The sequence below is a fragment of the Geotrypetes seraphini genome, chromosome 12 (assembly GCF_902459505.1).
Source record: "Geotrypetes seraphini chromosome 12, aGeoSer1.1, whole genome shotgun sequence".
Taxonomy (NCBI): Eukaryota; Metazoa; Chordata; class Amphibia; order Gymnophiona; family Dermophiidae; genus Geotrypetes; species Geotrypetes seraphini.
In genome coordinates this window covers 111,129,969-111,418,326 of record NC_047095.1, presented here as the reverse complement: position 1 = coordinate 111,418,326, position 288,358 = coordinate 111,129,969, and the positions used below count along the sequence as shown (strand labels likewise).

General features: G+C 44.1%; 2 protein-coding genes across 3 annotated transcripts; one reads left to right on the top strand and one right to left on the bottom strand.

The window, feature by feature from the left end:
• The first annotated feature begins 22,364 nt into the window (after positions 1-22,364).
• LOC117346408 (E3 ubiquitin-protein ligase TRIM39-like) lies at positions 22,365-88,606 on the top strand. 2 transcript variants are annotated; one of them, XM_033915915.1, is made up of 8 exons: positions 22,365-22,803; positions 30,332-30,427; positions 34,677-34,907; positions 39,811-39,833; positions 57,347-57,465; positions 60,805-60,825; positions 83,843-83,848; positions 87,552-88,606. In XM_033915915.1, exons 1-8 carry the CDS (start codon positions 22,402-22,404, stop codon positions 88,097-88,099), a joined length of 1,446 nt encoding a protein of 481 aa, XP_033771806.1. In that variant the 5' UTR covers positions 22,365-22,401; the 3' UTR covers positions 88,100-88,606. The 2 variants fall into 2 exon arrangements, with proteins under 2 accessions (XP_033771806.1, XP_033771805.1); XM_033915914.1 differs by having other exon boundaries at positions 87,456-88,606.
• Positions 88,607-117,893: 29,287 nt separating this feature from the next.
• Positions 117,894-287,809, bottom strand: GABBR1 (gamma-aminobutyric acid type B receptor subunit 1). Its single transcript, XM_033915912.1, has 18 exons — positions 287,669-287,809; positions 240,073-240,207; positions 232,652-232,822; positions 223,580-223,681; positions 222,253-222,318; positions 202,058-202,249; positions 198,563-198,805; positions 198,150-198,213; positions 195,767-195,844; positions 161,310-161,460; positions 157,759-157,891; positions 145,836-145,952; positions 145,055-145,162; positions 137,657-137,750; positions 133,929-134,056; positions 133,163-133,291; positions 124,922-125,065; positions 117,894-118,860 (listed from the first exon to the last, which is right to left on the bottom strand). Exons 1-18 carry the CDS (start codon positions 287,792-287,794, stop codon positions 118,621-118,623), a joined length of 2,421 nt encoding a protein of 806 aa, XP_033771803.1. The 5' UTR covers positions 287,795-287,809; the 3' UTR covers positions 117,894-118,620.
• Between the last annotated feature and the right edge of the window lie 549 nt (positions 287,810-288,358).

The following is a 288,358-nucleotide window of genomic DNA, read 5'->3' as shown; positions in this document are numbered from 1 at the left end:
AATCCCAATATTGTCTGGCTAAATGTAACCTCAGGGCATGCTAAGGAGGTAAAATTTCCTTGATGAGAATAAGGACGGCTTTATGGAGCAGCTGGTTAAGGAACCGACAAGAGGCGAAGCAATTCTAGACCTAGTTCTAGAACTGCATGAACTGGTTGCAGGAGGTAATGGTGCTGGAGCCACTTGATAACGATGATGATAACATGATCACATTTAGAAACATAGAAACATAGAAACATAGAAATAGACGGCAGATAAGGGCCACAGCCCATCTAGTCTGCCCACCCTAATGACCCTCCCCTACCTTTCTCTGTGAATAGATCCCACGTGTCTATCCCATTTGGCCTTAAAATCAGGCACGCTGCTGGCCTTAATCACCTGCAGTGGAAGACTATTCCAGCGATCAACCACTCTTTCAGTGAAAAAGAATTTCCTGGTGTCACCTCGTAGTTTCCCGCCCCTGATTTTCAACGGATGCCCTCTTGTTGTCGTGGGACCCTTGAAAAAGAAGATATCTTCCTCCGCCTCGATGCGGCGCGTAAGATACTTGAACGTCTCGATCATGTCTCCCCTCTCTCTGCGCTCCTCGAGCGAGTATAGCTGTAATTTGTCAAGCCGTTCTTCATATGGAAGATCCTTGAGTCCCGAGACCATCCGGGTGGCCATTCTCTGCACCGACTCCAGTCTCAGCACATCCTTGCGATAATGTGGCCTCCAAAATTGCACACAGTATTCCAGGTGGGGCCTCACCATGGATCTATACAATGGCATAATGACTTCCCTCTTACGGCTGGAGTATGTTCACACAGGCAATCCAAGTTAACACCATATAACTTTAAAAGAGGGAGACTGATAACACGCAGAGAATGGTACAAAAGAAACTTAGAGGAGCAGCTGAAAAAGTCAACAATTTAGATCAGGCCATCCTGGAAGCCCATACAGATATATTCCATGTTTTAAAAAAGGAGGAAGTTAGACCAAACGGCAGTTGGCATGGTTAATAAGAACATAAGAACAAAAGAATAGCCTTACTGGGTCAGACCAATGGTCCATCAAGCCTCAGTAGCCCATTCTCACAGTGGCCAATCCAGGTCGAAACTCAAGGTGTAACAATATTGCATGCTACCAATCCAGGGTAAACAGTGGCTTCACCCCATGTCTGTCTCCATAACAGGAAATTGTCCAAACCTTTCTTAAAACCAGCTACGCTATCTGCTTTTACCACAACACGTTCCAGAGTTTAACCATTCCCTGAGTGAAAAAAATTCCTCCTATTGGTTTTAAAAGTATTTCATAAGAACATAAGAATAGCCTTACTGGGTCAGACCGATGGTCCATCAAGCTCACAGTGGCCAATCCAAGTCACTAGTACCTGGCTAAAACTCAAGGAGTAGCAATATTCCATGTTACTGATACAGGGCAAGCAGTGGCTTCCACCATGTCTTTCTCAATAACAGACTATGGACTTTTCCTCCAGGAATTTGTCCAAACCTTTCTTAAAACCAGCTACACTATCCGCTCTTACCACATCCTCTGGCAATGCGTTCCAGAGCTTAACTGTTCTCTGAGTGAAAAAAAAAAAAGTCCTCTAATTGGTTTTAAAAGTATTTCCCTGTAACTTCATCGAGTGTCCCTTAGTCTTTGTAATTTTTGATGGAGTGAAAAATTGATCCACTTGTACCTGTTCTACTCCACTCAGGATGTTGTAAACTTCAATCATATCTCCCCTCAGCTGTCTCTTTTCCAAGCTGAAGAGCCCTAACCGTTTTAGTCTTTCCTTATACGAGAGGAGTTCCATCCCCTTTACCATCTTGGTCGCTCTTCTGTGAACCTTTTCCAGCGTCACTATATCTTTTTTGAGATAAGAAGAACAGAATTGAACGCAGTACTCCAGATGAGGTCGAACAATGGAGCGATACAGGGGCATTATAACATTCTTAGTCTTGTTAACCATCCCTTTTTTAATAATTCCTAGCATCCTATTTGCTTTTTAGGCCACCGCTGCACATTAGGCGGAAGATTTCATCGTATTGTCTACGATGACGCCCCGATCTTTTTCTTGGGCGCTAATCCCCAAGGTGAACCCTAGCATGCAGTAACCGTGATTTAGGTTATTCTTTCCAACGTGCATCACTTTGCATTTGTCCACATTAAATTTCATCTACCATTTGGATGCCCAGTCTTCCAGTTTCCTAAGGTCCGCCTGCAATTTTTCACAATCCGCATGCGTTTTAACAACTTTGAACAGTTTAGTGTCATCTGCAAATTTAATCACTTCACTCATCGTTCCAATTTCCAGATCATTTATAAATAAGTTAAATAGCACCGGTCCCAGTACAGACCCCTGTGGCACTCCACTGTTTACTCTCCTCCATTGAGAAAAATGACCATTTAACCCCACCCTCTATTTTCTATCCAATAACCAATTCCTAATCCACAACTGAACTTTGCCACCTATCCCATGACATTTTAATTTTCTCAGGAGCCTCTCGTGAGGAACTGTATCAAAAGCTTTCTGAAAATCTAGATATACTATATCAACCGGCTCACCTTTATCCAACTTTATTGAATGTCCCCTGGATTTTGTAATTTTTGACAGAGTGAAAAATCATTCCACTTGTACCTGTTCTACTCCACAGGATTTTGTAGACTTCAATCATATCTCTCCTCAGCCGTCCCTTTTCCAAGCTGAAGAGCCCTAACCTTTTTAGTCTTTCCTCATACGAGATAAGTTCCATCACCCTTACCCCCTTGCGAAAGGTCTCCTGCACGTGTTTCTCTCAGCTTGCTATATCGGGATTTGTTCCTTTGAGTAATTTCTACCTTGCCATCCTATGCCTCTTTATAATTATGGCTTCTATTCTTAGATGGTTACAAATGCTAACTTTAGGTGTTTATTGTCTAGCTAATTAGGGGTTATTTAAGGATACAAAAAATATAAGTGTTTATTGGTAGTTTTATTCCACAGGTACCTGTTCCAGGAGAATCAAACATAAACATTAATTTTTATGTCACTTATGAGTTATTGCAAAAGAAGCATAAAATCTGAATGGAGGACGCAAGACAAACAGGAGAGGGGTGAGAGAGTACTAGGGGAAAGGATATTTTTTTTCTGCGTATTCAATTGGCACCTATTTTATTTATGTAGGGCCTGATTCTATAAAAGGTGCCCACATTGTAGATGTAGGTGCCAATCAGCACGGTTGTCAATCAATCGCTAGGCGTTGTTTATAGAATTCTGCTTAGCGGAGCCTAGGCGTACTTAGGTGTCAATAGGCGTCTTGGAGGTAGGCACCAGTATATTAGGTCAAGTTTAACTGGGCTTAATTTACCAGTGCCTAACTTAGGTTAAGCCTTACTAGGTGCCTTAGGTTAGGCCTTACTGGTGCCTAATATGTCTAAGTTAACCACGCTTATTCTACGCTCCCTAATTATGCTTACTTTTCAGGTAGGCGTCGGTAGGCATCAGAAGGCGCTTCGCCTTAGACATCCGCTCCTAACTTTGAATTTTACTTTAAAAAAAAAAAAAATGATTCAATTAACTTTGATGGTACGGTCAGTTTCCACGCCATTTAAGCTAATTTGTTTAATTTAGGTCAGGCGTGGATTTTAGTTAGGCATTGCTAGGCAGGCTCAAATACGGTGCCTCACTAGGGAGCCGTTTATAGAGCCAGGCCTTTAAAGATCCAATATTAAAAACAATTTAAATGTCCAGGCAAAGCTCCTGGCCAAAAAAATTGCCTTCCGGGGATAACGGGGTATTTTCAGTTACACTTAATTGGATAGTTCTACCGAAAATGCCTGGTTAGTGCCCAAGCCGAAACCAGCTATTTTGGAGACGCTCTGAAAGGCAGAGTCGGCGCTTATCTGGTTAAAAGGTGATTTCTAGCACTTAACCAGCTAAGTTAAGTTCTTCATGCGGTTCTGCATAACCAGTTATGTGCCGAATATCACACTTCACTGGCTATGTTTTCGCACCTGTGCTTTGAAATAGCCTACCTCCATATTTACGGTCTGATTTGCTTTATCCTAAATGTAAAGTATTACTTAAGGTTTTTTGTTGTTGGTGGTTTTAAATTGCGTTTAATGATAACACATCTTGGCAGACTTAGTTTTAGTTGTCTTTGGTTTGAATGATGATTTTATTTGGAAATAGTTTGGAATGTTTGGCCTTGTAATGAATGATTTTTTTTTGTGTGTGTTTCCTATCAATATTTGGCGTTCTTGATTTAGGGCTCCTTTTACGAAGGTCCTTAATGCGCGCTAAAATGCCGCATGCGCTAGCCGCTACCGCCTCCTCTTGAGCAGGCGGTAGTTTTTTGCCCAGCGCGCGCTAAAAACGCCAGCGCGGCTTTGTAAAAGGAGCCCTAATTCATTTTAGTATTTTATGTTTTATTTTAAGCCGCTTTAACCTTTTTTGTAATGGCAGGATATCAAATATTCCCCCCCACCACCTCTTTTACAAAACTGCACGAGAGGTTTTTAGAGCTGGCCGGCACACTGGATGCTCTGAGCTGCTCCGACACTCATAGTTAATTCCTTGATCGTTGGAGCAGTGCAGAGCATTCAGTACGCCGGCCGGCACTAAAAACCTCTTGTGCTGTTTTGTAAAAGGATCTCCTTGAAGAAAGGGAGAAAAGGAAGCTCACCTTGTGCGGTAAGACAATATTTGAAGACTGTTTGTGCAGGTGTGCCATGTCTGAGATAAAAGTTGTGAAAGAGTTCTTTCTATTTACAGTACAAATGGTACTGATACCCGTACCTGTGACAAGCCTGTGCTGCTTTAATTGATATCTCAGTTCACTGATAGACATGTTCTAATACTGATAAGAATCGCGTTGCCCTGACCCACCTCAGTTGACTGATACACATGCTCTAGCAATGACACTGCAGTCTAGATTCACTGACACGGTGACAAAATTCATCACCGTTCCCATCCCCACGGATAACCGCGGGAAATCATCCCATGTCATTTTCTAGTGTCTATTTCAACCTCGGTCCTTCTACACTAGCATTCTTCAAAGCAAAGCTTGCGGGTCAGTGGTTGTGGCCATTCATACTCTGATTCTTATGGGAGCCAAGGATAATGAAGCCATTGTGACATCACTGATGTGATTGGCTCTTAGGCACTGGTGGAAAGAGGCATTATGACATCACAATATCTGCTCTGGATACCAGAGACTGTCATTCTGTAGTGTCTGTTTCAACCTCAGTCCTTCTACACCAGCATTCTTCAAAGCAAAGCTTGCGGGTCAGTGGTTGTGGCCATTCATACTCTGATTCTTATGGGAGCCAAGGATAATGAAGCCATTGTGACATCACTGATGTGATTGGCTCTTAGGCACTGGTGGAATGAGGCATTATGACATCACAATATCTGCTCTGGATACCAGAGACTGTCATTCTGTAGTGTCTGTTTCAACCTTCTACACCAGCATTTTTCAAAGCAAAGCTTGCGGGTCAGTGGTTGTGGCCATTCATACTCTGATTCTTCCCTCTTTCCTTAAAGAATGACATGAAGATGGTTTCCCGCGGTTATCCGCGGGGACGGGAACGGTGATGAATTTTGTCACCGTGTCATTCTCTACACTAAACTCACCGATCCGATCCGTGGACGATCCGTGGCGAGTCTTCCCGGGCGACCGATTCACTACGAGTCCTCATGCAAATTAATGCGATCGGAGGAACGCCCCCCCACAGCGACCCCCACGAATCGCTGCAGAGCGATCCAGACACATGTGCAGACTGCACAAGCGAGGTCAAAACGAAGTTTTGAGTGGAACAGAACACGCTTTAGCCAGATATGAACAACACATGTTTTTAACCCACAGGTTGAAACTGCAGAGACAGGGCGGCAGAGAGCAGGAGAGCTGGCAGCGACTGGTCCTCAGCAGTTGCTTCTTTTTGATCGGCCAGCCTGATCGGTGTTCCTTCTTCTGTTTAGTGAATCGCTGCCTTTCTACTTTGCATGCCATTTCCCCTCATTTGCATGTGCGGATCGGATCAGGTGCGGATCGGATCGGGCAGAAGGTTACTGAATTGGGTCGGGGTCGCAAACTGGTCGGGACACAATCAGTGAGCTTAGTGAATCTAGCCCTACATAAGGCATTTTAACACGCCGCAGAAAATTGAGCCACCTCCGCCTGCTAAGAGGCTAGATGAAATTTCCTAATGCTTATACTGCATACGACAAAAGGACTTTAACAAACAATACTTTGATACTAAAATTCTGGAGATCGATTTGGGATCAAGTTAATAATTTATTAGAAAATCCAGTGGAATTATCATATGATACTATTTTATTTGGAACATCTATGAGGGCAAAAAGTCAAATTTTGGCAAAAAATAACAAACTTTTGTTTATAATGACGGGGGTTGCCATACAGCTTATTTTAAAGAATTGGAAAAATTGGGATAGATTAAATTATTCATTCTGGTGGGAATCCCTTTGTTATGTCTTTAAAATGGAAAAGTTTATGGCCATTCAGAAGGGTTATTATAAAAAAAATTTATGGAAGTTTGGGAACCGTTAACTAAGGGCTCCTTTTATCAAGCCACACTAGCGGGGTTAGTGCGCATGACTTTTAATCATGCGCTAATCCCCACGCTGGCCAAAAAACTACCGCCTGCTCAAGAAAATTTGAAAACAGCATCAGAAAATTTTTTTTCACAGAAAGGGTGGCGAATGCTTGGCATGCCCTTCCAGTAGACAAAAACAGTGACGGAATTCAAAATGGTTTGGAATCAAAGTATAGCGCATTTCTGCCCGTAGCAAAACAAATAACTTTCCTGCTTGGGAAAAAAGCATAGACGGGAGTAACCTCCAGGGAAAAGCAGTTACGACCCTAACCACCCTACTGAGCAGACTACATAGGGCAGGCTGGTCTTGTCTGCCGTCATTTCGAAACATGATGGCAGATAAAGGCCAAATGGCCTATCCGCAGTAACCATTATCTCTCTCTCTCTCCAGGAGATCCCACATGCCTATCCCAGGCCCTGTTGAATTCAGACACAGTCTCTTGTCTCCACCATTTAGCATGTTACTGTGGTAACAACTAACAGAGACCTGACACACCTCAGCTCATAGACAAACATTCTTAATACTGACGTTGTATAAAGCACAACAGATATTTATAAAGGGAGCGAAGATTTGATATAACTTGGCTCAGTGAAAGAACAAAAAAAAAAAAATGCTTTTAAAGAAATCTTTACAGTGGGAACATCAGAATCCTTTTCTTGATTATACAGGTGAAAGTTAAATATTTTAGTTTAGCCAAGAGTGCCTTCTATTGTCTTTAAGGAGTTTCCAAGATACTGTATTTTATAGAGGCTCTCGCTCTCTCATCATTGTTAATAAACTTGTTTGTCCAGGGTATCGACTTTCAGGTTTAGCCCTCTGCCTTGGGTTAAGATTATTTTTAAGGACTGTTCACTTACCAAACCGGATGCTCCACATTTTCTTACATTTTTTTCACAACCTGTAACTTAAGAAGAATAGCTATTTCCATCAGGAGAAGAGCTCTCTGTTTCTCCACTAGAGGGAGGCCATGAACCCACCGCAGTGGTGGCGAACCTATGGCACGCGTGCCAGAGGAGGCACTCAGAGCCCTCTCTGTGGGCACGCGCGCCTTCGCCCCAGCACAGAGTTCGACAGAGATCGTTACTATAAAGCCAGAGGGACGTGGGGCCGGGCTGCTCCCCTCCCCTTACATCACCCGCCTCTCTGCCCAGCAGTCCAATGGGAGCGCTTCCTCCCTCCCCTGTCTGGGGTAAGGTGGGTAGCTCACATGTGGCATGAGGGTGTGGCGCAGATGGCAGCCTGTCGAGTCTGTGGCGAAGGTGATTCCTGCGGCGGGGTTGGCGAGGAGCATATTTCATGGCGTAGCCTAGCAGAGGGGAGCAGATTGTTGATTCAGGGAATATCCATTAGTGTTAGCTATTATTGGTATAGAGAGAGATTTGAATTGGGTGCAAACTTTTACCTTTCAATAAAAGTTGTTTGTGCCATTGAAAGCTCTGATGTTGTGGTTTACTTTTAAGACAAAAGATGTTAATGTATGAGTTGTTTTTTCTAAACTAAAACCTTAGAGGGGCATAATTGAAAGGAACGTCTAAATCCGTTTTCGTCTAAGTTGCAAGTCGTCCAAAGTAAAAAACAGCCTAGGACACATTTTCGAAAAATACGTCCAAAACTTTTTTTCTTTCTAAAATCGTCTAACTATACGTCCTGCCGATCTGATCGTCCAAGTCACTAAATCATCCATCTTTATACCACATTTTCATCCAACTTTTCGTCCGAGTCAAAAACGCCTAGAACAAGCCCTGTTGGACGTGGGAGGGGTCTGCAAAGTGATGGACTGAACACCTAGACATGGCACCTAAATAATGGGGTACCTTACAGGGCACGGCTGTGAACGTCACAAAAAGGGTGCCATGTCTTCTCCTCACTACAGCTCCCTTATAGGTCATGGTGAGCCCCCCAAACCACCTCCAGAATCCCCTAGACCCACTTATCTACCACCCTAATAGCCCTTATGGCTGCAGAAGCCACTTATATGCCAGTAAAAAAGGGTTTTGAGGGTGTATAGGGGAGTTCACATATTTCAATATCAATGCAGTGATTACAGGGACTTATGGGCATGGGTCCTCCTCTCCATGAGTCCCTAACCCACCCTCAAGACGACTTAAGCCGCCTCTGTGCTGGACGACTAGGCTTTCCTATGCCAGGCTGCCAGGTGATGATGCCAGGAGGCTGAATTTTAAAGGTGTGAGTAATATTTTTATGGGGGTGAGGGGTCAGTGATCACTGGGGTAGTGTGTGGGGGGTCTTTTTTATGTGTTTGCAGTGCTTATCTGGTGACCTTAGGTGGTTTTTTGTGACTTAGACCATGATTTACATGGTCTAAGTCACAACGTCCAAGTTCTGTCGATCCTGTGCTGTATAACTTTCTGTTATACATGCTGTACAACTAACTCTAAGCCGGCCCACGTCCTGCCCAACTCCCACCCTCGACACTCCTCCTGAAACACCCCATTTAGCTTTGGTCGTTCAGCGGCACTATGAAGGCCTAGGTCGTTTAGAAATACGTCCAAAACCCGTTTTTATTATTGGCACTTGGACGTATTTGGACAATGTTTGTCCAAGTGCTGACTTAGGCCGGTTTTTGGACGTTTTTCTCTTTCGATTATGAGTCCCATAGTATTCCGGTTAAATTGCCGTTTTGGCATTTTGTGATATATAAGTGGGTTTTGCGTTGCAATTTGAGCACTTGGTCTCTAAAAGGTTTGCCATCACTGCCCTACCGTTTCAGGGTTGCTCTCCTGGCTAGGGAAAAAAAGCTATTGAATTTCTCTCTGCTCCTATTGATCACTGAATGATGCCAACGAAATACCCCTTCCCTGGGTACTTTTGTGTTTTGCTCACCCTAGGCCGGGGGTGTCCAACCTGTGGCCCCGTGAAGTATTTTGTGCGGTCCCGGTCGAAGGCGATGCTGTGTTTTCCTCTGCTGCCCCCGGGTGTTTACCGTCTTGCCGGCTCCCTCCTCTGTCTCGCTGCAGCGTTTCTGTGGCCCCAGAAACATTTTTTTTGGCCAATGCGGCCCAGGGAAGCCAAAAGGTTGGACACCCCTGCCCTAGGCCTACTTACTAAACCATGTAATTCTATAAAAATTACACGCAATTTTGGTCACATATCTGAATGTCATATGCAATTTAATTGAATAAAAAGCTAATTAGCATCAATAATTGGCGTTTTAACACGCAATTATTGGTGATAATTAGAATCAATTACAGGTTACGTGCGTAAATTTAAGTGCAGGATTTAGGTCTAAATTTTACATGTGAGTCAAACAGGGGGTGTAGAAATGGGCAGGTCATGGAAGGGTCATGAGTGGATTGGGGGCATTACTTTAAGTTAAGCATATAATTATAGAATAAGGGCATCTGCACCTAAATTTAATCACGTTTCTCAGGCATAAGTGCTATTCTATAAACCATGCCTAACTTTAAGTGCAGTTTATAGAATAGCACTTTTTTTGCACCAGTATTTTAGGTGCAATCTGTAGAATTCAGTCTCAAAAAAACAGTTAATGCCCTCCCTAAACAATTAGCCCACATTATGGCCCTTACTCTATAATGGTGCCTAAAAGTTAGGCACTGAGTATTGTGGCGCTTAAGCGTGATTCTAGAAAAGCTAGGCGCAGTTTATAGAATCGTGCTTAGTGGCTCCTAAAGTGGGCTTAGTCGACAATTTTGCATGAGGTTAAACTCTTTATAGTTTAAAAAACTTTCCTTTAACAATTAAAAAGAAAGATATATAAACTATAAAGAGTTTTACCTTATGCAAAATTGTCATTTCTTTAATAAGACATTAACTATTTTTTTTGTGGCCCTCCAAGTACTCTATTTTTTCTGCAGCACTCACATTTAAAGTTTAATATCTTTTCTTTCTCAAAACTGGCACATTTCAATCACTAAATTGAAAATAAAATCATTTTCCTACCTTTGTTTGGTAATTTCATCAGTCTCTGGTTGCACTTTATTCTTCTGACTGTGCATCCAATATTTCTTCCCTTCTTTCAGCCTCCTGTATGCTTCCTCTCCTCCAGACCTCATTCCCTCCCCCAACTTTTTCTTTCTTTCTCCATGTCTGTCTTTCTCTGATTCCGTGTCCCAATTTTTGCTTTGTTTCTGGCTCCCTGTCCTCCCCCCCTTCTTTCTTTCTTCCTTCCTGCCCTCCCCCATGCCACCACCGCCGGGGAATAGGCTGCTGCTGCTGCTGCTGCTGCCGCCATCGGGAACAGGCCGAGATCTCCATGCTTCTCTTCTTCATGGGGCCGACCAACTCTCGCCGTCGCCCGACGTCAATTCTAACGTCGGAAAGGACGTTCTGGGCAGCCAGGCAGCGATTGGCTAGCCAGAACGTCCTCTCGACGTCAGAATTGACGTCAGGCGGCGAGAGAAGCAGGTAGATCAAAGAGCACAGTGCCGGCCTGTTCCCCGATGGCAGCGGTGAGAAGGGAAGGGAAGCAGGTTGGGCACCACTGCTCTAGACGAGCCGCACTCTAGGGAGAACAGTGGAGGGTGGCCAGCTGTGCGGACCACCCCCACCCCTTGGTATGCCACTGGAGCAGCAGCGTGTCTGGCCAGCTCGTTCCATTCAAAGCCGTGGGTGGCGGCTCCTTGCAAGATCCGCGCCTGCGTCTGAAGCCTCTCTGATGTTGTGATGTCAGAGAGGCTTCCGATGCAGGAGTGGATAGCGCAAGGAGCTGCCAACCCGCGGCTTTGAACGGAACGAACCGGCCAGACACGCTGCTGCTCCAGAAGGAAGAGAATGATCCAGTCCAGACTGCGGGCCACAAATAAAACCTGGAGAGCCACATGCGGCCCATGGGCCTGCTTATTTGAGACCGCTGGTATAGACATAACATGCAGACATAAAATACTGACTTAGTGGGCATACGGTGGATTTAATTTTGGAACATTCAGTGTAGATATCACTTGGAGGTAAGATAGCTTTCTTAGGAAGTGGGTGCATGTTTGGTGTCGGAGAATGTAGCAGTAATTCAGGTACTAATGGACTGACCACATAGACATCCTGAAAGAGCAATGGGACAGCTTGGAGGGTACTGCTGTGAACTTCACATAAAGGGTGCCAGCTATATATCTCACCATAACTTCCTTATAATTTAGGGTGAGCCCCCCAAACTCCCAAAACCTACTATACCTAACTGTGTACCACCCCAATATGGCTATAGGTTTCACCTATAGGGCAGTATAGTAGGGTATGGGTGGGCTCACACATTCTACCAGAAATGTAGTGATTAGAGTGGCTTATAGGCCTGGGTCCTCCTCTCTATGGGGGCCAGACAGCAATCATGCTTTGCTCAGGGAGGGGGGGAACAGAAGGGGGGCACGGAGAAGGCAGGCATAGCACAACAGGGGTCCCAGGGGGAGAGGGAAAGAGGAATGACAGACAGACAGGGGGCCAGAAAGACAGACAGAAAGGAAGACAGACAGACAGTGGCCAAGAAGAGATAGACAAAGAAAAAAAGATAGACAGACAGACAGCGTCCAAGGAGAGAGAGACAAGGAAAAAAAGACAGCGGTCAAGGAGAGAGAGAGAGAAAGAAAGAAAGAAAGACAGACACACACATCTATTCTAGCACCGTTAATATAACATGCTTAAAGACTAGTGTCATGATAATTTCACAATTTTAAAAACAAAAAACTTTAGATCTGAAAAAGTATGTGAAGAGCAGCAACATGAGATCTTCTGATGTTGCTTCTGTGCTCTATCATCCTTGTTTTAACCTTCCTTATTGTTTTCCTCGCACACAGTAAGGTGCAAGGACATGTTATGATATAAATAACCCCTTCAGTGTCACAAGTAGAACTATGTCACTGCTTGCCCTGTATCGGTAGCATGGAATATTGCAACTCCTTGGGTTTTGACCAGGTACTAATGACCTGGATTGGCCACTGTGAGAACGGGCTACTGGGCTTGATGGACCATTGGTCTAACCCAGTAAGGCTATTCTTAAGTTCTTACGATATACTTTATCTGTCCCGGGATGAATGAACTCAGTGATGGTTACAGAAGATGTACACACAGAGCACGAGCTGCAGGGAAAGTAGCCTGATAATTGGAGTATTGTTTATATGTAAAGGAAGGGCAGATGGTGCAATAATTTATTTGATGTTTCTGGAATGGTGTGTGGGCAACTGTGAATTTTTTTTATCTTTGAAACAATAATGCCCTTCTAAAATATACCAATGTTTTCTTGATAGTTTTTGAACGTCCCTTGAAAAATGAGAAAATCTTAAACTAGTTCAAGTTAAATTTATTTAATATACCGCAAATATAGAACCAGGGTTAAAATCTAAGCGGTTTACAAACTCATATAAAAAGGAGGGTTACGAAACAAACTAATACCAATACAAGGACAAAAACAACTGACATCAAATAAGAACACGAGGAGAGAAAGAGAGGTTAATTACAATAAAATCTGAGGTGTGGAAAAGGGAAAAGGATAAAACATCAGGCTAGGGAGTAAAAGGAATCCCTAGTTATCTTGTTTATTTTATTTTTAATCTGCTCTGTTGGATTCTGAATAAAATGCCTGTGAGAAGGAGTAGGCTAAGGGGGGAAATTCTTTAAGAGGCACCTAAAGATAGGCACATAACTTAATTAGAAAAATTGGCTTCAATCATGTTTTGAAAATGCTTTTTCAAGGATCTCCCTGCAAACAATTAGGTAACCGTTATTAAAATCTTAATTTACTCACTTTTATTCTTTTAATGTACAGTTGATCCGGTGGGTTTACATGCCGAGGTAGAGTGGACCACACTGATCTAATTCCTTTCCAATAGGATGTGGGGCAGGAGCTGTCACTTTAAAATTTCCATGTTTAAACGGTCGAAAGAACGCTACCACCATCTTACTCTGAATAGTGAGGGAGAGTCGGATGACAAAAGCGGCACTGGTAGGTAATAATGTGTTGCCCATTTTGTCAGCTTAATTTATCTTTAGGCTTCATCGTAGGGTGAGATACATTAAAATAATAAAATGAGTAAGTTAATCTTTTGATAACGGTTACCTAATTGTTTGCAGGGGGGATCCTTGAAATAATAATAATAATAACAGTTTATATACCGCAATACCGTTAAGTTCTATGCGGTTTACAATAGATTAAGTGAGGTACAAATTGATTGAATTTAAGAGGAGAGAAGAGGAGAGTTAATAGGACCAGAAATGCGTTGTTGAGGAGAAAGAGATTAATAGGACAGAGGAATCACTATGGAGGAGAAAGAAGATGAGTGGGTCAGTTGTCTAGATACTTTAGGAACAGTTGAGTTTTTAGACGTTTTCTGAATTCCTCATAAGTAGTGGGCGAAAGCAGTTGATCTGGGTCTTTACCCCACAATGCTGCTTGATGTGAAAGAAGGTGTTCATGGTGTTTTTTCAGTTTACAACCTCTAACTGGGGGGGAAATGAAGTAGGAATGAGAGCTTCTCTTGTGTCTGTTGGCAGAGAAGGAGAACAGGTCAGTTATGTATTTAGGGGCAAGTCCGTTTAGCGCTTTAAAGCAGAAGCAGGCGAATTTAAACTTTATGCGTGCTTCCATCGGTAGCCAATGTAACTGCCGGTAGTAGGGTGATACATGATCGAATTTCTTTAGTCCGTAGATTAGTCTGACCGTTGCATTTTGCATTAGTTGTACACATTGCATATTTTTTTGGGAAATGGCTAAGTAGGTGATGTTACAGTAGTCAAGTTGACTTAGTACGAGGGATTGGACCAGGGTTCTGAATGCCGACGTATCGAAATAAGCCTTAATGGATCTGAGTTTCCAGAGAGTGAAGAAACCCTTTCTGATTAAGGAGTCCACCTGGTCTTTCATGGTTAGGCATTGGTCTAGAGTTACGCCTAGTATCTTTATGGTGGGCTGGATGGGGTGATTAAGTTCATTGATGCATAGGGGTGTTTTGGTGTCAAACGGATGTGGTGAAGCAATGAAGAATTTTTTTTTTTCTGAATTAAGTTTGAGCTTGAAGTTTGTCATCCATTGCTCCATCATGTTTATGGCTTCTGAAGCCTTGGGAATAGCTTCCGAGATAGAGTCAGCAAATGGGATTATAAGCGTGAAGTCATCTGCATAACTGAATAGTTTTATCCCCAGCTGAGTTAATTGGAAAAGCACTTGCAAAACATGTCAGATCCAATGTCTCTCAGGTCGTAAATTAAGGATAAGAAACGAAGTCATAATTGAGAAAAGTACATAGTTACTACTAAATTAACCTGAATTAAGCTCTATCCTAAGTAAGACACTAATGGATAAGGGGCATTTTAAGAATAAAGAATAAATAAATTATATTAAAGGCTGCTAGAAAAGTGTGTATATGCGGTGGAGGTGGTGTAATTGAGGCCTGCAATAGATTTAGAGACATATTATGTTAAGCTGCAATGAGAACATTAACCCCCTGTTTTACTAAGGTGCGGTATAAAAGAATAAAGTTATTATTATTATTATTATTATTATTAACCGTTAATGCATCCATAGACTAACATGCACACGTTAGCATTTAGCGCGTGGTTAGCATGCGTGTATATTTAGCACGCGCTAAAACACATAGCGCACCTTAGTATAAAAGGAGCCCTTAAACTCGGAATTCTTTTTGGTAAAGTTGCTGATATCTATATAATTTCTGAGTAATAATAATTCTTAAAGTTGACCATCTAAGGAAGAACGGACATTAAGAACGGCAGCTGTTCTGTATCTTGTATTCTGCTTTCTTCAAAATAAGATTCAGGGCTCCTTTTGCTAAGGTGCGCTAGCGTTTTTAGTGCACGCAGGAAATTACCGCGTGCTACGCTTCAAGAACTAACGCCAGCTCAATGCTGGGGTTAAGGTCTAGCGCGCACGGCAATGCAGCGCACGCTATTCCGCGCGTTAAAGCCCTAGCGCACTTTCGTAAAAGGAGCCCTCAATGTGGATTACAGAAAAGCGATCTTTAGCTGACAACTATGGGCGATTCAAATCAAGTGTGAACGCCCACAAGCCATAAAATCCATGGAGCGATAGGACCAAGGTTTTACTGGCATAGGAAGTAGCTGCAAGAAGCTGACAATGAAGGATCGTGCTCCTCACAGACTCAGTAGACATGATGGAGATCAATCAAAAACCTTTATTGTAGAAAGTCATATATAAGGGTACCCGACACAGCTGTGTTTCATCCCACAGGACTGCTTCAGAGGCAATATAAATAATGGTTAACATAAATAAACATTGGCTAGCGCAAATATAATACATAAAATAACTAAAAAAAACCCCATATCTAACATACCCCCTCTTCTACAAAGCCGTGTGGCAACAGCCCCGAGGCTCTTTAAATCTCAATGGGTTTCGGGGCTGTTGCCGCGTGGCAGCCGCTAGCGGGGCTTTGTAGAAGAGGGCGATAGTATAACGTAGGAGCTTGCGCATTTTGAAAGAACCTAAAATTCTGACATCAGGCAAAATGTTTTTGAAGAAGGGCACTGCAATTTTAAATCGTTGTTCTAGAGATCTAATGATTCGACACTTCTCCCTCCGTATTCACGGTTTCAGCAATTGCGGTTTCGATTATTCACGATTTTTAGCTTGCTGGCTCCTCCCCCCAAATTATGTCAGCTTGCATAGAGAAATCGCTGATTCCAAGTGTTTACAGAGAAAATTGCTGATTCCCAGCACTTTCTTCGCCATGTTTTGCCTCTCCTTCAGGAACAGGCCAGGTCTCCCACCGTGTTAATCGTGGTTTCACCATATCCACGATGATTTTTAATAGAAAACAGCGAATAACATATGAAAAAGTTATTCATGGTTTTTCTGTATTCGCAGGTCTGTAATCCCCTATCACAGCGAATACAGAGGGAGAAGTGTATTGATAGAGACAACAGTGGCCATAGAAGGGGACTTATGATCTAAGATAAATGTAATGGAGACAGAATTGAAGGATAAACTGAGACAGGATGGGTTTGATAAATTTATATTAGACTTACAAAAAAATATGGATACATTTTGAGAATTGTTAAAGTGAGTAAAGATTAAAAATTTATACCGAGATGAAAAAGATTACCAGTTAAATCGTGTATACATCTGTAATAAAAGGGAACAAGTGATAATGCAGGATAAGAAAAAGGTAGAATTTGAAAGCTCCTCAGGCGAATCTGAAGGAATGAGTGATGATCCAAGTGGTAACTCCTCAGAAAAAAAACAGAGGTGAAAACAACCTTAAAGAAGGAGGGGGTGAAACCCAGAGGAAGGATGACAGTCTCAGAGAGGATGAGAAAAAAGTCTGGGATAACCACCAGAGTATGGGTACAACAGAAACCATAATTAATTTGTCATCAGTTATGTTGACACATCATCAGCAACAAATATTAAATCTTGGATTGAACTTTGTGTTAGCAGAACTCCCAGATTTTTTAAACTAAAAATTGCATTTTTAAAATTTATTAGAAAATTGCAATTGAAGTTATATATGTTTTGAGAATTCATCATCAGTGGATATATCCATTTGTAAGCCTTATATCATGCTGGATACCACCTGGGGTCATTAATCTGGGGATATCTACCTTTCGAGATCTGGTATTAGCAGATTTAGATACATTTGAACAATTACCATCTAATCACAGAAGTCAGAGAAATGTCAATAAAGAACAATATGAATCCTTATGACAATTGGTTAATAATCACCAATTGATGATTACGAAGACTGATAAAGGCGGAGCTACAGTTGTTCAAGAAAGATGTAATTATGAGATGGAAGAAAAAGAGAACTAGGGGATATCAAAGCATATAAGAAATGTGAAATGGATCCGACCTTTAAATTAATGCGATTACTGAATGGATGAATAGTTTCTACAAACAAGGAATGCTTACTAGTAAAGAATGTCAATATTTAGTGGAAAAATATCCCTAAATACCTAGAATATATTTTGTTCCTAAGGTTCAGAAATCTGAGCAAAATCTACCAGGGTGACCTATTGTGAACAGCAGACAATTGGTATTGGAACCGTTGTCAAAATTTGTGGATTCATTCCTCCAATAAGAAACAATAAAGGTAAAATCTTATTTAGAACATAAGAATAGCCTTACTGGGTCAGACCAATGGTCCATGAAGCCCAGTAGCCCATTCTCACGGTGGCCAATCCAGGTCACTAGTACCTGGCCAAAACCCAAGGAGTAGCAATATTCCATTCTACCGATTCGGGGCAAGCAGTGGCTTCACCCATGTCTTTCTCAAAAACAGACTACAGACTTTTCCTCCAGGAACCTGTCCAAACCTTTCTTAAAACCAGCTACGTTATCCACTCTTACCACATCCTCTGGCAATGCATTTCAGAGCATAACTATCCTCTGAGTGAAAAAAAAATTCCTTCTATTGGTTTTAAAAATATTTCCCTGTAACTTCATCGAGTGTCCCCTAGTCTTTGTAATTTTTGACGGAGTGAAAAATCAATGCACTCAGGATTTTGTAGACTTCAATCGTATCTTTCCTCAGCCGTCTCTTTTCCAAGGTGAAGAGCCCTAACCATTTTAGTCTTTCCTCATATGAGAGGAGTTTCATCCCCTTTACCATCTTAGTTGCTCTTCTTTGAACCTTTTCTAGCGCCATTATATATTTCTTGAGATAAGGAGACCAGAATTGAATGCAATACTCCAGATGAGGTCACACCATGGAGCAATACAGGGGCATTCTAACATTCTTAGTCTTGTTAACCATTCCTTTTTTTAATAATTTGAAAGATTCTTCCCATTATTTATGATTATTGGATCAAAATAAAGGCTCTATGCACAATATCTGGTTGGTATCATTAGACATGGTTTCCCTGTACACTCAGATTCCACAAGATGGAGCATTGCAAGTGATTAGAGAAGTTTTGGAGAGGAGAGATACTGGACAGCGAATATCTACCAAATTTTTAATATGTTTGGCAGAATGGTTGATTTGTGATAATTATTTTTGTATCAGTAAATAAAGTGGGGGCCATGGGAGCCACTTTAGCCTCATCAGTGGCAACTCTTTATGTGGATAAATTTGAACAGACTAATGTTTACCCTTCTCCATTTTTTCAGTTTATTTCTCTTTGATGCAGGTTTCTGGATGACATCTTTCTATTGAAGGGATCTGAAAATGGACTTAAAGAATTTATTAATTGGATGAATGGAAGAGATCCTCATTTGCAATTTATTACTTACAATAGGAAGCAATTGGATTTTCTTGATATACGAACTTATAAATTAAATAAATGTTTCTCCACCACTTTCCCCCCCTCTTTTGCAAAGGCGCGCTAAGCGTCTTAGTGCACGCTGATTTATAGTCTATGGACGCGTTATTGTTTAGCGTGTGCTAAATCAGTTAGCGCGCATTAAGACGCTTAGCGCGCCTTTGTAAAAGGACCCCTTTGTCTAGAAAATCAGTTGAACGGAACACGCTGAAATTCAATCTTTCTATCGCTCAATTTTTGAAGATTAAACGATTTTGCACTTCGTTGGAACAATTTAAGCGACAAGCATATGAACGCATCGTTGTTTCACAAAGAGAGCTCTTTATTTATTCTCATATAACCTATTTTTGAGGATTATCTGATATGGACTCCTGATGAAGGCATGTAAGCCGAAACACAGTTTGTGTTGAGTCCTATGCATGAATTATATTAATAAAGAGCTTTCAAGTATGAGTTTATCTTGTCACTCTTCATTGTGCCTATTTTTTGTTTCCCACTTTTTTTTTTTTACTTCCCTTTTAAAATATGCCCTTTATATTCATTAAAGGCATATTTTTAGATTCTATTTAAAACTGAAGCCAATTTTGTGCTTGCCGTTTTAACTGTGATTTTTTTATGATCATAATTGTTGCAATTAAAATCATAAATATGTTAGGATAGCTGTGGCTTTTTGGAATATGCTTTTATTATTGAATGAATTCTATTTTTAGAAGTGCATGTTTTCGTTTAGCTGTTGTTAGTGCTAATTAAGTTTGATGTGGCTGACTTGTAGTCACGTGACCTAGCCAAAGCGTTAAACTAGCTTTCCTGGCCAGGCAAGGTATAATTATATGTGTTTAGAGACTCCTTTGATGTTTGAATGCTCTGGTAAGTTATTTCTCCTTCTCTTTGATTCCTATGAGATAAAAAATTTTTTTTCAAACCCTTCTTTTTTTTCTTTGGTTATCAGATATAAAACCTTTTCAAAACAGCCACTGACATATAGTATGTTGGCAATACTACACCTTAGGTTTTTATCTTTAGGGAAGTGAAAGACTTATTCCTTGCAGGTATGTAATAACACCTTGATTAACAGGTGTTTTGTCAAAACTAAAAATGCTTTTCTCAGGGGTCTTAATGGGTCTTTAGCTGTCTTATATATATATATATAATAAAATGATATAAAAGTCACACGTGATGCCAGCCAACCGTGGAAGATTTTGTGCGTGTGCTGCATGATTGCAGCCTTTTAACTACTTGGATTTTTTTGTGACTTTTATATAGATTTTTAAATATATTTATAAGATAGCCAATGACCATTAAGACCCCCGAGGAAGGCATTTTTAGTTTTGCCAAAGCACAGTCCATTTCGGGTCACTTGTAATTTTATATATTATTTGTTTTTTTAATGTGGGTCACTTGTGACTTTATATATCCTTTGTGGATCGCTTTTATGTTTTTTGGATGCTTATTAAACTACCAACTGGTACATCTGATCCTGTTCCACAATTTTTGCTGTTTTTCTATTTAATTTCTCTTGTGCAACCCTTTAGCACTTATTTGCATTTTGTTGTTTTATCTTGAAGGTGTGCAACACCACCATTATTAGCTTTAAGATATAAAACGACTAAAAAGTGGCCTAAATAGGTACTTGGATGATCAAAAAGCCTGATCGTCCAAGTACCCATAACCAAAGCTGGTTTTAGATAAATCTAAAACCAGCTTAGGCCTTTCCCCTGCCTCTAAACGCATAGAGTGAAAAGAGGCGTTTTTAGAGGAGGGGAAAGGGCGGGTGGGAGGTGAGCCGACCTAGGCGTACAGCAGGTATAACCAAAAGTTTAGGCAGGTTGCCTAGTTGGCATTTATACGTTTTGACTTAGACCAAGTCAGCACAGGTATAAATGCCGAAAAAGGGGCCGCTGAGCTGATCGCAGCTGCCGTGATGAGCTCAGCAGGCCCTGCAACCTGCCCACCCCCCATCACAACCATCGCGGCAGGAGAGATGGCTCATCTCTCCTGCCGTGATGGTGATCGCCCACCCCCCTGAACCACAGCACTTCGGGGTGAGGATTGCGGCAGGGAATGGATCGATTTTTCACTCCGTCAAAAATTACAAAAACTAGGGGGCACTCGATGAAGTTACAGGGAAATACTTTTAAAACCAATTGGAGGAAAATTTTTTCACTCGGAGAATAGTTAAGCTCTGGAACGCATTGCCAGAGGATGTGGTAAGAGTGGATAGCGTAGCTGGTTTTAAGAAAGTTTGGACAAGTTCCTGGAGGAAAAGTCCTTAGTCTGTTATTGAGAAATACACAGGGGAAGCCATTGCTTGTCCTGGATCGGTAGCATGAAATGTTGCTAAACCTTGGCCAGGTACTAGTGACCTAGATTGGCCACCGAGAAGAATGGGCTGCTGAGATTGATGGCCCGTTGGCTGCATAGGCTGAAGGTGGGAAGGGAGGGAAAGAGAGGCTGTTAAGGGGTGGGGAGGGCAGCCCAGCCCACCTTGGGCTCAAGCCCGCCCAAATTTGGCAGTCTGGTCCTCGAGAGCCTTATTTCATTCGGGTTTTCAGGATTTCCCCAACGAATTTGCATGAGATCTATTTGCATGCACTGCTTTCAATGCATATTCATTGGGGAAATCCTGAAAACCCGACTGGAGGACCGGAGGACCCTACCCCTGGGTGTCAGTCTTAGAAAATTGTCCTCTCTTTGTATTACTTGACTAGCAACACACGCAACCTTGTCAGGCGAATGGAAAAAGCAGAGAAAACCAAACCTCCCCCCAAAAAACTCTATGGAGTGATGATGTTCCTAAATGGACTTTATTTGAAAGTGTCAAAGTTCAAAGGTACACTGAAATCATCCACATGAAATAATTCCATCCACATAAAAATAAATCATCCACATAAGAGCCTTAAAGGACCTAGTCCACTAGGGATACAGGACCTAACACGGTCCGCATTTCGACAAAGTCTTCTTCAGGGGTCCCTATAAAGGTGAATATGTGGGAAACAATTGCAAATGCAAGCAGTGTCTCACTTCCGGCTCACCACACAATTGTTTCCCACGTATTCACCTTTATAGGACCCCCAGGGGCCCCCGAAGAAGACTTTTTATCGAAACGCGGACCATGTTGGGTCCTGTATCCCTAGCGGACAAGGTCCTTTAAGGCTTTTATGTGTCCCACGTATTCACCTTTAGAGGACCCCCAGGGACCCCTGAAGAAGACTTTTTGTCGAAACGCGGACCGTGTTGGGTCCTGTATCCCTAGCAGACTAGGTCCTTTAAGGCTCTTATGTGTTTGATTTATTCTTATGTGGATGGAATTATTTTATGTGGATGATTTCAGTGTACCTTTGGAACTTTGACACTTTCAAATAAAGTCCATTTAGGAACATCGTCACTCCAGAGTTTTTTTTTTGTTTTCTCTGGATTTTCTTCTTTGTGGATATTTCGGGGGTCAATTCCTTTTGTTTTTTTGAATGGAAAAAGCAAACAGCTGCTGGAGAATCCCTCAGGAAGAAGTCGCGCGGGAAGGAGCCGCGCGCCAACGAGAGCGCCGAAGCGAAATCCTCTCGCGCGCCTCCTCTCCTCAGACGCCGCTAAACGGGAAACGAAAGCGAAAACGAAACTGGCCCTCTCGGCAAGCCATGGCCGGCGAGCCGGGCGGCCCCTCGGAGCTGCGGGACGAGACGACGTGCCCCATCTGCCTCGACTACTTCGTGGAGCCGGTGCTGACCGAGTGCGGCCACAGCTTCTGCCGCCCCTGCCTCGCCCGCTGCTGGCGGGGCTCGCGCGCCCATTTCCCCTGCCCCCAGTGCAGGGTTCCGACCGAGGGGAGGAGCCTCAGGCCCAACCGACCGCTGGCCAACGTCACCGAAATAGCCAAGCGCCTCGCGGCCTGCGCGGGGAAGCGGTGCCGGGCGCACCAGGAGGGCCTGAAGCTCTTCTGCCAGGAAGACCGGGCGCTGGTCTGTGTCGTTTGCGGCCGCTCCGGGGAGCACAGAGCTCACACGCTCACTCCTGTAGAGGAGGCGGGGCAGGGATACAAGGTGGGGTTGGTAAGAGGGATTTTTAGGGAACCCTGAGTTCATTCTAGATGAGGGGGGGGGGGGGGGTTTTCAGGATTTCCCCCAATGAATATGCATGAGATCTATTTGCATGCACTGCTTTCAATGCATATTCATTGGGGGAAATCCTGAAAATCCGACTGGATTTCGGCCCTTGAGGAAGGACTTTGACACCCCTGGGCTAGTATGAAGTAAAACTTGGACTGTTTCCTCTAAGCCAGGGGTCTCAAAGTCCCTCCTTGAGGGCCGCCATCCAGTCGGGTTTTCATGATTTCCCCCAATGAATATGCATGAGATCTATTTGCATGCACTGCTTTCAATGCATATTCATTGGGGAAATCCTGAAAACCCGACTGGATTGCGGCCCTCGAGGAAGGACTTTGACACCCCTGGCCGCTAGTTTGAAGTAAAACTTGGACTGTTTCCTCTAAGCCAGGGGTGCCAAAGTCCCTCCTTGAGAGCTGCAATCCAGTCAAGTTTTCAGGATTTCCCCCAATGAATATGCCTGCTTTCATTGCATGCTAATAGATCTCATGCATATTCATTGGGGGAAATCCTGAAAACCCGACTGGATTGCGGCCCTTGAGGAAGGACTTTGACACCCCTGGGCTAGTATGAAGTAAAACTTGGACTGTTTCCTCTAAGCCAGGGGTCTCAAAGTCCCTCCTTGAGGGCTGCCATCCAGTCGGGTTTTCAGGATTTCCCCCAATGAATATGCATGAGATCTATTTGCATGCACTGCTTTCAATGCATATTCATTGGGGAAATCCTGAAAACCCGACTGGATTGCGGCCCTTGAGGAAGGACTTTGACACCCCTGGCCGCTAGTTTGAAGTAAAACTTGGACTGTTTCCTCTAAGCCAGGGGTGCCAAAGTCCCTCCTTGAGAGCTGCAATCCAGTCGAGTTTTCAGGATTTCCCCCAATGAATATGCCTGCTTTCATTGTATGCTAATAGATCTCATGCATATTCATTGGGGGAAATCCTGAAAACCCGACTGGATTGCGGCCCTCGAGGAAGGACTTTGACACCCCTGGGCTACTTTGAAGTAAAACTTGGACTGTTTCCTCTAAGCCAGGGGTGCCAAAGTCCCTCCTTGAGAGCTGCAATCCAGTTGAGTTTTCATGATTTCCCCCAATGAATATGCCTGCTTTCATTGTATGCTAATAGATCTCATGCATATTCATTGGGGGAAATCCTGAAAACCCGACTGGATTGCGGCCCTTGAGGAAGGACTTTGACACCCCTGGGCTAGTATGAAGTAAAACTCGGACTGTTTCCTCTAAGCCAGGGGTCTCAAAGTCCCTCCTTGAGGGCTGCCATCCAGTTGGGTTTTCAGGATTTCCCCCAATGAATATGCATGAGATCTATTTGCATGCACTGCTTTCAATGCATATTCATTGGGGAAATCCTGAAAACCCGACTGGATTGCGGCCCTCGAGGAAGGACTTTGACACCCCTGGGCTACTTTGAAGTAAAACTTGGACTGTTTCCTCTAAGCCAGGGGTGCCAAAGTCCCTCCATGAGGGCCGCAATCCAATCGGGTTTTCAGGATTTCCCCCAATGAATATGCATGAGATCTATTTGCATGCACTGCTTTTCATTGTATGCTAATAGATCTCATGCATATTCATTGGGGAAATCCTGAAAACCTGACTGGATTCGGCCCTCGAGGAGGGACTTTGAGACTCCTGGTCTAGATATATTTCTTGTTCTTGTGTTTTTTTTTAATATTCTTTATTCATTTTTAAACTTTCAACAAGTGTAACATAATACAATCATATACACTTTAATATCACTTACTAATCCAGGAAAAATTAATACATATCAAATATCCTCCCTCCATTATAAATATCAGTAACACTTTAACAAAAGATATCATTAAAATAAACCCACCCTCCCCCCCACCCTGTACTTTAATAAACAAAAAGGGGAAAAATAAATTATTACTTATAATCAATGCATACAATGTTTTGTTAATGGCTCCCAAACATCATTAAACGTCCTTGCTGAATGGCCATTCTTTCCATTTAAAAAATATAGCACAATCCATTCCACCAAAAACTAAGTCTATCATAATTTTTCCAATTTCTCGTAATATGTTGAATGGCAACTCCTGTCATTATGAGTAAAAGTTTATTTATTTCTTGTTACTAAAATCGCTCTTGTTCCATCTTGATCCTGAGTGGAGGATTTGAGTTAAAAATTTAAGTAAACGTTATGGGCTCCTTTTACGAAGCCATGTTAGCGGTTTAACGCGTGCTAATTTGCCGGCTGTGCTAGCCGTTACCACCTCCTCTTGAGCAGGCGGTAGTTTTTCGGCTAGCGCAGGTGGTTAGCGCTCGCTAAAAAGTTGTGTACGATAAAGCCGCTAATGTGGTTTCGTAAAAGGAGCCCTATGTTATGGATTCAATTCTGATTAGTATGGTTATGTACTACTGATTTTATATTCTTCATTTAATTTGATTAATACGGTTATGTATTTTTGACTTAAATTTTACTTTCTGTACAAGTTTATGCTTGATAAATAATTATAAAATGATAAATTTTAAAAAACCCCAACAAATGGTTTTTTTTTTCTCCAATCTTAGACTACACTTCCCCCTCCCCATTCGCGGTTTCCGCACTCGTGATTTCACATTTTTTGGGGAGGGAGGGGGGAAAAAACCCAAACCCATATTTTTGCCTCCCCCCGGCATCCCGGCCTTACCTGGTGGTCTAGCGGGCTTTCGGGGCAGGAGCGATCTTGCTTCGCTCTTGCCCCATGTAGATCGCCAATAGGAAATGGCTGTGGGGAGTTCCCGTCGTAGTCTCAAGAGACTACGGGAACTCCCCGCAGCCATTTCCTATTGGCGATCTGCACGGGGCAGGAGCGTAGGAAGATCGCTCCTGCCCCGAAAGCCCTCTAGACCACCAGGGAAGGCCCGGAAGGCGGGAGGGAGGCGAGGGTGGGTCAGAGCCGGATATTCGCAGTATTTCCCTATTCACGGTCCGGCTCTGCCCCTATCCCCTGCGAATAACGAGGGAGATGTGTATTGCTCTCATAGAGGAAGAATACTCTGCAAGAATGCAAGGATGGTGTCATTGCAGTGGGTACTGACTGGGATCACAAATCTTAACACTATTCTATAGAGGAGGCTGTGCAGAAATATAAGATTTGCATCATTGGTGACGACAAAAGCGCGCGGACAACTCAGCGCAAGACAATTGCGCGAAATGACACTTGAGCGCAAGGACAATTGGCGCGCATGACAAATAACAGAACTTACTGAATGTTACACACCTCTAGTAGGTGGCCTGGTTGTATTAGCAGAAAAAAAACAGGTGAAAGCCCCACAGCAAAACATAAAGACCAGGAGGGGAGAGAGGAGGGATGAAGCAGGTTGGTTAGCTTGGATTAGAGGAATAGACACAAGGGCATAGGAAGAAGGCACTAGGGGCAACAGACCACAATACTGCAAACACAATATAGACCTTGCGCGACAAAGCCCTGCGTGCTATTGTCTTGCGCTACAAGGACTTAAGTGCATCTGACCGCGCCCGTTTGTCTGTGCGCAAATGACTATGAACCGTATCATTAGATTGCAAACCAGATCGTATTTGGCCAGCCTGTCCAATTTTAATCACTAGAAGCTGACCCGATCTATAGATTCCTTCACTGCTGCTGCTCTTCCCTTTTCTTTGCATATGACTTTTATTTGAAGAGGTAAAAAGGTGGGGTTATAGTGGGACAAAACTGGTTCTGGAACACCCCTCAGAAATTATAATTACTGCGCATCAGAATTATATTTTTGTATTTTAAGAAATTTTTTAAACATATGTTGCAAAAGTACCCAATCAGTACACATGTTCATTGTAAAGATATATGCCACATTATAAGGTATGTAAGTATTATTTACTTAAAGATGATCACATGTCACATAGTGCAGACCAAGATGGAAAAATTACACCCACTCTGACACTTTTACCTATGAAGTGCTGAGTCAGGGAGGAAATGCAAGTTTTGGCTGTGGATGATTAGGAGGTAACAGTTGACCATTGTGAGAGGGAGTTATTACTCAGATATAGTGGGGTCAGTATTCAGCTGGCAGTAGTCAACATTTTTCAAAATCCTGTCTGCCACGGGCTACATTACAAACAGATATTCAGGCCTCGATGATCTAAACAGCGAACAGAATGCTAGGAATGATAAAGAAAGGGATCACGAACAGATCGGAGAGGGTTATCATGCCGCTGTACCGGGCCATGGTGCGCTCTCACCTGGAGTACTGCGTCCAGCACTGGTCGCCGTACATGAAGAAGGACACGGTACTACTCGAAAGGGTCCAGAGAAGAGCGACTAAGATGGATAAGGGGCTGGAGGACTTGCCGTACAGCGAGAGATTAGAGAAACTGGGCCTCTTCTCCCTTGAAAAGAGGAGACTGAGAGGGGACTTGATCGAAACATTCAAAATAATGAAGGGAATAGACTTAGTAGATAAGGACAGGTTGTTCACCCTCTCCAAGGTAGGGAGAACGAGAGGGCACTCAAGGGAATAGATTCCATACAAACGTAAGGAAGTTCTTCTTCACCCAGAGAGTGGTAGAGAACTGGAACGCTCTTCAGGAGGTTGTTATAGGGGAAAACACCCTCCAGGGATTCAAGACAAGGTTGGACAAGTTACTGCTAAACTGGAATGCACACAGGTAAGGCTAGTCTCAGTTAGGGCACTGGTCTTTGAACTAAGGCCCACTGTGGGAGCGGACTGCTGGGCATGATGGACCACTGGTCTGACCCAGCAGCGGCAATTTTTTTTTTTTTTTTTTATTCAAAATTTTTTTAAAAACATTATTATTTGTACATAATAATAAAGAAAGGAATTTACAACAGAAAAAAATTAAAGAAAATTATTTTAAACCCAATGGTTATCATAAGATTCCTCAAGTCCACATAACTGAGAGATAGCAAACAAATATTACTTAAGTAACAAACTCAAAAATAAACATGATCCAAAGATCAACCATAATAGTGTTAATTATTTCAAAAACTCCAAATATTAATTATATAGAGACAGATGAAATAGTTTCATGATGTTGCAAAAATTGCTCCAATTGCATAGAATCCCAATAAACATATTATCCTTAAGTTTAATCAAGTATTTACAAGGAAATTTTAAATAAAATGTAGCTCCCAAAGCCAACACCCTAGATTTCAATGCCAAAAAGGATTTTAGCAGCGGCAATTCTTATGTTCTTACCATACATTTAACGATCAACGCTAAACCCGTTCTAACCGGTTTAGCATCGAAGTACATAATGGCTCGCTGCAATCTTTTCCGTGCTTCGTAGCAGCCTCCGACTCTACTATGGGATTGGGACTTCTATACCTTTTTGTAGCTTTACAACCATACTCAATGGTTTACAATACATCCAGGTAGTTCAAGCATTTTTCCTATCTATTCCGGTGGGCTCACAATCTATCCAATGTACCTGGGGCAGTGGAGAATTAAGGGCCTGTTTTACAAAGCCGTGCTAGCGGCTGCAGCACGGTAACGGCCCCGAAGCCCATAGAGATTTAAAGGGCTTTGGGGCTGTTGCCGCGCAGTTTTGTAAAACAAGCCCTAAGTGACTTTCTCAGGGTCAGAAGGAGCAGCGTAGGGTTTGAACCCACAACCTCAGGGTGCTGAGGCTGTAGCTCTAACCACTACGCCACACTCTCCTACAATGCAGATGTAATACAATGAAATCATTTAATATTTTTTTTTTAATTCTTTATTCATTTTCACTTCAATTAACAAGTATACAATATGATATCTTATAATATACAAAATCACTTGTACATTCTTAACCATAAATCTTAAATACTTTAAATTACCCCCCATCCCATCCTCCCAGCCCTCCCTATATCAATAAAATTCATTCATATATGTATTATATCCCTTCTTATTATAAAATTTCAAACATGTAAAGGTGTCTAATCATTTGAATGTTCAATCAATGGCCCCCATATCTTTTTAAACCTATTATAATTCCCATTCTGTAAAGAATTATTATTATATTATATTATAATTATATTATTATACTCTTTCCATTTTATATGTATAACATACTGAATTCCACCAAAAGGTATAGTTAAGTCTTGTATAGTCTTTCCAATTTCTAGTTGAATGGCAACTCCTGTCAATATTAATAAAATCATTTAATATTAAAACAAGCACTCGGGATGATGCCCTGCCATTGCCTGGTGATGCACTATATAAAAAGCCAACCTTTAACGAGCCAAAATTTCCCACAAGTCTAAAGGTGCCGGTAGTAGGTTAAAGTGTACACCAGCAAGTCTGGGCTGCAGGTTCTAGATGGAAATAACAGATTGTGGGTTTTTTTTTAATACGGTGAGAGCCGTATTATAAACACATCTCAAGCACTTGTGTTAAAGGCACGTCTCGTGTGTGATCGTTAAAAGTGTATGTTGGCTGGTTGGCTGCCGATTGCATGAGATGTGGAAGTTAAAAAAATAATTGGGGGGGGGGGGACAGCAAAGTTTTTAAATTGTTTTTGTAACACGAGCGCCTTACAGCTATTGATGCATATGACGTGTTGCGATAAGGCACGACTATGATTCAAGTCTCACGAGGCTGCCCTATGCATTTCCGGCAGCCATTTGAATATCTTCGGACCAGCGTGGCTCTCAGCAACAGGGGTAGGAAAGAGTCGGCTTTTTTCTGTCTCCAAAGAAGCCACTAGACTACCATGGATAATAAGGAGGGGGGGGGGGTGTTGGGTTAACATAAGAACATAAGAACTGCCATCTCCGGATCAGACCTTCGGTCCATCAAGTCCGGCGATCCGCACACGCGGAGGCCCTGCCAGGTGTACACCTGTCGTAATTTATAGTCCACCATATCCCTATATGCCTCTCTTAAGGAGATATGCATCTAGTTTGCTCTTGAAGCCTAGGATGGTCGATTCCGCAATAATCTCCTCTGGGAGGGCATTCCAGGTGTCAACCACTCTCTGAGTGAAGCAGAACTTCCTGACATTAGTCCTGAACCTGTCCCCCCTTAGCTTCATTACATGTCCTCTAGTCCGTGTCAAATTGGACAATGTAATTGACCACGGATGGTAGGCGGGCGGAAGGGTGGGGTAGATGGCAGGGTCGGCGTCAGGATTGCACCATGGAGGGGGATTAGGCGGGAGGGAGGGGCAGATGGCAGAGGGGGGACACAGATGATGGCTTGAGCATTGCAAGCTCATTGTTAAAGGGAAGCAGTGTGCGCAGTTTCACTTTTAAAGACTGTTCTGGGTATGCAGGTACTTGGTTTTGCATCTGCTTTTCCGCAGTGTCAGAGAGCAAAAACATCTATGGAGATTTCAACATGGAGACCGTGATATGTCACAGCAGGCCCAGTTGGCTATATAACAATTTATATTGCCAAAACCTATAAGTTCATCAGTGGCTTCTGCAATCAGCCACTGATGTTGATTCTTTAAGTACTTTTAAATATTGATTCTATGTGTTTTATTATTTATAGGACAGATTTGAAAGCTACCTGGAACTGCTGAGAAAAGAAGTGGAAGAGATTTGGATATTTAAATCCAGAGAAAAGAGAAAAGTCAAACAGCTAAAGGTAAATGTCCTGTGCAAGTTTTTGTAGCATCATCGTATATAGCAGACGGCCCAAAATGCTTTCTCATTGTAGTTGCCGAGAAAACATTCTGGTCCCCGCTCCAGAAAGCAGAACTTGCGGCGAGAGGAACGTCCTGTAGGAAGTCAGCCGTTGCCGATGAGTCTCCTCCAGGCCGGCCTCTCCCCGCACCTCCCGGATCCTTCCACTGAAGTGGGTCGCGGTCAGATGGGCCTCCGTGCATTTCCGGGTGCCTTCCAGTCGGGGCACTGGGTTTAGTGTGCCGCCGGCTGGAAAGTTTGCGAGACATTGCTGTAAAGATTTGCACCACTTTTTCTGTGGGCAGTTTTTATAACCAAAAATATTCCTGTAGAGATTTGTACTACTTTTTTTTTTGTGTGTGCCCAGTTTTTACACCTCAAATGTCCCTGTGCCCAAAGCTCATTGCTTGGTTCAAGGGCATTTTGGAGAGCAAGGGTATTATCATGGGTCAGAAAACCCCTTTCGTATTTTTATTTTTTGATATGCTCTAGTGAAAAATAAATTTTCAAATATCAAAATTTACTTAATGTACAAAGGCTATTTAGCCTGCAAACACAAAATTCAGAGTGCTGCATTAAACCAAGCTCCCTAGGGCCAACGAGAGACATACAAGGACAAATAATGGAATTCAAAGGTCAAGTCATTCAATCCAACAATAGTCCAAATTGCACAATGTAAAACACCAGCAGGAAATAAGTAAGTGAAGGAAGGCACTGCGGTAATCCCAACGGTGGCCAAAACCGTTTCACTCGTTGGCTTCTTCAGGGGATATTAGAACAAAAATTGAAAACCCCGCGGCTTCGGTGCAGGGGAAAACTTGTATGTGACGCCAAAGGATTATATCGTCCAGGTTTGCTGGCGGGTAGAGACAGAAAAACGCTCCCAATTCTGTCCATTCCATTATTTGTCCCAGTATGTCACCCGTTGACCCTAGAGAGTTTTGTTTAATGCAGCACGCTGAATTTTGTGTTTGCAAACTAAATAGCCTTTGTGTACTAAGGGCTCCTTTTACAAAGGTGCATTAGGGCCTTAACGCGTGGAATAGTGCGTGCTAAAATGCTGCACCCGCTAGCCGCTACCGCCTCCTCTTGAGCAGGCGATAGTTTTTCGGCTAACACGCGCTAATCCGGTGCGTGCGCTAAAAACGCTAGCGCACCTTTGTAAAAGGAGCCCTAAGTAAATTTTGATATTTGAAAATGTAGTTTTTCACTAGAGCACATCAAAAAAATCAAAATACGGAGGGGTTTTCTGACCTTGTTCCCCGAGGTGCCCTTGAACCAAGCCATGAGCTTTGGGCACAGGGACATTGGGGTGATGATCATCAGTGAAGACATGAAAACTGCCAATCAAGTGGAGAAAGCTTCATCCAAGGCCAGACAAATGCTAGGTTGTATCCATAGAAGCTTCGTTAGCCGGAAACCCGAGGTCATTATGCCGTTGTACAGAGCCATGGTGAGACATCTGGAGTACTGTGTACAATTCTGGAGGCCACACTACCGTAAGGATGTGCTGAGAGTTGAGTCGGTTCAGAGAATGGCCACCCGGATGCTCTTGGGGCTCAAGGATCTCACGTATGAGGCTATACTCTGTCGAAGAACGCAGAGAGAGGGGGACATGATCGAGACATTTAAGTATATCACTGGTCGTGTAGAGGTGGAAGATGATATTTTCTTTCTTAAAGGAACCTCAGCCACAAGAGGGCATCCGCTGAAACTCAGGGGCGGGAAATTTCATGGCGACACCAGGAAGTATTTCTTCACAGAGAGAGTGGTTGACCATTGGAACAAGCTCCCAAAGCAGGTGATCATGGCCAACAGCGTGCCTGATTTCAAGAATAAGTGGGATGCCCACGTCGGATCTCTACGAGGGAAGTGTAAAGGTATCGCCACCTGAGTGTGATCTCTAGGAGGGTAGTTAGGGAGGGTTAATAGAGTGGGCAGACTTGATGGGCTATAGCCCTTTTCTGCCGTCATTTTCTATGTTTCTATGTTTCCATTTTTGATATCCATTAATTTGATTTTGTGTTCATTATTGGTTTGGAGTTTGTTTGTTTTTTAGCACAATTTGCCTTTATCACATCTTGTGATTTGTAATCAATTTTTACACCTAAAACATATACAGTAAAACCTTGGATTGCAAGTAACTTGGTTTGCAAGTGTTTTGCAAGACAAAGCATTTTGTTAAATTTTTAACTTGATATACAAGCAATGTCTTGCAATACAAGTACATACAGTATACACACATCCCAACTGAGCCGATGGTTCTCTTTCTGACGTTGCAAGAGTGTAATGACTGTTCTAAATAAGCAAAATCTTGCAATACACATATATACAGTGTACACGCATCACATCATCACAACTGAGCCGATGGTTCGCCTCACTTCTCTTCATGAAGTCTCTCAGTGCCCTCTTCCTTAGCTTGCGTGCACGTGGTGACATGTGCGCACAATGCAAGCAACACGGAAACCTCGAGCGCCGGATCCAATCAGTGGGCGCACAATTCATGAGGATCCAGCGTGTTCATCCTTCTCCTGCATCCCAGTCGTTTCTTTAGATGATTCAGGCATCTTCAAGGTGATGAGTAGAAAAGTTGTAATGGAGAGCTGTAGAAAATCCGACCAATGGGAACGAGCAGAAACTAAAGACTGGGGATTAGGGGGAAGCAGGGGGAAATGGGTAGGGCTCGGGCATGCCCAGTGGGGCCGGGCACTGCACGTGCTCAGAGAGAAAAAAAAAATCTCTCTGAGCTATTGGAGAGCTTATCCGCAAATTGGGAGCTGTTGGGACAACACCCATATGTGGCTGACTCATTCTGCTGTCCACGGAGAACCTACGTTACAGGTAAGTAACTACACTTTACACCTAAAACATATACAGTAAAACCTTGGATTGCAAGTAACTTGGTTTGCAAGTGTTTTGCAAGACAAAACATTTTGTTAAATTTTTAACTTGATATACAAGCAATGTCTTGCAATACAAGTACATACAGTATACACACATCCCAACTGAGCCGATGGTTCTCTCTCTGACGCTGCAAGAGTGTAATGACTGTTCTAAATAAGCAAAATCTTGCAATACACATATATACAGTGTACACGCATCACATCGTCACAACTGAGCCGATGGTTCTCTCACTGACGCTGCGGGAGTGTAGGGACTGTTCTAAACGAGCGAGGTCTTGCAATACAAATACGTATAGTATTTTGTATGAAAGTTTTGGGGATGTGGAATGAATCATATGAGTTTCCATTATTTCTTATGGGGAAATTTGCTTTGATATATGATATATCATAGATCATTGTAAATACAACATATTATTATATAATACTGTACTATAATATTGAAAAAGCATATCATACTTAATAAGTATTCCAACTATTACTCTAATTATAAACCCACCCCCTCCCCTTCCTTTGAAAATTGCATACAATATGACAAGATATAATGATGAATTGTTTATATTATGATATGAATAAAATAAACCCACCCACACCCCTCTTATCCAATATCTTATTATGGGAAAATTGAATCATTCATTGCAAAAGTCTGTTAATGGTCCCCAAATCTTCTTAAACTTATCTATATATCCTCTTTGTGTTGCAAATGTACGCTCCATTTTATATATATGGCATACTGAATTCCACCAAAAGTTATAATTTAACCTGTCATAGTTTTTCCAATTGTGTGTTATTTGTTGAACTGCGACTCCAGTTAATATAAATAAAAGTTTGTTGTTATTTGAAGAAATTTGACTCTGTGCTCTCATTGCTGTGCCAAATAGAATCGTATCATATGTCAAGGCTACCGGGTTATCCAACATCCTATTTATTTGCGGCCAAATTGATTTCCAAAATAATAATATGAATGGACAATAGAATAAAAGATGATCTAATGTCCCCGGCTCAAGATGACAGTGCCAGCATCTATTAGACTTAGAGCTATCAATTTTTTGTAAACGAACAGGGGTCCAAAAGCTCTATGCAAAAGAAAAAACCATGTTTGTCTCATAGATGTTTGTCTCATAGATAATCTGATTTCTTCGGCTGTAATGTTTTTATCCATGGAAATGGCTTGGAAAGTTGCCCCCCTCTTCCTTTGTCATAAACAGGGGGGAAAACTCTATACCTTGCTTAGCTAATCAAGCCATTAGCGAGTAGATTTATAGGTACTCATAAACAAACTGATATTTTTTTAATCCTTTTGGTGTTTAGCAAGAGACGGAGATCAAGAGGAAGAAAATTGTGACTGAGTTTGAGGAGTTACATCAACTTCTGAACAAGGAGAAGCAGATCCTACTCTCAAAACTGGAGGAAGAAGAAAAGAAGATTCTCCAGAGAATCAGGGAGAACGTAACCCAACTAGAAGAGCAAAGTTATTCCCTTTTGCAACTGATCTCGGAGATAGAGGAGAAGTGTCAGCAGTCAGATACTGAAATGCTGAAGGTGAGGCCTCTTCTATCTGATTTGTCGGCAGTCGGTCACTGAGCTAAAGAGTTAAAACTGCACCATAATTATAGTCACCAAGCATATTTTGAAGAAAGAAATACAACTTTCCTGAGTACTGGTTAGACTAGTGTTTCGCAAACTTGTTCCGCGGCGAGATTCTGGGTGTGCTGTGAGAAGCCAAAAACTATATAGCCTAAATTTTGTAAGAGGGGTCAACACAGTAACAGTAGTACAAAAAGACCAGCTCTTAAATCTCCTTCTTTGCATCCAGAATATTAAAGGTAAAATGTGTTCAATAAAGAGTAATTGATATGAATATTACATCCACCAGGAGGTTTTTTCAGTCTGAGGGAACCGCTTTGATCTCTATTGTCACAGTGGGTTGTGCTCCTGAGATTGTTCCTGATGAAGGAAACAAAACAGGGTATCTTTTAGGGCATTCAACGGAGGCACCCCTTCAGAGGAAGTAATAAAATATCGGCGGACATCACGAGAGAAAGTTTCCTCTTAAACTATTTGAAAAGTAATCTTTGGAAACTTCTTTTTATGAAACAAAAGTGGGTTAGAATGATTTGTGTGATTTTGGCACTACCGTATTTCCCCACATATAGGCCGCAAAAAAAAGCCTATATGAGTTTTATGTTTAAATGATTTTTATTATTCCAGCAGTAAGAAGCAAATACAAACAGTAATACCATTCAGGAAATAACATTTTCAACAATATAATCAGTTCCCCTCCCATCCCCAAGAATCCATGGCCAGTCCAACAGCTGAGAGTGGGAATAAAATCTTAAAGATTCAAAAGTCTACTGCGAGCCCGCGGTGTGAGGTCCTGCCAGAAGTGCTCCCACACCTGACAAAATTTGCGACCCGGGCCAAGAGTCAAGTCTCCCACCATGCGTCTCTCCAGTGTTGCGTGCACTATCATTAGGGATCTCCATTGTGCATATGACGGGGGATCACGGGAGAGCCAGTTGGTGAGGATGGCTTTTTTTTCCCATCAAAAGGGCTCTGGAGATAAATGCTGACATTCCCCTGGTTTGGGCGAGGCTATATTATAAAATCCAAATAACGCCCTCGGTTGCGGAAGCCATCGCCGTCCCCAAAGCGATGTGGGATATAGGCCCAGATGTCTCCAAAACTGTTGGATTGCGGGGCAGGCCCAAAACATGTGACTCAAAGATGCGTGAGCCTGATTGCATTTCGGGCAAGAATGTGACGCAGTAATCCTCATCCGGGCTGCACGTTCCAGTGGAATGTAAAGTCTAAGAACAATTTTCAATTGCATTTCCCAGTATGGGTGACACCTTCTGAATGTTCTTCAGGACCCGTAGTAACTGTTGAGCAGTCAACTGGCAATGCAAGTCCTCAGCCCACGCTGTCGCTAATATATCCAGATTCGTACTTGGTTGGCAATCCCGGATCCCCACAATATGAAATCGTAGAGGAATCCTCTGTTGTGCTGAAAGGCTGAAGAGTTCCGAAAGCGCCTCCCTGCAGACTTCAGTAAGGGCAGCCACTGGGAGGGACTGAACATAGTGACGGATCTGGTAATAGGCGAAGAGATCATTAGCCTGTAGGTCAAAAGTCCGTTGCAGCTCGGCAAATGTGACTAGGCTCCCCTTCTCCGAAAACATAAGAACATAAGCAGTGCCTCCGCCGGGTCAGACCATAGGTCCATCCTGCCCAGCAGTCCGCTCCCGTGGCGGCCCAAACAGGTCACGACCTGTCTGAATCACCAGAAGGGGCCCCTTTGCCACCTTGGTTTCCCATTGAGTCCTATCTTCCCATCAAAGTCCTAACCCTCTGGTCTTGCACATGCACGACCTGGTTGGGTTTCTATACTTATTACCTGGTTAGCTTTCTATACCTGTGTTACATCCCAGCACCTCTCTCAGTATCCCACGATCCCTTTATCCCTCAGGAATCCGTCCAATCCCTGTTTGAATCCCTGTACCGTACTCTGCCTGATCACTTCCTCCGGTAGCGCATTCCAGGTGTCCACGACCCTTTGGGTGAAAAAAAACTTCCTTGCATTTGTTTTGAACCTATCTCCCTTCAGTTTCTCCGAATGCCCCCTCGTACCTGTTGTCCCCTTCAGCCTGAAGAATCTGTCCCTATCCACCCTCTCTATGCCCCTCATGATCCTGAAGGTCTCTATCATATCTCCCCTGAGCCTCCTTTTTTCCAGAGAGAAGAGCCCCAGCCTATCCAACCTCGGCGTATGGGCCTTTAAAGTGCTTGAGATTATTTTCTTCTCTTTCTGAGGTTGGAAGAGTATTCCGCAGTTGGGGGGGGGGGGGTGACCACTGAAAAGAATGTCATGCCTTTTAGTCCCTATAATGCGCAGAGAAAGTACAGTGAGTAATTTACGTGGCAATGGCCCATCCTACCTGAACAGTCGCCTTAACTCAGAACAGCTCTTTCAGACCAAGGAGAATGCAGATACCCTTCACCCCCCCCAATCAAAGGCATTCAGCATAAAAATATGCACAACGGACTACTTGCCACGCAAGCAGCGAAACTAGACAGCCACATCTCCAATCTACTGATTTCAGCACCAAAAACCAGGCCTGTTCAAGAAATAATGCCAAGACCGACTCCTGATACAACCCTCACTCCCATCACCAGACTCCAAATGTTACAACCGATAGCTTTCCTGTAACCTTCTGGAAATGACCAGAATCTCTTCCTAGAACATTGGCAGAATATTGGCAGAATAAAAAAAACTAATGCAATATAATGCCGAAGCAGTTTTGAGGCGGAGATGTGGCAAAACCGGGACTTACCCAGATATCGACAATTTTAAGTCCGCTAACTGTAAATCCCTGGATAAAGTTAAGACAGCAAAGAGGCTGTGCATTGGCCAGAACTTGAATTAACTTTCTGTGGCTACCAGTGACCTGGATATTTGGTACCTCTGCCTGGATTAGGCCCAGTGTTGACTTGGGTGCAATATTGGGCTTGTAGATTTCATTCACAAATTTACATTAATTCACACAAGAAAAGGAGAAATATGTCTCAACTCATACTTTATCTTTTAGAAAGATGTTTGTTATTTACATCTTTCTTTTGTCACCCTTCTTGCAAGATATCAGAGCAATTTATAAAAAAAACAAAAACAAAACACCCCCACAAATGTAAAAGTTTAGAAAGGTAGAAATGAAAATTCAGACTACTGGCCAGAATCTCCCTATATGCCAGTCGTCTGGAGATGCGAGCTGTAAATGGACTTCAGACTTGCACGGTCTGTGTCTGTGTATGGCCGTTTGGTGGAGGGTGGGCAGGGGAGGGCTTCAATTGGGGGGAGGGTGTAGATGGGCTGGAGTAAGTCTTAACAGAGATTTCGGCAGTTGGAACCCAAGCACAGTACCGGGTAAAGCTTTGGATTCTTGCCCAGAAATAGCTAAGAAGAAAAAATTTAAAAAAATTTAAATTGAATCAGGTTGGGCAGACTGGATGGACCATTCGGGTCTTTATCTGCCGTCATCTACTATGTCATCTACTATGTTACTATGTATGTTAGAGTAACACAGCTGATATGAAAAATGTCCTTTTAGTATTTGGCGTGGAAGGTAATTTTTCCAAAGATACTTCTTTGTCTGGGCTGTCAATGGGGCACTGTTGATTTTCCATTTTGCTTTATTTTACTTTTATGGTTTTTGGTGGTAGCATAATAGCGCTAGTGACTAGTTAAAAGTAGAGAATGACAGGGGGACAAATTTGTCCCCATCCCCGCTGGAACTCAATTTTCCCATCCCGTCCCCGTGAGTATTGTCGCTGTTCCCGCCCCATTCCTGTAAGCTCTGCCTTAACCCTTTCAGGACCAAGGGACATATTTGTCCCATAACTTTAAAATCCTATAAATTTTGATTGGGATAGTCTACAGTTCTAAATTTGATATGTACGGATTCCATATGATACTGCCTTTATGTAAACAAACTGGTTCCGACATTCATTCATTAGCGTCGTTGCCAGATTGACGAGAAGATTCACTTGCCACACTGTCCATAAGCCAGAAGTGTGATTTTTAAAAAAAAAAAATAATGATATTTCACAAAAAACATCAATTTTTTGGCATCTGCAAGCCCTTTTTACCATAAAAATGTCGTCAAAACCACAAAAATTGGCCTACGATCCTTATGGTCCTGAAAGGGTTAACTGCACAAGCCTCGAACACTTATGACTTTAAAATGTTTGAGGCTTGTGCAGATGAGGACAGAGCTTGCAGGAATGGGGCGGGGACAGGAAAAGAACTTACCGGGATGGGATGGGAAAATGAGTTCCCATGGGGATGGGAGATATTTGTCCCCGTGTCGTTCTCTACTTGGGAGAACAGTATAGAAAACTGAATAAATAGTGTAGAGTTTCAGCCTGTGATCACCAGAGCTCGCATTGTGACATCATCATGCCTCATTCTACCAATTGCTAAGAGCCAACTTCATTAGTGATGTCAAAATGGCTTGATTGTCCTATACTTGGCTCACTTTTACTACATTTTTGATTTCTAGAGTGGTGCAGTGTAGAGAATGACATGGGGACAAATTTGTCCCTGTCCCCACATTAACGCAATTTCCCCGTCGTGTCCCTGTGAGCTTTGTCCCTGTCCCCGCCCCATTCCTGTAAGCTCTGTCTTAACCGCACAAGCCTCGAACGCTTGTGATTTTAATGTGTTTGAGGCTTGTGCAGATGAGGATGGAGCTTGCAGGAATGGGGCAGGGACAGGAAAATGAGTTTCCACGGGGACGGGGAAAAATTTGTCTCCATGTCATTCTCTGTAGGTAAAAGGAAAGAATCACTGGACATGATTTTAAATTTAGTCCAGTCTTATCTATACACATTTTAATCGTTGGAGAAAGAATGTAACTGGAAATAACCTCTTATCTAATTTCCCATTTAGGATATGAAGAACACCTTAAAAAGGTAGGACTCTGTTCTGATTGTTCTTTATTAGTATGATATATCAAACTTGTAATACTCCTGTTGAAAAAATGTGTTTCTCCAGTAGCCGAGGGGGTCATATGACAGAGATATCAGATACCACAAAGGTGTAATGCACTATTCTGTGCTCTGCACACACTGACTTTGGGGGGGCTAACTTAACCTGTGTAATGATTCTGAGGCCTGAAGATATTAAGGGGATCCCTCCCACTGATGCTGACAAGATGGCAGAGTGGTGGACAGGCCTGGACTTAGCCCTTGAGACATTCTGTGTAGAAGGGGGAGGTTGAAGACCTGAAGAATGTAGTGAGACCCCAGGAGGCCTAAGGAGAAGCAGACTGATCCAGGGCACCAAAATTCACCAACCCAGAGAACTGAGCATAGGCAGCAGCATAAGTACAAAACAGCATACGTAAGATTTGTGAGCCCTGCTGTGGCTTTGCGCCAGTCTCCTCCTGCATAGGCATCCTTTTACCTACGAAACCATGTAAGTGTGTACTGACAGGCCCAATGGGGGAACTTTGGGAACCCCGTTGAAAAACGCAGTGGGGATTTTTCAAAACCAGCCCATGCGATAACAAAATGCAACCCCCAGTTCCTGCTGTCCCTTTTTTCACTATTTCTTGAGTTCTTCCTCCCCTCAGTCCCCAAGTTCGTTCTCACCTAGGGTTTCTCTCTCGCTCTGCTTCGCCCTCTCCTTTCACTTATCCAGTTTTCAGTCTCCAAGTTGTTATTCTCCCAGGAAAACCCTGAATACCCTGCCTCCTCTCTCCAACCCTCTTTCTCATACCACCCACTCAATCCACATTCGCCTCCTCCCCCATCACCACCCCTGTCCCCAAGTCCTGCTTTCCCCTCTCATCTTTGGTTCTGCAGGCAAATCTCATTATCACCACACCATTCCTCTCCCCATCTCCCCGGAGACGCCAAGTATCATTCATTAGAAGTGTGTCCCATTCATTTGAAGACTTTCTCACCCTCACCCGCTTGAGCTTCTTCTCACTCACCAGAGCTTTGGTGCTAAGACACAAATCTCGATCCTTTGTGTGCTGCTGTCTTCTCCACCATCCCTGCGCGTGGCTCTTCTCCATCTTTATCTGTGTCTGCCTGTCTGATTTTCCATCGTGTCTTATCTCTCTACCTCCGCCTGTGTCTTCCTGTTGTTTTGCAGCATATCAAATAAAATTAAATCATCAACCACGGAGGGAGAAATAATAGTCGGAGGTAAAGAGGTACGCTGCTGAAAAGAGAGGCAGGCAGACAAAAACTATAAATGAGTGCCTTTGTCTTTTTTTTTTGTTTTTTTTGTTAACCTGTGTCTATCTTAATCTGTGTATCTCTTCTGTTTAGGCCTGCCTCCGCCTTTGGCTCTTTTCTTTGTTCCAGAACAAAGTACTTAAAGAATTTCAGAATCGAATCACATGCATACTTTGCCTTCCCCACTCTGTCCCTTTTCTCTGCAGCTAAAAGGGTTATTGTGAAAGTAATTTCCAGCCCGGAGAGTTCATTCAGATAACCACTTGGGTATCTGGGCAGATTCTTTTCAAATCTGCTCTCATATTGCCTCCTCTCAGTCCATATACTTTCAGAGGCACCAAAGAAAGGCAAATATTGGTTAACCCTTTCAGGACCAAGGGACATATTTGTCCCATAACTTTAAAATCCTATAAATTTTGATTGGGATAGTCTACAGTTCTAAATTTGATATGTACGGATTCCATATGATACTGCCTTTATGTAAACAAACTGGTTCCGACATTCATTCATTAGCGTCGTTGCCAGATTGACTAGAAGATTCACTTGCCACACTGTCCATAAGCCAGAAGTGTGATTTTTTTTTTTTAAAAATAATGATATTTCACAAAAAAAATCAATTTTTTGGCATCTGCAAGCCCTTTTTACCATAAAAATGTCGTCAAAACCACAAAAATTGGCCTACGATCCTTATGGTCCTGAAAGGGTTAAATGTTGTTTGCTTTTTTAAAATTTTATTTTATTACAAAACAATACAATTAACCTGTTTCCAGATTTATACCTCAGGCACAGTCTGAAAAATCTTACTCTTTGGTCTTAGGTCTCACTCTTTTCGAGTTAGTTCACCCTTGGCATTTCTGCATCTGGGATATCGAAATCTCATGAGAACAACAGGGCATATCTATGGTGAAGTTGAGGAGGATGACCTGCCTTGGTCCCCCATGCCCTCATAGACTGTTCACAGAGACAGGCCATTTCTATTGGAAAAATAAGGGGGTGCAGCTCCACTGCCTTGGTTACAAACTTATGCAAAAAACAAACAAACAACCCCAACAAATGGGAGCCAAATCCCCACGAGGCAGCAAAGACCAAAAAGTAGGGATGGAACTGTAGAGAATGACACAGGGACAAATTTTTCACCATCTGTGCAGAAACTCAATATCCCCATCCCGTTCCCATTCCCATAAGCTCTACCTTAACTGCACAAGCCTCAAACACTTACGATTTTAAAGTGTTTGAGGCTTGTGCAGATGAGGACAGAGCTTGCAGGAATGGGGCATGGGCAGGAAAAGAACTTGCCGGGATGGGAAAATGAGTTCCTGCGGGGATGGAGAAAAATTTGTCGGCATGTCATTCTCTACTATTCACCAGGAAGACTGAATCAGATGAAGAATACTTCCAAAAAGTCTTTATTGTTTATTCAGTTTTTTGATTAAACGCTTTTTCGATACTACAAAGCGTTGTACAAGGTATAAAATAACATTTAAACAAAAATATAACAATTAAAACATACTTTTCTATGAAAACTGCAAGACTGTCAACAATTACATACTAGGTAAATACGGACCAACAGGCCCATGGACACAAATAGGGAAAGGGGGGGAAATACAATTGATGTCTCTCTATGCCCTTAAGGATTTTGAAGGTTTCTATCATGTCCCCTCTAAGTCTCCTCTTCTGTTCTCCCTGGAGAAGAGGAGACTTAGAGGGGACATGATAGAAACCTTCAAAATCCTTAAGGGCATAGAGAGAGTAAATAAGGACAGATTCTTCAAACTGAGATTAGCCACAAGCACTAGGGGTCACTCGGAGAAGTTGAAAGGGGACAGGTTTAGAACAAATGCTAGAAAATTCTTTTTTACGCAGAGGGTGGTAGACACATGGAACGCGCTTCCGGAGGAAGTGATAGGCCAGAACTCTGTACAGGGATTTAAGAAGGGTTTGGATAGGTTCCTGGAGGATAAAGGGATAGAGGGGTACAGATAGAACTTGAGGTAGGTTATAAAAGTGGTCAGAAACCACTTCACAGGTCGCAGACCTGATGGGCCGCCGCGGGAGCGGACCGCTGGGCGAGATGGACCTCGGTCTGACCCAGTGGAGGCAACTTCTTATGTTCTTATGTAGAAAATGTGAGGAACATTTAAGGTAAACACAAAAGGGACTGGGAAAATAAATATAAAAAAAACAAGTATAGGTTAATCTCTAAAATACAATAGATCAGTTAAAAGCATCTTTAAAAAGAAAGCACTTTAAATTGCTTTTAAAATTTTTAAAGTTTTTTTCCATTTTTAGGTATAAAGGAAGAGCATTCCAGATCATAGGGGCTGTCACAGAAAAAGTGGAGGTGCGACGTGTGCCAATAATTTTTAAAGAAGGAATGTTAAGATTGTATTGAGAAATAGATCTTAAAGATCTCGGAGGGTCATATGGAATCAAAAGTCTGTCTATGAGTGTATTGGTCTGCAAAGTTTTGAATGTCAGAAGGGCGATTTTATAAGTTACCCTGTATGGGACAGGCAACCAGTGGGCATTTTGAAGCAAAGGGGTAACATGATCAAATTTCTTTGCGCCCGAGATTATCTTAATGGCCGTGTTTTGAATAAGCTGCAAGCGTTTTAAGTCTTTATGATAGATCCCTTTTAATAATGAGTTACAATAGTCCATTTTTTATATTACAAGTGCATGGATCAGAACGTTCAGGGAACTAGTATCAAGAAGAGGGGCCAATGATCGAATCATTCTTAATTTATAAAAACAATTTTTAACCAGTGCACTAATTTGTGGTCGAAATGTTAGCTTATTGTCTATAAGGACACCTAAGATTTTAGTAGTTGTGATTGGTGGAAGTGGAATGTTTTCGAAGATGACTGGAGAAATTAATTGGGCAACGAAACTGGTAAGAGGGCTGGAAAACTGCCTATATGCTGAGAGGCTGGATAAACTGGGGCTCTTCTCTCTGGAAAAGACTCGCAAGTCTCACGAGAACTGAAGGCAGGCATTGAGGAAGCAGCGCAGGGCCAGCGTGGATGCTGAAAAGATCACTCCTGCCCTGCACCGCTGGCCGCGACATTGCAGGAGGCAGCCGGAGGAGGTATTTACCGAGGAGGGATGTATAGGCCGCCCCATTGTATAGGTCAATTTAGGTTTTAAAACTCTTAGATATGGTGCGGCTTATCTAAGAGTTTTAAAACCTAAATCGGCATTTCCTGCGGCCTATACTTGGTGAAATATGGTAATTATATGATAATAACTAATCACAGGGAACAAAAACCTTTTAGAAAGCCGCGTGGCAAAAGCCCTGAAGCCTTCGGGGAAGTTACTGCCGCAGCAGCCACTATTGTGGCTTTGTAAAAGGGGGGTGGGAAATCAATAAACAAGCTTAATCAAATACCTATATCTAAAGAAAGGTGATAAAAATGTATAAGAAAATGTTTTGAAAAAAAGGCGTGCACTAATTCTGATGTATAATGATGTTATGAAATGCCTACCATGTGGGAGGTGTTCACTTGATCAAGAAAGCAATGATTAAACTGAATTTAACAATAGGACAACTCAGCTGGAAAGACAAACACGGGTAATTAATGGTATTGAACAAACTGATTATATGATGATAAAAATAGAGAAAAAGGTGCCACAGGTGATAATGCAAATAGGACCAAATTAAATCTCTGTATAAAAGAAATTTTTTTATCTACGGAAGTAGTTGCCATGCACGGACAGATCAGTAAAGGTCCACCAACGGGCAAACGATCAGCACACCCAAAGAGACATTATCGCTGGCTTTTACAAAGGTGCTTAAACACTCTGACGCGCATAGATGTTCTACGAGTGTGGGAGCATTTACCTTTCTGGCCCCGCGGTAGAAACCTCTACCACAGCTTTGAAAAAGGAACTCTATATGAGGAAAGCTTTTAAGAAAACTTTGAGTGAATGTGTGCGTTGAAAAAATTGTAATATGCCTTGGAGTGAGTACAAAGTGTGAATTTAAAGCACGAATTCATAACAATTATGCCCCATTAAGACTAGAAAAGTGATTAGAATCGAGTACAGTAGTTTAAAGTTTAATAAAAATGTGTATCCCGCCTATCAGTCTTCTAAGCGGTTTGTACATAATAAAAATAGTAAAATAGGGAAACATACAGGACCTACTAGAACCATAGGATTAAGGTAAAGAAGTACATTATAAAATAGGAAAGAGAGTAATATAGGGGAAAAACAAAAGGAAGGAGGATCTCATCTGATAACAAACTAAACTAAACTAAACTAAACCTTGGGTTTATATACCGCACCATCTCCGCAGATGCAGAGCTCGGCACGGTTTACAGAAAATAGGGTGAGAGAGAACTCCAGTGGGGAGTTTAAGAGTAGGTGTAGAAGGGAGGGGTGGAAGGAGAGGCCTAAGAGGAGAGAAGTGTTACAGTTTTGAGAATAGCCAGGTTTTTAGGTGCTTACGGAAAAGTTGGAGGGAGCTTGAGGTTCGGAGCGGGGAAGTAAGGTTATTCCAGATTTCAGTGGTAACCAAAGCAGAAAATGAAGATAATGTTTCATAAGGTAAGTGCGTTAGAGGTTGAAAGCATCTTTAAAAAGAAACGTTTTTAGTTTTCCTTTGAAACGATCTAGCATGGGTTCATCCTGTAGTTCTGAGGGTAATGAGTTCCAAAGAGATGGGACTGTGATGGAGAAGTTTGTTGTTCGTGTAGTGCTAATAATATGGAGAGATGGAACCGTTAAAAGATTTGTGATTGTGTAGTGCGGTGTATAATGAAAACCAAGTGAGGACTATTTCCAATATACTGTATGTGTGTCTTGCAATTGTCCACAAGACCTGAAACATACTTAGTGCAATAGAAAGTGCTCATACTTAATGCAAATCATACTTAAAAATGCAGAAGAATTTGTCCACAAACCTTAAACGCCATGATTTGCTGCAAATTGCGAGAAAAATGCAGCACATGCCTGGTGTTAATACAGGGTGTCCAAGTCTCTACAATTTCAAGATTTTAGTAAAAAAAACAATGAATAGACAAATATGTGGAAATTATTACAAAATGAGGAATAGATTTTAATTTTTTGCCTCATTATTTAATACACCTCTATACGGATGGATTTTGAAGGAGAACGAGCAAAGGATTGTCTTACACAATCGACTTTTTCTTCCTCTATACCAGGGGTGCCCACACTTTATGGGCTTGCGAGCTATAATGACTAAGTCAAAATGATCTACCAACAATAAAATTTTTTAAAAAACACAAAGCACACTGAAAGGCAGAGAAAATGTTAATTATTCATATTCCGGGTTTTTTCAAAGAGGTCACGGCAGATGACTCTATGCAATGTCACCTCAGTAACAAAATACAAAAATAGACAAATACACCCCTTCCCTTTTTACTAAACCACTAAGCCGGACAATAATAGGTTTTAGCACAGGGAGTTATGCTGAATGCCTCGCGCTGCTCTCAATTCTCATAGGCTCCCTGTGCTAAAAAACGCTATTGCGGTTTAGTAAAAGGGAGCCATAGTGCAAAATATAGACAGCAGATATAAATTCTCAAAATTTTGATCACTAAATTGAAAATAAAATCATTTTTCCTACCTTTGCTGTTTGGTGATTTCATGAGTCTCTGGTTGCACTTTCTTCTTCTGACTGTGCATCCAATCTTTCTTCCTTTCTTTCAGCCTCCTGTATGTTTCCTCTCCTCCAGACCTCATTCTCTCCCCCAACTTTTTCTTTCTGTCTCCCTGTTCCCCCTTCTTTCTGTCTCCCTGTCTGCCCCCTTTCTTTCTTTCTCCGTGCCCTCCCCCAAGCCACTCGGTTTGCTGCCACCGCCATCGGGGAACAGCCCCCAAGCCACCGCCATCCCAAGCTTTCCCTGCAGAAGCGTCGCGCTGACCAGCATTCCGCTCCCTGACGTCAATTCTGACGTAGGAGAGGAAGTTCCGGGCCAACATGGCATTTCTCCTCATTCCATCCAGCCTGAGCCCCATCTCTCCTTGATCCAGCATTTCCCTTCTGTGTCTGTCAGAATTACCATTCCACCTATTTTCCAGCATCACCCTTCTTTGTGTCCATCTCACCTATATCCCTATCTCACCACTTTTTCAGAATCTTCATTTGTCTCTGTCCTTGTCTTTACCCCATGTTCACCATTTGCCCTTTCAATGTCTTTATCTCCCCCCCACACACACTTTTTCAGCATTACTTCTATGTCTCTATTTCACCTCCTCTTCATGTCCCCTCTGTATCTCTATCCTTATTCAGTAGGTCCTGCTTACCCTTTCTCTTCTTTGTGTCACTATCTCCATTTTCAGCTTTCCCCCCCTTTTCCTTTGTTACTGCACCCTGTAGCCAGAATCTTTTTTTTTTTAATCAATAAATGTTTATTGAAAAGTTTTGTAAATATACAAACCATACCATGAATATCATAGACAACATAACATACAGACATCAATCAGAGAGCACTGCAATCAATGTACAAATCACAGAAGTGCCCCCACTAATACAGTCAAGCCCCTGATACCCAGCAACAACCAAAACTCCACAATTCCCTCCCCCCCACCCCCAAACTTTACCACCAGCTAAGAGGGCCCCCAGTTGTTTCTTCAGGAGAGCCCCCTCAGTCCTCAACCCCCCCCCCCCCCCACAGAAATAAGCTCAAGACAAAGATGCAATTTTGTCAAGGATTCGTGTCCAAGTCCGGGTATAAGTATAATAATAACCATGACGCTTTGCTATAGACAGTTCCATATTACAAATAAACTGAAGTTTAACAGTCCATTCCAATTGGGTGGGCGCTTGCCCCTGTTTCCAACGAGCAGCTATCAAGCATTTAGCCGCTGCCAGGCCCCAACGTCTGATCTTAGTTTGCCAGGAATATAAACATACATTGTAAAGGCCTAGCAAGCACCCCTGCGGAGAAAAAGGTAACAATAATTGTAACAATTGTGATAAACACCCCACCACCTGCCTCCAGAAAGGCTGTAGGATTGGACAGGCCCACCAGATATGCAAAAAGGTCCCCAAGGCCAACCCACATCTCCAACACAAAGCGGAAACCCCGGGATACATACGGTGAAGACGTTCCGGCGTATAATACCACCTCATAACCACTTTGTAAGCATTTTCCTTAATGAGTGCACACGAGGTGGCCTTGCCTACCTCAGTGGTGATCAGGGCCCACTCCTGAACAGAAAATGTACAATTGAAATCCACCTCCCAAGCTCGCTGATAAAGAGACGGAAAGGAATAGGAGCCTCGAATATATTGGTAAAGAACAGAGATAGGCTTAGGAAGGCTCTTAAGAGTGAACCACATGTGAGCAAAGGGATCAGTAGACTGAAAGGATCCCCGATCCCACTCCCGAGAATGAAGAAAATGACGTATTTGAGAATAGGCTAGAAAGTCTCCTCTGGGCAAGGCAGCACTAAGCCGGAAGGTCTCAAAAGACATCAGGACCCCTCTGTGAAGCACATCCCTAAAAGTATGCATCCCTAAATGTGCCCACCTCACAAATGCAGAACTCTCCCTTCCAACAGGGAACAGGGGTTCCTCCCGTACCGCCCCCAACATCGACGGAACCATTCCCCCCCCCCAACGGCGACGGGTATCACACCACACTTTCAAAAGGTGTTCCAGAAATGGGTTTCCCGGAACCTCGAACCTCCTAGTACCAATGGAAGATGACCAAAGTAAATGTTTCAAACAGGGGCGCCCCACAAAGTGTTGTTCCAGACGGACCGCCAATTTATAATCTGCAATCTCCCAATCCAATAAAAGTCGCAATTGAGCTGCTCGAAAATACCAAAATAAATTCGGTACCGCCCGCCCCCCATTAGTCCTGGCCGCCCACAGCGCTGCCCTAGAGATACGAGGAGGCCTCCCCTGCCAAATAAAGCGAAAAAACAGAGTATGCAACTGTTTCAAAACTAGAGTAGGGACCGAAATCGGCAGTGTTTGGAAAAGAAAAAGCAAGCGGGGCAAAACATTCATTTTAAGAACTGCTATACGACCCCACCATGACAACCAAAACCCATTCCAGCGTTGAATATCGGTCCTAATCTGTTGTATAAGCCGCGCATAATTAACAGTAAACAATTGGGATAAGTCCGCAGGCAACCGAATCCCCAAATAACGAATAACCCCCGGTGCCCAGCGGAAAGGAAACCGAGCAGCCAAACGACGTTGGTCTTCTTCACCCAAGGTAACACTCAACAGTTCAGATTTATCCATATTCACCGTAAATCCCGAAACCCTCCCATACTCCAAGAAAAGGGCAACAAGAATCGGCAATGAAACCTCCGGGTCCCGAACATACAACAACACATCGTCGGCAAACAGTGCTAAACGATGTTCAAGATCTCCCACTTTCACCCCCAATAAATCCCCATGCTCCCGTATGCGAATGGCTAAGGGTTCCATAGAAAGAGCAAATAACAAGGGAGATAAAGGACAGCCCTGTCGAGTGCCTCTCCCTATGGCAAAGAAATCACTATAAATCCCATTAATACGCACAGTAGCCTTAGGAGCCCTATAAAAGGCTTGCACCCACGCCAAAAAGAAAGAGCCCAGCCCCATCCGATGCATCACCTGCCATAAAAATTCCCACGCCACTTGATCGAAAGCCTTTTCCGCATCAATCGCCAAAAAGGCAACTTTAGCCGAAGTCCGTTGTGCTGCCCACAAAAGATGCAACGTTCGTCTAATATTATCACAAACCTGTCTCTTTTGAACAAAACCAGATTGATCCAAATGTACCAGAGAGGGTAGAACCTTTCCCAGACGAAGAGCCAAAACTTTCGCTAAAATTTTTGCATCAGTATTTAATAACGAAATCGGTCTATACGACCCGCATCCAATAGGATCTCTCCCCGGCTTGATCAAGACCGAAATCCCTGCCTCCCCCATTGAATTGGGCAACGGGGAACCTCCCCGCACTCCATTCGCTACGCGGACCAATAATGGAGCCAAAATCTCCCGAAAAAGTTTATAAAATTGATTAGTATACCCATCTAGCCCAGGCGATTTACCCAACTTCAAATTAGCTATGACTCCCAAAATTTCCCCTAATTCAATAGGCTCATTAAGCAAATCTCTATCAGCGTCCGAAAGCTGCGGCAGCCGCAACTCGGAAAGATATCCCTCAATGGCAGTGGAATCATGCCCTCCCGATGGCCGATACAAGTCGGAATAAAAATTGAGAAACACAGCACTAATAGCCGAATCGGTACGATGCTCAGTGCCCGCGGTATCCCTAATCTTTGTAATATTCGCTCTCGCCTGCTTTAGCTTAATAAGTCGAGCTAAACGAGATCCAGGTGTGTTATTATACTCATAAACAGTGTGGCGTAGGCGCAACCGCAAGAACTCGTACTCTTCCATCTGTAGTAAGGAGAGTTCCGCACGAACCTTAACAAGATGGTCATACACCAAGGGGTCCTGATGTCTCTGATGCAACTTCGTCAATCGCTCCAGCTGTTCATGAAGCGCTAAAGAACGCTGCGCCCGCAAACGCTTTCGGCGAGCCCCCCATTTAATAAAAACGCCCCGCACCACCACCTTCAGTGCATCCCACAGAGTCGCATCAGTGACCGTATTATTATCATTATGTTGAAGGTACTGAGCCACGGTCGCACCCACCTCTCGAATTACCTCTGGATCTTTCAATAAAGACTCATTAAGTCGCCAAAATCGACGTCCCACCCCTTCCCAATAACCCACGCAGGCTACCCACACTGGCGCGTGATCAGAAATTTGGATAGCTCCAATTTCAGCCTGTCGAATCCCACCCCAGGAATTACGGTGAACCCAAACCCCATCAATACGCGCATACGATCTATGCGCATGAGAGTAGTGAGTGTAAGAGCGCTGCGCAGGATGAGACAACCTCCAACTGTCTACCAAGCCCAGAGAAGAAAACAAAGAGAGAAGAGCCTTTCTAGCGGTCCTAGTCGGAGAACGTGTCCCCCCCACAGAGTGATCCAGCTGAACATCCGGGGTAACATTAAAATCTCCACCCAGATAAACAGAGCCTTTCACAAAACCCACCAATTCAGTTCTAAGGGACCTAAAATATGCTGCTTGACCAGTGTTGGGACCATACAGATTTATAATAGTGATGGAACGGCCCTGTAAGGTAGCCACTAGAGCCAAACATCTCCCTGCCCCATCCCGAAAGACTTGTTGAACCTCTAGACCCAGTCCCTTTCGAACCAAAATGGCCACCCCTCCCACCCTCTTCCCCGGCACCGACCCCTGGTGGGTCCAGATTTGATCAAAATATGGAGATTGTAGGACTGCTACATCTCGAGGCCTTAAATGTGTTTCTTGGAGTAAACAAACATCCCATTGCAAGCGTGTCAATTCCTTAAATACAATACTGCGCTTACCCGGACTATTAAGTCCATTAACATTCCACGAACCTATAATGAAAAGCTTATCACCCTCCTTCCCTGCCCTTCTTCCCCCCCTAACCCCCCCAGAACCCTCCCCCCTCCCCCCACCCCTTTGCTGATTCGAATCCCGAGTCTCAGGATTCGCCAGCGTGTAGAAAGTGCAATCCTCCCCCAAAGGCAATCATCACTCATCCATAAAATCAATGAAACTTCCAGCAAATGAATACCCCCACTGTCACTATATGCCACTCCACCCCTCTCCATCCTGCACTCATCTACCACGCACTCCCCCACCCTCACACACCCCATACATGCCAACACTGAACCCCCCGGAACCCAGACCCCACCAACCAGAGAACCATCCAACTGCAAACTTACACTATGAGAACAGTACATAATAATGAACCACCAATCCCCATTCAAAGGGAGCAGTGTCAAACCAAGGTCTCCAAGTCTCTCCCCCAGTTCCAAGGGCTTGCGCTCAACAGGTCCAGGCAAAGCCCCGCAACGAGGCAGATCAAAATGATTTTACCAGTGTCCAAACATGGTCAGGTCTGGGATTTCGCAGATTTCTTGCCAGATCGCAACGCTGTTCTCCAAGGTTCACTTTGCGCAGAAGTGGATGCTATTGCCGGAGGTCCGTCCCCTTCCATCGGAATCCCGCAGCCCAGAGCTCTCATCTCCGCCCAAGCTTCTGACACCGTAGTAACTCGACGAGAAGTGCCGTTAATGGTCATCCATATGCCAAAGGGGAATAGCCATCGATATTTATGGCCCCCAGAGCGCAGCGCTTGTGTGACATCTTTAAACGCTCTGCGCTTCTGCAAAGTAGACCACGCCAAATCTTGGAAAACCCCCACAGCCAGATCTTTCCATCGGAGAGCTGCTTGTCTGCGGCCAGCCAGTAAAATACGTTCCTTCAGTGTAAACTCTCCAAAGCAGGCTATTATATCTCGTGTGCCCTGGACCCTGGGTGCTCCCAGACTGCGGTGGGCCCTTACCAAAACGATAGACTCAGGAACTTCAGCTCCATCAGCCCGTAATAGATGTGCACAAAAGGCTCTCACCACCTCTTTACTGTCCCGAAATGCTTCTGTTTCCGGAATACCTTTGAACCGCAGGTTGCATCTCCGAGAGCGGTTCTCCAAGTCCTCAACTTGTGCCTGTAATTCCCGAAGTTCAGAAGTTAGGCGACCTGTAACATCAGAGGTGGTGGAGACAGTGGCAGTTAGAGCCACCACGTTGTCTTCGGAGGCCGAAACCCGAGCTCCCAGCTCACTGACCTCCGTACGGAGCTCTGCAACCGCCGCCCGCACATCTCCCCTCACTCCAATTATTTCAGCCTTCAGCTCCGTAAACCAGGCAGCCATGGATTTTTTCGGTGCCTCTCCAGCCTCCCCCCGCTGATCCGAGATGCCTTCATCCTCCGACTCAGACTGAGTCGCCGGCCCGGCCGCCATCTTTTTTTTCTCTCCCATGCCACTCACCACCTCCGGGCCCGATTTTTCCGGCGGATCGCCGAAAAATTTAAATTTATCCAGGCGTTTTCGAGTCGCCATCAGCAGGGGAACCCCGGAAGCCAAAAATAGTGGCTAAGAAACAACTCTGTGGAAGCGCCACTCGCAAATTTGCACAAAAGCCCGACGGAGCTTTTGCTTCACGCTGCCATTCAGCGAGGTGACGTCACTTCCCCCCCTGTAGCCAGAATCTTTCCACCCTCCCTCCACTCCGGCCCAACCCAGTATGAAATATTTCCTTTTGTTTCCCTCCCCTCTCTCTTTCTCTCTCTCTTCTCCTCCCTCACCCACGAGTCCTGCATCTGGCCCTCTCCCTTCTACCAGCACCTGGCAACACCCCCCTGCTCCGCGGCTCTCTTAAGCAACTCGTCAGCAGCGGTGATCAAGACAAGCTGCCGACATCGAGGCCTTCCCTCTACGAGTCCCGCCTTTGTGGAAAAAAGAAGTTGAAACAAGTGGGACTCGCAGAGGGTAGGCCCCGACGTCAGAAGCTTGTGTCGATCGCTGCTGCTGAGTTGCCGAAGAGAGCCGCGGAGCAGGGGTTGTGGCCGGAAGCAGGTAGAAGGGAGAGGGAGATAGGAAGGCTGTAGAAGCTCCGGAGCATGACACCGACCCCGGCCAGGATGATTTCTTTTTCAGGCTGCTGCTGCCACTGCCACGCTCCCTTCCCCCCCCCCCCCCCCCAAAATGACAAAAACAGCCTAAAGTGGATGCCCGGCGTCGGCGTCTTTGACGTCGGGGAGAGGAAGGCTGATAGGCCCGGTAGATCAGGAAGGCAACACGAGTCTATCACGGAGCCCGGGATGGGCTCTGCGATCGACTCACGTTGCCTTCCTGAGCTACCGGTCGATCGCGATCGACGTGTTGGGCACCCCTGCTCTATACGGATGGATTTTGAAGGAGAACGAGCAAAGGATTGACTTAGACGATTGAGGTTATCCTCCTCTATATGGATGGATTTTGAAGGAGAACGAGCAAAGGATTGTCTTACACAATTGACGTTATCCTCCTCTATACGGATGGATTTTGAAGGAGAACGAGCAAAGGATTGTCTTACACAATCGACATTTTCTTCCTCTATACGGATGGATTTTGAAGGAGAACGAGCAAAGGATTGTCTTACACAATTGACGTTATCCTCCTCTATACGGATGGATTTTGAAGGAGAACGAGCAAAGGATTGTCTTACACAATCGACATTTTCTTCCTCTATACGGATGGATTTTGAAGGAGAATGAGCAAATGATTGTCTTACACAATCGACGTTATCCTCCTCTATATGGATGGATTTTGAAGGAGAACGAGCAAAGAATTGTCTTACACAATCGACGTTTTCTTCCGCTATACGAATGGATTTTGAAGGAGAACGAGCAAAGGATTGTCTTACACGATCGACTTTGTCCTTCTCTATACGGATGGATTTTGAAGGAGAACGACCAAAGGGGAGATATGACAACGACGATTAAATACCTACGTAATGTAAATGCGCATGAGTCGAGTCTTTCATTTGAAAGGAAACAATGCAACGAGGGGGCATAGGATGAAGTTAAGAGTTGATAGGCTCCAGAGTAATCTAAGGAAATACTTTTTTATAGAAAGGATGGTAGATGCGTGGAACAGTCTCACAGTAAAGGTGGTGGAGACTAAGTCTGTGTCTGAATTCAAAAGGGCCTGGGATCTCTCGGAGAGAGAAAGAGATAATGGTTACTGTGGATGGGCAGACTGGATGGGCCATTTGGCCTTTATCTGCCATCATGTTTCTATGTTTCTGTTGTCTTACACCATCGATGTTTTCCTCCGTATTCTTTGTCGTCCACTCCTTTCTTTATGCAATACTGTCCCTGTTGCCATAAATTTCTTGTGCCATGCACGAATTGACGGTGGATGATTTCCATACTTAGTTTTGTAGTTTCACAGAGTCTGTGTATCCGATTTTGTTTCAATAAACCACAATACACATTGTGCCTTTTCTTGAGGAGCAGCCATTTTTTTAGGGGTTTATTCAACAGCCTCTCTTCCATCAACAGGGTACCTGAAATACCCAAATGCAATGTGATTGTCAACTTTGATAACGACTGAGTACATAGGACAAATTTGATTAACATATCTCAATTGCCTCTTTAGTAATTTTTTGAAATTGTAGAGAGACTTTGTGGATACCCTGTATATAATGTGACTGAATGCATGTGCATAAGATCGTGATGTGTAAAACTAATGTGTAAATTGAAAAAAAAATTGTATGGATTTCATGACAGTTCCTTTCTTTTTCTTTTCATCTCTGACTGATCCATTTTTAATCTTTTCCCCCATTTTTCTTATTTGCCTTTTTATCTACCTATAGCTCGATTTCAATTCCCTTTTCTTCTTCTACAGTTTCTCCTTTTCCCCTGCACTACTTAACCACCTTTCCACTTCTTACTTCACCTGTATCTCATTCCTTCACCAGTTTCCCATTCCCTCTGTCTTTCACCCAGTTTCATCCCATTTCTACCCTCCTCCCCAGCCTTATCTGCCTTCTCTGCTTCTCATCACCTCACCAGTCTTAGCTTCCTCCCTGTCATTTATCCACTATCTGCTTCTAGGCCTAGATTTACTAAACTTACCGATCCTGTAAGGATGGTCGCAAAACCAGTTTTAATGGTTTTGCGATCGTTCCTGTTCCCTGACCCAATTCACTAAACAGCTGTCCGATGAATCTCCTATCCGATCTGATCCAATCATGCAAATGAGCAAAACCCCATGCAAAATAGCCAAGCGATTGATTCACTAACATTTGCTTGGCTATTTTGAATCGGATTTTACTATCCTAAAACCCGACTGCTGCAGACCTGTTGGTAACTGTATTCCCGACAGGTCTGCCGGTTTATTGACAGGTCTGACTATCTTTTTTTCCATGGCACAGATATTTTGCATGTGTTACACATACAAAATATCTGCCATATAAAAAAAAGAAAAAAAAAAGAATAAAAGACAGGCAGACCTGTCAAAAAACTGCCCCCCCCCCAACAAACATGCCTCACTCCCCCCGCGACCCACAAATGGCAGGAGGGATGCCTGGTCCCTCCAACCATCGGGTCCCTCCTCCTCTGCCTGCGGCCAGCTGAACACCTCTCCTCGCCCACCGAACACCCAACCCGCACTAAAAAATATGGCCCCTCTTCTCCCCCCTTCCCCTCCCCCCAAACAAACAGCAAGAGGGATGTTCACTCCCTCTTGCCAGTGGACACCCCCCTCCCACTCCCCGTACCTTTTAAAAGTTGGAAGCAGGAGGGATGCTCAGTCCCTCCTCCTGCTCCGGCCTTCTGTGCTGCAATATGGGCCTTAGGGCCTGCCCCGATGCATCAGGCCCTCGGGCTCCTCCCTTGGGAAGGGCCCGAGGCACATGAGCCAATCAGGGACTTCATTAGGGAGGAGTCTAAGGAAGTCCCTGATTGACCATTGTTTTTTCCCCCCCTTTTACTTCCCCTATTTTTACACTTTTCTCCCTTTCCTTTGGATCTCAGCCTTTCCATAAGCTCTGTTTCTTTCAGATCCCTCTCAAGCCCTCCATGTCCTTCAAACTATCTCCCTTTCTCATTTCTTTGCACTGTCTCACAGCTTTATTCATATGCTCACCCAATTACCCAGCCCTCACTGTTCTCCTTAATTCCTTCTCGGTTTCTTAGTCCCCAGTATTCCTTCATCTAATTCCCAAGTTGCCACTCTTCCATCCTTGAGATCCAATTACCTTCCCAATACTCAGCTAATTGTAAAACTCTTTTCTGGCCTCCCACCCATTTTTAGAGGATCTGCCTGAGTGAGTACCTGCTCTCTCACATCCTTATGTCCTCGGATCCTCCCTTTTGCCTCTTGTTCTACTTTCCTAGGTATCAGTTGCCCCTGCCTTTTCCTCCCATACCTATTTCTCCCCTTCCCTGTCATCTTCCCCTGCATCTGTCCTCGCTTGTGCCCTCCTTCTCGTCCCCAGCCCTGATGCCATCCTCCGACTTCTCTATCCTATTCCCCAACCCTAGCATCAACCTCCAAGCTCCTTCTCACTGCCCCGACATCAGTGTCCAGACTCCAGTATCCTGCTGGGATCATCAGATTCCCTGACCTTTCTTCAAATCGCCCAATAAAAACTTTGTAGGTTTAGTAAATATAAAAACACAAATGACAGGCTCTTATTTCATGAAATGCTTCTATCATCTGAATTCTACATTTTATTTTTGGGTGCAAATCTCTCTTCTCTTGTAGGCTCTCCCTCCTTCGTTTGTCCTAGAGTTAGAAGGTCTTTATGATTATGAGATCTGAGGATGACCTGAATAATCTCTGTGGCTGTTCTTACTCTTTTAGGTATGAAAAAGTAGAGATTACAGACCTGGATGCTGTTTCTATCGAAGGGAGAATATCTTTCCATCTTGGCTACCCACGGCAATATTTTATTTTAAATAAAATGGCTGGAAAATTCAAAGGTAAATCATAACTGTTTTATTTTTATAATTTGTATGATTTTTTTAAATTCTTTATTCATTTTACATCTTACAAGTGTATCATAAAATAACATTTAAACTTAAACAATATCAATTTAACTTAAATCATAATATTTAAACCCTCCCTCCCAATCCTACTAATTCATATAACATATTATATATTCTGTCCTATTAATTTAATATCAAGTTTTCAGTATAATATGGGGGGTTACACACCCCACACCCCCCAACGCCAGCACGATCCCTATTAAGTAGAGTGGGGGGGTTCCCCCCACAACCCCATCGGAGCCCTTTAAAAGAAGGTTTTTCTTCGGCACGATGAAGTCCTGTGCTGAATTGTCGGCGCTCGTTTGTCGGCACGCATCTGTCTCGCACGCTTAAAACCCGTCACCATAGGACAATGCATTTATGTGAACAAAATGAGTTTGTTTGTAGTGGAGGATGTAGGAGAGTCTACGAGTCTGTGTTGTAGTGTTATTATTTATTTTCTATGTTGTTTTGTAAACTGCATAGACTATAGGCCAGACATGGTCAAATTTAATCCGGCCCGCCGACCATCCGAACTCCATCAACCGCGAGCCCTATATACCTCCCTCCAGTACAGCGTCGGGCCGGAAGCACTCTAAATAGGCTGCTTTGCGTCCTTCTCTCGTCGGGGAATTCCCTCTGCCGCATCACTGATTATGTCATCAGTAACACGGCACATGGAAGGCCCCAACGAGTGCGAAGCAGCCTGTTTAGAGTTCTGCCGGCCCGACCAGTTATGTAGGGCTCGCGGTTGGCAGGGTTCGGATGGGAGGGAAGGATGGAGGGTCAGTGGGGGTGGGGGCTCAAGGGTTCTGCTGTTTAGAGGGATGGGAGGGAAGGAGGGATAGAAAGATGCTCTGGGTCCGGCCTCTGTCAAATTTAAGAACCCCCATGTCGTGTGGCCCACAAGTCAAAAAGTTTGCCCACCCCTGCTATAGGCGGTATATACATTTTTTAAATTTGGGTGGGTATTATTTTATTTATCTCACAATATGTATGAATTAATTAATAAATTTTAAAGGATTAGGTTAGATTTTCTGAAATAGGTAGGGAGTGATTGGGAGGGGGGATTATTTTATTTATATTGGTCATACCAGAACTCAGGTGGGATAGTACGTCTTAGGAAACCAGACGGAGACTATGTAGAAGCGGACTAGGAAAAAGCCCAACTGTTAAATGAATACTTCTGCTCAGTCTTCACCCGCGAGGTGCCAGGACTCGGCCCTTAGCTGCAGACAAGGGTTGACGCAGATGACCCGTTTAGTAATTTCGAGTTTACACCCAGAGGTGCCTACTGCGAGCTGTCAAAGCTTAAGGTTAACAAGGCAATGGGGCCTGACAACCTACACCCCAGGGTGCTCAGGGAGTTGTGTGATGTCTTGGCGGAACTGCTATCTGCGCTCTTCAATCTCTCCCTTAGTACGGGTAACGTCCCATTGGAATGGAAGACGGCTAACGTCATTCCACTCCACAAGAAAGGCTCCAAGATGGAGACAGCAAACTACAGACCGGTGAGTCTCACATCAATAGTGTGCAAACTAATGGAAACTAATCAAACGCCAATTGGATACGATCCTGAACGAGGAGAATCTACGGGATCCCTGTCAACATGGATTTAATAAGGGGAGATCCTGCCAATCCAACCTGATCAACTTCTTTGACTGGGTGACGAGGAAGCTGGATGTTGGGGAGTCCCTGGACATCGTATACCTGGACTTCAGTAAAGCGTTCGATAGCGTACCACACCGCAGGTTACTGAGCAAGATGAGTTCTATAGGATTGGGCGACACATTGACAAAATGGGTTGGGAACTGGCTTGGAGGTAGGCTTCAGAGGGTAGTGGTGAATGGCACCCCCTCCGAAATGACGGAGGTAATCAGTGGAGTGCCACAGGGTTCGGTCCTGGGCCCGATCCTATTCAACATCTTTATAAGAGACTTGGCAGAAGGGCTGCGAGGTAAAATAACATTATTTGCCGATGACGCCAAACTAAGCAATGTAGTGGTCAAAAGCACAACAGACATAAATTCAATGTCCGACAACATGATGCACGACCTACTCCTACTGGAGCACTGGTCTAGGTCCTGGCAACTCAGCTTCAATGCCAAAAAATGCAAAGTCATGCCCCAGGGCAGCCAAAATCCATGCAAGACTTACACCCTTAATGGCGAGACCCTAACAAGAACTGAAGCAGAACGAGACTTAGGGATGATCGTCAGTGAGAACATGAAGACTGCCAATCAAGTGGAGCAAGCTTCATCCAAGGCAAGGCAAATCATAGGTTGCATACGCAGGAGTTTCATCAGCCGTAAGCCTGAAGTCATTATGCCATTGTATATATCCATGGTGAGGCCCCACCTGGAATACCTAGTGCAATTCTGGAGGCCGCATTACCGTAAGGATGTGCTGAGACTGGAGTCGGTCCAGAGAATGGCCACCCGGATGGTCTCGGGGCTCAAGGATCTCCCGTACGAGGAACGGCTGGATAAGTTGCAGCTGTGCTCACTCGAGGAACGCAGAGAGAGGGGTGACATAATCGAGACATTCATGTATCTCACGGGCCGCAGCGAGGTGGAAGAAGATATCTTCTTTTTCAAGGGTCCCGCGGCAACAAGGGGGCATCCGTGGAAAATCAAGGGCGAGAAACTGCACGGGGACACCAGGAAATTCTTTTTCACTGAAAGGGTGGTTGATCGCTGGAATAGTCTTCCACTTCAGGTTATTGAGGCCAGCAGCGTGCCTGATTTTAAGGCCAAATGGGATAGACATGTGGGATCTATTCACAGAGAAAGGTAGGGGAGGGTCATTGGGGTGGGCAGACTAGATGGGCCGTGGCCCTTATCTGCCGTCTGTTTCTATGTTTCTATACATATTAAATGAATTACATATTATTTAGAACATTATAAAATATGAATATAAATATGATATGTTGTACTTAAAGTGTTCATGAAGGTAAATCAAGTGTGTATTTATAAGATCATATACATTTTTCTGATACACTTGTTGTAATATGAAAAAATGAATAAAGAAATTATATAAAAAAAAAAATAATAATAATTTTTTAAAAAAATATGCTGTTTTCCCCAGAGAGCTCAGAATGGGTTACAGATTAAACATACATAATATACAGTTAACAGGATATGATTTGCGCTGGATTTATCCTAATGTGACACATGCTAGGGATTTAATACCAATATACATAGTTTACAGGTTACAGGTTACGATTTGCCATAGTTCCAGTGCAAGTGTATTTTAAATCTATCAAGATATTAATGTATACCTTTCCATTTTCAGATACACTTTCTACAGAATTTGGTAAGTTTAATAATGTTACTCTCTTCTAATCTTTAACCATTTCTCTGTACCGGGAATTCTTCTCAAATTCAGCCCATGAAATTCTAAAGTTGTCTAAGTAGTTTATAGCACTCTTTCAAATCTTGCATTGAAGCGTACCTTTTTTTTTATTTTTAGAATTCTTTATTCATTTTTGTATGTTACAACAAGTGTGTCAATTAAACTCATATAAAACTTAAAGATACACACTTGAATAACTCACATATTAGCATCAAATTTAACATTTCATTAGGAAATTAGTATTCTATAATGTTAAAATATTATGTAAGAAATCTAAATTTATATCATTCTTATTGAATATAATAATCCCCCATCCCTCCCTCCCTCGCAATTCAATAATACATAAAATTACAATTTCTGGTGGAATTCTGTATGTCATATGTACAAAATGGAACTCACCATTGCAACGCAAAAAGGTTATGTGAGTAAATTTCGGAAAGTCTGGGGACCGTTAACAGATTTTTGTAATGAATGATTAACTTTTCCCATGATAAGATGTTTGATTATGTTCTTATGTTCTTATGTTCTATGTTCTTATGTTCTTATTAGAGGGGAAAAGGGGTGGGGTTTTATTTCTGATTATTACATAATATATCAATATTTGAATGAATTTTTTTTTTTTAGAGGACAAAGGGAAATAAAGTGGGTCAATGCTTAAAGCTGGCAGCAAGTGTGCATTGGCTGCAGTGTTTAAAAGGAACATATATTCAATAGTACCATTCATCTGCTATACGCAGAGCTGAGCAGTTTAGAAAATAATATTAAAAATTGAACTAAGGCCAGTACTGGGCAGACTTGCACGGTCTGTGTCTGTGTATGGCCATTTGGTGGAGGATGGGCTGGGGAGGGCTTCAATGGCTGGGAGGGTGTAGATGGGCTGGAGTAGGTTTTAACGGAGATTTCGGCAGTAGGAACCCAAGCACAGTATCAGGTAGAGCTTTGGAGTCTTGCCCAGAAATAGCTAAGAAGAAAAAATTTAAATTGAATCAGGTTGGGCAGACTGGATGGACCATTCGGGTCTTTATCTGCCGTCATCTACTATGTTACTATGCTAGGACAAATATTTTCTAGACCACACTGGCGCATTTAGAAAGAAAACTTTTAATGCTAGCATCCATATAGTACCACCAAATATTCATTATTTTTTAGTTGAGTCAGACCCTATCCTGGCCTGCCTGCTACAATCTGTATAATTTTGCTTTCAGCTACAACCACCGGCTAGCAGGAAAATACTGTTATTTAAGCTTGTTCAAAATTTACTCAAAATGAGTAGCCTGGGGGGTAAATAACAAAACAAACCCCGCAGATAAAAAAAGTGAATAAAGTTCCCAAGTTTGTTAACATTTGATATACTGTCCATCAAGGGTTGCATGCTTCACACTTTGCTCCAGAATCCTTCACTGTGGTCTCCCTATTGGGAGACTGAGCTCTGCTTCAAACTTTCACCTCTTGTATGGCTGTAGATTTCTCTCCCAAGCGCCATCCTGGGAGACCTGACACTACCAGATCCGCCCACATACTCAAACTATCTTTCCCCTCGTTAAAAGGCGTCATGTATGCAGGTAAATAAGGGAAATCCCTTTTCTTCAAATTCACTGAGATTTGGAATAACTTCCCTGCCCCGCTGCGGAACCTAGGCTCATTCCAATTATTCCGAAAGCATCTGAAAACCTGGCTTTTCTCCAAAACGTAAAGCTATCTATTTAAAATGTAAAGCTAGCTATCCTCTTCATAACCTCTAATTTCTTATTATGTTCTTCCCTCGTTTATTGAATTTACCTGTAAACCGTGCCGAGCTCTATCTTTATGGAGATAATGCAGTATACAAACTTAAGGTTTAGTTTAGTTTAGTTTCTCTTCCTCTCTCTCTCTTTATTTCTCTCTCTCTTCCTTTTTTTTCTCTCTATATTCCTCTCTCTTTCTCTCTCTTTTCTCTCTCTCTTTTTTTCTCTCTCTCTCTCTTTTTTTTTTCTCTCTCTCTCTTCTTTTTTTTCTCTCTCTTCCTCTCTCTTTTTTTTTTCTCTCTCTCTTCTTTTTTTCTCTCTTTCTCATTCTCATTAAAAGGCGTCATGTATGCAGGGAAATTAGGGAAATCCCTTTTCTTCAAATTCACTGAGCTTTGGAATAACCTCCCTGCCCCACTGCAGAACCTAGGCTCATTCCAATTATTCCGAAAGCATCTGAAAACCTGGCTTTTCTCCAAAACGTAAAGCTATCTATTTAAAATGTAAAGCTAGCTATCCTCTTCATAACCTCTAATTTCATATTATGTTCTACCCTCATTTATTGAATTTACCTGTAAACCGTGCCGAGCTCTATCTTTATGGAGATAATGCGATATACAAACTTAAGGTTTAGTTTAGTTTAGTTTCTCTTCATCTCTCTCTTATTTCTCTCTCTCTTCCTCTCTCTCTTTTTTTTTCTCTCTCTCTTCCTCTCTCTTTTTTTTTCTCTCTCTCTCGTCTTTTTTTCTCTCTTTCTCTTTCTCATTCTCATTAAAAGGCGTCATGTATACAGGGAAATTAGGGAAATCCTTTTTCTTCAAATTCACTGAGATTTGGAATAACCTCCCTGCCCCGCTGCGGAACCTAGGCTCATTCCAATTATTCCGAAAGCATCTGAAAACCTAAAGCTATCTGTTTAAAATGTAAAGCTAGCTATCCTCTTCATAACCTCTAATTTCGTATTATGTCCTACCCTCATTTATTGAATTTACCTGTAAACCATGCCGAGCTCTATCTTTATGGAGATGATGCGGTATACAAACTTAAGGTTTAGTTTAGTTTAGGAATATCTGCCTGTTACTGCTATAGGAGGAGCTGGGGCAGAGGGGCTGTCTGGGAGGCTCAGATGATTACTCTTTCCTAGCTATTATCTCTTATTTTTTTTAGTTCCTTTACATGAGGGAATGTAGATACCGATAGATCCAGACACTAAGGGCTCCTTTTACTAAGCCGCATTAGCGTTTTTTAGCGCGCGCTAAATCTGCGCTACGCGGCTAGAACTAATGCCAGCTCAATGCTGGCGTTAATGTCTAGTGCGGGCGGGAATTTAGCGCGAGCTATTCCGCGCGTTAAAGTTCTAACGCGGCATAGTAAAAGGAGCCCTAAAGGTTTATTTAATGAAAATGCATACCACTAAATTACTTAAATTTGAGACTTTATTATTATGAATGAAGGAAAAAAAAGATCTCAGAAATCCAAACCATAGACCACATCTCTATCCATTGGTATAGATTGTGATATCTTTCATCGATCCTATAAAAAAAACTTTAATAATGATATTAACAATGTTTTCTTCTTTTCTGTTTTCCTATGGATATATTTTAAATCCTTTGACACTTAATTATCACCTGCATTGGTGGAATAGTAGTGAGCATAGCTGCCTTCTAAGCAATTGACCTGGGTTCGATTCCCGACCAATGCAATTTTTAGTCTGTTATTGAAAGAGACATGGGGGAAACCACTTCTTGCCCTAGATCGGTAGCATAGAATGTTGTTACTCTTTGGGATTCTTTAATCTTGCTATTCTTTGGGATTCTGTATGGAATGTTGCTACTCCTTGGGTTTTGGTCAGGTACTAGGGACCTGGATTGGCCACCTTGAGAACGGACTACTGGGCTTGATGGATCATTGGTCTGACCCAGTCAGGCTAGTCTTATGTTCTTAGCAGCTTTCTCTCATTGATATCTGATCTTAGCCTAGTCCATTGGGTCTCCTTTCCTACCCACCAGGCAGACCATACCCTAGACTTAATCATGGCACATACTGCTTCTGGACTTTAATTATGTCTTTGTTCAACTTTACCAGTTTTCTGATCAGATCATTTTTTGGTTCACTATTGCATCACATCACAGACTTAACCACTCAAAATTCTAGATGACCTTATTGTATAGACTTTGAAAGAATTCCAAAACTACCATCTTTTTTTGCTATCTGATTTCAATAAAAAAAATCCCTTGAAGATTAGGTACAAGTCTGGAATGACATAATTTCAACAACATTGAATACCTTTACAATTCCTTTTTCCAAACCTGGACTGAGAGCCTTCAACCAACCTCGGTATCATGGAGAACTAAGGTTGCTCAAACGGCAGCTCTGACAGGCAGAGTGGGCCTGGAGAAACACTGTTATCAACTCAGCAACTTTGTAGGTCCCAACAACACCAGTATAGAAACCTTCTGAAGCAGGCCAAAAGGCATTATTACTTCAGCATTCGTATAAGTAACTCTTTAAAACCTTCTAGGGAACTTTCCTATTTATATGAGTCCTTCACCTGTCGTTCAACATCAACTACCAACTCATTAATGTCTTCGGCTGAGGGCCTCACAGATTACTTTGTCACTAAGATAAAACAACTACATCTTCCTTTTACTTCCACTCCAGCTCGTCTCCTGGGACCACGTGTGCTCCCCCAAATATACGTAGAAATCCCACTACAGGGAGCTGTCAAGAGAATAGAGGATAAGTGGTCTCAGAAACCAACTTGGCTAAGGAATTACACCCAATACCAAGTTTCAATGGTTAATAGTTTCCATCACTGACCTTCTGACCAGCTCCTCCTATTTTTATCAGCAACTCTGCAACTTTAAGATAAGTAATTTCTGGCTGAGAATAAAAAATATTATTAATTTAAGAAAGAAGTTAATAAAAATAGGAGGCGGTCAGAGGGTCAGTGATGGAAGCTATTAACCATCGAAAATTGGTATTGGGTGTAATTCCTTAGCCAAATTGGTTTCTGAGACCACTTATCCTCCATTCTCTTGACAGCTGCCTGTAGTGGGATTTCTATGTATATTTGAGGATTATCTCTAAATAATCCCACAAACGTATCTTCTTGGATCTCCTCAGTGGTTTACAGTACCACGTGTGCTCCCCCAAATTTTTACTGCCGGCCCTTCTGATAGTCTGGAGTGTCCATCCTTTTTAGAAAATCAGGTACACCCAATTGGAGTGATTTTGATGCCCAAACCCAATGTTCCATGAACAAGATCTTTTCTTCTGTGAGGCTTATGAGGTACTTTCCGACCTGTTATCTTGACTAGAGGTCTGCACGGGAATGGGGATCGCGGGAATCCCGCGGGGGTCCTGCGGATATCCCCCACGGGACTCCCATGGGTACTCCCCTCTGGCCCACGGGACTCCCATGGGGACCCCCCTCTAGCCAACGGGACTCCCACGGGGATGGAAGGCTTTGGAAGCAGGGTTCGTCCATATAATATAATGGACACGTCAGCCTTAATAAAAGAGGGGGTTTATAAGTTAATTACCTGAACAGAAAACAAAAAAAGGGTTCCACCAAAGAGATTCCACAAGGAAAACAGCAGCGCAAACACAAAAGAAACTGTGGAATTGATGATCCTGTCAGAAGTAATTGCTGCTTTTTATGGGGACGGGCAGGGATGGAGGTAATTCCTTGCGGGGACGGTTGGGGACGGAGAGGATCCTGGCGGGGACGGGCGGGGATGGATGGGATTTCTGTCCCCGTGCAACTCTAATCTCGACTCAATGCTCTCATTTTTACTAAAGAAGTTACACCATGGTTTAGTCCTGTTTATCCTATTCATGGTAAGACTTAGTTTAAAAATAGGTGTTCCTCCACCATGGAAACAGGCTATTCTGCATCCAGTTTTAAAAACCCCATTGTCAGATCCATCCCTGCCCAACCATTACAGACTTGTTTCGAATCTGTGCTGTGTTTCAGAAATCCTAGAAAAAAAACAACCCTATTTACTTACAGGTTAGCCAATATGTTGAAAGAACTGCACCCTTGTCAGTCAGGCTCTCGCCTTCACTCTAGTACAGAAACCAATTATTACTTCAGTGTTCAGTGACGTTCACACCTACCTGGAATTTAGCAATATTGTTCTTGCCATTTCGCTGGATCCATCTGCAGCATTCGATTTGATCAATCGTACCATGCTTCTAACTCTTCTTTCTGATCTGGGGATTACTGGTACTGTGCGGAAGTGATTTAGATCAGTGTTTTTCAACCTTTTTACACCTATGGACCGGCAGAAATAAAAGAAATTATTCTGTGGTCCGTGGACCAGCGGTTGAAGAACACGGGGCTAAGTCGTGGGCCAGACCCCGCCCATCTCTACCCCAGACCCCGCCCCCATAATAGTACTAATTGCACCTTGCACGTCCCATGCCTCATCTGGAAGCCTTCCCTCTGACGTTGCAACGTCAGAGAGAAGGCTTCCAGTTCAGGTGTAGGATGCCTGTGGTAGCCACTGCCCATGGCTTTGTGCACTGAATCAGTTAGGAAGAGGGAGCTGGCTCGAAGATAACGCCGCATCGATCACACCGTGGACTGGCAGTTGAAGAACACTGTTTTGGGCCTGATGCACGTGCTGGCCCTGTGGACCGGCAGGAAATTTCTGTGGACCGGCACTGGTCCATGGACCGGTGGTTGAAGAACACTGATTTAGATCTGTCCTTCAAGATAGATCATTTAGGGTTCAAGCATCCTCATCGTCTTCTCTTTCACTTCCCAGGCCTCTTCAGTATGGAGTACCGCAAAGTTCCATTCTTTCCCCATCTACTATTCAATTTATTTATCAGTCCCCTGGCACTACTAATACAGGAGAGTGCTATTCTTATGCTGACGATATTCTTCTCTTATATCCCACTAATTCAACGAACCCTGATTTCCACTTGCTCCAAAACTGTAAAATGGCTGTCTGATCACCACTTAGTCTTAAATCCTGGAAAGACAGTGAGCGGCCTCTTGGCCTCTTGGACACATGCCCCATCCTGAGGGTGACCTTCTGTTTGATTCCAGTTCAAACGTTTCACTATCTTGGCATAATTTTTGACTCTCAGTTATTCTTTGATCCTCAACTTTCCTCACTGTGCAGGGCTTGTTTCTTTAGCACTCTCCAGACCAGTAGAGGTTAACTTTACGAATGGGTATATATCTAATCATGACCAGCAGGTGGAGACTGAAAACAAAACTTTGGGACAGTATATCCTAGCCCCTCCTCTCTATTTCCCTCAGTCTTCTTTCAGTCTCCAGCAGGTGTTGAGTGATCTGTACCCATCTCCCTTGGTAGGGCTGTTGGAATTTGTTTAAGGTGTTTTTTGTCCCTGTTTTTAGCCGGACGGAGCTTGGACGGACTCTGTTTGGGGGTTCGTCCGACCTCGGGGGTGTCAAACCCGGCGGGTCACGAGCGGGGTCCCTCCCCCCACTTCCTCCACCTCCCCACATTTTTTTAGAGGAGCCTCAGCAATAAGCCTTGCCCCCTAAATCAAGCAAGACTATTGCTTTGAGAGCCTGTGGAGTCTGTTCTGTAAAAAAAAAAAAAAAAAAAAAATCCTGAGGTAGTGCTGGTCTGGAGGGTTGTATCCCTTTAAGAAAACTGTATTTTACTGTATTTTTTCAACTAACCGGCACTTTTTTACAGCTAGGTCGCGTATGGAGCAATGAGCACTTCTAAAGGGAAAAAGTGCTCATTGTGCTCCAGACGCGAGGCACTCGCGGCCGGCCTGTGCAAGCGGTGTTCAGGCCGGGGCGGTGGAGGAGCTCCGTCGGCAGCGGCTGCAGGCGCCCAGAGCTCCCCGCCGATGGTGCCTCGCGAGTCGGCAGGGAACGGTGGCGAAGCCCGGTCTTCTCCGTCCGCCCACGGAGGGAATCCCCAGACCGCCGACGGTCGGGTTGTAGAGGATTCCCTCTCAGCTGATTTTTTGACAGCTGATGCCGGCTTGCCTGCTTTAGCGGCTGAGACTATTCAGGTTTCTCAGCCGCTTCAGGCTATGGAGGGAGCTTTTTTGGCGGGAAAACCGCCATCTTCTCTGTCTGGCCCCTCCATTTTGTCTTCCACCTCAGGTGACCTTCCCCCTGTTTTGACTATGCAGGGGCAAGGTTCTGCTGGGTCCCCTGCTGTGGCAGGGAGTCCCTTGGGACCCTCGGGGGGGTTTTCTCCTGATTTTTTCTTTTCTTTATGCAGAGCCTATTTTCAGGCGGCTGGGGGTCCCGGTTGCGCCCAGGGGGTCTCGGGGGGTGGTTTTTCCTCCGCGCTTCCTGCGGCTTTGCCTCTTTCGTCTGGCGTGACGTCCCCTCCGCCGCCTACCTTGTCCAAGCGTCCGCGGGTGTCGTGGGACGAGAATTTGTGGTCGGAGGATCGGGTCGGTTTGGAGGAGGACCTGGACCCTTCTGAGGAATTCCAGGACTCTCTGGAGGGGACGGAAGCTGGCGGCGGGTTGTCGGATTTCCCGTTCTCCAGTGACGAGGCGTCTGTGGTGCGTCTTTTTCAGAAAGATGAGCTGCCTGACCTTATTCAGCAGGTTTCTTCGGTCTTGCGTTTTGAGGACGCGCCGCCGGAGACTCCGCGTGTGGGGGACCCCCTGTTGCGGGGGATCCGTTCCGTTTCCCGCTCTTTTCCTATGCATCAGGATATTCGGGATATTATTCTGGAGCAGTGGAAAACGCCGGAGACGCCGTTTCGGCTGGCGCGCAGCATGGCTCGCCTGTATCCCATTCCTGAAGGGGATCGGGCTACGTTAGCTTCGCCGGTCGTGGATGCGGTGGTCTCGGCGATTTCCAAGCGGCATACCGTGCCTGTTGAGGGCGGTTCTGCCTTGCGAGACCCTGAGGAGCGCAAATTGGAGGGCCTCCTTAAGCAAAATTTTCAGGTCTCGGCCCTTGGGGTCCAGGCGGCTATTTGTGGGGGACTGGTCGCTCGCGCCGTGTTTCGGTGGGCGGAGCGGGTCTTGGATCGAGAGTCTGACGACTGGTCTCTGGTGGATCAGGAGGTTGCGAAGATTGAGATGGCGGCCTCATTCCTCTCAGATGCTCTCTATGACTTGGTGCGGAGCTCGGCTAAGTCTATGGCTTTTGGCGTGGCCGCAAGGCGTGTGTTGTGGCTGCGCGCTTGGGCGGCGGATGCTGCGTCCAAAGCTAAGCTTACTAAATTTCCCTTTCGGGGGTCGTTTTTGTTTGGAGAGGACTTGGATAAGTTGATTCAGACTCTGTCGGACTCGAAAGTTCCCCGTCTGCCGGAGGACCGTGCCCGCCCGGCGTCTCGGGGGGGTGCGGCCCGGGGGCGTTTGCGGGATTTTCGCAAGTATCGCCCGGGGCGTGGGGCTGCTTCTTTCCAGTCTCCGGGTTTTTCCCGGGGTCGGTTCTTCCAGCGCACGCAGCCCTTTCGGGGGGCCCGTCGGGGGGCAGGGAATCCCTCCGCCGGTTCCCCCGCTTCCCGTCCTGCACAATGACGCCTTGCCGGCGCCCCCTTTGGTTCCGGTGGGGGCCCGGCTGCGAGATTTTTTCCCCAAATGGGCCGAGATCACGTCCGATCAGTGGGTCCTGGAGGTGGTGCGGGACGGTTATGCCCTGGAGTTCGCCCGCTCTCTGCCGGATTTTTTCCTCGCTTCTCCATGTCAGACTCCGGTGAAGACGCAGGCTTTTCGCCAGACCCTTCAGCGCTTGATAGATCTCAGGGCAGTTGTTCCGGTGCCCCCTCCAGAGTGGGGCACGGGCAGGTACTCCATTTACTTTGTGGTGCCCAAGAAGGAGGGGACTTTTCGGCCCATCCTCGATTTGAAAGGGGTCAACAGGGCTCTCAAGATTCCCTCTTTCCGTATGGAAACTCTGCGGTCGGTCATTCTGGCGGTTCAGCCGGGGGAGTTTCTCACTTCTCTCGATCTGACGGAGGCCTACTTGCATGTTCCCATTCGGGCCTCTCATCAGCGTTTCCTGCGCTTTGCGATCTTGGGTCGGCACTTTCAGTTCTGTGCGCTTCCCTTTGGGCTGGCCACGGCTCCGCGGACGTTCACCAAGGTGATGGTGGTCGTCGCGGCAGCCTTGCGGTCGGAGGGCATCCTGGTACACCCCTACCTGGACGACTGGTTAATTCGGGCAAAGTCGTTGCAGGAAAGTTCCCGGGTTACTGCTCGGGTGGTGGAGTTTCTCCGGTCGCTGGGCTGGGTGGTCAACCTTGCCAAGAGTCGGTTGGTCCCGGCTCAGCGTCTGGAGTACCTAGGGGTGCTGTTCGACACCTCCTTGGGGAAGGTCTTCCTCCCAGAGGGCCGGGTGAGCAAATTGCAATCTCAGATTCGCCTGCTTTTGGCGTCCCGGTGTCCTCGGGCGCGAGATTTCCTCCAGGTCTTGGGGTCGATGGCGGCGTCCCTGGACGTGGTGAGGTGGGCGCGGGCCCACATGCGTCCTCTCCAGTATGCTCTGCTCCGGAGGTGGTCTCCCCAGAGGCACGGGATGGATGTTCCGGTTCCCCTACGAGGCTTGGCGCGCTGCAGTCTGCGTTGGTGGCTCCAGACCCCTCACCTAGTTCAGGGGGTGGGTCTGGATCTCCCGCAGTGGACGGTGCTCCTGACGGATGCGAGTCTCCTGGGTTGGGGGGCTCAGTGTTTGGGTCACTCAGCTCAGGGCACCTGGTCCGCGGAGGAGGCCGCCTGGTCGATCAACGTGTTGGAGACCAGAGCGGTCCGTCTGGCGCTGTTGGCTTTCCACTCCCTGTTGCGGGGCAAGTCAGTCAGAGTGCTGTCGGACAATGCCACGGCGGTGGCTTATGTCAATCGTCAGGGGGGCACCAAGAGCACTCGGGTGGCGCAGGAGGCGGCTCTGCTCATGGTTTGGGCGGAATCCCATCTGCTGGACCTCTCGGCCTCTCATATAGCCGGAGTAGACAACGTTCAGGCAGACTTCCTCAGTCGTCACTTCCTAGATCCAGGAGAGTGGTGTCTCGGCGCCGAGGCGTTTCAGTTGATAGTGCAGGCTTGGGGGCAGCCCCTGATGGACCTGATGGCCACGGGTGGCAACGCCAAGGTGCCCCGCTTCTTCAGTCGTCGCAGGGACGGTCTGGCCGAGGGTCTGGATGCTCTGGTCCAGCCGTGGCCAACGGAGGGGCTGTTGTATGTGTTCCCTCCTTGGCCGCTGGTGGGCAGAGTGCTTCTTCGCATTGTTTACCATCCGGGTTTGGTGGTGCTGGTGGCGCCGGATTGGCCTCGCCGTCCGTGGTATGCGGATCTGGTGAGGCACCTGGTAGCGGATCCTCTTCCTCTGCCTCTCTCGGACGACCTTCTGAGGCAGGGTCCCATTCCCATGTTCGACCCGTCTCCCTTCTGTCTTACGGCATGGCTCTTGAAAGGGGTCGCCTTAGCAAGAAGGGATATTCAGACAAGGTGATTTCTACACTGTTGGGGTCCCGGAGGCTTTCTACCTCTCGGGCTTATGTGCGGGTTTGGCGTCTCTTTGAGGAATGGTGTCGGGCGCGGGGAGTGACCTCTTTTCGCGCTTCTCTGCCTTCCATTCTGGAGTTTTTGCAGGATGGCCTGGATAGAGGCCTGGCTTGGTCTTCTCTCCGGGTTCAGCTTGCGGCCCTGTCGGCTTTTCGAGGGTTGGTGTCAGGTCAGCGTTTATCGGCGCTTCCTGATGTGATTCGGTTTTTGCGGGCGGCCAAGTTGCTTAGGCCTCCCCTTCGGCCCTCGGTTCCCTCTTGGGATCTTAATCTGGTTCTCTCTGTTTTGGTGCGTCCGCCTTTCGAGCCCTTGGACGACTGTTCTTTGAAGGACCTTACTTTGAAGGCGGTCTTTTTGGTGGCCATTACTTCTGCTAGGCGTGTTTCTGAGCTGCAGGCTTTCTCTTGTAGGACTCCCTTCTTGGAGTTTTCTAGGGAACGGGTCGTCTTGCGGCCTGTTCCTTCCTTTCTGCCTAAGGTTGTTTCTCCTTTTCATGTCAATCAATCGGTGGTTCTCCCGGTCTTGGGTAGTCGGGAGGGCTCTTCTGAGCAACGGCAGCTGCGCAAGTTGGATGTCGGTCGGGTCCTTCGCTCTTATGTGCAGCGGACCCAGGAATTCCGGAAGTCCGATCATCTCTTTGTCCTCCTGGCGGGTTCTCGTCGGGGAGCTGGCGCTTCTAAGGCTACTATTGCGCGCTGGATCAAGGAGACGATTGCTTCCGCTTATCTTCTGAAACAGCAGCCGGTTCCGGAGTTTCTCAAGGCTCATTCCACACGGGGTCAGGCGGCTTCTTGGGCTGAGTCGTCGCTCGTGCCCCCTGTGGATATTTGTAAGGCTGCGGTTTGGTCCTCCTTGCATTCCTTTGTCCGTCATTATCGGGTTGATGTGCAGGCGCGTCGGGACGCGGTGTTCGGTGAGCGTGTACTGGTATCGGCCCTTCGGGGGTCCCGCCCGTGAGAGGGACTGCTTTGGTACGTCCCATTCGTAAAGTTAACCTCTACTGGTCTGGAGAGTGCTAAAGAAGGAGAAATTAGGTTCTTACCTGCTAATTTACTTTCTTTTAGCTTCTCCAGACCAGTAGAGGTCCCCACCCTGTCTGTTGTTGTTGTTGTTGGGGCTGTTGCGCGGGCAGTTTTTGGTTTTTGCTGCGGGTTCTAGTATTTTTCTAGGGCCGGGGAGAATTGAAGAACAGCGGCTGTGGCTCGGCTGGCTTAGCTGGCGAGCTGTGGGGACATTCTTCCTTCGGGAATTTCTCTTCTGCATTTTCCAACAGCATTTTGGGTTTGTTACTTGTTACTCCTTTCGGAGTATTGTTTTTTCTCTCTGTTGTTTTCCAGTTCTTGGTTCTGCTTGGCTATTCGGCAGACTGAGGGAAATAGAGAGGAGGGGCTAGGATATACTGTCCCAAAGTTTTGTTTTCAGTCTCCACCTGCTGGTCATGATTAGATATATACCCATTCGTAAAGTTAACCTCTACTGGTCTGGAGAAGCTAAAAGAAAGTAAATTAGCAGGTAAGAACCTAATTTCTCCTTCTTTACCTTATAACAGCTACTTACAGTAAGAAAGCTGTTCGATAGAAATACATACTTTTCACACACTTATTCTTTTCTCTGTTTATGACTAAGATGGATTACTGCAACATCATTTATGCTGGAATTTCACAAACTCTTGAGTTGCAAATTACAAAACATGCAGGACTGTGCTATTCGCCTACTATGTCACGTAAGCAGGTTTACACATGCTGTATTTCACCACTTCTGAAAGATTGCCATTGGCTCCCGATTGAGCAACAAATCAAATTGAAATCCTTTTTCTGGAGCGCAAAGCTTTTTGTTATGGTTTACCTGAATATCTCCGTTGCCTAACTATCCCCTATACCTCTCTCCGTAGGGTTCGGTCTATCAGTGACACCGATATGCACTGTTGGAGTCCACATGGCATGAGTGCTTTATTTTTCACAGCTCCAGCATTATGGAACTCATTACCTTTGTCAATCCGTAGTGAGTCTTCCTTGAAAAGTTAATCACAGTTAAAACATGACTATCCAGGGACTGTTCTGGCTCTCGGGGTCTGGCTGCTGTGCTTCCTGGAATCTTTGTATTCATTTCCTTTTCCCTTTTTGGGTTTATATATTATGTTTGCATGCGTGTGTCCTTAGTATGGGTGGTTTTATCTTATCAAGATTAATAGTTCCTTTCCATTATTTCTAGTTGTAGATTGGGTACCATAGTTAAAGGTGACATAGTAAGTCCAAAATAAATAAATGCAGATATTTAGGGCTTAATTCTGTCTAGGATGCCCGGTCTCGGCAGCTACCTAAGCGGCTTTTGAGAATCGCACACAGACGTCCTATACAGAATCGTGTCTGTTCTAATGGACAGGCGCTTAACCCCGCCTAACCACCACTGGCGTCCATGTCACAGGCACTGTTTAGAAAATCGCGTTGCTGAGCATCATTGTCAGGAAGGGAATATCATTGCCGCTATCAGCTGAGCGTCCCCCCCCCCCCCCCGGCAAGTTGGCTGGCAGGAGGAATGCCCACTTCCTGCTGCTGGAACCCCTGAATTCCTCCCCCACTGTCTGCGGCAGAAGGAGTGCACAATTCTTCATGCCGTCACCCCCCCAAAGCATGCCCTGGCCACCCTGTGACGCTCCTCCACCCACCTGGAGACTCCACCCAGCATCCCCCCTAACAGGAAGACCAACCCCCAATCTAAACTCCCCCCATACCTTTTAAAATGAAGTTCAGGCTGGAGGGAGGCATATACCCTCCGGCTGGCAGGCCCATCACTGCAAAATGGCAGGCCTTCCCCTTCCCGGTGCATTCTGCATGGGGGAAGGTCTTAGGCACCTCGGCCAACCGGAGACTTAGGCCTCCTTCCCAGTGCATCCTGGGATGCACTGGGAGTGGCCTAAGACTCTGATTGGCCAGATACCTAAAGCCACTCCCATGGGGGTGGCCTTAGGGATCTAGCCAAATACAAACTGAGGTAACCTTCCCTCCCCTCCAAAAAAAGGGGGAAAAAAGGTTGACTCGAATATAAACCAAGGTAAGAAATTTGGGTCATCATGGTGAGCCACTCTGCAAAGACTAGATGTCCTTGCCATAAATTTTAACACATTTATTAACTGCTGTCCTTCCTTCCCCTCTCCCAATGACTATCCTTTGCCACCTCCCCCCACAAAAGATTAATTAAACAGCTCATCAGCATACATTATCCATGTTTCACGTCAGATCAAACTGTAAAACTAACCTTGAAAAATGCATCCTCCTTTACAGTAAACACTAGAGCTGCAGGTGAAGTTGTTCTCTGTTCAGATTTTATATTCCGGAATCAGACCTATTGCCGGATGCAGCATATGTATTTAAGGAATGCTAGTCAAACCAAAGAAAGCCTTGAGTCTCCTGATGGGATCTGACCTGTGACACATTGAGGAGCAGGTATCCTGCTGGGCTTCTGCAATCTCTCCAGACTACAGATCTGGTTTAAAAGCTATGAGATTGGCTCTAGTTTAAAGCGCGTCGCTCCGCTAAATTTGAGACTGGCTGAATTATTGCTATTAGGCAAAACAGAAAAAGTCCTTTGATTTCGTACTTACACTTCCCCCCTTCCCCATTCGTGGTTTCGACACTCGTGATTTCACATATTTGCGATTTTTGGGGGGAGGGGAAACCCCCCCTTAGTTTAGCACGTTCCCGCCTTCCTCCCGGCATCCTGTCCTTACCTGGTGGTCTAGCGGACTTTCAGGGCAAGAGCGATCTTCCTATGCTCCTGCCCCATGTAGATCGCCAATAGGAAATGGCTGCCGTGAGCTCCCGTCATAGTCTTGAGAGACTACGGGAACTCACGGCAGTCATTTCCTATGGCAATCTGCACGGGGCAGGAGCGTAGGAAGATCGCTCCTGCCCCGAAAGCCTGCTAGACCACCAGGTAAGGCCAGGATGCTGGGGGGAAGGTGAGAGGGAGGCAGGGGTGGGTCAGAGCCAGATGAGAAGATGTTCACGGTTTTTCTCAATTCATGGTCCGGCTCTGTCCCTATCCCCCGCGAATACCAAGGGAGAAGTGTATTATCTTTTAAGATGAAAGTGTTTTTCATCCAATTAATCTGGCCAGGTCTTTAATTGAAGTGGCAGTTTTCGTATGAACACATTATGCTGACCTCTCAATTCTTCACTCCCCCCCTTGACTGGCATTGCACTTACTGGTGCTTCAAAAGCTACCAGTAGTCCGGGTTGGGCAGGTGCATGGCCTTGAGCGTCTGTGCATGCTCAAGGCCTGCCAGCTCCTGCCCTCTCTGAGAATCTCCGAGGATTGCTGGTAGCTTTTTCAGTGCCAGTAAGTGCAGTGCCGGTCAGGAATGGAGGGTGACAGCAGCCCCGGTCATCTTGGGGAGAGAGGCGTGGGGGGAGGGGGAATAACAGTGTGCCAGTTGTCAGAGAGGAGAGGAGCAGCATGCAGGTCAGTAGGAGGATGGGGGGACTCGAATAGAAACCGAGACCCCCACTTTTGGGACCTTTTTTGGCCCCAAAATCTCAGTTTATATTTAAGTATATACGGTAAACTCTTGGAATTCATTACCAGAGAATGTGGTGAAAGCAGTTAGCTCAGCAGAGTTTAAAAAAGGTTTGGATAATTTCTTAGAAGAAAAGTCGTTATTAAGATGGACTTGGGGAAATCCACTGATTATTTCTAGGATAAGCAGCATAAAATCTTTTTACTCTTTGGGATTTTGCTAGGTACTTGTGATCTGGGTTGGCCACTGTTGGAAACAGGATACAGGGCTTGATGGACCTTCAGTCTGTCCCAGTATGACAACTCTTATGTTCTTACCTCATGAACTCATTATATTTTGCCTTTACTGATTAAATTACATTGATTGCCTGTCCTATGGCATAGACAACTTATCCCAGGACAAGCAGGCAGCATATTCTTTACGCATGGGTGACGTCACCGACGGAGCCCCGGTACGGACCTTTTTACTAGAAAGTTCTAGTTGGCCGCACCGCGCGTGCGCGAGTGCCTTCCCGCCCGACGGAGGAGTGCGTGGTCCCCAGTTTCTTTGTTTCCGCGGAGCGAAGAAGACGTGTGCTTTTCAACGACCGTTGAAATCCTTAACCTTGCCTTCCCGCTCGCGAATTCTTTTACTATTATTTTCTTTTATTACCTTCGGGTTCCCTTTTCTTTCTTTTTCAAAAAAAAAACAACAAAAAACAACAAATTTTTTCCTTCTTTTCGACTCGAGTACTATGTTTAATGCGTGGTAATGTATTGTGTTTTTTTATTGTGGGGTGGTTTTGCTAATTTCTTTCAAGGAAAAGTTGGCACTATATTTAAGGATCCACTGTAAAAGGGAACGGACAGCCTTACTATGGCCTCATCATCCTAGTGTTTCCCTTGAATGTTGCCTCCTTTAAACAAAGGATTGTCTGTAGCATGAGGTCACAGTGAGGAGACACTTATATAACTTCTCCATTCTTCCTCTAGTAAGGAGCTCTGGGCAACCTCAGGGACCTCTGGGAGATGTTGCCAGTTTTTCATTGTCTGAAAGTATCTTCCAGAATGATCTCCAAACAAATCTTGCGAAACCCTTGCTCCAAACACAAACGAGCAACCTTTCCCTGACCTGACATCAGCTTGACATCTATAGACTCATCTCCAACCTGCTATTTACTAGAAATGTAATTGAGTGTGTGGTCCCTGCCCAAATAGTATTTTTCTTAGCTGACAAGTGTCCTGGAGCGTTTCCAATCTGGACATAATCCAAACGAAGCCGAAAGACTACTTTGTTGTCAGTCTTTGATGAGCTGTGATGAAATCTGGAGGAAAGCATGACTCTGTATCACAAAGCAGCATTCGACACACTCAGCCACAAACTCCTGTTAGATCACTTAGGGCTCCTTTTACGAAGCCGCGTTAGCGGTTTAACGGGCGTAATAGCGCGCGCTAATTTGCTGGCCGCGAGCAGGCGGTAGTTTTTCAGCTAGCGCGGGGGTTAGTGCACGCTAAAAAGGTGCGTGCGATAAAGCCACTAACGCGGCTTCGTAAAAGGAGCCCTTAATTGACTGCGGGCTAAGCAACCAAACCTACAGTTGGCTCAAATCCCCTTTGTTAGGTTTATTTACGTGATTTATTGCATAGTCATATAGTAAAATAACATTGAGGAAATTTGCAAAGTTCAGCAAAATACAGAAAAGAAATACACTTCTCCCTCCGGATTCGCGGGGGATAGGAGCAGAGCCGGACCGTGAATGTTGAAATACCGCAAATATCTTCTGGTCCAGCTCTGACCCATCCCTGCCTCCCTCCCGCCTTCCCCCCCCCCCCCCCGGCATCCCGGCCTTATCTGGTGGTCTAGCAGGCTTTTGGGGCAGGAGCGATCTTCCTACGCTCCTGCCCCGTGCAGATCGCCAATAGGAAATAGCTGCTGTGAGTTCCCGTAGTCTCTCGAGACTACGACAGGACCTCCCCACAGCCATTTCCTATTGGCAATCTACACGGGGCAGGAGCATAGGAAGATCGCTCCTGCCCCGAAGCCTGCTAGACCACCAGGTAAGGCCGGGACGCCAGGGGGAAGGCTAAACTGGGGGGGTTTTCTTTTCTTCCCCCTCCCAAAAAAATAGCGAATATGTGAAATCGCGATTGCCGAAACCGCGAATGGGGAGGGGGAAGTGTAAAGCGATTGTGATAACAAACACACAGGACAAAAGTAGATTAAGTACAATCCAAGAGCGCTTTAGAAGGTTGGGAGATGACTCGTCTGTTTTCTGGAAATCATGCTGTGGTTTTCCCTAATGCTCAGTGCTGTCTGCCGTCCTCTTTAATGGCTGTGTCTAGCCTCTCGCTGCTGTGTACTTTGTGTCTTTTAGTATATGCATGCAGATATGACCGGTTGGTGGGGGTAAAACAATTGTAGAAATATGTGATCCATTAGCGTGAAATGGAAACAGTGAATTTAAATAGATCTCGTACATCTTCATGGAGAAAATCCTGAAAACCAGGATGGGTTGTGGACCTTGAGGACTGGATTTGAGTACAGCTGGTAGTAAACATGACCTTGTGATTTGCAAGACTTTTAAAAATCATATCTTACATGTATAAATGCAATTCTATGCATAGTAACAAGACACATTACCATTGCTCTATCTGTGGCTTGTTAGTTATGTGGACATAGCACTCAATATCGGCTGTGCCTGCATACGTTCTGGATTTTACCGCTGACCCGGATTTTCAGTTCTAGCACCTGACCTAATGTATCCAGGCATTTATCCAGATATCGACTGTAAAAATTGCTATGGTATGGCTGGCAGAATACCTGGATGTCCAGTGTTTAATATCTGGATAGTGGTTAGTGCTGATTATAAGAACATAAGCAATGCCTCCACTGGGTCAGACCTGAGGTCCCATCGTGCCCAGCAGTCCGCTCACGCGGCGGCCCAGGACCTGCGCAGTAGCCCCCTATCTATACCCCTCTATCCCTTTTTCCAGCAGGAAATTGTCCAATCCTTTCTTGAACTCCAGTACCGTACTCTGTCCTATTACATCCTCTGGAAGTGCATTCCAGGTGTCCACCACATGCTGGGTAAAGAAAAACTTCCTAGCATTTGTTTTGAATCTGTCCCCTTCCAATTTTTCCGAATGCCCTCTTGTTCTTATATGTTTTGAAAGTTTGAAGAATCTATCCCTCTCTACTTTCTCTATGCCCTTCATGATCTTGTAGGTCTCTATCATGTCTCCTCTGAGTCTCCGCTTTTCCAGGGAGAAGAGCCCCAGCCTCTCCAATCTTTCAGTGTATGAAAGGTTTTCCATGCCCTTAATCATTCGTGTCGCTCTCCTCTGGACCCTCTCAAGTATTGCCATATCCTTCTTAAGGTACGGTGACCAATACTGAACACAGTAAATATCCTGGTAAATGTATAAATGCCGTGGTGGGAATATTAAAGAAATGCAGACTGCTGAGCTTAAGGGGGGGGGGGGAATTCATCAAAGAGCTCTAGCCAATTTCACGTGCACTAATGATTAGTCAGTTATGGGCCCCTTTTACAAAGCCACGGTAGTGACTCCCCGCAGCAAATGCAACACAGCCCATTCGGTTCCTAGGGAATGCCTATGCCACACCAGGACTCGCTGTTGTGGCTTTGTTAAAGGGGTCTTATCTATGTGCACATGACTATAGCAGCACATGCAAATTTGGGTGCTGAGCGTGAATTTTGTGTGAGCTTTTTCTAAAAAATAGAATCTTGAGGATAATGCTGCCCCTTATTAAATATAAAAGCAGCATTTAAATGGTATGAATGAAACCTTATATCCAAGTGATATTTCGATATCGGGCTGTACATACTGTATATTTGTCAGCATGTATTTTGAGAATCGGACGTCCAGTGTTTGATCTGGCTTTCTATAATATTAGAGACTGGTTAGCTGATTCTGGACTGTGAAAATTAGCTGTCCTTGACCTAGGATCAAAGCCCTTTAGCCACTGAGCCACCAGTCAGGCTTAAGGCATAAATGAATATTTGCGTTGATTTCATATTTGATAAACCACCCATCTCGACAGAAAAAGAGGAGTCTTCCTTTGCGCAGCACAGCAAGAAGCAAAATAAAAGAAAGGCAAAGCCGATGTCACAATACAAGAGTTTCAAGTTTATTTAATTTCTTTGATTAACTCGCATAGTCCCAATCCAATGCGATTTACATAAATTCAAAAATGAGGTAAAATAATAAAACCGACACACATAATATTCAATACTAATACAGTAAAACATATAAGAGGGAGGGGGCTAATAGCGATTGGCATAAAATACAATAAAAAAAAAAAAATTAAAAGTAAAAATAACACATGGGGAAAGTCGAAAGACACATAGGGTTGGGGAACCTGTACCCGCTTAATTCTATTGAGTCATCTTTCTAGAACTATTATAGGTAGGGAAGATCTATTGGAAGGTGTCCTTGAATAGCTATTGGATCATCTCCCTAGAACCATTATAGGTTGGAACAAATCTATTGGAAAGCATCCTTGAAAAGCCAGCTCTTAAGGAGGCTTTTAAACTTGCTCAATGATTTTTCTTCTCTTATATTAAGTGGGAGTGAATTCCAGATTTGAGGAGCTGTGGCAGAAAAGATCGTATCTCTCCTAGAATATAAAACTTTTAAGGAAGGAACTACTAGTAGCGCTTTATCGTCAGATCTTAAGGATTTTATGGGGGCGTAAGGTATTAGATATCTTTCTAAAAATGCGGGCGCTTTATTAATAAGTATTTTATGTGTTAACAAAGCTATTTTATAGATGATTCTATGGTTTACTGGCAACCAGTGTTTTTCTTTTAAAAGTGGTGTTATATGATCAAATTTTTTCTTTTTCGTAATTATTTTTATTGCAGTGTTTTGAAGAATTTGTATTCTACGTATTTCTTTTAAAGTAGATCCTTTGTATAGGGCATTACAATAATCGATTTTTGATATTACTAATGAGTGCATTAATATGTTTATTGCTGATTCATCCAGAAAAGCCGATAGAGATCTGATCATTCTTAGCCTATAGAAACATGTTCTTATGAGTGAACTAATTTGCTCATGATAACTAAGCTTTTGGACAAGGGATTTTATTGAAAGTTCCTATGGGAAGTCCCAACTAGGATCTTGGTTTTGGCAGGGCACTGCCTTCCTCAGGGGACATACCAAACTGATAACAGGATATTACAGTGGTACCTCTATTTCAGGTAGTCTTGAAAAAGACTTTTAGGAACGTACTGACAGCCAAATTTCTATAGAAACTTGTCAAAGAATTCATGAAGTGGCTGCCAGCACTCATTTCAGTTCGTTCCTAAAGATCTTTTTCAAGACTACCTGAAATAGAGATACCACTGTAATATCCTGTTATCAGTTTGGTATGTCCCCTGAGGAAGGCAGTGTTCTGCCGAAACCAGGATCCTAGTTGGGAATTCCCATAGGAGCTTTCAATAAAATTCCTTGTGTTGTATTACATACATACATCGACACAGCCATTTGAGCAGTTCACATATTCATAATATATAATATTTCTAAATCAAGGGTGGGCATCTTCGGTCCTCAAGGGCTATAACACGATTGGGTTTTCAGGATTTCCTTAGTGAATATGTATGGGACCTATTTGCATGGACTTTTCCCATTATATGCAAATAGATCTCATGCATATTCTTTGGGGAAAATCCTGAAAACTGGACTGGGTTTGCGGCCCTTGAGGTCTGTTCTGAATTTTACTATTTATCTCAAAATAATGTGCAATGAACGACAAAAACTGAGATAATTAGACATATCCGAGTCGGTACATACATCAAAATGATTCTCCAAATAATGGGGTCCTTTTACTAAGGCACGCTAGCCATTTTAGTGCGCGCTAAACGCTAACACGTCCATAGACTCTTTTACTAAGGCGCACTAACCATTTTAGTGTGCGCTAAACGCTAACACGTCCATAGACTCTTTTACTAAGGCGCGCTAGCCATTTAGTGCGCGCTAAACGCTAACACGTCCATAGACTTTTACTAAGGCGCGCTAGCCATTTTAGCGGGTGCTAAACGCTAACACATCCATAAACTCTTTTACTAAGGCGCGCTAGCCATTTTAGTGCGCGCTAAACGCTAACACATCCATAGACTTTTACTAAGGCGCGCTAGCCATTTTAGCGGGCGCTAAACGTTAACACGTCCATAGACTTTTACTAAGGCGCGCAAGCCATTTTAGTGTGCGCTAAATGCTAACACGTCCATAGACTCTTTTACTAAGGCGCGCTAGCCATTTTAGTGCGCGCTAAATGCTAACACGTCCATAGACTTTTACTAAGGCGCGCTAGCCATTTTAGCGCACGCTAAAAGCTAACACGTCCATAGACTCTTTTACTAAGGCACGCTAGCCATTTTAGTGCACGCTAAACGCTAACACGTCCATAGACTCTTTTACTAAGGCGCGCTAGCCATTTTAGTGCGCGCTAAACGCTAACACGTCCATAGACTCTTTTACTAAGGCACGCTAGCCATTTTAGCGCACGCTAAACGCTAACACGTCCATAGACTCTTTTACTAAGGCGTGCTAGCCATTTTAGTGCGCGCTAAACGCTAACACGTCCATAGACTCTTTTACTATGGCGCGCTAGCCATTTTAGTGCACGCTAAAAGCTAACACGTCCATAGACTCTTTTACTAAGGCGCGCTAGCCATTTTAGTGCGCGCTAAACGCTAACACGTCCATAGACTCTTTTACTAAGGCGCGCTAGCCATTTTAGTGCGCGCTTAACACTAACACGTCCATAGACTCTTTTACTAAGGCGTGCCAGCCATTTTAGTGCGCACTAAACTCTAACACGTCCATAGACTCTTTTACTAAGGCACGCTAGCCATTTTAGTGCGCGCTAAACGCTAACACGTCCATAGACTCTTTTACTAAGGCACGCTAGCCATTTTAGTGCGCGCTAAACGCTAACACGTCCATAGACTCTTTTACTAAGGCGCGCTAGCCATTTTAGTGCGCGCTAAACGCTAATGCATCCATAGAATATAATGGACGCGTTAGTATTTGGCGCGCCTTAGTAAAAGGACCCTTATAATGGACGCGTTAGTGTTTAATGTGAGCTAAAATGGCTAGCGCACCTTAGTAAAATGACCCCAATATTGTAGATAAAGGAAATTTTGACAGAAAGGGTTTTTACTTGATTTGAGAGTCTTTAGTGATTGACCCTTTCTTAAGAACTGAAAGTCTCTAACTCTGTATTTTGTTTCTTCTTCTTTTTAAATATCCACCCTCGACAGACTTAGGTAAGTTTTATTCACAAATATGGTTAATGATTATATAAATGCACTTATTACTGCCATCGGATTAGTTTTATTTTTCTGAGATCGGATCATGGCCTCTTCTTTAATTATATCACAGTGGGTGGGCAGTAATCAAAGCAATTTCCGTACATAGGAATTTACCAGATTATTAGGGTTCACATCTGGGACTACTGGGTGGGCAAGTAGGGATTCTCTCTGACAGGATGGCTTTCCCCTATAAAAATTATAATCTGTTTTGCCCTCTCCTCACTCTAAAGTTCTAATGCCCCTTCCACAATTCTGGCTCTCATCAAAGCCCTCCCGTTGCATCTCCTTCCTCCAAGATAATGAAGGGAATAGACTTAGTAGAGCAAGAGAGATTGTTCACCCTCGGTGGAGAGAATGAAAGGCCACTCTCTAAAGTTAAAAGGGGATATACAGTGGTGCCTCGCATAACGAACGCCTCGCACAGCGAACGCTGCGCACAACGAACTTCATGTCTTGCTTCCTACAACGAACTTCGTTTCACACAACGAAGTCGCCCGAGCTGCATCCTTCCGCGCAGGCACTGCGCTTAACTGCCCTCTCTCCGCCTGGCTCCCTGTGCAGTGGCGGACCGTCGGCTCGCAGGGGCCCGGCGCCTACTGCTGATGCGTTGGGGGGGGCGGAGCTACTCTCGCCGCTTCCCCGATGCTAGAAAAAAAAAATGAACAGTTAAGTCCCAGTTTTTGCCGCTGAGACTCTGCCCTCTCTCACTGTAAAATTAGACTCTACTTAGTCTGTCTTTAAATTTAAAAAATGTGTGTTGTTTTAAAAAACAATTATGTTTTTAGATGTATCTAAATAAAAATAATAACAAAAAATTTATCTTTTTTTATGTCATCTTAGCATATTTTATGCTACAGAACGAATTATTTTTTTTAACATGTATTGTTATGGGAAAACGCGTTTCACATAACGAACTTTTCGCATAACAAACTTGCTCCTGGAACCAATTAAGTTCGTTGTGTGAGGCACCACTGTACAGTATTCCGTACAAACGTAAGGAAGTTCTTCGTCACCCAGAGAGTGGTAGAAAACTGGAACGCTCCAGGGATTCAAGACAAGGTTAGACAAGTTCCTGCTGAACCAGATAAGGCTAGACTCAATTAGGGCACTGGTCTTTGACCTAAGGGCCGCTGCGTGAGTGGACTGCTGGGCACGATGGACCACTGGTCTGACCCAACAGTGGCAATTTTTATATTCTTACCCCTTTACTTATTCCAGCACTCTCTGTTTCCTCCCACCCTAATTCCATCGGTGTCTATGCCCTCTCCTCTACTGCCCCGTCCTCTCAGAGGATCAAGGGGGAGCAATGCTCTTATTAATGGGGGTTCAGGAGGGAAGGAACACTCTTTGAGGAGGGTGTTTGGAAGGAGCCTCAAATAGGAAGAAAACCTGAGAAAGACTGAGACCAGTGGGGATGAACAGGGAACCGAAAGAGAGAGATCGGTGGATGAACTATAAGAGAGACAGATGGAGTTGGAGATGGGGGAGAGAAACAGCAGAAACTAGTGGGTACAATCGGAGGGGTGAGAGATAAGAGGGAGACTAGTAAGGATGATTGAAAGAGTGATAGAGAAGGGTTGATGGGGAAAGTTGTGGGGTAAGAGAAGGAGAGTAGAGAATGACACGGAGACAAATTTATCCCTGTCCCCGCAGGAACTCAATTTCCCCGTCCCATCCCCGTGATTTTTGTCGCTCTCCTTGTCCTATTCTGTAAGCTCTGCCTTAACCGCACAAGCCTCGAACACTTATGATTTTAAAGTGTTTGAGGCTTGTGCAGATGAGGACAGAGCTTGCAGGAATGGGGTAGGGGCAGGAAAATAACTCACGGGGATGGGATTGGAAAATGAGTTCCCACGGGAATGGAGAAAAATTTGTCCCTGTGTCATTCTCTAAAGGAGACTACTGAAGATAGACTGGGAAGAGGGAGAGAGAGGCACTGGTAGGGACAAGGTGTGAGGATTTTGAGAGACTGAAGTGGAAAGTGGGGTTGGGGGCTCAGATAGCACTATTCGTGCCCCTACCCTTCCCTTGTTTTAAAGTAAACTGGAAACCTACCATTTTGATAAGGCCTTCAATCCAATACCTTACGGCTCACTGCTCATGACCCTAGCTAGCAGATTAACCATCCTCCCCTAACTGTATCCCCCACCCTGGCATCCCTTTTGCCTGTCTTGTCTGTCTAGATTGTAAGCTCTTTCAAGCAGGGACTGTTTCATTTGTGACTGTGAAGTGTTCTCAAAATAATCGTAGTAGTAGTAATGGTGAGAATGATACAGCAAGATTGGAGGGATTCAGAGAGAGAAAGAGAAGGGGATCGACAGTATTTGGGACCAAGGTAAGGCATTTTCAAGAGAGGGGAAGACTGATGGAGGCATTATGAAGAGATTTAGAGACAGAAATAAACTGAGGTTGGTAAGAATGAAGAGAGGGAGGAGCCTATGAAAGCACGCTCATTTCTCTATGGTGAGAATGGGCATACCCTCTTCCTTCTCTTCTATTACCTGATTTCTTACAGATGACACTTTACTACTGTGAATTCTGGTTTTGTGTCTGAAAAATTGACTATCTATGACCGTGTCCTGCAAGCATTTCGGCACTGGGACACACTAAACCTGGTGCTGCAGCTGGAAGGCACCTGGAAGTGCGTGGCCATCAACGTGATGATGTCACATGCATGCGTGACATCATTGTGTCAACATTCGCGCAGGCATGGAGGGCCTTCGGCTTTTCTTAATTCACAGATGGGCCTTGGAGCTTTTTTTTTTTTTCTTGAAACATCTTTACAGTCAAATAAGAGAACTTATGTCAGGCCAAATTATGTATAGTGTTGGATAAGCTCTATTTCTTGGTTTTGGTTTTTTTAATTAATTATTTACACTTCTCCCTCGTTATTCGCGAGGGATACGGGCAGAGCCAGACCGCAAATGGCGAAAAACCGTGATTATCTGGCTCTGACCCACCCCCACCTCCCTGCCGTGTTCCCGGCCTTACCTGGTGGTCTAGAGGGCTTTCGGGGCAGGAGCGATCTTCCTACGCTCCTGCCCCGTGCAGATCACCATGAGGAAATGGCTACTGTGAGTTCCCGTAGTCTCTCGAGACTACGACAGGAACTCCCTACAGCCATTTCCTCATGGCGATCTGCAAGGGGCAGGAGCGTAGGAAGATCGCTCCTGCCCCGAAAGCCCGCTAGACCACCAGGTAAGGCTGGGAAGGCGGCAGGGAGGTAAAAAATATGGGTTTTTTAATTTTCCCCCTCCCCAGAAAAAAAATCGCGATTATGTGAAATCGCGAGTGCAGAAACTGCGAATGGGAAGGGGGAAGTGTAGATACAAATTTAAATTTATTTGCATGTGTTTCTTTTTAACATTTTTTTCTGGCTTCTTGGGTTTTCATTTGTTTTTGTACTCATTCCTCTCTCTCCTAAGTGGCCATGACTCTAAGTCCTCACCTACAATTTTCTCTTTCTCCCTTTTTTTTAAATTTTTTTTAGAGGATATGATTTCTGAATCATAACCCCTAATTTTCTTTGACCTGGGATTCTCTTTGTCTTCTCCCTCTCTAGCTGATGTAAGGATGGATTTTGACATTTTGCTATTTTCCTTTGCCCCCAGTGCACTTAACTGGGGAATTTACCTTGTATTTACTTTTCTCTACCAAGTGGATGTGACTCTGGATCCGGAAACTGCTCATCCTGATCTCATCCTGTCTGAGGACTGGAAAAGCGTGACACTTGGAGACACCAGGTTTTATCAGTCTGATAATCCTGAAGGGTTTGATACTTGTCCCTGTGTCCTGGCCAGTGAGATCTTCACTTCAGGGAGACATTACTGGGAAGTGGATGTGGGAGACAAGACTGCATGGGACTTGGGGATTTGTAAAGTGTCGGCGAGAAGAAAAGGACAAATCACTTATACACCTAAGAATGGATACTGGGCTCTGGTACTGAGGAATGGGAATGAATACTTGGCTTGTACCTCACTTTACAGCACTGAGCTATTCCTGAACTTGAGACCCCGAGCAGTGGGGATTTTCTTGGATTATGAAGCCGGAAAGATCTCGTTTTACAATGCGCAGGAGGAATCTCATCTCTTCACGTTCACCGGCACGCTCACAGGGAAGCTTCAGCCCTTTTTCAGTCCTTGTCTCAAGGAAGGAGGTAGAAATGCTGGCGCTTTGAGAATTCAAGTAGTCGGGAACCGGGAATGAGAATGTTGCTCACGTTTGTAATATATAACCTGCCGTATTTTTATACAGATTTAACCAAACATTAAAAGGGTTGGCCCGGTGGGATTGTCTTGCAGACTATTCCCTGAACCTGTGGAAGGCTGGCCACAGATCGTGGCCGCCACTCTTTGAATGACCTTTAGTAACCTGGATTTAGGGTTCTAAAGGAGGGTGCATGGACTCTGGCTGGACTATCCCTGCAACAACCAAATTGAGAAATTGTGGATGAAGGCTCATGCTGATCGGATCCATGGGGCTGACAGAGCTGGAATTACTGGAGCACACACACAAAAAAATCAGGCTAAGAAAACTGAACCAATCAATGTCTGTTGAGAATAACTATTTGTTTAACATATGCTTTATCATTGATTTCAAGTTCCCCCCTAGTAAAGTGTGGAAAAGAACCGATTATATGTTAAGACATTCATGAAAATATTTCATTTGAGCTTGTTATGTAGAAATTATTTGAAAACAGAGATTACCAAAGAACATGAACATTGTGAGATGTTTTACTTTTTTGTTGGCTATTAAAGTTGTTTTGGACCCCAGTTAGATTACAGAAGTTGAATAGTTCAAAGTCTAATAGATGCTGGCATTGTAATCTTGAAATAGGGACTTTAGATCATCTTTTGTTTTATTGGCCCTATATTTTAGCCTTTTGGAATTCCATCTGGGATCAAGTAAATTGCTTGCTAGAAAATCATGTAGCACTGTCTTATGATACAGTTTTATTTGGAACAGCTATGAGGAAAAAGAGTCAGATATCATCATTTAATAACAAATTTTTATTAATCATGACTGGAGTCGCTATCCAACATATCACCAACAATTGGAAGGATTGTAGTAAACTTAATTTCACCTTTTGGTGGAACTCATTATGTCATATGTTCAAAATGGAAAGATCAATAGCTGTACAAAATGGAAACTATAAGACCTTTTCTAAAATATGGGGGCCATTGACATCTTTTTGTGATGATTAAACACCAGTAATTTGATTGAAATATACACCATGAATAATAGAGAGGGGGAAGGGTGCTTATTTATTGTGTTTACTATTAATAATAATGGGTAGGGGGGTGGGTTATGGGTTTATATATATACAATTGTTGTTTTTCTTGATAGATTTACAAGTGATGTTTTCAAGAATATGTATGATATTAATTTATACACTTGTTGAAAGATTAAAAATGAATAAAGATTTATATTAAAAAAAAAAGTTGTTTTAAGTAATTAGAAGAAACATAGAAGTCGATGATAAGCCAGTGGAGGTCAGCATTTTTATAAACATGACCGCCATTATCCCAGGACAAGCAGGCATGATATTCTCACATGTGGGTGATGTCATCTACGGAGCCCCGATGCGGAAGCATTTTCAAGCAAACTTGATTGAAGATTTAAGTTTGCTCTGCTGCTCCACGCATGCGTGCCTTCCTGCTCCACTAGGGGGTGCATCCCCTCGTGGTCTCCAGTTCAAAATTTTCCGCTGAGCCTAGAAGTCGTGTTTTTTCAGGCTCTGCCCCAACTGCCTTCTAGCACCGCGATTTTTCTTGTTTTTTCTCGATTAAGTCGCTGTGCGTGAATTTTTCTTTCTCAGCTTGATTCCTGCTTTGTTTTTGACGACCCGGAGGCTTCCGGGTCCCCGTGGCCACGTGGCTACTCGAGCCGCGGCCACTTTCGATTCTATGTCCCGGCCTTTGACCGGCTTTAAAAAGTGCACCCGGTGCGAGCGGCTTCTTTCCATCACAGACCCGCATCGCCGGTGCATCCTTTGCCTGGGGGCCGCTCATCCAACCGACTCCTGCCCCCAGTGCGCTACTTTCCAGAACCGGGCCCTCCGTCAAAGGAAAGCCCGCATGGCGGATCTTTTCGCCCCAGACCAACCCTCTACCTCGGCCTCGAGGTTGGCCCCGGCCTCGGCCCCGGCCTTGACCTCGGCCCCGAATACCTCGGCATCGCCTCGAGACTCGACTCCGAAGTCCTCGGGACAACAGAAAACCTCGGCTCCGGGTAAGTCCCCTCTTCCCTCTTCAGGTTCTTTACCAGCAAAGAAACCAACCTCGGGGAAACCGGCGACGCATGGCAGAAGCCCCATGCTTACAGCCCCGGCGAAGCCCTCCAAGCCTTCGGGCCGTGCCTCCACCACACGGGAATACTCTGATACGAGGTCGCCCCCGGTGGAGTGCACCGAGGCAGTGGACATGCCTTCGATGCTGTCCGTGCCTGTCTTCCAGGACCTACTCTGAGCAATGATCTCGTCGGAGCTGTCCGCTGCAATGGCCCATCTACAACCGGCCTCGACCTCGACCCCGCATGTGCCAGACTAGCCTGAGCCTCGCGTCGAGCCACCTCGGGGAAAAGTGCGCAAGCTTCGCCGCATCTCATCCTCCTCTGACTCCTCGCCGAAGCACCCGAGGCGCTCTCCCTCCACAGACCGCCACAGGGCAAAACGTCATGCTAAACCGACAGAAACCTCGAACCGCCGTACCTCCAAGAAGGCCCGGAGTTCCCCCACTCTATGAGGCCGTTCCCCTACACCTCGTACGGGACCGCTCAGGGTGGCGGAGTTATCACTCTCCAACCCGCGCATCCTCCGAACTCCCCCTCGGACCGAGGCTCCGATCCGAGGTGTCAGGCTTTCACCGAGGGAGTCCGGGTCGAGGTCACCGATTCGACATCGATCGGTACCCCAAACCCTGGCATCGTCTCCGAGGGGCTCCTCGAGACGTCGGAGATCCACGACCCCGGAACACTTTCACAGTGCTTCCCCGGTCTCGGAACGTGGATCGGAGCGGGAACCTTGATACTCGAGGGAAGCCTCCCCGTCCTTCTCCACCCGACGGATGTCTCGTTCACCGACCCCACACGGGGCCTCGGGAACATCCCGCCCATCCTTCACTCGCTTTGTCCAGGACATGGGCCACGCTTTGGACTTAGACCTCCAGTCCGACTCCAGATACTCAAAGGAGTACCTAGCGGAGCTGGACATGCCATCACTGCCCAGAGAGTCCCTTCGCTTACCGCCTAATCCGGTACTCCAACAGGCTTTCTTCAGGAACCTGGAGACCCCCTATATGGTCACAGCCGTCCCCTCCAAAATGGAGGCCAAGTACCGTACGTTACCCTACCCGGGGTTTGAACAACCACAGCTCTCCCACCAGTCGCTGTTGGTAGAATCGTCCCTGAAAAAGGCGCACCCCTCCCGGGTCTCAGCCACGGTCCCCCCAGGTCGGGAAGGCCGAACCCTGGACAAGTTCGGCAGGAGACTTTATCAAAATGCGATGATGGCCTCTAGGGTGCAAAGCTACATTTTCACCTTCACATCCTACCTCAAACACCTCATCGGACTACTGAGAGCCTTTGAGACTGACCTACCAGCCTCTCGCCAAGGAGCGTTTAGCCTGCTTGTAGAGTCCCTCTCCAACCTACGCCTCCATCTATTCCACGCGGCCTACGACGGCTTTGAACTCTCCTCCAGAGAGGCAGCCTTTGCTATCACCATGCGCCGACTAGCTTGGCTGCGCCTGGTCGACATGGACCCCAACTTACAGGACCGGTTGGCTAACCTCCCCTGCGTGGGAAAAGAGCTGTTTGACGACACTATCGAGGTGGCTACAAAACGCCTCTCTGAACATGAACGCTCATTTGCCTCCCTTGTCCGGCAAAAGCCAAAACCGCCCGCGTCCAGGCCATTCAGGGCCCCTCTGCGCCGCTACCCGCAAAAATCCACTCCTGCTTTCTCCCAGCCTCCGCCCAGGCGTCCGCAAACCCACCACCGGGCCCCACCCAAATCCCAACCGCCTGCAACTACCAAACCATCCCCGACCTTTTGACAGGATACGCGGAAGGGGGCTGACCCCCTCCGCCAGAGTTCCAGGCTCCCTGCCTATCGGGGGCCGCCTCAGAGCTTTTTACCCTCACTGGGAACAACTCACGTCGGACGCATGGGTCCTTGGCGTGATCTCATCAGGATACTCTCTCAACTTTCGAGCCATTCCCCCAGACAGCCCCCCAGGGAAGTGCCCTCCCAACCGAACGCTGCTACCGCTACTCCTCTCAGAAGCTCGAGATCTGCTTCGCCTGTGAGCAGTGGAGGAGGTTCCTCCCGACCAACGGGGGAAGGGCTTCTACTCCCGTTACTTCCTGGTACCGAAGAAGACGGGAGACCTACGCCCAATACTAGACTTGAGACGACTCAACAAATTTCTGGTACGGGAAAAATTTTGGATGCTTTCCCTACCGACTCTACCCCCTGATCGAAAAAGGCGATTGGCTCTGCTCCCTCGATCTGAAGGAGGCGTACACACATGTTCCAATGCACCCCGCTCACCGCAAGTTCTTGCGTTTCCAAGTAGGGGACCTGCACCTACAATACCGAGTCCTCCCCTTCGGCCTAGCATCGTCACCCCGGGTCTTCACCAAATGCCTCGTGGTGGTCGCAGCTGCCTTACGCTCCCAGGGCCTTCAGATATTCCCCTACCTGGACGACTGGCTGATCAAAGCCCCGTCCAGGGAAGGGGTTATCTCAGCGACCCAACAGACTATTATCTACCTACGGAGTCTGGGGTTCGAGGTAAACTTCCCAAAATCCCAACTGAGCCCCTCGCAGTCCCTGCAGTTCATCGGGGCCACGCTGGACACGGTTCGCCTCCGTTCCTTCCTCCCCCCTCCACGTCTAGAGGCGTTAGTAAATCTGAGTCGAAGGATCTCAATGCTACCCTCGGTATCAGCTCGACAGATGATGACTCTACTAGGCCACATGGCCTCCACCGTCCACGTCACACCATTTGCCTGTCTCCACCTGAGAATCCCTCAATGGAACCTAGCCTCTCAATGGCGTCAAGACCGAGACTCGATCGATCGCCCCGTGACAGTGACGCCTTCCTTGCAAAGATCGCTCCGCTGGTGGGCCGACTCTTCAAATCTTTCCAAAGGTTTGCTCTTCCTCGCCCCCCCACACAACAAGGTGCTCACCACGGACTCATCGGAGTACGCTTGGGGAGCCCATCTGGATGGCCTACGCACTCAAGGGATGTGGTCAGCAGAGGACCGTCGCTGCCACATCAACGTGCTAGAACTTCGGGCCATCTATCTCGCAGCTGTAGCTTTTCAACATCTGCTCCACGACCGGGTGATTCTCATCCGAACCGACAACCAGGTAGCAATGTACTACGTAAACAAACAAGGGGGAACAGGGTCTTGGCCCCTCTGTCGGGAAGCTCTGCGCCTCTGGAAATGGGCAATGTCCAACAACACCTTCCTTCGAGCGGTGTACATACAAGGAGAACAAAACTGTCTGGCGGACAGACTTAGCCGCCTCCTCCAGCCACACGAGTGGTCACTGCACTCTCAAACCTTACGACAGGTGTTAGAACAGTGGGGGACGCCTCAAATAGATCTGTTCTCATCCCCCCACAATCACAAACTGCCTCTCTTCTGCTCCCGGAAGTACTCCCCGGACCGACTTGAGGCCGACACCTTCCTCCTCGACTGTGAGGGAAGGTTCCTGTACGCGTTCCCACCGTTTCCTCTGATCCTGTGGACGCTTGTCCACCTGAAAACAGTACCAGCCACCCTGATCCTGATTGCTCCTCGCTGGCCATGCCAGCCTTGGTTTCCCTCCTACTTCAACTCAGTGTCAGAGATCCACTGCCTCTGCCTCGGTTTCCCTCTCTACTATCACAGGGTCAGGGTTCGCTGTTACATCCTAATCTTCAATCTCTTCATCTGAATGCTTGGTTTCTTTCCCCCTGACTTCTCTCCCCGTGTCTCAATCAGTCAAGGAGATATTGGAGGCCTCTAGAAAGACCTCGACGAGAACCTGCTACTCCCAAAAGTGGACCAGATTCTCAACCTGGTGCTCCTCCCACAGCCAGGACCCGGTGTCGGTCCCCATCCCCCTGGTCTCCTGAATGTCCACCCTCCTCTCAAACCTCCTCCGGTAGTTTGGGACCTCAACATGGTTCTGGCTCAACTAATGAAACCTCCATTGAGCCCCTAGACAAATGCCATCCAAAATTCCTCACTTGGAAGGTAATTTTCCTGCTTGCGCTCACTTCCGCTCGGCGGGTTAGTGAGTTACAGGCTCTGGTAGCGGACCCACCCTTGACGGTATTCCATCACGACAAGGTGGTACTCCGCACTCATCCAAAGTTCTTGCCTAAAGTAGTGTCTGATTTTCACCTCAATCAGTCCATTGTCTTGCCTGTGTTTTTTCCCAAGCCCCACTCTCATCCCGGAGAGGTGGCGCTCCACACTCTTGACTGTAAGAGAGCGTTGGCCTTCTACCTCCAACGCACTCAACCACACCGGAAAGTCCCACAATTGTTTTTGTCCTTCGACCCAAACCGGTTAGGTCACCCAGTTTCCAAGCGCACCTTGTCCAACTGGTTGGCCGATTGCATCTCCTTCTGCTACGCTCAGGCTGGTCTCGCGCTGCATGGTCGAGAACGGGACACAAGGTCCGAGCGATGGCAGCCTCCGTAGCGTTCCTCAGGTCCACACCTATCAAGGAAATCTGCAAGGCTGCCACGTGGTCTTCGGTTCATACTTTCACCTCCCACTACTGTCTGGACTCACTGTCCAGGAGCGATGGCCGGTTCGGCCAATCAGTTTTACGAAATCTATTTGCTTAAATTGCCAACTTCCCTCCATCCCTTTTCAGTTAGCTTGGAGGTCACCCACATGTGAGAATATCATGCCTGCTTGTCCTGGGATAAAGCACAGTTACTTACCGTAACAGGTGTTATCCAGGGACAGCAGGCATATATTCTTACAACCCGCCCACCTCCCCGAGGTTGGCTTCTTTGCTAGTTAAGTGAACTGGAGACCACGAGGGGATGCACCCCCTAGTGGAGCAGGAAGGCACGCATGCGTGGTGCAGCAGAGCAAACTTAAATCTTCAATCAAGTTTGCTTGAAAAGCTGTCCGCATCGGGGCTCCGTAGATGACGTCACCCACATGTGAGAATATATGCCTGCTGTCCCTGGATAACACCTGTTACGGTAAGTAACTGTGCTTTATCTAATTTTGGGGTCCTTTTACCAAGGCGCGCTGAATATTAGCGTGCGCTAAACGCTAACACATCCATTCTGTGGATGCGTTAGCGTTTGCTAATATTTAGCACAAGCTAAATCGGCTAGCACGCCTTAGTTAAAGAGGGGGTTAGAATCAGATAGGAAAAGGGGCTAGGATTTGATATACTGTCTTTCTGTGGTTGCAGTTAGTGATTGTTGTTGTACTAATCACCTTTGTTTTGCTTCAAACTCAAATTGCAACACAAGCTGATGTGGTTAAGTGAACACTCAGACCCGCAGCTGAGGTCCGGTGAAACAAGTTCACGGAGCAGCTGTTAAGGAGACCATCATTGTTGTTCACAGTCTCCTCCACCAAACAAAGACTAAATAACAACACATAAACTTGAAAAAAATAAAATAATAAATTTAACAGCAACTTAACTTTGAATGGTGTGGATGATACACATAACTGCTCTGGGCTCCTCCGTTTATTCACAATACCGTCCCCCCAACCTAGGTTTCACCCGCTGGCTTCTTCAGGAGGGGTACTACAATTACAAGATGACTCAAATCAACACTACACCACACAGCTTGCTAACTTAATAAACAGTACATTTTGAAATACTCAATATAAACATTCTCTCTGCAACTTACCGGCACAAACACTCCATACTGCACACACACGCACTGCTGACAAGAGGAACTTCCCAGCAGGCCACGCTTTAAATACACTCCCCCTTTACTACCTGCTACGTCATCACTCCTTACATCATGATTGAAAGATTATAGTTGAAACCATTCAATATCATTGTTTAATCCTGCGGGGGCCAAGGTATGCCATTGAAATATAAACTTCTGCTCTAAATAGAGAAGATGTTGAGTAATGTTTCCGGATTTTTTATGAGCACACATAAGAACAGTATATTGTAATTCCTCAATGGAGTGCTGTTGTTCAATCCAATGGCTGACTAGGGGGGCAGTAACACGTTTGCATCTAATATTGCTCAAATGTTCGGCAATGCGAATTTTAATAGTGATTTACATGTTATATACAGGTGCTTATTTTGCACCTGGAGCAATGGAGAGTTAAGTAACTTGCACAGGGTCAGTGGGAGCCGCAGTTGGACTTGAACCCAGGTTCACAGACCGCTGCCCTAACTGCTCAATATTTTAAAACTATGTAACTGGCCAGGAATGGCTTCTATAAAGTTTACAACAAAACAACCAAAAAATTATTTTAGATTCCACAATCCAAAGTGAAAATGCAAAACCAGAAGTGGATCTTGTACCAAAAAAACATAAAAATAATTAAGATGTAAAATATATACAGTATATCTTTATTATTAATAAATCAGCCCCAAGAGTTTTGTAGGAAGGATCTCAGATATGTTGTTGATACATACAAGTCAGCTAGAATAGCTGTTCAGCCTAATCCTTCATTCTCCGCCACCTCCATAAAACTTTAAATGAGCAAACTGCAACTCTGTATTTTGGGTGTGCAAAATAGCAAATCTTCAGTTGTGCAAAAAAAATTTTTTATAAATAATGTTTAAAAATTTTTTTTTTAGATATATATGCTTATTGAACACTTTCTATAAAAAAACAAAACGTTATATTCATTGCCAGCTGCCAAGGCCACTTATCTTAGATTGATGATTCTGACAGGCCCGTTTTGCCACGCTTCTTCAGAGAAGAATAGAAACATAGAAATAGACGGCAGATAAGGGCCACGGCCCATCTAGTCTGCCCACCCCAATGACCCTCCCCTACCTTTCTCTGTGAATAGATCCCACGTGTCTATCCCATTTGGCCTTAAAATCAGGCACGCTGCTGGCCTCAATAACCTGAAGTGGAAGACTATTCCAGCGATCAACCACTCTTTCAGTGAAAAAGAATTTCCTGGTGTCCCCGTGCAGTTTCCCGCTCCTGATTTTCCACAGATGTCCCCTTGTTGCCTGCTATTTATGTAGCCTTTAGCCACCACTTAACTGGTTAAGTTGCTGTGGTGAAAAATAAAACCGAATATTTGATTCTAGTCGTTGGATACAGCTCAGTAGGAGTCCTCCATCTATAGTCCTGCCAGTGGAGGGTGCTGTTTCACTATCACATCGTCAATGGTGAAAGACGGGGAATCTGCCTGTCCCTAGTGATGGAAGATACAATATTGAAGCACCATTCCCCATTGGAGGACTCCCACTCAGCTCAGAGGGAATAGTGGGTCTGACAGCCGGCTGAATATCGGAAGGTAAATTACTCTTCCACTCCACACTGGACATTGGCAATGAATATCCATGTCAGTGGCAGTACCCAGAGGTTGTGTGGGGATATCTAATATTCAGTGCTTGTACCCACATAGCTAAACTGGGCAAAGGTAGGGTGTTATTTAAGCAGTCTATCTTGCCTGGTTAGCTGTGTGGGCACTGACACTGAATAAAGCCAATGCCTACATAACTCTTGGTTCTCATAAGGCAGGGGTGTCAAAATCTTTCCTCGAGGGCCGCAATCCAGTCGGGTTTTCAGGATTTCCCCAGTGAATATGCCTCAGATCTATTTGCATGCACTGCTTTCATTGTATGCTAATACAGTGTTCTTCAACCACCGGTCCATGGACTAGTGCCGGTCCACAGAAATTTCCTGCCGGTCCACAGGGCCAGCACGTGCATCAGGCCCAAAACAGTGTTCTTCAACCGCCGGTCCACGGTGTGATCGATGTGTCGTTATCTTCAAGCCAGCTCCCTCTTCCTAACTGATTCAGTGCACAAAGCCAAGGGCAGTGGCTCCTACGGGCATCCTGCGCCTGAACCGGAAACCTTCTCGCTGACGTTGCAACGTCAGAAGGAAGGCTTCCAGATGAGACACGGGACGGGCAAGGTGCAATTAGTATTATTATGGGGGCAGGGTCTGGGGTGGAGATTGTGTAGAGATGGGCGGGGTCTGGCCCACGACTTAGCCCAATGTTCTTCAACCACCAGTCCACAGACCGATGCCGGTCCACAGAATAATTCTTTTATTTCTGCCGGTCCATAGGTGTAAAAAGGTTGAAAAACACTGTGCTAATAGATCTCATGCATATTCATTGGGGAAATCCTGAAAACCCAACCGGAATGCGGCCCTCGAGGAGGGACTTTGACACCCCTGTCATAAGGCATGAACACAATGTCCTGCTTACTAAATGTTATTGGAGCAAGCATATATTCAATTCAAACATGCACACAAAAAAGTGGAGAAAAACAGACCTCAATAATTTCACTCCCAGATCTCAAAATCAGTCCTCACGAGCACTTGTCATCATTGGTCATGATAAAACTCTACTCAAAAGTGTTGGAAAACATCTCACATTCTTCTCATTTGTTCAATTCTTAGTAATATATTAGTGTAACATAGAATGCTTTTCATCCAAAAATCACTTACAAAAAATTGCTAAATAAATTTCCAAAAATCTGCAATATCACAGCTAACCACAGTTCGTAAAAAAAATGGCTGCACTTAACTTTTGTTGCTCCATGGTGATTTTTTTCTTCTTTTCTTGTCAACTTCCCGACAGTTTCACTCATACAATTGACTGCATCAGGGGATCAAAAAAAAAAGAACCCCCACATCTCACGGCTCGTCAGCTTCCTTCAAAATGGCCGCGGCCATTGGTCGTGTTAACTCTTCATTCTACCTGGAACTGTTTCTACAATGCCCCGACAGAGTGTATATTTAGCTTCACTACCAAATTAACCCCCTTTTTTTACAAAATCGGGCGGGTTATAGCACTGGCCACGACGGAAACAGCTCCAATGCGCACAGAATTCCTATGAGGGTCGGAGCTGTTACTAGCGCTAAAAACCGTTCTACTGTTTTGTAAAAAGAGGGGGGGGAGATAAGTGCAACTGCATATTCCTTTCTACCCTACTTATTGTGATTTAATAAGACAGGAGCCTCTCCTATCCAGTTAAATTATTTTGAATACTGGGGGTCATAGAAAATGATAGCAAAGACCATTCCTGTATAAATGGTGTTCAAAATACCACACTGGAAAAAGATCAACACTAGATTGTAAGCCCGCTGGGAAAGACAGGGAAATATGTTTGAGTATGTTTATTAAAAACTTTATATACCGCATAATAGCCAAAAAAGGATCTAAGCGGTTTACACTGTATATTTCGGTTCATAGTCTAAAGTGCGCGAGGACAAAGGCGCGCAGACAACTGAGCGCAGGACTTAATCGCGCTGAAGAAAAACCGTATTTTAAAGGGCTCCGACAGGGGTGTTGGTGGGGAACCCCCCCACTTTACTTAATAGAGATCGCGCTGGCGTTGTGGGGGGGTTTAGGGGGTTGTAACCCCCCTCATTATACTGGAAACTTAACTTTTTCCCTGTTTTTTAGGGAAAAAGTTAAGTTTTCAGTATAATGTGGGGGGGGGGGGTTACACCCCCCCCAACATGGCAGCGTGAGGCAGCGCAATCCCACACCCCCCCGTCAGAGCCCTTTAAAGTACAGTTTTTCTTCGGCGCGATTAAGCCCTGCACTCAATTGTCTGCGCTTGGTTGTCGGTGCGCCTTTGTCCTTTCGCCTTTGTCCTTCCTTTTGCATATTTATTGTGGATATCCTGAAAACCTGTCCTGGCTCCGGCTCTCGAGGACCGGAATTGCCTACCCCTGGCCTAGCTGACCATGTCTTGACTGGGCAATCTAAGCAAGAAATTCAATGCCAGTCGCTGCATACGGTGCTGGAACTGAATTTCCAGGTTTGCTGTGGACTGGAGAGAGATCGCCAGCAATCTTCCGCATCTCCGGTCACCTACTCAAAGAAATTAATCGAATTTGTCTAAAAAAGAGACCTACTTCTAGCAAAAACATGATGTCTCTGGTCTTGATGTCCATTGGATTCCATAGAGGAATTTCTATTCATTTACTCACCACAAAGGTTAGACTTCCTTACTTCCGCATTTGTGGAAGTGGGACCTCCTTGTATTTGAAGTCAAGAAAACTTAGGACAAGGGAGAGGAAGGATGAGCAGATTGAATGGCTATTCATTTTCTATCTTTCTATAATATACACATAGAACATAAAAATTGCCATACTGGGACATACCGATGGTCCATCAAGCCCAGTATCCTGTTTCCAACAGTGACCAACCCAGGTCCCAAGTACCTAGCTAGATCCCAAGTAGTAAAACAGATTTTATGCTACTTATCCTAGGAATAAACAATGGATTTCCCAAAGCCATCTCAATATTGGCCTATGCACTTCTCATTTAGTAAATTATCCAAACGTTTTCTAAACCCCGCTAAGCTAACTGACCTCACCACATTCTCCGGCAACAAATTCCAGAGTTTAATTACACGTTGTGTGAAGAAATATATATTTTTTTCCAGTTTGTGTTAAATCTACTGCTTAGTAGCTTCATCGCATGCCCCCTAGTCCTAGTACAAGTGATTTGTGCTCAGCACTAACCATACAGTAATTTGAATATCGATAAATAGATTTATCTGCATACAAATCCCTTTGAAAATTGAGCACCGTATTTTCAGTGGTATTTATTTATTACTAGCTGATGCCCCGGCGTTGCACGGGTATTTAATTATAGCAATAACACTGTAAATGGATTCAAATAAAGATACTTTATAGTGGTGAATGAAAATATTTTTTTACAGCTTAATAAAAAGTACAATATTCAAATTATAATGTGAAATATTTGACAAAATGAATACAATACAACTAACGCAAAACGTGATTATAAACAACATTTTTAGTTTCACCTCCAGGAGCAAGAACATATAAATTCTTGGGTGAAGAGACCCCCAGAACATATCACCCCAGGTAGTGAGGGATCTGCATACCAAGTTTCGTCCAAATCGGTCAAGCCGTTTTTGAATTAGTGTGAGAATGGCAGCTTTTTACATATTTTCCATTGACATGAATGGGTGAAATCTGATGTTCTGTTTGTAGCTCCGCCCACGTGTACAGGTGGGCCGTGAGACCCCCAGAACAAATCACCCCAGGTAGTTGGAAATACTGTGAGAATGGCAGCTTTTTACATTTTTTCCATTGACATGAATGGGTGAAATCTGATTATCTGTTTGTAGCTCCGCCCACGTGTGCAGGTGGGCCGCGAGACCCCCAGAACATATCATCCCAGGTAGTGAGGGATCTGCATACCAAGTTTCGTTCAAATCGGTCAAGCCGTTTTTGCGTGATCGCGGCACATACACACACACACACATACATACACACATACATACCTCCGATTTTATATATATAGATTTATTAAATCTTTTCTTGATTATGCACCTTTGGGGTTACATTCTTTCTTCTGTTCACCAGTTAATTATATTATTTTGTATTTGTAGTAATTGCAATGCTTTAAAATTAGAATAAAATTTTTAAACACTACAATTGACTGAGTCTGTCTTTGGAAATGTATGTGCAAAAATGTTTTTGTTACCCCTTTTTTACGTTTGTAATTTGCTTTGAAACTATGGAGTCCTTTTATCAAGCTGTGCTAGTGGGGTTAGCGTGTCGGACATTTCATCATGCGCTAACCCCCGCGGCTTAAAAAACTAACGCCTGCTCAATGCAGGTGTTAGCGGCTAGCGCGGCAGGCGGTTTAACGTGCGGTATTACACGTGTTAAACCCCTATCGCAGCTTGATAAAAGGACCCCTATATTATAAGCGTTTGAATCAAATTTTAATAAACATGAAAACATGAAACATGCTCTAGATATGTAACGGTTTCATTTGCATAGCATTGTTGGCACACAGGGCCTTTTAGCTATTCAGTGAATCCTTAAGAAACTAAGGGCGTGTTTTACAAAGCCGCGCGGTAACGGCCCCAAAGCCCATAGAAATCTAAAGGGCTTCGGGACTGATGCCACGTGGCTTTGTAAAACAGGCTGTAAGCTTTTAATGCCAAGATTCCCCTACCACTGGATTTCTGTGTTTGAAGTGCAGGTATCCTGGGAAGCTTTTACTGAGAGGAGCGAAGATGAGGCAGAGCCACTGGAAGAGAGCAAAGAAAGAGCAGGCTGGAGCTGCCACTCCTCCTCTTCAGTCAGCTTTCTTCTGGAACTGGAACCTCCACTGGGCCAATGTCTGTCATGAAACTATAGGAGCAAGCTGCTTCCAGCCAGAGGCTGAACTAACCCTGGATAGTCAATGCATTAAATATCTGGGTACATGAATTTTCCTCCAGACCAGATTCCACCAATAAATAAAGCATACTTCTTACCTGTTTCCAAAAAGAATTCTGTACCTAATGGTATTCCTTCCGGCGAGAAAGTGGTCACTGAAAATGAGCTACAAAATCTGATGGCCGTCCTGGAGAATTCCTTTGCTGATGTCAAGGAGAGAGCTACCTTGATAGTAAATTTCATCTTTGAACAAGACCTCAATGCTATCATGAGACTGTTTTTCAGAAATTCTGCAACTCTTTTCTGCGAACAACGCATATGGATATATCCTGATATAACTAAAATTGCACAGGATAGATGAAGACAGTTTCTAGCTATGAGAGATGAAATGAGAGGGTTGGGCGCTTCTTTTATGTTGGCCTACTCCTGTAAATATATTATTAAATACTTGGGTTTAAGCACATAAGCACATAAGCATGGCCTCTGCCGAGTCAGACCATAGGTCCATCATGCCCAGCAGTCCGCTCCCGCGGCGGCCCCCCAGGTCAATGACCTGTAGTGATCTATTACTCAAGAGCATTTTGTCTTGTATAGTAACCCTCTAATTGTACCCCTGGATTCCCTTACCCCTCAGGAATTCGTCCAATCCCTTTTTGAAACCCAAAACCGTACTCTGCTCAACCACCCCCTCTGGAAGCGCATTCCAGGTGTCCACCACCCTCTGGGTAAAGAAGAACTTCCTAGCATTTGTTCTAAAACTATCTCCCTTCAATTTTTTTGAGTGTCCTCTAGTTCTTGTTGCCCCCGCCAGTCTGAAAAATCTGTCTCTCTCTACCTTCACTATACCCTTCATGATCTTATAAGTTTCTATCATATCCCCTCTAAGTCTCCTCTTTTCTAGGGAAAAGAGCCCCAACTTCTCCAGCCTCTCAGCATACGAGAGGTTTTCCATGCCCTTTATCATTTTTGTCGCTCTTCTCTGGACCCTCTCGAGTATCGCCATATCTTTCTTTAGGTACGGCGACCAGTACTGGACGCAGTACTCCAGATGCGGTCGCACCATTGCCCTGTACAGCGGGAGGATAACTTCCTTGGTTCTGGTAGTGATACCTTTTTTGATAATGCCCAACATTCTGTTCGCCTTTTTTGAGGCCGCTGCGCATTGTGCTGCCGGTTTCATTGTTTTATCCACCAGAACCCCCAAGTCCTTTTCTAGGTTGCCTTTTCCCAATGTCATCCCCCCCATCATGTAGTTGTACATCAGGTTCCCTTTCCCTATGTGCATAACTTTACATTTCTCCACATTAAAACTCATCTGCCATTTATCTGCCCACTCACTCAGTTTGTCCAGATCCCTTTGGAGTTTTTTACATTCCTCTACAGATCTAACCTTACCGGAGAGTTTTGTGTCATCCGCAAATTTTATAACTTCACACTTTGTCCCTGTTTCCAAGTCATTAATAAATATATTGAATAGCAGCGGTCCCAGCACTGACCCTGTTCATCTAAGATCTTTTTTGGACCTCAAAGGGTTAATCAGTGGTGAGTGAAGAGGCTTCAAAACTCTGAGGGAAATAGCCGTATTATAGCCTATACCTTGAAAAGATTCTTATAATTTTATCCATTTTAATTTTCATTTCTCTCTCTCACAGATTGTTGTGGTCTAAGAAAGAATTAAATTTCATTTTTTTTTTTTTGTTTCAATATTGTTTCTTGAAGCTTTCTTTAGCTTTGTACATGATTCTGAATTTCTGTAACAAGTAGATTTACTTATAATTTATGCTACATGAATAAAAATTTAAGAAAAAAAAAATATCTGGGTACAACCGCCAATCTGGAAGTTAATTAATGGCACCGACAAGTATTCAGACCAATGCCCAGTTAACCCGGCACATAAAGTGGGACAGCTTTTTTTCCTGTCCTAATTTTATGCGGTTACTTAGCCGATTAGCGGATTGAAAATCGCTGCCAACCGGCGAAGTTTACACCGCCTGTAAACTAGCGGTAGTTAGAGGAGATATTCAGTGGAATAGCCCCGGATAGCCCTGTTTGAGTGATTTAAACAGCCATGAGCTTCTGGCCGTATAAATTGCTTTGAACATCAACCCTACCCTACTAAATTAGATTCTTTGAAAAATTTACTTGGGCTGAGACCCTAAACTTATGCTTAAAATTTCACCAACTCCTGATCAAAATCCAACTTTTAGAGGGGGTCTAAGATGGCTGCTTGACTGCTAGCAGCGTTTTGGAGTGTTTCTCAGTGGCTGAGTATTTCTCTATTTTGTATTTGTTTCTTGCAACTATGCCTCTTAAACAAAAGGTGTTGTCAAAACTGTCCCTCTCCAGCTCGGATATCGCCCACTCAGCATACCCTTTGCTACTTCGCTGTCAGGCCTACACTGGAATTGCTGGAGGTTGGTTTCCCGGCTGAGGAGATCAGTGAGGGGGTGCTTCTCTCTTCTTTGGGACTGGATGTTATGCGTCTAATTTAGCACCATGTCTACCATGTCACGGGGTCAACCTGACGATCCTGCAGGGGCAGATAGCGTCAATGCAGTTATTGACCAAGAGGAAGGAAAACCCCAGCAATTGACTGCGGAAGGTTCATCTAAAGGAGCACTGGTAAGCTCCAGTGCTCCTCTGGTGGTAATTTGGACCATCTTGAAGAAGCTGAATACCATGTTTGAAAAGTCTTTGAAGATAACCCAGATGGCTGGTAAGATCAAGACTTTGTCGAAAAACATGGATTTAGTGAGAGCAGAATGTTTGGGCCAAGTTAAGCAAGTTCCAGAATGAAGTACGGTAGATAGTCTTAAAGAAACAGTTTTTGATTGAAAACTACAACAGACGACTTAATCTTCGTGTATTGAATTTTCTTAAATCTGCTCTACTTACTCCTAAGGATTTTGTTAAGAAGTATTTGATGGAAAATTTAATATTGCCTGAACAAGCTATTCCTTCATTTGTTAAAATGTACTATTTGCCTCAATTACCATTGAAACAAAATAAAAATCAGCCTCAGTCTCAGGAACAGAATTCAGAAGAACTGAAATCTTTGGGAAATGTTTCAAATGTATTGGAAACATCTTTTATCTGAAGTAGAGGAGAGAGCTACTCTTACAGTTTCATTAGTGTTTGAGCAAAACTTAAATGCAATTATGAAACTATACTTTCGTAACAGTCCAAAACTATTTTGTGGACAAAGGATTTGGATTTATCCTGATTTGGCAAAGGCGACTCAAGAAAGAAGAAGAGAATTTCTATCGATGAGATATGATGTAAAGAAACTTGGCTTACCCATGTAAATGTATGGTTCGTTATCTGGGGAATTTATTCCAGCTCAATTAAGATCTTTTATAGATCTTAAAAATTTCTCTGCGATTAAAACTTAGACAATATGTAAATGGGTCAGGAAAGTCAAATAATAGCCTTTCTATGTATATTTTGTTTTGGTTTTTCCTTTTTCTCTCTTCTCAGAATGACGACTCAGTATACAAAGTTAAGCTTTAGTTTAGTTAGTTTAGTTTAGATTATTGACCCCCTCCAAAGTATGGTGGTCTAAGGAGGAGCCCTTTATATAAATGCTTTTCTTTGAATGGTATACTTTCAGCGTTTTGCATTTTCTGATGTGTTTGGACTCTGCTTTTCTGTAGACAAGTACAGTATATTGCTTGTTGTATAAGTTTCAACTTATATAACTAAATAAATTCACCAACTCCTGAATTTAGGATCATAATATGTGGGTGGCAATAGAAATGGATTTAAGGCAAGGGAAAAAAGGAGCTTAGCGCTGATTTCAAGCACTAGGAGGGGGCCCTAATGCGACATGGTGAGAACCTATTCTTTATTGGGACCTAGGATCCTAACCCGGTATCAGAACACCTACATGTTCACGACCGCAGTTACAACAGCCACAGATCTAGTATAATATCCATGGTCATGTGAAAGCAGCACATAGCTGGCAGTATTCTGGAAGTTGCCCCTTTTATGTGCATGTTCCCTTTTATTTACATGTTGTACATTAAACAATAATGCGTAGTCTCCCTGCTGCCTCTTTTGCATCATGGAAGTGCGAGTATTCTGTACATTTATGTACTCAAATAGCATGTAAATGCGCTCGCCCAGTTATAGACTTGCCCTTTAGATTCATAATTTAGGCTCATAAATCTGGGTAAAGGAATGGCAGTCCTCAGGGTTTAAGCATAGGGCCTGATGTTCATAGGATTTATGTCCCTTAGTAATGCTCATAAACCCCACCTTTTATAAAACTGTAGCGGCAGCAACAGGTCTAACGCTCAAAGAATTCCTATGAGCGTCGGAGCTGTTACCGCCACGGTTGGTGCTAAAAGCCACGCTACAGTTTTGTAAAGGGTTGGGGGGGAGAAAATCATCTGAAAATTCACTTGAGCAGAAGTGCATAACTTTATACTCAAACCAGTCAATATTCGGCTGGTGGAAGCAAATGTTTTTTTCCAAACTGACAGTGTCACCCCTGCGCCTTTAAAGGACACGCTGCAACGCTCAGGAAATGGGGATAAAGATATGGGCAAGACTCTTGAAGGGTGAAACAACTGTCCCTAGAGCTCTGCAGTCCCAAGATCATCCTTTAAATACTACAGTCGACTCTGCTTAAGTGCACGCCCTTCGGACCGGGTCTCTAGGTGCGCTTAATAGGAGTGTGGGGGGAGGGTAGTGGGAGGCTGTAGTTAAGCCGGCTCAGTTTAAATATGGCTCATAGGCTGCTGGAGCCTAAAGTACAGGGAAGCTATGCCCTACAGCAGGAGTAGGGAACCCTGGTCCTCGAGAGCCGTATTCCAGTCGGATTTTCAGGATTTCCCCAATGAATATGCTTGAGATCTATTTGCATGCACTGCTTTCAATGCATATTCATTGGGGAAATCCTGAAAACCCGACTGGAATACAGCTCTCGAGGACTGGAGTTCCCTACCCCTGCCCTACAGCTTGAGTGGAAGTGGAGCACTCACTTTTCCAGCTGTCCCAGGGCTTGAGCTGCTCTGTGAAGCATAGCCATTCCCAGTCAGAACGTGATTTCATTTAACCGGAGTGAACGTAAGGTGAAAGAATAGAGGTTGAACCTATGACATCAGTGCACATAAGCGGATTGTGTACTTATCCGAATTGCAAATATATGGAGTTTACATCCATTGACTTTAATGTAAACCCCCCCCCCAAAAAAAAAAAACGGGTCCGTGGTGGTAGGATGTGGATAACTGAAACGTACGCTTAACCAATGTGCACTTAGGTGGAGTTTACTGTAGTTCTTAAACTGTCAAAACTCCTAAGACCTGTTCAGATTTTCAAAGGACATTGACATTAGGGAAAGGCAAGGAACTACAAGACCCAGCATGCCTTAGGGTGGGAAGTATACAAACCAGGGCTGGAAATGCTAGGGCATTGGTCTCAAACTCAGCCCGGGGACCACATGCAGTCTGCCAGGTACTATTTTGAGGCCCTCGGTATGTTTATCATAATCACAAAAGTAACATAAAACAGTTTCTTGATCTCTAGCTATAAATGACAATATTATTATTAAAACTTAGCCAAAAGGAAAGATTTATAAACTGTAAAGAGTTTTTCCTCATGCAAAATTGTCATTTCTCTAATAAGACATTAACTGTTTTTTTTTTCTGAGGCCCTCCAAGTACCTAAAAATCCAAAATGTGGCCGTGCAAACAGTTTGAGACCACTGTGCTAGGACAACCAGCTGAGAACCCAGAAGGTTGCTACCATGAGGCAGGGTAGCTCTGCTGGTGTGAGTTCTAATCAGAACAGTGGGAGAAAGGGAGTGGCTGCTAAGTTGGGACAAGGATCTAATCTAATCTAATCCTTAGGTTTGTATACCGCATCATCTCCACGTTCGTAGAGCTCGACGCGGTTTACAGTAGGAGAAATAGGAAGGAACTACAACAGAGGGTTAGAGGTAGAAGTGTGAAGAAAATTTAGAGGACTTGGGATGCCAAGATATGAGTTTCCTTGATTCCTAAGTTGGAGGGAGACTTACATTTTTTGAGAAAAGCCAGGTTTTCAGATGTTTGCGGATGTGTAGACTTTCTCACTGGGACCACCCGAAATTTTAATCTCTGCTTATATTCGAGTCAACCGTTTTCCCTCCTTTTGGGGGTGAAATAGGTCACCTCACTTTATATTTGGATCAATTTATATTCAAATATATACGGTAGATGTGTGTATATATATATATATATATATATTTTTTTTTTTTTTTACCAGCCAAAACATGGCCCCATAAAGACTTAGACAATAACTCCCACAAAACATGCAATTATTAACTCTTCAAACACATTTTTCTATTGGTTTTCACATTATTTCAAGGATCTTCGGAGTTTAAGGGCTCTTTTTACTAAGCTGCAGATTAGCGCGTGCTACATGGAAAAACTAGCGTTAGCGTCTAGCGCAGCTTAGTAAAAAGAGCCCTTAATGCAGTAATCTTTCATCAATTTTTTAGAAGTACTGCTGCAATCGTCATTGATCCCCTTTTTTCTATGTATATGTTAATAAATTAAGATGCTTTTGTTTTCTATTTCAATATTTAAAGATCTTTAAGCACTTATCTTAATAGGCTTCTATTCCATCGGCTGGGGACTTTTGCCGACATGTTTTGCCCCGCAGGTTGTATCAAGGCTGTCCCCTATAACAGTGTTTTTCAACCTTTTTACACCTATGGACCGTCAGAAATAAAATAATTATTCTGTGGACCGGCATCGGTCCGTGGACTGGCAGTTGAAGAACACTGGACTAAGTCATGGGCCAGACTCCTCCCATCTCTACCCAATCTCCACCCCAGACCCCGTCCCTATAATAGTACTAATTGTAACACTATTTTTTCCATTCATTTTTCACAGATACACAATATAATCTTATTAACACATAATGGTTAACCACAAAATTAAACTACACAAAGCACACTGACAGCAGATGTAAATTCTCAAAATTGACATAATTCAATCACTAAATTCAAAAATAAAATCATTCCCCCCTACCTTTGTTGTCTTCCTCCCTCCATGCTATGCCTTACCTTCTGGCCTGCTCCCGCCTGGCCATTTTAGGCTGCCCCCCAGTATTATCTTCAGGCTGGCTCCCTCTTCTTCACTGATGCAGTGCACAGTGCCTCATCTGATGTTGCAATGTCCCTCTGATGTTGCAATGTCAGAGAGAAGGCTTCAGGTCAGGCGCAGGATGCGCGTAGGAGCCACTGCCCGTGGCTTTGTGCACTGAATCAGTGAGGAAGAGGGAGCTGGCTCGAAGATGACGCCGCATCGATCGCACTGTGGACCAGCAGTTGAAGAACACTGTTTTGGGCCTGATGCACTTGTTGGCCCTGTGGACCGGCAGGAAATTTCTGTGGACCGGCGGTTGAAGAACACTGCCCTATAACATTCTGTCCCATCATCAAGGCCGAATTATTCTCTGGACAAGATGTTTTAGGGGATAGCTTTGATGCAGCTTGCGGGGCGAAACACGTCGGCAAAAGTCCCCAGCCGCCGGAATAGAAGCCTATTAAGATAAGTGCTTAAAGATCTTTAAATATTGAAATAGAAAAAAAAAGCATCTTAATTTATTAACATATACATAGAAAAAAGGGGATCAATGACGATTGCAGCAGTACTTCTAAAAAAAATTAATGACAAATTACTGCATTAAGGGGTCCTTTTACAAAGGCGACCTAGCCGTTTTAGTGCACGCTAAATGCGTCCATTATAGCAGGGGTGTCCAACCTTTTGGCTTCACTGGGCCGCATTGGCCGAAAAAAATGTTTCTGGGGCCGCACAAACGTGCAAACGCTGCAGCAAGACAGAGGAGGGAGCTGGCAAGACGGTAAACACCCAGGGGCAGCAGAGGAAAACACTGCATCGCCCTTGACCAGGGCCGCACAAAATACTGCACGGGGCCGCAGGTTAGACACCCCTGGTCTATAGGCACGCTAATATTTAGCACGGGCTAAAACACCTAGTAAAAGGACCCCTAAAACTCCAAAGATTGAAATAACGTGAAAACCAATAGAAAAAAAAAATGTTAGAAGAGTTAATAATGCCATGTTTTATGGGATTATTGTCTTAACTACTAATGCAATTAAAATCTAAGATGCCATAATAAGAAACACATAAAGTCTTATGCATCCCAATTCATTTACATGAGAAAAAAAACAGCATTGTTAAGATTGCCATTTACGTGTGTGAATTCCAATATTTATATGCGTAGAAGTCATGCAATGCCCTAAAATTATTGCCTAAGAGCAAGAAATGAGGTTATAGGTTGCCTAAGTGGTATCTATCTGAGATGATAAGAAGAGAGAGAAGTTTAAAACTGAAAAGGGAAATTGCCGAGAAGCATCCCTAAGGTGTCCATAAAAGAAGACGACAGTCGTGTGAATCGAGTGAACGCTTCAGCTTTGAACCCGCTGCATTTCACTAGGAGCAGGTGCCGTTCCCTTCCTCCCCAGACTCAGAATCTCAGGGAGAGTCTCACAAAACTCCCAGCTTGAACAGTTTGCAAATCGGGGAGAAGAGAAACTTAGTGATTCCTTTTTTAAAACCTTTGCCAAGTCAACTGGTTGCAACCGAGACTTTTATTCTACACAAGAGTGGCTTTGCATCTCTTTAGTTTTCAGTAAAGTGACGTTGGAATACCGCCATTGCCTTTCCTACCTTTCCTCCTCCTTTACAAAGCCACGCTAGTGTTTTTAGCGCCGACTGCCTTGGTTACGGGTCAAACTCTCACAGAATTCCTATGAGCGTCCGAGCTGTTACCGCCACGGCCGGAGCTAAAAAGCGCATCTTTGTAAAGGATGGGGTTTATCTGAATAGTTACCTAGCTGGCGGACCAAATATCACTGCTAACTAGCTAATTCAGTGTCTCGCTAACTTTTCTGGCTGGTGGCACACTAAAACCGGTGCCCCGGCTGGAAGTCAACGTGATGCTATCACGCACATTCGTGACATCATTGCGTCAACGTCCAGGCATAAGCGGAGCCCCGTCTGGCCACAACCCCACCGTTCCAGGGATCTGGGAGTCGTGGGAAGAAGAGGAGAGATGCTGGCCAAGAGGAGAGTCAGCTGTGCTGGCTGACTTCCTACAGGATGTGCCTCTTGCTTGCTAAATATTGACCTGAAATATTTTAAAATAAAATTAAAGAGTAACACACTACAGGGCATATTCCTAGATGCTTTAAAGCACAGGTGAAAATCTATAGCAAATCACCAATGAGGTGCCATTTTCAGTATCTACATCAGTGTTCTTCAACCACCGGTCCATGGACCAGTGCCGGTCCACAGAAATTTCCTGCCGGTCTACAGGGCCAGCATGTGCATCAGGCCCAAAACAGTGTTCTTCAACCGTCGGTCCACGGTGCGATCGATGTGGCGTTATTTTCGAGCCGGCTTCCTCTTCCTAACTGGTTCAGTACACAAAGCCACGGGCAGTGGCTCCTACGGGCATCCTGCGCCTGAACTGGACGCTTTTTCTCTGACGTTGTAACGTCAGAGGGGAGGCTTCCAGATGAGGCATGGGACGTGCAAGGTGCAATTAGTATTATTATGGGGGCGTGGTCTGGGGTGGAGATTGTGTAGAGATGGGCGGGGTCTGGCCCATGACTTAGCCCAGTGTTCTTCAATCGCAGGTCCACGGACCGATGCCGGTCCACAGAATAATTATTTTATTTCTGCTGGTCTATAGGTGTAAAAAGGTTGAAAAACACTGATCTACATTATTTACATTCAGGTTGCGTCTCCTTTGGCATTTCCAGAGCATGCAATCCGAGCATTTTAATGAAGTTTTGAGTTTTCAAAATTCCAGAGTTTGCTAGAGGAGGTACTGGTAATTCTAGCCCCAAACTATGAATAGGTCTCCTTCGGTACTTTCATTCTGCCTTTTCCTGGCATGCCTTCTAGTGCATTTCTTCTTGTGTGCGCCCGGTACGTGAGTTACTGTAAAAGAATTCCAGGTATATTCAAGTAATTTTGTTAAGTGTATTTGACACATCAAGAGGCAAAAAAACCAGGCAAACACCAAAAGCATCTCGGGAGACGCTACAGTATTCTTTTCTAACCAGTTTATTCCGTCAGCCCTTCATCGTTTGCAGAAACTGCCTTACTCCTATTGTAGCAATATGTAAACATACTTACAGCACTAATTTATCATATCAAACAGGTTCAGTAGCAAAATCGGATCATTACAGGTTCCACCATACTTAAACATCCAAAAATGTAAAAACCTCCCTCTTTCCCCTAACACCCACCCCATTAGAAGAAGGGCTGAGATTGTCCGAGCTCACTGTGGGTAGCTGCCACCGAGATAAGGGACAATAAAGTGCAGAAAATATGAAAGCCATTGTCTGGTGCTTTACACGAAGACTTCATATTAATAAAATATTAGAACAAGATTGCAATGTAATGAGAACGTAACCAGAGCCCAGCTTGTCTGTGTTTCTTATAAGTCTGGTGTTAGCAAATCGACCTGACTGGAAGACAGCGAGCTCTTCAGAGTTATTCCAGTTTCAGGCAAGAAGCGAGGAACTAGAGGGTGTGTCCGAAGAGTGTCCGCAACATTGAAGAGAGGGAGATATGGGTATAATGGAGGGAGTCTCTCAGCACGAATGTGCTGGGTTAAAAAGTTGAGACTAATTTCCTATGAATTCTGGATATATATATCCCCTTCTTTTACTAAGGGTGCCTGCACGTGTTAGCATTTAGTAAAAGAGGGGGTATGTCTTTGCTAAGAAAGAGAAGGTCGGGAGTCGAGGGAGCTGAGAGTTTGGTCCAGGAGCAGCCAAATTACCAGTGTTAGTTTAGGAGTGCCTCAGGTTCAGCCATCCCAGGATTTTATTCATCTCAGTAAGATAAGCATGATTGAAAAGGCTCATTTGTGTTTCCCATTTAATGTATTACTTTTCTATCGATTAATGTATTTCACTCCTCTTTTATCTCTTCAAGTTTAGTAAAATTTTGATTAAAATGCATTATCATATATTCAATGCGAAGTACAAAATCTAAACTAGGGTATGACAAACATAGTATTTGGGGGGAAAATACTGAAACATTGACCAGTACACGACAGGAACAAACGGAAAGCAGGAAGAACGACAATGCATAAGGAAAGGAGAACATAACAGTAGGTTAAAAGCACTTATAATTTGGTGACCTTGTAGCTTTTACCGTTCAAATACATCTTTAAACTAAAACTTAGCTTTTATACTGGAGCTCGACTCGGTTAACAGTAACTAAAAAAAATACTGAAAAAAAGTAAGCCAGAAAATATTAATATGACTGATTTCCGAAGTGTTTGGCAAATAGTTTTTAAAGATTTATGAAAAAGTTGAAAAGGACCAGGACCCCTTAAAATAAGAGGAAGTTCATTCCATAGTTGAGAAAATTTGAAAACCAAGGATTGACTGAAATTCTTGACTCCTTTGATTCCTTTCACTGAAGGAAGGGAGAGTTTCAATTGGGTGCCTTTCATAGAGAAATCTATAAATATTCCATAATAAAGGGATAAGAGGGATGAAGATACCATATAAAATTTTAAAAGTAATAAATGTACATTTAAAGTAAATCCTGAGATGGACCGGAAGCCAGTGAAGGTTTAGAAGCAAAGGAGACACATGATCAAATTTACTTTTTCCAAAAATTAAATTTGCAGCGGTATTTTGTATCAGTTGAAGTCTTTGAAGACAGGTCTTTGTTATGCCAAGATAGATAGCATTACAGTAATCTAGCTGGGATAATAAGATAGATTGGACCAGGACAGAGAAGTGTTGTTGGTGGAAAAGATTTCTGACCTTCCTCAGTATTCGAAGGCTAAAAAAGCACTTCTTAACAAGAGAGTTTATTTGATCCTTAAAAGTAAGAGTCTATGAGAACTCCCAATATCTTGGAAGAGAACTCGATCTGTAGGGAGACCCCGGAATCCAGAGTTACAGTTGGAGGAAGACAGTCCAATTTTGGGCCTAGACATAAAAATTTTGTTTTTGCAGCATTTAGCTTCATCTGGACACATAGCCCAGGCTTGGAGTTTGGAGATACAATGATGTATTTTAAAGGCTAGATTGATTCAGATTTCACCAATCAATATAAAGATATTGCCGCATAGGTGAATAGTGTTTCCCAAGCTGACAACCTATAAAAGTTCAATGTAGTCATATAGAGATTGAACAGGATTGGGGAGAGCGGAGAACCCTGAGGGTTCCTGCAAGGGGGCCGCCAAGATTTTGAGATGTCATCTTTGAATAGGAACGAGACGATAAGAATTTGGAGAACCAGTCAAGAACAGCTTGATTGAGGCCGATGTCTGAAAGTAAATAAAGCAGAATGTCATGATGCACTACATCAAATGCCGCAGATAGACCAAACTGAAGCAAAATAGCATATTTATTTTGTAATCGTAATTGTTGAATTTTTGAAAGTAGGGAGATCAGCAAGGTTTTGGTGTTGAAATTTGAACGAAATCCAAGCTGAAATGGTTGAAGTAGTATAAATTTCTTAAGATAGTTAGTAAGTTGACTAGCAACGATTGATTCTATCATTTTTGTCAACAAAGGTATGTTGGCAATTGGTCGATAATGAGAGGAAATGGTAGGATCTAGATCTACTTTTTTTAGAAGAGGGGTGAGAGTTATTTGCCCCATGGAATGCAAAAAGTATCCGTTTTCCAGTGAGTAGTCAACCAAATTATTGCTTGTGAGGGAATACTAGCAAATAGATAAGACAGAATAGGGTCGAGAGAGCATTTACACTTTCTCATCTTTTCACACAATTTAGAAACTTGAAGTTAGGTTACTGGATTGAAAGAACACCAGAAATGATCTGCTGGGATCTTCATTGCGAGATCCTTAGAGTATATAGAAAAATATCCGATATCTACTGCAGAAAAGGATTGCCTGATAAGAGAAATTTTATCTTGGAAGAAGCAAGGTAGAACATCAGCTGAGGGAGATAGAGATTGATCAGATTTAGAATTTGAACTGATGAGAGAGCGTCAAAGTTTGCATTTAAGATCTCCTTTAAATCTATGTAGATTGGTTTTTTTCTCTCAAGTGAGCGGGCAGCGAGTTTCGTAAGTGAGAAACTATCACGGAAAAGATTGTATCCTGTCAAGTGTTGATAGTTTTTAAAGAAGGAACTGAGTAGATGTTTATCCTCGGATCGTAATGATCTACATGGAATATGAGGAGTAAGAGTTCTTTCCAAAACTAAGGGTGCTTTTGTCATTTGAACTTTGAAGATTATTAGGGCTATTTTGTATGATATTCTATGGTTATGGTGATTGTCTATATGTATATTGTGTACCTCTATTTATACTAACTTTTTAACTATGTACTCCGCTTAGATATTTGATAACAGGTATATCAAATTTGAAATAAACTTGAATCTTGCTTATCCCATTTCTACTGCCAAGTGACCCAGATCTGTACTGCAAGAGACCAGTCATCTTGGTGCATCTCCAGCCCCCACATGGAGTTGAAACAAAACAGTTTTGCTTGCTGAGGAATACTGATTTTACTCTTTAGGGATACAAGTACCCCTAGTACAAGTAGTATATTTTGTTTCTGAGAGGAAGCTAGCACGGTCCCCAAATTTGTCTCCTCTTAGGAGATATTAAGGCTTCCTATTACAAAGCTGCGGTAGCAATTCTCAGTGTGCCAAATGCAATTAAACCCACAGGAGTTGAATGGGCCTCATATTTGCTGCACAGGAATCGCTACCATGGCTTTGTTAAAGGCGCCCTAAACGAAGACTTTTTTTTCCCTTAAATTCCAGGGCACTTAACACTGTATTTAACTTGAATATTGAGCCATAAAGTGTGAGAATCTTTACAGAGTCTGATGAGAGGAATTCAGGGTCAGCTAACCTAGAAACCTCTGAAGAAGGGGAATCCTACCTTGGGTCCCAGAAAAGGAATTTGAGTATAGAAATAACAGAGAAGACTGCCTCAGAATCGAGGGAATAAATTAAGGCATGAGTATGGGACTATACCCTTTGTGTTTTCAGAAGCCTGTTTTACGTTTGTATCATATATACTTTATTCTTGAGGAACCACCAATAAATGTGTTTCTTTATCTTTACCCCAGGAGTGGATTGGTGATCCTTCTGAATTTTTGTTGCTTGTAGTTGCATCATTTAACTGAAGAACTTGAGGCTACTGCCACCCCAACAGCACCTAAACCCTTAATATTAAGTGTTTTTTTTGCCATTACTCCCTTATTTCTAGAACTACCCAACTCTGGAGGGTAGTCATATGCCAGGAAGGTCATTAAGAGCATGGCATGCTAAATGTGACACAGGAGAGGGGGCTTGACAAATCACCACAGTGCCTAGAAACTTCTCTGAGCTGCCCAGGATCTTAGTGCTCTCTTTTAACTGTTACCACGATCAGAGCAGCCTTTCTCTATCTGGCCCTACATAGCTCTCAGTGAACATCAGTCTTATGAAACTTGAGACCACAAGAAAGAGGCTGCAGTTCAACTATATCATATTGACAGCCATGTGAGCCTGGAGAGAAGAGTAGTTTGTGGAAGCAGCAACAGTCAAGTCAGCAAGGTGAGAGGAGGGATATACTGGCAGGAGTCTGGTAGGAAGGACCAAACCTGCTTGAGGGCTTGCTAGAAACGTAACTAGCTTGCTTCAGGAGTGATTGACTGGCTACGGGTGACTAAAAGGTGAAAAAGAAATGGGATGATAGGGTGGGGATTGAGAAAAGCAGGCTTGGGGATTGGGGGTGGCTGAAATATGGTGACTGGTGGGAATAAGGATTGGGCATAAAGAGAGAGAAATATTGGCAGGGATGGAGGGGCCCGCAAAGGAGAGAAACATGTGGAGAAATGAGATGAGAGAGACTGAGTGAGGTTAGAATAGGGGATTAATATAGGGATTGGGTGAGGAAAAAGTGAGGACTTGAGAGAGACAGAGAGAGAGAGAGAAGATAAGGTGATAGGTGAAGTAGAGATATAAGGGTTTGTTTTAGTAGGGGGTGAAGAACTTATGTACACGACAGAAGAGCGGGACTTGGGTGTGATTGTATGTGATGATCTTAAGGTGGCCAAACAGTTTGAAAAGTTGACAGCGAAAGCTAGAAGGATGCTATGTTGCATAGGAAGAGGTATGGCCAGTAGGAAAAAGGAGGTATTGATGCCCCTGTATAAGACTTTGGTGAGACCTCATTTAGAATATTGTGTACAATCCTGGAGGCCGCATCTTCAAAAAGATATAAAAAGGATGGAGTCGGTCCAGAGGAAGGCTACTAAAATGGTATGCGGTCTTCATCATAAGGCGTATGGGGACAGACTAAAGATCTCAGTCTGTATACTTTTAATCTGTATACTTTGGAGGAAAGGCGAAAGAGGGGAGATATGATAGAGACGTTTAAATACCTACGTAATGCAAATGTGCTTGAGTCGAGTCTCTTTCATTTGAAAGGAAACTCTGCAATGAGAGGGCATAGGATGGAGTTAAGAGGTGATAGGCTCGGGAGTAATCTAAGGAAATATTTTTTACAGAAAGGGTGGTAGATGCATGGAACAGTCTCCCAGAAGAGGTGGTGGAGACAGAGACTGTGTCTGAATTCAAGAAAGCCTGGGATAGGCACATGGGATCTCTTAGAGTAAGGAAAAGATAATGATTACTGTGGATGGGCAGTCTAGATGGGCCATTTGGTCTTTATTTGCCATCATGTTTCTATGTTTCTAAGTAGGCCTCTGCCTCAGGCACAGGCAGGCTTTGGTAAATCATGCCTTAAAATAGCTATCAGAATGATCACCCTATTTCCACCCCACACCTCTTCAACTTTAAGTGGGAAAACCAGGGTAACATCGGAGATGTCGCAACTGCTGGCTCCAAGCTTTGAAGAAAATTTGTCAAGGCTTGGAGGAATCTATTATTGATCGTTAGGACAGAAAGGTAAAGAATGAAAACACCACTGACTTCCCCTTTTGGGTATTCAGATGCAGCAGAAACAGGCATACATCCTGACAGATGAACAGAGAACCCTCTATGCCCAATATTTACAAAGCTACAGCAACTAGAAAAGGCCACCCACAGTATAATCTCTAGCCTTTAACCATACCCGCAAGAGCTGAAGCAAAAGTTCTCTCACCCTCCTACATTGTGCATGAGGCGGTGCGCTTATGTCCAAGATGAAACTTATCTGGCACTGGTATTGGCATGTTATGTTATTTATACAGGAAGTTCATCCTGCTTCCTCTGTACTTTCTCCATCTCAGCTTCCTTTCCCTCCTCTCCTGCGAGCTGAAATAGAAACCTCCCTGCTGCCATTCCCCCCTGCGCTTCAAAACAGAGGCTTCACATTCCAGGACAGAATTCATCTATCCCCCAACTTTCTCCCCTATTTGTAGAGGAGATGCACTCTGCTGCCATCGCAGTTCCCTCGGCCCAGTTTCTCGCCCTGCTCCGAGACGAGGCAGCGCACCAAGCTGGGCTGGTATAGGGTGGGCACCGTGCCTGAAGAATTGTTGAAGTGGTTGTCTGCGCAGTTTTCTCTTGCCGGGTTAGAGGACCTGCGCCGGGACCGCAGTTGTTGCCGGTCGTACAGCTGCTGCCGAAGCTCTGACACCCGCTCTTCTTTCTGTTGGGGGGACATGGAAAAATGCTTGAGTACCTGAATAAACTCATGTAAACCGTTCTGAGCTCTCCTGGGAGAATGGTATAGAAAACTGAAGAAAGAAAGAAAGAGAAAGGTAAAGAGAAGAAAAAGGCACGAGAGAAGGAGCAAGAGGGTGGGAAGCGATGGAAGAGAGAAAGGAAAGTGAAAGAAGTTTAGTTATTAGTTACTTATTGGAATTGACCGTCTTTATGAAGAGAATCGCCCAAATTTGTATTGGAAGAGAGAAAGGAAGAAGAAAGTAAGGAGAGGGAAAGGAAAAAAATGAAAAAGCGTTGCATGATAGGCAGAGAAAGATGACGACGGAGAAAAGGAAGGGCGGGAAAAAGGAGAAAAGGAAGAGCGAGGAAAAGGACGGAAACATGGAAATTGAAAGAGAAATGTACGAAGACAAAAACAAAGCTATTTCATTCCCATCATAATTTTGCTCCTTGCCACTACAACCTCCACTAACATTCAGAAAAACAAGGCCAACCGCAAGGCAATGGTGGAGAAAGGAAGGTCAGACCTTAGACACTAGCTCTGTGGACGCCTGAACACCCCCAATATCAGTTCTAGCTCCTGCATCATCTCTTCAACCTTTTGGATCCACAGCAGCTGAGAGGAGAGGAAAGATTGAAGCAGCGACATGATCTGATATTAGGATCGCTGAAGCACCCAATAAGGTTGGCGCTAGGGGTGAGATGGGACTAAGTCGCCTCTGTAATGGAAAATGTTTCCATCGCTCCATGGAATCACGGCTGCGTCTCACCACATGAGCAAAGCAATATTGTGTGAATTGAAACAATAGCACCCCCTAATTCTATAAACTTGCGTGCCCAAATTTATGCAAATATACCTGCGCAATTTATAGACCAAGGTCAGTTGGCTGTTAATTGGAGTTAGCCAATTATTGGCTTACATTGGTGTGAAATGACACTGGCAATGAGTTGTCTGCCCAACTGCCCTTAGTTGCTATTCTAGAAGTTGCGAGTGCAATTTCTATTGCGACCAACATTTAGGGGACATAAGAACATAAGAATTTGCCTCTGCTGGGTCAGGCCAAGGGTCCATCGAGCCCAGTGGCCCGCTCCCGCAGCAGTCCATCAGGTCTATGACCTGTAGAGTGATCTTTTGTCTAACCCGTTGATTCCTACTCCTTTATGTCCTGAAAAACCCCTTTTCCCCTTTTATCTATGCCCTTTTTTTGCTCCTATGTCCTCCTTTATCTGTAGCCTTCAATCCCTTTATCCTTCAGGAATTTATCTAGTCCCTCTTTGAAACCCCTTAATGTAATCTGTCCTATTACATCTTCCAGAAGCGCATTCCAGGTATCCACCACCCTCTGAGTGAAGAAGAACTTTCTAGCATTGGTTCTAAACCTGTCCCCTTTCAATTTCTCCGCGTGCCCTCTTATTTTTGTAGTTCCCAGTACGCTGAAGAACCTGTCCCTCTCCACCCTCTCTATGCCTTTCATAATCTTGTAAGTCTCTATCATGTCTCCTCTGAGTCTCCATTTTTGTAGGGAGAAGAGCCCCAGTTTCTCTAACCTTTTAGCGTATGAAAGGTTTCCCATACCCTTAATCATTCGTGTTGCTCTCCTCTGGACCCTCTCAAGTATAGTCATATTCTTCTTAAGATATGGTGACCAATATTGGACACAGTACTCCAGGTGCGGGCGCACCATCGCCCGATACAGCGACATGTTATGTACCCAGGCTATAAAATTCTAGGAGTTAGGTGCAAACTTTGACAACAATCTTTAAACATGGCTTAAGCCAGGGGTGTCCAATGTCGGTCCTCGAGGGCCGCAGTCCAGTCGGGTTTTCAGGATTTCCCCAATGAATATGCATTGAAAGCAGTGCATGCAAATAGATCTCATGCATATTCATTGGGGAAATCCTGAAAACCCGACTGGACTGCGGCCCTCGAGGACCGACATTGGACACCCCTGGGCCTTAAGCGCTTGTGCTTAAAGTTAAGTCATGAAACAGGGATGGCAGTTCTGCACGTACCTGCTGTTCTAGAATTTGCGCTTACCGTGCACCATCCCCGTACCTAAATTCTGGCACTTTCTTGAATCTACCCCAAAACGTGTTTAAGATTCCAGATTCATTGCTGGTTGAGCTTCTCCCGCGTGCACTGTGAGTTGAATGAGCCTCACTGTTTTCTTGTATTTGATGGTGCGTGAGTTAGGTCTATTCTGTCGACCAATGGAGTTCTTCGTTTACTTTTTTTTAAAAACTTGATTATATTATGTAAACCAGTAAAATGATCAAGCGGTATAACAAGATTAATAAACCATAAACCACTGATATCTCTACACTAAAAGCCACTATTAGTCTCGGATGTATCGAATTAATCTGACCTATGCAGAGCGGTCAACTTACCCAATTTGAGGCGAGAGTTTTTAGGCCATTCTTGGATTTCTAACAACCCCATCCTGATGCATCATGGGATCTGTGGCACTGATTCCAATGGGTAGAACCAGAAACCACAAATACCACACTGCTTTGGAGTAGGGTTACCAGACATCCGGATTTCCCTGGATGGCTTTCCAAAACCCGGACTTTGCCCAAGTTTTGAAAAGCTTCCTTGAAATAGTTCATCAGGACATGCATGTGTGGATGCCCTCCTGCCTGACGAGAGCAGGCAGCGGGGGAGGGTGGGACTGGGGCGGGGATAGGGTAGGGTTTGAGGCGGGACTGGGACGTAACAGGGTGGGGATAACTGGGCAGGTGTGGGGGCAGGTCTAGGGGGTCCGGATTTTACTAAAGTACCCTACTTTGGAGTGTAAAGCAGGACTGGCCCACAAGTCTCCCTCCTGGACCTGAGTGCGTTGCAGAGCGGGCCCTGCCACTAGGTGGGCTGGGCCTTCACTTAAGTCCCAAAAAAACAAAAACTATTGTTTTGCTAAAAACTATCAAAAGAACAAAACAATTGGCAAAAAAGCTTATTTAATTTCTTCCCTCAAGAACAAGCATCTGTGTCTAAATTAGAGTGATCTAGACCTCAGTACTGGGCTAACTGTAACGATGTTTCACAGTTTTTACCCCAGGCCGATGATTCATATGTGACAAGTGCCGAATAACTACCTAAATGAGTCTGCCCCATACATCATCGAGTCTTGTCTTTAGAAAATATAATTGTTTGGAAAGGGTGTAATTAATTTGCGGGGCTAAACCCCGTATTGCTCTCGCCAAGCTGAAGGCCTCTAAGATTAATGGCGGACTAAATTTACCAGATTTTTATTATTATTATATCGCATCTTTAGCCAAATATGGAGCTTATTGGATCGTTGATTCTAATCCTCAAGATCAACCAGCATGGTTTGAAATGGAACACTTTTTATGTGCACCACTGCACGTTTCCTGCTTCCTTACAGTGTCAGTAGAAAGTATTCCTTGTTGAGTGCAACGCAGCATGCTTTTCATCTTCTAGATGCAACAGCTGAGATCTCTATTAGTGAAAGCCCGCTCATGTCCCTTTGGAATAACCCTAAAATTCAAAATAAAGGTAGATCCCTCTCATGGAAGAGGTGGCAACGGGCGGGTGTCGAGTTTGCTCATCAATTGATCTCCTCCACCTCATTCGTTCCTTTTGATATTTTTTGTTCTGCATATTCACTTCCATCCTCTATACATTCCCAATGGCTCATGCTTACTGGAATACTGTCTAAGGTACATATGCGCCCTGACTTTATGACCTCAATCCACACTGTTCACCACTGGTCTACTCTGGCCTTAATGAAGGGTAGAGCGATATCTCTTTTTATAGTATTCTAAGGGATCACTCTTTCACTTTTTCACCTCAATCAATGAACCAATGGGACTCGATTCTACAGACTACGCTTTCTGATATAGATTGGGAACTTTTCTGGTCCTCCTCCACAAACCGTCCTCTCCTATCTTCCAGAGTCTCGCAATCAATGTTCTTCGTTATGTGGAATGCAGTATGGACCCCATATCGCATGTGGAAAGCGAAGCTAAAACAAGACTCCACCTGCTGGAACTGTTTGAAAGAGTCTGGAACTCTCGATCACATGCTTTTTCATTGCACTATAGTTCACTCCTTCTGGATTCGTATTTGGGACACTATAAAATCTATTACTAAGTGTTCAGAAGAGATTTCCATGGACATTGTAATTCTTCGTTCTCAACATCCTTGTTTCGCACAAACAAACTGCCCACCTAAACTCATTGATGCCATGTTTGTAACAGCTCTTATGCATATTCTGAAAAATTGGAAATCATCCTCGCTACTTGACTACACCTTTTGGTGGAACTCTCTGAGCATGTATCACAAATTTGAATCTTATGCATATGAGAAAAACATGATTTCTCGACTCTCCACAAACATGGTGCGAAATAAATCACCTTGGTCATTCTTAGATTCATTTGTTCATTCTAACCAGTAGACACTTCTGCCTCTCTATCTCTATCTATCTATCTCTCTCTTTTTCTTTTTCTCCCTCTTTCTTTCCCTCTCTCTTATTTCACTCTCCCTGCTTTTCTGCCTTTCATATATCTTCTATTAGCAGTTACACATACCCTAGATTCTTTTTATTAATCTGGTTGTATGTAAATGATTGTAGATATGGACTTTTTCTACACCATTGTGTCTTATTCAGATTTTGTGTGTTTGAACTGCCTTCTGTAAATTTCTTATAATATTCAATAAAAACTAATGAACTAAAAAAAAAAAAAAAAGAAAATATAATTGTTTGTGAAAAAGACTTAATTTATATTGTGAGTGCTCTTTCAAGTTAAAAGAATTTTAAAAATGCTTATAAGCAAATCCACAGACTATCTTGTAAAAAAAAATGATCTTACAATTTAGTTTGTGGATTTGCTTTATAAAATTCTTTTCACTCGGAAGAGCACTGTGTAAAATATAGGATTATTGAGGGATTAGGGAAGGGAAAGAAAGGTACTAGCCTTCAATCGGGGGTGGGGTGGGGGGGAAGGGGATGAGGGGAGGTGCACAGTTGAAGGTTTGCCTAGTCACACAGGAATAGGCAATTCCGGTCCTCGAGAGCTGGAGCCAGGTCAGGTTTTCAGGATATCCACAATGAATATGTATGAGATGGATTTGCATGCACTGCCTCCTTGAGATGCAAATCTATCTCATGCATATTTATTGTGGATATCCTGAAAACCTGACCTGGCTCTGGCTCTCGAGGACTGGAATTGCCTACCCCCCCTAGTGCATAGATTCCTTGAATTGGCCCTAGTTCATTGGTTCTGTATTTTCCTGTGCCAGGCTTTCTCTCTTTCATCAGCAGTTAATCTAATTTAATCTAGAAAGATTATCTCCTAAACACAAAAAATCTCAAGTACAGGTGCATTTTTCACTCCATGCTAACCTTCCTGGGAGTGAAAACTTGGAACGGCCTGGCAGAAACAATTAGAACAGAGCCTAGCTACACCCTATTCCGGAAGAAACTGAAAACCCTTCTCTTTGATACCTGAACTTTTAAATGAGTCTCTATTTATACCCTTCCTGCTAGTTAGTCACGTTCCCTTCCTCCGTTACCCTGCTTTGCTCTTTCTGTAAGTCGCTTTGAGCCTGAATGGGTATGCGTGATGCACAAATATTAGATTAGATCTATCTGTTCAGTGGTCTTGCCTGCCTCTCTCTTTACCGATCAATTCTAATATCTCTTTATTTCTACCACTTTCCCCTTGCTCCTCATTCCTCAGAAAAAAATTTCTACTCATTGTAGAGTACAACAAAATCTTAAAATTAACATTACATAAAATGTATCACTTTTGCTTTTCTCCTGAATACTCTGTCTTCCTCTTCTTTTTGTCTATCTCTCTCATAACCCTTCCCTTTCCCTATTTTATTTCTCTCTATGTCCTTTACACACATTTTTCCCATTCTCCCCATATCATTTACTCATATTGCTTCCCATCTCTTTCACTCACACCCTTCTTCTTATTTATCTTGTTCGTTCCCTCTATCCTCAGTATTCCGCTGGTCATGACCTATTCTCTTCTTCCTCTCCATTTCCCCTTCACTTTCAGCATTCTCCCTCTCTCACCTCGGATATGATTTTCTCTAGTTCCCGGTTCTCCTTCTCCAAGAGACGGGATTTCTCCTCCTCGTTGTTGTTCGTGGAGGAACCTGTCTTCATGGTGTCCTGTTGTTCAGATTGCCACTCCCCACGGGTTATCAGCCGCCGCATCTGTAAGCAAGATGCAAAATTATACAGATGCCATGAGAAGAGAGAAATATTTTTAACTTCCATCCTACTACTACAGCTACTCCCCATGAGTGGTTTGGTTTGGCTTATATCCCGTTACAAACTACATACAAAATTACAACTAAAAATATCAAACAATAAAACATCGGTGACCAGCACCTTCCTATCAGTAATCTCTATTCTTCCTTATTCATTGAATCTCATGCCTTGTATTTCATCAAGCAAAAGAGATATCGTTTAAGAAATCTCTTAAAATTTTGTTGATTTTGTTGTTGATCAATATACCCAGGGAGGTTGTTCCATCTTTTGGGCCCAATACAGTGGAAAGTACTATCTCTGGAAGATGTAAGCCTCAGCTCTCTTACAGACGGGATATCCAGACCCAATTGTTCTGCAGACCGAAGCGACCAAGACAGGACCTGCGGCAGAATACTCTGGACAAGATGTTTGGGAGCTAGATTGTACAGACACTTGTAAACCGTTAACGATAACTTGTAGCGTATCCTATCCCTCACCTTCAACCAGTACAAGCTTACAAAATATTCTGTCGCATGCTCCCGTCTTTCCAGTCTAAACAGAGTCCTGACCATTGAATTCTGGGCAACCTGGAGCACGCTTAGGGCCGACCCTGGCACCCCCAGGAGCACCAAACCACAATAGTCGAGAACTGCCAGAACAATTGTCTGCAAACCCATCCTGAACAAGTGGGCTGACAAATATGGCCTAAGCAGTTTACAAAATTACATACAAATCAACTTAAGCTCCATATATGAAGGATAGCAGACCAGATTTCAACACAGGAAGTCATTAATAGTCAGATGCATTTTCAACATATTCTTGAAATTCATCCTCCCAGCACAATATCCCCAAATTCCAGGAAGGCATTAGCAAATTGTTGCATTTTCAACATTTTCTTGAAATTCATCCTTCCAGCGCAAAATACCAGGCAGCGCATTCCAGAGCTTAGCGCCTGCCACAGACAGCATTATTGCCCCGATCCTAACATGAGAGATTGACTTTAGAGAATGACACGGTGACAAAATTCATCACCGTTCCCGTCCCCGCGGATAACCGCGGGAAACCATCTTCATGTCATTCTTTAAGGAGAGAGGGAAGAAGCAGAGTATGAATGGCCACAACCACTGACCCGCAAGCTTTGCTTTGAAGAATGCTGGTGTAGAAGGACCGAGGTTGAAACAGACACTACAGAAAGACAGTCTCTGGTATCCAGAGCAGATATTGTGATGTCATAATGCCTCATTCCACCAGTGCCTAAGAGCCAATCACATCAGTGATGTCACAATGGCTTCATTATCCTTGGCTCCCATAAGAATCAGAGTATGAATGGCCACAACCACTGACACGCAAGCTTTGCTCTGAAGAATGTTGGTGTAGAAGGACAGAGGATGAAATAGACACTAGAAAATGATATGGGTTTATTTCCCACGGTTATCCGCGGGGACGGGAATGGTGAAGAATTTTGTCACCGTGTCATTCTCTAATTGACTTCTTATTCTCTAAACTCAATTTCATACTATTTTCTGATCTCAAACATTTTCTGGGTTGGTACATTAAAAAAAACAAAACCCTGTAGTACCATCGGACATGCATGATATAAAATCTGATGTATGGTTGAAAGAATCTTAAAATGTACTCTTTGCTGCATGGGTAACCAATGCAATTGTTTCACCATTGGAGTTATACGAGTCATTCTTGAAACCCCAGTAATCAATTCTGCAGCAGAGTTAAGGACATTTTCACTGAAATTGACAGAAGAACACCCCAATCTTATTCATTGCACCGTCATTCCCCTAAAGCTACAAACTACCATGCCCTTATTCAGCTGTGGTAGTATTCATTGGTGTGTGCTGTATGGATTATTACTACCTGGGTAAAATCTTATAGGGTGCTTTCTGCGCTCATGCACTGAGAATATACCCAGGAGAACTCCTTATATAAAAATTTTTTTAGGAAGTTCCCATGAACTTATTAATCACCCTGTGTAAACCATATTAAATCTAACTTAATACAATTTCTTCCTTTTGAATGGTAGGTGTGCATGTGCGAAGATAGAATACAAAGGACTAGGAGCAGGTCTTTGGGATTGATTTGATTTGATTATTACTACCTGCACCATTTGGAATATTAATGAGAAACCATCACAATGAACGTTGGCATCAAGTACCTCGCATCCACAGTCTTTTTGGTTTTGGTTGCACCTTGGTTTCCTGTGGAACATGTTGGTTGGGGGCGGGGGTTTTGTTGCTGGTTTTCTAAATATTGGCCACTGTTTATGAGAACATGTCCCCTTTGCAGTCTATTAAGGTATTTTAATGTGAATCTGACGTGGAGGGTTAGATCTCACAGAAAAAAGGTTGCCCGATTATGCTTATAGGAGGAGTTCTTGCCACCAGAGGACCCTTGCTGGTGGTGGGGCTTGGGGATCCCCTCTAGTTTGGGTTGGCCTGGGGTGTAGGGGCCAGTGGCCCACCCGAACTTTGAGGTTTGGCTACGCCTCTGCTATCTTGACAAATGTCTTATCCCTTACGTCTCCCCTCAGGCATTACGATCTAACAGTCGAAACTTATTAACTATTCCATTCACTAGGGAGCTATTTTACGATATTACAAACAATACTATATTCTCTGTCAGAGCCCCACCCTATGGAATGCTGGCCCATTGGATATCAGACTGGAAGAATCATTGGCCAAATCTAAGACTAAACTAAAAACTTTCTTATTTAGGGATGCATTTCTAACATGAGAATGGGCGATCCATCCAACCTACTCACTCCGTTCACAGTAATGAATACCAACTGCTTTTAAGACGCGTCATCCTTTCCTCCTTTGTTTTCTCGTTGCCCTCTTACCACCCTCTTTTATTTATTTTATCTCGATATAGTTTACTCTTTTATCCCTTGATCCTCTTGTTTCTGTATGTTTGTCGTATCTACTGAATCCCAATATAACCGTTACAACCAGATGAGTTTTCTAGTAAAATGTCTGAATTTAAAAAATCCATGGAAGAATTCAGAGCAGATATAAGAAAAACAAAAATTGGTAAATTCAAACGAGATGAGGGTGATTACATCCGGGGGTATGTTTACCCCTGGATGGATCGCAATAGACGTTCTCGACAACCTAGGAAAACCACTTATGCACAGTCCTCTAGTGGATCTAGTGGAGAAGATCCCAGTACTGACTCAAGTAGCTCAACAATGACAGGTCCAATTCAAACCCGATCCACCACTGTAAATTTTCAAGGGACGGCCTCCCACAAAACAGGAGGTCCTCGGTCTGCCAGGGGGAGGCGGCCTCCGAAACCCTGAGTGTAGGTAATAATGTATTCAACTTGTCCAGTAGAAGTTTGACAACTGATGAGGTCGCTGTTCTTTCCAAAGGGTTGTCATTTGTCCCTTTCACAAATTACAACCCTTTGGATACCAGAATTAGCCTATATAAACTAATCAGAAAGTGTAATCTCAAACTATACTTTCAAGATCAATCATATGATTCTGGCCCCATGGAGTTACATAAATCTTCTACATGGAATCCCCCTGGGCCGTTGGATCCACACTTACAAGTTTTCCACAATCTAGTTGAGAGAGACATTTTGAATCTAGAACGCCAACCCTCCCACAGCAGACGCAATATGTCATCAGAATTGATCACAGCCTTAAATACCTTGGCTCATGATCCAAAAATTGTTATTAAGGCGGCTGATAAGGGAGGGGGTATCGTCGTCCAAGATACAGATGCCTATGTGGCTGAAGCCCGTAGGCAACTCAGTGATAGGCATTACTATTTAGCTTTGCCCTGTGATCCCACAGTAAGCATTTCTGACGTCATCCACCATATCCTTTTACAGGCATTGGAACAGGGGACCATCACTGACAGGGAGTACCGTTTTCTTCATCAAAACCACCCTACTATCCCTGTGATATACTTCGTCCCCAAAATCCATAAACATCTGACTAATCCTCCCGGGCGCCCCATTGTTTCTGGCATTGGTTCTGTTCTAGAGCCACTGTCAGACTTTGTAGATTTCTATTTGAAACCTTTAGTGTCTGGTGCTAAGTCCTATGTAAAAGATACCACATCTATGTTAGTCTGGCTTCAGGAGCCACATTGCATTCCTCCAGGAGCGCTGCTAGTCACGCTTGACATCCAGGCTTTATATACCAATATTCCTCAACGTAGTGCAATTGAGGTGGTGCGTAAATATCTTGACACCCTTCAATTATCTAAAGCCAGAGTAGATTTTCTAGTCTCCATAGCTAGCATCGCTCTTCAACATAATTATTTCATGTTTGATGTTGACTTTTACCAACAAATACAGGGAACTGCAATGGGGGCTACCATGGCCCCGTCTCTGGCATGTCTGTATGTTACAGACTTTGAGGACATTTTCTTGTACCCATCTATATACTTTTCAGAAGTGTACACGTGGAAACGATATATAGATGATGTTTTTTTGATCTGGACTAACACCATTGATTTATTCCACCAATTTCTTCAGTGGCTCAACACATGCAATTCACATCTGCAATTCACTGCATGTACTTCATACACCCATATAGCTTTTTTGGACATTCATATTACCATCAATCAAGGGGCTTTTTCTACCACCATTCATCGTAAGCCCACCGACAGAAATACGTTGCTGCACTATGAGAGCTATCACCCTCGCCATCTGAAGAACAACTTACCAGTGGGCCAATTCTTAAGATTGAGGCGCTTGTGTAGCACCAGAGAAGAATTTAAACTCCGGGCAAGAGACATGTGGCAACGGTTTAGTGAACGTGGGTACCCCTATAATATTATCAAAAAAGCTTATAAACGGGCTTCATATGCCCACCGGGAGTATCTGTTACAACCATCCTCTGATCAAGGTGAATCCCGTTTGGTGTGTACACTGCCCTACTCATACCAAGCGTTTCACATCAAAAAAATCATAAACACACACTGGCACCTTCTTCAGGTACATCAATGTTTGGGGCAACAACCCCTCTTTGCGTATTCCAGGGGTAAAAATCTTCGGGATTCTGTATCCACGTCTCACTTTGTTAGTCCACCAGGTGATATTTTGATACCCGAGCCTAAAGGACATTTCAAGTGTGGCAATTGTACTGTGTGTATGCATGCCTTGGAAACTACTAGAATCCACCACCCTATGTTACCTAAGCAACATGTAATACAGCATTTTTCGGATTGTGATACCCAAGGGGTTGTTTACCTCATTCGTTGTCCATGCAGTTTGTTATACATTGGACACACTACCAGAAGCATAAAAACACGTATCATAGAACATCTAAGCAAAATCAGAAGGGGGGATATCAATGCCCCCTTAGTCCAACATTGGCAGGCCACTTCGCACCAGTTACAAGATCTACAATTTGTGGTATTAGAGGTGGCCCGAGGTATTAGAGGAGGCAATTCTCAAGCATGGCTATGGAAACGCGAGCAAAGTTGGATTTACTACTGGCAGACGGTATTTCCCTCTGGTTTGAATAAAGAAGTGGAGTGGTGGGCGTTCCTTCATTGATTGACATCTACTCTTATGTATAAATGCCGGGTGCTCAGCTGAGCACTTACGTCACAGGAAACTGAAAGATTACAGAATCAACAGTAGGTGTCCCGCCGTCAGCGTCGAGAGTTTGGTAAAGTTTTTTGGCTAAGGCTTTGATATTTATTACTGAATTCTGATACTCCCATGCACTTTGTTTCTTTGATGTTGCAGGACTTATATACAATTACTAGCAGTGAATATACAGTTTTGCGAGTGGGTTCTCTGAAGAAGCCGGTGAGGCGAAACGCGTCAGGACCCAGTTACACCTATGCATGCTCTATATTTCAGCTAAGTTGCTCACACTTTTTTTGAAGCTTTAACTACTTAAAGTCATTTACAAATTGGATTTACCGTTTTTGGACTTATGAACTTTATAAACCAATTTAGTAGCACTTCACAACATCTTTTACAACCCGGTGCAATGATTGATACCATTTAAGTCTCTTTAGGGCTTTTGCCTTTATTGAGTTCTTTACCTTTCCATCGTGGAATCTGAGCACCATTGTATGATAAAAGACGTTTGAAGCATACATTGTTCCTTTACGTGTTACTCTGTTGTCGTATCTACTGAACATATATAGATATATATATATATAACATTTTTTTCCATCTTATAAATTTTTTTACTAATGTAAACCGTCTAGGTACAAGTTGATAGGTAGTATAGCAAGTATAGAATAAACTTGGAAACTATCAGCATATCTAGATTTTTAATACTTCTTTAGAAACAACTTACCAGTCTCTACATTTTCCCCCTCTTTTACAAAGGTGCGTTAAGCTTTGTAGCCCACGCTAAATGCGAACGCATGCATTTTATCCTGTGGAAGCGTTAGCATGATTTAGCGTGCTAAATCTGCACTAAAATGCTTAGGGCGCCTTTGTAAAAGAGAGCCTTAAATATCTGGGATGTGATCCAGAGTCGGTCCACCCTGGTGATAACATGCATGAGCGAGATGGATAAGACGTTATTAATGAAACTTTACTTTAAAAATAGGCTAATGAAATTTTGCGGAGATTTAGTCAGGATTTTTCCGGATGTCTCTAGAACCACTCAATTGAGAAGGAAAGAATTTCTGAAATTAAAGGATAGAGTTTTGGCTCTAGAGGCATCCTTTTACCTGAAATTTCCCTGTAAATGTTTGGTTAAATTACAAGAGATTGAGTATGCCTTTTGGGATCCTATACAACTACAATTTTTAGTAGCAAGAGAACAGGAATGAGTTTGTTTCATCCAGCTGAGAATAAGAGGAGGAATTAAATTAATATCCCATTTAGTAAGGAAAGATTCAAGGTTGTTAGTATGAACCGAGAATTATTGTCCTTTAGTTTTCTTGAATTTATTTGATTAGAAATAGTAACATGTTCTCCCCATTAATGTGGGCTTAAAAGGAATTATGTATGTATGATTTGATTATGTATTGTTTTTGTGTGATTTCCTTTTTTCCTTTGGAATTATTGGATATTGTAATGTAATCAAAATTATAATAAAAAAAAATATCTGGGAGTGATTATGGACTCTTCACTAACGTTTGGAGACCACACGTCATTAAGGCAGGCTTCTGTACCCTTAGACAACTCTATTCGGTGAAAAAGTACTTCACTGAGGAAGCATTACAAACATTCCAGGAATTAGGCTCTTTGGGAATACACGACTTTATAATTATGGAACAATGCTTTCCATAAAATTTCACTGGTTGCCGATTACTATCAGAAGTACCGTAAATTTAATTTGCTTTGTTTGCAGGTGCCTCTTTATCTTAGTAAATGGGCATCACTGCTTGAGGTCTCTGCAAGATTTTAGAATGAAATCACCTCACTTTTCAGTGGCACTTTGGGCAGCTCCCAGGGAAAGAGTCTGCTTATGTTTGGCGCCAAAACTAGGGAATGACTTACCAAAAGAAATTTGGGCTGAAATCAGCCATAAAAGGTTTTAAATGCAGGTTGAAAGCCCACTCCTTTTGAATGACATTTGGACTGTCACCTTCATTGGAGGCAGACTGAGCTGCACTTCAGGGAAACCTCTGTTTGACTTATTTTATAGATGAGATCTTGCTTTCAGAATCGGGAATATAGTATGAGTGAATGGGATCTTAGGAGCATGAGTTAAGTGTGTCCTGTTTAATGGAGCTCTTTGCTTTCTAAGCATATAGATTGTAAATTTGTAAACCGTTCCAGTAAGGCCAGGCTAGGGTTAGTGGATTTCCGGATTTCCCCAGACATGTCCTTCTTTTGAGGACATGTCCGGGGGTCTGGATGGCTTTTCAAAACCTGGCGACAAATCCCCACGGGGCAGGAGGGCATCTGTGCATGCCCGCGTGTCATTGCGTTGCATCTGCGCATACGTGGAGGCCCTCCTGCCCGATGAGAGCAGGCTGCCGGGGGGGGGGGGAGGGGGAGGCAGGGCGGGGTTAGTACAAAATCCATGAGGTTCCTGTCCCAAGACACACAGCCTGGGGCAGAACTCCTGCTTCCTGTTTCAACAGTGGAAGCCCCCTTCCTGCCGTAACATACCTTAGGAACAAAGAGCACCACCAGTGTGATGTAGGCCGAGAAAACCACTGCAAGCGCGGCAAAGGCAAAGGCTGCGTCCTGCTGACTGTTAAGTATCATGGTGACAGGAGCTGTGATCAGACAGAGGATCTGGAGAGAGAAAGAAGGATCTAATAATTCACTTCTACGCCGCATAACCGAGAAGTTTCAAAGCGGTTTGCATACATTTTAAAAACACCATACAAAAGGATCAGTTTGCTTAAATACTAAAACAAATTTCACCATATTCTATATGCCTTCTATATGGCCGTGCTTTCTGAAAGCCAGTAACTGCTTAACTCTGATAGAGGCTAGGGTAGCTTCCAAATTTGGCTGTCTCAGTTACTTTAGGGCTGCCTCCCTGTCGTGCTTCAGAGATGCTTTTTAGACGCTTACTGAACCTGAGGTAGTGATCACATGATTGTAGTGTAAATGGTAGTTGCTAATTGATATCGGTAATTTGCCTGGTAGACTTTATATTGTTGCAAGCTGGGAATTTTAATTGAAAAAGATTTGTGGTGGAATATCTGTTGGAGGCACCCTGGAGTGAGATGGCCAACTCTGTTACAAAGTCGGGGTCATTCCCCGTCAGGATCTTCAAGCCGCGAAGCCTAATTTAAACTCGATCCTTACGGTTATTGGCAGCCAATGTAGTTTTATATAGTAGGGCTGTAGGTGTTCCGATTTCCATAGTCCGTATACAAGTCTTGCTACTGCATTTAGATATTTCTTCCATTCTGATACTTACAGCTACATTATAAATTGCCATGCCCACTGCTCGATGGTCGTTAATTTTCTCAGTGGAGACGCTCTTGGTCTCATATGCTAGGAATATTCCCAGCAGCAAGAGGAGCCCCTTATATCCGTAGACAACACCTGCAAACAGAAACAGAGAGAGGTTTGAACGTGAAGGATCATCTCTGGCACACCGCTACACAACTTGGTAACAGTGGGGCAAAGAACAAAAGGGAAATATTAGGGCATCATTAACTTCCACATACTGTAGCAATAAGGCAGCATGTTGTAATTATTACTAACTCGAGGAAGTATGTGGCACAGTGGTTAGAGCTACAGCCTCAGCACGCTGCTCCTTGCGATGCTGGGAAAGTCACTTAATCCTCCTATTGCCCCAGGTACATTAGATAGAGTTAGAGCTCGCCGGGACAGATAGGGAACTATGATAAAGTTCCTGAATGTAAAAACCACTTAGGATATACAGCAGGGGTAGGGAACTCCGGTCCTCGAGAGCCGTATGCCAGTCGGGTTTTCTGGATTTCCCCAATGAATATGCATGAGATCTATTTGCATGCACTGCTTTCAATGCATATTTATTGGGGAAATCCAGAAAACCCGACTGGAATACGGCTCTCGAGGACTGGCGTTCCCTACCCCTGATATAAAGTGTTCCCCCGTGAATTTGCGGACTCAGTTATTCGAAGTATTTTCTGACTGCCTCTTCCGGTCAGAAAATACAAGGAATGCGTCAGTGAATCAGCCTTCTGCACAGCCGATTCCTCCTCCTCTCCCCACCGGAGCATTCCGGGTATGATTTACTGCACCCATCGGCGCCCCAGCTGCCCTCTCCTGCCTTTTTACAGACTCAAAACTGCATTTGCGGTTTTCGAAATTCAGGGGTGTTCCTGGAAATTTCAGGGGAGTACTGTACATGGTATATAAATAAAAAAGTACAAGCTAGAAATTGGATCATCAAAGGTGAAAAGAACTACAACAACAGCACTGAACTTCAAAAAAGGGAATTATGATGCCATGAAGAAAATGGTGGGAAAGAAACTCAACGACACCGCAAGGAAGATTGAGTCCGTAGAAAAAGCTTGGACCTTACTCAAGGGCACGGTGCACGAAGCACAAAACCTGTGCGTCCCCAAGTTCAGGAAAGGGTGCAAAAAAAAATAGAACAAAAAACCCAGTGTGGATAACAAATGCAGTGAAAAGGGCGATAAGTGACAAGAAGGCATCATTCAAAAAATGGAAAAAGGACAAATCAGAGGACAACCAAAAGGAGCACAAAAAACACCAAAAGGAGTGTCACTGAGTGGTTAGGAAAGCAAAAAGAGAATATGAAGAGAGACTGGTGGGGGAAGCAACAAACTTCAAATCATTCTTCAGGTACGTCAAGGGGAAGCAACCAGCAAGGGAGGAAGTGGGACCCTTGGATGATGGAGACAGAAAGGGAGTGGTAAAAGAGGAAAAGGAGATAGCTGACAGGCTAAATGAGTTCTTCACTTCAGTCTTCACGAGGGAGGACACAACCAACATTCCGGAACCCGAGGAGATCGTAAAAGGAGATCAGGATGAAAATCTGGTCCAACTAGAGGTAAGCAAAGTGGATCTCCTCAGGCAGATAGACAGGCTAAAGAGCGACAAATCGCCAGGTCCGGACGGCATTCACCCAAGGGTACTCAAGGAACTAAGGAACGAAATAGCTGAGCCACTTAGACAAATATGCAACCTATCCTTAAAAACTGGAGAGATTCCGGAAGACTGGAAAATAGCAAATGTCACACCCATCTTCAAGAAAGGCTCAAGGGGAGACCCAGGAAACTACAGGCCAGTGAGCTTGACCTCGGTCCCGGGAAAGATGATGGAAGCGCTGATTAAAGACTGCATCTGGGAACACATCGAAAACACTGGGCAGCTAAAGCCGAGCCAGCATGGCTTCTGCAAGGGCAGGTCATGCCTCACTAACTTATTATACTTCTTTGAGGGGGTAAACAGCCAGGTGGATAAAGGGGAATCTATAGACATCATTTACCTTGACTTCCAAAAAGCTTTCGACAAGGTACCACATGAAAGACTGCTAAGGAAGCTATGGAACCACGGGGTGCAAGGGGAGGTCCACCGATGGATCAAAAACTGGCTGGCGGACAGGAAACAGAGGGTTGGAATAAAGGGCCATTACTCAGACTGGCAATGGGTCACGAGCGGAGTTCCGCAGGGGTCGGTGCTGGGACTGCTCCTGTTCAATATATTTATTAACGACCTGGAAGCAGGAACAAAATGTGAGGTTATTAAATTTGCGGATGACACCAAATTATACAGCAGGGTTGAAAGCAAGGAGGACTGCAAAAATCTCCAAAAAGATCTGACAGCGCTGGAAGAGTGGGCCAAAAAGTGGCAAATGAGCTTCAATATAGGGAAATGCAAGGTCATGCATATAGGGAAAAAGAACCCGATGTTCACTTACAAAATGGGGGGATCACCGCTAGGGGTGAGTAACCTTGAAAGAGACCTGGGAGTGATGGTAGACACATCATTGAAGGCGTCGGCGCAGTGCGCCACAGCCTCAAGGAAGGCAAACAGAATGTTGGGCATCATTAAGAAGGGTATCACGACCAGGACGAAGGAAGTCATCCTGCCACTGTATCGTGCAATGGTGCGCCCGCACCTGGAGTACTGTGTCCAGTACTGGTCGCCGTACCTCAAGAAGGACATGGCGGTACTTGAGAGAGTCCAGAAAAGAGCAACTAAGCTAATAAAGGGTATGGAAGACCTCTCATATACTGACAGACTGAAGAAGCTGGGGCTTTTCTCCCTGGAAAAGCGAAGACTTAGAGGAGACATGATAGAAACCTTCAAGACCATGAAGGGCATAGAAAGAGTAGACAGGGACAGATTTTTCAAATTACAAGGAACCACAAGTACAAGGGGGCACTCAGAGAAATTGAAAGGGGAAAGGTTTAGAACAAACGCCAGGAAGTTCTTTTTCACTCAGAGGGTGGTGGATACATGGAATGCGCTACCGGAGGATGTGATAAGCAGTAGCACGCTACAGGGCTTCAAAGAGGGTCTGGACAGGTACCTGGAGGACAAAGGGATTGAGGGGTACAGATAGTAGTAGAGGTAGGTAATAGGGATAGGATTAGAGGCAGTTACAAAATTAGTCAGGGACACTGTTCAGGCAATTAGGCCTGATGGGCCGCCACGAGAGTGGACCGCTGGGCAGGATGGACCTCTGGTCTGACTCAGCGGAGGCAGCTTCTTATGTTCTTAAAAAAAACTTTGTCCTATCCCTTTTATTTATTTATTTTAAAAATTTATATCCCGCAAATCCAACAATTCTAAGCGGGTTCCAAAATTACATACATAATCAAAAAACAAAATAAGACAAAATCACAAAAAATACAAAATCTGTATGACAAAAAGCTAAAAAACACCACATACAAAACAACAAATTTAAAACATCATAAAATCTGCATAAACAAAACATATCATGCAACTAAAAAAGGTATTCAATAAAACCCACCTCAATCAAATTTATAACTTCATAATTTGATATGCAAATTTTATCTTTCTTTCTCCGCTCCATCTTTCATATATTTCCTTCTTTCTTGCTGCTTCATGTCTCATCCTGGCTTTCCCTATCTCTCCTCTTTTCTACTGTCTTTCTAGCTCCCCCTAATGGATGCTCTCAGCCTCTCACTCCATCTCCCTTGCTCCCCGTCTCCTTATTCTCACCCAGCCAAGTGTTCATTTTGCTGGAGCTGCAATGCTCCAGCTGAGGCAGGATTAACACATCTAGGTCTCCCTTGGGCTCCTCTTTGGTAAATTCCTGAAACAAACAAACAAAAAAAAAAAGAAAACATCAATTCAATCCCGTAGTCCCAAAGTTTAGGTAAATAAAGATGTATTATAATTAGTCACAGAGAGACATGTTTGTCCAGTTACTAAAGAGGTAAACTTTTTATGGGAAAAAATGTGCATACCTTAGCCATGAATTAGAGAGACAGGTCCAAGGATTAGGTTAGTGCAGGGTTTAAAGTTTCAGACTAACGGAGAGGTGTACCCACGCTCTTCCACCCAAGCATCATCGGCAAAAAAACATCGCATATAAACTAATTACTAACAGGTGGGAACAAGGATATAGTAAAAAAATAACTAGAGCCAAAAAACACTAGTTAGAAAGAAGCCAGGCCGACGATCGTTTCGTGGCTGAACGCCACTGCTTCAGACTATCAGTTCGCAGAGTGTAACTCCTGCCTGCTAAAATTACTTTCTCTGGCATTGGTGTGTGTTATTTTCCATGGAGTGATTTTATTTCTATGGTGGTATTAGATTTCCCTCCGTTCCTCCTTTTGGGTGTAACACCCCTTAGTTTCTGCGCAGCCCTGTCTTAACGCCCAGAAATAGAAAATGTGTCACAGTGGTGTTAAAATCCCTGACTGGGCTCATTTCTACCTTATTGCTACAGAGGTTTCAGGAAACTTCAGGGTACGTGTAGTCTCCAGCAAAAACACCAGTAAGGAAAGAGATCCATACTTTTAGTAACATATAAACTAACAGTTTATTATAGAAAACAAAATTAAACATAAAAAATTATTCAAGTAAGGATTGAAAAAAAACAACAAAACAATTAACCCTCTGTGTGCACACAGTAAAAATAAAGTTAACCTCTCTTGCGTTGGCTAGTGCTGGAACAAAACCACTGGATGCAGCTCTGAATTCAGCTCTCCACTGCTGCTCTTGTTCAAACCTAAACTTAAGAATCCTCCCGTGCACACCATCTCCCGGAATTCCCACAGGCACTCTCTTGTTCAGAACTTCTACACTTTGTTACATGGGCATAAAGTTTCTGCACTTTGGCCATACCACAGAAAGGTGGCATATCAAGTCCATGACTCTTTTATACAGTATGGCAGGGGTGTCCAATGTCGGTCCTCGAGGGCCGCAATCCAGTCGGGTTTTCAGGATTTCCCCAATGAATATGCATGAGATCTATTAGCGTACAATGAAAGCAGTGCATGCAAATAGATCTCATGCATATTCATTGGGGAAATCCTGAAAACCCGACTGGATTGCGGCCCTCGAGGACCGACATTGGACACCCCTGCAGTATGGGGTTCATAATCAAAAAACAAACAAACGTCTAAAAAGTGTCCTAAATAGCTACTTGGACGATCAAAAAGCCTGATCGTCCAAGTACCCATAACCAAAGCGGGTTTTAGACGTATCTAAAACCAGCTTAGGCCTTTCCCCTGCCACTAAACGCACAGAGAGAAAAGAGGCGGGTTTAGAGGAGGGGAAAAGGCGGGCGGTGGGCCGACCTAGACCTAGGCGTGCAGCAGGTATAACCAAAACCTTAGGCAGGTTGCCTAGTCGGCACTTAGACCTTTTTTGACTTAGACAAAGTCAAACCAGGTCTAAGTGCCGAAAAAGGGGCCGCTGAGCTGATGGTGGCTGCTGCGATCGGCTCAGCGGCCCCAGCAACCTGTCTACCCCCTACAGCAATGATCGCGGCAGGAGAGATGCCTCATCTCCCCTACCGCGATGCCATCACTCCTCTACCCGAACTGCCGCGACCCGCGGCAGGAGAGATGCCCTAGGCCTATTGTTCTCTACCGTGGGATAATCTTTCCCTGGCTTTGGAAGTACAACAGTCCTGGACTCCATAAAGAAGCCAGGTGCAAGCCCAGTCTGCAGAAAGGTTTGAAAAAGATGTAGAAGTTGTGGAATCATATATCCAGGAGGGCATAACAGAACTCAGACATGAATCCATCTTTCCTTAGAACCTTTCCAGTGGGGAGTGACTTGATAACCATTCACATTTCTTTTATTGTCAGCTAACCATCCAGGAGCATACACTGTTCCAGACTAATTACTAGCTGATTTAAATTGCCTACAAAATTAGAAAAGTCTGAGTCAGAAAATGTTATTTCTGAAGAGAACAGATTGCGATAGAGCTTCTGAAAACTGCTGAGCAATACCTGCTAAAGAAGACTACCTATTCTGTTCTTGGATTTTAAAATATTTACAAATGAGCCACTAGCCTAGGGGTGTCCAATGTTGGTCGTCAAGGGCCGCAATCCGGTCGGGTTTTCAGGATTTCCCCAATGAATATGCATGAGATCTATTTGCATGCACTGCTTTGATTGTACGCTAACAGATCTCATGCATATTCATTGGGGAAATCCTGAAAGCCCGACTGGATTGCGGCCCTCGAATACCGACATTTGATACCCTTGCACTAGCCTCTCTACTCGTCGGCACATTATAATTATATTTATTACAACACAATTTAATAAAACTTTGGGGTTTTTTTTTTTTGTGGAGGGCATCTGGAATATTACCATTCGCCGTTCACTTTTGCTGTTATTTGGAACTGTTCCGCATTACTTCCCCTCGCACGAAGGGTGCTGCCACTCTCCTCAAGTGGACTGTCCTGATTGCCCTGAAATGTGTTTTGCTGAAATGGCTTGAGGCTGAAGCTCCGGACTATTCCCTCTGGCGTTGCCGTATGATTGCTCTCCTGATGTGGGAAAGGAGGGATGTGAAGTATCTTTCTTCTCTCCCAGGCCGAATCTTTCAGCGCACTTGGGAGCCTTTTTGGACTACCTTGACTCCTCTGGCTCGTAGCCGGGTGCTCATTTGTTGATTTTGTTTTGTGATTCATTTTGTACAGAATGGCACACCTGTTTCTTTGCTGTTTTCTTGGTACTGTGTATTTGGAAGGAGGACCCGGGGGGGGGGGGGGTTGGTTGGGTTTGTTTGGGGGTGGGAGGGGGAGTTACTTTCTAAAATGTTGAGCTGATTTGTATTTGGTACCTTTGTATTGTGGCGGTTGTGTTTGCTCAATAAAATATATTTGACTATAAAACTTTTGTTTACACTTTCTGCTAGATACTCATCTTCAAGTTTTTAAATCTCTCTTTCCATCTCTAGTGTGCTTTTCCGCTCTTTGGCATTTTTTGCTCTAATGATTACTCCTTGAAGCGTAGCCTTCTATGCACCCCACCAGGTTTCCACAGAGATTATTCTTAAAATACTCTGTAGATGTATGATTAGCTGTATAAAGCTTTCGTTCCACAGCAATACTGACTCCTTTACAAAGCTGTTCCTGTGGCGGCCAGTGCTAAAAACGTTAGCGTGGATTTGTAAAGGAGAGGATAAGTAACTTGCGTGCTCATTTTCAAAGATGGACTTTTAAAAATGACCCAAAAAAAGGCCTATGCTGAAAATGTCCAAACTGCGATTTTCAAAAGGTAGAATTTGGACATTTTTACACTGCAGTTCATCCAAACAGCAAGGGTGGGGGGTGGTGTTGGAGGCATGTTTTGGGTAGGACTAGTGCAGGCCCAAAATTAGAATGTCTTTCAGTGATAATGGAACGGGAAGAAATGTCCAAGGCAAATAAAAAAGGATGTTTCAGTCACATCCAGGGACTGGAATGGTAGTGGTGGTTGTATGCTGAACCTATGCAATATCCTTGAGTATCTGATGTTGCCTGGCCTCCATTAGACAGGATATGGACACTGATTGAGGTAATATATGAGAGATGATTTTTCAAGTTTCAAGTTCGATAAAAGTCTAAGTCCTTGTACAATCAATCATTCTTTCCAGACTGGATTGTAATTCCATCTATCTAAGTCTAACCATTAAAAATCTTCAAAGACGTCAGCGGATCCAGAACACTGCGGCTAGGTTGATCTTCGCAAAAAGCAAATTTGACCATGTTTCCCCGCTTCTGTCAAAACTTCACTGGCTTCTGGTGATTTCTAGGATTCACTTTAAATGTACCTGCCTAACATTCAAGATCCTACATGGCATTCTTCCTCCCCTAATTCCACTATCCTGGAATTCTTCGAGACCTGACACTACCAGATCCGCCCACAAACTCAAACTATCTTTCCCCTCGTTAAAAGGCGTCATGTATGCAGGTAAATAAGGGAAATCCCTTTTCTTCAAATTCACTGAGATTTGGAACAACCTCCCTGCCCCGCTGCGGAACCTAGGCTCATTCCAATTATTCCGAAAGCATCTGAAAACCTGGCTTTTCTCCAAAACGTAAAGCTATCTATTTCAAATGTAAAGCTAGCTATCCTCTTCATAACCTCTAAATTCTTATTATGTCCTTCCCTCATTTATTGAATTTACCTGTAAACCGTGCCGAGCTCTATCTTTATGGAGATAATGCGGTATACAAACTTAAGGTTTAGTTTAGTTTCCCTTCCTCTCTCTCTCTTATTTCTCTCTCTCTTCCTCTCTCTCTTTTTTTTCTCTCTCTTCCTCTTTTCTCATTCTCATTAAAAGGCGTCATGTATGCAGGGAAATTAGGGAAATCCTTTTTCTTCAAATTCACTGAGATTTGGAATAACCTCCCTGCCCCGGTGCGGAACCTAGGCTCATTCCAATTATTCCGAAAGCATCTGAAAACCTAAAGCTATCTGTTTAAAATGTAAAGCTAGCTATCCTCTTCATAACCTCTAAATTCTTATTATGTCCTTCCCTCATTTATTGAATTTACCTGTAAACCGTGCCGAGCTCTATCTTTATGGAGATGATGCGGTATACAAACTTAAGGTTTAGTTTAGTTTAGCTAAGTGATAACATTATATTCTAACAATTTCTATAACATTTTGGGGTCATTTTATTAAGGTGCGCTAACCAATTTAATGCACGCTAAATGCAAAGGCGCCCATAGAATATAATAAATGCCTTACTATTTAGTGCGCGCTAAATCACTTAGTGCACCTTAATAAAAGGACCCATTTGTTTTGCTATAAAATAATTTATCTTCAATAAGTGTTTTTTTATTGCCTATTATAGGACGAGAGCCACTGAATAGACTTGGAAATAGTCTTGACTCATTGAGGCTTTTTCCTCTTATTTGAAGCCTCGTTGATAATTATGGATTGATACTCTTACATTATTTACCCCACCCCCTTTTTACAAAACCGCGAAAGCATTTTTTAGCGCAGGCCGGCATGCTGAATGCTCTGCGCTGCTCCTGACACTCGTAGAGTTCCTAGGAGCATTGGGAGCAGCACAGATCATTCAGTGCGCCGGCCTCTGCTAAACGCTATCATGGTTTAGTAAAGTGGGAATTAGTGACATAAGAACATAAGAAGTTGCCTCTGCTGGGTCAGACCAGAGGTCCATCGCGCCCAGCAATCCGCTCCCGTGGCAGCCCATCAGGTCCATGACCTGTAAGGTGACTGGCGTCTAAGTCCTTTTAATCCCCTTAGCCTTATCTCTACCTCTATCTGTATCCCTCAACCCCCGTGTCCTTCAGGAAATTATCCAATCCTTCCTTGAAGCCCGGTAGGGTACTTTGTCCTATTACAACCTCTGGAAGCGCGTTCCAGGTGTCTACCACCCTCTGAGTGAAAAAGAATTTCCTGGCATTGGTTCTAAACCTGTCCCCTTTCAATTTCTCCAAGTGCCCCCTTGTTCTTGTGGTTCCCAATAGGCTGAAGAATCTGTCCCTTTCTACCTTCTCTATACCTTTCATGATCTTGAAAGTCTCTATCATGTCTCCTCTGAGTCTCCGCTTTTCCAGGGAGAAGAGCCCCAGCCTTTCCAACCTGTCTGCGTAAGAAAGGTTCTCCATCCCTTTTACCATTTTCGTCGCTCTCCTCTGAACTCTCTCAAGCATTGCCATGTCCTTCTTGAGGTACGGTGACCAAAATTGGACACAGTACTCCAGATGTGGGTGCACCATCGCGCGATACAGCGGCATGATGACTTCCTTTGTCCTGGTCATAATTCCCCTCTTAATAATACCCAACGTTCTGTTCGCTTTCTTTGAGGCTGCTGCACATTGTGCCGTTGATTTCATTGTTGTATCTACCAGCACACCCAAGTCTTTTTCAAGGTTACTTTCCCCTAGCACTGATCCCCCCATTTTGTAACTGAACATTTAGATGTTTGAACAACTGTTTTGAATATTGACCCCCAAATTTCTATATGTGGCGGTAGGGGCTATATCTTTGCTGTGTGCCGAGCCAGTTTTAGATATGCCGGGGCCCAGGGCAAAAATTAAGGAGAGGGCCCCTCTTCTACCTGCCCATTTCCCAATTTCTCCATCCACCTTTAAATGACTTCTTCAAACACAAAACACACAGACAGACCTGCACCAAATATAGAACAATGGATCACAAAGAAGTAGAAATATGAATATCAAAGCTGCCAAAAGTTAAACTCGGCAAGAACTTTAGTTTATTTTGAACACATTCAGTGGCATAACCATGAGAGGGGGGGCTGGACCTCCCACTTTGGGCTTAGGCCCCCTCAAAATGAACATCTCCCTTGCTGTAGCTGGTGGGGATCCCCAAGCCTCACCAACTGACGGCCACCTCCCCCCTTCCTCAGGTCCAGTGACCAGAACTTTCCAAGTTCTGCAGCTGGCGGCAATATTGCAGAGCTGTTGCTGCTGCCCTCCCCTCATCCCCATCCCTGCTTGGCTTTCATGCATGCACGAAAGCAGTGGCGGCTTGAGGATATTGCCATTAGCTGCAATGCCTGGAGATTTCTGGTTGCCGGATTGAAGGAAGATGTCTCCAGTTGGCAGAGCTTGGGGAATCCCCATTGCGCTCGGGCCAGGAGAAACTTTGGTGCCCATCCACTAATTTGGGCTCCAGCCCCTCCCCCAAATCACTTCAAAAAATAAAGTTAGTCCAGAGGGTTTCCTCGACTCAGCATGTTCTCCCTCTTCTCTCCGCGCCAGTCGGATGTCGCCCTCACCTTCTCTCTCACAGAAAAATCCGCCAGCCTAGGTAACGATTCAAAAACATTGCCCGCAGCTCTCCTCCCTGCTTTGTCGGTTCCCAATGACGCAACTTCCTGTTACCACCCAGGTGGACTGCGGCAGACGGAAAGCAGGAAGGGGAATCACAGGCAATGTTTCTGGATTGCTGCCGAGGCCGTCAGATTTTTCAGCGAGACAGAAGGTGAGGGTGATATCGGACTGACACGAAGAGAATGGGAAGCATGCTGGTTCATGGGGGCCCCCAGGGCAGCTGCCCTGTTTGCCAGCCCCGGCCGTGTGGACAAAAATAACTGGTGAGATTGAAAGGGCTAGCTGGTATTATTCTGTTGTTGTCTACTACTTTTAACATGTAGATTCTTTGCTCCTCTGACCTCAATCGACCTATGCAATGGATCCACTATTTGCCAGATAGCCAGAGTAACGATGTCCAACCCAAGCAGGAGACTGACTGTGGCATACAACTTCCAGGGCTCCAGCGTCTGAGGGAATGGGGTAGAGAGAAATAGAACAAAAAGAAAGAGAGTTAACATTATACTTGAGACCCCTACCTATATCTCAGCTTTGTCATGGCAATCCCTGAACCCCAATATTGTATCACTGAGCCCCATCTGTACACAATACTGTTGAAGCGATCTCTCATCGTGCTTGTATTCCAACAATGTTTGTTGGAGTGATCCCTGGCTTAATTGCTACCTCAACATTATCACAACAAGTCCTAACTCTACCTCTAGCCTTGACCTCTTTGTACAACAAATTCCTAATAAAATTATTTGCAATTATTTTTAGAAAATTTTATACGATGAAGATTTATAAGAACAAAAGAATAGTCTTACTGGTTCAGACCAAGCCCAGTATCCCGTTCTCACCGGTGGCCAATCCAGGTCCCTAATACCTGGCCAAAACCCATGAAGTAGCAACATTCCATGCTACCGATCCAGGGCTTCCCCATGCCCTCCTCAATAACAGACTATGGACTTTTCCTCCAGGAAATTGTCCACACCTCTTAAATGAAAAATATTATAACATATGAAAAAATTTATATGTATATATCATGTATCTGTCTGTGTATATTGGCCTGGACATACCGTATCTGTCCATAACTTTGTGTCTATGTATCTTACCTGTCTGCCTGAGTCTGTTTGCTGGTCTTACCTTTCTCCTTTCTTTCTTATCTTCCTTTTTAGTGAAGACAGTATGCACCCACCAGATCTTAGTAAACATACTGCCATAGGCTAGGCTGAAGCCAAGTCCGAGCAGCCAGAGCCGAGCCTGGATGAAAGAAAAAAGGTACTCATTAGTATATTTAGAGCATAAGAGTTGCCATACAGAGATAGGGTGTGTCCAAAGTTTGGAAGCCTAGAGACACCTAAGATAAAGAATTGTCCAAGATAATAATAATAGTAATAATAATAATAATTTTATTCTTATATACCGCCAAACCATTAGTTCAAGGTGGTTTACAGCAAGAAGGAACTGCACAAACAGTGAATTACTTACATAAGCATATCAAAATTTCTCAGGAAATACAAAATGGCAATTAAGTCACATATTTATCAAACAGATATATTTTAAGAATTTTTCTAAATAAATAATAAGATTGAGCTTGGGGAATAAGCCTACTCCAACATGAATTACATAAGAATAGCCTTACTGGGTCAGACCAAAAGTCCATCAAGCTGTTTTCACAGTGCCAATCCAGGTCACTAGTACCTGGCCAAAACCCAAGGAGTAGCAACATTCCATGCTACTGATCCAAGGCAAGCAGTGACTTCCCCCATGTCTTTCTCAATAACAGACTATGGACTTTTCCTCCAGGAAATTGTCCAAACCTTTCTTAAAACCAGCTACGCCAGGGGTCTCAAAGTCCCTCCTTGAGGGCCGCAATCCGTTCGGGTTTTCAGGATTTCCCTAATGAATATGCATGAGATCTATGTACATGCACTGCTTTCAATGCATATTCATTGGGGAAATCTTGAAAACCCGACTGGATTGCGGCCCTCAAGGAGGGACTTTGAGATCCCTGAGCTACGCTATCCGCTTCTACCACAACCTCTGGCAATGCTTTCCAGAGCGTCACTATTCTGAGTGGAAAAAATATTTCCTCTTATTGGTTTTAAAAGTATTTCCCTGCAACTTCATCGAGTGTCCCCTAGTCTTTGTAATTTTTGACGGAGTGAAAAATCGATCCACCTGTACCCTTTCTACTCCACTCAGGATTTTGTAGACTTCAATCATATCTCCCCTCAGCCATCTCTTTTCCAAGCTGAAGAGCCCTAATCGTATTAGTCTTTCCTCATATGAGAAGAATTCCAGCCCCTTTATCATCTTGGTCATTCTTATTCTTCGTTGAACTTTTTCTATAAAGTAAAAATCCAAATTCACTCAAGTTTTGAGTCACATCTGCCAATTGCCAAAAACTTTATTCTCTACTCTCTTGGTTTAGTATAGTTTATTTGTGAAAATGCAGTCAGTAAACTAACCATTTCTTTTAAATGACAGCATCACTGTCTTAGCAAAAAAAACAACCAACAAATTCATTGCACTAGTCTGAAATGCAAAAGTTTTTCCTAAGAATCTCTTATAATGACATGCTTTTACCAATGGAAACATAAACCAGTAAGTTTTTCGTGTATTCTTATTTGAATTAAAAAATTCAAAGTGGGAAGAGAGGTAGGTTGGAGTCAATCCAAATAAAACTTTAACACAGATACAGCCAAATTTGACACGCAGTCTTGATTGGTGAGGCCCGACTTTAGTGCAGGAAGAGGCGGTCGGAGCATCCCGCGAGTGATTTCCTTCACTCGCCGGCACTCCGGCTGCTCTCTTCTGCCTCTCCGGCTGCTCTCTCCTGCCCAGTCATTCGCGGTCGGCAAATACTGCGATTGACTGGACCGCAAATCACCGACCGCGAATGACCGTGGGAGCACTGTAAATGCCTTTCAAGTATTTAAATGTCTGTATCCATTGTCCCTCCTTTCCTCTAGGACAGTGTATCGCAAACTGTGTGCCGTGGCACACCAGTGTCCCTCCTGAGATTTAAGGTGTGACACTTCAAAACTTTTAATGGTGGGTGAATGTGTGTACTACATACAGATACGAATGAATTAACGCAGAATGTAGGGGTTTTAGTGAGGTATTTAATAAAATTTGGAGCCCATTGACTAAATTTGTAAAAACATAATAATGTATTTTCATCATATCTCTTCTTTTCTTTGGTTTATTTATCTTTACACATCCAAGGGGGGTTGGGGGCTTGGAGGGAGGGGAATAAATATTGATAGTGATATTTGGGTAACTTTATTCTTTATTTATATTGTATTTTAGGATATATTATGATATTATTATATGCAGGAAAATGAAATTATTGAATGATATTTATGTTACCTGTATAGATAATAGTGTAATATGTGGAATATCTTTGTATGACGCTGTTTTTGATTAAAAATCAATAAAGAATTAAAAAAAAAACAACCCAAAAAACTTTTAATGTCCTTAGCAAGATATGACCTCCTAAAGCTGGGAAATCCGGACGTCTGGTAATCCATCTTTCTGGTTTTGGCTACTACCTTGTCACATTGATTCACCATCTTGAGATCTTCACTCCAAGGACCCTCTCTTGATCTGTGCTTATCAGCATCTTAAGTCTTTATCACATACATCCTTTTTTTATTTCCACACCTCAGGTGAGTCATGTGCCAGACCTTCAAGCATTCTTTTACTTTTTCTAGATCTCTTCCCATATTGTCCACTTCCTCTAGGGCAGAGGTGCCCACACTTTTTAGACTTGCGAGCTACTTTTAAAATGACCAAGTCAAAATGATCTACCAACAATAAAATTTTTAAAAAACACAACGCACACTGTACGCATAGAATTGTTAATTATCATTCCTATTCCGGGGTTTTTTCAAAGAGGTCAAAGCAGATGACTCTATGCACTCAGTAACAACCATACAAAAGTAGACAAATACCCCCCCTCCCTTTTTACTAAACCACAATAGCAGTTTTTAGCGCAGGGAGCTGCGCTGAATGCCCAGCGCTGCTCTGGACGCACATAGGCTCCCTGCACTAAAAACCACTATTGTGGTTTAGTAAAAGGGGACCATATTGTAAAATATAGACAGCAGATATAAATTCAGACACATTTTGATCACTAAATTTAAAATAAAATCATTTTTCCTACCTTGTCTGGTGATTTCATGAGTCTCTGGTTGCACTTTCTTCTTCTGACTGTGCATCCAATCTTTCTTTCAGCCTGTATGCTGCCTCTCCTCCACACCTCATTCCCTCCCCCAACTTTTTCTTCCTCTCTCCCTGACCTATCTTTCTTTCTCTCTTCATGCCCCCTTTCTTTTTTTCTGTTTCTCTTCTTTCCTTCTGTCCCCCTGCCTGCCCCATTTCTTTCTTTCTGCCTGCCCTTCACCAAGCCACTGCCACTGCTGCTGCCATCGGGGAACGGGACCCAAACACCACCAATGGATAAAAGGCCCCGACGCCGACGCCGCACCATGCTCTCTCTGCTTTGGCCGATCAATCTTCCTCTCCCCGACGTCAATTCTGCCGTCGGAGAGGAAGTTCCGCCCAGCCAGGCAGCGATTGGCTGGCCTGAACTTCCTCTTCGACGGCAGAATTGACGTCGGGGAGAGGAAGATTGATCGGCTCGATAGATCGCCAAAGCAAAGTGAGTCCTGGGATCAACTCACTTTGCCTTGGCGAGCTACCGGTCGATCGCGAGCGACCTATTGGGCACCCCTGCTCTAGGGTTTCCACTCTGTTGCAAATCTTTGTCATCCACAAAAAGGCAAACTTTTCCTTCTAAACCTTCAGCGATGTTCTTCATAGAACAGAACTGACCCCAGTACCAGTCTCCGAAGCGCTCCCATATGGATTCTATTTCTCTGCACCCGTGCGGTTCAGCTTTTCCATGGAATGTTGCACTTTTGTGACTTTGTCATGTTTTATACTTACGATGGAGGTGTCCCCAATATCAGTTTCCATACACTTCCCCCTCCGTATTCGCGGTGATAGGGGAATAGCATGGCAGCGAATAGAGAAAAATCGCGAATAACTTTTTGTATGTTATTTGTGGTTTTTCTGTTTAACAAAAACCTAGAAAAGACACCAAACCGCGAATCACCTGACCTATTCCTGTGAAGAAAGTGCAGCGATTTTCTCTGTGCAATGCTGGGAGCAGCGATTTCCTGTGATGTAAATTTGGGGGTAGAGCCTGTGAACGAAAAACCACGAATAACCGAAACCGTGATTAATGAAACCGCGAATATGGAGGGGGGAAGTATGGTTTTCTTTCCTAGCACTCTTACCTTCATATTTTGAAGTGCTTGAGCGCCATCTATCGGGTATGCTTTGAATTACATCTTTTGATGCTTTCTTTTTCTCATATACCGTATTTTCACGCATATAATGCGCGCGTTATACACAATTTTTACAAACCGTGCATAACCATGCGTGTTATACGTGTAAGCGCATTTTACAACTTTTTTTTTTCAATCTGATCCGGCATCCCCCGGCATCCTTCCCACCCTGCTCGCATCACCCCCCCTCCCCCGCGATCCTACATCCCCCCCAGCACCGCAAAACATCTTACCCGATTGGGCACTGGCACCGGCACCAGCACCAATGCACAGGATGTGCCAGTGCCAGTGCCTGAAGATCCTCCCTCGTTGGGTTGGGCTGGGCGGTGCGGTGCGAGAGAGATCCTCCTTCCTGCGCCGGGCTGAACTAGGCTTTGAGCATTTGCGCATGCTCAAAGCCTTCTGGTCTCGCTCTCTCCGAGATTATTTCTGTTGTTTATTATTACTTTCATTTTTTAACATTATGTATGTAGACTCTATTTCTATCCCCCTGAATCAGGCTTCCTTACCGAAGCCGAAACACGGACAGTATCGGGTCTACAAGGGTCTGCAGGATAGATTGGTCATTATATATGTCTTCTATTTTAATAGCTGATTTACCCAATAAACTCTACTTTATCGCAGGTTGATGTGTACGGTTCCTTCCCCACTTTGTTGATTCTATTTACCACTATCTATAATAATAAAATGCTGAGGGCGCATGCGCACTCTCACCGCGTGTTCCCTGAGATCTGATCTGTTGGGATGTGCCAGCAAGAGTGCGCATGCGCGCTTACTACATCACCACAGGCGAGCGAATGCGGAGTCCTGCCGTCGCCTTCCCGAGCCTGCGGCGGCCTTCCTCCCCCGGCTCACTAAGGTTCCATCTTGAGAAATTCCAATGCGTTACTGAAAAAGCAAGTGACCGGAGGACGCTGGGAGAGAAATTGAGCGGCCTGACAAAATGGCATCGAGGCAGTCCGACTCTGAAGAGGACGATGATTTGCCCCGTGTTTTCAGTGATGATGAGGTCATTAAAAAGGATTTCATTTTCTGATTCCGTGCCCTAAAATCTGAAATGAAAGAGGTACGTATGGATGTTCAGGCTGCTTTGAGAGAGATTTGCCAAGAATTGAGTGAGATTGGCAGGAGAGTTGAGCAGGTGGAGAAACGTGGGGATTTAGTGGAACACCTATCTGACTACTGTTTCCCAACATCAAAAGAACTAGCACCCGTTAATGTAACGGGCTTAAAGACTAGTCATCTAATATCTGTTAGTTGACCAGATTTTAATCCAGTCTGCCATTTTGGCTCCTAACTTTAGCCTGCTCAACTTATCCATGAGAAAACATATCAAAGGCTTTGTTGAAATCCAAGTAAAAGTACATGTAGCATGTGTCCTTCTGGATCCAATTCTCTGGTCATCCAGTCAAAGGAGTTAATCAGATTAATTTGTAAGCAATTTTGTTTGTCCCGTTGCAATACAGATAGACCAGGGCAAGGCTGGATCCTTTATGAAGAAAGGGCTCATCCACTTGGAGAAGAGGATATGATGAATGTTTACAAACTCCTAAGTAGTAAGAAGGAACAAGTTAGTATGTACAGTATTCCCCCGGTCATTCGCGGTCGGCGATTCGCGGTATTTTCCAACCGCGAATGACCAGGACCGCGAGAGGCTGTGACCGCGAATGACCGGGCAGGAGAGAGCAGCCGGAGCACCTGTGAGTGAAGGAAATCACTCGCAGTATGCTCCGACCATCTCATCCTGCACTAAAGTCAATCAGGAGCTGCTTTGACACGTGATTTCCTTCACTCGCAGGCTGCTTTCTCCTGTCTCCCCCACTGGATTTCTTGCCTCGTGCACACACAGCTGGTCCGAGATTCCTCGTTGGAGCGCGTACCTCCTGTGAGGTGCCCGAATCGCATGCTTTTCTGTTCAGCGTTCTTAAGACTTACTGACGGGCCGGGCAGTGGCTGCCGCTGCTATGTTGCTGCCTATCCCCACATCTCCCCCACGAAAAACCATATTCGTGGTTCTTCAAGATTCACGGGGGTTCCTGGAACGGAACCCCTGCGAATATTGGGGGAGTACTGTACTCTTTCAAAGAGTACTAATGGACCCTCAGTGAAACTAACTGATAGTAGACGTAAAATAAATATAAGAAAGTGTTGTTTTTTTCTGTCAACACATGATTTAAGTAGTGGAGTTTATTCCCAAAAGATATGGTCAAGTCCATTAACTAGGAGATATTCTTGGTGATAATTCTTTCTTATTTATGGAACTGAACAGGGAACTGATCTCCCTTTTAGCATCTGCTGGGCACTTTCAAATAAAATAGATTGGCCCAGTGGTGTAACGAGGGAGGTTGGTGCACAGGATGGTGGCGCCAGGCATCACCGCGCCGGGCACCCCCTCCACTCTCCTCTGCCACTTGGGCGCCCTCTTGAAATGTTCACCGGCATACGCAGCACCTTCCACCTGCTGCTCACACCCCCCCCCTCAGCTCCTTTCTGACATCACGTCCTGGACCCCTGGCCAGGATGTGACATCAGAAGGGAGCCGACGCTGGCACAAGCAGCCCAAGTGGAAGATGTTGCCTCATGTTGATGAACATTTAAAGAGGTACGCAGGGGGGGCAGATAGGAGGAGAGATGCTGGTGCCTCTCACAAAGATGGCACCGGGGGTGGGCACAAAAAGAGGAACACAAATATTACATTACACTGTCATTTCTATACCGCATTACCTTCCAGTTCTATGCGGTTTACAACTTAAAGAACCCGGAACATTTTCAGGAATTATAATTCAAAATCGTTCAATACAGACTATCTCTTATAAGAATTTATAAAATAGATACATTATCGGGAGCTTTCTGAAACGTTTATAGAATACTGCATGGCCTATTAACTGGCTTAATTCTTTATCTCTAACAGCTGCCTGAAAAGAAAATAATCTGTACAGTGAGAGATTAGAGAAACTGGGCCTCTTCTCCCTTGAAAAGAGGAGACTGAGAGGGGACGTGATCGAAACATTCAAGATAATGAAGGGAATAAGCTTAGTAGATAAGGACAGGTTGTTTATCCTCTCCAAGGTAGAGAGAACGAGAGGGCACTCTCTAAAGTTAAAAGGGGAAAGATTCCGTACAAACGTGAGGAAGTTCTTCTTCACCCAGAGAGTGGTGGAAAACTGGAACGCTCTTCCGGAGGCTGTTATAGGGGAAAACAACCTTCAGGGATTCAAGACAAAGTTAGACAAGTTCCTGCTGAACCAGAACGTACGCAGGTAAGGCTAGACTCAGTTAGGGTACTGGTCTTTGGCCTTAAGGCCGCCGCGAGAGCAGACTGCTTGGCATGATGGACCACTAGTCTGACCCAGCAGCGGCAATTCTTATGTTCTAAGTACCTTGCGTGTCGACAGTCCTTGACAGAAGGAAAGACAAAGAATGTCAAAATTCGCTGGGAATGTTTTGGGATGGCCAGCCAAGCCAGGAAAGGAGATATGATCACCTTCAATATAGTCAGAACGGCCTTACATACTGTACATGTGGAGGGGCATAATCAATAATGTGCCCAAATCTGAGGTTGGACATTTTGTACAAGATGTCCAGAAACCCAGTAGGAAAATTGTCCATTTTCATAATAATAATAATAATAATAACTTTATTTTTCTATACCGCCATAGTCAGGCGACTTCTAGGCGGTTTACATTATAAGAAGGCTGGACATTCAGCGAATAGCAAAAATCTTAATACAATACGATATCATAGATCCACTTACAATACAATACAGTGAGTCTAAATACAATAACATATAATACAGTCTAAATACAATCTATATAATAAAACCGTAGGCGGCGCATGCGCACTCTAATCCGCGTGCTTCCGTGATCCGTATGTCCGTGGCCGGCAAGAGTGCACATGCAAACTTACAACAGCTCGCACTCACGGTCTGGCTGGCTCTTTAAAGTTTTTTTCGGTGCCGGCTCACCTGCTCCGCCTTCCTCTTCCTGCCAGTCTCAGCCGGACTCACTCCTCCCCCCCTGGCAGCCCTGAACCTGTTCCTCCGTTCCCCGCCCGACGGGCCGGTGAGTGCTGCGCCAGGGGCAATGCAGGTGGAGACTATCGGCGGCGGAGCCGGAGGGAAGGGGGGATGGGAGGCACGCGAAGCTGCAAGTCGCCGACTCCACCCCCCCCTCTCTCGAACCGCACAAGGACTGCCGTTGACGAAATTTGCCCCACCGTTCCTTCCCTTCCTCCATCAGGTACAGTTCAGCTACGCCTATGTTAAAAGCAGCTGCTTTGAAATTGGAGTCCTGCCGCCACCGTAACACGTTCCCTCTGCCGCGGTCCCTTATGTCAGAGAAGGGGCGGGACCAAGGCAGAGGGGAACGTGCTAGGGCAGTGGCAGGCCTCTGATTTCGATGCGGCTGCTTTTAACATTGGTGGAGCTGCACTGCACCTGATGGAGGGAGGGAAGGAAAGGTGGTTGTGCGCTGTTGAGCCCCTCTGCACGCGCCCAAACCAAAAAAGGAGCCAGGACTCTTCCCCACCCGGCGCCGGCAGACCCGAAAAAACGGCCCTACCGAACAGACCCGCGAGCAGGGTTGCCATGGAAACCTAACCGGAATTACATGCAGTCGGCAAGGGTCAGTGAGAGGGGATCAGGAGCTAAAGAGAGATTGAAAAAAACAAACAAACTGCACAAGTAGAGAGAGACACACAGACAGTCACAGAAGGACAGGGGGCTAGAGCAGAGATGCTTGCAGGGAGAAAAAGCTAAGCAGTAATGTTACAGCTTGAGAGTGCAGACTGAGGAAGAAAGCAGAGACAGCGCTACACAGGGAAATGGAGGGAGGAAAGAGACAGAAAGAAAAATACAGACAGACATAAATTCTAGCACCCGTTAATGTAACGGGCTTAACGACTAGTAGTATATAATACAGTGAGTCTACATATAATAAGTCTAAATATAATACCGTACAAGGAGTCTTAATGCAGTACGATAGTCTAAATGGGAAACTTACGTGTTAAATTGGAGATCTATGGGCAAAGAGTATCTGAGAGATTTAGGACATCCATAAGTTGGAGTTCTAAGGGTAGAGGAGATCTGAAAAAGAGGGGCTTCTTGAGAGAGAGAAAGGCGTTTGTTGGGGAGGGGAGTCCTAGTGGGGGAGGGGACTGTTTTAGTCAATGAATTTTGCGAATAGGGCGGTTTTGATCGATTTGCGGAATGCATTATAAGTCGTATTGGGTTCGTTTATGTGGTTTTTCAGCCAGATTTGCTGTCTGTTCGCTTGGAACTTAAAGGTTCTGTCCAAGAAGGATTTGTATCTACAGCCTGTAGTCTTTGGGTAAGCAAAGATGTTTTTGTTTCTGGTCGTTCTAGTGGGGTTGTGTAGGCTGAAGTGGGTTTGTAGGTATGATGGTGCTAGTCCCCAGGCTTGCTTGAAACAGGTGCAAGCAAATTTGAAAAGAATTCTCGCTTCTATTGGAAGCCAATGCAGCTTTTTATAGTAGGGGCTGATGTGGTCGTTTTTTCTTAGTCCGAAAATTAGGCGGACGGCGGTGTTTTGTATTAATCTCAGTTTTTTTATTGTCTTTTGTGGGATGCCCAGGTAGATGATATTGCAGTAGTCAAGGAGGGATAGGGTCAGTGCCTGTACCAGCAACCTGAATGATGTAGGGTCAAAGTATTTTTTTTATGGTTCTTAGTTTCCATTTTCAGAGCTGCCAAACATCTTACTTTTATTTTTGAAAATGAGCTAGGTAAAAGTTTTGGTTCTTAGGACGTCTAGCTTTTTTGCCCATTTTCAAAAATAAAAATGTCTACGTGAAAAATGCGCAAAAGCAAGTTTTGTAGATGTACCCACCAACTGCCTTGTCTGATCGCGGCAGAGGGAATCAGCTGAGCCGGTTTTGGGGATTCCTGGCAGCTCAGCTAATGGGGATTCCTCTACCACAATCAGCTGATGGGAAGCCTATGGGATTTTGCCTTTTTTTTTTTGCGCTCAGTGGGTGGTGGGAGGGGGTTGTGACCACTGGGGGAGTAAGGGGGGGGGGGCATGCCTTAAATCCTCCAGTGGTCTTCTTGTCAGTTTGGCCACTTTTTGTGGAACTTAGACGCAACTCAAACAGGTCTAACTGCCGGCGTCTAAGTTCCCTCTAGGAAAATTTTGATTATGGCTGCAGTATGTCCAGGTTGAAGCCCGCCTGATTCCCGCCATTAACACACCTCCCAACACGCCCCTTTGATCTCTGGACGCACAGCAGCTTAGAAGTGCTGCTGCATGTCCAGAAAGTTGGTTTTGATTATCGGCAGTTGCACGTCCCGACTTAGCCTGGTTTTTGGACGTTTTAAAGTTTTGATTATGAGCCCCATATGGCCTGATTCTATAAACGGTATCTACCGCATATCAATCAAATAAGACACTGATGTATTAAGCCAGGGTTTTCCTGGCCTAAAACACCAGCACCTAAGGACTGAAATCTAATTCATACCATGCCTACACTCTGCCCCTAACCACGCCTGTAATTAGTTTTTAATGGTATTTTCAATTATCACGCCAGTTAAAAAAAGCCATAATTTCCGTTGCGAATTCAGCTATTCACCACCGATCTAGGCACGTAGCGGTGTTGCCTACCCTAAACATCATTTATAGAATCGGGGCCGTGGCACCGGTTCAGTAAATGGTACTCAAGTGTAGGTACCATTAAAATTTTTCCCCTGCTTCATCCTACTGTCTCCCACTTTTCCCCAAAATTTTCTCAGCACTTGTTTTTGTCTTTTTCTACTTCTCCTCCTGTCTGTTCCTCTTCAGTCTTCTATCTCTATCTTCCCCTTCCTTATGTTTCCCTTATAATAATAATAATAATAGTTTATTTTTATATACTGCCATACCCGAGAGTTCTAGGTCAGTGGTTCCCAACCCTGTCCTGGAGGAGCACCAGGCCAATCGGGTTTTCAGGATCGCCCTAATGAATATGCACGAGAGAGATATGCATATAATGGAAGTGCCAGATATGCAAATCTGCTCCATTTAAAATTCATTAGGGCGATCCTGAAACCTCGATTGGCCTGGTGGTCCTCCCTTTCCATTGCAAATGCAAGCAGTGTCTCACTTCCGGTTCACCACACAATTGTTTCCCACGTACACACCTTTATAGGACCCCCAGGGACCCCCGAAGAAGACTTTTTGTCGAAACGTGGACCGTGTTGGGTCCTGTATCCCTAGCGGACTAGGTCCTTTAAGGCTCTTATGTGGATGATTTACTTTTATGTGGATGGAATTATTTTATGTGGATGATTTTAGTGTACCTTTGGAACTTTGATACTTTCAAATAAAGTCCATTTGGGAACATCGTCACTCCACAGAGTTTTTTTGGTTTTCTCTGGTGGTCCTCCAGGACAGGGTTGGGAACCACTGTTCTAGGTGGTTAACATCAATCAATCATTATACATACAGTACGAATAGATATTTAAAATTGAAATCATCTAAATTTCGGCAAAGTTAAAAGCTTACAGTGGGAAGATACAATTTAAAATGAGATAAAAATTATAAGTAAGTAATAAGATACATTAGGTTGCCAGTCTATTGAATAATTGAGTTTTTATCCGTTTTCTAAAATCAAGATATTCTTTCTTTTATTCTCGTATCTTTAGCATCACTCCCTTATTCCCCTCTTTCTTGGGCTCCCCATTCCTTCCTCCTTTTCTGCTAACAGTTTCCTACCTGACAAACAAACGGGAAATACCACATACTGATGTGATACCCATCAAGCCCCAAAGGGAAAACCGCAGCCAGTGCCAAGATGCAGCCAACAGCAGTCATATTATTCAGATAAGGCTGAGAATTCTGAATGTATCTGTAAGAAATGGAGAAACCCCCCCCACAATTAATGAAACAAGATCTAAGAAGTGGAGGCAGGAAGAGAAAATATAATTAAAGTAAACAGGGCCTGAGGTAAGAGGGGAACCAGAGCAACACAATTTTGTTCACAGGAAAAAAAAGACCTTGTTAAGGATGCTGAGGGTGGAGTCAAACTCATTGAGCTGTCCGGACTAGAGAGTTGCACAGGGACAGAAATCCCATCCATCCCCGCCCGTCCCCGCCAGGATCCTCTCCGTCCCCGCCAGGATCCTCTCCGTCCCCACCCATCCCCGCAAGGAATTATCTCCATCCTCGCCCGTCCCCTTAAAAAGCAGCAATTACTTCTGACAGGATCATCAATTCCAGTTTCTTTTGTGTTTGTGCTGCTGTTTTCCTTGTGGAATCTCTTTGGTGGAACCCTTTTTTTGTTTTCTGTTCAAGTAATTAACTTATAAACCCCCTCTTTTACTAAGGCTGACGTGTCCATTATATTATATGGACGAACTCTGCTTCCAAAGCCTTCCATCCCCGTGGGAGTCCCGTGGGCCAGAGGGGGGTCCCCTTGGGAGTCCCATGGGTTAGAGGGGATTCCCACAGGAACCCCGCGGGATTCCCGTGATCCCCGTTCCCGTGCAGACCTCTAATCCGGACCCCCTGGACGTGGCCTCAAATGGAGATGTCTGGGGAATTCCAGATGTCTGGTAGCCCTACCCATGTAGTTTCAAGTTTATTCTGACTTGATATACCATTTTAACATACCAAAGCAGTTTACAACTTTGCAATATTAAAAATGAATTAAAAACCTGGGGAAAGACAAACAAACCAAGACTGACAATTAGGACCAAAAAGTAGGGTAGAAACAAAAGGAAAAAGGGTTGAAGGTACAATATTGAAAATGAAAGGGTGCAGGAAAAAACGACGGGGGAGAGGCAGTGTCAGGAACAGACGTCTTTGCATTTTTCTCTCTTCCCCCCCCCATTATCGATCGTAAATCTCATAAGCGTCTTTGAAAAGAAAAGTTTTCAGATTGGTTTTAAAATTGTTTAAATTAGTTTCTTGCCATAGTGTTAGGGGAAGAGCGTTCCAAAGCGTGGGTGCAACTACTGAAAAAATGGTTTTTCGCATTGTATCATAAAATAGCTGTCTGACTGAAGGAAAACTCAGGAGATGTTGTTTAGAAGATCTCAGTGACCCCTATTCTCCAACATTTCTCCCTCTTGCCCTTCTCCTTGCAGTCTTTTTCTCCCTTCTATCCCATATATGTAACATTTTCTCTTTCTCGCCCCTCTCCACCCCTTTACAGTATATCTCTTTTTTCTTTCCTTCCTCCCCTCCACCCCTTCTTTTGTCCTTTCAACCTGCGTGCAGCATTTTTTCCTTCCTATCCCTCCCCCACCACACTTATAGCAGGCTGGGCTCCCGTGGTCCCCGCACTTCCCTCTTTTCCCTCTCCGACTGGTCGGCCGGCTTCAACAGGTCAGAGTCAGCAGCAGCGATCGCTACAGGTTGCGTGCTGATAACCCAGAAGCCTCTCTTCTGCTGTGTCTTGCTCTAGCAGAAACAGGAAGTTGTAACAGTGGTAGAGGAGAGGCTTCCGGGTTACCAGCAGGCAGCCTGTAGCGATCACTGCCATTGACTGTGACCTATTGAAGCCAGCCGGCCAGAGAATGAAAAGAGGAAGGTGCAGGGACTGCAGGACCCAGCCTGCTTCCTCAAAGTTCTCTGCTGCTGGGCAAGGCGAGTGGGTGGCTAGGTCCATCCATTGCTACACCCCTGCCCCCTTCCTCTGCTTTTCCCGACATCCCTCCCTGCCATCCATCTGTCTCTCTCGCCTACACCCCCCTGTGGTGCAACCCCCAATGCTGATCCGACCCCTCCTGTGATAGGGACCTTATCATCCCTGGTGGTCCAGTGGCTTCTTTGGGATCAGGAAAAAGCCCAACTCTTTCCTGCCCCTGCCGCTGCTAGAGCCACTGGCGGTTTGAAGATGTTCAAAATGGCTGCCGAGACGTCATGGGGCAGTCTCGTGAGACTTCATGAAGCGGCATGGAACGGTTATCTGCTACCGTGGTAATACCGGACAAAATTGGCAATATTTTCCCATTACTGTGGGAATTACCATGGTAACTGTGGAATTCCCACGGTAATGGTTACCATGTCACTCTCTAGTTTTGGAGATGATGATGTCACAAATAAGTGAAGGCAGCGCTGCTTTAGTTTAAAGGGGTGTATATTTCAAAAATGGAGGAAAAAGCCTCAGACAAATGCCCTCCCACCACCACAATGGTGGATAAAGGTGGTTGGGTGGTAACCTCATTGGCAGAAAACCTCCATTGCCCTCCCTATTATGTAAACTATAAGCAGGGCTGTCTATGCAAATGATAGATGGAAAAAACTTTCAACTTATCTATGATCGGTACACCGACGATGGCCAGCGTTTCACCAACTTGCTGCCTCAGGGTGTCACAGAATCCGATCTAACTTTTGAACGGGACGTGAAGAACGCCTCCTCTGATCAAAAAAAGTTTTTTCCATCTATCATTTGCATAGACAGCCCTGCTTATAGTTTACATAATAGGGAGTGCAATGGAGGTTTTCTGCCAATGAGGTTACCACCCAACCACCTTTATCCACCATTGTGGTGGTGGGAGGGCATGTGTCTGAGGCTTTTTCCTCCATTTTTGAAATATACACCCCTTTAACCCTTTCAGGACCATAAGGATCGTAAGCCAATTTTTGTGGTTTTGACGACATTTTTATGGTAAAAAGGGCTTGCAGATGCCAAAATATTGATTTTTTTTGTGAAATATCATTATTTTTTTTTAAAAAAATCACACTTCTGGCTTATGGACAGTGTGGCAAGTGAATCTTCTCGTCAATCTGGCAACGACGCTAATGAATGAATGTCGGAACCAGTTTGTTTACATAAAGGCAGTATCATATGGAATCCGTACATATCAAATATAGAACTGTAGACTATCCCAATCAAAATTTATAGGATTTTAAAGTTATGGGACAAATATGTCCCTTGGTCCTGAAAGGGCTACACTAAAGCAGCACTGCCTTCACTTATTTGTGACATCATCATCTCTTGTGAAAGTGTGGCATAGTATATTCATTGATATTTCACATATCCGAGTTTCTTTTGTTACTCTCTAGTTTTGGATACAGGAGGAGCATGCAGTGTAATCTTAATGGTTGCTAGCTTTGAGGCATTCATTTTTTGATTAGAGGCTGGATAAAAAATTAGGGCATATGTGCTGGGAGCATGGTCAGTATGGAAGTGTAAAGAATTTGGAGGGTCTCTCACTGCAAACAACTGTTGCAAATATAGGAGCAGTGGGAGAAACGCCCATCTATATTAGTTGCAAGATGGTTGAGAGGTGTTATAAGAGAGAACACGGGTCTCTAACCTCACGTGGCTGTTGTAGATGTTGAAGGAGAGGCAAATGATCCCCAGAAGAATCCCTAGTCCAGAGAGCACAGACATGGAGATGAAGAGCTTCTGTGACAGATAGCGAAAAGTGATAATCACTTTGGTGTGGTCAGCTGGAGGGGCCCCACCTGTAGAAAGATAAACAAGATATGAGAAGAAGTAGGTAACAGAGAATGACACTGGGACAAATTTTTCCCCGTCCCCACAGGAACTCAAGTTCCCTGTCCTGTCCCAATGAGTTTTGTCGCTATCTCTGTCCCGTTCCTGTAAGCTCTGCTTTAACTGCACAAGCCTCGGACACTTATGATTTTAAAGTGTTTGAGGCTTGTGCAGATGAGGACGGAGCTTAGGCATTGGTGGAATGAGGCATTATGACATCACAGTCTGAGCTCTAGAATGTTGCTACTTATGATTTTAAAGTGTTTGAGGTTTGTGCACTTGAGGACGGAGCTTAGGCATTGGTGGAATGAGGCATTATGACATCACAATCTGAGCTCTAGAATGTTGCTACTTATGATTTTAAAGGGGTTGAGGCTTGTGCAGATGAGGACGGAGCTTAGGCATTGGTGGAATGAGGCATTATGACATCACAGTCTGAGCTCTAGAATGTTGCTACTTATGAGGCTTGGGCAGATGAGGACAGAGCTTAGGCATTGGTGGAATGAGGCATTATGACATCACAATCTGAGCTCTAGAATGTTGCTACTTATGATTTTTAAGTGGTTGTGGCTTGTGCAGATGAGGATGGAGCTTGCAGGAATGGGGCTGGGATGGGAAAATGAGTTTCCATGTGGACGGAGAAAAATTTGTCCCTGTGTCATTCTCTAGCAGGTAAGCAATCTTTTTACAAGGTTGGAGGTAGTTCATAGGAGGGGGTAAAAGCCAGTAAGCCCTGCTGCTGAAAGCAAATCTTATAGTGGACATACTCGTAAAAACAAAATGGAGGTTACATACCACAAGCCATGCTCAGTTTTCAATGTGCCCATCCTTTTGAAGATGGTAAAGCTACCCTTCAATTCAGTTTACACCTCCATCCTTCAGTATAAGTCATACATTTCTCCTTGGAAGGTCTGATACCCAGGAAAGTCTAGATACCCAGTAGCAAATAAAGTAGAAGCAAAACCAGATCCTTCACTCAAAACATCATAGTCTTCCAATCAAATTGGGTTCGGCAGTTCATCTAAAAGGTTGGTTTATCTTTGGCCATTAAGACTTAGCTGGCTAGCTGCTGAGTATTGGCTATGTCTCAGCTGGCCAAAATTAGACTGGAAATGTCAATGCCAGTGGCTGGATTTGGCCCCAGCATTGAATTTCCGGTATTGTCGCGGACCGCGGGATCTCATCAGCGATCTCCTGTGGTCTGAATATGAGCCCAAACTAGTACCTGCCGAGCGATCCCTTTCTTCATGAATAAACCTCCTACTTGATAGAACATCTAGAGTTCTAACGGTTGTTGTAGATTCTGCTTTAACTGAGGCATCAGATCTTACTTTTTTGGTCCAATTGCCAATTCTATCTTACATTGGCTATAGCAATGCTTGTTGTGGGCTCAAGCCCAGTGCTGCTCTTTGTGACCCAGGGCAAGTCACTTAATCCTCCATTGCCGCAGGTAGATGATTGAGTACCTGAATGTAAAGACCGCTTAGATCAGGGGTGCCCAATACGTCGATCGCAATCGACCGGTAGATAGGGAAGGCAATGCGAGTCAATCGCGGAGCTCATCCCAGGCTCCGTGATATTCATGTTGCTGTCCCGATCAGTTTTCCTCTCCCCGACATCCCCCACCGCCGCACCAAGCTCTCCCTGCAGAAGCATCAGACCGACCAGCATTCCTCTCCCCGATGTCAATTCTGACATCGGAGAGGAAGTTCTGGGCCAGTCAATTGCTGCCTGGCTGGCCCAGAACTTCCTCTCCGACCTCAGAATTGACATTGGGGAGCGGAATGCTGGTCAGCGCGACGCTTCTACAGGTCGAGCAGTGACTTGGGGGCCTGTTCCCCTATGGCAGCGGCAAACCTAGTGGCTTGGGGGAGGGCAGGGAGAAAGAAAGAAAAAGTTGGGGGAGAGAATGAGGTCTGGAGGAGAGGAAGCATGCAGGAGGCTGAAAGAAGAGAAGAAATATTGGATGCACAGTCAGAAGAAGAAAGTGCAGAGACTCATGAAATCACCAGACAACAAAGGTAGGAAAAATGATTTTGTTTTCAATTTAGTGATCAAAATGTGTCCGTTTTGAGAATTTGTATGTGATGTCTATATTTTGCACTATGGCTCCCGTTTACTAAACCGCAATAGCGGTTTTTAGCGCAGGGAGCCTATGAGTGTCGAGAGCAGTGCGGGGCATTCAGCGCAGCTCCCTGCGCTAAAACCGCTATCGCAGTGTAGTAAAAAGGGAGGGGGGTATATTTGTCTATTTTTGTATGGTTGTTACCGAGGTGACATTGCATGGAGTCATCTGCCTTGACCTCTGAAAAACCCCTGGAATATGAATGATAATTAACATTTTCTCAGCCTTTCAGTGTGCTTTGTGGGTTTTTGTTTTGTTTTTTTTTAATTTTATTGTTGGTAGATCATTTTGACTTGGTCATTTTAAAAGTAGCTCGTAAGCCCAAAAAGTGTAGGCACCCCCGGCTTAGATAACCTCTATTGATAGACGGAATATAAATAACTAATAAACTTGGAAACTATTTTTGGGAACTTCAGCTTTTGCAAAATACTATTGCTTGATTGATCTTTAGAGGTAGTAGGTACGACAGAATTACTCCACTTTTTACATGACTCGTATATTGGCTGCCGGACTTGATGGACCGAAGGTCTGATCCGGAGATGGCAGTTCTTATGTTCTTATGAACTGTATTTAAGTAAAGGTTTTGTCACTTTTACTTGTAAAGAAGTGCAGGGAACATTTGTTACTTTTACTTCAGTAACAATTACTGAAGTAACAATTTTGCTACTTCCTTTGCCGAGTTATCTCCGATGCTTTCAGTTAAAAGCAGGAGAGACTAGAGAGTTGCGCGGGGACAGAAATTCCACCCATCCCTGCCCGTCCCCGTCAGGATCCTCTCCGTCCCCACCCATCCCTGCCCGTCCCCATAAAAAGCAGCAATTACTTCTGACAGGATCATCAATTCCACAGTTTCTTTTGTGTTTGCGCTGCTGTTTTCCTTGTGGAATCTCTTTGGTGGAACCCTTTTTTTGTTTCCTGTTCAGGTAATTAACTTATAAACCCCCTCTTTTACTAAGGTTGATGTGTCCATTATATTATATGGACGAACCCTGCTTCCAAAGCCTTCCATCCCCGTGGGAGTCCCGTGGGCCAGAGGGGGGTCTCTGTGGGAGTCCCGTGGGTTAGGGGGGATTCCCGCGGGACCCGTGGGATTCCCGCGATCCCCGTTCCCATGCAGACCTCTAGGAGAGACCTAAATGATCCCCTGAGTACAGCAAATAAAAGAGAAAAACCTGTAACAGGATTTTGCCGTTTCAAACCTCATCATCACACAACAAACAGTGGATCATAGCAATTGACGTAACATAGCAATTTATTTCTATACCTCATATTCATGATGATTTACAAATACAAAGAAAGCTGAACAACCCTAGAGAACTAGAAAACATACATACATTCAACAACAAAAGAAAAAATATATCAAGGAGTAAGAAACTTACTAAACAAATAAGTCTTCAGCTTGTGTCTAAAATGCATATAAGAAGGGGAAGCCACAATCGTAGAAAACAAATCTGAAACGGGCAGCTTGAAACACAGCCAATTATTTCCAACCCTTAATAAGGACATAAGAATAGCCTTACTGGGTCAGACCAAAGGTCCATCAAGCCTGTTCTCACAGAGGCAAATCCAGGTCACTAGTACCTGGCCAAAACCCAAAGAGTAGCAACGTTCCAGCATCTCAAAGAATAGCAAGATTCTGGAACCCCAATGAGAGCAACATTCCAGAGCTGAGATTGTGATGTCATAATGCCTCAAAGCCAACGTCATCAGTGATGTAACAATGGCTTGATTGTCCTATACTTGGCACACATAAGAGCATAAAGACAACCATACTGGGTCAAACCAATGGTCCATCAAGCCCAGTAGCCCATCCACATGGTAGACAATCCAGGTCACTAGTACCTGGCCAAAACCCAAGGGGTAGCAATATTCCATGCTACCGATCCAGGGCAAGCGGTGGCTTCCCCCATGTCTTTCTCAATAACTGACTATGGAGTTTTCCTCCAGGAACTTCTCCAAACCTTTTTTAAAACCAGCTACACTATCCGCGTTTACCACAACCTCTGGCAATGCATTCCAGAGCGTAACTATTCCCTGAGTGAAAAAAAAATTTCCTCCTATTGGTTTTAAAAGTATTTCCCTGTAACAACATCGAGTGTATGGGTATGCAAGAGGATCGGCTGACCTTGTCAAATAACAAGACACAGAGAAATCAAAATGGGCCCCAAAATAACTAAGAACCTGGCCATTCATTTCTTTATACAAAAAGCAGCCAAATTTAAAAAGCACATGAGCCTCCACAGGTAACTAGTGGAGTTTCTAATAAAAAGGAGTAACATGATCATGTTTGGGCAAAGAAAAAAATATCTTGCTCTCTTTTCACAACTAAAAGTGTATCGGTATTCTAGAGCAGTGGTTCCCAACCCTGTCCTGGAGGACCACCAGCCAGTCAGGTTTGTGGGATAGCCCTAATGAATATGCATGCGAGAGATTTACATATAATGGAGGTGACAGGCATGCAAATCTGCCCCATGTAGACATTTTGGTCCTTAGTATGTGTATCTTTTTTTTGGCCATTCTTGAATATATACAGTGGTACCTCGGTTTACGAGAGCACCGGTTTGCGAGTGTTTTGCAAGACGAGCAAAACATTTGCAAAATCGGTGCCTCGGAAACTGAGCGTGGCTAGATTTATGAGCGCCCCCCCCCCCCCCCGCGATCCGGCACCCTTCCCCGCAATCCGGCACCCCCCCGATGCGATCCGGTACCCCCCCCCCGATGTGATTGGGCACCCCCCTGATGCGATCGGGCACCCCCCCGCCGCTTCTTACTGTCATCTGGGCACCGGCACCGGCATGTCCTGTGCTTGGTGCCGGTGCCCGAAGATCGGCCTCCTCTTCGGCTGGGCCTTGAGCATCTGCGCATGCTCAAGGCCTGCGAGTTCACGGGGGAGCAATGCTGGTTCTCGGGGGGGGGGGGGGGGACGTATTAAAGCGAGTTTCCATTATTTCCTATGGGGAAACTCACTTTGATAAACGAGCATTTTGGATTACGAGCATGCTCCTGGAACGGATTATGCTCGTAATCCAAGGTACCACTGTATATACATCTACATGAAAAACGCACAAAAGAGTTTTTTCAGACCTCAAAGCAGCCAGCATTCTTAGCAAACTGTTCACAGAGAGCTGAGCACAGCAGAGGGACACTCTAGGTGCTGCATTGACTGTCACATTTCAAAATCCCAGGCACACGTCACTATAAACAGCTTACATTGTATGGTGAACCCTCCAAAACCCATCCAAAACTTACTGTACACCACAACAATAGCCCTTATGCCTGCAGGTGTCATTTTAACGTGGGTACAGTAGGTTTTGGAGGGATCACCATCAGTGTTCCCTCTAAGCGGGCGGGTGTTGTGAGCAAACTTTTTTCACCGTGAGCCAAAAATATCGGGCGCCAGCAAGTTATGAGCCAACTCGCCCGATTCTCCTCTCGCCGCCCTGCCATCTGCCGTACGCCTCTTCCGATCGTGCGCTGTGACGAGAAACGTGTGCGCTGCGATGTAATATTTTGTGCGCCAGCGCACGCCAGCGCAGCTTAGCGGGAACACTGGTTCAAATGGTTTTATTTATTTCCCCAAATTTATTTTTGTTATACGCATTGAAAATATTTGATATTGCGTTTAAATCAAAATCTCAATAAACTTGAAACGAGTGCCCGTGAGATTGTGGGAGGGTTAAATACTCAAAACTTAGAAGTTTTTGCTACGCCAGCTTTCTGGTATCTTTACATACAGTGGCGTACCTAGCATATGTAACATCCGGGGCCCATCATTTTTTGGCACCCCCCCCCATCTGTAAGAAAAACATGATTTTTAGTAACAAACCACACGTCACACATGAGTACCTAGGAAAAGGCAGCATCTTACATATTGCAGTGAGCAGTACATCAATACACCCATTGTAAAACTAAACAAGCCAGACCAGCACAGATCAATCCTACACCGTCAATCCTAACAGAAAACCATGTCTTTCGAACACACAGAACACAGAAAACACCTTCGCCTAGTAAGGAATATGTAATCACAAACTAACCCCTCCCTCTTTTACAAAACTGTAGTGTGGATTTTAGCTACGGAGGTAACAGCTCTGATGCTCATAAAATTCTGAGCATCAGAGCTGCTACCACCAAGGCTGGTGCTAAAAACGCTTCACAGTTTTGTAAAAGGGGGGATAAAATAAAAATACATAGACAAAGGTTAAATTGAACCAGCAAGAAGCTGGACTCTGCATACAATGCTTCACAGAAACAGTGACACATGTCTCCTAAAGCAATAAATAAATAGAAATTTTTTTCTACCTTTGTCTTCTGTGGTTTCTCCTTTCCTCATCTTCTTGTAACTCTCTTCCTTCCATCCACTGTCTGCCGTCTCTCTTCCCCTATATGGCATCTTCTCTCCTTCTATGCCCCTTCCAGAAACTGTATGCCTCCCCCTTCCATCTCTCCTTTCACCCCATTGGTCTGGCATCTCTCTCCTCGCCTTCCCTCTCCCACACCTCTCCTCATAGTCTGGTATCTCCCCTTCCCTGATTCTCTGGCATCTCTCTCCTTTCCTTTTCTTCCATCTTTCGCTCCCCCTCCATGCTCTCACATCTCCCCCTTCCTTTTCCCTTAGACTGGCATACCTTCCTCCTACGCTCCAAGCCCTGGCATCTCCTTTAATTCCCTCCCTCATCTTCCTTCTCCCTCCAGCTGGGTACCGCAACACTCTTCCCTGCAGCTCTGCACTTCCCCACAATTGCCATGCTTCGGTTCCTCTTCTTCCTTCCTTCCTCCCCCCCCCCCCCGCGGGACCCTGCGGCACCATCAACTCTTACTCCCTCTAATGTCGGCCCTGCAGCTCCAGACTTCCTCGCACCTTCTCCCCTCCCCCTTTGGATCGCTATTATTTTAAATGTTATAGCCGCGGAGCTGTATCCATCAGTGGAGATGTCTAACCTCGGCCTGCCCCGGAACTCTTACTGCAGCAGACGCCCGTCTAGGCAGGAACAGGAAGTCACTGTTGCAGTAAGAGTTCCGGGGCAGGCCGAGGTTAGACATCTCCACTGATGGATACAGCTCCGCGGCTATAACATTTAAAATAATAGCGATCCAAAGGGGGAGGGGAGAAGGTGCGAGGAAGTCTGGAGCTGCAGGGCCGACATTAGAGGGAGTAAGAGTTGATGGTGCCGCAGGGTCCCGCGGGGGGGGGGGGGGGGAGGAAGGAAGGAAGAAGAGGAACCGAAGCATGGCAATTGTGGGGAAGTGCAATCCCCCCAATGCGTCCCCTTACCTTACCTCCCCTTACCTTTGCGACGCGTGTGTGCGCTGTGAAGAGAAACTTTGCGCTGCGATGTAATATTTTGTGCGCGAGCGCAGGCCAGCGCAGCTTAGCGGGAACACTGATTATTCACCATACAATACAAGCAAGATATGGTGACATCTGTACCTGGAACTTTTTTAAATTAACATCTGAAACTGCTTGGGCTGAGAACTTTTCAGCACCCACTCCAAATACAAGCTAGAATGTACTGGTTTTTTAAAAAAAAAAAACCATCTTTGGGTAGTGGCCAATGATCATCTGGTCGGTTTGGATACCTTTTTAGCATTTAGATCAGGGATGTCCAATCTGCGGCCCAAGGGCCACATGCGGCCCCATGAATTATTTTGTGCGGCCCCGGTTGAGGGCGATGCATTGTTTTCCTCTGCTGCCCCTGGGTGTTTACTGTCTTGCCGGCTCCCTCCTCTGTCTTGCTGAAGCGTTTGCGTGGCCCACAGAAACATTTTTTTCGGCCAATGCGGCCCAGTGAAGACAAAAGGTTGGACACCCCTGATTTAGATGCTTTGAAAACAGGTCTAGCTCCAAACATCTAAAATAAAGCCCAGGACCTTTTGTTAAAGGTTTGATTATGCTTGATGAGCGTCCATGTCCTAAACCTGCCCAAAACATAGCCCCTTAAGATTTGGACTCACTGGAGACAAAACAACCAGAAAGATGTCTAGAAAGTCTGTTTTGAAAATACCCACTTGGGCATTTTGACTAGTAAGATGTTCAAGCACTAGTTTATGCTGGACATCTATCTTTTTTTGAAAACGAGCCCAATAGTGTCTGGCAGTGGATAAAATTTGTTTTGTTCTTATTGATGTACCACTCGAATTTTAGTAGCAATTTTTAATATGTTGCACTGTGAAGCGAAATGTTCCATTTCTGCTCCATATCTATTATTAGAGGAGATTTATTATTTGATTTTGGAATGCACAATAAAACAGGGGAACCAATTCCACAAAAATCGAACAAGCAAGAGCAAAGTGGAAATGTCCAATCAGAATGGTGCACAAAAAAGTGTCTTTCAACTCAACTGATAAAACCAATGATCTTTATTCATCCAAAACAATTAAAATATCCAAAGCAACTCAATGACTCGACATGATCATGTTTCGGCCATCCGGCCTGCATCAGGAGTCTACAAATTATATATATAAACAATAATAAGTGAATAGACATAATTATACATAAAAACATAAACAGCAAATATGAAAATATATAAAAATATAATGTTAAAAAACAGCAAAGAATAAAACAAATACCATATCAAAAGTACAGCAATGTTTAAAAGAAAAACCTGATATGTCAGCACTAAATTGTAAACAACCATAAAATAGTTTCAATATAATAAAATAAATAACAACCATAAACTGTTTGTTATTTATTTTATTATATTGAAACTATTTTAATTCAATTCCATATAAGTGTGTATTTATTGAGTTTTATATTTTGGCTCATATTTTTAACATTTTTATGGTTTCTTTATGATCAGTACTTCTTATTCTTTTGGACTCATAGGTCATTTATAATATTTTCATTATACATTTTTGTATTGGGTGATTATCATTGAACAGTTTATGGTGATTAGTTTTACTGTATTTCTTCTTGTCATATGTGCATTTATGTATTATTTATGCAGAGCTCATTTGTTCTTTGGGATAATTTTAATTTTCATTTTGATAAAAAGCTTTTTTATGGTTGTTTACAATTTAGTGCTGACATATCAGGTTTTTCTTTTAAACATTGCTGTACTTTTGATATGGTATTTGTTTTATTCTTTGCTGTTTTTTAACATTATACTTTTATATATTTTCATATTTGCTGTTTATGTTTTTATGTATAATTATGTCTATTCACTTATTATTGTTTATATATCTAATTTGCAAACTCCTGATGCAGGCCGGATGGCCGAAACATGATCATGTCGAGTCATTGAGTTGCTTTGGATGTTTGAATTGGTTTGGATGAATAAAGATCATTGGATTTATCAGATGAGTTGAAAGACACTTTTTTGTGCACCATTCTGATTGGACATTTCCACTTTGCTCTTGCTTGATTTTGGAATGCGCCATGTGAAAATTAGTTTGTGAGTTGGACATAAAAGTATACACAGTAAATCCTTGGTTTGCGAGCATAATTGGTTCCAAAAACATGCTTGTAATCCAAAACACTCGTATATCAAAGTGAATTTCCCCATGTGGAATAATGGAAACTCAGACGATTCGTTCCACGACCCAAAAACTTTAATACAAAATACTGTATGTACTCGTATTGCAAGACCTCACTTGTTTAGAACAGTCGCTACACTCCTGCAGTGTCAGAGAGAGAGAGAGAGAGAGAGAGAGAAGAGCCATCGGCTCAGTTGTGATGATGTGACGCGTGTATACTGTATGTACTTGTATTGCAAGACCTTGCTTGTTTATCAAGTTAAAATTTAATAAAATGGTTTGCTTGTCTTGCAAAACACTTGCATACCAAGTTACTTGCAATCCAAGGTTTTAGTGTATAGGTAAGAATGACTAAGTTTAAATGTAAAGTGAGGAATTGGGGGTGAGCTAGTAGATATGGGGTTGGACGTTGGTCCCCTCAACAAATAAGTCATTATGCTGTACTTGCTCTGCATGAAAACAGGAATGTTCCTTATGAATTTGTGCTTATGCCTCTCTATCTTTGTTTGCATGCTGATCTCTGTGTGTTATAATTATTGGTGCATACTTAGAAACATAGAAACATAGAAGATGACGGCAGAAAAGGGCTACAGCCCATCAAGTCTGCCCATTCTGCTTACCCACCCCCTGTCTATGCCCTAATGACCCAATTTCCTTGTCTTGACCCTCGTAGGGATCCCACATGGATATCCCATTTATTCTTAAAGTCTGGCACGCTGTCTGCCTCGATCACCTGCACTGGAAGCTTGTTCCAATGATCAGCCACTCTCTCTGTGAAGAAATACTTTCTGATGTCGCCATGAAATTTTCCGCCCCTGAGTTTGAGCGGGTGCCCTCTTGTGGCCGAGGGTCCCTTGAGAAAGAAAATATCATTTTCCACTTCGACATGTCCCGTGAGGTACTTAAATGTTTCGATCATGTCTCCCCTCTCCCTACGTTCCTCGAGAGTGTAGAGCTGCAATTTGTTCAGTCTCTCTTCGTACGAGAGACCCTTGAGCCCCGAGATCATCCTGGTGGCCGTCCGCTGAACCGATTCAATTCTGCGCACATCTTTACTGTAATGTGGCTTCCAGAATTGCACACAGTACTCCAGATGAGGTCTCACCATGGCCCTGTACAACGGCATTATGACTTCAGGCTTTCGGCTGCTGAAACTTCTATTGATACAACCCAAAATCTGCCTTGCCTTAGATGAAGCCTTCTCCACTTGATTGGCAGTTTTCATGTCTGCACTGATGATTACTCCTAAATCTCGTTCTGCTGAAGTCCTAGTTAAAGTTTCTCCGTTCAAGAAGTACGTGTTATATTTGATTTCAATTGCATGTCTACGGCTTCAGTCTGCAATGTGCAATTCTGTATCTTCATGTATATATCTTTTCATGTGCATATACTGGGCGCAGGTTCCATTATTCTTTCCATTCCTCACTGTTGCTATGGAACCATCCTGCATCAAACAGGGGAAGGGTCGTCGCCATGGTGACTAAAAAATCCACTTCTTGTGTGCAGGAGGGTACTATGGTTGCCATGGAAATTCAGCAGGGGAAAAGAACTGAATGTGACAGAATGCAAAAGAAAGGACAACGAGAGAGAGAGGATATAGGTAGAATCTGGGTATATCAGCTCTGTGATAGTTTGTATGATCGTGACAGAGCAAAGGATTTTAAAAGCTCTCTTAAGAAGGCTATTCCTTTATTGTGTGGTTGATCTCGAGATGAGAAAACATGCAGATTACGCAGTGTATGGAACCCACAGGTATTGATGCCTCTGTATAAGACTCTGGTGACACCTCATTTAGAATATTGTGTCCAATTCTGGAGGCCGCACCTTCAAAAAGATATAAAAAGGATGGAGTCGGTCCAGAGGAAGGCTACTAAAATGGTGCATGGTCTTCGTCATAAGGTGTATGGGGACAGACTTAAAGATCTCAATCTGTATACTTTGGAGGAAAGGTGGGAGAGAGGAGATACGATAGACATAGGATGAAGTTGAGGTGATAGGCTTAGGAGTAATCTAAGGAAATACTTTTTTTACAGAAAAGGTGGTAGATGCATGGAACAGTCTCCTGGAAGAGGTGGTGGAGACAGAGACTGTGTCTGAATTCAAGAGGGCCTGGGATAGGCACGCGGGATCTCTTAGAAAGAGGAAGAGATAATGGTTACTGCGGATGGGCAGTTCTATGACCTCACAATGCAAGGGTAAAGAGCCTTAGCCTATAGGAAGAAGAGATGCAAATGTTAAGAGCCTTAGCCAATAGGGAGAGGAGGAGATAGTGGATGCTCTGGATGGGCCATGTATAGAATCTTATAGTTTACAGAAGCCAACACAGAATCTAATAAACTAGAGTCCTGAAAGAGGCAATGATGAAATAACTCACAGAAAATACAGAAATACAGAAAATACTCATACGCCAGCAAACTCCAAAGCAAGTTTTCTTTTGAAAATTCAAGCAGTTGCAAGAAAGCAGGTACTTTACACCAATATAGGTTTACACTTGTCTTGAAGCATGTGGGGCTTTCAAAATACCACTACATAACTGTTTTGCTCTGTAACAAGCACAAGCTCTTATATGTGCTGTTTGGCAGGTGGATTTTCAAACTCATAATTTCCACACACAATTTTACCCACAGAAATGGACTTTTATGAAATTGCCTGCCCAGTATGCGATGGGTCAGCCAACCAAATAAGGCAATAAGCACTGGTAGACATGCGTCACTATGCCTTACTAGGGGACAGTCTACCTATTGCCTTATTTGGTAGACTGACCCCTGATCGGGCACCACCATTTTGAATAATGGCAGCACTGGAGGTAAGTGAGTTTTGCTCCTATCTTTCCACTTTTTGAGCTATGAGTCTAAGGAATTTGGGGGAGGGATACTTTTTTTTGTTATGACAGGGGCAGGAAATTTTTTTTAAAGTGTGTGTGTGTGATGTTTATATTGGGACCTTCCGGGATTGCCAGGGATATGGGGCTGATGCAGAACACTATCATTTCTTTTTATGTCAGACAGGCGGGGGGGGGGGGGGGGAGGGGGCGGGGGCAGATTAGACTGGGTTGCTTTGGGGGGAAGGGGCTGCTATACTACCAGGCAGCTAATCGTATATGCCACCTCATGTTATTCTCAGTCAAAAATATTTCTGCATTGTGGTGGTTTAACTAATAGTTCTCTTCTAGTCAGAACCTCTTTGTACATTATGCATCCAGTACCATGTATGCACATGCCACATTAACTATGTTAACTTTCTGTCCTTAGTGGTCTCACAATCTAAGTTATATACCTGGGACAATGGAGGGTTGAATGAATGGTCCAGGGTCACAAGGAGCTGCAGAGGGAACTAGGGTTGCTTAAAAAAAAAAAAAAAAAAAAGGAGGATACCTAGTCCCGCCCCTTTCAGCCTCCAGCTCTGCCCCATTCTGGCCCCACTCCCATACGAACCTCCTGATTCCTGCCCCGAGGTCTGTGCAGACATCGATATAATAACATCACTTGCATGCTTATGATGTCATCGCATCGGCATCCACGCATGTGCAGAGGGCCTCCAGATGCGGCTCGGGGACTCCCAACACCCTGACAAACTGCCGGGTTTTGGGAAATCCCTTCAGGCACCCGGACATTCCTCTAAAAAGAGGACATGTCTGGGCTTTCCTGGACATCTGGTAACCTAAGTGGAAACTGAACCCAGCCCACTACACTAACTATGGGGAGTGTGTGGCACAGTGGTTACAGCTACAGCCTCAGCACCCTGGGGTTGTGGGTTCAAAACCACGCTGTTCCTTGTGACCTTGGGCAAGTCACTTAATCCCCCCATTGCCCCAAGTACATTAGAAAGATTGTGAGCTCGCCGGGACAGACAGGGAAAATGCTTGAGTACCTGAATAAATTCATGTAAACTGTTTTGAGCTTCCCTGGGAGAATGGTATAGAACACAGGTGTCAAAGTCGGTCCTCGAGGGCCAGAATCCAGTCGGGTTTTCAGGATTTCCCCAATGAATCTGCATGAGATCTATTTGCATGCACTGCTTTCAATGCATATTCATTGGGGAAATCCAGAAAACCCGACTGGATTCCGGCCCTCGAGGAGGGACTTTGACACCCCTGGTATAGAAAATTGAATGAATAAATAAATATGAAGCTACTCCTCCAGTCACATTTTCAGAGTTACCACAATGAATATGCACGAAACAGTTTTAAACAGAAGGCAGCTACTGTTCTCATGCTAATACAGTGGTGCCTCACACAACGAACTTAATTGGTTCCAGGAGCAAGTTTGTTATGCGAAAAGTTCGCTATGTGAAACGCGTTTTCCCATAACAATACATGTTAAAAAAAATAATTCGTTCTGTAGCATAAAATATGCTAAGATGACATAAAAAAAGATAAATTTTTTGTTATTATTTTTATTTAGATACATCTAAAAACATAATTGTTTTTTAAAACAACACACATTTTTTAAATTTAAAGACAGACTAAGTAGAGTCTAATTTTACAGTGAGAGAGGGCAGAGTCTCAGCGGCAAAAACTGGGACTTAACTGTTCATTTTTTTTTTCTAGCATCGGGGAAGCGGCGAGAGTAGCTCCGCCCCCCCCAACGCATCAGCAGTAGGCGCCGGGCCCCTGCGAGCCGACGGTCCGCCACTGCACAGGGAGCCAGGCGGAGAGAGGGCAGTGAAGCGCAGTGCCTGCGCGGAAGGATGCAGCTCGGGCGACTTCGTTGTGTGAAACGAAGTTCGTTGTAGGAAGCAAGACATGAAGTTCGTGGTGCGCAGCGTTCGCTGTGCGAGGCGTTCGTTATGCGAGGCACCACTGTACTTTTGTAGGCCTTGTGGGCTAATGGAAAAATTAGCGTGGGACCTGAAGGAAGAAAATAACCCTATTTTATGGGCCACATTAGTGCGCAGGAAAACCTCGCGTTAAAATGCACTAAGCCTATTTGTTAATGCTTTTGGACCCCAATAAGTCATCCACAAACACTTTTCATGCAGTTCTCCAATCGATTCTTTGCGTCTTCCAAAGACCCAATTAAATGCATGACGAACTGTACATCAACAGCATATAGATATGAATTATACACAAAGGATCTTTTAACCTTTGCTAAAGGTTGTATATCAAATTAAACAGCAATGAAAACGGAGATCCCCGGGGAGCCACTTCCATTAAGGCAAATACAGTACTTGAGGTTCTCTCCTTTCTGTCCAATCTTTTAAAGACCTATCCTTTGGAAATGAGATTAGCCACTGTAATGCAGTACCCCATCATCTGCCCTCTCCAATCTAATCAACGTTTTATTGCAATCCATCGTATCAAAGATGATTGTAAGACCTAATATAATCAGCAATCCTGTACTCTTGTGATCTAAACATCCATGCATATCTTCTAATAAGGTTACTAAAACTGTTTCAGTGCTAGAACTAGGGTGAAACATGATTGAACTGGATCCAACTCTTGAACTTCCTCTAAATAATCCTTTGACTAGAAACACCCTTAAAGGAGTAATAGAATGCATAATTATATCTGAATGCTCGCTCGGTTTATAATAAGGTCCAGATTGCAAGAGATCTGATAACTAGTTGCCAAGCAGAAATAGTATGCATCACAGAAAAATGAATTCCAGATGATAACTACCCTGGTTCTTGTGGAACTTTGCCCACTGGGCTTCAAGCTGATCCACTGTACCAAAAAACTAGAGGTGGGGCCTACTCCTACTTTATAGATCATTCCTCTCCTTGAGTCTACTAGACAGTAGCAAGGACCAGGGATTAAAGTATATGATCTGCAGCAGGAAAGATCTAGGCATACTCCTGTTTTACAGGCCACCTGGTAACTGGAACATAGTAGAGGAAAAACTGTTCAACCTAATCTCCCTTTACTCTACAACTTTTACCAATCTGATAATTCTAGGTGATATAAATCTACACCTGGATATGCTTGCTGATCCTAAAGTATATTCCTTTAAAAACTTACTGGAACAATTAAATTTTGTTACTCATCCAAATGATCCAACACCTAAGGACAGTCACTGTCGGGACTTCACATGTATACAAGGGGCATTCAATATCTACCTCAGTAGGAAACAGAAGAGTTTTCAAAAAAATTTATACATTTCATGCACTTTTCCTGCAATGACTTTAACCCCTTTGAAAATAATTCTTCTGTTTGACCTTCAAACCAGAGCATCACAGCCAGGGCGTTACAGTGTCCCTGACGTTTTCATCACTTGAACACCGCTGTCCATGGAGAAATTTCTTCAAAACTCGGAACAGAAATAATCCGAGGGAGGCAGGTCAGGACTTTAGGGTGCTGCAACCCACATTCTCGGATGGCAGCCTGTGATTATCGTGACGTGTGCACTGGTGCATTGTCGTGATGAAGTAGCACACTTACTGTGAGTTTTCCTTGTCTTTTCTCCTTGATTGACTCCTGCAAAGCGATCGTTGTGTTGGTGTAACTCTCCTCGGTTATGGCTGTTATCTGAGGCATTAACTTCAAAAGCAAAAGTCCTTCATTATCCCAGAAGACAGTTGTCATGACTCTGCCTGCGGATTTTTCTGTCTTGAAATTTATTGGGGTGGGGATGACTTATGCTTCTACTGTATTGGTAGAAAGGTGTGGCTCACTGGTATCGCTGCTGCCTCTGCACCTAGAGGTTGTGAGATCAAATCCCAGTGCTGTTCCTTCTGACCCTGGGCTGTCAGCTTTGACATGCCAAAGCCACAAAAAGGCAGAATACAAGTCCCGTTTCCCTTCTATTTTGGGTTCAGGCTCTCTGTGATAGACCCAAGTCTCATCTCCAGTCACCAAATGATGAAAGAAATTCACTTGGTCTTCATGGAGAATCTCCAAGTTCTCCTGAAAGCACTGGAGCCTCGTGGCCTTCTGACATGTTGCCAGCATTCTTGGAACCCATCTTGCACTAACCTTGGACATGCCCAGTTTTTCTTTAATTATTTTCCAAACTGTGCCTGCCAAGATGCCTATTTCTTCAGCTGTTCAGGAAACCTTAATTCTTCTGTCTGACAAAATTAAATCCTCATTTTTCTTGCACATTTCTGTGGAAGTTGCTTCTACAGGTCATCCAGTGTGAGAGTGATCTTCAATGGACTCTACGCCACTTAAACTATTCAGGAAACCTTAATTCTTCTGTCTGACAAAATTATATCCTAAATTTTCTTGCACTTTTCTGTGGCAGTTGCTTCCACAGTGTGAGAGTCTAATAATCTAATCTTCCATTTTTGTGTCGCACATATCTATACAGCAGGGGTAGGGAACTCCGGTCCTCGAGAGCCGTATTCCAGTCGGGTTTTCAGGATTTCCCCCAATGAATATGCATTGAAATCAGTGCATGCAAATAGATTTCATGCATATTCATTGGGGAAATCCTGAAAACCCGACTGGAATACGGTTCTCGAGGACTGGAGTTCCCTACCCCTGCTATACAGGCTCAAGGCGACAGATCAAGGAGGAAGGGGGAAAGTAGTAGGAAGGGGGTATGGAGAAATAAGAGAGGGGACTCAGAAGTAGGGGGGAGTTATACAGAAACTAAGACTGAAAATTGTCAAAGAGGTGAGTCTTCAGGTTTTTTCTGAATGTAGTGTAGTTTGCCTCTGTCCTGATAACTTCTGATAGGTCATTCCAGGTTTTTACACCCAGATAAGTTAGCATTGAGTAGAAAATTGGCTTGTAGTGGAGGTTTTTTGTGGATGGTAGATTTAGTTGGATTCTGTTAAGGATTCTTTTTGATGTCGACCAAACATTAGAGAATAATTGGATGAGAGGGGCTGCTGAGCTTCCATATAGGATTTGGTGTAGGATACAAGATGATTTGAAAATTATTTGGGATGATATTGGGAGCCAATGTAATTGCCTGATGAAGGTTGTGATTGAGTCAAATTTCTTTAATTTGTAGATTAGTCTAACTGCTGTGTTCTGGATGAGTTGTAGATTGTGGATGAGAGAAGTGTTGATGCCAAGGTAGGTGGAGTTGCAATAGTCCAGTTGAGGTAGGACCATCATCTGAACGATCAGAGCAAAGTGGTGTGGGTGGAAGTATGATCTTGTGAGTTGCAGTTGATGCATAGTGTAGATGGTCTTTTTCTGAAGGTTAGATATTTGTGGTTCCATTATGAGAGTGTTGTCTAAGATGCAGCCATAGTACCTTGGTGGATTTTTCCATTATGAGAGTAATGCCTGATGGAAGAGTGAGGTTAGGTATGACATTCTGTTGTGTCATGCGTAAACCAATGGCTTTGGTCTTAGTGGCGTTCAATTTCAGCTTGTTGTTCGTTGCCCAGGTTTGAATTTTATCTATATTGTTTGAGATTTTTTCGGCAATATTAGGATGGTTATTGGTTATGGGAATGAGGAGGAGGATGTCATTGGCATACGAAGTACCGTTTCATCTTCCATTTTGATGTGACCCATTGAGCTCATGAATAAATTGAATAGGATTGGGGATAATGGGGAGTTTTGTGGGATGCCAAAGAACGCCTTCACGATTTTGTAGGAAGTCGGTGAACCAATTCAGTACAGTTCCTGTTATACAGATTTCCGAGAGTTTAGTTAGGAGTAATTGGTGGTCCACTGAGTCGAAGGCTGTGGAGATATCAAACTGGAGTAATATTGCCTGATGACCCAAACTTAGCAACTGTTTGATTTTAGTGATTAGGGTGATGATGAGGAGCTTGGTGCTGTGCTTTTTTGGGAAGCCGTATTGGGATGTATGAAGGCAGGAGTGTTGCTTTATGTAAGAGGTAAGCTGCTTGCTGACATGGGACTTGAGGATTTTAGTGAGGATCGGAATGCCAGCAATCGGTCTGTAGTTAGATGCTATGGAGAGGTCTGCTTGGGCTGTTTTTGGTATAGGGGTCAAGGCTATTTTTCCCATTTCTTTGGGTAGGTGCCCTTGTTTCAAGGAACTATTTAACAGGTTGGTGAGCCAGTTGATGATATGATGCGGAGCTGCTGAAAGAAGGTATGGAGGTCATTTGTCCAGAGGGCTGCTTCGTAAGGCTAGCTTTGATATTAGCTTATTGGTATCGGGGATGGATAGGTTAGTGAATGAGGACCAGTTATGGTTTGCTTTTATGGGTTCAGTGCATTCCGTATAGTTGTGTTGGGAAGTGTTTGTTGAGGCTGTCCTAGCAACTTCCGATTGGATCAACTTGACTTTGTTGAGGAAGAAATCTGCAAGTTCTTGGGCTGAGATTTTATTAGAGAAGGTTGCAGATTCTTGGTTTGGGGGGGATGTCAGTTGTACTATACAGAACAGTTTTTGCTGTCGGTTATGTTGCCTCCTATTCTTCTGGCGTAGTAATTTTTCTTTGTTTTGGATATATTGTCCTTATATTTATTTACTAGTCTTAAAGCCCGTTAAATTAACGGGTGCTAGAATATGTGTGTGTGTGTGTCTGTCTTTATTTCTTTTTCTCTCTCCTTAGCCGCTTTCTGTATTTCTATCTTTCTTTCTTTTTTTTTCCTTGGCTGTCCACCACCACCCCTTGTCTGCTCCCCCTGTTCATTCTCCCTTCCTTTTACCTCCCCTGTGTCCTACCCCACCCCATCACTGCTCGCCTTATCCAACAGCATTCTCCCTTTATTTTACCTCACCCCTCTTCCTGCTCCCTCGTCCATCAGCACCTCTTCCTGCTCCCCCTGTCCAGCAGTAGGCCTCCCTTCATTCCCCCCCTTGTCCATCAGCACCTCTTCCTGCTCCCCCTGTCCAGCAATATGCAGTTCAACACCAGAGAAAGAGAAAAAACACTATACACTTTGGAATATAAAAAGAAAGCAGTGCAAATTTACAGTAAAACTGCATTTTCTGTTAATGAAATTAAAAATAAAATTCTTTTTTTCTACTTTTATTGTCTGGCCATTTTATTCATGTTTATCCCAGTTTCTGCTCTCTTCTCTCAATTTTCTTACCAGGGTTTGCAGTCTATCTGGCTCTTCTCTCATTCCTGTCTTCACTTCCTCTCCTACATCCATCTCAGACTTTAACCTTATCTTTCAGTTTTCCTCCATTTATTTTTCTGCATCTCTATCTGCTTCTATTTCTCCAGTTGTTTGTTTTTTGGGGAGGTTTTTTTTTTTTTTTTTTGCTAACTCCTCCCTTCCAGCATCTTCTCTTTCTCTCTCTTCCCCCTTTATTTTCAGTCTTCTAACCAGTATCTGTCTTGCTCCCTCCATCCAGCATATCCTCTCCCCTTTGAGTCGCGGGTCAGGCCTGAGATATGAGGCTGGAAGCCGATTCCTCCCGGAAGCAGTCCTCCATGTTGTTTGCCGGCCGCTGAAAGGAGGGGGGAGTGCCGCCGCTGCCGCTCCTGTTCCTGTTCAAAGCGGCCTGCTTAGGTTCATGGGCGGCTGTTTTGAACCTCGCAGGCCGCTCTCCATATGGTAGCATGTTCCTTCTGACGCGATTGCGTCAGAGGGAACGTGCTTCATGTGGAGAGCGGCCTGCAAGGTTCGCTACAGCCGGCCGCGAACCTCATCAGGCCGCTTCAAACAGGAGCGGCAGCGGTTGGTGCGGGAGGGGGGAGTCGTCGACTTGTTCCGCGCTGTGGAGGCGATCGTTGGCTGGCTGCGGTCCCGGCTTGGAGAGGGCAGGGTGTGCTAGCAGGCGGCAGCCGCCGCTCTGCAGGTGGAGAGCAGAGAAGGGCGCGCAGTTGTCTTGCCTCGCGTGAGGCCAGACCGTAAGCCGCACATGTGCACTTCCTATGGGTCGCTACAGCTCACGGAAAACGGACCCACGCTTAGGAAGTGCGCATGCGCGGCTTACCGTTTTATTATATTAGATGGCTGCTCTCCATTGTGTTCTGGTGTCTTGTTTTTCCTCCATTTCCTCTCTAGCTGTCTGCATAGTTGTTTGTCTAGTCTTAAGGACTCTGTAAACCAGGGCGAAGTTCGGTTTGATTTTATTATGCATGGGTGGAGGGGGGATACAGTATCTAGGGTTTTGGATATGATTTTGTTCCAGTTGAGTATCATTGAGATGGTGTTGTTCATGGGGGAGGGGAGTGATTTTCAATGGACTCTATCTCACTTAAACTGCTTGTTCCAAAATTTTACTTTGTAGGATGATGGGGCAGGCCGCTCTCCACATCTCTGCGTTCATGGATTTCCTTTGGCTTTTTCCCTTCTTTTGTGAGAAATTTTATCACTGAATGGTACGCCAAATCTAGCAGTTTCATGATTCGCAGAAGGACTCTGCTGACATCCTGTCTCTTGGAATGTTAGACTCACACTGAGCCACAACTGTGCATAAGTAACCTTGAGACAAGTCACAACATGCACAGACTTGTTTCAACATGCTTGCTACTTTCTTTCATACTCCGGTAAATAAATTATTGAACACCCCTCATATCTAAAGGTCTTGATAGACCATGTTAAATAGGAACCTGTTCTCTGGTGTGATCAGTATTTATTGAATTTCTATCTAAAATTACCCATAACAAATTTATCAACAACCATTGAAGAGGCAACTGTGGAAAAACGTAATAAGATACCACCGGAGGTATTCTTGAACCGGATTATGGATAAGTTAAAACCCATGGGCAAAGATATAGATAAGGCCTTAACCTCCTGGCAGGAACTCACATCAGTTCTAAATGAAATTGCCCCAACCAAAATTGTTAAATTAAAACAGAAAAAAAAACCCAATCCTTGGTTCTCAGATACACTTAAGATAGACATAAGAACAAAAATCAGAAAGCTGGAGAGGACATGGAAGAAACACCAGAAATAGGAACAATATATCATTTGGATAAGAGAAATAACATAACATAAAATTTTATTTGTATACCGCAATACATCAAGAAATTTGATGTGGTTAACAGAAATTAAGTAGAAGACCGTACATGCATGGTGAGGGTACAAGTGCAAATAACTTAGGAGCACGACAAGGTCAGTGTCAAATACAATCATGATAATACGAAAAAACTCAACTAGGTGAACAGCTTTCGAATGATGTCATACAGAGCGTTGGCCACATAATCCACACCAGATAAAAATAGTTGAGGGGGAGATGATAAATAAGTTGGCAATAGCCAACGCTAAGAAACTATATTATGATAACCTGCTTAATCAATCAAGAAATTCATCCAAGCACCTTTTCAGGATCTTCAATTCATTAATATCGACCATCGATATTACTACCAATTCTACATTGCAACAACCTGATGAGACTAGCCTAGCAAATTATTTTCAGGAAAAGACTAGAATAGTAAGGGAGTCATTTACACATTCCTTGGAAGACTGCATTGAATTAAATCCTCTATATGACAGGGAGAAAGAATACCAGGAGACCGATGTTGGAAGGAATTCTCTGTTGTTATTTTGTATGTACTTGCATTGAATTGAGTTCAAAACACTGCTCTGCTTAACATGAATAAGAATATTATGAGATCAAGCAATTGGGATTAATAAGGATTTCAGCTAGTCTGAGTTATGTTACTGGATTGGCAGTCTGAAGATCCCTAGATCTCTCTCTCTATATATATTTGATTGGTGCTGCTTTTGGCTGTGCAAGTCACGGTTTAAGTTAGGAAAACACATGCTCAAATAACATAGTTTTCACCATTTTCCTAAATTGTAAAACACTTGATGCCTTTAAAAAAAAAAAAAAAAAAAATCTCAGTAGGCAATGCATTCCATAATGTAGACCCTTGTATAGTCAACATGGCTTGTTGAAGACCCGCGAGTCTAACCATATTCATGGTCGGTACTTCCAGGTACATCTTGTCCACAGACTGTAGAACCCGTGATGGTTGATAGAAATGCAACGAGGAACTCGGCATCACCAGTCTCTTGGCATTTAAAAGTTTTAAAAATTTAAGCACAAAACCTTAAATTCAACACGTGAACCAATTGGTAGCCAATGCAAATCCCGTAATATGGGAGTGATGTGATCAAATTTCAAAGTACAATAATTCATGCAGTGGCATTCTGAGCAACTTGCAGCTTAGTAAAAGGGTCCCAATATTAACCGACAGCATAAAACCTTTTCATTTTTCACTTATACATTTTTCACTTATACTCTGTCCAGTTCCCTCAAACTCAGCAAAAGCTTGTCCATTGTCTTCCTCTCTCCCTCCCTCCCATCCCTTCCCAGATAATCTCACACTTGCAAATTGGTCTTTCCTGTTCTGCCTAATAGCAGTCATCAGTTCCATTATCACAATTTTCCACAGTCTGGTCTGCCACTGTGCTACACTTGGCAAATTGTTAGCTCTCCACTGCGAGGCTCTCTCTCTCCATGCCGTCAAATAGCACATCTGTATTAGTTTGTCTTGGGGTTGACATCTTTCCACCCCAGGAGGCAGGTGATTATTTCAAGCTGTCCCCAGTGTGCTATAATTGATTTGATTTCTTTCTAAAACTTCTGCCACATATAGAAGTGCCCAATGCTCCACATCCCTTCTAGCACTCATTTGGATAGGCTGTTGTAATTTTACTCAAGCGGTATGGGAATACTATACTGTACACTGTTCCTTCTAAGCTAAGCGGGAGTCCTCCACCTACTGTCCTGCCAGTGGGGGTGCTGTTTTGCTATCACATTTGAGGGACAGGCAAACTCTGCAAGACTCCATGAAACCTGCCTGGCGAAGAACCACCCACAGGAACAGAAGTTATATATCATCTCAATAATACTTTCTAGTTTGTTTCTTTTATACCTGCTGAGACTGACAATTTATCAGTAGATTTTCTTCTCCTATACATAGTAGCATAGTAGATGACAGCAGATAAAGACCCGAATGGTCCATCCAGTCTGCTCAACCTGATTCAATTTAAATTTTTTTTATTTTTTCTTCTTAGCTATTTCTGGGCAAGAATCCAAAGCTCTACCCAGTACTGTGCTTGGGTTCCAACTGCCGAAATCTCCGTTGAAACCTACTCCATCCCATCTAAACCCTCCCAGCCACTGAAGCCCTCTACAGCCCATCCTCCCCCAAATGGCCATATACTGACACAGACCGTGCAAGTCTGCCCAGTACTGGCCTTAGTTCAATGTTTAATATTATTTTCTGATTCTAGATCCTTTGTTCATCCAACGCTTCTTTGAACTCAGTCACCGTTTTCCTCTCCACCACCTCTCTTGGGAGCGCATGCCAGGCATCCACCACCTTCTTCGTAAAATAGAATTTCCTAACATTGCTCTTGAATCTACCACCCCTCAACCTCAAATTATGTCCTGGTTTTACCATTTTCCTTTCTCTGGAAAAGATTTTGTTCTACGTTAATACCCTTCAAGTATTTGAACGTCTGAATCATATCTCCCCTGTCCCTCTTTCCTCTAGGGCAGTGGTTCCCAAACCTGTCCTGGGGGACCCCCAGCCAGTCAGGTTTTCAAGATATCCCTAATGAATATGCATGAGAGAGATTTGCATATAATGGAAGTGACAGGTATGCAAATCTCTCTCATGCATATTCATTAGGGATATCTTGAAAACCTGACTGGCTGGGGGTCCCCCAGGTCAGGTTTGGGAACCACTGCTCTAGGGTATACATATTCAGGGCTTCCAGTCTCTCCTCATACGTCTTCTGGCGCAAGCCTCCTATCATTTTCGTCGCCCTCCTCTGGACCGCTTCAAGTCTTCTTACGTCCTTCGCCAGATACCGTCTCCAAAACTGAACACAATACTCCAAGTGGGGCCTTACCAATGACCTGTACAGGGGCATCAACACCTTCTTCCTTCTACTGGCTAGGCCTCTCTTTATACAGCCCAGCATCCTTCTGGCAGCAGCCACCGCCTTGTCACACTGTTTTTTCACCTTTAGATCTTCGGACACTATCACCCCTACGTCCCTCTCCCCGTCCGTGCATATCAGCTTCTCATCTCCCAGCATATACGGTTCCTTCCGATTATTAATCCCCAAATGCATTATTCTGTATTTCTTTGCATTGAATTTTAGTTGCCAGTTCATTAGACCATTCCTCTAACTTTTGCAGATCCTTTTTCATATTTTCCACTCCCTCTTCGGTGTCTACTCTGTTACAAATCTTGGTATCATCTTCAAAAAGGCACACTTTTCCTTCTTACCCTTCAGCAATGTCACTCACTCTATATACTAGGGTTACCATATGGCTCCAGAAAAAGGAGGACGGATTGAGACACCCGGGCAATGGAAGTAAAACCTGGATGTCTCAATCCGTCCCCCTTTTTCTGGAGCAATATGGTAACACTACAGTATATACCACCCTGCCTGTTTCTTTCTCACTCCTTCATATAGGACAATTTCATCTCTGATTGATCAGGTTATATAGCCGTGATAAGTCTTATTGATCCCTGTTGACCTTCCATAATTGTTCTCATTTGCTTATTCCCTGCTTCCAAACTTCCTGCCATTCTCTGTGTTGCATAAAATGTCTATCTGAAGGTATAAATTGTTTGGGGGTGTGAGGAAGTCTATAGAACACTACCACTATCCCTGTTGGATACTCCCCCTGACATTGTCAGAACCAGTGCTGCCCGATTCAGGAAAAAAATTTTGATTTGATTCGATTCAGCCTATTGAATTGGTTTTTCGATTCGATTCGATTTTCCTGCCCAATTGGGTGGTTTTTTTTCAAACATCCTGGTGGGTTTATTTTCGGCAGCTGGAGACGGAGCCTCCTCGTCAGGCTTCCATCTTGGTTGGTGACGTTGCCCCTTCCCCTCCTGGTGGGTTTATTTTATAGCCTCTTCACCCCCTTTGCCTTCTCCTAACCACACTGGCGCTGTGATGTAAACAAAACAAACAAAGACTTTTCTTCTCTCTGTTAAATCCTAGCTCACGTTTGCGGTCTAACACCAGCTCTGGCAGGATACATGTTTCAAATCTGAAATATTGTAATCACAAAACAGAAAATGAAATTAGTTTTTCTACCTTTTGTTGTCTGATCATTATTCAAATCTTGTTGGTTCTAGGCTCTGGTTGTCTTCTGATAACTTGCTTGCCAGGATCTCCTTCTTTCTTCTTTTTCTATGCTAACCTCCATCTGTCATCCCTGTCCTCCCCTTCTGTTTCCCTTCCCTCCCCAGGAAGTCTGGCATCTTTCCTTTTTTTCGTCTCCCTCCACAGATCCACCTTTTCTTAACTACCCTTTCATCCAGCATCTATCCCCCCCCTTTCCCACCACCCCAGGGTCCATCATCTCTCCCTTTCTGTAACTTTCATCCCTAAATCCCATGGTCCATCATCTCTCTCCCTCTCTTCTATTTTCAGACCCATTATTTCTTCCCTCCCAAAGTCCGGCATATGCACGTCTCTTTGAACCCCCCTTCCCTCCCTCCCTCCGTGTACTGAAGGCCTGTCCCCCCTTAAAGGTCTGCATCCCACCCCTGAAGGCCTGTCCCCCCCCTTGAACGCCTGCATCCCTGTCCCCTCCCTTGAAGGTCTGTCCCTCCTGAAGGCCTGCACCTCCCCCTGAAGAACTGTCCCCCCCCTTGAAGGCCTGCATTCCACCCCTGAAGGCCTGCCTGCATCCCACCCCCAAAGGCCTGCCTGTCCCCCCTTAAAGGCCTGTATCCCCCCTTGAAGGCCTGTTCCCCCCCCTTTGAAGGCCTGCATCCCCCCTGAAGGCCTGCATCCCACTCCTGAAGGCCTGCCTGCATCCCACCCCCCAAAGGCCTGCCTGTCCCCCTTAAAGGCCTGTTCCCCCCCTTGAAGGCCTGCATCCCCCCGAAGGCTTGTCCCATCCCTGAAGGCCTGCCTGCATCCCACCCCCAAAGGCCTGCCTGTCCCCCTTAAAGGCCTCTGTCCCCTCCTTTGAAGGCCTGCATCCCCCCTGAAGGCCTGTCCCCCCCCCCCTTGAAGGCCTTTCCCCCCTGAAGGCCTGTCCCCCCCACCCCCCACGCCGAAGGACTGCTCGCCCCACCCCGAAGGACTGCTCACCACCCCTGGCCTCCCCACACCGGCGTTTACCTTAAGAAAGCAGTCTGCAGCAAGATTGCGATGCCAGCAATCTTTGCACTACTTCGGAGTTCGGAGCTGTCCTCCTCTGACGTCAGTAATGGAAGTAAAACCTGAATGTCTCAATCTGTCCTCCTTTTTCTGAAGCGATATGGTAACCCTAGATTAGGGAGGCCCAGGGGAGTAGGAGGAAGAAGTGGCATCAGCATACTTCTTGACTTCAACATCCAGATACTTCTTTGCTGAGGTAAGCCAATTCTTTGTACTCACTCCATATTAGGGTTACCAGATTTCCTCTTTAAAAAAATGAAGACATGTGGCCCCACCCCCACATGAACCTCAGGCCTCCTTCCCCGAGTTCTAGCCTGCATCTAGAGGGCCTCTGCGTATACGTGGACATTGACGTGATGACATCACACTCATGCACACATGCATGTGATTTCAATAGCCACACATGTACAGAGGCCTTGCAGATGCGGCCCCAAACTTGGGGCCTTCCAAAACCCGGACAAATTGCCAACAGATATCTTCCTTCTTGGGGACATGACACCAATAATGCTTCACGACATTCATTCCTACCAGAACACCTGGCCTTGGTCACACGTGCAGAACACAGATAAACCCTATGCAAATACAGGACCACAAACTAAAAGTCCTAATATACACAAACAAAACCCTAAGATGCCAGACTCTGCATGCGGTACAACACCAGAGAAATAGAAAGAAATACATTTCTCCTGAACTGCAAAATATAGACAGCAGATGTAAATTCTGAAAATGGACACATTTCAATCACTTAATTGAGTGAAATGGTGTAGTGGCCATGTCAGTCCACTTTTGAAGGTAGTATAAAGAAATAAAACAAAAAACAAAGGAAATAAAGTGATGCCTTTTTTAACTGGACTAACTCAATGCATTTTATGATGAGCTTTCAAAGGTAACACTTCCCTTTTCTCCCCATCCCCATGGTCCAACATCTCTCTTACCCTCCCATGCTATTCTCCGCTTCCCCCGCCTCCTCCCCCCCGGGGTCCGATACTTGCTCACCCGGCACTGCTGTATGTCTTTGGGCCATCTACAGGGTGACTGAAATATGTACGCTGCCTTCGGCGACCTGGAAGCTTTCTTTCTGCTACTGCTTTCTGCCTATGTGGAAGCAGTAGCAAAGGAGGAGTTTCAGGGCCATGTTTATTTCAGTCACGTTGCCGATGGCCAAAGACTTACCACAGCACTGGGTGAGCAAGCATCTGATTCCGCAAGGGGGAGCAGGAAGGACTCCGAATAGGTGTGTATGTGGGGGGTGGGGGGGAAGAGACTTCAGATAGATGTGCAAACTGCTTAGGGGATACTAAATTTCCAGTTTCCCTAACAAAAGTTATAAAATTAAAAAGCCGTCCGGACTTCCGCCACAGTCCTCAAAAAGAGCACATATCCAGAGAAACCATCTCCTCCTTCTCTTTCCTTCTCCTATGGGCTATCTGTCTTCCCCCTTTCCCCCATCCTATGGTCTGGGATCTTTATCTTCTCCTTCCCACAATTTGGCATCTCTTTCCTTTCCCTCTTTTCCCCCTTTGTGGTCTGGCATCTCTCTGTCTTTCCCTTCCCCTCCCCCTTGCCTTAGTCTAGAATCCCTCCCTCCTCCTTCCTTTCCCGGACATGTGGTAATCCTACTACATATGAGCTCTTCCGGAGTCTGTTATAGGGGAAAACACCCTCCAGGGTTTCAAGACAAAGTTGGACAAGTTCATGCTAAACTGGTGAGACTGGACTCATTTGGAGCACTGGTCTTGACCTTGGGGCCGCCGCATGAGTGGACTGCTGGACAGGATGGACCATTGGTCTGACCCAACAGCGGCAATTCTTATGAGCCCTGTTCTAAGGTCTGGCTGGGAACAGACCTTGCTACCTATTTGGAAGAAGACTTTTTGTACTCTGTGTTTCGAGCATGGCAGGACCAGCTCCAGGCTCAGCTCAGGACTTTTGTCAAAGCAAGAGACTGTTTTTCTGTGTGCCTGATCCCTGTGAAGCAACAGGATTCAGGGAGTGTTTTGTTTAAAGCCAATAAAGAAATTGTCTGCACTGTTGCTTGCTCCACCCTTTTGATATCAGGAACTGTGCTATAATATCTGAGAAGCAGTGAGGTAAAATTATAAAATTAATCAGGGATCACTGTTCAGGCACTAGGCCTGATGGGCCGCTGCGGGAGCGGACCGCTGAGCAAGATGGATCTCTGGTCTGACTCAGCGGGGGCAACTTCTTATGTTCTTCTTATATGTTCTTATTTGAAACTTTTCATCCCGCTGTGTGGTTTCATTTGAAACTTTAACCATTCTGTGATCTGAAATTAATTTACTCTACTTGTGGTTTTATTGCTGAGTTTAATAATGGCAAAAATGGACAAGTCTTTAGTTTACTCGCCGATACTGCTGCTCTTTGTGAACGAACGGGAACCATTTCTTTGCCATTTATTAGGCCCAAATCCATTTATTCTGACTAGGGGTATTGGAAACCGAATAGCATTGTGTATCCCAAAGGTAGATTAATTGCTTCATGTGGATTAGATTGTTCAGAACATATGCAGTATGCTATTCCAACAGTACGGGGTAATTGTAATTATAAACGCTCCAACAGATTGAGGTTCCAGAAAAAAGTCCAACTGCAATCCCATAATGTGGTTAAAGTTCCAATTAGTAAATTAGACCATCAATCTTATACTTTTATGCATTGCTACTACACGAATGGTAGATTATTAAACAATAAAAATGATATTATTGGGGAGTTTTCAGAGGAACAACCACCGGATCTCATGATTTGCCCCCTCTTTTACTAAGGTGGGCTATGCTTTTTAGCACACGCTAAACACGCGCTAAAAGAGGGCCTTGGTTTTACTTTTACTCTGACCCGAAAATTAGAGAGATGTGTCCTGTTGGTTACAAATTTTACCTAAAATAGCAAAAAAGGGTGGAGGACTGGTGGTATGTTCATAAAGATTTTTTTACAAGTGGATTTGAGAATGAAGTTAAATATACTGTAGCTTCTTTTTTTTTTTTGAGTTACCGGTAATGTCTTAAGGTGAAGATGAATTCTCATTTGGATTCTCTACGTTGCATTTTGTTTTATTGCCCACCTGGAATATGGAATGAAGTTCAGACTAATATATATGATTTTATTGCACATAATGTTCTTAACTTTAATCATGTGCTGTTGCCAGGAGATACGAAATTTGCACTTGGAGGATAGAAATGATTTAAATTTTTTAGCTTTTTTAAATTCTTTCGGATCACAATATTATGTTGAAGGAGCTATGCGTGAAAAGGGTCATCGTTTGGATCTGTTTTCTTTTTCCAAAAATCTTTCAAAAGCTATCATTTTTCAAGGCAATGAATGCAATAGGGTTATTTGGACTGATCATTATATGCAAAATTTTACTATCATTTGGAAGAAAAAAGGGTTAGTAACTTGTTCCCTCTAAGCTGAGCAGGTGTCCTCCAGCTGCATTGCTACCACTAGGGGGTGGAATATTTTCAGTCGCTAAGGACAGGTATGTTCCCTGGAGTCCTGCAGAACTTGCCTGTCCCTCACAATTGAAAAATGTGACAGTAAAACAGCACCCTCTATTGGTGAGACTGTGGGTGGAGGACTCCTGCTCAGCTCGGATAAAGTAGGAAACCCTCCCCCTTTAGGGAAGAGTAGGAAGAAAATGACCTGATTGAGAACAGGGCAGTCTGTGGGTCAAGAAATCTCTTAAGTCCCAGACTCTTTTTTGACAATCATCTTGGAGTTCCAACGAACTTTCCCGCCAAAATTCAAATTAATGTCCCACAGACTTCCCTGTTCTCAATCAGGTCTGCCCAACAAACTTTCCTATTAACAAGGAAAAGATTACCCACTTTAATAACTATAACACCAGTTTCTCAAAGGTATAAAAAGTGCTCAGGCCCTTTGAGAAAGTAGTGTTATAGTTATCAAAGTGAGTAATCTTTTTCTTGTTAATAGTATTTCACGTATTACCCACGTGGTGCTAATTCATTTTTCCCAAGCATTGTTTTTTTGGGTATCCAATAAACTTTCCTGCCAAAAATTCAAATTTCTTGACCCACAGACTGCCCTGTTCTCAATCAGGTCCGTGAACCCACTATATATAAAGACACACTGCAGACCTCACAGCATATGCTGAAGAAAGCCACAGCATGATGGCTGAAACATCGGTTCTTTCTACACAGACGTGGCGAGACCCGGAAACCTGCTACAATCACAGTGTTCATATAATTTGTATGGGTTCAGCATCACAAAGACCTATGTGGAGGATTCACTTCTGAAGTTCCAACCTATTAGGATCTTCCTCCATTGCACCTCATTCCAGCCTAATACAGTGACACACATCACCTGGCAAAGCTCATTGGTGCTTCCCGCCACAGCTTGGTGCCACCTAGGTACTGGAAAAGTTGTAAAGAGCGCTACGGAAGAGTCGTGTGCACTGGCTGAAGCTGCATTCACTCAGCATTAAAGAAAGCTGCAGGGAGCACTGAATGACTGTGCGTTTGTGCACTGGATAAAAAAACTGCAGTCGCAGAGTGTTTTTCTCCACCTCAGCTCTTGCAATACCATGCAGTTCTTTCTCATTGAAAGTTTTGGTCTCCACTTTCATAGTTAACTTCCAGAACAGTCCTCATGGAAGCACAGTACTTACATTTTTGGGCACCACATTAGCCCATCTCCCCCTCCCAGTAAAAATGAGCTGAAAAATCTTGGAAGGCTTCCCATGGTGCCTACTGATCTGTTGCTTAGTAACCCTCAGCATGGGGTGGAGGGAGCTCTCATGCTTATTAATCGTTATAAAAGATACCATGCTGACATTTAGGCCTTAAATGTATGACACAGTGGTGACAGCAGTGACAGAGATGATGCCACCCTACCAAGACCAAAAGGTCATTAATATGGAGAAAAAAAAGTGAAACTGTATACTAAGACAAGCATATCATTATTAACCTGTTAGGTTCAGGCAGGAAAGATAGAGAGTCCTGGACTGAACTTCAGCTCTGCTACTGGTTTTGCTACAGTAGAGACACTATCTCCTCCTTTTTTCCTTCTGGTTACTTCTAATGCACCCAAGCAAGCCACTCTCTTTTCCTGTCTCCATTTCTATCTAATTGGCCATCTTAAGATCACTAGATATGATCACTCTTAGGTCCTGCTTGTCATCGCCTACAAGGGGTGTTCAATAATTGATCTACCTCAGTAGGAAAGAAAAGATTTCAAAAAAGTTTTTGTTTTATTTTTCAATGGAGTCCCCTGAAAGCTCTATACACTACACCCACTCTTCCTGTGATGACTTTAACCCCTTTGAAAAGAATTCTTCTGTTTGACCTTCAAACTAGGACATCACAGCTTCCTTGACATCTTAATTACTTGAAAACCGCTGTCCAAGGAGAGATTTCTTCAAAACTCTGAACAGGTCAGGACAGTAGGGTGGAAGGTTCAGCTGTTGAAACCCACATTCTTGGATGGCAGCCTGTGATTGTCATGACTGTCACATTGTCGTGAAAAAGCAGCACAATTGCTGTGAGTTTTCCTTGTCTTTTCTCCTTGATTGACTCCCGCAAAGCGATCATTGTGTTAGCTTTACTTTTCCTGGTTATGGTTGTCTTTGTATGGCATGAACTCCAGAATCAAAAGTCCTTCATCATCCCAGAAGACAGTTGCCATGACCTGGCCTGCAGATTTTTCTATCTTGAACTTTTTTGGGGTGGGGAATGACTTGTTTCAACTGTATTGCCTCCAGTTTGGACTCAGGATCTTTATGATAGACTCAAGTCGCATCTCCAGTCACCAAATGATGAAAAAAATTCACTTGATCTTCATGGAGCATCTCCAAGTTCTACTGACAGCACTAGAACCTCGTGGCCTTTTGATATGGCATCAGCATTCTTGGAATCCATCTTGCACTAACCTTGGATGTACCTGCCGAGATGCCCATTTCATGAATTATTCAGGAAACCTTAATTCATCGGTCTGATAAAATTAGAACCTCAACTTTCTTACACATTTCTGTGGAAGTTGCTTCCAGAGGCTGTCCAGTGTGAGGGTCATCTTCATTGCACTCTCTACCCCACTTAAACTTTGTAGGATGATGGGGCAGACTCATCAAAAACTGAAGTCAAGCATTCATGGATCTTCTTTGGCTTTTTTCATTCTTTTGTGAGAAATTTTACACTGAACAGTATTCCAAATCTAACAGTTTCTTTCTTGATTCGCATGAGGACTCTCCTGACATCCTGACTTGCACTGAGTTGCAACTGTGCATGAGTAACCTTGAGTCATGTCACAACAAGCACAGACTTGTTTCAACATGCTTGCTACTTTTGTTCATACTCAGGTAGATAAATTATTGAATGCCTCTCGTATACTTTACCATCCTCTCAGGGTTTTTCAGCCGAAGTGCATTTTTTAGCTGCCAAACTGTAAACCATTCCTCAGGCTTTGCCAGATCCCTCCTTTATGTTTTCTGCCTCATCCAAGTTGATTAAACTTGTTGCAGGTTTAGGTATTATTCAAAAATAGCAAATATATTGCGAAGGCCCTTAGGCCAAAAGGGGACTTAGACATTGGTTTTAATTATGCCCCTCCATGGGTCCAAAACTTTTGACAAGTGACAAGGTTGACCTGAACTTATAGCTTCAAATGCTAAAGTTAGAGCCTTATGGATCAGTCTAAATATATATAACCGCTTTGAAAGTCAAATGCCAACCATGTAGCAACCTGCAAAATGCAGACAAAGCCGCAAGCTGAACCCAGAGGGAAAACCAGGCAAGGCCCATGTCCAGGCCATCCTGCAAGAACTCCAATATGTGAGGCAAAGAGATGCGACCGGGAACCACGCCACGCTCGGTACACCACTCCTGAAGGATATGCCAAACTCGCACAAAAGCCCAAGAGGTGGAAAGTCTCCGGGACCCCAAGAGTGTAGATCTGAATAACCTTTCTTAACTAGGCATTCCCTTTCAAGAGCCAAGCCGTAATCAAAAGGAATCCGGATCGAACATTGGAATGGGGCCCAAAATATTGAAATATGTTTTGTGTATATTATATATATTATGTATTTTAGAAAATTAAATATATATATACAGTGGTACCTTGGTTTACGAGTGCACCGGTTTGCGAGTGTTTTGCAAGACCTGGTGCCTCGTAAACCGAGCGCGCCTCGATTTGCGAGCGCCCCCCCTGCGAACTGGCACCCTCCCCCCCGCAATCCGGCACCCCCCCGCCGCCATCGGGCACCCCCCCGCCGCAACCTGAGGTTCCCCCAACCCATCCGAACCCTCTTCTTACTTTGATGTAGCCTCCGCACCTGCACCAGCATGTCCTGTGCTGTGCTGTGCTGTGCTGTGCCGGTGCCCGAAAATCTGCCTCCGGTGCTGGGCCTTGAGCGAGTTTCCATTATTTCCTATGGGGAAACTCGCTTTGATAAACGAGCATTTTGGATTACGAGCATGCTCCTGGAACAGATTATGCTCGTAATCCAAGGTACCACTGTATATATATATATATATATATATATATATATGGAAGGACTACCAACATCAGATATAGCCTGAGTTTAAGCCTGTGAAGATTGCATATTTTCCCCTTCCATAACCTCCTGGGACTTTTTTGCGGATAATGGGAGATAATAAATCTTGTTAAATGGGGGAATAAATGTCTTTTTATTTCTTACCTTTTTACCTGCCTCAAAATGCAACTGGTAGAAGAGGACTATAGAAGCCATTTTAAATTAAATTAAAATTAAGTCACTTACCAATCCATTTGTCAGCATTGTACCAGGAAAGGTTGTCTTTTGTGCTGTCATAGTAGCCAATCTTCTTATAACTGCCCCCTGTGAAGAGAAGAGGGGTAAATGGGTTCAGTCTCAAAAGCCATCAGTAGCAGATGTAGGGGAAAAACCTTTAGAACTTCAGCAGATAGAATAACAAAGTACGAGCATAGAAACCTTTGAAACATGACAGCAGATAGAGGCCAAATGCCCCTTCTAGTCTGCCCATTTGCAGTAACCAATATCTCTTCCTCTCTCTATTGGCTAAGACTCTTAACATTTGCATCTCCTCTTCTTATTGGCTAAGGCTCTTTACACCTGCATTGTGATGCCATAGAACTTTATGGTTATAGAAACATGATGGCAAATAAAGGCCAAATGACCCATCTAGTCTGCCCATCTGCAGTAACCAATATCTCTTCCTCTCCCTATTGGCTAAGACTCTTTAACATTTGCATCTCCTCTTCTTATTGGCTAAGGCTCTTTACACCTGCATTGTGATGTCATAGAACTTTATGGTTATAGAAACATGATGGCAAATAAAGGCCAAATGACCCATCTAGTCTGCCCATCCGCAGTAACCATTGTCTCTTTCTCTCTCCGAGAGTTCTCACGTGCCTATCCCAGGCTCTCTTGAATGTAGACATAGTCTTTCTCCACCACCTCTTGCGGGATACTGTTCCACGCATCCACTACCCTTTCTGTAAAAAAGTATTTCTTCAGATTACTCCGCAGTAACCATTATCTCTTTTTCTCTCAGAGAGATCCCACGTGCCTATCCCAGGCCCTCTTCAATTCAGACACAGTCTCTGTTTCCACCACCTCTTCCGGGAGACTGTTCCACGCATCTACTACTATTTCTTCAGATTACTCCGGAGTCTTTCGCCTCTTATATTGAACAAGTAAAGTTTACAATCCTTGAGTCCTCAGTGGACAACATAAAACTGTGTACTGCAAGAGTCTTCAGTAAAGAAGGAGCCCTTGAAGATGGAGGTGGGATCATAAAGTCCACAAGAAGATAACAGAATCTCAAATCCGAAACAGTAGAGTAAAGGTGCAATCAAGACTCTTCTGTGGTGGAATATAATGCAGTCCCATAATCCTGAATGGTAACAAAGGGTTTGATGGAAACCCAGAATCCTCAGAGATAGAGTTTCATTCATCCTTGTTCAAATTTGTATTATGGGGTGGGTTGTTAGCATTATTTTTATTTTATGTCTTAAATTTCTCATTAGTTTGTTTTTGCTTATAATGTAGTCAAATCTAAAATGTTCCTCTACCCTGGGTAGTCCCCTCATCTTTGGAGATAAGGATTAACAAGTTTTATAACCTGATGGATGGGAAGAGGGTCAGCCACCGTAGGTAAGGGAACCATATCTGAAATAAGAACATAAGAATAGCCTTACTTGGTCAGAATAATGGTATATCTAACTCAGTATCCCTTCTTCACTGAGGCCAGTCTAAGTCACAAGTAACTGGCAAAAACCCAAATAGTAGCAACATTCCATGCTACCAATCCAGGGCAAGCAGTGGCTTCCCCCATGTCTGTCTCAACAGCAGTTTACAGGAAACATGAAAGGAAATTACAGGATCCTCAATTAAAAATTATCAGCACTCTTCGAACAGCCCCCATAATCTGGAACTCTCTACCAAGTACCCTGAGGGCAGAACAAAACTTAGACCAATTCAAAGGAGGACTAAAGTGTTTCCTTTTTAAAGACGCCTTTGGATAATAGCCTCTTCCTTTTACCTCATACTTTTCTTGCACTCTCTCCACTTCCAGCCTCCTTATCAAAGAGGATCTTCTCCCTCCCCCTCCTCGTGTTTCTTCCCTCTATATGTTTGCTTTTCCTATAAATATTTCACTAAAACTTACCTTTTGTTTTTATTTTAAGTCCTTAATTTGTCCTGTCTATATGTCCTTGTAAGTCTCCCCTTTGTTTTTAATATTGTAAAATGCTTAGAATTCATGATAGGCGTTTCAACACATTTTAATAAAATTTGGATAAAACTGGGGTGTGCATGGGAGAGGGGAGGGAAGGGGCATGGCAAGAAGATAAGGCAATATTATTGTTCTCAATGGTGCCGTATATATAAGAAAAAAAATCAATGACTGAGAGTGTATATGTGTGTGCGCAAAATCTATCATTCTATCTGAGATTTAATATGAATCTTTGTAGGCAAAAATCAAAGGTGAAGTGACTTGTGTGTTCAATTTAGTCATGAGGTATGCATATCCCCTTAACACTTTGGAGGCTTCCTCTGCTCTCCCATTTTTTTTAAATTGAATGACTGGTCTTTTCTTTTGTTACTTCCAGCTGTTGTTAAATGTCTTATTTGCTTGGTTACAACTAGATCTAATACTTACCCTGTAGCTGTTCAATGAGTGTCCAAGCCATTCTCGAGCCACTAGCATCAAATACCACATGACCCTGAGAGGAAACAAAGGGAAATGAATATAAATATGATATTATGTGAGAAACTTCCTCATTAAAGGTGTATTATGGCCAACTTTGATGCAACTGGATAATCCCAATCACTGAGGGAGGGAATGGTTAGAACTTACATGCAAGAAGGCAGACATTATGAATGGAGAACAAGAAGATATGATGGACCAAAGGACTGAGGCAATATGGAGGGAGAAGAAGCTGAGATGTGAAAGGGAGGAGCGAGTGAATGAGACTGGGCAGATATGGGAGGCAGAGAGACTGAAATAAAAAGGAACAAGAATGAGCACATGTGGGAAGAACTCCAGATTTTTTGGTAGTGGTAGAGACTTACTGAGACCCCATCAAAGGACGATGAGTTCATGGCTCGGTAGATCTCTTCAGTGATGTTCATGTTATTGTAGTTGAAGTCCTCAAGGCGTAGTCCCTTCTTAGATAGTTCATATGCTGTCTTATTCAATGCCAATGCTAGCGCCCAGATGGCATCATATGCCAGGGGAGCCTCTTGGAAACCACCTGTCTCCTCGGGATTCTTCCCAAGCCTCTTCTGCAACTTTTCAATGAACTCCTCTGAGGTCTTCAAAAGAGAAAAGATGAGAATGAATACAGTATAGTTACAGTTGGAGTTAAATCATTTATATTCCACGATTGCCAACAAATAATTCATAGTGGATTACATACAAAGAAATAGATCAATTAAACTAAAGATATACATAAGTAACAAGACATTATCCCATTATTAACTACTAAGATTAAATTTCTGAAACAAAAGTTTTTAAGTGTTTTTGAAAAAATGGTGAGAATTACTATAGATCGTATTTGAATTGGCAGGATTGATCCATACAGAGGCGGTCTGATAAATATTAATGCGATTGAAGAGATAAGAAAAAGAGCTGAATTCAAAAGTGTGTTGGAAGTAACCAATCCAATCCTTGGTTTTATATACCGATTTATCCCTTACAAAAAGGGCTCGACTCAGTTAACAAGATTTCCTAAATTCAGCTAGAGAATGAGACGATTCTATTCCAAAATTATCTTGGAACAGAAGAATCAACCAGAGGTTTTTTGAAATAGATAAGTTTTTAACATTTTCCCCAAAAGCTGTTATCTCCGAAGGAAGCTCATTCCTCATTTTTGCGGATAGAAAAGTAAAAGATTTGCAAAAATTGGATATAGTTTTAATACTCTTAACTGATGGAAAACCAAGTTGATATTTGAGTATCAAGGTGCATAGAAATGGGGTGACAGAAGGGTGATGCAAATAAGTGAAATGAGGTCAGATAGAAAGAGGGTGGAAGGAAAGGAGTTAGGAAGAAGAAAAGTACTGTATATGAAAGAAGAGAGACAGAAATCAGAGAGGGATGAGATTAAAGAAGGGCATGGGTGAGAGGGATGAATGAAAGAAATTCGAAAGAGAGGTGAGAAAGTAAACAAAGACTGATTTGAGAAAGGCAGAGTAGGAAGAAAAATGATCAAGAGAGAGGGAAGGTGAGATTGAATGAGTAAGAAATAGGAGCAATTTTCAAAACAATGTGGTTCTATGAAGCTTCGATCATAGGGGGATCATAGGGCTATGTCAAGGAACACCGGACAGGTCATAGACCTGCTGGGCTGCCGCGGGTGTGGACTGCTGGGTGCGATGGACCTCTGGTCTGACCCAGCGGAGGCAACTTCTTATGTCTTATGTTCTTATGAGGCATAGAAGGATATAGGTGACTGAAAAAAACCTACGCCAGGTGTACACCTGGTAGGGCCTCCGCGTGTGCGGATCGCCGGACTAGATGGACCGAAGGTCTGATCCGGAGATGGCGCTTCTTATGTTATGTTAAGTTTGTTAAAGGCGATGCTACCTGTGTCAGATTTTTGGATGGTGGTGTGGAGCCTAGAATTGACCAAAATTGATTGATGCAATTCCCTTTATTTAGGTATAATTTCTACTCATTTTCTGGCTCTGCAGATCATCCAGAATGTGGCAGCACGGTTAATTGTGGGGGTACCAAAATCAACCCATGCTACTCCTAACTTAGGCCTCTTTTTACTAAGGTGTGCTAGCGTTTTTAGCGCATGCATAAAATTACCGCGCGCTAAACGCTTCTAGAATAACACTAGCTCAATGCTGGCATTAAGGTCTAGCACGTGCTATTCCGCGCGTTAAGGCCCTTAGAGTTGCTCTATTGGCTGCCAGTGATGTAAAGAGCATATTTTAAGAATTTGGTTTTAATTAATCAAAGAATGTATGCAAATGTTCCAGGGTATTTTCTGAATGCAATGAATATTTATCAACTGAGAGCTAGATGCAATAAACGTGGGTCCGTTGTGATCCGATTTTTGGCCAGTTCCAAAAGAGCGAGCGATACAGAAACAAGTTTGCATGCAAATGATTTGCATGGAGGTTCAGCATAATTCACGTCCGATAATTCAGCCGTGAGAGTGACTCTCACACACGCGCAGAGTCGGCAGGGGAAGCCACGAAGCAGCCTCCTGCCACTCAGCTGATCGGGGAAATTTAAATGAACACAAATGTGCATGTTTCTCATGCACAATATCTGTCCTCATTTAAAAAAGTACCCCCCCCCCAAAGTTGTGCCGGCCCCCCCGACCACAGCCATCACAACCTTCCCCGATGACAACTGTGAGTCCTCGAAACCCCCCCCGACAATGATGGCCACCCCTGCGAGAGACAAGAGGGATGCCCACTCTTTCCTGTTTCATATGGCAGGCAGGATCCCCACTCTCTCCTGCCACCAGATGCTCCCCCTGAACCTCCCCCTACTCCCCGAACCACCCAGTACCTTTGTCAAAAGTTGAGAGACGGATGGACACTTGATCCCTCCGGCTCCCAGGCCTGCCTGTCCAAAATGGCATGCCTTCCCTTTCCATGGGGAGGAGCTAAGGCCCTGATTGGCTCAGATGCCTGACTCTGTGAAAGTATTTTGCAGCTAGCAAGGCAACCCTTGAGGATTCAGTCTGGCTGGCCTGCATTTGCACTTCAAGCTAGCTCACATTCTGATTTATCAGGAGCTTGAGTAGATTATATGGCCTTGTATCAGTCCAGCAGAGTTTAACGGGTGCCCGCTGTATAAATTCCTCTCCCTGCTCACGCATGGATCCATGGGGGTTGAGGCCTTGGTCGGACTTTAAGTCTGATTGGCAGCCTGAAGATCCCAGCAAGTGGACTTGATGTGCTGATAGAGGCAGCATCTTCTTAAGTTTCAGTTTTTGTGACAGCTGAAACAGTCTACCTGGTACATACAGACAGTGAATACTGCTTATTGAAGTCTATGGGAAAATCAATGGGGGGCAGGGGGGGGGTCTGATTTTGCTGGTTTTAAGTATTTCTAGGGTTGTATTTAGGGTCCAAGAAATAGGTTTTAGTTAAATGAGAGGAAAAAGGGTCGCAGAGACTGATGGAAACCATAAAGATTTAAGTCTGAGACTTATCAGTTCTAGATTTCAATCATGGACCTTAAAAAACCTCTCCATGACAAAAGAAACAACAACCTCATATGTGAGTGTGCAACTTAAATCCTGCTGAATATCGACAGCTGGCCAGCTCAGTGGGTTTTAATCCAACAGGAGCCTCTGCCTAGTTAAACTCCTTTGAATATTAACCCCATTTGAATTTTAACCCCATATTGTTTTCCAGACCTTGCCTTTATCAAGTTGTTTGAATATGGAGAGGTGAGTAATAAATCTGACAAAATACATAGATGTCGGTGATGCCCCTGTAACCTGAGCCTTGTGTCTCTTATCAAATTAGAGATACCCTTGATGTCCTCAGGCTTTAACATGACTGTCTCAGTGGTCACAGCTCCTTGTGTCATCTCACCAAGTTAGAGATCCCCCTGGTGTTCTCCGGGTTTAGCATGACTATCTCAGTGGTCACATGTCCTTCCACGGCCTCCGTCATCTCCTCCATGGTGCAGTTAATTGCTGGGTCCTTAGTCTTGAACCAATTATCTGCGTACCAGCCAATCAGAAACCAGACATATTTCTTCCCATAGAGCTTCTCTTTGTACACCTGCATGCAGTGGAAACAAGAGATAAAAGCTCCTTTATAGAAATGCCCAGTGCTCCAACAATGACTTATGTTTTTTATTCTGTCTCGTATTCTGCACTAAGGTTCACTGATGACTTGCCTTGCAGCATATAAAGACTCCTCCTACAATGCACCACTGACTGATGACTTCCCCTTTAGTCTGTCCTGCAGCATACCCTGCACTAACCTTGACTCACTCTCCTGATTAAAAAAAATGTTATGCTCTGTACTCACAAAAATATTTAGCAGGCAAGTTACATTACATTACATTACAGATTTCTATTCCGCCATTACCTTTCGGTTCAAAGCGGATTACAAAAAGAGTTATGGAAGAAGGGTTACAACGTTAGATCAGAGAAGGTTTCCAAGAGAGGGAAAAGTAGGATCTGGGGTTAGGGAGGGGATGGTAAGAGGGGGGTTAAGCTTTATCATGGTCTTAAGCTTTATTAAGGGATTTCTTGAAGAGTATAGTTTTTATTTCCTTTCTGAACATCTTGTAGTCTGGGGTTGTTGTCACTAGGTTGGAGACTTGGTTGTCTATCTTCGCTGCCTGAGTGGCCAGTAGTCCGTTGTATAGTTTTTTTCCGTTTTACTTCTTTGATTGGGGGGTAAGTGAATGGGGGGGGGGGGGGGTGTTTTTCTATGCCTGGTAGAGGTGGTTTGTTGGATAAGACTCTCTCGCATTTCAAGCAAGTAAGCAGCAGTCCTGGTGGGGTAACTTTATCAGTGGAGTCGTGATGTCTTATGGTTCATTCTGAAAAGTAATTAAATCAGCGCTGTTTGACAAATGCATTTCCTAAATGTGGACATTAGGGGTAACAAAAATGTTATACCGAACATTGTTAAGTAACGTATTGTACCTGTAACTATTTGTGTTTCGCCGATTGTCCAGCCTTTTTCTGTGTAAACCGCCTAGAAATTGTTTGATTATGGCGGTATAGAAGAATAAAGTTTATGTATGTTAAATGCTTGATTTTGGATGCTCGCTAAAACATAGGGGGGGGTCCTTTTACTAAGGCGCGCTAACAGATCTAGAATGCCCTAATGGTAAGGACGCGCTAAATCGATTAGTGCACGCTAAATCAGGCTAGTGCATCTTAGTAAAAGAGGGGGATAATCTCTTTAGTGGGAATCGCCTCTTTTGTGACCCTGGAACAAGTCACTGGTTACATGAAAATAGACTCTTTCTTAATATTGATAATCAAAAATGGTACTACTCTCTTGTGATGAAAAACATAAGAACATAAGAAATGCCGCTGCTGGGTCAGATCAGTGGTCCATCGCGCCCAGCAGTCCGCTCATGCGGCAGCCCCCAGGCCAAAGACCTGTGCCCTAACTGAGACCAGCCCTACCTGTGTTCATTCTTGTTCAGCAGGAACTTGTCTAACTTTGTCTTGAATCCCTGGAGGGTGATTCCCCTATAACAAACTCCGGAAGAGCGTTCCAGTTTTCTACCACTCTGGGTGAAGAAAAACTTCCTTACTTTTGTACGGAATCTGTCCCCTTTTAACTTAAGAGAGCGCCCTCTCGTTCTCTCTACCTTGGAGAGGGTGAACAACCTGTCTCTATCTACTAAGCCTATTCCCTTCATTATCTTGAATGTTTAGATCATGTCCCCTCTCAGTCTCCTCTTTTCAAGGGAAAAAGAAAAATTCCTCCAATACAGCTTTGATCTACTACAATTAAAATGGAAACCACTTTAAAAATATCAGGGGTAATCTTGGATAACAAACTATCTTACCACCACCAAATAAGTACAGTTGTTCAAAAATGTTTTTACAAATTAAAAATGATACGTTCAATTTCTTCTCTTTTAGACCCCTCTTCTATTAATATTTTAATTCATTCTCTGGCCACCATACATCTCGATTATTGCAATGCCCTATATCAAGGCATAAAGCAAAAAGAGCTTCAAAGACTGCAGCTAATACAAAATATTGCTGTTAAACTCTTTAGAAAAGCTAAAAAAAATGTGATAACGTGACCACTTTTAACTGCTGCACACTGGCTGCCAATCTCACATCTACTAACATACAAAATTCTTCTTCTTCCATTAAAATCCATGCAAGAACACTCTCCAGCATTCATAGATGACTACTTCCGTATAACCCTTCATGCTTATTTCGTTCTGGTCAACAAAATCTTCTTGTTCCTTCAATATGCCACATCATCTATGACAGTGTTTTTCAACCTTTTTACACCTATGGACCGGCAGAAATAAAAGAATTATTCTGTGGACATGCATCGGTCTGTGGACCAGTGATTGAAGAACACTGGGCTAAGTCGTGGGCCAGACCCCGCCCTCTCTATCCAATCTCCACCCCAGACCCCACCCCCATAATAGTACTAATTGCACCTTGCATGTCCCATGCCTCATCTGGAAGCCTTCCCTCTGACGTTGCAACGTCAGAGAGAAGGCTTCCGGTTCAGGTGCAGGACGCCTGTAGGAGCCGCTGCCCGTGGCTTTGTGCACTGAATCAGTTAGGAAGAGGGAGCCGGCTCGAAGATAACGCCGCATCGATCACACCGTGGACCGGCGGTTGAAGAACACTGTTTTGGGCCTGATGCACGTGCTGGCCCTGTGGACCGGCAGGAAATTTCTGTGGACCGGCACCAGTCCGCGGACCGGTGGTTGAAGAACACTGATCTATGACACTACTCATAACTCCATATTCTCGGTAACAGCTCTTACCTTATGGAATGCTCTTCCTGTTTATCTCCTTCACAAAACCTCTTTAGCTAGATTTAAATCTTGCCTCAAAACTTTTTTTCTTTTTAAAGATGTTTATGATATTTAATAAAAAAATTTTATCTTAATATTTTAATGATTTATTACTTTTTTTCTTCTCTTTTTTTTTTTAATTGAAAATATTTTGACATTGTTACCTCACAAAGTAAGGATATGGGTACAGGAAAGTAAGGAAAAATACTCCAAACAATTCAAACAAGAAAATCCATCTAGCCCACAAAAAATGGAAGGAAGCGTATATTCATTTTAAGCTAAAAATAAAGGAAGCAATTAGGGGGAAATGAAAAAACCCTTCCCCTTTCAAAAAAAAAAAAATTGCACTTAAATTTTTTCTTCTCTTTCTACATTTCTTTTTCTTTTTTAGGCTTACCGTATTTTCGCGGATATAACACGCGTGTTATACGCATTTTTACATACCGCGCATACCCTTCGCGCGTTATATGCCTGAGCGCGGTATACAAAATTTTTTTTACATATTTCACACCCCGCCCGACGCCCGATTCATCATCCGGAAGGACGCTCGCACCCCCACCGCTCGCACCCCCACCCCGAAGGACCGCCGACTCCCCGACAATATCGGGCCAGGAGGGAGCCCAAACCCTCCTGGCCACGGCGACCCCCTACCCCCACCTCGCACTACATTACGGGCAGGAGGGATCCTAGGCCCTCCTGCCCTCGATGCAAACCCCCCTCCCCCCAACGACCGCCCCCCCAAGAACCTCCGACCGCCCCCCCAGCCGACCCGCGATCCCCCTAGCGACCCCCACGACCCCCCCACCCCCCTTCCCCGTACCTTTGGTAGTTGGCCAGACAGACGGAAGCCAAACCCGCCTGTCCGGCAGGCAGCCAACGAAGGAATGAGGCCGGATTGGCCCATCCATCCTAAAGCTCCGCCTACTGGTGGGGCCTAAGGCGCGTGGGCCAATCAGAATAGGCCCTGGAGCCTTAGGTCCCACCTGGGGGCGCGGCCTGAGGCACATGGGCCCAACCCGACCATGTGCCTCAGGCCCCGCCCCCAGGTGGGACCTAAGGCTCCAGGGCCTATTCTGATTGGCCCATGCGCCTTAGGCCCCACCAGTAGGCGGAGCTTTAGGATGGATGGGCCAATCCGGCCTCATTCCTTCGTTGGCTGCCTGCCGGACAGGTGGGTTTGGCTCCCGTCTGTCCGGCCAACTACCAAAGGTACGGGGAAGGGGGGTGGGGGGGTCGTGGGGGTCGCCAGGGGGATCGCGGGTCGGCTGGGGGGGCAGTCGGAGGTTCTTGGGGGGGGCGGTCGTTGGGGGGAGGGGGGTTTGCGTCGAGGGCAGGAGGGCCTGGGATCCCTCCTGCCCGTAATGTAGTGTCGGGACAGCGCACGGAGAGGCGGGGCAGTGCACGGAAAGTCAGGGCAGGTGAACGGAGAGTCGGGACAGCGCACGGAGAGGCGGGGCAGTGCACCGAAATTCAGGGCGGGTGAACGGTGAGTCGGGGCAACCAGAGGAGAGTCGGGGAGGGCGAAAGGAGAGTCAGGGTGGCCAGAGGAGAGTCGGGCAGCATGCGCGGTATACCCATGAGCGCTGTATACAAAAGTTTCCGTACATACAAGTGTGGTTTCTGCGCGCTATACCCGTGTGCGCGTTTTACATGGGTGCGCGTTATATCCGCGAAAATACGGTAGGTTTTTTTCTTTGGTTTTTTTTTCCCCTTCTTTTCATTTTCCCCATATACGGTAATTTACCTGTACTTTTCTATCATAATGCATTTCTCACCCTCTTTTCTTTTGAGTTTTCCATACCCTCCCTCGTCAGTCTTTGTCTTGTCACCCCAATTGGCTTTATTGCTTTGATTGTTTTTAATCTAAATTATTTTTAAAATGTTAACCACTTAGATATATGATGTGCGGTTTAGCACAATCTAAATACACTTGAAACTTGAGAAAGAAGGACAAAACAGAGGAAATACAAAGGATATAATCTGGAATATATAAAATGATAAAATATACACAATAGTATAAAAAATTAAAAATAGTGCAAAGCTCTGTGTTTCTATCTTTAAAAAATATTGTGTACTGAACAAACCAACATGTTTCACCAACAGGCTGCTTCCGGGCTTAGTGTAACATGTATTTGTAGAACATTAAAAAAAACACATAAATATTAAAATATAATTCATACTAAAAGAAAACACGCAGCTAAAAATTGCATGTGCAAATTTGGATGTGCGCTCAATTTGCATGTGCAATTTTATTAAATGAGCTAATTCAGGCAAATTATTGGGGGTTTTAACGATTATTAGCACTAATTAGTTTTAATTAAAAATTATGCAAGTAAATTAAGGCACAATTTTTAAAAAAGGGTTGTGGAAATAAGAAGATCCTAAGTGGATTGGGGGGGGGGTGTTTATTTTATTTATTTATTTAAAATATTTATATCCCGCAAATCCAACAAGTTCCCATTTTGCGGCCAACGAGTTTCTATTTTTCCTGATGTATCTAAGCAGACTCAGTTAAAGAGGAAGCAATTCCTACTGCTTAAACCTAAGGTTCTAGTGGTAGGGGCAACCTTTTTTTTCTAAAATTTCCCTGTAAATGCCTTATTTCATATGCAAGTGATAGATATGCGTTTCTAGACCCAGTCCAGTTGGAAGACTTTCTTAAGGATAAACCAATACACTTCTCCCTCCGAATCCATGGTTTCAGTATCCGTGGATTCGGTTATTCGTGATCTTTTTTTATTATTTTTTTTAAACAATTTCCTTTTATGGGCTATTTTTTAGCCGCCTGAGCCTCCCTGGAACCTTACCTGGTGGTCTAGCAGGGCAGGAGCAATCTTCGAGACTACAACGGGAATTCACGGCAGCCATTTTGGTGACGGCTCTGCACAGGGGCAGGAGCATAGGAAGATCGCTCCTGCCCCGCTTCACCGCTAGACCACCAGGTAAGGTTTCGGGGACGCAGGAGGGAGGCGGGGGTGGGTCAGAGCCGGCTGAAAAGTTATTCACGGTTTTTCACACTTTGCGGTCCGGCTCTGCATCTAACCCTGCAGATATGGAGGGAGAAGTGTACAGGTAGTTTCTTAATCTACCTTTACAAGTCTGGGAGGATGTTTAGTAGACATTGAAAAAGTGTGCCACATGTTTATTTGCCTGCCACATGTTAAATATCCGATTTAGTTCTTTTGTTTCCTAGCGGCAGCACTAGCGGTCCGAATGATGTGGACTAGATCACGGATATAATTTTTTCTTTGTACTTTATTTTTATGAGCATTCTTGCTACTGAAGAAATGGATATTCCTCTATGTTTGCTATTTAAATTGTAACAAATGAATAAATAAAGAATTAAAAAAAACAAAACAAAACAAGACAAAATCACAAAAGGCGCAAAATCAGTATAACAAAAAGCTAAAAAAACAACAAATTGAAAACATCATGAAAACGGGATAATAAAAACGAGCAACAAACAGACAAAAAACCACCTCTTGGATTTATGCACGTAATTTAGGCACAATAATTTCCACTATGTTTCACGTGATGCAAATGCACGTTCCTAAAGTTAGGCGCAGTTCCCGAGCATAAGTGCTATTCTATAAACTGTGCCATTTATAGAATAACACACAGCATTTTATTTCATTGCAGACTTTTTTGGGTGCCATATATAGAATCCAGCCCTAAGGGCTCCTTTTATCAAGGCGCGCTACGGGGGTTAGCGCGACGGACATTTCATCACGCGCTAACCCCCCGCGGCAGCCTAAAATCCTAACGCCTCATCAATGGAGGCGTTAGGTACTAGCGCGGCAGGCGGTTTAACGCGTGGTATTCCGCGCGTTAAACCGCTAACCCGCGCCTTTGTAAAAGGACCCCTACATGCGCACATGTTAGTCTATGGATGCGTTAGCGGTTAGCACGTGCGTAGATTTAGCTGTGCGCTAAACGCGTGCTAAACCGCTTAGCGCACCTTAGTAAAATGGGGTAAGTGGTCCTACTTTAGGAGTAAGTGTAAAGGGTTAGCGAGCTAAAGATTCTATGCCCACTCTCTACCCACCCCATGCCCCCTGCAGAAAAATTCTGACAAATTCAGTAATGCATGGTTTAACGTTCAGTAACAGTCAGCCTCCCACAAAAGCCATTAACATGGCTACTTGGTAGCCTGTTTCGGGGTGTTTACTGCAAGTTTAATAAAATGGTGGCAGGCAGAAAATTTGTCCTAAGAAATGTTTCCTGACAGAAGCCATCACCTTATTAATTTCTTTTCATCACACTAGACTATTTTAAGGATTCATATTTCTGTGTCTTGAATTTGGACTTGGAGATTGATATGTACAGCGTCAGCATCTATGAGGCAAACGTGGTTATTTTTGTTGCATAGGATTTTTGGACCCCGGTTCGATTAAATAAAATAGATAGAAACATAGAAACAGAGTTTGACGGTGTCAGGTCAAAAGTGCGCCGCGACAAAGGCACGCCTAGACAATTGAGCGCAGCGCGGAGGCGCGCGCCACTCTAAATGACTGTTTTTAGGGCTCCGACGGGGGGGCGTGGGGGGGAACCCTCCCACTTTACTTAATAGACATCGCGCCGCGTTGTGGGGGCGTTGTGAGGGGTGGGGGGGTTGTAACCCCCCACATTTTACTGAAAACTGAACTTTTTCCCTGATTTTAGGGAAAAAGTTCAGTTTACAGTAAAATATAGAGGGTTACAATCCCCAAAACCCCCCATAACGCCGGCGCGATGTCTATTAAGTAAACTGGGGGGGTTCCCCAACAAACCCCCCTGTCGGAGCCCCTAAAAACTGTAATTTTGTGCGGTGCGCACCTCCGCGCTGCGCTCAATTGTCGGCGCGCGCTTTTGTCTTTCGCGCCGTTGCCTATGAACCGAGTTTGACAGCAGAAAAGGGCCGGCGGCCCAACAAGTCTGCCCACACAATAACCCTTCCTTCCACAAGTCTACTCAAGACAAGATGCTGGCATTGTCATATTGATATAGGGACTTTGGATCATCTGCTATATTTTTGTCCATTTATATTTATATTTTGGAAGTCAATTTGGGGACAAATAAATTTAGTTTTGGATTCAAACGTTCCACTATCATATGAGGCTATAATTTGTAGAACGATATTACATGTGAAACCCACTCTAGATAAATATAAGAGTCGTCTATGATCGTGACATGTATAGCCATTCAATTGATAACGAGTAACTGGAAGAACCATGACAGAATAAGTTATACTTTTTGGTGGGTGAACGTGTGCACCACATACAGATATGAAAGAATTAATGCAGAGTGTAGGGGATTTAGTGGTGTATTTAATAAAGTTTGGAGCCCATTGACTAAATTTGTAAAATTATAATCATGTATATTTATCTTATCTTTCCTTTTGGTCATTCACCTTTACATATCCATAGGGGGTGGGGGGTTGGAGGGAGGGGAATAAATATTGATGGTGACATCTAGGCAACTTTATTCTTCATTTATACTATATACTATGTTATATTATGTTATTGTTATATGTAGGAAAACTGAAAATTTTGAATGATATATATGTTACCTGTACAGATATTAGTGTAATGTATGTAATACCTAATGTTTGTTCATTTGTATGACACTGTTTTAGATTAAAAATCAATAAAGATTAAAAAAAAAAAAAAGGATTCATAATGTTGCTCAGAATGGGTTACAAATCAGGGACTCAAAGCATTTTCCCTATCTGTGTATAATACTTTCAAAGTAATTTTTTAATGGTTATTTGTGCAGTATAGTGATTTAAAAAAATGCTCATCTCAGCAGAAACTGACAGCTCTGTTTTGGTCTTGTTTCTGTGGCTTGAGTTTAAAATAATCCTTTTTTGTATGTTTTAAGATTTTATAATACAATGCAGTGCCAAAAAAAAAACATTTTGCTCAAGATTTTAAAATTTGTTTTACACAAATATTAAATCTCCAGATTGTCTACAGCTTCCCTTTTTCCTCATTTTGTGTTGCATAGACCATCAAGAGAAACTAGAAACTTCTACTTATTTGCTTATCCAAAAATTAATGGGTGGAGATATAAGACCTTCTTAGATAGGACCCTAGCAACAATCTTGGTTAGATAAATGTATTCAGCAAGCTATGTTATCCTATTACTGTTTTCGGAAATTAACTAAGACCACTTTGTTCGATAAGTTTATTACTTAGTGAGTTTTATTATTGAAATTCTATTTTACAAATATTTGTATTTTTTACTGTATTATTGTATTTCACTGATTGTCAGGTTTTTGTTTTTTTAGTGTAAACCACCTAGAAATTTTGGTTATGGCGGTATAAAACCAAATTTACTTATCAGTAGCAGACATAAGGCCTTCTCCATTTGTCTCTAATTCTCTTCAACCACTAAATTAGTATCTGAAACTTTCAACACAAGTTTATCTTTCAAAAACATCTCTAATTGCGATGGCGCAACAAAAACAAGTTAGTCATTTACATAAGTAATAAGACACTTACATGGAAATTTGAGGAAGAAACCTGTACCCACTGCCAAAACTCTAGGCTTGAGAAGTAGTAACTGTTCCTCCTAGCTTGTGTCTGTCTGGACACATCGGGAAAAATCTTCAGTTGTTACATTGCATTAGTGCTTTCTATCCCGCCAATACCTTTCAGTTCTAGATGGTTTACAAAAAGAGTTGGCCTGGGTATTGCCAGGGAGCTTACAGAGTTGATAGATAGAGTGAGCTTATACGAATTGAAGACTAGCATGAGCGATGGGATCTGGGGGAGGGTTTATAAGATTTTTGTTACCTCATTTGACAAATTTTTTTGAAAAGTATAGTTTTCAGTTCTTTCCTGAATGTTTTGTAGTTGGTCGTCTTGGTCAGTAGCTTGGAGAGGTGGCAGTCTATTTTCGCTGCTCTGGTGGTTAGTAGTTCGTCATATAGTTTATTGCTTTGTATGCCTTTTGCTGGGGGATGGGTGAAAACAGCCTGTATTCTCTTTGGTCTTGATGTGTTATTTCTGATCAGGTAAGTTGCTGGGACCAGTTCCATTTAGGGCTTTGAAAAGGGTGCCAAAGAATTTATATTGTATGCGTGCTTGTATTGGGAGCCAGTGTGAGTCTTGGTAAGCAGTGGTAATGTGATCATATTTTTTCAATGAGTATATCAATCTGAGAGCTGTGTTTTGCATCGTTTGCAATTGTTTTAAGGTATAGGTGGGGCATGACAGGTATAGGCTGTTACAGTAGTCCAGGAGGCCCAGGATTAGCACTTGGACCATGAGTCTCAATTGTTCTTTGTTGTAGTATTTTCTGATATTTTTTAGGTTGTACATGGTTGCGAATGCCTTCTGGACTGTTTTGCTGATTTGAATTTGCATGGTGCAGCCCTTGTCTATTATTATTCCCAGCAGTTTTAGGTTGGGTTGTAGGGGGTATAGGATGGAGTTTAATTCTAGGTTTGTTATGGAGGGTGTTTTGGTTTTTTTCTAGAAGTAGGAATTTGGTTTTACTTGGTTCAACTTTAGTTTGTGGTCTCTCATCCATTGTGATATTGTTTCTAGTGTTGTATATATTTTGATTGTTGTGTCATTGGTGGATTGGCCAAAAGGCACGATGATGGTGATATCATTTGCGTAGCTGTACGAGGTTATGTCTAATTTGCTAGGCATGTGCCGAGTGTGGCTATGTAGAGGTTGAGGAGTGTTGGGGATAGTGGCAAGCCTTGGGGGACTCCGCAGGGGTTGTTCCAGGTTTCAGATTTCTCTTTCTTTGTTTTGACTCTGTATTTCCTTGAGTGGAGAAATCCTTCAAACCAGTTGTAGATTCTGCCTGTGATTCCTATTGCCTCTAGTGTTTGCAGTAAGATGTCATGATCTACTAGGTCAAATGCTGCGGTGAGGTCTAGTTGAATGAGCAGCATTTTTTTTGCCTTTGCTTAGCTGTTGTTTGGCTGTGTCTAGGAGAGAGGGTAGTAATGTTTCTGTACTGTGTTGGCCTCTGAAGCCTGATTGTGAGGGGTGGAGTAAATTGTGGTTTTCTAGGTATTCGGAGAGGAGTTTTGCTATGAAGCCTTCCACAGAACAAGCTACTACCCTCTAAGAAGCTGCTGTCATAGGTGGCTAAAAACCAAAAAAAACTCTGTGGAGTGACGATGTTCCTAAATGGACTTTATTTGAAAGTGTCAAAGTTCCAAAGGTACACTGAAATCATCCACATAAAATAATTCCATCCACATAAAAATAAATCATCCATATAAGAGCCTTAAAGGACCTAGTCCGCTAGGGATACAGGACCCAACACGGTTCGCGTTTCGACAAAAAGTCTTCTTCAGGGGTCCCTGGGGGTCCTATAAAGGTGAGTACGTGGGCCGGAAGTGAGACCAGTCTTGCTTAATAGTCGGAGCAGCCCTTACTCCACCCCCATTTTGGATGCTCCGCAGGGGGGGGGAGAGAAGCAGCAGCTTATCCATCGTCTCAGACGGCGGATTGTATCTGTATCTAGGTATTAGGCATTCCAGAACAATTGAGATCTTTTATAGATATAAAGAAGATAGTTTCCAGAAATAATTAGATGGTTAATGCTAATTCCTGATTTATATTCCTGAATGGAGCTCTTTATCCTGAGTGGTTCTGCTCCCCACCCACTTTTTTCTGGTCTAACGAGGATGTAAGAGAAGCAATAATGATATATAGATGACATTTTATTTTTCCAAATATTTTCTTCTACTAAGGCGCGCTAACCGATTTAGCGTGCGATAATTGATTTAGTGCATGCTAAAGATTAGTGTACGCTAAGGTGCCCATAGAATATAACGGTTAGCGGAGCAAGGGTTCTTGTGGAGTCGTATTTGAAATTGTAAATAAAGAATTAAAAAAAAAAAAGTATCTGACTGACTCCTCTTCAACAAAACTGAGATGGCAAAATTTCTGTTGAAAGAACTGATGAATTATTATTTGGAGAAAGAAAACATTACATGAGGGAGCTGTTGAGAGAACATTCTCCTCAGCACAAATGAGTTTTGAAATGCATTGCCGCTTAACTAATCTGAGCATCATTTTGTACTTATGCAGAATGTCCTCATCTGATGTAGAATTAGCATTAGTTCTATTCTTCTTCCATCTTCTCTCGGCACGTCATACTAATTTTCTAAAAGAACCACAAAGCCAATCGGAAAATCCTAATTTCTTTAAAACATGGTTTAGTCTTATGGAGCCAATTTTATCTAAAACGGAGATCAAATGATCAAACAAAGAGGAAACTTTGGGCCAGATTCACTAAACATACCGATCGGGTCCCAACCAGTTTGTGATCGTTCCCTGATTATTGTGCCCGATTATTCTCTCACCCAATCCGATCCGCCCATGCAAATGAGGGGAAATGGTGTGCTAAGTAGAAAGGCATCGAGTCACTAAACAGAACAAGAAACACCGATTGGGTTTGCCGATCCAAAATGAAGCGATTGCTGAGGACCATCCGCTATATACTGCCTTTGCCGACTCTCTTGTTCTCTGCTGCCCTGAAATCCCAGTATCGAGGTTACAAAACAACCCTCAAAATAAAAAATAACTGTACTTTACTCCCCATATATTCTGCAAAAAGCGCAGTGCTGTGCGAGCCCATGGTTTTAACTCATGGGTTAAAAGCGCGCTCTGTTCCATAATCTGGCTGCAGAGTGTTCTGTTCCATTAAATTAAAATGTCCACTCATGTAAACTGCAGCCACTCCTCCCCCCTTTGTTTTGACCTCGCTTGTGTGGAGAGCAAGCGCATGCACGGATCTCACCTACAGCCAACAATTATGGTCTGCATATGCGTCGCGGTCGCTCTGCAGCGATCCATGGGATCGTGGTGGGGCGTGCGTCCGATCAGATAATTTGTATGAGGACTCTAGTGAATCGGTCGTCCGGCAGAACTCGGACACGAATCGCTCAACAACGATCCAGAGCGGTAAGTTTAGTAAATCTAGGCCTTTAACATTTAAAGAAGCTGTTTCAGAAAAGACACTCGGCAAAGTATTCCCTGTTCAAAGCAGAGATCCTTCACCTGTAAAAAAATATGATGATACTTCTGAAGCAAGATGCAAGAATTCTAGCTCAAGATATATAACAAATGATATAATCCATTCATGGAATTTGATGAAAAGAAGAATTTAAAATGGAAATAGAGGGCCTCTATGGCAAAGCTGCAGCAGTGATGCTGCTGTGGCTTTGTTAAAAGGACCCAAATCAAGACAGTGTTTATGTTTAAGTTCTTATATACTGCTCTTTGTAAACCCATCAAAGTAGTTTTTACATTGAGATACTCTTGAGCATAGGCGTCGGAACAAGGGGGTGGGAGCACAGGGGCCATGGCTCTGCTTCCCTACCTACTTCCCTACCCTCTTCTGGCCGCTGTAACTTTAAATCGTTGGCGTGTAGCACATGTTCTTTTTTTCTTTCCCTTCCCTCCCCCCCTAGCGGAACCCAGCCGCACAACCTCTCTCTTCGGCTCCTGACTCCCCCCACACCTCCTCCCTGACGTTTGTTATTTTAAATCTTCGGGCAGCATCAATGAGATCAGCGTGCTGCCGTCTACCTACCCCAGAAGTCTTCATTCAGCAGCGATTTCCTGTTTCTGCATAGGCAGGCTGCAGCTGAATGAAGGGTTCTGGGGCAGGCCGACGGCAGCATGCTGATTTTTTTTTCATTTCATTTAGTTTCCCAAATCATTTATGGCGTTGTTCATTTAGGCCCATATTTCTATAAATGACACCTAACGGCACACCGACAAATCCGCACACAACAATTGTGCCCCGACAATTGCGCCCCGTGAACCATACATGGATATGTGGAAGGCCCTGATTCGCTCAGACTCCTCAGGCCCCGTCCCTTGGGACGGGGCCTGAGGAGTCTGAGCAAATCAGGGCCTTCCACTTATCCACGTATGTAAAGAGTTCTCATAATCATCCCATAAACCTTACCCAAACACTAGATAGGAAGTGAATGTTTTACGTGTAGTGTGGGAGGGGGGTCCCCCTGTCGCCCCAACCCCTATCAAAAAAGAGGGTTACTTTGTAACCCTCAAAAAGACAAATAGTAGCTGCTGTGATCGGGGCAGTATGAAGCGCAATTGTCTCGGGGCACATTTGATGGGTCACCTCCCATTCAGGTGCAAATCATTTGCATGCAAACTCCCGACTCAATCGCTCAGTGAGCGATTGAGTTGGGGCAGAGCGCTGACAATAGTGACATGAGAAGCAACCTCCTGTCACTGCTGTCAGAGCTTCTGCTGAGTTTTTTTTCAATCCGGCAGATATTTTGCGTGTATTGTAAGCATTACATCTTCATCAGTATGCCAGAAAAGCATTGGGATCATAACCCTAAGAAGAATTATGGAAAATTAAGAGGTTATGATCACCTGGGACATCCCCATCCTGACCGATAGAAAGTTGGATGCAAGAAAACCGCTTGGATCCTTTTTGGCTATATATGCGGTATATAAAGTTTTTAATAAACAAACATATACAGTAAAAGAGAAAACCATCAGAACAGCATAGAGGTGTTAGCCCTAAGTGGTGAATCATGTGGAAAGAGGGAAGATCCTCAACTACCAAGAAATGCAGCCGGAGACTAACCCCTCCCCCCCCTTTATTTACAAAATCGTAGCTCAGTTTTTAGTGCCAGCTGCATCAGTAACAGCTCCGACGCTCATAGAATTCATAGGCTTTTAACAGTGTCTTAGTTACCATCGCTTGGTTTATTAGCTAAGACCCCCCTGAGGCAGGCCTTACGGACGAAACACATACGTGTCGGGTCTTAGCAGTGAAGAAACAGATTGAGCATCACAGGTCGCCTCTTTTGTCTTCTTTTGCAGAAATATTTTTCCATCATTTTTGGGTGCCGCAGATTTCCAAGCGCACCGGGATAAGTTGCCTATACATGATCTCCAGAAAAAAAGCAATGCAAGTCCTACAGCTAGAGTTAGTAGTAAATTTGAGAGGCTGGATCGTACTCACATGCCCTGGTTTAAGAGTGAGGTTCATTCCCGTCATGAGAGCTGCAAAACTAACCCACTTGGAGAAATTGCCCTGCTCCCCGGGGACTCTAGTCCAGTGTTCTTCAACCACCGGTCCATGGACCAGTGCCGGTCCACAGAAATTTCCTGCCGGTCCACAGGGCCAGCACGTGCATCAGGCCCAAAACAGTGTTCTTCAACTGCCGGTCCACGGTGTGATCTATGCGGCGTTATCTTCGAGCCAGCTCCCTCTTGCTAACTGATTCAGTGCACAAAGCCACGGGCAGTGGCTCCTACGGGCATCCTGCGCCTGAACCGGAAGCCTTCTCTCTGGCGTTGCAACTTCAGAGGGAAGACTTCCAGGTGAGGCAAGGGATGTGCAAGGTGCAATTAGTACTATTATGGGGGCGGGGTCTGGGGTGGAGATTGGGTAGAGATGGGCGGGGTCTGGCCCACAACTTAGCCCCGTGTTCTTCAACCGCCGGTCCACGGACCGATGCCGGTCCACAGAATTATTTTTTTATTTCTGCCGGTCCATAGGTGTAAAAAGGTTGAAAAACACTGCTCTAGTCTGCGACTGTCACTGCCTCAAGCACACATATACAAAGTTGTACAGTACTATTCTGCCTGCCTCTTGTATTCTACTGTAAACGAAACATTTCACTTTGCAAGAGTTTTCATGCACTGTGAAAGCATTCCCTTGCAAGAAACTCAGGAAACAGGATATCTAGCATCAGCATGTTTGCAAGGCAGACTCTGCTTCTTCCCTCCTCCCTTTCACGCTATGTTAATAGAAAAAGAGCCATAATTAGCTTGAACAAATACACATCTGCAAGCAACCAAATGGGCATGCAGAGAGAGCAAGAAGCAGAAGAATGACCAGGCAGGTGTTAAATTCTCAATTAGGCACACGGTGGGGAAGGAGAAGGGAAACCTCCCCCCCCACCCGAGCCCTGAATCCACAGTGCTGGTAGTGTGCACTATTTTTCCAGTGTGCACTATTTTCCAACACCAACAGGAGATACTTTATAAAACTCCTTCCTTTGCTGACAGAGTCTTAGTACCTTATGCCCCCCCACCCGATCACTTAGATCTAATGATCAACATTTGCTGGTTGTTCCCTCTCTTAAATCCGATTCATAGACAACGGCGCGAAAAACAAAAGTGCGCACCGACAAATGAGCGCATCACGCGCTGCCGCGCCGCTCTAAATTACAGTTTTTAGGGGCTCCGACAGGGGGTTTTGTTGGGGAACCCCCCCAGTTTACTTAATAGACATCGCGCTGGCATTATGGGGGGTTTGGGGGGTTGCAACCCTCCACATTTTACTGTAAGCTGAACTTTTTCCCTAAAAACAGGGAAAAAGTGAAGTTTTCAGTAAAATGTGGGGGGTTACAACCCCCCACACCGCCCCCACAACGCGGCGCGATCCACGCCCCCCCGTCGGAGCGCTAAAAACAGTAATTTAGAGCGGCACGGTGGTGCGCGCTGCGCTCAATTGTCTGGGCACACCTTTATCCCAGCGCGCTTTTGACCTGACACCCTTAAATCCATTAATACACGGAGACAACGGGCTCCTTTTACTAAGGTGCGTTAGCGTTTTTAGCACATGCAGGAAATTACCCCCCGCTACGCTTCTAGAACTAGCGCCGGCTAGCGTGCGCGGCAATGTCGCGTGCGCTATTCCGCGCACCTTAGTAAAAGGAGCCCAATATATTTTTTTCAATTGTCACTCCGCAACTGTGGAATTTTTTCCCAATACACATAAGGGAAGAACGTCTCGTCTATAGGTTTAAAAGCAAGTTAAAATGCTTTTTAAAGATGCTTTTGACTGCTAGTTTTTTTATAGTTAGGTCACACTTTTTAATTCCAGCTTTTGATTTTTTTTTTTTTATCCCTCTCTATTGTTATATCCCTAACTCGTCTCATTTACTATCATACGTTGTATTTCTTCCCCCACTTCCCTTTCGGTCCTGTTTATGTTATGTGATTTATCTATGTTATTTGTAGTGACTCCCCGCTTTTGATGGTGTATTATTTTTATAGATTTGTTCATCGCTTTGTATTAAGATTAAGCGATTCATCAAATTTTAAATAAAAAACTTGAAAAAAAAACGCAAAAAAATTGGAGATGAATTTTCAGAATTTTAGCAACATGAAACAGCACGGACTTTGTCAATGACAATTCCCCCGTCATTTCTAATTACAGCACATCACTAGCTACGATAAAGCGGAGCTACGGCTCACAAAAGCAGGCTGGACAGCAATAAGGCAGGCAGTGACAGAGGCAACAGTGGCGGAAAGAGGAACGAAAGTCTTTCATGTTTAAAATTTTTCTTTTTGTTTAAGTTTTTGGCATGTGGGGCTTAAGGTACCCACTGAAAATGGACAGCAGCCTACAGAGACTGTTGTGGAAACTGGGGGAAAAAACAGCACAATTCTGAAGGCAAAGAGCAGTGATCTCCAACCTTTTTTCAGGGTTGCAAAGTGGACACAAGCAAGCTCCAGGCAGAGCAGGATTAACCGATAGGCCAAGTAGGCATGTGCCTAGGGCCCAAAATGGTCAGGGGGGCCCGATGAAGGAGGGTATCAACATTGTTTTTTCCAAACGGCGATGGGCCCCTCCAGCATCGATCAGCAACGCGGGTCCCCCCCCCGATCGGCAGCGTGGGCCCCACCCCATTCGGCAACGCAGCCCCCCCCATCGACGGAAAGTAAGACAAGCAAGCAACGTGGATAAGAAAGGCAACGGGAACTGTAATTGTGTAAGCGGTGCTACTTGCCCAAAGTTTCCCTCTGACGCAGCTTCCTGTTTCCGTCTGGGCGCATGGTGGGGTGGGGCGGGGTGGGGCAGTGTACTTGTGTGCCTAAGGGCCCTCGATGAATTAATCCTGCCCTGGCTCCAGGGGCCACCAAAAGATTTTAGGTTTACATATGCAATTTTAAATACTAATTTTGATTCTACAAGGATATATTTTTTTTAAAAAAAATTCACTTCCCCACCCCCTTTTACAAAACCACAGAATGGCTGTTTCAGCCACTCGCTTGTTGTCTGTGGCTTTGGCTCCAGACAAGGACTGGATACTAAAACTCTTCTTTAAACATAGATCCAAAGACTTCCTGGGACATCATATTCAGATTTTTCCTGATGTCTCTAGAGAGACTCAAAAAAGAAGGAAAGAATTTCTACTTCTGAAACCTGGAGTGACTCAAATAGGGGGTATTTTCTTTTTGAGATATCCATGTAAATGTGTAGTTAGATATTTATCCTTGAAATATATTTTTACAGAGCCATCTCATCTGCTAAGTTTTCTCTCAATGAAACGTCTTGAGAAAGAATAACTGCTCCTAAGGAAGGTCAGCTCCCAGTACTGCAGTAGACATGGTTTTCCTGTCAACTTATTTGACTGATTTTGTTCTACTCTTTAAATCTTGGATCCAATTATTGAGGACTAGTATGCGATCAAATCAGTTTCTCTTTATTTTATTTATGTACTTTTATTTTCAAATCTAACTGTCTAACTGCCGTTGTACAGGGCCATGGTGAGACCTCATCTGGAGTACTGTGTGCAATTCTGGCGGCCACATTACAGTAAAGATGTGCGCAGAATTGAATCGGTTCAGCGGACGGCCACCAGGATGATCTCGGGGCTCAAGGGTCTCTCGAACGAAGAGAGACTGACCAAATTGCAGCTCTACACTCTCGAGGAACGTAGGGAGAGGGGAGACATGATCGAAACATTTAAGTGCCTCACGGGACGTGTCGAAGTGGAAGATGATATTTTCTTTCTCAAGGGACCCTCGGCCACAAGAGGGCACCCGCTCAAACGCAGGGGCGGAAAATTTCATGGCGACACCAGAAAGTATTTCTTCACAGAGAGAGTGGTTGATCATTGAAACAAGCTTCCAGTGCAGGTGATCAAGGCAGACAGCGTGCCAGACTTTAAGAATAAATGGGATACCCATGTGGGATCCCTACGAGGGTCAAGATAAGGAAATTGGGTCATTAGGGCATAGACAGGGGGTGGGTAAGCAGAGTGGGCAGACTTGATGGGCTGTAGCCCTTTTCTGCCATCATCTTCTATGTTTCTATTACTGTATATTTTCAATTTTGGGAACTTAGTTTATTATGTCTTTGACCGCACTTTGCTGTACAAGATGTATATGCTTGGTAATATTATAAAATTCTATAAATTAAAAAACAAAACAAAACACAGAAGAGTTTTTTAGCGATGGCCGATGCGCTGAATGCTATTTGCGGCTCTGTCGTTCATAGGAACTCTATGACCATTGTAGCTGCTGCTAAAAACTTCTTGCATGGTTTTGTAAAGGGGGGGGGTATTTTTTGATTTATTAATAGTTGCAAAAGCCATAAACTATGGAAGGAAGTGAAGGAAGGCTTGATAGATTTATTCTCTCTACTAGTTTTTCCCTTACTGGGGGGATCTTTTACTAAGGCGTACTAGCCGATTTAGCTTACGCTAAATGCTTACGCGCCCATTATATTCTATGGACCCGTTAGCTTTTAGCGCAAGCTTAATAAAAGACCCCCTGGGTTCCTAACAGATTTCCAAGAAAATATATCTACAAGTATCATGCTTCTCTTCTGCTCTTCGACAGAACAGGACAAATTGTATTTTTGCTGCTAAATTGCAATGTTTTCCTTTTTATTTTAATTTTTTTACATTGATGTTGATCTCCCATGTTGTCTTTTGTTAGTAGCAGAATGTGAAATTTTTGTTAGCTTATTTTCCTTTTTATCTTTCTGTTTTTCTGACTACTTTTCCTGTGTGACGTCATATACAAGGATAAGATTGAGTGAGCATAAATATCGAATCAGTACCCAGAATTTGCAAGCCCCGATGGTTGCCCACCGGATATTGAAAAAACATTCTTGGGAGGATATTAGGTGCCATGTCATTGATCAGAATATTCAAGGGAGGCTGGGTGGCAATTTTGAGAGAGCTTTAAATCTCAGGGAGCAACGCTGGATTTACAGGCTTAATACGGTAGAGCCTGAGGGGTTGAATGCGGAAGTGGAGTGGACCACGTTAATTTGAGGCCCCACCAATGCTCGGGCGTTATCTTGGTGAGGGCGCAGGCACCTCTCCGCCCCTCCCCCCCCACTGCCACGCAGCGACGCTGCTTCCCTTCCCAATACTTCTGTAACCTTCCTGGCGTGAGCAGCAACTCCTGACCTGCCGTCGCGCCAGCTTTGGCTCTTCCTCTGATGTCACTTCCTGGACTCTTGCCTAGGAAGTGACTATGTTTATGTGTAAAACAGACAATAAAAATTGGACCTCGCAGAAGACTTTCCGTGCCTCAGTCTCGTAGAACAAGCCCACGATGATGCGAGCATCTTGACGCTGAAAGGTAAGAATTATGAGACAGTTAAAGATACGAAGAAGAATATTGCTGGCAATCTATGTTAAACTAAAGCACAAACAGACATTTATAAGAAAAGGGAGAAAGCAAAATAATAGAGTAGTTAGTGAAGGGTCAATATTCAGAGTGATTTAACCAGCCAGAAAAGGTTTCTGGATGGTTAAATCACGTGTGCAGGGTTATCTGCTGATATGAGCGGCACTTAACTAGTTAATGCTACTGAATATCACCGCTGGTAGGGTTATCATATGTCCGGGAAAACCCAGACATGTCGGGCATGGAGGAAGTCACATAGCGCCCATGCATGTGCGAACTTCCTGCCTGCCTGCAGTGGGAAGCAGGGCTAGGGCGGGCTTGGGGGGCGGGCCCGGATTTTCTAGACGGAAAATCTGGCAGCCCTAATCTGGGTGCCCAGGAGGATTTCCAAAACCCAGCAGTTTGCCTGGGTTTTGGAAGGCCTCGTGCTTGGGGCTGCATCTGGAGGGCGCGGATGTCGATGCGATGATGTCATATGCGGATGCGTGCGCATGTGACCTCATCGCGTCAATGTCTGCGCCAGTGCGGAGGTCCTCGAGATGCGGCCTGGAGCTCAGGGAAGGAGATACGAGGTTTGTGTGGGGTGGGATTGGGGATAGAACGGAGCAGGGCCATGTGTCCTCTTATTTTTTTATTTTTTCTTTTTTAAGAGGAAATCTGGTAACTCTAACCACTGGCATTTAAACCTGACAGTCCAAGGCGGAGTCAGCCCTTATATAGTTAAGTGCCTATATTCAGCATTTAACCATATAAGTTTAGCGTTCAAATTGGACCACATAAAAGTCAGTCCTATCTTTATATGGTTTCACATGTGTGGATAGGTGCTGAATATCGCACTTAACCATGTAAGAAATAGTCAGTCATATAAACCTGAGTGTGGTCTGGCAGCAGTTTAAAAAAATGTTCACCGCCCCCAGCTGAATATCAACCCCTGAGGAGAGGCAGAAAGAGAAAAATAATGGGCAAAAAAGAGGAGTGGCTGGCTCAGTGAGGATAGGGAGGTAGGAAAGAAAGGGAAGAACGTGGACTTAGAAGAATGGTGGTTCACCAGCAGAGACGGATGAAAGACAATATGGAGGAAGGGGAGGTAAGAAAGTTGAGAGATGAAATAAGAAGAAAAAGAAGGTGAGTAAGAGACACAGATTAAAAGATAGAACAGCAGCAAAAGGAGGAGGAAGACAAGAAGAAAAGGGATGAAGTTTCTACCTTTAGATTCTTCACTGGCACCGCAGGGTCAGAAAAAAAGCTCTGTCGGAAAGTGATCTCTATGCCAGCCTCTTTTACACGTTCCTCTAAATCATCCAGTGTCTGTAGGAGGGTAGAGAACACAGGGTAAGAGGAAGTTAAGAGGTTTTGGGCCACCAAAGGTCTTCAGCACAGAGAGATTTACAACACAGGGCTGTAGGAAGAGAACAAGAGCAATTGTAACAGGTTTATGGATCATCATGGAACAGTCTACCTGGTCATCTGAGGTTATGCACAGAATGTGTCAACTTTAAGAAATTATTAAAGACCCAACTATATGTCGATACCTATATGACGGTAGTAGAAACAGCTCTCGTGCCCTATACATGTAAACCATGAATATTGCCTATGTTTATGTTTTTATAGATATGCAGATAATGAATATTGCCTTGTCAATGATCTTATGAAATTTTTATGAATGTATTTGATACTGGAAACCGCCTAGATTCTAGGCGATATACAAATGTGTTAAATAAAGAGTAAAGAAGGATGGACTATTGTATGGGATAATAAAGTGAATAAGTAATGTGTATGAGACAGAGTATTGATCAAGTAGATAGAGAAATAGACGGAGGAGGCCATGGACTGAATGAAAATGATGGAGAAAAGGATATGGCTGCATTGATCGGTTAATATGAGCGAATAGAGGACAGCTGCAGATACAGATGTGGCTAGATGGAAAGGGAAAGAGAATTGGATTTGATAGTCTGCCTTTCTGTGGTTACATTCAAAGCAGTTTATATACAGTGGTACCTTGGATTACGAGCATAATCCGTTCCAGCAGCATGCTCGTAATCCAAAACGCTCGTTTATCAAAGCAAAGTTCCCCATAGAAAATAGTGGCAACACCGAAGATTTGTTCCAGAACACGGGGTCTGCATCCAAAATGGGGGTGGAGTAAGGGCTGCTCCGACTATTAGGCAAGACTGGTCTCACTTCCGGCCCACGTACTCACCTTTATAGGACCCCCAGGGACCCCTGAAGAAGACTTTTTGTCGAAACGCGAACCGTGTTGGGTCCTGTATCCCTAGCGGACTAGGTCCTTTAAGGCTCTTATATGGATGATTTATTTTTATGTGGATGGAATTATTTTATGTGGATGATTTCAGTGTACCTTTGGAACTTTGACACTTTCAAATAAAGTCCATTTAGGAACATCGTCACTCCACAGAGTTTTTTTTGGTTTTTAGCCACCTATGACAGCAGCTTCTTAGAGGGTAGTAGCTTGTTCTGTGGAAGGCTTCGTAGCAAAACTCCTCTCCGAATACCTAGAAAACCACAATTTACTCCACCCCTCACAATCAGGCTTCAGAGGCCAACACAGTACAGAAACATTACTACCCTCTCTCCTAGACACAGCCAAACAACAGCTAAGCAAAGGCAAAAAAAATGCTGCTCATTCAACTAGACCTCACCGCAGCGTTTGACCTAGTAGATCACGACATCTTACAGCAAACACTAGAGGCAATAGGAATCACAGGCAGAATCTACAACTGGTTTGAAGGATTTCTCCACTCAAGGAAATACAGAGTCAAAACAAAGAAAGAGAAATCTGAAACCTGGAACAACCCCTGCGGAGTCCCCCAAGGCTTGCCACTATCCCCAACACTCCTCAACCTCTACATAGCCACACTCGGCACATGCCTAGACAAATTAGACATAACCTCGTACAGCTACGCAAATGATATCACCATGTACCTGTCGGGTGCCGGGTGCTGCAGCGCCGTCTCCTCCGTCCGTCATCCGAAGAAGAACCCCACAGTGCCGCTTCGGGGGGGGGGGATGCCTCTAATGTCCGCCAGCCGCCGGAGAACCCCGCAGTGCCGCTTCAAAGGGATGCCTCCTCCATCCGCCGGCCAGCCCTCCACGTCGGATGCCCCCCGCATGCTGGAGAGCCCCCACCTGAGCCCACGCAGCCGAGTGCCGCCCCACCCGCACGCCGCGTACAACGCCGATGATTGACGCTGTGCGTATCACACGCAACGCGCAGGCGGGACGGCACCCGGCCGCACAGGCCCAGACAGAGGTCCTCCAACCTGCGGAAGGCACCCGACGTGGAAGGATGGCCGGAATACGGAAGAGGAATCCCCCGAAGCGCCGCTTCCTGGACTGTAAGTGCTCATTTATCAGGGCAGTGCTCGGTTTGCGAGTCAAAAGTTTGCTGAGTGTTTTTGCTCATCTTGCAAACCGGGTTACTCGCAAGCTGAGGTTCCGCTGTATTATATAAGAAGATTTATAAATACAAATTTATAAATAAGAATGCAACAGGGTTGTGCAAATAACTGAAAAGGATTCAGAACAGAGCAGTGCATTAGATTGGTAGGTGAGGATTATATGAAAAACAGAATGGATTAGTAGGTTTAGGGTGTATGTAATAAATACTGTGCAAGTTCAAGTTAAATATCATATACTAGTGTTTAAGCCCGTTACATTAACGGGTGCTAGAGTAGATGTCTGTCTGTTTTTTGTTTTTTTTCTTTCTCTTTCTCTCTCTCTCCTTGGACACAGGCTGTCAGTCTGTCTCTCTGGCCCCGTCTGTCTGTCTCATTCTTTCTTTCTCCTCTCTCTCTCTCCTTACATTAACGGGTGCTAGAGTAGATGTCTGTCTGTTTTTTGTTTTTTTTCTTTCTCTTTCTCTCTCTCTCCTTGGACACAGGCTGTCAGTCTGTCTCTCTGGCCCCGTCTGTCTGTCTCATTCTTTCTTTCTCCTCTCTCTCTCTCCTTGGCTTCTGTCTGTCTGTCTCATTCTTTCTTTCTCTCTCTCTCTCTCCTTGGCTTCTGTCTGTCTGTCTCATTCTTTCTTTCTCTCTCTCTCTCTCTCCTTGGCTTCTGTCTGTCTGTCTCATTCTTTCTTTCTCCTCTCTCTCTCTCTCCTTGGCTTCTGTCTGTCTGTCTCATTCTCTCTGTCTCTCATTCTTTCTTTCTCTCTCTCTCCTTGGACACAGGCTGTCAGTCTGTCTCTCTGGCCCCGTCTGTCTGTCTCATTCTTTCTTTCTCCTCTCTCTCTCTCTCCTTGGCTTCTGTCTGTCTGTCTCATTCTCTCTGTCTCTCATTCTTTCTTTCTCTCTCTCTCCTTGGACACAGGCTGTCAGTCTGTCTCTCTGGCCCCGTCTGTCTGTCTCATTCTTTCTTTCTCTCTCTCCTTGGCTTCTGTCTGTCTGTCTCATTCTCTCTGTCTCTCATTCTTTCTTTCTCTCTCTCTCCTTGGCCGCTGTCTGTCTGGATTTTTTTTTTTTTTTTGGGGGGGGGGGGGTTTCTCTCCTTGGACGCTGACTGGCTGTCTGTCTTTTTTCTTTGCCTCTCTCCTTAGCTGCTGTCTGTCTCTTTCTTGCTGTCTGTCTCTCTCCCTGGCCCTCTTTCTTTCTGTATGTCTCTGTCTCTCTCTCTGGCCCCCTGCCTGCCTATATTTTTCTGTTGTGCCATCCCTGACTGGCTCTCCATTGCCCCCTTCTGTCTTCCCCTCCAGCACACCCCTCCTCCAAAGCATCCCCCTTTCTCTCTCCCTGACTGTCTCTCCATGGCCCCCTTCTGCCTTCCCCCCCAGAGCAAAGCTGTCTGCTCCCCCAGCACACCCCTCCCCCCAAAGCAGCCCCCTTTTCCTCTCCCTTACTGTCTCTTCGTGGCCCCCTTCTGTCTTCCACTCAGCACACCCCTCCCCCCAAAGCAGCCTCCTTTCCCTCTCCCTGACTATCTCTCTATGGCCCCCTTCTGTCTTCCCTCCCAGAGCAAAGCTGTCTGTCCCCCCAGCACACCCCTCCCTCCAAAGCAGCCCCCTTTCACCTGCAGTACTGGCACGACACCCTCCAGCCGTTCCTAAACTGCCACTGAAATTCCTCCATGCGCCACCAGCCGTTGTAAGCTGCCTCGCGCGCCTCCTCAAGCCATCGAATACCACAGCCTCCTAAGTGTGCATGCCCGCTTAGAGGATTATTATAGAGGATAACAGAATGATGAATGAATAAAGCCAGAAGGAAGAAAAAGATAGATTGATGGGTGGTAACAGGATAATACTATAAAGAATACGGATCAGAGCAATGTCAACTAGAGGATTACCCATACACCTATAAAATCCTTGTTTTCCCACATCTCTGTTTTTTAATGGGAGATTTTAATAATTACAGGATCTATATCAATTCTTATCCCCACCTGGAAAATGTTTAATTCAGTTTTGTCACTCCCCTAGTTTGACTGTTTCCAACTGGCAGATACAGTTTTACAAACCCTTAAGATATAAAATACTGAACGGAGTGGAAATGGTAGATGTGAATCCTTTATTTATTGTTTCAGAAACTACAAGGACTAGAGGGGCCACACAATGAAGCTACCAAGTAGTAAATTTAAAACACGTCAGATAAATCATTTCTTCACTCAATGTGAATTTAACTCTGGAATTAGTTGTCAGAGAATGTGGTAAAAGTAGCTAGCTTAGCAGGGTTTAAAAAAAATAAAGGTTTGGACAAGTTCCTGAAAAGAAAAGTCCATAAACCGTTATTAAGATGGGATTATGAAAATCCACTGTTTATTCCAGGGATAAGCAGCATAATACCTATTTTACTCTTTTGGGATCTTGCCAGGTACTTGTGACCTGGATTGGCCACTTTTGGAAACAGGATACTGGGCTTGAATATAATAATAATAATAGTTTATTTTTATATACCGCCATACCCATGCGAGTTCAAGGCGGTTTACATTGAGTTACATTAGGGTCTGCATAGACAGGCAGGTTTACAATTATTTGTCAGAATTACAGATTTGTTATTAGAATTACAGAGTAACAGAGTTTCAATTATTTATCAGCTTTATTTGGACTAGACAGATGATGCGGAAAGAGGGGAAAAAAGGGGGAAGGCCTCATAAGGGGGCCAGATTGGGGAGGGGGGGAGATATTGTCAGGGGGGGGAACAGTTCGGGTCTTGTTTGCGGAATAGGTAAGTTTTAAGTGATTTTCTGAACCCGAGGTAAGTGGGGGCCTCTAGTATCATTTGTGCTAGCCATGGGTTCAGCTTGGTTGCTTGGAAGGCGAAAGTTCTGTCAAGGAATCTTTTGAAGTGACAAAGTTTGGGTGAGGGGAAGGCGAACAGTTGAATACGACGGGATTTCTTGTTGGTGCGGTAGAGGTTGAAGTGAGGGTTGATGTAACTTGGTGAGGAACCATTTACCGCCCTGTAACAGAAGCATGCGAATTTGTAAAGGACTCTAGACTCGAAAGGCAGCCAGTGGAGTTGGTGGTAGAATGGGGTGACGTGTTCCCATTTCTTTAGGCCAAAGATGAGGCGCACAGCGGTATTCTGGATTATTTTTAGTCTCCTGGTTGTTTTCTTCGTGGCGTTAAGGTATATGATGTTGCAATAATCTAGAATGCTGAGGATGGAGGATTGTACAAGAAGGCGGAAGGAAGTGTCATTGAAGTATTTTTTTATAGTGCGAATGTATATTTGATCCCAGAATGGCAAAGCTTATGTACTTATTCTCATATTTTGGGTTGGCCTGGTAGCCCAGTGGCAGTGTTGTTTAACTTCAGGTCAGGTCATCCACTGCTCAGGCTGACCAGAGCTCGCAAAGGTGAGGAGACAGCCTTCATAGTCCCTGGGGGGGGGGGGGGCAAGGAGTATCAGTCATTGTGCAATAGCAATACCTAATAGCCAGATGATGTGGTAAGAGCAGATAACGTAGCTGGTTTTAAGAAAGGTTTGGACAAGTTCCTGGAGGAAAAGTCCATAGTCTGTTATTGAGAAAGACATGGGGGAAGCCACTGGATTGGTAGCATGGAATGTTGCTGCTCTTTGAGATTCTAGAATCTTGTTACTCTCTGGGATTCCGGAATCTTGCTATTCTTTGAGATTCTGTATGGAATGTTGCTACTCTGGATTTTGGCCAGGTACTAGTGACCTGGATTGGCCACCGTGAGAACGAGCTACTGGGCTTGATGGACCATTGGTCTGACCCAGTAAAGCTATTCTTATGTTCTTATGTTTATTTACCTTTGATATACTGTTAACAGGGTCTAAAAAGGCATCAAGGCGGTTTACATACAATATGTCTAAAATACGTTTAAAAAATGATATGCATGGAAGTGAAGCACAATTTTGGCCATTGACTGTCATTACAATGGCTGAGGTATGTGAGTCGGAAGGGAGTGTGAACTAGGTAAAGAAATCTGATTATTGCAGATCCCCAAATTAGGTCTGAATCATCTGGAAGCAAAAAAGGAACAAGAGGAAATGACAGAGTCCAAAAATAGCTCTCCGTTCTCAACTTATTTTATTTACTTCCTTCTTCAGAAAATACATCAATGTGTACAGCTCTAAAGGCCTCTCTTCCTGTTATCATAAATCTGTGTCAATACCATGCCCTCGGTAGTGATTTGGGAGATCTTAATATCATAGAGGTATCACCCTAGCTAATGTTTTGAATAATGTACTGTACTCTAGTATTTTATCATTTTCAGTTTTACTCCTACCTTGAGTAGGAGTTAGGCACCAAAAGTTTGTATTTTAACATTATTCTGGCTTGGAATATCTACTTTTAAACACCTTAAAACACAAGGGGGTCAAGATTCCAATGACAAATCTGCAACTGCTAAATGGATAACTTTTGGATGAAAAATAATAAATAGGAGAGATACCTCCTATAAGTCAGAATAACTACTAAACAATTAAATTAGGGATAAAAGAAGATCAGTGTCTGCTATCGAGTATTTAATATTGAATTAGCCTGCTTAACTTAAAGAGTCGTCATTGCCTGGATGGGTAGCATGGAATATTGCTACTCCTTGGGTTTTGGCCAGGTACCAGTGACCTAGATTGGCCAACGTGAGAACGAGCTACTGGGCTTGATGGACCATTGGTCTGACCCAGTAAGGCTATTCTTATGTTCTTGAAATGTAATTTTGAATTTAGAATTTCCTATAGGGGGAGGGGCCCTAGGCACTTGGGCCAATCAGGCCCTAGGATCCTGTGGGTTGGGCGGGCCCACCTCATTTGGATAGAGGCGGGCCTTCTGGCCGGACGGTGCGAAGACCCGTCCGGCCAACTTGGCGGTAAGTTTGAAGGGGGTTCCAGGGTGGGGGTTTCATTGGGAGGGGGTCCGGCAGGAGAAGGTGATCTTCGGGGGGAGTGTTGGGGAGGGCATTTTGTTTGTTTGGGGAATTCTGGCAGGAGGGATTGGGTACCCTTCTGCCATCAATCTTTGGGGGGGCGGGTTCTTTCAGCAGGAGGGGTTGGGCACCCTCCTGCCGCAAACATTGGGGGGGGGTTTGGGGAGACTGGCGGCCGTAGCCGCGGATGCTATACTAATTGGGGCAGGGAGATCCCTTGCCACGATACAGTATAGCGGCCACGTCTACTTACCATGTAGGCCAGCATTTTGCTAGCCTACATTGTAAACGTTTCCCGCTCTACTAGGGAGACACGTAGGGCCGCCTAGGTTTGCCTAAGGCTACCGCCTAGCCTTAGGCAAGCTTAGGCAGGCTTATGGGCCTCCCTAGGCACCCGGAGGCGCCTTCAATATAGGCAGCCTGCCAGGGGAGCATTTTTTTTAGAAAACGTGCCTCCTGATTGGCTGATTAGACAGCTGTAGGACGCCTACAGCTGCCTACAATCGGGACGCACTTTGCAGAATCAGGGCCTAAGAGCCTTGAGGACTATTTCAGGAGAAATATCTACATACCCTTCTTCATGCTTTAATAATCTCAAAATTGGATTGTTGCAACATTGTGTACTTGGGGCCCTCAAATAGGAATCTGAAAAGATTACAAACTTTGCAGAATACTGCAAGAAAAGTTCTAGGCTTCAAGAAAACATTTGATAGGGTAACACCTCTTTATTTGCAATATCATTGGCTACCCGTTTGTTATAGAATCCAATTTAAAACTCTGTTCCTTGCGCATAGTGTTTCCTACTCTCTACAGCCTGCTTATTTCCATTCGTATTTGATTCCTTACTCGCCATTAAGAACCTTGTGATCGATTAATGATAACAGAATGGCAATACCCTCTGTTTATAGAGCTAGGTGGGAGTCTACTCATAATAAAGCATTCTACTTTGCAGTTCCGAATTTATGGAATCATATATCACGAAAGTTAAGATGAGAGGCAAATTTAAAATCTTTCAAAATTATGCTAAAAACGGTGCTCTTTAAAGAAGCATTTGGGCACGATTTAAATCAATCCGATATTACATATTCTAAATGTTCTAGATCGTCAGTCAGCAGTCTGGCGAAATTTTAAAACCTCAATGGTATTTTTATGATTTTATTTAGCAGTGAATGTTTTTGGTATGTTTGTTGTTTGTATGGTTAGATTTATCCTGCTTAACGATGGAGGGGTTTTGGGTTTTTTTTTTAAAAGAGTGAATGTTTCTTAGTACGTTTGCTGTTTGTATGGGTCAGGTCTATCCTATCTAACAATGGCGTTCTTTTTTTTTATTTACGGTATTTTATTTTACTTTTATTGTATTCTGTAAACCGCTTGGACCAGTGAAATGAACGAGCCGTATAACAAGATTAATAAACCATAAACCATAGATTGTGAGCCCACCAGGACAGAGAGGGAAAATGCTTGAAGTACTTTTATATAAACCACTTTGAGTGTGATTGTGTAACTATAAAAAAGTGGTACTGTATACAAGTTCCATAAGAACATAAGAATTGCTACTGCTGAGTCAGACCAGTGGTCCATCATGCCCATCAGTCCGCTCACGCGGCGGCCCTCTGGTCTAAGATCAGCACCCTAACTGAGACTAGCCCTACCAGCGCATGTTCTTGTTCAGCAGAAACTTGTCTAACTTTGTCTTGAATCCGTGGAGGGTGTTTTCCCCTACAACAGCCTCTGAAAGAGCGTTCCAGCTCTCTACCACTCTCTAGGTGAAGAAGAACTTCCAATCTCTTTCCTACCGCAGTGCTTAGCCCTTTTTGAGTATCATTTTGAGTCACCTGGCATTTGAACTTGTTCCAAAACCGCCAATGCTACAGAGGAGAGGGATAAATGAAAAAGTTAAACCAAACTACAGAGGTTGTGGGGGAGGTCTCACTCACCGAGGTAAAGACCTCAGTGGTCTGCTGAATGGTTGCAATTTTGGTCCATCCCCATTTTTTGAAAAGTTGCACCCTGGTAGGGTTGTGCAGAGTGGCTGATGGATGAGTCCGGAAGAAGGTGGGAAAGCGCTGGCGGTTGGAGAGGGCAGGAGAGCTGGAACCATAGGAAAGCTGGAAGAGAAACAAAAGCAAAGAGAAAAGATTGAAAGGTTCATTATGCATTGGCCTGATGAAGGACGCACTGGTCGCGTATGTATTATTTGGGTCCAGTAAAAAGGCTTCTTCTGACCTGTATTGCTAGAAAGTCTTAAACAAAGGATACATGGCAAAATTTCACAAACAATGCATCACACAAAATCTAAAGCTAAAAAATCATCCAGAGACCTCAAACACCATGAGATGTCATATCAAGAGAGAAGCAAAGCATCAACTGCAGAAGCCCAGATAAAATAACATCCTACAAGAATTGCAACATGGTGAAATACCTGAACTGAATTATAGCCCTGTTTACAGAACTCTCCAGAATCTCAGAGGCTGCTAGCCACAGGAAATCATATTTAACAAAAGCTGAAGCATTGGGCCCATTTGCAGAACCCATAAAGATAAAGACTCCCACTCACAATTATCATCACAGAATGACTATACATATGACAGAATCATAAGAATATACAAAAACAGAACCATACAACGAACAACTTAATTTGTAGCAAATTATTCTCTTCACTTTCTTAAAGTAAATAATACTGACAGGAACAAGCCTCAGAAAAGGGAGCAATTTATCTCATACTGGAATTTCTTCCAAGAGAAGAAAAGATTTTTTCTGGAAACTACTTGAAGCATAAAAGCACTTTAAGAAGTTAAACCATTATCTGCTGCTGGTTCTGAGTGTTCAGCTTAATTGTAGTTCTTTTTTAATTTTAATATTAGTCAGTTATGAGAAATTTAATGAAATATTAAAACATTAAAATATTAACATACCAAAACTTGATGAATTTGATGAATTGTTTAAAAGTTAGGTTAGACTTAATAAGAAAATAATCAATTTATTAATAAAGTAATTAAGTAACTTAATTGATATTTTAAATTATGGTAGGAAGGACGGGTTCAAGCCTATGATGTCATCAGGAGAAAAAAATATTTTCTTCTCTTGGAAGAAATTCCAGTATGAGATAAATTGCTCCATTTTCTGAGGCTTGTTCCTGTCAGTATTATTTACTATAAGAAAGTGAAGAGAATAATTTGCTACAAATTAAGTTGTTCGTTGTATGGTTCTGTTTTTGTATATTTAACTATTTAATTAACCATCTAGTTCTATAGAGTCATAAGAATAAACATATATCACGTCAGACTAATGGTCCATCTAGTCCAGTATCCTGTTTCCACAGTGGCAAATCCAGGTCCCAAGTACCCGGCAGCAACTTACCTCCACCTTAGCCAATTTCAAAAATTTAATTGGAAGCTCTGGCAGTTTAATGTTTGGCAGATGATATTCCATTGACTTTGGCAACGGTCTTTCAAGTAGTCCGTCAAGAAACCAAAAATCATGTCACAAAATACTTGTACCTTTGGACAGGACCACCAGATATGTACAAATGTTCCCCGTTCCTCACAGTCCCTCCAACAGACATCAGCAATATTAACGTAGAACATAATCTTTTCCAGACAAAGGAAAATGGTAAAACCAGAGGACATAATTTGAGGTTGAGGGGTGGTAGATTCAAAGGCAATGTTAGGAAATTCTACTTTACAGAGAGGGTGGTGGATGCCTGACATGCGCTCCCAAAGGAGGTGGTGGAGAGGAAAACAGTGACTGAGTTCAAAGAAGCGTGGGATGAACACAGAGGATCTAGAATCAGAAAATAATATAAAAAATTGAACTAAGGCCAGTACTGGGCAGACTTGCACGGTCTGTGTCTGTGTATGGCCATTTGGTGGAGGATGGGCTGGGGGGGGGGCTTCAATGGCTGGGAGGGTTTAGATGGGCTGGAGTAGGTTTTAACGGAGATTTCGGCAGTGGGAACCCAAGCACAGTACCGGGTAAAGCTTTGGATTCTTGCCCAGAAATAGCTAAGAAGAAAAAATTAAAAAAAAATTAAATTGAATCAGGTTGGGCAGACTGGATGGACCATTAGGGTCTGTGACTGATATTACTAGTCACAAGAGATGCCATCACACTTGGGGCTAAAACAATAGCTTTATTTATATAACTGACAGAGACTATCAACCATAGGAAATATCACAGGCTGAAGAAAAATTGCCACTACATAATTGGACAGAGACTTTCAGTGCTACATTGACAGAAAATGAGGTCACACTCTGAAGCATAAAAAAATTCACTGTCGAATTGGACAAAAACTTGGGAATGATGTCACAGAACACATGAAGGAATAAATCTGTTTGCAGAATCCCATGAGACCTTAGCATAACTGGAGTTGGCATTATAAAATTACTAAAATAATAGATTTATTAATCTCATTCTGGCTGCTATGTGGCTGTCCAGGAAAGGATCTTGATTTATTTTATTTTTATTTTTCCTCTAACTCTACTTTTCACTTCACTATTACCCTCCAGGTACTTTAGTTAGATTGTGAGCCTTCGGGACAGTAAGGGAATTTTCCAAGTACCTTTCTTATTTCTAATCTTAATGTATATTTTCTGTAAACCGCTTAGAACCTAACGGATGTAGCGGTATATAAGAAATAAATTACATTACATTACATTACATAGCCAGCTATCTGCTGATATTCCCTGGGAGATAGTCGGCTATTTCCCATAGAATATCCTGTTCCTTGGATTGGCTGAGGACCAGCTATGTCATGCAGCAGTTGGATGGCTAAGGCTAGTGGCTAGATAGACCCTCCTAAAAAGCAGTTTTGTCTTTAGCCGCTAGGCTTTAGCCATCCAACCGTTGAATATAAATTTGGTTGGCTAAGTCCATGACAATGAACCATGGCTTGGATATTCAATGCTGGTGACCGGGCTGATCCAACCATCTCAGTACCAGCCCATAGAGTCTGACAACTACTCAAGGTAATGCTGCAATCAGAATGAAACAAAGATTCATTTCAGAGATGGAAAGGGAATTAAATCCAATGAAACCAATTCTAAGAATTCTTCATGAAACTGTATTAGGGTGTTTTAGACACCCTAGGCCAGTGATGGCTAACCTTTTTGAGCCTGAGTGCCCAAACTGCCGCACAAAACCAAAGAATTTCCTCAAAGTGCCAGCACGTCAATTAAACCTTAATAACAAGATTTTAGTATCTAAAAACTCTTTATAAAGTTGCCTAAATATGTAACATCATTTTTAAAGGTTGGAATCTTTGTATTGTCAGAGAATCAATTTGATTCACAATCCTTTGGTTTTCATTTCAATTTATTGGCAATTTATAATGTTTTAATGATTTCATTCATGGGCCGAATACACACATACTTTTCTCTGTCGCCGCACTCTTTGACCAAAAGATTTGTAAGCCTGCAACCACGTCAAGGTAGACTCTTTCAGCAGCTCCCCTCCCTCCCCCTTACCTTTGTGGCCAAGTCAAAATGATCTACCAACAATAAAATTTTAAAAACACAAAGCACGCTGTACGCAGAGAAAATGTTAATTATCATTTATATTCCGCGGGTTTTCAAAGAGGTCAAGGCAGATGACTTTATGCAATGTCACCTCAGTAACAACTATATAAAAATAGACAAATATTCCCCCTCCCTTTTTACTAAACCGCGATAGCGGTTTTTAGCGCAGGGACCTGCGCTGAATGCCCCACGCTGCTCTTGAAGCTCATAGGCTCCCTGCGCTAAAAAACGCTATTGCGGTTTAGTAAAAGGGGGCCATAGTGCAAAATATAGACAGCATATATAAATTCTCAAAATGGACACATTTTGATCACTAAATTGAAAATAAAATCATTTTCCTACCTTTGGTAATTTCATCAGTCTCTGGTTGCACTTTATTCTTCTGACTGTGCATCCAATATTTCTTCCCTTTTTTCAGCCTCCTGTATGCTTTCTCTCCTCCAGACCTCATTCCCTCCCCAAACTTTTTCTTTGTTTCACCCTGCCCCCTTCTTTCTTTTTCTCTCTCTCCATACCCCCTTTCATTCTGTATGTCTGTCTTTCTCTCTCTCTCTGTGCCCCATTTTTCTTTGTTTCACCCAGCCCTCTTTCTTTTTTTTTTTTTTTTGGCTCCCTGTCCCCCCCTTTCTTTCTTTCTCCTTGCCCTTCCCTATGCCACCACCATTGGAAAAATGCTGCCACCGCCACTGGGGAATAGGCTGCCACTGCTGCTATCGGGAACAGGCCGGCGCTGAGTTCGCCCTGCTTCTCTTCCCCACGGGGCCGACCAACTCTCGCCACTCGACGTCAATTCTAACATCGGAGAGGACGTTCTGGGCCAGCCAGGCAGCGATTGGCTGGCCCAGAACGTCCTCTCCGACATCAGAATTGACGCGGGTGGCGAGAGTTGGTCGGCCCCACAGGGAAAAGCAGGGAGAACTTGGCACCGGCCTGTTCCCAATGGCGGCGGTGGCACTCAAGTGGCTAAAGAGACGCAGTTTGCCAGCCTAGGGAGAACACTGGAGGGTGGCCAGCTGTGCACCCCCTTGGGGCGTAAAACCGGGGCAGACCGCCCCCACCCCCACCTTGGTATGCCACTGTCTGTACCTCACTCCCTCCCTATGACCAAAAATTCTCCTTTCTTCTATTCCCCGTGTACACAACCATCTCTTTCCCTCCCTTCCTCTCTCCCAAGTCCTTGCCTTCTGTGTCCAAAAACACATTCCCTCCCCCACCTCAGCATCTCTTTCCCTCCCTTCCTCTCTCCCAAGTCCATGCCTTCTGTGTCCAAAAACACATTCCCTCCCCCACCTCAGCATCTATTTCCCTCCCTTCCTCTCTCCCAAGTCCATGCCTTGTGTCCAAAAACCCATTCCCTCCCCCACCTCAGCATCTCTTTCCCTCCCTTCCTCTCTCCCAAGTTCATGCCTTGTGTCCAAAAACCCATTCCCTCCCCCACCTCAGCATCTATTTCCCTCCCTTCCTCTCTCCCAAGTCCATGCCTTCTGTGTGCAAAAACCCATTCCCTCCCCCACCTCAGCATCTCTTTCCCTCCCTTCCTCTCTCCCAAGTTCATGCCTTCTATGTCCAAAAACCCATTCCCTCCCCCACCTCAGCATCTCTTTCCCTCCCTTCCTCTCTCCCAAGTTCATGCCTTGTGTCCAAAAACCCATTCCCTCCCCCACCTCAGCATCTATTTCCCTCCCTTCCTCTCTCCCAAGTCCATGCCTTCTGTGTCCAAAAACCCATTCCCTCCCCCACCTCAGCATCTCTTTCCCTCCCTTCCTCTCTCCCAAGTTCATGCCTTGTGTCTAAAAACCCATTCCCTCCCCCACCTCAGCATCTATTTCCCTCCCTTCCTCTCTCCCAAGTTCATGCCTTCTGTGTCCAAAAACCATTCCCTCCCCCACCTCAGCATCTCTTTCCCTCCCTTCCTTTCTCCCAAGTTCATGCCTTGTGTCCAAAACGCACTCCCTCCCCCTTTTGTGTTCCCCGTTTGTCTCCCAGCCCATCTTAGCAACTTTCTCAGCAAAATGTAGCTCGAGCCGCGTAGGCTTGTCTTCTATTTCCTGCCTGTCCTGCTGCGCACACATAGCCGATCGGAAATCTTCCCCAACTTCAGCGCTGACATCGGAGGGCGGGCTTTGCTTAAGCCCTCCCTCCAATGTCAGCGCTGACGTCGGGGAAGATTTCCGATCGGCTGTGTGAGCGGCAGGGCAGTCGGAGTAGAAGACGAGCCTCGCAGCTCGAGTTATATTTAACCCCGCGGGTCCCCCATCGTCCCCGTTCAGCTCTCTCTCCTGTGCACCCCCTGGTAGTACTGCCCTGATGGCGGCCCTGCGCGTGCCAGTTGCAAGGCCTTCGCGTGCCACAGTTGGCACGCGTGCCATAGGTTCGCCATCGCTGCCCTAGGCAAACTTTCAGCCATGCATCATCTCCCCACAGTCCAGCATTTCCTATTCTTTGCCCCCCATAGACCAGCATGACCCCATTCCTACCTCCCCATAGTCCAGCTGCTCTCCTCCCCCACCCCCTTAGTCCAGCATATTTATTTTCCCATTTCCCACCAGGTGACCATCAACTTTCTCCTTCCCTTCTCCCACCAACATGACCACAATCTTTGAGTACTTGTATGCAGTTAAGGTTTGCATTTCCTATTTCCTCTGACCCAAACTTCCTGTTGAAGGATGGCAGGATGCAGCAGCCCTTCCTGTTCTGCTGCTGTTTTATTAGATCATGCAGATGCCATACTGCTTTCCCCAAATTCTACTGCCTTAGGCAAACCCCTAATCCACCTAGAGGAAGGGCCGGACCTGGCTCACACCCACCACTGCAGCCACATAACTGCGACTGAAGAGATGAATCCAGATCACTAACCCACTAAATATAATAATAATAATTTAAAAAAAACACGTGGCATGATATGATAATTTTGCTATAGCAATTACAAAATATTGCCTGAACCAAGATATTATTGATTTTTTCTGGATTTAGAATTATAAAATATGGCTTCTGGGAGACTGAGCCAGCACTGCCTTTAGTCTGGAACTCTAAGGGCCTAGAACTCTAAAGTCGGCAATCGTCACTAAACCTGTTTTCACAGATTTAGAAACGATTGCTGCTAACCGACCCGATTCACAAAACGGCCCACCGCGTGTTTTTCCCCTCGATCCCCCATTTTCCAATCTGGCCGTGCAAATTAGTAAAACCCCATGCAAAATAGCTGGCCATCTGCCTCCGACGAGGGGTGTGGGGGGAACCCCCCCCCCCACTTTACTTCATACTCTTCATGCTGCCGTTGGGGTGTGTGTGGGGGGTGCAACCCCCCACATTATAGAGAAAACTTAACTTTTTCCTAAAAAATTGGGAAAAAGTTAAGTTTACTCTATAATGGAGGGTTCCAACCCCCCCCAACCACCCCTCAACGGCAGTGCGAAGAGTATGAAGTAAACTGCGGGGGTTCCCCACTCACACCCTTGCGTCAGAGCTCTTTAAAAGTCACTTTTTAGGTGGTGCGCTGGGGTCTTGAGCAATGACTATGAACCGTTTTAGGCCGCCAAATGCCAAAGTAGGCATAGGCAATGCTGGAACTGGCTTTAGGCAGCCTAAAGCATCAGTGTGGGTGCGATTCACGCAGATAGGTGCTGGATTTCCTCTCTGCCTGACGAGAGCAAGCAGCGGGAGGCAGGGCTAGGGTGGGCCTAGGGGGTAGGTGTAGGTGTCCGGATTTTCCGATTGAAAAATCCGGCAACCCTACTACAATTGTCCCCCAATAGCTTCGGTGCTCAAATGGATCAGGATGAATATGGTTGCTATCAGCTCAAGAAAAGCAGGGCAGTGCACGGAGAGGCCTCAGGTCTTACCACGATGAGGTGCCACATGCGAGCAGCTTCAGCCACAAGAGTGGAGACACTGCTGCAGCCCGGAAGCAGAATTATCTTGATAGGGTCATTGTAGAGTAGCTCATACAAATACTTTGTAGCCTGCCCAGGGTCACACTGGAACAAAAGAAGAAAGAAAAAAAAAATGTTAAAGGCACAATTGAACACATAAAGAGTTTTAAAAAAACAGTACACTTCTCCCTCCGTAGTCGCGGTGGACGCGTTCCGGTTGTAGCCGCGAATATGGAAAAATTGCGAATAACTATTGTATATATTATTCGCGGTTTTTTTTGTGTAAAAGACAGTGTTTTTGTTATTAAAACCGCAAATAACTTTTCAGCTGTTATTCGCGATTCAGAAAGCTTTAATCAGGCAAGCGATTTTCTCCATGCATGCTGGGAAGCAGCATTTCACGCTATGGATGCTGGGAAGCAGCGTTTTTCACTGTGCACGATGTGAACCAGTAATTTTCAGGGTGAAAGTTTTGTAGGAGAAAGCAAGGAAGCAGATTGAATGTTGGTAAACGCTAAACTTTTTTTTACAGTACAGCATAAGTAAAGGAACTTTAATCATGATGTAATTTTGGGGGGGGCAGAGTCAGCCAACAAAAAATCGCGAATATGTGAAACCGCGAGTGCCGAAACCGCTTGGAGAAGTGTATAATATTCAGCCACAGATGAGCATTTAATCTATGCTGCCAAAGTTTGGCTACTTAGATTTAAAATTTCCAGCCAGACTTAGGTGCCTAGATTTTCAGTTAAGAACTCACTTAAAAACAGGCTTCTACTATCTACTCCATTTGTGATATTTTCCCTTCCATTAGTCAAAGAACCTCACTGACACCCCCCTGCCTTCAAGTGGTCTTTTTCAAATTAAATGAAGGGTAAAAAAACCCAAACAAACTCTGCCATGTATCTCCCACCTAGCTTCAAAAGTTGAGTAGTGAGGCTGATGGTGTCTGTTGTGAATCCCCGCTCCTGGCAGCTTTCGAGAACTTGGCTGTGGTAGCGATACCTACCCTCTGGCACCACCCCTGCCAAAACCCTCCTTGTACTCACGCATCATAAGCTGCATCCCGAAATCTGCCAAGCAAGTCTGAAGGAAGCTGTCATCTTCCATCTTTCCCACTTTACTGTTTATTGCTTATATTTCACCTTATCCAAGGCAGATTACAATAACGCAATGGAAAAACAAATAATGAAAATCTAATCTAATCTTTGTTTTTATATACCGATTCATCCCAACGAGAGGGCTCGACTCTGTTGACAAAATTATTAATGAAATATACAAGATTAGGGGAGAAACTGTATCTTTTGTGCTTAAAAATTGGTCGATTATTGGAAGAAGAAAATACTTGGTATCACTCTAGATCAGTGGTTCCCAACCCTGTCCTGGAGGAACACCAGGCCAATTGGGTTTTCAGGCTAGCCCTAATGAATATGCATGAAGCAAATTTGCATGCCTATCACTTCCATCATATGCAAATCTCTCTCATGCATATTCATTAGGGCTAGCCTGAAAACCCGATTGGCCTGGTGTTCCTCCAGGACAGGGTTGGGAATCACTGCTCTAGATACACACCTAACCATGACTGACCACACAAACTCTCTAGTGAAAAAATGTTTCTTCACGCTATGGAAACTAAGAACCCAACATCCTTCAGGTTGCTGGTGCAGGCGCTGATCCTATCCATTCTTGACTACTGTAACATCATCTACCTGGGTATCCCACAAAAAACAGTAAAAAAACTGAGATTAATACAAAACACCGCCGTTCGCCTAATCTTTGGACTAAGAAAAAATGACCACATTAGCCCTTACTATAAAAAACTGCATTGGCTACCAATAGAAGCGCGAATACTATTCAAATTTGCTTGCACCTGTTTCAGGCAAGCCTGGGGACTAGCACCTTCATACCTGCAAACTCACTTCATCCTACACAACCCCACACGAACAACCAGAAACAAAAACATCTTTGCATACCCAAAGTCCACAGGCAGCAGATACAAATCATTCCTGGATAGAACCTTTAAGTTCCAAGCGAACAGACAGCAAGTCTGGCTGAAAAACTGCATAAATGAACCCAATCTGACTTACAGTGCATTCCGAAAATCAATTAAAACCGCCCTATTCGCCAAATTCATTGATTAAAACTGTCCTCTCCCTCACTAGGATTTCCCCCTCTGTAAACACCTTTTCTTTCTCTCAAGAAGCTCCTTTCATGTATTCATGTATTCTTTACCCATAGAACTCCAATTCGTATGTAAGTTTTCCATTTAAGCTTATTGTATTGTATTTAGACTTATTGTATTGTATTAAGACTTTTTGTTATTCGCTGAATGTCCAGCCTTCTTTCAATGTGAACCGCCTAGAAGTCGCCTGACTATGGCGGTATAGAAAAATAAAGTTATTATTATTTATTATTATTATTAATAAATTTCTGAAATAAATGTCTTCAATGCTTTATGAAAAGTGGGTAAATGAGCGAGAACTCTAATTATAGAAGGAAAGCCATTCCAAATTTTTACGAATGAAAAAGAAAATGATCGACAGAAATTGGCCCTAGTTTTTACTCTTTTAACTGTGGGAAAACCAAGTTTAAATTTCTGAGAGCTCCTAGAGTTAGAGATTTCTTGTGAATTAAACGAAACAGGGCCCAAAGGAGAAAAAATACCATATAAGATTTTGAAAATTACAGTTGCACACTTAAATTGGGGTATATGCAGTTGAAAATGTTATACACTTCTCCCTTCTTATCCGCAGTTTCTGTATCTGCAGATTCGCTTATTCGCAATTTTTTGGCTGCAGACTCCGCCCCCCCCCAAATTACATCATCATTAAAGTTCTTTTTCCTTTTACTGTACCGATAAAAAAAGTTTATCGCTTACCATTCACTCTGAAAATCGCTGCTTCCATGCTTTCTCCCACAAATTCGCTGCTTCCATGCTTTCTCCCACAAAATCACTGCTTCCCTGCTTCCCAGTGTGCACTGAGAAAAACGCTGTTCCCCAGCATCCATAGAGAGAAAAGCTTCTTCCCAGCATGCATGGAGAACATAAAAACATAAGAAATGCCCTCACCGAATCAGACCTTTGGTCCATCCAGTCCGGTGACCCGCACACGCGGAGGCCAATCTAGGTGTTCCTTGATGGAGACCTAGGTGTTCCCTTATGATGACCATATTTAGCCGTATCCCTCAATGTGATTTGCAAGGAGGTGCGCATCCAACTTGCACTTGAATCCCATAATGGAGGTTTCCATCACAACCTCCTCCGGGAGAGCATTCCAAACGTCCACCACTCGCTGGGTGAAACAGAACTTCCTGACATTCGTCCTGGGCCTGTTGCCCCTCAATTTCAGCCCGTGCCCTCTTGTCCGAGTCTCATTTGACAACGTGAATAACGATGCTTCCTGTTCTATTTTGTCGAGTCCTTTTAGTATTTTGAAAATCGCTGGGAATTGCTGCTTGCCTGCTATTAGCCCTAAATTCTCATTGAATCACTGGGAATCGCTGCTTGCCTGCTCCAAGCCCTGAAATCGCTGCTTATTTCAAAAACCGCAAATAACAGTAGAAAAGTTATTTGCGGTTTCAATAATAAAAACGACGATGTTTTCTAAAAACCGCAAATAACATCTAAAAAGTTATTCACGGTTTTTCCATATTCACGTCTATGGTCCGCCCGCATCCCCCGCGAATACGGAGGGAGAAAGATTGAAACCAATGTTACCAGCTTATGACTTTCGCAGTGTTGTGCAGGCGTTGATTTTTGAGTAGGGTCGATTATTGTAATGCATTACACCTACAGTGAAAATGAAAGCTATGCAGATGTTGATTAACTCTGCAGCAAGATGGATTACAGGCATCCCCAGAATGTCTCGTATAACTCTGGTTTTGAAACAGTTGAGCTGGTTACCAATGGAGCAAAGAGTGTATTTCAAAATCTTGTCAATAATACACCAGATTTTGTATCCTGCATCTCCTGCTGTTTTTGAAAGGATTTTTTTGAAATCTATCAGCCAAGGAGGAGCTTGAGGTTGGAAAATACAGTAAAACCTTGGATTGCAAGTAACTTGGTTTGCAAGTGTTTTGCAAGACAAGCAAAACATTTGATTAAATTTTAACTCGATATACAAGCAATGTCTTGCAATACAAGTACATACAGTATACACACATCACAACTGAGCCGATGGTTCTTCTCTCACTGATGCTGCAGAAGGGTTCATAGACAACGGCGTGAAAGACAAAGGCGCGCGCCGACAACTGAGCGCAAGACGGAGGCATGTGCCGAAGAAAATTACAGTTTTTAGGGGCTCCGACGGGGGGGGGGGGGGGCGTGGGGGGAACCCCCTCACTTTACTTAATAGACATCGCGCCGGCGTTATGGGGGGTTTGGGGGGGTTGTAACCCTCCACATTTTACTGTAAACTTAACTTTTTCCCTAAAAACAGGGAAAAAGTTAAGTTTTCAGTAAAATGTGGGGGGTTACAACCCCCCACACTCCCCACAACGCCCCCACAATGCGGCCACGCCCCCCCCCGTCGGAGCCCTAAAAACAGTAATTTTGAGAGGCGCGCGCCTCCGCGCTGCACTCAATTGTCTGGGCGTGCCTTTGTCCCGGCACGCTTTTGGACCTGACACCCTGCAGGAGTGTAGTGACTGTTCTAAATGAGCGAGGTCTTGCAATAGGAGTATGTATAGTATTTTGTATTAAAGTTTTTGGGTTGTGGAACGAATCGTCTGAGTTTCCATTATTTCCTATGGGGAAATTTGCTTTGATGTACGAATGCTTTGGATTACAAGCATGCCTCTGGAACGAATTATGCTCGCAAATCAAGGTTTTACTGTAATGTGAAAGTATGCTTAGGGGGTGAGGATGGTAATCTCTCATTCCAGAGTTGGTGGGGCTATGTTATCGGTGGGAGGTGAGAGACCCTGGAATGCTGTGCCAGGTGTTTTGCGATTTTGTCACTGCCAGAATGGGTTTTAAGAAAACAATGAAGACACAATTGTTTGTAAGTTTCTTTTTGAGCTGAGATTTAACATGATGTTAGCACCTGCTAATGTATTATCTGATTAATGATCAAATTTTATCGGACAGTTTTTATAATGACTTACAATGTTTAACATTTATGACTGTGAGTTTGTAAACCCTATAGACAATATAGGGTATATAGATTTTTAAATAAAGAAATAAAATCAGACACAATCAGATAAACAATACTATTAAACAGTGAATGAAATGAAAATAATGAAAATAGAATTAATTAAAATAAACAAACAGCATACGAATCCTTTAACTATAACACTCACTGACATATCTGAGATTCTTGCCTTCTAAAACCCAACCTTGACCATGCCATTGACATTCCGCTCACTTTCCGCCAGGAGATTAATAATAACAGCTTATATATAGAAACATAGAAACATAGAAAGATGACGGCAGAAAAGGGCTATAGCCCATCAAGTCTGCCCACTCTACTGACCCACCCCATTAAGTCTGAGTACTAATGACCTAGTTCCTTAACTCGACCCTCGTAAGGATCCTACTAGGGCATCCCATTTATTCTTAAAGTCAATAACGCTGGTGGCCTTGATCACCTGCTCTGGAAGCTTGTTCCAGTGATCTACAACCCTTTCTGTGAAGAAATACTTCCTTATGTCACTATCGAATTTCCCTCCTCTGAGTTTGAATGGATGCCCCCTTGTGACCGAGTGTCCCCTGAGAAAGAAGATGTCTTCTTCCACCTCGACACGTCCCGTGATGTATTTAAACATCTCAATCATGTCCCCCCTCTCCCTGCGCTCCTCTAGAGTGTAGAGCTGCAATTTGTTTAGTCTTTCTTCGTACGAGAGACCCTTGAGCCCCGAGATCATCCTGGTGGCCATCCGCTGAACCGACTCAACTCTAAGCACGTCTTTACGGTAATGTGGCCTCCAGAATTGCACACAGTACTATACCGCAATACCGTGAAGTTCTATGCGGTTTACAAAGATTAAGCAAAGGTACAAATTGATTGACTTTAAGAGGGGAGGAAGAAACAGGGTTAATAGGACAGGAAATCCATTTTTGAGGAGAGAGTGATCAATAGAACAAGTTAATCGCTATAGAGGGGAGAGAGAAGAGAGGATCAGTTGTCTAGATGCTTTAGGAACAGGTGTGTTTTCAGACGTTTCCTAAATTCCTCATAAGTAGTGGGCGAACGCAATTGTTCTAGGTCTTTACCCCATGATGCTGCTTGGTGCGAGAGAAGATGTTCATGGTGTTTTTTCAGTTTACAACCTCTCACTGGGGGGGAAACGAAGTTGGAATGTGAGCTTCTCTTGTGTCTGTTGGCTGAGAAGACGAAAAGGTCAGTTATATATTTAGGGGCAAGTCCGTGTAGTGCTTTGAAGCAGAAGCAGGCAAATTTAAACTTTACGCGCGCCTCCATTGGCAGCCAATGCAGCTGTCGGTAGTAGGGTGTCATGTGGTGAAACTTCCTCAGCCCAAAGATCAGTTTGACCTCTGCATTTTGCATCAATTGTAAACGCTGCATGTTCTTTTGGGAAATTGCTAAATAGGCGATGTTGCAGTAGTCAAGTATTCTCAGTACGAGGGATTGGACTAGGGTTCGGAATGCCGCTGTATCGAAATAAGCTTTAATGGATCTGAGTTTCCAGAGAGTGAAAAATCCCTTTCTGATCAAGGAGTCCACCTGGTCTCTCATGGTTAGGCACTGATCCAAAGTTACACCTAGTATCTTTATGGTAGGTTGGATAGGGTAATTAAGATTATTGATACATAGTGGTGATTTGGTGTCAAGCGGATGTGGCGAAGCAACGAAGAAAGATTAAAGGGAGCATCTACCATTCAACTTTTGGCCTTTTATTAAAGCATGTTTTGAAAATTGTTCAGCCTGTAGTTACACATTGTTCAATAGTGTGCCAACGTTTACCCACATTTTCATGGAGGCATTCCTGGGCCAGGCTGAGGGATCTGGTCTGCAAAAGATAGGCCAGATATAGACCAGCACTAACCAATATAGATATAAGATTACACACCAGCATATCCATGAGGGGCCAATTTTTGGACCAGATACCGCATGAATGATCCTATGATCAGGATAGTTATAGGAAAATGTAAAACAATGCAGGTAACATGACTTAATATGATCAGATACTTTGGAACAGACAAGAAAGGACTAAACGAAGGGGGGGGGGAGTGTGGTTCAGTGGTTCAAGCTACAGCCTCAGTACCCTGAGGTTGTGGGTTTAAACCCACGCTGCTCCTTATGACCCTGGGCATGTCACCTAATCCCCCCCACTGTGCCATAGAAACATAGAAATAGACGGCAGATAAGGGCCCACGGCCCATCTAGTCTGCCCACCTTAATGTCCCTCCCCTACCTTTGCCCTGTGAAGAGATCCCATGTGCCGATCCCATTTGGCCTTAAAATCAGGCACGCTGCTGGCCTCAATCACCTGTAGTGGAAGACTATTCCAGCGATCAACCACTCTTTCAGTGAAAAAGAATTTCCTGGTGTCACCTCGTAGTTTCCCGCCCCTGATTTTCAACGGATGCCCTCTTGTTGTCGTGGGACCCTTGAAAAAGAAGATATCTTCCTCCGCCTCGATGCGGCCCGTAAGATACTTGAACGTCTCGATCATGTCCCCCCTCTCTCTGCGCTCCTCGAGCGAGTAAAGCTGCAATTTGTCAAGCCGTTCTTCATATGGTAGATCCTTGAGTCCCGAGACCATCCGGGTGGCCATTCTCTGCACCGACTCCAGTCTCAGCACATCCTTTCGATAATGCGGCCTCCAGAATTGCACACAGTATTCCAGGTGGGGCCTCACCATGGATCTATACAATGGCATAATGACTTCCGCCTTACGGTTGACGAAACCCCTTCGTATGCCAGGTCCATTAGATAGATTGTGAGCCCAACAAGACAGACAGGGAAAAATGCTCGCGTGCCTGACTTTAGTAACAGGAAGAGGCGGTCGGAGCATATCGCAAACGATTTTCTGCACCCGCCGGCGCCCCAGCTGCCCTCGCCTGCCTTTTGACAGGCGCAAACCACATTTGCGGGTTTTTTTGAAATTCACGGGTGATCCTGGAATGGAACCCCCGCAAATTTCGGGAGAGCACTGTATATGAGTATTTCTAAAATGAAAAAGATAAACAGCACATACAAATTTACCCCCCCCCCCTTTATAAAGATGCATGGCAATGGCCCTGAAGCCTTTTAAATCTCTATGGACTTTGGGTCAGTTACTGCAGCGGTCCACGCTAAACGATTTCGTAAAAGAGGCCCTTAAGTTGCTATTCTACAACCTAAATGTAAATGTGTCGGCAAAAACACATTTATTTGCTGGTTTCAACCTGTGGACATTTTTTACTTCATTTTTCTAAAACTTGGTGCATAAGCATCCATTTCTCCTATATTTTAGAACAATCTCTTATTGTCAACAGCAGAGTCTGTTGTGAAATACTAGCGAAACTGGAGGCGTCCTGCCATCTCAGTTTTGACTTCTACATCCTGCCTAAATTGGAGCTATATATCTAGGAGCACAGTTTGTTTTTTGGTTGTTTTTTTTTAATATAGGGGCCATAGCTTATAAGTCTGAATGGTAATATTCAGCCACTTAAGGGAATAATTTTAAAAAGATGTTGCACTTATAAATGCCGTTTGAGGCACTCATAAAAGAGCTTTCATAAAATTGCCCCCAGTGATTGCATGCATAAAAACATGTGCAGTAAGCAATTTCCCTGTAAATGTTATCATGAAATATCAAGGTAATACTTATGTTTTAGTGGATCCATTGCATTTGCCGAATTTTCTGGATACCAAAGTGCTTTCAGTTCTTCTTGCCTTATCCTTCCTCATTGACTCCGTGTAATAAGATATTGCTATAGTATTTTGGCAAAGGTTTATCTCCCTTCTCTTCTTTATTTCATTGTTTATGGGGAGTCATTTCTCCTGTGAACTTGGGTCGATATGCAAACAGGGGCATAGATAGCCCTCCAATTTTTGAGGGGCCTAGGGGTGGATTGTTGGGGGGGGGGTAGGGCAACACATTCCCTCCCTCCCCCTGTGCATTAAAAATACCTTTGCTGGGGGTGGGATGCCAAGGATTACCAGATTTCCTCGTAAAAAAACAAAGACACGTGGCTCCGCCCTGTCCTGCCTCCAATTATACCGGGTTTCAGGTTTATTAAAAAATTTGATTGTATCGCTTATAATACTTCTAAGCAATGTACAGTTAAAAAATTGGGGATACAATATTACGGATTAATTACATATACCAGACAACAAAAAGGATCAACATGATACAATAGGAGCGGGGATTGAAATACAATAATTATAGGATAGAACAAGCAAGGGAAGCACAAAATGGGCTGGTAGGGAAGGTATCTGAGCCTCCCCAGCCACATCCCCACAACAAACCTCATATCTTCTTCCCTGAGCCTGGGGGGGCGCCCGAGCATGCACGGATACGATGCGATGATGCAATCATGTAAGCATGTGTGTGACATCAATGCGTGGCATCCGTGCATGCTTGGAGGCTCTCCAGACAGGGCCACCCTGAGCTGAAGGCTTTCCAAAACCTGGACAAACTGCCAGGTTTTGGAAATCCATCCAGGCACCCAGACAGTCCTGTAAAAAGAGTACATGTCCAGGTTTTCCTGGACATCTGGTAACCCTAGGGATGCTGGAGCCCCACCAGCGAAAGAAATTCAGCCATGCCTGCTGTAATGCAGGAGTTGTCATCATGCCTCTAGCTGTTGACTCTGGGGCTCCCCAAGATTGCTCAGTTCTTGCAAACTGAGTATGCGTGAGGAGAACTCTCAGCCAATGGCGTAGCAAGGGTGGGAGGTGCCCAGGGCGGTGGTGCCCCCCCTCACCCTCTTCTATGCCCCCCTGCTCCTTCCCCACCCCCCCCCACCCCCCCCGATTTGTATGCTAAGGAGCTAAGGCGCTGCCCTAAAAATCATAGAGAATGCAAATAAATTTGACCACGTCACTCCACTCTTGATGAATGCCCATTGGCTGCCAGTAACTCACTGAATTACAACCCCAATTTGACTATTAACATTTAAAACGTGCAACACAAATCTTCTGGAATTCTTAAACAGACTCCTGATCCCTTACACCCAGGCTAGAACCTCGAGATCTAACACCCAACACTTCTTACATATCCCATCATTACGACAGCTTAGCATGTATCGATCGTCAATCTTTTCCGTTGCAGCTCCCACGCTCTGGAATGCCATGCCAGATTTACGAGAAAAACCATCCTTGGAACGATTGAAAACCTTCTTATTTAAAGATGCTTTTGAGCTTTAATGCAGCACCTTTCCTCTTAGCTTCTCTCCTCTTTTGATTAATGCTTACAGAAGAGTCCCATCCAATTGTTCTTCCCCTTATTGTCTCTCTTTCCTATAAGTTATGTAGTTCCACTCCTCTGCCTTAATGTACCAGTATGTCAGAGTCCATGTCCCCAAGATTTTACTTTTTATTGTAGACTCATTTGTACTCCGCTTAGAAATCCGATAGGTGGAATATCACATTTTGAATAACATTTGAAAACTTGAAACTTGCCCTTCTCTTCCCCTATACCTGTTTAGCTTCCTTGACAAGAGCTGCATCTCTAACTTGCTGCCCATGCCAACGTTGGCTCTCCCTCTGACTAGGGTCACAGGACCTGGACGTAATGTCAGAGGAACACCGAGGATGCTGCGAGCAACAGGTTGGAGCTGTTGCTCGCGCTGGCAAAGAGCTAAAGGTACGGTGGCGGGGAATGGAAGGCGCACATGTGATAGGGGAGGAGTGGGAAGGAACGGGGGAATGGAGGCAAGGAGAGCTGCTTTCACCTTCATAGAGACGGCACCTGGGGTGGTACAACCCGCCTGCCCCCTTTACTACACCACTGCTCTCAGCATCGGCGGCTAGAGGTTCGCTGCTGATTTCCACATTACAGCAGCAGTACAAGGAAGAGGGGAACACTGTGAGCACTGAATTTCTTTGGGAGGTGGTACTTTGGCATCCCTATTAGCCATTTAATAGAGTACTGCAGGTCTGGAGGGGTTTGAGCCCACAGGGGGGGGCATGCTCCTCCAAGGGCTCCTAAGAAAGTATTTTTGTTTTTTTTGCCTGAGAACAGTGTAGAGGGAGAGAGAACTGCAGTTGGAGTGAGAAGGGGAAGTGAGCAGTTGGGAATAGGGAAAGCAGCAGTGTTTAGGGAGAGAGAACTGCAGTCGGAGTGAGAAGGGGAAGGGAGCAGTTGGGAATAGGGAGAAGCAGCAGTGTTTAGGGAGAGAGAACTGCAGTCGGAGTGAGAAGGGGAAGGGAGCGGTTGGGAGTAGGGAGAAGCAGCAGTGTAGAGGGAGAGAGAACTGCAGTCGGAGTGAGAAGGGGAAGGGAGCAGTTGGGAATAGGGAGAAGCAGCAGTGTTTAGGGAGAGAGAACTGCAGTCGGAGTGAGAAGGGGAAGGGAGCGGTTGGGAGTAGGGAGAAGCAGCAGTGTAGAGGGAGAGAGAACTGCAGTCGGAGTGAGAAGGGGAAGGGAGCGGTTGGGAGTAGGGAGAAGCAGCAGTGTAGAGGGAGAGAGAACTGCAGTCGGAGTGAGAAGGGGAAGGGAGCGGTTGGGAGTAGGGAGAAGCAGCAGTGTAGAGGGAGAGAGAACTGCAGTCGGAGTGAGAAGGGGAAGGGAGCGGTTGGGAGTAGGGAGAAGCAGCAGTGTAGAGGGAGAGAGAACTGCAGTCGGAGTGAGAAGCGGAAGGGAGCGGTTGGAAGTAGGAAGAAGCAGCTGTGTAGAAGGAGAGAGAACTGCAGTTGGAGTGAGAAGGGGAAAGGAGCAGTTGGGAGTAGGGAGAAGCAGCAATGTAGAGGGAGAGAGAACTGCAGTCGGAGTGAAAAGAGGAAGGGAGAAGTTGGGAGTAGGGAGAAGCAGCAATGTAGAGGGAGAGAGAACTACAGTTGGAGTGAGAAGGGTAGGGAGCAGTTGGGAGTAGGGAGAAGCAGCAGTGTAGAGGGAGAGAGAACTACAATTGGAGTGGGAAGGGAGAAGTTGGGAATAGGGAGAATCAGCAGTGTAGAGGGAGAGAGAACTGCAGTTGGAATGAGAAGGGGAAGGGAGCAGTTGGGAGTAGGGAGAAGCAGCTTGTTTTTCTCTGGTTAATAGTTTTGTGGGAGCTGATAGAGAATTTCTCTAAGCAGCAGGTTACCTCTATACATATAGTTCCGGGGATTAGAGAAACTGGGCCTCTTTTCTCTCGAACAGAGGAGATTGAGAAGGGACATGATCGAAACATTCAAGGTATTGAAGGGGATAGACTTAGTAGATAAGGACAGGTTGTTCACCCTCTCCAAAGTAGGGAGAACAAGAGGGCACTCTCTAAAGTTGAAAGGGGATAGATTCCGTACAAACGTAAGGAAGTTCTTCTTCATCCAGAGAGTGGTAGAAAGCTGGAACGCCCTTCCAGAGGCTGTTATAGGGGAAAGCACCCTCCAGGGATTCAAGACAAAGTTAGACAAGTTTCTGTTGAACAAGAACGTGCGCTGGTAGGGCTAGTCTCAGTTAGGGTGTTGGTCTTAGACCAGAGGGCCGCCGCGTGAGCGGACTGCTGGGCATGATGGACCACTGGTCTAACTCAGCAGTGGCAAATCTTATGTTCTTATCAGTGTCCCAGAACCCTGAATATGCTGGTAAAGGGGGAATTTCTATTTGTCCTATTTGCCCTCTTTTTACCTGATAGTGTTCTTCTGGTCTGCTTCCCATATACATAACCAGTTATAGGGTACCTTAGGAGGACAGGGGTTAAATGTTGAATATCACCCTTAACCATATAAAAGTTAGCTGGCTACATAAATCTGGACATTCAGTGCTGGTGCCTGGATGGGGTGCAGCTTTGAATATCTAGGAATAACGCCAATGCCAACAGTGGCTAAAAAAAAAATGCTCACCTCTGCCAGCTGAATATCTACTCCTTTCTGAGGTGTTTTTTTTTTTTCGTGAACTCCTACTATTGAGATCTCAGGTGTTTCATTGATGTTTATTTTCTTAAATTTATATTTCCTTTTAAAATTTTGCCAGCTTGAATAAGCCTTTTCTTAACCAAGCAATCAGTTTGTATGTTTGGTTCATAGACAACGGCGTGAAAGACAAAAGCGCGCGCCGACAATTGAGCGGAGCGCGCGCTGCTCTAAATTCGTTTTTAGGGGCTCCGACGGGGGTTTTTGTTGGGGAACCCCCCCAGTTTACTTAATAGACATCGCGCCGGTGTTATGGGGGGTTTGAGGGGTTGTAACCCTCCATATTTTACTGTAAACTGAACTTTTTCCCTAAAAACAGGGAAAAAGTGAAGTTTTCAGTAAAATGTGGGGGGTTACAACCCCCCACAACGCCCCCACAATGCGGCGCGATGTCTATTAAGTAAAGGGGGGGTTCCCCACCACGCCCCCCCGTCGAAGCGCTAAAAACAGTAATTTAGAGCGGTGTCTGGGTGCACCTTTGTCCCGGCGCGCTTTTGACCTGACACCGTATGTTTAATTATAAAATTTCTGACAATAATACAAAATATGCGCAGTGATGAGAAAGCGAGTACCTTAATGAAACCCAACTCTAGGCATGTTGAGGGACAGAGAGCAAGGAGTCATGACGTTCTCCCTACCCGACAAAGCTTTTCAAAACCTGGACAAAGTGCCGGGTTTTGAAAAGCCATCTGGACCTCCAGACATGTCCTCAGAAATCCGAACATCTGGTAACCCTAGTATGAATATACCATGTAGAAGTTTAGTTTGAAACAATTTTTATTGATGACAAAAGCATGATAAACAACCAAAACCAATAAACGGAACAATACAATAGCGGAAAACCAGAAAGGAGAAAAGGAGAAGCAACCATTAAGTCATCAAGGTTTATAACCCTCCCTCCAAAAAAAATCCCCCAAACCATCACCAACTCGTTCCCTGAGAAAACAAAAGAAACCAGAAGGAACTTAAACTCTTAACACCCTCTGGCAAAACAAAGCCTAATAACCTCCCCCCCACCCCACTCTGCATTAAGTACTAACCCTCCCCAGGAGAGTGTGCAGTCCATGTAGAAGTTTAAATATTACACATGCACATTTGTACTGTATTCTCAGATAGACAGGAAGCCACCTACATTGGCTGTGCTGAACTAGGCACCTAATTTCCGATGCCATTATAGAATCTGGGCCTAAGTGCCTATTCTGTGCACGGATATCTGTCTTTATAAAATAGGCTTAAAATAGATGCCTACTTGGCCTTAATAGATAGGTGGCATGTTATAAATCTCTCCTCTAGAGCAGGATCTCTTAACCCAGTCGCTAGGTCACGCCCAGACCCATCCAGTCTGGTTTTTTAAGATATCCACAATGAATATACATTAGAGAGATTTGCAAATAATTGAAGACAGTGCCTGCAGATCTTTCTCATCCATATTCATGCAGGGCTGGAGGTACCCCTTGGCAGGCTAGGTGTCAGCCAAAGGTTATAGAATTTGGCATGGATCTGACTTGGCAGGAGTTGGTGTGTAAATGCTGTAGTCAGGGCAACTTGGGGCCTTTCTGAACAGGCCTGTGCTCAAGCTCTGACAAGGCCTGCCTTCTCTGACTGGAAGCTTGTATCTAAGGGGGTGGGGCACGGAAGACCTTGAATGTGGATCTGTACGGAAATGGTCTGCTGCAGCACTGAGTCTCAGAATTGTCCTATACTTCGAATGTATTGTATAGAAATAGCTGCGATACTTATAGGGCCTATCGTTTGTCATGCTGCTGTGCTCAGCCCCCAAATCATGTATTCATTTCTCCATGCAGTTCATAAGAATTATCCCTCTGGTGCTGTTGATACAGTTCATAATAATTTTCCCTCTGTTGCTGTTCTCCCCTTAATTTGTTGTCCTATATATCAGATATGTGAATTTGCATCCTTGTGGCCCATCGTTTGCCATACTGCCGTGCTCAGTACCCAAAACATGTACATAGGAATTTCTACCGAAGTGATACATTCACATGGATAATGCAGATGAAGGATCAGAAACTACAGCATAAGCCAGATAAAACCCAAACGGGAGGAAAAAGCCTCAGACAGGGACCCTCCCACCGCCACAGCAGGTGTTCAGGCAGGAAACCTCATAGGCATTAAAAAAAAAACAAAAAAAAAAACGTCCTCCCGGTAGCTCAGAACAGCCTACAAGCAAACATTCCCAGTGGAGTATATTTGGACAGTACAGCAATTATATAGTAGTTCAAGTACGAGGATTATGCAGCAATTTAAGTAGAGGTTCAGGAAGGAGGAGGGAGGGAGGGGAAGGAAGGGGGAGTTTAAGGGGTAGATCGCAGTTGTAATTTTAGTTGAAGAGGAGGGTCTTTCCGGAAGGTCATCAATGAGTTCTGCAATCTGATTTGCGGGGGGAGTTGGTTCCAGAGTTGGGGGCGAAGTGGCTGGAGGAGCGTTTGCGGGCAGTTTCTGACAGGAGAGTCCTTCCTGGGGGGGATGCATAGGCGTTTCTCCATTTCTGAGTGGAGGGGGCGGGTGGGGGTGTACAGGGTCAGCTTGGATTCTCTGTAGGCTGGAGCGGTGGCGTAAATTCTTTTATGTGCTATCGCCAGGGCCTTGAATGCGCAGTGTTGGTTAATCGGGAGCCAGTGCTCTTCGCGGAGGGCTGGGGAGATGGGGTCTAAATATATGAATCCACTAGCAACACAAGGCCTTGATATTCAACATTATGTAACCCCCCCCCCCTTTTTACTAAACCGCGATAGTGGTTATTAGCGCAGGGAACCGTGCTGAATGCTCCGCGTGGCTCCCGACGCTCATAGGAACTCTGGGAGTCTTGTACTAAGGGGCACTAGCCGATTTAGCATGCGCTAATGTGCCCATTATATTCTATGGATGTGTTAGCATTTAGCGCATGCTAATATTTAGCATGCGCTAAATCGGATAGTGTGCCTTAGTAAAAGACCCCCCTCTATGAGCGTCTAAATTAAATTCTTTCTTACTATGCAGTCCTCAGTTTCTCTCTTTTCACTGTGTCTACCCACAGAATGCCACCCCTTTCCTTCACCCCTCCACTATCTCACTAACTCTATCTTTTTCCCCCATCCAGCATATGTCCTTTTTCTTTATCCCTCCTTCCATCCAGTATGTTCTCTTTCTCCACTTCCATTCAGCATTTGCTCTCCCTTCTCCCCACTTCCATCATCTGCCCTCTTCTCTCTCCCCCCCTTCTCCCAACTTCCATCATCTGCCCCCTTCGCTCAATCTCTCCATCCACCACAGGCCCATCTCTCTCCCTTCCTCTCACCTTTCCGTTTTTGGCAACAAGATCGGCAATGCCCCCCCCCACGTGATGACACTTAAGATCGTCAACGGGCCTCCTTCTACCCCCGGTATCAACAGAAATTCAGATTGGTAACGCGGTGCTCAGTCCAAAGCTTCCCTCTGACTCAGCTTCCTGTTTCCGCCCAGGCAGTTCAGTCAGAGGGAAGCTCTTGACTGAGCACCGCGTTGCCGATCTGATTTTCTGTTGATGCCTGGGGTAGAAAGAGGCCCGTTGCTGATCTTAAGTGTCATTGCGGGGGGGGGGGGGAGGGGGGTGCACGTTGCTGATCATGAATTGCGTTCCGGGGGGGCCGCCGATGCCGCTCATCACCGTTGCAGCCCAGATGCTGCCGATGGCCCCAATGTGATCTTGCCGGCCCTGCGCGGACCGGCAAAAGACGACCCGGACCTGGCCGGCTGTGCACCCCCCCTAAGGTGTGCACCCGGGGCCACGTCACTTAACTCCCCGTTACTTGAGGTACAAACTAAAACTGTAAGCCCTCCAGTGACAGGCACCTGAAATGCAAGTTGCCTTGAGCCACTACTGAGAAGGCCCGAGCTAAATGCAAATCCAAAATCCAGTACCAGACATGCGGAGAAGTTATATAAAACCTTACAAACATCACTCAGGACCCCTAGAGCAATTCTATCATAACATATTAACACTAACTTCAACAAGGACCTGTCTAGGAAAAGGCAGCATAAACACTGCAGTAGGCTCTAGAACATCAATACACCTATTGGGAAAACTAAACACAGCCATTCAGTGCTAACAGAACTTGGCCTCTTTCATACCCACAGATCCTCACCAGGCCTCACAGGCCTCACCAGACCTCTTTCACTCCGACAGGTCCTCACCAAATATAGAATAAGTAATCATAAGCTAACAGCCGAAATATGTAAGACAAAAATTAAACTGAAGCCTAAAAAGCCAGACTTCGTATATAGGTAGTTTTAGGCCAGCGAGGGGGGGGGAGGGGTTAACGCATGATGAAAAGTCACGCGCGGCTTGATAAAAGGAGCCCATAGTGCAACACCAGAGAAATAGAAATAGTGAAGTGGAGAGTCACCTAGATGTTAGGGCAGCAGCCTCAGCACCCTGAAGTTGCAGGTTCAAATCCAGCACTTCTCCTTGTGACCCTGGGCAAGTCACTTAACACTGCGTTGCCCCACCGGCACAGATAGGGAGAAATACTCAAGTGCCTGAATTTATAACCATTTAGGTATAAGCAGTGAATGACTACTAAAAATAAATAAAATAATCATATGTACTCCTGTACTTTGCACAACAATGATAACAGCTTTAAATGTCAAAAACTGGCATTTCCATTCACTACATTAAAAATGAATAAATACCGGCAAGAATAAAACCAAAAGAAAGAAGAGGTGGTGATGTCTTTTTTATTGAACTAATTTAATACATCTCTGATTGGCTTCTGGAGGCCACAACAATCCGTCCTTAGGTCAGGATAGAATGTACTGCTTTTGTGGTATACTGTCCTGACCCGAGGAGGAAGGATTTGGCCTCTGAAAGATCCTCAAAAAATGTATCGTTAGTCCAATAAAAAGGAATCAAATTATCTGTTTGGTGGTTTTATTTATTAACCCTTAGAGTGGACTAATATGGCTACCACACTACTGGATCTATAATCCTATATAATAAAACCCTAGCCGCGCATGCGCATTCAAATCTGCGTGCTTCCATGATCTCTGATCTGTGAGATGTAGGTCCGTGGCCGCAGGAGTGCGCATGCGCGAGTCCCCAGCCTTACTGCTTCCCAGCACTTACCTACAAAGGACTGGCTGCCAGCGTTGGACTCTCTGCTCTCCAGATCACGGTGTTGGCTTCTCTCATGAGCCGCACCAGCGTCAGAGAAGGCTTCTGACGCTGGCGGGAATCGAGAGGAGCCGCTGCGACACTCGCCCGGAGCAGGCCAGACCGCGGGCCGGGCAGGGAAGCGCCGACAAAAAGAGACTCCAGCCGCAAGTCTCTCAATGGGACCAGGCAGCCAGCCACGCGAGGGAAGGGAAACAGAATGAAAACAAAAAGGTAACTTGCAGGAAGAAGCTGGGCCTGCCTGCGGGAAACGCGATAAGGGAAGGGGGGGCCCTTGGAGCAGGCTAGAAGAGTAGGGAGCAGGGAGGGAAGAGTAGGGAAGGGGGGTGGGGGAAAATGCTGCTACTGCTGCACAGGGATCTGGAGGGGAAGGGAAATACCTGCTGCTGCTGCTGCACAGGGAAGTGGAGGGGGAGGGAAATGCTGTTGCAGCTGCACAGGGAAATGCAGGGAAAGAATGACAGACAGACAGCAGGAGGGAGGGAGACAGAAAGAAAGGAGGAAAGACACAGGGGCAGGGAGAGGAACAGAAAGACAGAGAAAGGGGGCTAGGGAGAGAGTGAGACAGTGGGAGGGAGCTAGACAGAAGGCCAGACAGACATATATTCTAGCACCCGTTAATGTAACAGGCTTAATGACTAGTTAAAAATATTTTTCTACTTTTGTTGCCTAGCCATATTATTTATCTGATTCTGTTAGTTCCGGTCTCTTTCTCTTCCTCTCCATCCAGAATCTATTCTTTCGCATTCCACCCAGTAGAAACTCTCTCAACCCCCTCCATCCAGTGTCTCATCTCTCTCAACCCCCTCCATCCAGTGTCTCATCTCTCTCAACCCCCTCCATCCAGTGATTCATCTCTCTCAACCCCCTCCATCCCGTGTTTCATCTCTCTCAACCCTCTTCCATCCAGTGTCTCATCTCTCTCAACCCTTTTCCATCCGGTGTCTCATCTCTCTTTCTTCTTCCATCTAGCAATGTTCTCCTTCTAGGCTTCAGCCCCCATCTCTCTTCCTCTTCTATCCAGCTGCTGCATTATTTCAGCCCTCTTCCATCCAGTGTCTCAGCTCTCTCCCCAATGGTGAATTTGAAAATAGGCAACGCTGCCGCATGCGAATTGAGAGTTTGCCGCTGTTTAGGATTAATGTCCTCAGTTTCACTCAGGAGGGCACAGTCTCTGAGGGTTCCCCGGATGAAGATCGGAGGGATCGAAATGATTACATTGGACAGTTTGTGAAGAAAACACATATGTCCATGTGTCGGGAGATTATCAGTTTAGTCAGCGCTGAAGTCTGAGAAGACCGTTAAGATAAGTAGTGCCAGTGCTTCAGTAATAATTTCATTCATTTTTTATGACTGAACTGATTGGGATATATATATATATATATATAAAAAAAAGTAGAGCACTCTCAGTGCTTAGAATTTGAATATTGACTTCACCTGTAGGTAGGGTTACCAGACGTCCGGATTTCTCCAGACAGCTTTTCAAAACTCGGCACTCTCCTCAAATTGTGTCGGGCAGGGAGGACAAGAGCAGGCAGTGGCGTGGAGGGGGGGGCTAGGGTGGGACTAGGGTGGGATTAGGGAGTTACAGGGCAGGGATGGGGGCGGGTCTAGGGGGTGTCTGGATTTTCCGATTGGAAAATCTGGCAACCCTACCTGTAGGTGATTGGAGGATTTGGACAGATGATTAGAACCTGCTTGACAGGATAGGGATCTGGAATGGCTTGAGTCATAAGAGATTCTATGATCTGATCTTTGTTCCAATATGATATCCTTCTCCTCCTTTATTATTATATTTTGTGAGCAATTTACATTTGATATTTGGTATTAGTTTCTATTATTTGGACCATTCTTACCCCCTTTTTTCTTGTTCAACTCTCTCCCCTTCCATCAGTATCTCCTCTGTGTCTTCCCATGCCACCCAGTAGCTCCTCTTTCCTTCCAGCAGCTTCTCTTTCTCTTCATTTCTATCCGTCCACCCGGTATCTCTCTCTCTCCATCCCATATCTTGTATCCCCACTTTTGTCACACAATTATTCCTCCCTATATCCACTCCACCTCAAACCACCATATCATGTTCTACTCTACTCTCCATGGCACCCCTGTCCTTATGGCTTCCTAGTAGCAGCAACAGCAAAATCTGTTTTTTAGACCACATATAACCAATAATTGGAAAAATTATAAGAATCTTAATTACACATTTTGGTGGAATTCGTTATGCCATATTTTTAAGATGGAAAGAGTAATAGCGATATAAAAAGTGACATATAATAACTTTGTAAAGATATGGGGGCCATTGGTAAAGTATTGTGATGAATAGACATCAATTCTTTTCATTTCCTTTTCTTTTCTTTTTTAGATATAGTTAGCACACTCAAGGGGGAGGGTGGATATGGAATGTAAGTTAATAAGATAGGTTATCATCCTATATAATAAAAAGCTAGCCGCGCATGCGCACTTCTATTTGCGTGTTCCGTGCGGTGTAGGGCTGTGGTCGCAGGAGTGTGCATGCGCGAGTCTCCAACCTTACTTCTCTCTGACTACGGACCCACAAAGCCACCGCCGCGGCTCCTCTCTCATCTTCCGACGCCTTTGGGACTCTCTGTAAAGCGCCTTTGAAAACGGCTCCCTTGCGGCACTTTACAGAGACTCCCAAAGGCGACAGTCCCACGACAGATATCGACTGCCCACCCCCTCCTCCTTTTTCTGCCATCCATCGAGCGGCTCCCCAGCCTTCTTCCACCACCTACCGAACCCCTAGCCCTGTTTTCAGCTCCTCCTGCACGGACCCAAACCAAAAAAGGAGCCAGGACTCTTCCCCGCCAGAAACACTACGCCCGCTGCTCACAAAAAAAAACTCCCCCGACAGATATTCTCCGAAAGCCCACCCCCTCCTCCTTTTTTTGCCATCCATCGACCGGCTCCCCAGCCTTCTTCCACCACCTACCGAGCCCCCAACGCTGTCTTCAGCTCCTCCTGCATGGGCCCAAAACAAAAAAGGAGGCGGGACTCTTCCCCACCCACGCACGCTCCTCACAAAAACAAAACTCCCACGCAGCCGAACTTACAATAGCGCACGGGAACCCCCAGCTCCATCGACTACTCCAGGCCGGCGCCGCCAGACCCGGACAGCTTCACACGAGGAAATAACATTAGGGCTCGACACTCACAGACCCGCGAGCAGGGTTGCCATGGAAACCCAGCCGCCATAACAAGGCAGCGAGATCGGTCCTGGAAGAGAAAGGGATAGTGAGGTAGAAAATGGGTGAGAACAGGAGAGCAAAACAGTGAGAGGGGGCAAAAGGGGAAGGGGAGGAAGAGTGGGAGAAACCCCGGCCAAAAATAAAAACAACCACTGCCACAGAGGGGGAAAGGGACGCTTCCATTTGGGGCAGGGAAGGGTGGGGCTTCTCGGTGGATTAATAGGCTCCAGGGACATGGTAGAAAAGGGGGCTGGAAACTGAAAGGAAAAAGATGGGAGAAGAGGGCTGGGGAGGGGGGGGGGGGGCTAAAAAATGAGTTTGGAGCTGGGGCTGAAAATAGGGGACATGTGAAGGAAGGAGGCTTTAACAGGCTTAAACACTAGAGGGGATCAGGAGCGACATGCACAACAGGGGCTTAGAGGGCAAGAGAGCTGCAGTTGGAGAGACTGAGGAAGGGAATGTTCAGATAAAGAACAGAGACTGAAGAAGGAATAAAATTAAAAAAAAGAGACACCTACAAGGAAACACAGGATCAGGAGCATACAGAGAAAACAGAAGTTTGAAGGAATCAGGAACATATACAAAAAGGAGAGCAGAGACCCCTGCAAGAAGAGAAAAAGAGCAAAGAGACTGGGGATGAGAAAGAGAGCTGAGATGCTTGCAGGGAGAAAAAGCTAGGCACTAATGTTACAGCTTGACAGTGCAGAGTGAGGAAGAAAGCAGAGACAGCGCTACACAGGGAAATGGAGGGAGGAAAGAGACAGAAAGAAAAAGACAGACAGACATATATTCTAGCACCCGTTAATGTAAGGGGCTTAACAACTAGTATGTTATATAATATAGTACACTCTATTTTAGTTGAAAATGTGATGAAGGGTAGGTGGGTGAGTGGGTGGGTTTTTTTTTGTTTTTTACATTATTAGATCTTATGTGTTAGATATTATGGTGCTATATTGGAATTACTTGTATGATATATTTTTGTGCACTTGTTATATGAATTGAAAATGAATAAAGAATTAAAATAAATAAATAAATAAATCTTTATTTTTTTTTTAAAGCTGCTTCCTTTATGTGTGCTGCACCCTCTCTGATGTATGCTCCTCAAAAACAGGAAGTGTACATCAGACGGGGTGAGACTGGCCGAGACAGGAGCAGCGTACATAGAGGAAGTGACTCTATGTCTTTTTTTTATTTTTTTTTCCTTTTTCTATATCTCTGCTTCCGTTATAGTGGAAAGTAGGGAGGGTTGCAGTTTGGGCTGGGGAGGTTAAGCCTATGGTTCCTATGAGGGCTACTATTGTGCTTCTCACTGCTGATTGATACAATTCGGACCTCACTTTTTTGTGGTCTTTAAGTGGAGTTTTTTTGCCATATGAAGCTGAACTGAGGCTTTTTCTCCACTTTTTTTTCTTTTTCTTGGCTGTTGTATGAGTGAGTGGGTCTGTGTATCAGTGCAGTGAGTGTACCTTGTAGTGTCTCAGTGGGTTCCCCTGTTGTTTCCAATAGGACATAAACTTAGTATTTTGAGGTTAAGCCTCCCCAAACCTTTTATAAGGGTCCCTAGGATAGGACTTTAGCTTGAAAAGAAACGGCTGAGGGGAGATATATGATTGAAGCCTACAAACTCCTGAGTGGAGTAGAACGGGTAGAAGTGGATCGATTTTTTACTCCGTCAAAAATGACAAAGACTAGGGGACACTCGATGAAGTTACAGGGAAATACTTTTAAAACCAATAGGAGGAAATTTTTTTTCACTCAGAGAATAGTTAAGCTCTAGAACGCGTTGCCAGAGGTTGTGGTAAGAGCAGTGGCATACCTAGGGTATGTGGCACCCGGGGCCCATCATTTTTTGACACCCCCCATGTAAAAAATATTTTTTGTAATAACCATGAAACGGAACAAATGGTCAGAATAGAAACAGGCAGTGAAAATTTTCTTTTATTGAACCTCATAAATGTAACCATTATTCCAAACATAACATAACATAACATAAATTATGTCTGAATTGTCATGACATCAGAAGTACATATGGAGTAGTTGCAGGTGATGCTTGGGACAGTTCTGATTGTGTTAGTTCAGTTTTATGTGTTTTTTGAATAGAAAGGTTTTTATTTCTTTTTTGAAGGTTTTGTAGTTTGTGGTCGAGGTCAATAGGTTGTAGAGTTGGGGTCGAGTGTTGCAGCTCAAATGGCTAGGAGGTTGTCGAACAGTTTTTTTCTTTTGACGTTTTTGGTTGGAGGGTGTGTGAATGGTGTGTGAGTTCTCCTATGTCTGGTTGATGTGGATTGAATTATTTAGCTGAAGAAATTAGTTATCTCCCCCCCCCCCAATTCCACACACATTAATTCTCTTCCATTTTTGTTCCCATTATAAAAAACACTGATAAGTTCCCAGAAAAAAAATACATTAAAATAAGAAGTGAAAACAAAGGCCCGTACAGATGAGAACATAACATAAGAATAGCCTAACTGGGTCATACCAATGGTCCATCATGCCCAGTAGCCCATTCTCATGGAAGCCAATCCAGGTCACTAGTACCTGGTCAAAACCCAAAGAGTAGCAACATTCCATGCTACCGATCCAGGGCAAGCAGACACTTCCCCCATGTCTTAATAACAGACTATGGACTTTTCCTCCAGGAATTTGTCCAAATCTTTCTTAAAACCAGCTAAGCTATCTGCCATAACTTCTGGCCACTTCATTTTTAAGCTGAGATCTTTCCTTCCAAACAGAGACCTTGCTAGATGTCAAATACAGCACAAGGGAACTTCACACAGACTTAGCTGTACAGGAAATGTGAATCTCCTCATTCACCCACCTATAGTGCAAAAATGTGCAAAGGTCTGGTTTTTCTTTCGATCACTACATAGCCTAATGCCACACAAGCAGCACTGTTACAAAATGTCAATGCTAAGGTTAACAAAATTTCCTTCCTTGGACCACAAGGAGATACTGACAAACCACTGGAAGAGATCCCAAAACAACTATCTAGGCACAATACCCAAAGACCCACTCAGTGTTTGAACCAGTTGATTGGAGTGGACTAACTGGGGGGTGGAAATGGGCCCGGAGTTTGCTCATGAGAATTTCCCAGACCACCTCTTCCTCTCAACACATTGACACACTGCCACCACCGCCACCACCACTAGGAACACCTCACCGGGTAGGCCAGCAATGCTTATAAACTTTATAAAACACGGGTTACAGGTTGACATACATAATATACAATATATATCATTATACTTCAATAACTTCTGCCATTGCAATTTCCCAATAAGAAATCAATCTGTATATTCATTCCCCTATAACACTCATATGCAGTTACATGGGCCAATGATAGCCAGTTATAATATAAATTACATGTTGCAGTCAAAGGGGAACTGAACCGTCAACCTCTCAGATGCTGTCACAGGGGATTAGGTTTCTAGCATGGCAGCCAGAAGCCCATAGGTGTGTGATGGCTTAATTTGTAGCAATAAGGTGTAGTTAGGTTGTCCAACCTTTATCCAAACTTTATCTCCTTTTCACGCAGTACATGTCTTCCTACTCTGCCTCCCAACCCAAGGCTTAACATGTTCTCCCTACACCCCCAAACCCCTTTCTTCTCTTTTCAACTATATACAAAGCTTGTCATGCTATGTCGCACATACCATGTTTGTCACGTTATGTTTTTACCATGCTCTGTGTGTGTGTAAACTTGTAACCGCTCTGAGCTCTCCTGGGAGGGCTGGATATAAAATCAAATAATTTTCTTCTGCTCCCAAATCCCCATACTTAGGGTTGCCAGATTTTCCTTTCGGAAAATCTAGACCCCCACCCTTGCCCCGCCCACAGATCTCCCTGGTCCGCCTAGTTATACCCATCCCCACCCTAATCCCGCCCCCAAGCCTGCCCTAGCCCCGCCCCCCCCACCTTGTCAGGCACGGAGGAAGTCCGCGGACAAAGTGCCGGGGTTTGAAAAGCCCTCTGGACCCCTGGACATGTCCTCAAAAGGAGGACTTGGCCGGGGAAATCCGGACATCTGGTAATCCTACCCATACTTAGGCTTACCAGATTTCCTTGTTACACCGCCCTGTTCTGCCCCCCAGTCATACCCCGTTCCATCCCCCACTCCACTCCACCCAGCCAGCCCCCCCCCCCACTCGAACCTTGTCTCTTCTTCCCTGAGCTTGGGGCTGTGTTTGGAAGGCCTCAAAGCACGCGCAGATACAATGCGATGACGTCAAACGCATGCGTGCATGTGCGTGACATCATCGCATCGCATCCACGCATGCTCGGAGGACCTCCGGATGCGGCCCTGAGCTTGAGGCTTTCCAAAACCCGAACAAGCTGCTCGGTTTTGGAAATCTGTCTAGGCACCTGGGCAGTCCTCTAAAAAAAAAAGAGAGCATATCTGGGGTTTCCCGGACATCTGGTATCCCTGCCTATACTGCTTCCAACATCTTGTCAAAGGCCTGCACTTGGCTGCAGTGGTTCCCAGGGGCCATAAGGCAAGGATGAAAAAAAAACAGATATCAGCCAACAATTTTCATTTGATCCATTTTCTTGCTATTTTAGGTGTAGTTTCTTAGGGGTCAACGGCACAATGCGCAGCAGCCTCGAAGAAGGCAAACAGAATGTTGGGTATGATTAAGAAGGGTATTACGACCAGAACGAAAGAAGTCATCCTGCCGTTGTATAGGGCAATGGTGCGCCCGCACCTGGAGTACTGTGTCCAGTATTGGTCACCGTACCTTAAGAAGGATATGGCAATACTTGAGAGGGTCCAGAGGAGGGCGACAAAAATGATTAAGGGCATGGAAAACCTTTCGTGAAAGATTGGAGAGATTGGGGCTCTTCTCCCTGGAAAAGCGGAGACTCAGAGGAGACATGATAGAGACCTACAAGATCATGAAGGGCATAGAGAGAGTAGAGAGGGACAGATTCATCAAACCTTCAGAACATAAAAGAACAAGAGGGCATTCGGAAAAGTTGAAAGGGGATAGATTCAAAACGAATGCTAGGAAGTTTTTCTTTACCCAGCGTGTGGTGGACACCTGGAATGCGCTTCCAGAAGGCGTAATAGGGCAGAGCACGGTACTGGGGTTCAAGAAAGGATTGGACAATTTCCTACTGGAAAAAGGGATAGAGGGATATAGTTAGAGGATTACTACACAGGTCCTGGACCTGTTGGGCCGCTGCGTGAGCGGACTGCTGGGCACGATGGACCTTAGATCTGACCCAGCAGAGGCATTGCTTATGTTCTTATGTTTATGTTGGGTCCTTTTACTAAGGCCACTTTACAGAGCCATGGTGAGACCTCATCTGGAGTACTGTGTGCAATTCTGGAGGCCACATTACCGTAAAGATGTGCTTCGAGCCGAGTCGGTCCAGCGGATGGCCACTAGAATGGTCTCCGGACTCAAGGGTCTCTCATACGAAGAAAGACTGGGCAAATTGCAGCTCTATACTCTAGAGGAGCGCAGGGAAAGGGGGGACATGATTGAGACATTTAAATATGTCACAGGACGTGTCGAGGTGGAAAATGACATCTTCCTTCTCAAAGGACCATCGGTCACAAGAGGGCACGAACTCAAACTCAGAGGAGGGAACTTTAATGGTGACACCAGGAAGTACTTCTTCACAGAAAGGGTGGTGGATCACTGGAACAAACTTCCGATGCAGGTGATCAAGGCCACCAGCGTGCTCGACTTTAAGAATAAATGGGACATCCACGTAGGATCACTACGAGGGTCGAGCTAAAGAACTAAGTCATTAGCACCCAGACTTAATGGGGTGGGTCAGTAGAGTGGGCAGACTTGATGGGCTGTAGCCCTTTTCTGCCGTCATCTTTCTATGTTTCTATGTTTCTATGATTAGCGCGCGCTAAATGCTAACGCGCCCATAGACTATAACGGGCGTGTTAGCATTTAGCGTGCACTAATTGTTTGCACGTGTTAAATTGATTAGCGCATGCTAAATCAGTTAACGCGCTTTAGTACAAGGACCCCCTCAGTTTTCCCTTCATTTTTTTGTCCGCATTATTTTTTTTGTCTGCGTTATGGCTTTAGTTTTTATTGTCTTTCTCTTCCCACCTTCAAGACACTAATTTGAACCCGTCGATACTGGCAGCGTCCTCCTCACATTTGGGGAGACACCCTATCCATTCCCCGACTCCACCCATACAGAAGGGGCATAGCCACGGACGGGCCTGGGCCTCTCCTCTTTTGCCTCAGGCTCACCCAGCAGCCACCACATTTTTTTGTGTGTGTGTGTGTCTGGTGGGTATCTCCAACTCCCGCCGGTGAAAGAAAGCTGGAGCCCGCTCCCCATCAGGCTGAACAGCATTGCGAAATGGCACCGCGAACCCATTTTTTGCCCGCACTGCAAGCACGCTCAGTTGTAGTGGAGCCTTTTCTCACAAGACCTGAGCACACTCACAGATGTCAGCGGTTCAAAATGCTGCCGCCGCCGACTGCTGTGCTTTTTCAATGCACTGGACCGCTGACGTGATGCGAGTACCAGATTTTGTTCAGCTGGCGAGGCTTGGGGATCTGTGCCAGCTAAGATATTTTATCATTTTAATTTTGGTGGGGCTGAGTGGAGGGAGGAAAGGAAAGGCAAGGGGGGGGGCAGTGGAAATGAGGGGGCTTAGTGTCCCTCTATGTTAACCAATGTGCCCCCCAAACATCTATTTCTGGCTAAACTACAGTACCGTAGATACCAAATATTTTACTGCAATATCTGCCATGTCTCCTGTTTTGTCCATAATTCTATAGAGTTGTTCTTGCTCATTTGTTTGGTGGGAAGTCTTTTATTTCTCAGCTTTGGAAAATATGCATTTCTTAGATCGTATTTTGTGGGAGTGTAGGAGGGTATTTTTCCAGTGTTCTGCTTCACGCAGGGTCTAGCATTTTGCTTTTCCATTTTGTTTACATATTTCGACTTATAATTTGTGGTCACTAATTTTGTATTTGGCGAAGGCGTTTGTGACGGGGTGAGGGATTCTGGCAGGTAGTTTCTTTGTGGAGATCAATAATAGAGCTGCTTGTTATAGTTTTTAATCTTCGCCTCCCAGTAGGACGTGTATTGATGCTCTAGAGACCATTGTAACATTTTCATAGATGGGGTTCTTGCTGATTTAGTCATAGCAGTCAGTACTCTTTCTCTTGCTCATACCCTTCTTTTCACTCTGGGTCTTTCTATTCTCCCGTAGCCCTCTTTCGCTCTCTCAAATTCTTAAGAGGGGTAAATTTTCATGCAAAAATTTAAGCACATAGAGATCTGTAGTAGGGAAAGAACCAGAATTATGAACTCAGTGCTCGGTGACCCGTCCAAAGCGCACTGGACTTTGGCACACCGACAATCCCACAGCGACATCTGAAGGCAGGACATATGCGCACCGCCACTTCTGCCGCTTTTAAGCCTTTCCCTTATCACTGTGAGGGGCTGTGTGGGGGGAAAACCCTACATTTAGAAGTCCTCGCTCTCCCGTTGGGGAGGTTTGGGGGGAACCCCCCCCCCCAAGTATACTGAAAACTTCTGTTCTCCTTTCCGTTTTTGCTGTTCGTGAGTTTTCAGTGTCGTGGGGGGTTCCCCTCCCCCAATGGGAGCGCAAGGACTTGTAAAAAAATATCTCCCATCAATCTAAACCGCCATCTAATGAGTTCCCAACCAATTCCTTTGGGAATAGAATCTCTTTATCCAACCCAAACTAAACACCCCTACTGTCCATATCATCAACATTAATTAACCAACATCATGCAATCATCAAAACAATAAATACACCTCCACTTATAGGCATATGATGCTACTCTCCATCCGAAGAAACTTGACTCATCTCATGTAACATCTTTTGTAATCTAGAATATATTGTAATTCTTATTCTCCACCAGTTATAAATTGACTCAGTTGCTATGTAACATCTCCTGTGATATTGAATGTACTGTAATTCTTCACTATTACCTGTAATTAACACTTCTCCTGTAATGTAATTCTACGGGAAATGCCCAGATATCTTCCTTATTGTAATCCGTGGCTATGTTATATCTGCTGCGATGTTGAATGTATTATAACTCTTCACTGTTACTTGTAATCTACTCTTCTCCTGTAATGTAATTCTACTGGAAATGTCCAGATATCATCTTTATTGTAATCCGCCTAGAACCGCAAGGCACAGGCGGAATAGAAATCCCTAATGTAATGTAATGTAAATGTAGTGGACGTCAACATGCCAGATGAAAACTTAACTTTAAAGCGCTCTGAGGGGGTGGGGGGGAACTCCCCCACTTTACTTAGAAGTGGGGACCCCCCCACCCTTACAGAGGAAAGTGTAATTTTTCCGTCTTTTTTAGGGAAAAATTACAGTTTCCTCTCTAAGTGGGAGAGTCCCCCCAAACACCCCCCCGGAGCGCTTTAAAGTTAAGTTTTAATCCGATGCGCTGACGTCCTGCATGCACTTGTCCGAGCAACTTTGTCGACGCGCGATTGTCCCGCACGCTTTTGACTCGTCTGTATTGAAAACCATCTCTGAAAATGCTAACTCTGTATTGTAACACCTTTACAGAAGCTCATGTATTGTAACACCTTTACAGAAGCTCATGCAAACTGCTCTAAATTGACTCCCTAGTCATTAGTAGCAATATAGAATCTTTCAGTAAAACAATAAACATTTGGAAAGTCTCTTTTCTTAAAATATGTGTGTGTTCAGGTGGCTAAAATCTACTGACACTTACTGCTGATTTAGGGGCCCTTTTACTAAAACTTAGCGGGCTTCTTAGCATTTAGCACGCCCTAATCCATTAGTGTGCGCTAAGCTTTAGTAAAAAGGCCCCTTAGAGAGGTTAACTATTTTATAACTATATTACAGATATCTAGCTCTTAAAAAATTAATCCAACGTTCTTTTTTTTTATAAAAGGAGAAAACTATTAGGTCCTTTTACTAAGGTGAGCTAGCCGATTTAGCTTGCGCAAACTGATTTAGCGTGCGCTAAATGCCAACGTGTGCATGTTAGTCTAGGGACGCGGTAGCATTTAGCGCTTGCTAATTCTATTAGCGCGCGCTAAATTGGTTAGCGCACCTTAGTAAAAGAGGGGATATATACGAGGGGGGAAAATATTGAGCCAGTGACAGATTTTTAGTTTTTATTTTTTTTAAAGCTGGCCTCCATGGACAAAAAAACCCACACCCAGATATTCAGCAGCAGCATCCGGACACCGGATGCAACTGATTTTCCAGAGTTTGCGGTCAGTGCTGTGGCTAAACAGAGATCAATGATGTCTAATCTAGGAACCCAAGCACAGTATCAGGTAGAGCTTTGGAGTCTTGCCCAGAAATAGCTAAGAAGAAAAAATTTAAATTGAATCAGGTTGGGCAGACTGGATGGACCATTCGGGTCTTTATCTGCCGTCATCTACTATGTTACTATGTTACTAATCTTTCCTCCTATTGTTTGTACTGCATTATCCCCAATGCAATGGAGCTCAATGCGGTTTACAATAAGATTTCAATCTAATATTTAAAAACTAGTCTAACAAGACATGGAACAGAAGAGAAGGATATAAAACTGCTAGAGAGGGTGCATAGATGAGCAATGAAGCTAGTGAAAGGTATGGAGAACCTGGACTACGAGGAACGACTTAGGAGACTGGGGTTGTTCTCCCTTGAGAAGAGGAGACTGCGAGGGGATCTGATCGAGACTTTCAAAATAGGAGTCGACAAAATGGAGCAGGGAAAGCAGTTATTTACAATGTCCAATGTGACATGGACAAGAGGACATAGACTGAAGCTGAGGGGGGACAGGTCCAGGACGAATATCAGGAAGTTCTGTTTCATGCAGCGAGTGGTGGACACCTGGAATGCTCTCCCAGAGGAAGTAATTGCAGAATCCACCGTTCTAGGATTTAAGGGTAAATTAGAGGCACATCTCCCTTGAGAAGCATACGGGGATTAAAACTATGCCAGGGTACATCTGGCGGAGCCTCCGCTTGTGCGGATCACCGGACTTGATGGACCCAGGGTCTGATCCGGAGATGGCAATTCTTATGTTCTTATGTATTAAGATTCCATGCAGAATCTCAAAGTGTAGCAAGATTCCAAAACCCCAAATAGTAGCAGCATTTCGGAACCCCAAAGAGTATCAAAGCTGAGGGGGGACAGGTCCAGGATTAATATCAGGAAGTTTTGTTTCACGCAGCGAGTGATGGACACCTGGAATGCTCTCCCAGAGGAAGTAATTGCAGAATCCACTGTTCTAGGATTTAAGAGTAAATTAGAGGCACATCTCCCTGGAGAAGCATACAGTGATATGGGGACTAAAACTATGCCAGAGTACACCTGGCGGGGCCTCCGCGTGTGCGGATCACCGGACTTGATGGACCCAGGGTCTGATCCGGAGATGGCAATTCTTATGTTCTTATATTTATGAAAAGCTGAATAAGAACTACATTTTCTTAAGTTTAACGGTAGATCATTCCACAAAGCAGTAAAGAGAAAAGGAACAGAATGAGAGATTTAATTTAATTTAATTTAATTCAATTCTTATATACCGCTAATAACCGTGAGGTTTCTAAGCGGTTTACAAAAATGATGCATTAAAAGATACAATAAATAAATATAAGATAGGTACTTGGAAATTCCCTAACTGTCCCAAAGGCTCACAATCTAACTAAAGTACCTGAAGAAACAATTTATGAAAAGTAAAGATAAAAATATAAAGACAGAGGTAGAGATAGAGATAGAAATGAATATTCCAACAAGATGGCGGCCAGTTAGGTCATCTTCTGTGCTGTCTCCCTTAGATGAGACCCTTAGATGGAAAAGCTATTCCTCACTGTGAAAGAAGATATCAAAACATTACGATTGACTACGTCAAACGCAACCGATAGATCAAACTGCATAGCTTTTTTTTTTTAAACAATATGCTCTGTACCTTAGAAATAATTGACAGATGGTCTCTGTACTATAAGTAGGCCTAAAGCCATGCTAAAAAAGGTATAATATAGAAAATGTATCTAAAAACTCAGATAATTGTTTAGAAACTATCGATTCCAAAGTTTTGTCAATATTGGAATGTTAGCTGTTGGTCGAACGCTTGCTGGCGCTGTCTCCTATTCCCCCCTTTATCTTCCTGTTTCTCATATGTTAGTATGTCTTGTTAATGTTGACTTGTATTATTAATTTGTAAAATCCTCTTTTTTTTCAATAAACTGTACATAACATAACATAACATAACATAAAAGCCCTCTTTTATACCGCATAACAGTAAAGATCCTAATGGTTTTAAAAAAGTAAGGAGACATTTTGTGGAGTGTCCATATTCGTTAATCTGGTGGGGTCGGTGCATTGCTAAGGTGATGGAGGTCAGCTGTGGGGAGATTGATATTCGGCTAGCCGGGGTGAGAGTGGCACACTGTGAGCGTCGACAGAGAAGGTGGCCTGCAAGGGCATCCTACTTGCTGGCGCTCCTGTTTAAAGTCGCGGAGACCAACGACGATGGAGCCAGGAGACAGGGATTCCGGAAGCTCCCTACTGATGCAGCATACAGCTAGCGAATCAGCCCCGCAAGAGGCGGCTGACTGAAAAGTCCGTCTTCTCTCCTCGACCTGCTGCCTTCGGCCGTTGGGCCCTGCCTGCCTCTGTGAACTTCTTCAGTTATCCTGCCTTCGGCTGCTCCTGGACCTGGGCAGTGGTGCCTTCCCTTGCCATCCTGATTGCAGAAGTTGTCCTGCTGTGGAGACCAAGCTGCCTTAATGACAGATTTTAAATTCCTCCCCTTTAATTTTCTTTTTTATTATACTTGTTTTTGTTATTATTTATTGATTGATCTGTCCAGTTAACGAGAAAATCTTTTTAATCTTTTTAATATTTATCTACTTATTTTTCCCTACGCTCCGATTCTCTTTCTGCTCTTATTCTCCTCTCTTTCAATTTGAACTGAGGATTGTCTGCTCTTTTTTCTCTTATTTGTACAAAGTTCTCATTATTATTATTATTTAATATAATTCAGAATGTAAACTACTGAGGTCCGTAATATAATGATGCAGTATAACAAGTGATAGGGGGTAGCCAAGATGGTGGCGGTGTGTGAGCTGTGAGTGAAATGCAGTTAAGAGCCGACAACTGCTGGAGTTCCTCATTACCTGGCTATTGCAGATAATTTTTCCAGTGCTTCCCGCCATGCCACATACGAAGAGGAAGGGGGTGATTAGAGCTGCATCCTCGCCGGCACTAACGTCCACCCCAGCCCAGCAGACTGTCGATCGCTTCTTCCCAGCTCTATTGACGATGACGTAAGCAATTGGAGGTTGGGACATCCCGGCGTTGGACATAGGCATGGGAGAGCCTATTGCCCTTTCGGGCCTTGAAACATCTCTCTTACCTCCGCCCTCCCTTAACCCTCCGTGTCCAGCTGTAACTGGGGCTTTGGAGCAAGAGAGCCATGATCCAGGAAGTGGATATACGGGGTCTCCCAGCAAGGGCACAGCGTCAACAGAAGAACAGCTGATGGTTACAACCAAGAGAACTGAGGAAGTATCAGCTCCCATGGAGGCGTCCCTGAATGATATCTAGCGGCTGCTACAATGAATGGAGACTAAAATGACTAAGACCGCAGAGGAGGTAACTAATATTACAACCAAACTCGATACTTTAACTAAGACTGTGGATTTAATGAAAACGGAGTTTACAGACCAAGCCAGGCAAACACAAGAAGAGATAACACATTTACAACAGTTTGAAGCAGCTACAATTAAGGTTAATACCTTGATCCATAGGAAACTTGATCAGATAGAAAATTATAATCGTTGGCTAAATCTTCATTTCCTGAATTTTCCTTTGGCTCCAGGTGTTTTACCTATTGATTATCTTAAGAGGTATCTATCTGAGAATTTAAAAATTTTCCTTAATAATATTCCTCCAATTAATAAACTATATTACCTGCCAAATAGAAAGGATGTACAAAAGGATTTAGGGAAAAAGAATGGTCAAAGGACTCAGATTGATTTTGATAATGTGTCTTTACTTGAACAAACTTTAACAGCTGACACAGAAAGAGCTACTCTTTTGGTGTCCTTTGTTTTTGAACAAGACGCCAATATGATTTTGAAACTATACTTTAAGAACTCTCAGAAATTATTTGGAGGTCAGAAAGTATGGATATATCCTGATGTTTCTAAAGCTACTCAGGAACGAAGAAAGGATTTCCTCTCTCAGCGTCAAGAGACAATTAAATGAGGTGCTACATTTCTTCTTGCTTATCCCTGTAAGTGCCTGGTCAGGTACTTGGGTGTCAAATATACATTTTATTCTCCAGAGCACTTGAGGCAGTTTCTAGATATTAAGAAAATCATCAAGGAATGAATGGAAAAGGGATTTATTGAATTAGTCGTTGAATTAGCCTAAAGAAACCTGACGGCAACTTCATTGACTCGGACGCGGACAAAGCAGAACTACTCAATAACTACTTCTGCTCAGTCTTCACCTGCGAAGCGCCAGGATCCGGACCTCAGCCACAGACAAAAAGGTGCTCGGAGGACCCATTCCGGGACTTTGCATTTACCGCGGGCAATGCCTACCACGAACTATCAAAGCTAAAGGTGAACAAAGCCATGGGCCCGGATAATCTACACCCCAGAGTATTTCGGGAATTGAGAGATGTTCCGGCAGAACCGTTGGCTGAGCTATTTAATCTTTCCCTAACCAAGGGAAAAGTTCCCTTGGACTGGAAAACTGCCAACGTTATTCTGCTCCACAAAAAGGGATGCAGGTCAGAGGCCAAAAATTACAGGCCAGTGAGTCTCACATCAATAGTATGTAAACTTATGGAAACGTTGATCAAAAACAGATTGGACACGATTCTGGATGACGAAGGACTAAGGGATCCCCACCAGCATGGCTTTATGAAGGGAAGGTCTTGTCAATCCAATCTGATAAACTTCTTTGACTGGGTAACAAAGAAACTTGATAAGGGAGAGTCCCTGGACATCGTGTATTTAGACTTCAGTAAGGCTTTTGATAGTGTGCCACACCGTAGGTTATTGAACAAGATGAACGCGATGGGCCTAGGAGAAACACTGACTGCATGGGTAGAAGACTGGCTTAGCGGTAGACTTCAAAGGGTAATGGTAAACGGTTTTCCCCTCAAAAACGTCAGAAGTGACCAGTGGAGTACCGCAGGGCTCGGTCTTGGGCCCGATACTATTCAATATCTTTGTAAGGGACCTGTCTCAGGGACTTCGAGGTAAAATTACATTATTCGCCGATGACGCTAAACTATGCAACATTGTGGGCAGCGCAGCAGAACCTGATAGCGCAACCATGCCCGGCACTATGGAGCAGGACCTATTTTTACTAGAGCAATGGTCCAGTACTTGGCAACTAAATTTTAATGTCAAAAAATGTAAGGTAATGCTCCTTGGTAGCAGAAATCCATGCAGAACATACACCCTGAATGGTGAAAACCTAACCAGAACTGTAGCAGAATGGGACTTGGGAGTAAGATATGAAAGCTGCGAATCAGGTGGAGAAAGCTACAGCAAAAGCTGGACAAATGCTGGGCTGCATCAGAAGGAGCTTTATCAGTCGAAAGCCTGAAGTTATACTACTGTTGTACAAATCAATGGTGAGACCTCACCTGGAGTACTGTGTTCAGTTTTGGAGGCCACATTATCAAAAGGATGTAAAGAGAATGGAGTCGATTTAGCGAATGGCCACTAGGATGGTCTCAGGACTAAAAAATCTCCCATATGAAGAACATTTGAGCAGGCTGCGCTTATATTCTCTCGAAGAGCGCAGAGAAAGGGGGGACATGATAGAAACATTCAAATACATCATGGGCTGCATTGATGTGGAGGAAGAAATCTTTTGTCTTACGGGTCCCACGGCGACAAGAGGGCATCCGCTAAAACTCAGGGGGGGAAGATTTCATGGAGACACCAGGAAGTATTTCTTCACCGAAAGGGTAATTGATCGATGGAATGGACCTCCACGTCAGGTAGTCGAGGCCAGTACCACACTCGACTTCAAGGGACGATGGGACGGACAGGTGGGGGTCGCTCCAGAGGAATGCTTAAAAGATGGATTCTCGAAGGAGGGAGGGTTCTTGAGTGGGCAGACTTGTTGGGCCGTTGGCCCTTTTCTGCCGTCATACTCTATGTTTCTATGTTACTAAGCTTTACTGCAAATGATATGTAATTAATTTCTCCCTTAATATGTTTGACTACTCTTATTGAAATTGTGGTCTAAGAAAAGGGGATTAAGATTTGGTTATATTGTAAGAATTTTTTCTTTTGAAATATTTTCCTTCTTTGTATTTCATGTAGCAAGATGTTCTTGTGAATTTTATTTGAAAATTATAAATAAATAAAGAAAAAAAGCCAAACAAACAAATGATAATAGACGTAAACATTCAAGATGGATAAAGTCAATTACCTAAGAATTTAGTGAACAAATAGGTTTTTAAGTTTTTCCTGAAATGTGGGTAAGACCCAGAAGTGGAAATCAAGGAATTTAAAGCTTTATCCCAGAAGGCTGCTTGCTACGCTAAAAGACGTTGGTGGTATTTCTTATATTTACATCCTGTGACTGAGGGAATAAGAAGAATGTAACTGCAAGTCTTGAACGCTTTACACTGACAAAAGTAAAAGAGTCTACTAGATAGGTAGGAATGAGACCGAATTGTAATTTATAACAGAAGCAACTGAACTTAAACATCACCCGAGCCTCCACCGGGCAACCAATGCAGCTCACGAAATAAATGGAGTCATGTAATCACGCTTTTGTAATCCAAAGATCAAGCGTCCAGCTGCATTCTGAACTATACGTATTCTCGGAAAATTTCTTTGGAGTACCAGCCAGGTAAACCGTGTTACAATAATCTAATTCACTCAAAGTCAGGGATTGAACAAGCAATCTGAATGATGAAGCGCCAAAATATGATCTTACGGGATGCAGTTTCCATAAAGTATGGACACATTTGCGCACCAGGGCGTCTATCTGATTTTTCATTGTTAAATTGCAATCCAGAATAATAATAATAACTTTATTCTTCTATACCGCCACAATCTTGCGACTTCTAGGCGGTTTACAGTCAAGAGTGCTGGACATTCAGCGAAATACAATAAGTAGATATTCAGAGGAAATACAGAGATCAGAGACCTCAGGAGGCAATAGTATAGAAATACAATTTAATACCTAAGATTTTAATAATGATACACCGCTTAGAAGTCCGATAGGCGGTATAACTAACCATAAACTTGAAACTTGCCCCCTGTTTTACTAAGGAGGGCTAAGCGTTTTAGCGCGCGCTCAGTGCCCGCTAAATCTACGTGCGTGCTGACGCGTCCATAGACTAACGCGCACACGTTAGCATTGAGCGCGTGGTTAGCGCGCACTAAAAAGCATAGCACACCTTAGTAAAAGGAGCCCTAGGTCTAAAAAAATGATTCATGAAAGAGGTTATCCATCAACCCTGCTCCAGCTGCTGGATAAGAATCCAAGAGAGGAAGAACAGCTCAGTTTATTTAATAGCATGTACAATCTTATTAGAAACAAGAAACTGGAAGAGATATAATCGGCTGAATTGTTTACTATACTTAATTATCTATATTATTGAAATTAAATTTGTACGTCTTTTATTAATTAGGGGGAGGAGGGGGGTGAAAATGATTGAGTTTTTTAAAAATTATTTGTGTATTTAAAGTGCGTTCTGTGTAGCGTTTATGTGTAAATTGATTGTATGGCACTGTTAACATTTGAAAATTAATAAAGATTAAAAAAAAAAAAAAAAGAAACAAGGAAAAAAAAAAGATATTTATCTCTGGAATTGAGTCATTACTGTCTAAATGTCAAGAAATTGAAAATGAAACCGTATCTTTAATTGAGAATAGTGACCAAATAGTCCTAATTTTATCTAAAAAGAAATTGGCTAAGAGGTCTACTTTACTTGCCTGAGAATGCTGTTCAGTTCCTATGTGAATCGCCAGTGTGAGAGCCTCTTTTCTGCCCTAAATGATCCAAATACCTATTCTGATAGCTGTGCTGAAAATTGCTGCCGTCCAAATAAACGCTGGCTGTTTCCCAATCCACCTACAGATCACCCTGGCATTATCTGGAAATATCCAGTAGCAGTATCCAAATAGTGCAGCTGAATTATCGGTTCTGCAAACTGCACAGGTCCTTCTGAATATCAACTCCATAGATTAATAATACAATGACATAATTTATTTAACGCCTTTTCATGAAGGTAGTCATTCAAAGCGGTTTACAATACATTGACTAGTAATCTGGTACTCTTAGTAATAATAATAATAACAGTTTATATACCACAATACCGTGAAGTTCTATGCGGTTTACAAAAGATTACAAGAGGTACAAAATGAGAGAACTTAAGAGAAAAGAGAGTGAGAATAGGTTAAGAAAACCGTTATTGAGAGAGGTGTGCAGGTCAGTTGTCTAGGTACTTCAGGAATAGGTCTTTTCCCTCTGTCTCAACAGGCTCACAATCTCCCTGTGGTACCTGGGGCAACGGAGGGTTAAGCGGCTTGTCCAGAGTCACAGGGAACTGGCTGGGATTGAACTCACAACCTCAGGGTGCTGAGACAGCAACTCTAACCGCTAGATCACCAACAAAGCTAATGCCAGGATTCTAGAGATGTTCAATATTGGCCCAGATTCACTAAAGATAGCGACTCAATCGCTTTTGGCCGATTTTCAAACAACGATTGATTCACTATTGATGTCTATCTCCTGGAAGCAGGAGATGTTCAATATTGGCCCAGATTCACTAAAGATAGCGACTCAATCGCTGTTGGACGATTTTCAAACAACGATTGATTCACTATTGATGTCTATCTCCTGGAAGCGGAAGGGAGATGTTCAATATTGGCCCAGATTCACTAAAGATAGCGACTCAATCGCTTTTGGCCGATTTTCAAACAACGATTGATTCACTATTGATGTCTATCTCCTGGAAGCAGAAGGAGATGTTCAATATTGGCCCAGATTCACTAAAGATAGCGACTCAATCGCTTTTGGCCGATTTTCAAACAACGATTGATTCACTATTGATGTCTATCTCCTGGAAGCAGAAGGAGATGTTCAATATTGGCCCAGATTCACTAAAGATAGCGACTCGATCGCTGTTGGCCGATTTTCAAACAGCGATTGATTCACTATTGATGTCTATCTCCTAGAAGCGGAAGGGAGATGTTCAATATTGGCCCTGATTCACTAAAGATAGCGACTCAATCGCTGTTGGCCGATTTTCAAACAACGATTGATTCACTATTGATGTCTATCTCCTGGAAGCGGAAGGGAGATGTTCAATATTGGCCCTGATTCACTAAAGATAGCGACTCAATCGCTGTTGGCCGATTTTCAAACAACGATTGATTCACTATTGATGTCTATCTCCTGGAAGCGGAAGGGAGATGTTCAATATTGGCCCTGATTCACTAAAGATAGCGACTCAATCGCTGTTGGCCGATTTTCAAACAACGATTGATTCACTATTGATGTCTATCTCCTGGAAGCGGAAGGGAGATGTTCAATATTGGCCCAGATTCACTAAAGATAGCGACTCAATCGCTTTTGGCCGATTTTCAAACAACGATTGATTCACTATTGATGTCTATCTCCTGGAAGCAGAAGGAGATGTTCAATATTGGCCCAGATTCACTAAAGATAGCGACTAAATCGCTGTTGGCCGATTTTCAAACAGCGATTGATTCACTATTGATGTCTATCTTCTGGAAGCGGAAGGGAGATAGATGTTCAATATTGGCTCTATACTGGGCCTGATTCTATTAAAAAAAACGGTGCCCAGCAAAGCATAACAACTAGGCACCAGTTGGCATGGTTGTCAATCAACCGTTAGGCATCATTTATACAATCGTGCCTAGTGGCACCAAACTCAACGTAGGCATCGTAATGTTAGATGCCAGTTTATTAGGCCAGAGTTTTCTTTGCCTAATTTGCTGAAGCCTAACACAGATGCCTACCGATATCTAAGTTATACCATGCCTATTCTCCGCCCCCTAATCACGCCTACTTTAAGGGTAGACACCTCAATTTAGGCATTGGTTTCTTTGCAGAACTTTAATTGATCGGTTTTTAATTGTTTTTTTTTTTTAATTGGCTTTTAAGGGTGTTTTCAATTATCACATCATTTAGGCCAATTACAAAAAATTAACTTCCGTGCGAAAACTGGCTAGGTGGCACTTCTAGAATCAAGTCCATTATGTTTCTGTCTTTTATCTTTTGTTAATAATCTGTCTTCCTCTTTTCTCTCTCTCTTTCTCCCTTTCGCTTTCATTGTTTTCTGCCCTTTTATTGCTTCTTTGCTCCGTCTCCTTTGTTCTTTGGCTTTCTTTTTCTCAAAGTATCCAGCTGTTTCTTCCCTCTCTTTGTTCATCGACTATCCCTTTTTCAAATTTGTCTGTCCCTTATTTTGCACTTTCTCTCAACCTTAGAAGAAGACATGGTATAACCTGCACCGAGAGGTACTTACAACCTCTCCTTAAGAACATAAGAAGTTGCCTCCACTGGGTCAGACCAGAGGTCCATCGCGCCCAGCGGTCCGCTCCCGTGGCAGCCCATCAGGTCTATGACCTGTGAAGTGGTTTCTGAGCATTACTATAACCTACCTTTACTTCTATCTGTACCCTTCAACCCCCCTTATCCTTTAGGAACCTATCTAAACCTTCCTTGAACTCCTGTAATGTACTCTGGCCTATCACAGCCTCCGGAAGCACGTTCCATACGTCCACCACCCTTTGGGTAAAAAAGAACTTCCTAGCATTTGTTCTAAACCTGTCCCCTTTCAACTTCTCCGAGTGACTCCTTGTACTTGTGGTTCCCCACAGCCTGAAGAATATGTCCCTGTCTACCTTCTCTATGCCCTTCAGGATTTTGAAGGTTTCTATCATGTCTCCTCTAAGTCTCCGCTTTTCCAGGGGCCGTCTGCGCTGCTGGCCCGATGCTCTTCTCCAACAAGGTATTTATGGTCGCGGTCAGCAGGGATCGGTTGGGAGGGAAGGATGGAGGGTCAGCGGGGGTTCGGCAGCGAGTGCTCAAGGGTTCTGCTGCATGAGAGATGGGAGGGAAGGATGGAAGCTGGGCAAAGGATTCTGCTGCACAGGGGGATGGGAGGGAAAGGAGGAATAGAAAGATGCTACAGAGGGAAGGCACAAGGGGATGGGTGAGAGGGGAGGAAAGATGTTGCACATGTGGGGGAAAGCAAAGAGGAAGAATTGGGGTGAAGGAGAGGAAGGGAGAGATGACCATAGACATGAAAAAAATAAGCCCTACCCTAAAATAAGACCTAGTGACTTTTTTGGGCACCAAATGAATATAAGTCAGTGTCTTATTTTAGGGGAAACATGGTAGGATTTAGTGTGCTCTAAATCAGTGTTTCTCAACTCGGTCCTGGAGTCCCCTTGCCAGTCAGGTTTTCAGGATATCCACAGTGAATACGCATGAAATAAATTTGTATATAATGGAGGCATTGTATGCAAATCAAGCTTATGCATATTCATTGTGGATATCCTGAAACCCTGACTGGCAAGGGGGTATCCAGGTCCGAGTTGAGAAGCACTGCTTTAAATGCTAAGAAGCTCATTGGAATAAAATGGGCTTCTTAGCATTTAGCATGCGATAATTGTTTGCATGCACTAAATCCATTAGCGCACCTTAGTAAAAGGAGCCTATGGTGTGTAAAAGCAAAGGGGCAAGCAAGTGGGTGGAGAGTGGGCAGAGCTCCAAGTAATATGCTCATAACTTATGGAATTATTTAAGGCATCTTGATACTGAGTTACGCCAATATAACATGGACCTTTGGGTTCCATTATAAATAGGGTCCTTTCGTGCATCCTTGGGGTGCCTAAATTGAGGTACCCAACAATAGAATTGCCCCATCATTCCCGATATCCTATGTATAATACACATATTCAGACCACAGAAGTTAGCCGGGCTGACTCCCGCTGTCAGTGCTGATCCAGGATATTCAATGCTGGGCCCTTACCAGTGACTGGTAATGAATATCGAGACTATTTTTGGATGCTAAAAACTTAGCCAGCCAAATCAATATTCAGCCCTGGCTGGCTAAGTTTATAGCGGTCAAAGATAGACCCAATTTGCTCAACAAACGTAGCTGGATAGCACTTTGAATTTCGCGGATAGCTAGTTAAGCCATGATAAAAGGAACGGGATAACTTCTTTATGAGGAAAGGCCAAAGCAGCTAGGGCTCTTCAGCTTGGAGAAGAGATGTAATTAAACTCTGGCATTCGTTGCCAGAGAATGTGGTGAAATCAGTTAGCTTAGCGGGGTTTAAAAAAGGCTTGGATAATTTCCTAAAAGAGAAGTCATTATTGAGGTGGCTTGGGGAAATCCACTGCTTATTCCTAGGATAAGCAGCATAAAATCTGTTTTTCTACTTAGGATCTAGCTAGGTACTTGGGACCTGGGTTGACCACTGTTGGAAACAGGATGCTGGGCTTGATGGACCCTCGGTCTGTCCCGGTATAGCAATTCTTATGTTCTTGTGACATAGCTGGCTATCCACTAGTTGCTAAAAGTAATATTCAGCGGCCATCTTGCACTGAGTGGTTTTGTGGTTTTTTTTTTTTGTATAATCATTTTTATTAAAGGGAAAGGTATACAAAGACTGTAAAATACAAACAAGAAAGAGCAGACCAAACGCAGGTACCCAAATCAACAAGGAATAATCCAACAAGAACAATACAATGGTCCACATCAAACCCTTTCACCAGGTTTTTGTTATTAGAAATGGAAGAAAGAGACTACTCCCCCCCCCCCGCACTCACACACAACAATCATACCACCAGGTACACCACTCGTACACACCCAACAGACATCCAACCTAACATACCCCTACAGCAGAATAGTAAAATAGCAATATATCAACAATAATAATAAGTGGTTGCTCAACCAGCATACAAAACAATGTTAGTCCAAAATACAAAGTATAAAATGCACAGCAATACATGACAATGGAGTCAAAACATAGTATAGATGTGGAGCACAAGTTGGAAGACGACGACCATACAATGCAAATAATTCCCAGGCACTAAGCAAACGCCAAAGCCTGGAGCCCCAAAGTTCTGGAAGCAAGAAGTTTGGTACGCTTGACAGGGGAGTGGATACCATCTGTATTAAGCGATCGCACACTCAGGGCTCCTTTTACGAAGCTGCGCTAGACGCTAACGCCGCCACTGAGTTGGCGTTAGTTTTTCCCGCTACCGCAGCTTCGTAAAAGGAGCCCTTAGAGTAGCCAAGCACCTCTAATGAACTTGAAATATAACAATGACATATAATAGAAAAATCAGAGGCAAAGGAGGGAGTGTCCCAGCATCAACCCCCCCCCTCCCCCTAGCAGAGCAGCACTCCCACTGACCCTCCAGCAAAGTCATGCTCTCACCGAAACTGTTCAGAAAAACACACATCCTCCACATCAGACGCCCCCCCCTGCACACCTCCTCCTTCCCTCCCTCCCTTCCTCCTAGTCCCCTAGAACCTGGGAGACAACCCATCAATAACAAAACAAACAAAGAAATAGCAGTCCCAGGTCCCGCCATAAGTAGCAAAAATGGTGCAGAATAGTATCAAAAATATCGACACACCAGCAACCTAACACGCAACAAAACAAATGGTGTACTGTAATAATCAAAGGCTACCCCTATTAAGAGAGTTCCAATGCACTACTAAGCATAGAAGTAAAATAAAGGCTTGTACCAGCTCCAGTCCTAAAGGAAATAATGAGGAGTCTGCGAGGGGCATGATCGAAACATTCAAAATACTGAAGGGAATAGACTTAGTAGAGAAAGACAGACTGTTCACCCTCTCCAAGGTAGGGAGAACGAGAGGGCACTCTCTAAAGTTGAAAGGGGATAGATTTCGTACAAACGTAAGGAAATTCTTCTTCACCCAGAAAGTGGGGGGAAACTGGAATGCTCTTCCGGAGTCTGTTATAGGGGAAAACACCCTCCAGGGATTCAAGACAAAGTTGGACAAGTTCCTTATCCAATCAGTAGCTGCGTGTCAAAGCAGCTCCTGATTGGATAAGGCCCGACTTAGTGAAGGAAGAGGGGGTCGGAGCATACTGCGAGTGATTTCCTGCACTTGCAGCGCTCCGGCTGCTCTCCTGCTGCCCTCTCCCGCTGCCCTCTTCAGGCTCCCCCATGAAAAACCGTATTCGCGGTTTTTCGATATTCGCGGGGGTTCCTGGAACGGAACCCCAGAGAATATCGGGGGAGTACTGTATATGTGACAATGTGTAAATTAAACAAAATATATGTGTGATGTAATGATACGAATTGATTTGCCATATTTATAGGCCACTTGTACCAGATGACGCTAGGTGATAATACCAAAAAAAAAAAAATCATAGCATCAAGATACAAAATATTCATATCACCTTAAAAATCACCAGTAAAATGACCTACATACACTCCATACATGTACATATATGTGATGTTTACTTTTACAATGTGCCAGACTATGCATATGGGCATTTCGCCGTGTACATATAAGCAGTGGCATGTCAGTGCGTGTTGGTATGTGGAACATGTATATGTTTTACGTGATGCATATGTTTAGAAAAAGGGTGAACATATATAAGAAAGTGACAATGTCTTCTAAGCTGCAGGAAAAGTAGCCTTATTCCGCTCTTACGCGGGTCTTTACCATGCGCTAAACCAATTTTAGTACAGCCGGAAAATGGCTGATTTTCCACTTTCTGAATTAGTGGCCATACACTAATGTTGTCATCGGCTCACGGCCGCTAACAAAAACAAACATATGAGCGCTTACCAACCCCTGTTTTGTAGTCGATAAGGGTTCACATGCCGATTAGCACAGAAATGCCCACCCTCCACCCCCCAGACTTGCCCCCTCTGTAGAAAAATAATTTTTTAGCACATGATTTGTATCTCAGGTATCCCACGGTAAACCCTTTTAAGCTGCTGCAAGCATGCAAAAGGAGCCCTAAGTGGCCATATGGGTGTCACAGAATAGATCTATCAAAGTGTTTAACAAAGCATAACAATTACGCCTTCTTATACAAAGCCATAGTAGAGGTTTCTACATCGGGCCGGCGAGGTAAATGTTCCGATGCTCATAGGAATTCCGTGAGCATCAGGGCATTTACCTCGCCGATGCAAGGTAGAAACCTCTACGGAGGCTTTGTAAAAACTAGCGTTACCGCTTGTTCAAAAGTACGGACATTTTACAATGAGCAGTAAATGTGTTTCTAGGTGAATAGGATGTGGTCCAGTGTATCAAAGTGTCAGCGTTTCACCCTGTGCACTTCTGTCGTAGTGCAAGCCTGTATGCGATGCTCCGTTCCACAGTCTTTCTATATGTCTTGCGGTGTTTGTATCTCTGTAAGTACGTATTACAACATAATACCATGAATTTCACAGTGTAATGTCTATGCCCTAATGTATGCCAGAGCACAAGTTTCTTTCATAGTAACATAGTAACATAGTAGATGACGGCAGATAAAGACCCGAATGGTCCATCCAGTCTGCCCAACCTGATTCAATTAAAAAAAAAATTGTTTTTTTTTTTTTTTTTTTTTTCTTCTTTGCTATTTCTGGGCGAGAATCCAAAGCTTTACCCGGTACTGTGCTTGGGTTCCAACTGCCGAAATCTCTGTTAAGACTTACTCCAGCCCATCTACACCCTCCCAGCCATTGAAGCCCTCCCCTGCCCATCCTCCTCCAAACGGCCATACACAGACACGATACGTATGCCACATATGCGAATGTTATACAAGTAAAACTGTGTTACCTGTGTCAGAACGTTAGCCAGTGTGTGACAATATAGTTCATGTGTTGGGCAGATTGAATAGATCTTCCAGGTATTTATTTGCCGTCATCTACTATGTTATTATTCTCCTATACTGCATATGTGTTACAATGAACTAACTTGCAAATTTTTTTTTTTTTTTCATAAACTGGACTCTGTCCTACTAGAAATGCAAAATGTCCCCCCCCAAAAACGTCCAAATTGCAAACATTTGGGCTTTTCATGTTTTTCTACACATTTGCAGAGTCCGCAAAGTAGCTCATTAATTCGGAATGTTATAAAAAGCCAACGTGCAAAAACAGTTATATCACCACCGTCTTCTTTTTTTCTTACCAGGACATTAGCAAAATTTTACGCCTCGGCTGTCAATGACGTTTCTTTGCACGGGGAGCAAACTTTCAGGAGAAAGAGTCCAAAACTTGCAGGAAATCCCATAGGTCATTGAGCACAAACCAGAGCGTGAGTGACATTTCAGACCGTCTACCCACGTCAGCATATGCATCCATATAGCGGTGCATTTCTTCCGTTGTGTGTGCCGTATTGTGAGTATATTCATGTCATGATGTGTATTTCACCATAAGTGCGTATGCCAAAATCGGCAATGTGCGCTTCACAGCACAAATATTTTCCTAGTTCTCGCCTCTAGGCAAAAGTGTTTCACAGTGAAGGTGTCACAGTGTGTGTGTATATGTGAAAATGGTTATAATTGTTTAAAAGTGTGCACATGTGTGCGTAGGCCTGTATCACTGCGTATATTCAACTGAGTGTGTGTTTGTTTCTGTCATTCTCTATAAGGTTCTTTCTGCATGTGTGCAGCTCTCTCGTGGTGGCTGCTCGTATCAGTATGTCTGCAGCTGTGCCAGGGCACATGTTTGTGAAAAGATACCCATATGTCCTCTTATGTCAAAGTTGTGTGTGCGTGCATATTAAAAGAGATCACAATTGTGTATCTGTGCATGTGGGCCAACGTGAGCTCTGGCTATGGAACTGGGATACAAGTGCCATCTCAGAAAATATTATCCAGTGCTTGCATACACACAAGACCGTGACACACACACACACACAGACATGCCAGTCTGCACACACACACACGGACAGACATGCCAGTCTACACACACACACTGACATACATGTACATAAATACATAAAGCTTTTTTTTTTCCCCAATAAACAAAAGCATGGAAAAAAATCTAGTTTGTACATCTGGACCATAGACATACATAGATGTACAAACAAAGACACAACACACATGCACACTTGTACACAGATACGTGCACGTAAAGACATACCAACATGAGTACACACAGATATACTATACTTACATATATATAAATAAATATATAGCATATATACATAGATGCACACATTAACACATACCTACAGAAACACACATAGGGCCCCTTACCTTGCTGTCATGATGGATCAGGTTGAGCTCATACTCTGGAAGGATGTCCCTGCGTTCATTCACGTCCTCCAAGGCCATCTTCACAGAAGGGTGGCAAGCCTGGCCCCCAGGCCAGCCACCACTCATGGGGAAGAGTGCCCCAATATGAAGAGCCTTCTTCCCTGTGCCAGGAGAAAGGGAGACAGTGAGGAGGAGCAGGAGGAGGGAGAGAGCCCGGGCCGAAGCAGGCATGCTGTCACGGCGGCTGAGGGGCAGCAACAGTGATGGAGACGGGGCCAGGGGAGGAATGCATCCTAGACCCATGGAGGACAGGGAGAGAAGCAAAGAGAGAGACAGCTGGCAGCGCACTGTGGAGAAGAGGCAGGCACCAGCTCCATCTTTTGTGGCTTTTCACTGCAGTGGAGAGGAGACGCGGGGAGGAGGAGGGAGAGGGAGACAGGGGGAAGAGAGAGGGAGGGGAAGAGGGGGAGAGGGATGGATGGAAGCTGATGTCACACAAGCTGCTGTGATAAAGGCTTTGCAAAGAGAATCAGAAATGAATAGGGGAGATGGATAGAGGGGAGGGGGAGAAAAAGGGGGAGGGACAGCAGGCAGCATCCACTACCCTGCAGAGAGCTGACATTTCACAACACAATCATCTCATCAAGGAAAGGAAGAAAAGGAAAGAGATAGGGAAAGAAAGAGAGAGAG

Excerpts from the sequence above, each read along its gene's own strand:
- LOC117346408 (XM_033915914.1), top strand. The coding sequence starts at position 22,402 with ATGGCCGGCGAGCCGGGCGGCCCCTCGGAGCTGCGGGACGAGACGACG. Across the intron at positions 22,804-30,331 it reads AGGCGGGGCAGGGATACAAG|GACAGATTTGAAAGCTACCT; the intron begins GTGGGGTTGGTA and ends TATTATTTATAG. Across the intron at positions 39,834-57,346 it reads ATGAAGAACACCTTAAAAAG|GTATGAAAAAGTAGAGATTA; the intron begins GTAGGACTCTGT and ends TTACTCTTTTAG.
- GABBR1 (XM_033915912.1), bottom strand. The coding sequence starts at position 287,794 with ATGAGTGGTGGCTGGCCTGGGGGCCAGGCTTGCCACCCTTCTGTGAAG. Across the intron at positions 157,892-161,309 it reads ATCTACAACAGCCACGTGAG|ATACATTCAGAATTCTCAGC; the intron begins GTTAGAGACCCG and ends CATTTCTTACAG. Across the intron at positions 145,163-145,835 it reads ATAAGAAAGAAAGGAGAAAG|ACGCTGGAGCCCTGGAAGTT; the intron begins GTAAGACCAGCA and ends CCATTCCCTCAG.